Source organism: Parasteatoda tepidariorum, chromosome 4, assembly GCF_982258835.1.
Source record: "Parasteatoda tepidariorum strain Cologne lab strain chromosome 4, Ptep-v5.0, whole genome shotgun sequence".
Lineage (NCBI taxonomy): Eukaryota > Metazoa > Arthropoda > Arachnida > Araneae > Theridiidae > Parasteatoda > Parasteatoda tepidariorum.
The window spans coordinates 93,246,599-93,521,004 of record NC_141758.1 but is presented as its reverse complement, the minus strand read 5'-3'; the positions used below and the strand labels follow the sequence as shown (position 1 = coordinate 93,521,004).

Sequence of the window (274,406 nt, the reverse complement as noted above, 5' to 3'; positions counted from 1 at the left end):
CTTGTCAATTTTCTTTCCTTCGGGGTGGATCTTCGCTTTTCTTTCTTCTCTTCCGAACGAAAAAATGTTCCATGACAATCTTTCTTAATTGGAGAAAAATATCCCTTTTGAACCTTGAAATAGAAAATAAAACAAGCTTGGCATTAAAAATGATCTAAGATGAAATAACTGATTAGGAAAACAAGACATATAAAAAATATTAATATACCTTCAAAAGAGTATGTTCTCCAACATCAGAAAGCTTGTCAATTTTCTTTCCTTCGGGGATGATCTTCTCTTTTCTTTCTTCTCTTCCGAACGAAAAAATGTTCCATGACAATCTTTCTTAATTGGAGAAAAATATCCCTTTTGAACCTTGAGATAGAAAATGAAACAAACTTGGTGTTAAAAATGATCAAAGAAGAAATAACTGATTTGGAAAAAGAGATATATAAAAAATAATAATATGCCTTCAAAAGAGTATGTTCTCCAACTTGTCAATTTTCTTTCCTTTGGGGTGGATCTTCTCTTTTCTTTCTTCTCTTCCGAACGAAAAAATGTTCCATGACAATCTTTCTTAATTGGAGAAAAATATCCCTTTTGAACCTTGAAATAGAAAATAAAGCAAGCTTGGCGTTAAAAATGATCTAAGATGAAATAACTGATTTGGAAAACAAGATATATAAAAAATATTAATATACCTTCAAAAGAGTATGTTCTCCAACATCAGAAAGCTTGTCAATTTTCTTTCCTTCGGTTTGGATCTTATATTTTCTTTCTTCTCTTCCGAACGAAAAAATGTTCCATGACAATCTTTCTTAATTGGAGAAAAATATCCCTTTTGAACCTTGAAATAGAAAATAAAACAAGCTTGGCGTTAAAAATGATCTAAGATGAAATAACTGATTTGGAAAAAAAGATATATAAAAAATATTAATATACCTTCAAAAGAGTGTGTTCTCCAACATCAGAAAGCTTGTCAATTTTCTTTCCTTCGGGGTGGATCTTCGCTTTTCTTTCTTCTCTTCCGAACGAAAAAATGTTCCATGACAATCTTTCTTAATTGGAGAAAAATATCCCTTTTGAACCTTGAAATAGAAAATAAAACATGCTTGGCATTAAAAATGATCTAAGATGAAATAACTGATTAGGAAAACAAGATATATAAAAAATATTAATAAACCCTCAAAAGAGTATGTTCTCCAACATCAGAAAGCTTGTCAATTTTCTTTCCTTCGATGTGGATCTTCTCTTCCGAACGAAAAAATGTTCCAAGACAATCTTTCATTCCGGTAGGGTCTGAGATTTTGAGTTCCCCTGTTACGGCAGTTTTCAGAAGGAAGGTTTTTCACTTGAACTCGACCACGGTTCCCACCCAGTGAGATAAGTAAAAGGGGTGTAAATGATTCTCCTTTCTCTTCATTGAAACTCAGTCAAGTGGGGAAAAAATGCAGGCAGCAACAAATTGTTGGATAAGTTTAAAACACCCCATTTACCAAAACGTTAGTTCAGCACTTTTTTGGCGACGAATAACTAGAATTGTAAAAGTTTCCTTCCTTCTTTTTTTGTTTTCTTTTTACATCTTTTCTATTGTTTTTTTTACTCGATTTTTTTCACAAAATCATGAAATGTAAAAAGTTTAGATAAAAATTGCTCTTCCATAAATTTTTTATTACATTGCTTTATTTCAAATAATTCCTGAATAATTAATTTAGCTTTAAATAATATGTATACCATACCTCACAAATTTCTCTGTTTTACCACTTCCGATATCGAATCTCGAGACTTCTTTTCTCAAATTTTATTTAACTTAAAATTAATTTGAATAATCTATTATTTTTTATTAAATGGAGATTTTTATTAAATAGTTTTTTAATAGTATATTGCATTAAATTTTTCAGAATCTTAAAGATCAAATCATAAAATTTTGCTCAATCTTAAAGATTAAAGTTTAAAGATTAATATTTTGCAGAATCTGAACGATTTAGCTATCTTAGTTTTATAAATGAGAATACCCATGGCTCGAAATGATCAGTTGAACAGTCCCTGAAAAATACTAGAATTTATTTTTTAACCGTTTGACGAAGATGAGACACCGGTGTTCCTTTTATATATACTTTTTCTTGCACTCAAATTACCATCTATAACTTATTTCAGCATTTTTTAATTGTAAAAAACAGTATGACAGTTTCTAAAAAACTCTGTTAGATTATCAGAATTATATTTATACTAAAATATGAAATATGAATATAATAATTTGAACAAAATTTTTGTTTTCATACATGTAAAAAAGTTATCCGAAATTGATTTTCAAAATTAAAGAAATTGTAAAAATTGAAAATTAAAGAAAATTGTTTCTTTTAGATCAAAATAACTGTGTGTGAAAATAAAGGCAAACTTTAAAAAAATATATATATATAATGTTTGGAAGTGATGTGTGTTTGGAGGATTTTAGTTAACTCAGAAAAAGATACGGGTGTTTCATGCTCTATTTCATAACCATAAATTATTAAAATGCTAAATATAATATTTTTCACTTATTTTCAACCAAATTGTCTTAGTGTAAACAAATTTTATACTATTTGAGTAATACTTTTTGATCCCCATAATTAGATTCAGAGAGAGTAATAGAAAGGCATAATAGTTAAAGGTATAAGTTTCAATCTTTCTCTTTACTGATCTATGAAGGCCATATATTCCAAATTATCTTTTCCTTTCTGACAACAATATTTTGAAAAATATTTATTTTCATTCTGAGGAATCACCTGTGTATTGAATTTTTCATAGAAATCAATAGTTATATGAAATAATATGCATATTCTAAGTGGACCTCTTAAGACAAAAGTATTATTTCTTTTCATTAAATAGAATCATCACTCAAAATTATTAAATTTTGAGTGATAATATTTAGAGCAGCATTTTATTGCAGAGCACATCTTATATTGTTCAATAAATTAGTAATAAAACTGAATGATATCAAGACCTGCGTTTTCATCTTTAAGAACTAAGCCTTTACATAACGTGCTCGCTATCTTGTAGGCAAGAACATTCGGATAGTGTCATCGGCTTCATTAACTTTAAATTAAATTATAACAAAAACTATTCCCGCATCTGGTGGCCACAAGTTATCACATTTTATTTGTGTGTATTATTAATATGGTTAGTTTATGATTGAAGAATCAGAAAGATGGATTAGTCTGTTTAGTATCTTTTTTTTTTCAGTGAAAAGAAATCTGTGAAAAAATAGAATACTATCATCTTAGCTAATTTGTATATAATTATCAGGCATAATTTACTTTTAACGGTATAAGTGTAATATTAAGCAATTTGTTGACATTAATATTTGATAATGGAGAATTTCAAAGTTGTTAGAATTCCTTAAATTCATTTTTTAATAAAAATAAAAGAATTTTCTTTTGTAGTTTGAAAGTATATTATTTAGTCTAAGTTTTAAAATACAAGTCTAGTTACAGATTCTTTTTTTTCTCCCAATAACCACTTTTGACGTCGAATCGGAATTTGTTTGCGTAAACGTTCAACAATAAATTAAAGAATGTGGTTAGTTCTTCATGGTTAAATGCAGCCCAACTGTTATTTTTCTAAGAAAATGTTTCTTGCTGGTTGCAATCCTTTTCAGCAAAAATGGTCAAAGTAAAATAAATTTTAGCTTTTACTATCTTATGTCAAGAAGTGTTTTGCATAGTATATTATTATATTCTCATTACGCAGCAGGTATTCGTCTTACACGCCTCAACTCAGTACCCTTTCCAACCGGCTCAATCATTCACAACACACATCGGGAATTCTTTCCCTTTTGTATGGTGATTGACACCACTATATTCTTCGATCAAGGTGTGCTGGCCTCCTTCTCCGAAAAAAAATAAATAAATAAAACGGAAACTGTATGTGAATCCTTCTTGCTCGTATATTTTTAGAAACATTTCGCCCTAGATAATTTTTAAAAAAAATAATTGCTGTCGTAATTTTACAAATGTTATTAATTTATCTATTTAATTATCTTTTTCTTATTTATTTCTTACGTTAGAATGCTTTAATAAGTCACATAGGTGCTAAGCTTTGTTTATTGTTGCAAAAACAAAAGTTTATACAAAACAGAACTAAAGTAATTCAGTTGTTTTTAAATTTTCTCTATAGAAAAAAAGTATAAACGATAAAGAAATTAATACAATTAAAGATACTATCTGATTAATTTTAATATTTTGGAAGGCTTTTTCTAAATTTTAAAAGTATTTTTTATTACACTCAGTTTTTTAAAAAATTAAATAAATGAATAAAGTAAACAGCACATTGGTGCGGGAAGCGGGAAGGTGATAATGTCCATTCCGTTATATTATCATTTTAAATAAAACCTGTTGATACTTGAGTTTTTTTAAAAGTAAAATGTTTCATTTATGTTCCTTTTTTCAATATTAACGTGAATAATTTTAATAAATAGAAATAGTAGTATGTTGCATGGTTAATAGCATTAAAATAACTTAAATCTTGAAAGAAAATAATAATAATAAATAAACACACTAAATAATTTTTTTTAAAATTTAATTAATGAGGTGAAAACATTTCTAATTTCTTAAAACAAAATAAGAAGAGATACATGCAATGTCAGAAAAATCAGTGCAAGATTAAATTTGCTACAACCGCAAAGAAACATCTAGTTAAGCCATATTTTCTATTCAACTCTAGCCAAAGTATTGTGCGATTCAAAATTTGATTGACGCAAAATGAAATTCATTTATAGGTTGCAAAAAAAAATTACAATTTTTTTATAGAAATATATCACTTTTTAGTCTTAGACTTACTTTGAATAATTATTGCTAAATTATTTGAAACGTGTACCATTGTTTTTTTTCGCAATAAAATTTAATGCGTAATATTAACTTCACTGATAATTTGAATATAAATTATTATATTATACTCGATATGATTGTTTTAATGCAGACATGTTTGTATATAATAATGTTTTTTTTTATATATTTTGCTATATTAGAGACAATAGTTACAGACAGAAATCATACGTTTTGGGGCGGAAAAAAATAAGGCACAAATCGTTAGTCTAGAAAACTTCTAGAAGTTTTTATTTTATACTTTGGTTGATTCCAGGCGAAAATCGTTTAATATTTGAACGCGTAATTAGTGATTCTAATCAATGACGTAGCAAGGTTTTTGATTTTCATTCACAGATAGCGTCTTAGGTACAAATTGTGGATTTTTATTAGATAGCTCAATTCTTGTAAGTATTGCGGCAAAACTTTTCGTGAACATTGTATACAAATTCAAGAAAATTCAGTTGGGAGCAAAAAATAATACACTAAACTCAGCAACCACCAAAAAATAAAATGATTGGTAGAACAAACTGGAAGATATTTGGGGAAATGATAAAACGTCTATTGGTGATGAAGGGAAATGCCCAAATATCATTTTATTTACTCACAAAAGGTAGATAAGGACAGAATAAGATAGATAGAGGAAGCTACGAATAAGAAAGGGATGAAAAGGTTTCTTTCCTAGTTTTTCAGGAATACGAACTTATAGAAAGCATGGTGTCATAAAATTATCCCCGCTCGTTCTTCCAGGCTAACAGTAAATACTTTTATACGTCGTCCAGAACAATCAAACTTTCAAAATATTTTTGAAATGGAAACGATTTTTTAGAAATTTTATCCATTCCTCATATAGGAAGAAAAATTATTGCACTTTCTCCTAAATTAGAACACATAGAAAAACGGCAGACCACATTCATTCATAACGAAAATTACTAGACTTAATCCCCCTCGTTTCCTCCCTCGTGAGACAGTTGATTTTTATTTATTTTTTAATTTAAGCATACATAGACAAAGAGGTTATTCAAAAGAAAATAAAAGGAAAATTATGACTGATTAGAACTAAAGTCTTTTTCAAATTGTATTCAAATGATTAATTTATTGACAAAATTTGAAATTTATTAAAATTGCTAAAATCGAAACAGAACAAAAAACTTAGGTAACTTTTTCCAATTGCGTTATTAGAAAAAAAAAAGAAAATTTAAAAAGGAGAAAAAAAAGCTAAAAAGACAGCAAAACAACTATTGTTTCTTTTTAAGAATTTTCTTTAAGAAAAAAAAAAGATTTGATTACATAAAATATGATAGAGTTTTCTTATGTCTACCAATATTAATCATCAGATTTTGAATAAATTGTTTTGAATTAATTTCAATTGAATGGTACCATTGAAATAAATTTATTTTATGAATATGCTTACATTTATTAAATGGTTGATTTTGTGAAGTGATTTAAAATTTAAATATAACTATACAATGTAATTTCTTATATCATTGAAATCTTTAAAGTTTTAAATTATAATTTCTGCGCAATTAGATTTTTTTGAACAAGTATTTTAAATTCCTCAAAAGTTCTGTTTTCAAAATCTTTATTAAATATTCTAAATATTGTTAAATCTGTTTTAAGATTGGCTGCCAGCAAAAAAAAAAAAAATGCCCACAATATTTAAAATCTTTTAATTTTTAAGTATTAGTTTTTAGACATTAAATTTCATTATTTCTAACAAAAATCACATTTCTTATTTTGAAAAAAAAAATTTAAGAAGAGAGAAAAATAACTAAGTAGAGGAAGTTTATTTCTTATAATTTTCTGTTTCTACTTTGCATTAGTAACAATATATGTCTCTGCTTAATTATTTACTTACTTAATTATATTTTTGTTTTTGTGTGGATAAATTTTTTTTCTATTTTTTTTCTTAAATCTATGGGAAACACCATAAACTAGGGTACGTAGTCGATCAGAGAAGGTATATATGAAATTGAAAATGCATGAAAAATTTGCACTTAATAAATTGAAGTATATATTATTTTCCCCTAATTAAAACAATTAAAATTTAATTAACTCATGTTGTTGTTTAAAGAGAGAGAGATAACAGTTGAATTATTAGACATTATTTACTAAAAGAAACTAATTAAATACAATAGAAAAAGTGTAATAGAAAAAAGGCTAGATATCTTTAATTTTATCACCATAGAAAAACCAACAGTACTTAGTTAATATTATATTTATAAATCTGATGAAAATTGCACGACCTTTTGGTGTGACAATGTTTGAATTTCTCTAACTTTTTTTTCTCCAATATCAGTTTTATCTATATCTTTTTCTTAAGGTGTTCCGTGTTTTTTCCTTATTTTTTACGATGATCGCTAATTTCTCTCTCCCAGAAAAAAAAAATATAGTATAATTTTTTCTTGAATTTAAAAAATAAAACAACAGAAAATGAAGTGGTTGAATTTTGTGTATTTTTCTTTGGTGACGTTTACTGTGTGCAATACCTTACAATGCCTTTCCGCAGCTATTGTAATTCCACAAGTAACAATGAAGAAGGAATAGACAAGTATTGAAAGAATTTCTGCCTCTGGTAACTGTGGGTTAGTAGGATGGTTTAGATGCCCTGTGGTGAAGAGGAGTCAAAAAGCTTTGTGAAATTTTTCTATGTAAAGCAAATAGTGGACAACCGTATTGTGCAAATCATTACTCAGAATACTTACAAACATTAGTCTTTCCCTTGCCGCGAAAAAAAAAAAGAAAGAAATATTCCTAAGGGAGTACTACCACAGTAATATAAATTTGAAATAGAACGCTGAATGATTTTTATGAAAAAAAAATGATTACGCATAATTAAGAAAAAGAAAAAAAAAGGAAAATATTTATTATTTAAAGTTAGTAAAATATTAACACTAATCATTAGTATTTTGAATAACATTAAAACGGTTTGATATCAATGAGGTTGAAAATCAATGAGAAATTAAAGTAGTATTTTGATCGATAAAAACTTGATTTTTGTATGACAAATGAAAGGCTTTCAAACATTTTCGAAAATTTGTTAGGTCGTCTATTTCTAAACATTTTCTGAACAAAAATAAACGAAAAAGATATTGAAAAAAGTAGAAATTCTGAAAATTCCTTAGAATAAATTCGTATCTTTTCTTACATTGAAATAAATTTGTAGACATTAATGTATTGTATTTTCAATATTTTTATGCACCATAAAATATTAAAAGATAATGTCTAAGTTTCTTTATTCGCGATCAATATCGAGTAACATAACGACGCATATCATAGTGAAAAATATAAGTTTTAATGTTGTTATACATTTTTAAATTTAAAAAGTAACTAAAACAAGAAATCAGTCCTTTTTCAATTTCAATCTTTTTTTTTTCCTTTATCGATTTATGCGGCGTATTATTATTTAACAATAAAGCATTGATCTTTATCATTCGAAAGTTTTATGTAAGTGTTCCTGAGGTCTCCTTGTGTACCTGCTCAAAAGCACATTAATTCGTATATGTACGTATAAAACACTACATTTCCTCTGTGTACATTCCACTTTTTAATAAGAAAAATTCAGTATAAGGTAATTACTCAAGCATCATAACCTCCAAAGACTTGAGAATAAGAATTGTATTAGGTAATTAAGTTGAAATATCAAACAAATTTCTGTATGCGCTAATAACAAACGCTTTTTTTTTCTATTACAAAAGTGTTTTTTTTTCCTTCTTTCTTTTATTTATTCATTTTTTTTAACCACGGATGTATTTTAACAAGTGTAAAAGAAATGTTAATCAATGTTTGACAGAATTAATTAAACAACTTTCTTATTCCTATGAATAGCGAATATTTAATGTGGTTAGAGTGAAGTACAGTTTCGTCAGTTTAGGCTATTTTGTCAGTAAACTCGACATGAAAATCCAATATGGCAACAGTTTATTTTACGTTTCAGTTAAAAGAAAAAATTTTAAATTCATATATACTTATATTTAGCACGATTTTAACAAGTCAAATTGACACAAATGAACATAGCCGTTGATTAAATGGTTCTTTTTTTTTTTTTTTTGCTTCAAAAATAAAATTTCATAATGTGATATGAAAAAAATTATAATTTCGTTTTGAAGTTTATAGTGTTAATGCAAAGAAAAATTATTAAACCGAAGAAATTAATATATGTTCCATAATTATTCGAAGTTTGCTTAACGGTTGCAATATGAAAAACTCTTGTGGCTAAGAGAAAAGAATTATTAAAGTATAGCAGCTCTTAGGAATTCCAGCGAAGAATAAAAAAACGCTATGTTTTAGTTTTAATTGTAATTTGACACAATTATAAATTCTTATTGATTAAATAATTGTAAGTACTTTAACATCAATTCTGAAAAACATTTATTTATTTATTTATTTTTTATAAAAAAGGGCTGTGAAGCATTTCGTTATAGCACAGGATACGTCCATTTGTTGATTTAAAACAGTGTCTTTTTTGTGAAGTTTGCATTAGAAGATAAAATTTGGTGTTTGGCGCTTTCTCTAAGAGCCATGCCTGCAATTTTTAAAGTTAAGAATAGCAACCTTAGGAGAAAACTTTTCAACAATGCATAGGGAGGGAACTAATTGATGTTAACTGACAATCCTATTTTCTCCCCTCCCCCAATGAACCCCAACAACCGCGAAGCTACCTTCCCCACCTTATTCACCTGGAGAGTCACGAAACAACACCTATCCGGAGTTTGCATGTAGATGTTTTTTCGTGACGCTTCGGAAATAAGGGGTTAATTGGAAAAAAATATCCCTTTTGAGCCTTGAAATAGAAAATAAAACAAGCTTGGCGTTAAAAATGATCTAAGATGAAATAACTGATTTGGAAAAAAAGATATATAAAAAATATTAATATACCTTCAAAAAAGTATGTTCTCCAACATCAGAAAGCTTGTCAATTTTCTTTCCTTCGGTTTTGATCTTATCTTTTCTTTCTTCTCTTCCGAACGAAAAAATGTTCCATGACAATCTTTCTTAATTGGAGTAAAATATCCCTTTTGAACCTTGAAATAGAAAATAAAGCAAGCTTGGCGTTAAAAATGATCTAAGATGAAATAACTGATTTGGAAAACAAGATATGTAAAAAATATTAATATACCTTCAAAAGAGTATGTTCTCCAACATCAGAAAGCTTGTCAATTTTCTTTCCTTCGGGGTGGATCTTCTCTTTTCTTTCTTCTCTTCCGAACGAAAAAAGGTTCCATGACAATCTTTCTTAATTGGAGAATAATATCCCTTTTGAACCTTGAAATAGAGAATAAAGCAAGCTTGGCGTTAAAAATGATCTAAGATGAAATAACTGATTTGGAAAACAAGATATATAAAAAATATTAATATACCTTCAAAAGAGTATGTTCTCCAACATCAGAAAGCTTGTCAATTTTCTTTCCTTCGGGGTGGATCTTCGCTTTTCTTTCTTCTCTTCCGAACGAAAAAATGTTCCATGACAATCTTTCTTAATTGGAGAAAAATATCCCTTTTGAACCTTGAAATAGAAAATAAAACATGCTTGGCATTAAAAATGATCTAAGATGAAATAACTGATTAGGAAAACAAGATATATAAAAAATATTAATATACTTTCAAAAGAGTATGTTCTCCAACATCAGAAAGCTTGTCAATTTTCTTTCCTTCGGGGTGGATCTTCGCTTTTCTTTCTTCTCTTCCGAACGAAAAAATGTTCCATGACAATCTTTCTTAATTGGAGAAAAATATCCCTTTTGAACCTTGAAATAGAAAATAAAACAAGCTTGGCGTTAAAAATGATCTAAGATGAAATAACTGATTTGGAAAAAAAGATATATAAAAAATATTAATATACCTTCAAAAGAGTATGTTCTCCAACATCAGAAAGCTTGTCAATTTTCTTTCCTTCGGGGTGGATCTTCGCTTTTCTTTCTTCTCTTCCGAACGAAAAAATGTTCCATGACAATCTTTCTTAATTGGAGAAAAATATCCCTTTTGAACCTTGAAATAGAAAATAAAACAAGCTTGGCGTTAAAAATGATCTAAGATGAAATAACTGATTTGGAAAAAAAGATATATAAAAAATATTAATATACCTTCAAAAGAGTATGTTCTCCAACATCAGAAAGCTTGTCAATTTTCTTTCCTTCGGGGTGGATCTTCGCTTTTCTTTCTTCTCTTCCGAACGAAAAAATGTTCCATGACAATCTTTCTTAATTGGAGAAAAATATCCCTTTTGAACCTTGAAATAGAAAATAAAACAAGCTTGGCATTAAAAATGATCTAAGATGAAATAACTGATTAGGAAAACAAGACATATAAAAAATATTAATATACCTTCAAAAGAGTATGTTCTCCAACATCAGAAAGCTTGTCAATTTTCTTTCCTTCGGGGATGATCTTCTCTTTTCTTTCTTCTCTTCCGAACGAAAAAATGTTCCATGACAATCTTTCTTAATTGGAGAAAAATATCCCTTTTGAACCTTGAGATAGAAAATGAAACAAACTTGGTGTTAAAAATGATCAAAGAAGAAATAACTGATTTGGAAAAAGAGATATATAAAAAATAATAATATGCCTTCAAAAGAGTATGTTCTCCAACTTGTCAATTTTCTTTCCTTTGGGGTGGATCTTCTCTTTTCTTTCTTCTCTTCCGAACGAAAAAATGTTCCATGACAATCTTTCTTAATTGGAGAAAAATATCCCTTTTGAACCTTGAAATAGAAAATAAAGCAAGCTTGGCGTTAAAAATGATCTAAGATGAAATAACTGATTTGGAAAACAAGATATATAAAAAATATTAATATACCTTCAAAAGAGTATGTTCTCCAACATCAGAAAGCTTGTCAATTTTCTTTCCTTCGGTTTGGATCTTATATTTTCTTTCTTCTCTTCCGAACGAAAAAATGTTCCATGACAATCTTTCTTAATTGGAGAAAAATATCCCTTTTGAACCTTGAAATAGAAAATAAAACAAGCTTGGCGTTAAAAATGATCTAAGATGAAATAACTGATTTGGAAAAAAAGATATATAAAAAATATTAATATACCTTCAAAAGAGTGTGTTCTCCAACATCAGAAAGCTTGTCAATTTTCTTTCCTTCGGGGTGGATCTTCGCTTTTCTTTCTTCTCTTCCGAACGAAAAAATGTTCCATGACAATCTTTCTTAATTGGAGAAAAATATCCCTTTTGAACCTTGAAATAGAAAATAAAACATGCTTGGCATTAAAAATGATCTAAGATGAAATAACTGATTAGGAAAACAAGATATATAAAAAATATTAATAAACCCTCAAAAGAGTATGTTCTCCAACATCAGAAAGCTTGTCAATTTTCTTTCCTTCGATGTGGATCTTCTCTTCCGAACGAAAAAATGTTCCAAGACAATCTTTCTTAATTGGAAAAAAATATCCCTTTTGAGCCTTGAAATAGAAAATAAAACAAGCTTGGCGTTAAAAATGATCTAAGATGAAATAACTGATTTGGAAAAAAAGATATATAAAAAATATTAATATACCTTCAAAAAAGTATGTTCTCCAACATCAGAAAGCTTGTCAATTTTCTTTCCTTCGGTTTTGATCTTATCTTTTCTTTCTTCTCTTCCGAACGAAAAAATGTTCCATGACAATCTTTCTTAATTGGAGTAAAATATCCCTTTTGAACCTTGAAATAGAAAATAAAGCAAGCTTGGCGTTAAAAATGATCTAAGATGAAATAACTGATTTGGAAAACAAGATATGTAAAAAATATTAATATACCTTCAAAAGAGTATGTTCTCCAACATCAGAAAGCTTGTCAATTTTCTTTCCTTCGGGGTGGATCTTCTCTTTTCTTTCTTCTCTTCCGAACGAAAAAAGGTTCCATGACAATCTTTCTTAATTGGAGAATAATATCCCTTTTGAACCTTGAAATAGAGAATAAAGCAAGCTTGGCGTTAAAAATGATCTAAGATGAAATAACTGATTTGGAAAACAAGATATATAAAAAATATTAATATACCTTCAAAAGAGTATGTTCTCCAACATCAGAAAGCTTGTCAATTTTCTTTCCTTCGGGGTGGATCTTCGCTTTTCTTTCTTCTCTTCCGAACGAAAAAATGTTCCATGACAATCTTTCTTAATTGGAGAAAAATATCCCTTTTGAACCTTGAAATAGAAAATAAAGCAAGCTTGGCGTTAAAAATGATCTAAGATGAAATAACTGATTTGGAAAACAAGATATATAAAAAATATTAATATACCTTCAAAAGAGTATGTTCTCCAACATCAGAAAGCTTGTCAATTTTCTTTCCTTCGGTTTGGATCTTATATTTTCTTTCTTCTCTTCCGAACGAAAAAATGTTCCATGACAATCTTTCTTAATTGGAGAAAAATATCCCTTTTGAACCTTGAAATAGAAAATAAAACAAGCTTGGCGTTAAAAATGATCTAAGATGAAATAACTGATTTGGAAAAAAAGATATATAAAAAATATTAATATACCTTCAAAAGAGTGTGTTCTCCAACATCAGAAAGCTTGTCAATTTTCTTTCCTTCGGGGTGGATCTTCGCTTTTCTTTCTTCTCTTCCGAACGAAAAAATGTTCCATGACAATCTTTCTTAATTGGAGAAAAATATCCCTTTTGAACCTTGAAATAGAAAATAAAACATGCTTGGCATTAAAAATGATCTAAGATGAAATAACTGATTAGGAAAACAAGATATATAAAAAATATTAATAAACCCTCAAAAGAGTATGTTCTCCAACATCAGAAAGCTTGTCAATTTTCTTTCCTTCGGGGTGGATCTTCTCTTCCGAACGAAAAAATGTTCCAAGACAATCTTTCTTAATTGGAAAAAAATATCCCTTTTGAGCCTTGAAATAGAAAATAAAACAAGCTTGGCGTTAAAAATGATCTAAGATGAAATAACTGATTTGGAAAAAAAGATATATAAAAAATATTAATATACCTTCAAAAAAGTATGTTCTCCAACATCAGAAAGCTTGTCAATTTTCTTTCCTTCGGTTTTGATCTTATCTTTTCTTTCTTCTCTTCCGAACGAAAAAATGTTCCATGACAATCTTTCTTAATTGGAGTAAAATATCCCTTTTGAACCTTGAAATAGAAAATAAAGCAAGCTTGGCGTTAAAAATGATCTAAGATGAAATAACTGATTTGGAAAACAAGATATGTAAAAAATATTAATATACCTTCAAAAGAGTATGTTCTCCAACATCAGAAAGCTTGTCAATTTTCTTTCCTTCGGGGTGGATCTTCTCTTTTCTTTCTTCTCTTCCGAACGAAAAAATGTTCCATGACAATCTTTCTTAATTGGAGAATAATATCCCTTTTGAACCTTGAAATAGAGAATAAAGCAAGCTTGGCGTTAAAAATGATCTAAGATGAAATAACTGATTTGGAAAACAAGATATATAAAAAATATTAATATACCTTCAAAAGAGTATGTTCTCCAACATCAGAAAGCTTGTCAATTTTCTTTCCTTCGGGGTGGATCTTCGCTTTTCTTTCTTCTCTTCCGAACGAAAAAATGTTCCATGACAATCTTTCTTAATTGGAGAAAAATATCCCTTTTGAACCTTGAAATAGAAAATAAAACAAGCTTGGCATTAAAAATGATCTAAGATGAAATAACTGATTAGGAAAACAAGATATATAAAAAATATTAATAAACCCTCAAAAGAGTATGTTCTCCAACATCAGAAAGCTTGTCAATTTTCTTTCCTACGGGGTGGATCTTCTCTTCCGAACGAAAAAATGTTCCAAGACAATCTTTCTTAATTGGAGAAAAATATCCCTTTTGAGCCTTGATATAGAAAATAAAACAAGCTTGGCGTTAAAAATGATCTAAGATGAAATAACTGATTTGGAAAAAAAGATATATAAAAAATATTAATATACCTTCAAAAAAGTATGTTCTCCAACATCAGAAAGCTTGTCAATTTTCTTTCCTTTGGTTTGGATCTTATCTTTTCTTTCTTCTCTTAAGAACGAAAAAATGTTCCATGACAATCTTTCTTAATTGGAGTAAAATATCCCTTTTGAACCTTGAAATAGAAAATAAAGCAAGCTTGGCGTTAAAAATGATCTAAGATGAAATAACTGATTTGGAAAACAAGATATATAAAAAATATTAATATACCTTCAAAAGAGTATGTTCTCCAACATCAGAAAGCTTGTCAATTTTCTTTCCTTCGATTTGGATCTTATATTTTCTTTCTTCTCTTCCGAACGAAAAAATGTTCCATGACAATCTTTCTTAATTGGAGAAAAATATCCCTTTTGAACCTTGAAATAGAAAATAAAACAAGCTTGGCGTTAAAAATGATCTAAGATGAAATAACTGATTTGGAAAAAAAGATATATAAAAAATATTAATATACCTTCAAAAGAGTGTGTTCTCCAACATCAGAAAGCTTGTCAATTTTCTTTCCTTCGGGGTGGATCTTCGCTTTTCTTTCTTCTCTTCCGAACGAAAAAATGTTCCATGACAATCTTTCTTAATTGGAGAAAAATATCCCTTTTGAACCTTGAAATAGAAAATAAAACATGCTTGGCATTAAAAATGATCTAAGATGAAATAACTGATTAGGAAAACAAGATATATAAAAAATATTAATAAACCCTCAAAAGAGTATATTCTCCAACATCAGAAAGCTTGTCAATTTTCTTTCCTTCGGGGTGGATCTTCTCTTCCGAACGAAAAAATGTTCCAAGACAATCTTTCTTAATTGGAGAAAAATATCCCTTTTGAGCCTTGAAATACAAAATAAAACAAGCTTGGCGTTAAAAATGATCTAAGATGAAATAACTGATTTGGAAAAAAAGATATATAAAAAATATTAATATACCTTCAAAAAAGTATGTTCTCCAACATCAGAAAGCTTGTCAATTTTCTTTCCTTCGGGGTGGATCTTCTCTTTTCTTTCTTCTCTTCCGAACGAAAAAATGTTCCATGACAATCTTTCTTAATTGGAGAATAATATCCCTTTTGAACCTTGAAATAGAGAATAAAGCAAGCTTGGCGTTAAAAATGATCTAAGATGAAATAACTGATTTGGAAAACAAGATATATAAAAAATATTAATATACCTTCAAAAGAGTATGTTCTCCAACATCAGAAAGCTTGTCAATTTTCTTTCCTTCGGGGTGGATCTTCGCTTTTCTTTCTTCTCTTCCGAACGAAAAAATGTTCCATGACAATCTTTCTTAATTGGAGAAAAATATCCCTTTTGAACCTTGAAATAGAAAATAAAACAAGCTTGGCATTAAAAATGATCTAAGATGAAATAACTGATTAGGAAAACAAGATATATAAAAAATATTAATAAACCCTCAAAAGAGTATGTTCTCCAACATCAGAAAGCTTGTCAATTTTCTTTCCTACGGGGTGGATCTTCTCTTCCGAACGAAAAAATGTTCCAAGACAATCTTTCTTAATTGGAGAAAAATATCCCTTTTGAGCCTTGAAATAGAAAATAAAACAAGCTTGGCGTTAAAAATGATCTAAGATGAAATAACTGATTTGGAAAAAAAGATATATAAAAAATATTAATATACCTTCAAAAAAGTATGTTCTCCAACATCAGAAAGCTTGTCAATTTTCTTTCCTTTGGTTTGGATCTTATCTTTTCTTTCTTCTCTTCCGAACGAAAAAATGTTCCATGACAATCTTTCTTAATCTGAGTAAAATATCCCTTTTGAACCTTGAAATAGAAAATAAAGCAAGCTTGGCGTTAAAAATGATCTAAGATGAAATAACTGATTTGGAAAACAAGATATATAAAAAATATTAATATACCTTCAAAAGAGTATGTTCTCCAACATCAGAAAGCTTGTCAATTTTCTTTCCTTCGGTTTGGATCTTATATTTTCTTTCTTCTCTTCCGAACGAAAAAATGTTCCATGACAATCTTTCTTAATTGGAGAAAAATATCCCTTTTGAACCTTGAAATAGAAAATAAAACAAGCTTGGCGTTAAAAATGATCTAAGATGAAATAACTGATTTGGAAAAAAAGATATATAAAAAATATTAATATACCTTCAAAAGAGTGTGTTCTCCAACATCAGAAAGCTTGTCAATTTTCTTTCCTTCGGGGTGGATCTTCGCTTTTCTTTCTTCTCTTCCGAAAGAAAAAATGTTCCATGACAATCTTTCTTAATTGGAGAAAAATATCCCTTTTGAACCTTGAAATAGAAAATAAAACATGCTTGGCATTAAAAATGATCTAAGATGAAATAACTGATTAGGAAAACAAGATATATAAAAAATATTAATAAACCCTCAAAAGAGTATATTCTCCAACATCAGAAAGCTTGTCAATTTTCTTTCCTTCGGGGTGGATCTTCTCTTCCGAACGAAAAAATGTTCCAAGACAATCTTTCTTAATTGGAGAAAAATATCCCTTTTGAGCCTTGAAATAGAAAATAAAACAAGCTTGGCGTTAAAAATGATCTAAGATGAAATAACTGATTTGGAAAAAAAGATATATAAAAAATATTAATATACCTTCAAAAAAGTATGTTCTCCAACATCAGAAAGCTTGTCAATTTTCTTTCCTTCGGGGTGGATCTTCGCTTTTCTTTCTTCTCTTCCGAACGAAAAAATGTTCCATGACAATCTTTCTTAATTGGAGAAAAATATCCCTTTTGAACCTTGAAATAGAAAATAAAACAAGCTTGGCATTAAAAATGATCTAAGATGAAATAACTGATTAGGAAAACAAGATATATAAAAAATATTAATAAACCCTCAAAAGAGTATGTTCTCCAACATCAGAAAGCTTGTCAATTTTCTTTCCTACGTGGTGGATCTTCTCTTCCGAACGAAAAAATGTTCCAAGACAATCTTTCTTAATTGGAGAAAAATATCCCTTTTGAGCCTTGAAATAGAAAATAAAACAAGCTTGGCGTTAAAAATGATCTAAGATGAAATAACTGATTTGGAAAAAAATATATATAAAAAATATTAATATACCTTCAAAAAAGTATGTTCTCCAACATCAGAAAGCTTGTCAATTTTCTTTCCTTTGGTTTGGATCTTATCTTTTCTTTCTTCTCTTCCGAACGAAAAAATGTTCCATGATAATCTTTCTTAATTGGAGTAAAATATCCCTTTTGAACCTTGAAATAGAAAATAAAGCAAGCTTGGCGTTAAAAATGATCTAAGATGAAATAACTGATTTGGAAAACAAGATATATAAAAAATATTAATATACCTTCAAAAGAGTATGTTCTCCAACATCAGAAAGCTTGTCAATTTTCTTTCCTTCGGGGTGGATCTTCTCTTTTCTTTCTTCTCTTCCGAACGAAAAAATGTTCCATGACAATCTTTCTTAATTGGAGAATAATATCCCTTTTGAACCTTGAAATAGAGAATAAAGCAAGCTTGGCGTTAAAAATGATCTAAGATGAAATAACTGATTTGGAAAACAAGATATATAAAAAATATTAATATACCTTCAAAAGAGTATGTTCTCCAACATCAGAAAGCTTGTCAATTTTCTTTCCTTCGGTTTGGATCTTATCTTTTCTTTCTTCTCTTCCGAAGGAAAAAATATTCCATGACAATCTTTCTTAACTGGAGAAAAATATCCCTTTTGAACCTTAAAATAGAAAATAAAACAAGCTTGGCGTTAAAAATGATCTAAGAAGAAATAACTGATTTGGAAAACAAGATATATAAGAAATATTAATATACCTTCAAAAGAGTATGTTCTCCAACATCAGAAAGCTTGTCAATTTTCTTTCCTTCGGGGTGGATCTTCTCTTTTCTTTCTTCTCTTCCGAACGAAAAAATGTTCCATGACGATCTTTCTTAATTGAAGAATAATATCCCTTTTGAACCTTGAAATAGAGAATAAAGCAAGCTTGGTGTTAAAAATGATCTAAGAAGAAATAACTGATTTGGAAAACAAGATATATAAGAAATATTAATATACCTTCAAAAGAGTATGTTCTCCAACATCAGAAAACTTGTCAATTTTCTTTCCTTCGGGGTGGATCTTCGCTTTTCTTTCTTCTCTTCCGAACTAAAAAATGTTCCATGACAATCTTTCTTAATTGGAGAAAAATATCCCTTTTGAACCTTAAAATAGAAAATAAAACAAGCTTGGCGTTAAAAATGATCTAAGATAAAATAACTGATTTGGAAAACAAGATATATAAAAAATATTAATATACCTTCAAAAGAGTATGTTCTCCAACATCAGAAAACTTGTCAATTTTCTTTCCTTCGGTTTGGATCTTATCTTTTCTTTCTTCTCTTCCGAACGAAAAAATGTTCCATGACAATCTTTCTTAATTGGAGAAAAATATCCCTTTTGAACCTTGAAAGAGAAAATAAAGCAAGCTTGGCGTTAAAAATGATCTAAGATGAAATAACTGATTTGGAAAACAAGATATATAAAAAATATTAATATACCTTCAAAAGAGTATGTTCTCCAACATCAGAAAGCTTGTTAATTTTCTTTCCTTCGGTTTGGATCTTATATTTTCTTTCTTCTCTTCCGAACGAAAAAATGTTCCATGACAATCTTTCTTAATTAGAGAAAAATATCCCTTTTGAACCTTGAAATAGAAAATAAAACAAGCTTGGCGTTAAAAATGATCTAAGATGAAATAACTGATTTGGACAAAAAGATATATAAAAAATATTAATAAACCTTCAAAAGAGTATGTTCTCCAACATCAGAAAGCTTGTCAATTTTCTTTCCTTCGGTTTGGATCTTATCTTTTCTTTCTTCTCTTCCGAACGAAAAAATGTTCCATGACAATCTTTCTTAATTGGAGAAAAATATCCCTTTTGAACCTTGAAATAGAAAATAAAACAAGCTTGGCATTAAAAATGATCTAAGATGAGATAACTGATTAGGAAAACAAGATATATAAAAAATATTAATAAACCCTCAAAAGAGTATGTTCTCCAACATCAGAAAGCTTGTCAATTTTCTTTCCTACGGGGTGGATCTTCTCTTTTCTTTCTTCTCTTCCGAACGAAAAAATGTTCCATGACAATCTTTCTTAATTGGAGAAAAATATCCCTTTTGAACCTTGAGATAGAAAATGAAACAAACTTGGTGTTAAAAATGATCAAAGAAGAAATAACTGATTTGGAAAAAGAGATATATAAAAAATAATAATATGCCTTCAAAAGAGTATGTTCTCCAACATCAGAAAGCTTGTTAATTTTCTTTCCTTCGGTTTGGATCTTATATTTTCTTTCTTCTCTTCCGAACGAAAAAATGTTCCATGACAATCTTTCTTAATTAGAGAAAAATATCCCTTTTGAACCTTGAAATAGAAAATAAAACAAGCTTGGCGTTAAAAATGATCTAAGATGAAATAACTGATTTGGACAAAAAGATATATAAAAAATATTAATAAACCTTCAAAAGAGTATGTTCTCCAACATCAGAAAGCTTGTCAATTTTCTTTCCTTCGGTTTGGATCTTATCTTTTCTTTCTTCTCTTCCGAACGAAAAAATGTTCCATGACAATCTTTCTTAATTGGAGAAAAATATCCCTTTTGAACCTTGAAATAGAAAATAAAGCAAGCTTGGCGTTAAAAATGATCTAAGATGAAATAACTGATTTGGAAAACAAGATATATAAAAAATATTAATATACCTTCAAAAGAGTATGTTCTCCAACATCAGAAAGCTTGTTAATTTTCTTTCCTTCGGTTTGGATCTTATATTTTCTTTCTTCTCTTCCGAACGAAAAAATGTTCCATGACAATCTTTCTTAATTAGAGAAAAATATCCCTTTTGAACCTTGAAATAGAAAATAAAACAAGCTTGGCGTTAAAAATGATCTAAGATGAAATAACTGATTTGGAAAACAAGATATATAAAAAATATTAATAAACCTTCAAAAGAGTATGTTCTCCAACATCAGAAAGCTTGTCAATTTTCTTTCCTTCGGGGATGATCTTCTCTTTTCTTTCTTCTCTTCCGAACGAAAAAATGTTCCATGACAATCTTTCTTAATTGGAGAAAAATATCCCTTTTGAACCTTGAGATAGAAAATGAAACAAACTTGGTGTTAAAAATGATCAAAGAAGAAATAACTGATTTGGAAAAAGAGATATATAAAAAATAATAATATGCCTTCAAAAGAGTATGTTCTCCAACTTGTCAATTTTCTTTCCTTTGGGGTGGATCTTCTCTTTTCTTTCTTCTCTTCCGAACGAAAAAATGTTCCATGACAATCTTTCTTAATTGGAGAAAAATATCCCTTTTGAACCTTGAAATAGAAAATAAAGCAAGCTTGGCGTTAAAAATGATCTAAGATGAAATAACTGATTTGGAAAACAAGATATATAAAAAATATTAATATACCTTCAAAAGAGTATGTTCTCCAACATCAGAAAGCTTGTCAATTTTCTTTCCTTCGGTTTGGATCTTATATTTTCTTTCTTCTCTTCCGAACGAAAAAATGTTCCATGACAATCTCTCTTAATTGGAGAAAAATATCCCTTTTGAACCTTGAAATAGAAAATAAAACAAGCTTGGCGTTAAAAATGATCTAAGATGAAATAACTGATTTGGAAAAAAAGATATATAAAAAATATTAATATATCTTCAAAAGAGTGTGTTCTCCAACATCAGAAAGCTTGTCAATTTTCTTTCCTTCGGGGTGGATCTTCGCTTTTCTTTCTTCTCTTCCGAACGAAAAAATGTTCCATGACAATCTTTCTTAATTGGAGAAAAATATCCCTTTTGAACCTTGAAATAGAAAATAAAACATGCTTGGCATTAAAAATGATCTAAGATGAAATAACTGATTAGGAAAACAAGATATATAAAAAATATTAATAAACCCTCAAAAGAGTAAGTTCTCCAACATCAGAAAGCTTGTCAATTTTCTTTCCTTCGGGGTGGATCTTCTCTTCCGAACGAAAAAATGTTCCAAGACAATCTTTCATAATTGGAGAAAAATATCCCTTTTGAGCCTTGAAATAGAAAATAAAACAAGCTTGGCGTTAAAAATGATCTAAGATGAAATAACTGATTTGGAAAAAAAGATATATAAAAAATATTAATATACCTTCAAAAAAGTATGTTCTCCAACATCAGAAAGCTTGTCAATTTTCTTTCCTTCGGTTTTGATCTTATCTTTTCTTTCTTCTCTTCCGAACGAAAAAATGTTCCATGACAATCTTTCTTAATTGGAGAATAATATCCCTTTTGAACCTTGAAATAGAGAATAAAGCAAGCTTGGCGTTAAAAATGATCTAAGATGAAATAACTGATTTGGAAAACAAGATATATAAAAAATATTAATATACCTTCAAAAGAGTATGTTCTCCAACATCAGAAAGCTTGTCAATTTTCTTTCCTTCGGGGTGGATCTTCGCTTTTCTTTCTTCTCTTCCGAACGAAAAAATGTTCCATGACAATCTTTCTTAATTGGAGAAAAATATCCCTTTTGAACCTTGAAATAGAAAATAAAACAAGCTTGGCATTAAAAATGATCTAAGATGAGATAACTGATTAGGAAAACAAGATATATAAAAAATATTAATAAACCCTCAAAAGAGTATGTTCTCCAACATCAGAAAGCTTGTCAATTTTCTTTCCTACGGGGTGGATCTTCTCTTCCGAACGAAAAAATGTTCCAAGACAATCTTTCTTAATTGGAGAAAAATATCCCTTTTGAGCCTTGAAATAGAAAATAAAACAAGCTTGGCGTTAAAAATGATCTAAGATGAAATAACTGATTTGGAAAAAAAGATATATAAAAAATATTAATATACCTTCAAAAAAGTATGTTCTCCAACATCAGAAAGCTTGTCAATTTTCTTTCCTTTGGTTTGGATCTTATCTTTTCTTTCTTCTCTTCCGAACGAAAAAATGTTCCATGACAATCTTTCTTAATTGGAGTAAAATATCCCTTTTGAACCTTGAAATAGAAAATAAAGCAAGCTTGGCGTTAAAAATGATCTAAGATGAAATAACTGATTTGGAAAACAAGATATATAAAAAATATTAATATACCTTCAAAAGAGTATGTTCTCCAACATCAGAAAGCTTGTCAATTTTCTTTCCTTCGGGGTGGATCTTCTCTTTTCTTTCTTCTCTTCCGAACGAAAAAATGTTCCATGACAATCTTTCTTAATTGGAGAATAATATCCCTTTTGAACCTTGAAATAGAGAATAAAGCAAGCTTGGCGTTAAAAATGATCTAAGATGAAATAACTGATTTGGAAAACAAGATATATAAAAAATATTAATATACCTTCAAAAGAGTATGTTCTCCAACATCAGAAAGCTTGTCAATTTTCTTTCCTTCGGTTTGGATCTTATCTTTTCTTTCTTCTCTTCCGAAGGAAAAAATATTCCATGACAATCTTTCTTAACTGGAGAAAAATATCCCTTTTGAACCTTAAAATAGAAAATAAAACAAGCTTGGCGTTAAAAATGATCTAAGAAGAAATAACTGATTTGGAAAACAAGATATATAAGAAATATTAATATACCTTCAAAAGAGTATGTTCTCCAACATCAGAAAACTTGTCAATTTTCTTTCCTTCGGGGTGGATCTTCGCTTTTCTTTCTTCTCTTCCGAACGAAGAAATGTTCCATGACAATCTTTCTTAATTGGAGAATAATATCCCTTTTGAACCTTGAAATAGAGAATAAAGCAAGCTTGGCGTTAAAAATGATCTAAGATGAAATAACTGATTTGGAAAACAAGATATATAAAAAATATTAATATACCTTCAAAAGAGTATGTTCTCCAACATCAGAAAGCTTGTCAATTTTCTTTCCTTCGGTTTGGATCTTATCTTTTCTTTCTTCTCTTCCGAAGGAAAAAATATTCCATGACAATCTTTCTTAACTGGAGAAAAATATCCCTTTTGAACCTTAAAATAGAAAATAAAACAAGCTTGGCGTTAAAAATGATCTAAGAAGAAATAACTGATTTGGAAAACAAGATATATAAGAAATATTAATATACCTTCAAAAGAGTATGTTCTCCAACATCAGAAAACTTGTCAATTTTCTTTCCTTCGGGGTGGATCTTCGCTTTTCTTTCTTCTCTTCCGAACTAAAAAATGTTCCATGACAATCTTTCTTAATTGGAGAAAAATATCCCTTTTGAACCTTAAAATAGAGAATAAAGCAAGCTTGGCGTTAAAAATGATCTAAGATGAAATAACTGATTTGGAAAACAAGATATATAAAAAATATTAATATACCTTCAAAAGAGTATGTTCTCCAACATCAGAAAGCTTGTCAATTTTCTTTCCTTTGGTTTGGATCTTATCTTTTCTTTCTTCTCTTCCGAAGGAAAAAATATTCCATGACAATCTTTCTTAACTGGAGAAAAATATCCCTTTTGAACCTTAAAATAGAAAATAAAACAAGCTTGGCGTTAAAAATTATCTAAGAAGAAATAACTGATTTGGAAAACAAGATATATAAGAAATATTAATATACCTTCAAAAGAGTATGTTCTCCAACATCAGAAAACTTGTCAATTTTCTTTCCTTCGGGGTGGATCTTCGCTTTTCTTTCTTCTCTTCCGAACTAAAAAATGTTCCATGACAATCTTTCTTAATTTGAGAAAAATATCCCTTTTGAACCTTAAAATAGAAAATAAAACAAGCTTGGCGTTAAAAATGATCTAAGATAAAATAACTGATTTGGAAAACAAGATATATAAAAAATATTAATATACCTTCAAAAGAGTATGTTCTCCAACATCAGAAAACTTGTCAATTTTCTTTCCTTCGGTTTGGATCTTATCTTTTCTTTCTTCTCTTCCGAACGAAAAAATGTTCCATGACAATCTTTCTTAATTGGAGAAAAATATCCCTTTTGAACCTTGAAAGAGAAAATAAAGCAAGCTTGGCGTTAAAAATGATCTAAGATGAAATAACTGATTTGGAAAACAAGATATATAAAAAATATTAATATACCTTCAAAAGAGTATGTTCTCCAACATCAGAAAGCTTGTTAATTTTCTTTCCTTCGGTTTGGATCTTATATTTTCTTTCTTCTCTTCCGAACGAAAAAATGTTCCATGACAATCTTTCTTAATTAGAGAAAAATATCCCTTTTGAACCTTGAAATAGAAAATAAAACAAGCTTGGCGTTAAAAATGATCTAAGATGAAATAACTGATTTGGACAAAAAGATATATAAAAAATATTAATAAACCTTCAAAAGAGTATGTTCTCCAACATCAGAAAGCTTGTCAATTTTCTTTCCTTCGGTTTGGATCTTATCTTTTCTTTCTTCTCTTCCGAACGAAAAAATGTTCCATGACAATCTTTCTTAATTGGAGAAAAATATCCCTTTTGAACCTTGAAATAGAAAATAAAGCAAGCTTGGCGTTAAAAATGATCTAAGATGAAATAACTGATTTGGAAAACAAGATATATAAAAAATATTAATATACCTTCAAAAGAGTATGTTCTCCAACATCAGAAAGCTTGTTAATTTTCTTTCCTTCGGTTTGGATCTTATATTTTCTTTCTTCTCTTCCGAACGAAAAAATGTTCCATGACAATCTTTCTTAATTAGAGAAAAATATCCCTTTTGAACCTTGAAATAGAAAATAAAACAAGCTTGGCGTTAAAAATGATCTAAGATGAAATAACTGATTTGGAAAACAAGATATATAAAAAATATTAATAAACCTTCAAAAGAGTATGTTCTCCAACATCAGAAAGCTTGTCAATTTTCTTTCCTTCGGGGATGATCTTCTCTTTTCTTTCTTCTCTTCCGAACGAAAAAATGTTCCATGACAATCTTTCTTAATTGGAGAAAAATATCCCTTTTGAACCTTGAGATAGAAAATGAAACAAACTTGGTGTTAAAAATGATCAAAGAAGAAATAACTGATTTGGAAAAAGAGATATATAAAAAATAATAATATGCCTTCAAAAGAGTATGTTCTCCAACTTGTCAATTTTCTTTCCTTTGGGGTGGATCTTCTCTTTTCTTTCTTCTCTTCCGAACGAAAAAATGTTCCATGACAATCTTTCTTAATTGGAGAAAAATATCCCTTTTGAACCTTGAAATAGAAAATAAAGCAAGCTTGGCGTTAAAAATGATCTAAGATGAAATAACTGATTTGGAAAACAAGATATATAAAAAATATTAATATACCTTCAAAAGAGTATGTTCTCCAACATCAGAAAGCTTGTCAATTTTCTTTCCTTCGGTTTGGATCTTATATTTTCTTTCTTCTCTTCCGAACGAAAAAATGTTCCATGACAATCTTTCTTAATTGGAGAAAAATATCCCTTTTGAACCTTGAAATAGAAAATAAAACAAGCTTGGCGTTAAAAATGATCTAAGATGAAATAACTGATTTGGAAAAAAAGATATATAAAAAATATTAATATATCTTCAAAAGAGTGTGTTCTCCAACATCAGAAAGCTTGTCAATTTTCTTTCCTTCGGGGTGGATCTTCGCTTTTCTTTCTTCTCTTCCGAACGAAAAAATGTTCCATGACAATCTTTCTTAATTGGAGAAAAATATCCCTTTTGAACCTTGAAATAGAAAATAAAACATGCTTGGCATTAAAAATGATCTAAGATGAAATAACTGATTAGGAAAACAAGATATATAAAAAATATTAATAAACCCTCAAAAGAGTAAGTTCTCCAACATCAGAAAGCTTGTCAATTTTCTTTCCTTCGGGGTGGATCTTCTCTTCCGAACGAAAAAATGTTCCAAGACAATCTTTCATAATTGGAGAAAAATATCCCTTTTGAGCCTTGAAATAGAAAATAAAACAAGCTTGGCGTTAAAAATGATCTAAGATGAAATAACTGATTTGGAAAAAAAGATATATAAAAAATATTAATATACCTTCAAAAAAGTATGTTCTCCAACATCAGAAAGCTTGTCAATTTTCTTTCCTTCGGTTTTGATCTTATCTTTTCTTTCTTCTCTTCCGAACGAAAAAATGTTCCATGACAATCTTTCTTAATTGGAGTAAAATATCCCTTTTGAACCTTGAAATAGAAAATAAAGCAAGCTTGGCGTTAAAAATGATCTAAGATGAAATAACTGATTTGGAAAACAAGATATGTAAAAAATATTAATATACCTTCAAAAGAGTATGTTCTCCAACATCAGAAAGCTTGTCAATTTTCTTTCCTTCGGGGTGGATCTTCTCTTTTCTTTCTTCTCTTCCGAACGAAAAAATGTTCCATGACAATCTTTCTTAATTGGAGAATAATATCCCTTTTGAACCTTGAAATAGAGAATAAAGCAAGCTTGGCGTTAAAAATGATCTAAGATGAAATAACTGATTTGGAAAACAAGATATATAAAAAATATTAATATACCTTCAAAAGAGTATGTTCTCCAACATCAGAAAGCTTGTCAATTTTCTTTCCTTCGGGGTGGATCTTCGCTTTTCTTTCTTCTCTTCCGAACGAAAAAATGTTCCATGACAATCTTTCTTAATTGGAGAAAAATATCCCTTTTGAACCTTGAAATAGAAAATAAAACAAGCTTGGCATTAAAAATGATCTAAGATGAAATAACTGATTAGGAAAACAAGATATATAAAAAATATTAATAAACCCTCAAAAGAGTATGTTCTCCAACATCAGAAAGCTTGTCAATTTTCTTTCCTACGGGGTGGATCTTCTCTTCCGAACGAAAAAATGTTCCAAGACAATCTTTCTTAATTGGAGAAAAATATCCCTTTTGAGCCTTGAAATAGAAAATAAAACAAGCTTGGCGTTAAAAATGATCTAAGATGAAATAACTGATTTGGAAAAAAAGATATATAAAAAATATTAATATACCTTCAAAAAAGTATGTTCTCCAACATCAGAAAGCTTGTCAATTTTCTTTCCTTTGGTTTGGATCTTATCTTTTCTTTCTTCTCTTCCGAACGAAAAAATGTTCCATGACAATCTTTCTTAATTGGAGTAAAATATCCCTTTTGAACCTTGAAATAGAAAATAAAGCAAGCTTGGCGTTAAAAATGATCTAAGATGAAATAACTGATTTGGAAAACAAGATATATAAAAAATATTAATATACCTTCAAAAGAGTATGTTCTCCAACATCAGAAAGCTTGTCAATTTTCTTTCCTTCGGTTTGGATCTTATATTTTCTTTCTTCTCTTCCGAACGAAAAAATGTTCCATGACAATCTTTCTTAATTGGAGAAAAATATCCCTTTTGAACCTTGAAATAGAAAATAAAACAAGCTTGGCGTTAAAAATGATCTAAGATGAAATAACTGATTTGGAAAAAAAGATATATAAAAAATATTAATATACCTTCAAAAGAGTGTGTTCTCCAACATCAGAAAGCTTGTCAATTTTCTTTCCTTCGGGGTGGATCTTCGCTTTTCTTTCTTCTCTTCCGAACGAAAAAATGTTCCATGACAATCTTTCTTAATTGGAGAAAAATATCCCTTTTGAACCTTGAAATAGAAAATAAAACATGCTTGGCATTAAAAATTATCTAAGATGAAGTAACTGATTAGGAAAACAAGATATATAAAAAATATTAATAAACCCTCAAAAGAGTATATTCTCCAACATCAGAAAGCTTGTCAATTTTCTTTCCTTCGGGGTGGATCTTCTCTTCCGAACGAAAAAATGTTCCAAGACAATCTTTCTTAATTGGAGAAAAATATCCCTTTTGAGCCTTGAAATAGAAAATAAAACAAGCTTGGCGTTAAAAATGATCTAAGATGAAATAACTGATTTGGAAAAAAAGATATATAAAAAATATTAATATACCTTCAAAAAAGTATGTTCTCCAACATCAGAAAGCTTGTCAATTTTCTTTCCTTCGGTTTTGATCTTATCTTTTCTTTCTTCTCTTCCGAACGAAAAAATGTTCCAGGACAATCTTTCTTAATTGGAGTAAAATATCCCTTTTGAACCTTGAAATAGAAAATAAAGCAAGCTTGGCGTTAAAAATGATCTAAGATGAAATAACTGATTTGGAAAACAAGATATGTAAAAAATATTAATATACCTTCAAAAGAGTATGTTCTCCAACATCAGAAAGCTTGTCAATTTTCTTTCCTTCGGGGTGGATCTTCTCTTTTCTTTCTTCTCTTCCGAACGAAAAAATGTTCCATGACAATCTTTCTTAATTGGAGAATAATATCCCTTTTGAACCTTGAAATAGAGAATAAAGCAAGCTTGGCGTTAAAAATGATCTAAGATGAAATAACTGATTTGGAAAACAAGATATATAAAAAATATTAATATACCTTCAAAAGAGTATGTTCTCCAACATCAGAAAGCTTGTCAATTTTCTTTCCTTCGGTTTGGATCTTATCTTTTCTTTCTTCTCAACCGAAGGAAAAAATATTCCATGACAATCTTTCTTAACTGGAGAAAAATATCCCTTTTGAACCTTAAAATAGAAAATAAAACAAGCTTGGCGTTAAAAATGATCTAAGAAGAAATAACTGATTTGGAAAACAAGATATATAAGAAATATTAATATACCTTCAAAAGAGTATGTTCTCCAACATCAGAAAGCTTGTCAATTTTCTTTCCTTCGGTTTGGATCTTATCTTTTCTTTCTTCTCTTCCGAACGAAAAAATGTTCCATGACAATCTTTCTTAATTGGAGAAAAATATCCCCTTTGAACCTTGAAATAGAAAATAAAACAAGCTTGGCGTTAAAAATGATCTAAGATGAAATAACTGATTAGGAAAACAAGATATATAAAAAATATTAATATACCCTCAAAAGAGTATGTTCTCCAACATCAGAAAGCTTGTCAATTTCCTTTCCTTCGGGGTGGATCTTCTCTTTTCTTTCTTCTCTTCCGAACGAAAAAATGTTGCAAGACAATCTTTCTTAATTGGAGAAAAATATCCCTTTTGAACCTTGAAATAGAAAATGAAACAATCTTGGCGTTAAAAATGATCTAAGATGAAATAATTGATTTGGAAAACAAGATATATAAAAAATATTAATATACCTTCAAAAGAGTATGTTCTCCAATATCAGAAGGCTTGTCAATTTTCCTTCCTTTGGGGTGTATCTTCTCTTTTCTTTCTTCTCTTCCTAACGAAAAAATGTTCCATAACAATCTTTCTTAATTGGAGAAAGAAATCCCTTTTGAACCTAGGAATAGAAAATAAAACAAGCTTGGCGTTAAAAATGATCTAAGATGAAATAACTGATTTGGAAAACAAGATATATAAAAAATATTAATATACCTTCAAAAGAGTATGTTCTCCAACATCAGAAAGCTTGTCAATTTTCTTTCCTTCGGGGTGGATCTTCTCTTTTCTTTCTTCTCTTCCGAACGAAAAAATGTTCCAAGACAATCTTTCTTAATTGGAGAAAGATATCCCTTTTGAACCTTGAAATAGAAAATAAAACAAGCTTGGCGTTAAAAATGATCTAAGATGAAATAACTGATTTGGAAAACAAGATATATAAAAAATATTAATATACCTTGAAAAGAGTATGTTCTCCAACATCAGAAAGCTTGTCAATTTTCTTTCCTTTGGGGTGGATCTTCTCTTTTCTTTCCTCTCTTCCGAACGAAAAAATGTTCCATGTCAATCTTTCTTAATTGGAGAAAAATATCCCTTTTGAACCTTGAAATAGAAAATAAAGCAAGCTTGGCGTTAAAAATTATCTAAGATGAAATAACTGATTTGGAAAACAAGATATATAAAAAATATTAATATACCTTCAAAAGAGTATGTTCTCCAACATCAGAAAGCTTGTCAATTTTCTTTCCTTTGGGGTGGATCTTATCTTTTCTTTCTTCTCTTCCGAACGAAAAAAATGTTCCATGACAATCTTTCTTAATTGGAGAAAAATATCCCTTTTGAACCTTGAAATAGAAAATAAAGCAAGCTTGGCGTTAAAAATGATCTAAGATGAAATAACTGATTTGGAAAACAAGATATATAAAATATATTAATATACCTTCAAAAGAGTATGTTCTCCAACATCAGAAAGCTTGTCAATTTTCTTTCCTTTGGTTTGGATCTTATCTTTTCTTTCTTCTCTTCCGAACGAAAAAATGTTCCATGACAATCTTTCTTAATTGGAGTAAAATATCCCTTTTGAACCTTGAAATAGAAAATAAAGCAAGCTTGGCGTTAAAAATGATCTAAGATGAAATAACTGATTTGGAAAACAAGATATGTAAAAAATATTAATATACCTTCAAAAGAGTATGTTCTCCAACATCAGAAAGCTTGTCAATTTTCTTTCCTTCGGGGTGGATCTTCTCTTTTCTTTCTTCTCTTCCGAACGAAAAAATGTTCCATGACAATCTTTCTTAATTGGAGAATAATATCCCTTTTGAACCTTGAAATAGAGAATAAAGCAAGCTTGGCGTTAAAAATGATCTAAGATGAAATAACTGATTTGGAAAACAAGATATATAAAAAATATTAATATACCTTCAAAAGAGTATGTTCTCCAACATCAGAAAGCTTGTCAATTTTCTTTCCTTCGGTTTGGATTTTATCTTTTCTTTCTTCTCAACCGAAGGAAAAAATATTCCATGACAATCTTTCTTAACTGGAGAAAAATATCCCTTTTGAACCTTAAAATAGAAAATAAAACAAGCTTGGCGTTAAAAATGATCTAAGAAGAAATAACTGATTTGGAAAACAAGATATATAAGAAATATTAATATACCTTCAAAAGAGTATGTTCTCCAACATCAGAAAGCTTGTCAATTTTCTTTCCTTCGGTTTGGATCTTATCTTTTCTTTCTTCTCTTCCGAACGAAAAAATGTTCCATGACAATCTTTCTTAATTGGAGAAAAATATCCCCTTTGAACCTTGAAATAGAAAATAAAACAAGCTTGGCGTTAAAAATGATCTAAGATGAAATAACTGATTAGGAAAACAAGATATATAAAAAATATTAATATACCCTCAAAAGAGTATGTTCTCCAACATCAGAAAGCTTGTCAATTTCCTTTCCTTCGGGGTGGATCTTCTCTTTTCTTTCTTCTCTTCCGAACGAAAAAATGTTGCAAGACAATCTTTCTTAATTGGAGAAAAATATCCCTTTTGAACCTTGAAATAGAAAATGAAACAATCTTGGCGTTAAAAATGATCTAAGATGAAATAATTGATTTGGAAAACAAGATATATAAAAAATATTAATATACCTTCAAAAGAGTATGTTCTCCAATATCAGAAGGCTTGTCAATTTTCTTTCCTTTGGGGTGTATCTTCTCTTTTCTTTCTTCTCTTCCTAACGAAAAAATGTTCCATAACAATCTTTCTTAATTGGAGAAAGAAATCCCTTTTGAACCTAGGAATAGAAAATAAAACAAGCTTGGCGTTAAAAATGATCTAAGATGAAATAACTGATTTGGAAAACAAGAAATATAAAAAATATTAATATACTTTCAAAAGAGTATGTTCTCCAACATCAGAAAGCTTGTCAATTTTCTTTCCTTCGGGGTGGATCTTCTCTTTTCTTTCTTCTCTTCCGAAGGAAAAAATGTTCCAAGACAATCTTTCTTAATTGGAGAAAGATATCCCTTTTGAACCTTGAAATAGAAAATAAAACAAGCTTGGCGTTAAAAATGATCTAAGATGAAATAACTGATTTGGAAAACAAGATATATAAAAAATATTAATATACCTTCAAAAGAGTATGTTCTCCAACATCAGAAAGCTTGTCAATTTTCTTTCCTTTGGGGTGGATCTTATCTTTTCTTTCTTCTCTTCCGAACGAAAAAAATGTTCCATGACAATCTTTCTTAATTGGAGAAAAATATCCCTTTTGAACCTTGAAATAGAAAATAAAGCAAGCTTGGCGTTAAAAATGATCTAAGATGAAATAACTGATTTGGAAAACAAGATATATAAAATATATTAATATACCTTCAAAAGAGTATGTTCTCCAACATCAGAAAGCTTGTCAATTTTCTTTCCTTTGGTTTGGATCTTATCTTTTCTTTCTTCTCTTCCGAACGAAAAAATGTTCCATGACAATCTTTCTTAATTGGAGTAAAATATCCCTTTTGAACCTTGAAATAGAAAATAAAGCAAGCTTGGCGTTAAAAATGATCTAAGATGAAATAACTGATTTGGAAAACAAGATATATAAAAAATATTAATATACCTTCAAAAGAGTATGTTCTCCAACATCAGAAAGCTTGTCAATTTTCTTTCCTTCGGTTTGGATCTTATATTTTCTTTCTTCTCTTCCGAACGAAAAAATGTTCCATGACAATCTTTCTTAATTGGAGAAAAATATCCCTTTTGAACCTTGAAATAGAAAATAAAACAAGCTTGGCGTTAAAAATGATCTAAGATGAAATAACTGATTTGGAAAAAAAGATATATAAAAAATATTAATATACCTTCAAATGAGTGTGTTCTCCAACATCAGAAAGCTTGTCAATTTTCTTTCCTTCGGGGTGGATCTTCGCTTTTCTTTCTTCTCTTCCGAAGGAAAAAATGTTCCATGACAATCTTTCTTAATTGGAGAAAAATATCCCTTTTGAACCTTGAAATAGAAAATAAAACATGCTTGGCATTAAAAATGATCTAAGATGAAATAACTGATTAGGAAAACAAGATATATAAAAAATATTAATAAACCCTCAAAAGAGTATATTCTCCAACATCAGAAAGCTTGTCAATTTTCTTTCCTTCGGGGTGGATCTTCTCTTCCGAACGAAAAAATGTTCCAAGACAATCTTTCTTAATTGGAGAAAAATATCCCTTTTGAGCCTTGAAATAGAAAATAAAACAAGCTTGGCGTTAAAAATGATCTAAGATGAAATAACTGATTTGGAAAAAAAGATATATAAAAAATATTAATATACCTTCAAAAAAGTATGTTCTCCAACATCAGAAAGCTTGTCAATTTTCTTTCCTTCGGTTTTGATCTTATCTTTTCTTTCTTCTCTTCCGAACGAAAAAATGTTCCATGACAATCTTTCTTAATTGGAGTAAAATATCCCTTTTGAACCTTGAAATAGAAAATAAAGCAAGCTTGGCGTTAAAAATGATCTAAGATGAAATAACTGATTTGGAAAACAAGATATGTAAAAAATATTAATATACCTTCAAAAGAGTATGTTCTCCAACATCAGAAAGCTTGTCAATTTTCTTTCCTTCGGGGTGGATCTTCTCTTTTCTTTCTTCTCTTCCGAACGAAAAAATGTTCCATGACAATCTTTCTTAATTGGAGAATAATATCCCTTTTGAACCTTGAAATAGAGAATAAAGCAAGCTTGGCGTTAAAAATGATCTAAGATGAAATAACTGATTTGGAAAACAAGATATATAAAAAATATTAATATACCTTCAAAAGAGTATGTTCTCCAACATCAGAAAGCTTGTCAATTTTCTTTCCTTCGGGGTGGATCTTCGCTTTTCTTTCTTCTCTTCCGAACGAAAAAATGTTCCATGACAATCTTTCTTAATTGGAGAAAAATATCCCTTTTGAACCTTGAAATAGAAAATAAAACAAGCTTGGCATTAAAAATGATCTAAGATGAAATAACTGATTAGGAAAACAAGATATATAAAAAATATTAATAAACCCTCAAAAGAGTATGTTCTCCAACATCAGAAAGCTTGTCAATTTTCTTTCCTACGGGGTGGATCTTCTCTTCCGAACGAAAAAATGTTCCAAGACAATCTTTCTTAATTGGAGAAAAATATCCCTTTTGAGCCTTGAAATAGAATATAAAACAAGCTTGGCGTTAAAAATGATCTAAGATGAAATAACTGATTTGGAAAAAAAGATATATAAAAAATATTAATATACCTTCAAAAAAGTATGTTCTCCAACATCAGAAAGCTTGTCAATTTTCTTTCCTTTGGTTTGGATCTTATCTTTTCTTTCTTCTCTTCCGAACGAAAAAATGTTCCATGACAATCTTTCTTAATTGGAGTAAAATATCCCTTTTGAACCTTGAAATAGAAAATAAAGCAAGCTTGGCGTTAAAAATGATCTAAGATGAAATAACTGATTTGGAAAACAAGATATATAAAAAATATTAATATACCTTCAAAAGAGTATGTTCTCCAACATCAGAAAGCTTGTCAATTTTCTTTCCTTCGGGGTGGATCTTCTCTTTTCTTTCTTCTCTTCCGAACGAAAAAATGTTCCATGACAATCTTTCTTAATTGGAGAATAATATCCCTTTTGAACCTTGAAATAGAGAATAAAGCAAGCTTGGCGTTAAAAATGATCTAAGATGAAATAACTGATTTGGAAAACAAGATATATAAAAAATATTAATATACCTTCAAAAGAGTATGTTCTCCAACATCAGAAAGCTTGTCAATTTTCTTTCCTTCGGTTTGGATCTTATCTTTTCTTTCTTCTCAACCGAAGGAAAAAATATTCCATGACAATCTTTCTTAACTGGAGAAAAATATCCCTTTTGAACCTTAAAATAGAAAATAAAACAAGCTTGGCGTTAAAAATGATCTAAGAAGAAATAACTGATTTGGAAAACAAGATATATAAGAAATATTAATATACCTTCAAAAGAGTATGTTCTCCAACATCAGAAAGCTTGTCAATTTTCTTTCCTTCGGGGTGGATCTTCTCTTTTCTTTCTTCTCTTCCGAACGAAAAAATGTTCCATGACAATCTTTCTTAATTGAAGAATAATATCCCTTTTGAACCTTGAAATAGAGAATAAAGCAAGCTTGGCGTTAAAAATGATCTAAGAAGAAATAACTGATTTGGAAAACAAGATATATAAGAAATATTAATATACCTTCAAAAGAGTATGTTCTCCAACATCAGAAAACTTGCCAATTTTCTTTCCTTCGGGGTGGATCTTCGCTTTTCTTTCTTCTCTTCCGAACTAAAAAATGTTCCATGACAATCTTTCTTAATTGGAGAAAAATATCCCTTTTGAACCTTAAAATAGAAAATAAAACAAGCTTGGCGTTAAAAATGATCTAAGATAAAATAACTGATTTGGAAAACAAGATATATAAAAAATATTAATATACCTTCAAAAGAGTATGTTCTCCAACATCAGAAAACTTGTCAATTTTCTTTCCTTCGGTTTGGATCTTATCTTTTCTTTCTTCTCTTCCGAACGAAAAAATGTTCCATGACAATCTTTCTTAATTGGAGAAAAATATCCCTTTTGAACCTTGAAAGAGAAAATAAAGCAAGCTTGGCGTTAAAAATGATCTAAGATGAAATAACTGATTTGGAAAACAAGATATATAAAAAATATTAATATACCTTCAAAAGAGTATGTTCTCCAACATCAGAAAGCTTGTTAATTTTCTTTCCTTCGGTTTGGATCTTATATTTTCTTTCTTCTCTTCCGAACGAAAAAATGTTCCATGACAATCTTTCTTAATTAGAGAAAAATATCCCTTTTGAACCTTGAAATAGAAAATAAAACAAGCTTGGCGTTAAAAATGATCTAAGATGAAATAACTGATTTGGAAAAAAAGATATATAAAAAATATTAATAAACCTTCAAAAGAGTATGTTCTCCAACATCAGAAAGCTTGTCAATTTTCTTTCCTTCGGTTTGGATCTTATCTTTTCTTTCTTCTCTTCCGAACGAAAAAATGTTCCATGACAATCTTTCTTAATTGGAGAAAAATATCCCTTTTGAACCTTGAAATAGAAAATAAAGCAAGCTTGGCGTTAAAAATGATCTAAGATGAAATAACTGATTTGGAAAACAAGATATATAAAAAATATTAATATACCTTCAAAAGAGTATGTTCTCCAACATCAGAAAGCTTGTTAATTTTCTTTCCTTCGGTTTGGATCTTATATTTTCTTTCTTCTCTTCCGAACGAAAAAATGTTCCATGACAATCTTTCTTAATTAGAGAAAAATATCCCTTTTGAACCTTGAAATAGAAAATAAAACAAGCTTGGCGTTAAAAATGATCTAAGATGAAATAACTGATTTGGAAAACAAGATATATAAAAAATATTAATAAACCTTCAAAAGAGTATGTTCTCCAACATCAGAAAGCTCTTCAATTTTCTTTCCTTCGGTTTGGATCTTATCTTTTCTTTCTTCTCTTCCGAACGAAAAAATGTTCCATGACAATCTTTCTTAATTGGAGAAAAATATCCCTTTTAAACCTTGAAATAGAAAATAAAGCAAGCTTGGCGTTAAAAATGATCTAAGATGAAATAACTGATTTGGAAAACAAGATATATAAAAAATATTAATATACCTTCAAAAGAGTATGTTCTCCAACATCAGAAAGCTTGTCAATTTTCTTTCCTTCGGGGTGGATCTTCTCTTTTCTTTCTTCTCTTCCGAACGAAAAAATGTTCCATGTCAATCTTTCTTAATTGGAGAATAATATCCCTTTTGAACCTTGAAATAGAAAATAAAGCAAGCTTGGCGTTAAAAATGATCTAAGGTGAAATAACTGATTTGGAAAACAAGATATATAAAAAATATTAATATACCTTCAAAAGAGTACTTTCTCCAACATCAGAAAGCTTGTCAATTTTCTTTCCATTGGGATGGATCTTCTCTTTTCTTTCTTCTCTTCCGAACGAAAAAATGTTTCATGTCAATCTTTCTTAATTGGAGAAAAATATCCCTTTTGAACCTTGAAATAGAAAATAAAGCAAGCTTGGCGTTAAAAATGATCTAAGATGAAATAACTGATTTGGAAAACAAGATATATAAAAAATATTAATATACTTTCAAAAGAGTATGTTCTCCAACATCAGAAAGCTTATCAATTTTCTTTCCTTCGGTTTGGATCTTATCTTTTCTTTCTTCTCTTCCGAACGAAAAAATGTTCCATGACAATCTTTCTTAATTGGAGAAAAATATCCCCTTTGAACCTTGAAATAGAAAATAAAACAAGCTTGGCGTTAAAAATGATCTAAGATGAAATAACTGATTAGGAAAACAAGATATATAAAAAATATTAATATACCCTCAAAAGAGTATGTTCTCCAACATCAGAAAGCTTGTCAATTTCCTTTCCTTCGGGGTGGATCTTCTCTTTTCTTTCTTCTCTTCCGAACGAAAAAATGTTGCAAGACAATCTTTCTTAATTGGAGAAAAATATCCCTTTTGAACCTTGAAATAGAAAATGAAACAATCTTGGCGTTAAAAATGATCTAAGATGAAATAATTGATTTGGAAAACAAGATATATAAAAAATATTAATATACCTTCAAAAGAGTATGTTCTCCAATATCAGAAGGCTTGTCAATTTTCTTTCCTTTGGGGTGTATCTTCTCTTTTCTTTCTTCTCTTCCTAACGAAAAAATGTTCCATAACAATCTTTCTTAATTGGAGAAAGAAATCCCTTTTGAACCTAGGAATAGAAAATAAAACAAGCTTGGCGTTAAAAATGATCTAAGATGAAATAACTGATTTGGAAAACAAGATATATAAAAAATATTAATATACCTTCAAAAGAGTATGTTCTCCAACATCAGAAAGCTTGTCAATTTTCTTTCCTTCGGGGTGGATCTTCTCTTTTCTTTCTTCTCTTCCGAACGAAAAAATGTTCCAAGACAATCTTTCTTAATTGGAGAAAGATATCCCTTTTGAACCTTGAAATAGAAAATAAAACAAGCTTGGTGTTAAAAATGATCTAAGATGAAATAACTGATTTGGAAAACAAGATATATAAAAAATATTAATATACCTTCAAAAGAGTATGTTCTCCAACATCAGAAAGCTTGTCAATTTTCTTTCCTTTGGGGTGGATCTTATCTTTTCTTTCTTCTCTTCCGAACGAAAAAATGTTCCATGACAATCTTTCTTAATTGGAGAAAAATATCCCTTTTGAACCTTGAAATAGAAAATAAAGCAAGCTCTGCGTTAAAAATGATCTAAGATGAAATAACTGATTTGGAAAACAAGATATATAAAAAATATTAATATACCTTCAAAAGAGTATGTTCTCCAACATCAGAAAGCTTGTCAATTTTCTTTCCTTTGGGGTGGATCTTCTCTTTTCTTTCTTCTCTTCCGAACGAAAAAATGTTCCATGACAATCTTTCTTAATTGGGGAAAAATATCCCTTTTGAACCTTGAAATAGAAAATAAAGCAAGCTTGGCGTTAAAAATGATCTAAGATGAAATAACTGATTTGGAAAACAAGATATATAAAAAATATTAATATACCTTCAAAAGAGTATGTTCTCCAACATCAGAAAGCTTGTCAATTTTCTTTCCTTTGGGGTGGATCTTATCTTTTCTTTCTTCTCTTCCGAACGAAAAAAATGTTCCATGACAATCTTTCTTAATTGGATAAAAATATCCCTTTTGAACCTTGAAATAGAAAATAAAGCAAGCTTGGCGTTAAAAATGATCTAAGATGAAATAACTGATTTGGAAAACAAGATATATAAAATATATTAATATACCTTCAAAAAGTATGTTCTCCAACATCAGAAAGCTTGTTAAATTTCTTTCCTTCGGTTTGGATCTTATATTTTCTTTCTTCTCTTCCGAACGAAAAAATGTTCCATAACAATCTTTCTTAATTGGAGAAAGAAATCCCTTTTGAACCTAGGAATAGAAAATAAAACAAGCTTGGCGTTAAAAATGATCTAAGATGAAATAACTGATTTGGAAAACAAGATATATAAAAAATATTAATATACCTTCAAAAGAGTATGTTCTCCAACATCAGAAAGCTTGTCAATTTTCTTTCCTTCGGGGTGGATCTTCTCTTTTCTTTCTTCTCTTCCGAACGAAAAAATGTTCCAAGACAATCTTTCTTAATTGGAGAAAGATATCCCTTTTGAACCTTGAAATAGAAAATAAAACAAGCTTGGCGTTAAAAATGATCTAAGATGAAATAACTGATTTGGAAAACAAGATATATAAAAAATATTAATATACCTTGAAAAGAGTATGTTCTCCAACATCAGAAAGCTTGTCAATTTTCTTTCCTTTGGGGTGGATCTTCTCTTTTCTTTCCTCTCTTCCGAACGAAAAAATGTTCCATGTCAATCTTTCTTAATTGGAGAAAAATATCCCTTTTGAACCTTGAAATAGAAAATAAAGCAAGCTTGGCGTTAAAAATGATCTAAGATGAAATAACTGATTTGGAAAACAAGATATATAAAAAATATTAATATACCTTCAAAAGAGTATGTTCTCCAACATCAGAAAGCTTGTCAATTTTCTTTCCTTTGGGGTGGATCTTATCTTTTCTTTCTTCTCTTCCGAACGAAAAAATGTTCTATGACAATCTTTCTTAATTGGAGAAAAATATCCCTTTTGAACCTTGAAATAGAAAATAAAGCAAGCTTGGCGTTAAAAATGATCTAAGATGAAATAACTGATTTGGAAAACAAGATATATAAAATATATTAATATACCTTCAAAAGAGTATGTTCTCCAACATCAGAAAGCTTGTCAATTTTCTTTCCTTTGGGGTGGATCTTATCTTTTCTTTCTTCTCTTCCGAACAAAAAAATGTTCTATGACAATCTTTCTTAATTGGAGGAAAATATCCCTTTTGAACCTTAAAATAGAAAATAAAGCAAGCTTGGCGATAAAAATGATCTAAGATGAAATAACTGATTTGGAAAACAAGATATATAAAATATATTAATATACCTTCAAAAGAGTATGTTCTCCAACATCAGAAAGCTTGTCAATTTTCTTTCCTTTGGGGTGGATCTTATCTTTTCTTTCTTCTCTTCCGAACGAAAAAATGTTCTATGACAATCTTTCTTAATTGGAGAAAAATATCCCTTTTGAACCTTGAAATAGAAAATAAAACAAGCTTGGCATTAAAAATGATCTAAGATGAAATAACTGATTTGGAAAACAAGATATATAAAATATATTAATATACCTTCAAAAGAGTATGTTCTCCAACATCAGAAAGCTTGTCAATTTTCTTTCCTTTGGGGTGGATCTTATCTTTTCTTTCTTCTCTTCCGAACGAAAAAATGTTCTATGACAATCTTTCTTAATTGGAGAAAAATATCCCTTTTGAACCTTGAAATAGAAAATAAAGCAAGCTTGGCGTTAAAAATGATCTAAGATGAAATAACTGATTTGGAAAACAAGATATATAAAAAAATATTAATATACCTTCAAAAGAGTATGTTCTCCAACATCAGAAAGCTTGTTAATTTTCTTTCCTTCGGTTTGGATCTTATATTTTCTTTCTTCTCTTCCGAACGAAAAAATGTTCCATGACAATCTTTCTTAATTGGAGAAAAATATCCCTTTTGAACCTTGAAATAGAAAATAAAGCAAGCTTGGCGTTAAAAATGATCTAAGATGAAATAACTGATTTGGAAAACAAGATATATAAAAAAATATTAATATACCTTCAAAAGAGTATGTTCTCCAACATCAGAAAGCTTGTTAATTTTCTTTCCTTCGGTTTGGATCTTCTCTTTTCTTTCTTCTCTTCCGAACGAAAAAATGTTCCATGACAATCTTTCTTAACTGGAGAAAAATATCCCTTTTGAACCTTAAAATAGAAAATAAATCAAGCTTGGCGTTAAAAATGATCTAAGAAGAAATAACTGATTTGGAAAACAAGATATATAAGAAATATTAATATACCTTCAAAAGAGTATGTTCTCCAACATCAGAAAGCTTGTCAATTTTCTTTCCTTCGGGGTGGATCTTCGCTTTTCTTTCTTCTCTTCCGAACGAAAAAATGTTCCATGACAATCTTTCTTAATTGGAGAAAAATATTCCTTTTGATCCTTAAAATAGAAAATAAAACATACTTGGAAAATGAGAATAAAACAAGCCTTACGTTAATCATAATCTGCGATGAAATAACTTCAATATTTTTTGTAAGAGTTTTTTTTAATATGTTTTGTCAGTAAGTTTTGTTTCTTAAGTTTTTTTATACTTATGGCAAAAAGAGTTTTTCTCTTCTTAAGATTTTGGTGGGTAAAAATTGTAGATAATGTTGTTTTTTGAGAAAACCACTCCTATTTACACGTAATGATATTTTTTAAGGAATCTATGAAGTTTTAATGAGTGAGTAATTATTTTGCGTTTAACTACTTCCACATTAACTATTAAGACATAAATACTTTCGGTAGACCTTGGTATCAAAAGTCATAGTTCATTAAAAAAGGCTATATATCTTGGAAAAAGGCTATTTATTTAGAGTTTTTCCGTCAAAATCTAAAAATCAAAGTTATCAATCAATTATAAAAATCTAGCGCTGTCTGTGATCCACAAAGACACATATTTCTTTGAATGCATACCAATGAGTGCCAAAATAATCAACATATGGATTTTAAACAACTGGAGTGACCTTTAAAGCGCAAAAAACTGAGCTTTTGTACGGCTTTCACACTATTTACTGCCTTCTTCAAGTCTATGCAACTATAAAATTTGTTCGAAAAGAATCCTTATATTGAATAAATGAACGGTTTGAGAATGAATGGATGTATCAAATTTAACGTAGAGGGAAAATGAAGTATGTCAACGAATCAGTGACTAGGCGAATCATTAAATCGTCATATTAAAAAATTGGATAGTCATCGAGTGAGAAAATCAGCTGCAATTGAATCAGTTTATGAGAAAATAATAATGATTTTAATTCTATAGGTTTTTGGTATTACAATCGGTGTTTCTTTTTGTCTCTCATGAGTTAAAAAATTTTTGGACATTAAATTGGAAACAGTTTTAAATAAGTGTTACGAAACACAAAATAATACCTTCAGCTTTTTTTCCCCACACATATTCCGGGGAGGGAGAAAGTTACTAAAAAATGTAAATTCAAGTTGTGTGAATGTGATCTCAAAATTTGAAACTTTTTTACTTATGCAGAAATAATTATAAAAAATTTATTGTTACACTCATTAAAAAATATAAGGTAACTGATTTTTAATGTTGGTACATTTAACGAAATTATAGAATAAACAATAGAGTTGAGTTACTCATAATAAATTATAGTTTAACTCTCATAGTAACTTTTAATTTTATAACTATTAAGATTCGCACGTTTAGTTTATACTAATACTTAATAAGCTCATTATCATATTTTATTATTTTATTTTAATTATAAGTATTGTATTTTTCTTATATGGTAATTTGTTAGATAAAAGACATCAAACAAACTTCTAAATTATTTTTAAAAAAATACAGCTATAAAAGGATGTTATTTATTATTCTCATTATTAAAATTTATTATTTCACTTTATTTACAAGTTTTGTATTTTTCCCATGCGATATTTCGATAGATTAAAAATTCAACAAGCTTTAACGATAGTTAAAATCACTGCTCTAAAAGGATGTTATTTGTAACTTTGTATTTAGTGCACGTATTAGTTATTATTATATGTATTAGTTAGTTTAGCGCATGCATTAGTAATTTACTATTCGTATTTAAATATTATTCCATTTTCATCAAATATGAAATTAAATATTTCGACTTACAATTTTTAATCATCGGTCATCAACTTTTGTTTACTTCATCATTTAAGCTTTCACGGTTTTCACTCATCGTCAAAACACAACCTTCTACCACGAATTCGAAATACAAAATGATTCTTATAAAGGTTTTTCACTTATTGTTAAAATTAGTTTGCAACAATGAACATTTTTACATAAAATAGTATTTGTTACTAACGGCAGTGATTGTTTAATTACTTCTAATTGCTCTCTGGAAACAATGGTGAACACAGGTAAGCAACAATTAAAAAGTAAACTCAATACCCTTTGTTAGAGACTGCATTTATTTCATTTCTAGATTATATAAAAAAGCACAAAACGAAATTTCGCTATATTTGCAAATTTAAAATTTTATCTGAGTGTCCAAGACGATTTTCTATAAATTTATATTTTCAGAATCTGAGTAAAAATATTTCTAAATTAGGGTATTCAAAATAACATAAATACCGTTTGATTTGAATAAGGTTATCATTCGTCTAAATGTTAATTTAAGTCGTTTTTTTAATTTAACTCTAAATAAGGATTCTAAAATATATATAATTTTTTTTTACAAAATATAATGTATTCTTCTTTATAGTGAGGACATTTTAATAGCAGGTCAACAAGGCCACCTAAAGGCCTGGTTTCTTAGGACAGGACGCCGTCAGCTGGAAATCAGCGCTAACCACTGATTGGTCCATTTGTGAGTTTGATAGTATACGTCATCGAGTTCAAGATGAGCGTTCGATGACGTACACTATCAAACTCACAAATGGACCAATCAGAGGTTAGTGCTGATTTCCAGCTGACGGCGTCCTGTCCTAAGAAACCAGGCCTTAACGCCAATAGTTAAGCTGAGGAAAAAGGGGGCAAGGGTGAATATATATTATATACATATTAAAAGTTGACACTGAATATTAAGTATCATTTGGAATTCAAAAATTTTGAGCATTTTGCACCACAATTTAATTAACACGTTCAATGCCACACTAATTTTACATCGCTTGCCCGTCTGGCCAAACGGTAACTAACTACAAACTGAATTTGCGAATATTAGACAGATTTTGCTAGTTTTTTAAATGATAAAGCATGACATATCTGAAAAAGGTGGTGAATTATATAAGCCTATGAATTGATTAGAAATAGTGGTGGATAAAAATATGCTAAATTAAATTTACTAAACCAAGAATCAGAATTAATAAACTACCACTTGAAAGTATTTTTCGCTGTCCGGAGCAAGTTGGCATCTCAGTGTATATAAATAAAATTATTTTTGTGTGTTCTATATTGCATTAATTTCTCCAAACCACTTTAGTAACGATAATAATATAAAAAAATTAACAAATTTCTCGCATTATGTGTTTTCCCTTTCCCATTCATCTTTAACTTTAACTTAAAACCGCATCAGTAATGCAAAGTACCGTAACAGATGATTAAGACCAGAGATACAATTTTAATCACGAAACCATGATAAAACCATAATAACCATCATAAACCGTAACATATGATTAAAATTGTATATTATTAGCCAAATAGAAACCTAAAATTTTAAACAATTTGTACTTATTATTGATTTCTTAAATTTCGGCAAACAAATTCCGAAGTTCTTGAAAAGCTAAATTTTCTCCCACCATAGCAAAAGAAGAAAAATTCTGTTTTCAAGATGGCTTCAAAAACTGAAGAAATTCTTATTCGTTCGTAATAACGTATTTTTACATATTGTGAAATTTAAAAAAAAAAACAATTGAAGTTAGATAGTATCATGAAAAAGTGATGATGAAATGGTAATGGTGTCAGATATTTCAAAACGCTAAATTTGGAAATAAAAAACTGAAATGTATAAAGCAGAAACGAGTCTTGATGTTATTACTGAAACAGTTACGGATTTATTTAAAGCTGTCGTTTTTAATATTGTTGTCTTAATTCTATTCTAAAGGAAACGGGTGCTAGCATTGATTTATTTTGTAAGGGTAAACTAACTTCAAGCATGATAACTGGTGAATGGCCTTTGTTAAATTGCCATCTGAAACAAATCCAAATGGTTACATAGCTTCAGAAGTTGAAGTCGAATGTCAATATTTGCATGTTTTGATTAGGTGGTCGATAACAGATTAAGTAAATTAAAGTAAATGTAAGCATTAATAGAAAGTATCAGCGAAAAATATATTAGTAAAAAAGTATATGTGTGCTGTATAAAGACGATATTCTCCATGTAAGTACAAAAATGGTGAATCAGATTTTTTTTTAAAAATAGCTTTTGAATTACTGGTGAATTGTGAAAAAAAAATGAGTTTGAATAATAATAATTTGAAACCAAAGAATTGTTCAACCTAGGTTAGAAAATAGTTAAATGCCAATTGAAAAATGTTTTGTCAGGGGATCATAAAATCAGTAGCTACTGATACTATCCTTATCCTTTGATCCTTTAAATCCTTTAAGAATCCTACTGGCACTAATGCAGACTGGTACTAAATATATATATTGAAACCAAAGAACTGTTCAACCTAGTTTGGAAAATAGTGAAATGGCAATTAAAAAATAATGTTTGTTAAGGGATCATAAAATCAGTAGTTACTGCAACTGTTGGCATTAATGCAGACTGGTACTAAATTTATAAACTGAAACCTAGGAATTGTTCAACCTAGGTAAGAAAATAGTGAAATGGCAGTAAAAAAATAATGTATGTTAGGAATCATAAAATCAATAATCTACTGTAACTGCTGGCACTAATGGAGACTGGTACTAAATATATAAACTGAAACCAAAGAACTGTTCAACCTAGGTTCGAAAATATTTAAATGCCAATTGAAAAATGTTTTGTCAGGGAATCATGAAATCAGTAGCTACTGGTACTAATGAAAATAATACTTTGAGAAACATTAGTGAAACCTAAAAATTGTCAGAAATTTTATCAATTTTCTACCCATTATGCTTGTCTCAAAAAAATTAATTCCGGCCATTAACCCGTCACAATTTTCGACTTTACAATCGGGTAATCACATATTAAATTGAAACGGTGCGTCTTAAATATGCTAATTTTATAATTCAGAAAATATAATTATCTAAATATATAATTGTTCTAAACAGACGTGCGATTTTTATTTTTTGACACTTAAAATATGGATTTACTTAATATGGGTCCTTAAATTATGACTCTAAATAAAGTTAGTAAAGGCGATCAAGGTTGCAGGCATATACATTTTCTTGTATCTCATTTTATCTGGAAAACTAATTGTATGATTTGAGAAATATTTTCGTGCAACTTTAATATATTTTTCTCAAAAATAATATATTGCAAAAATAATTTTAAATTAATAACACCTATTTTTTATTATTTCATTTTGATTTGAGAAAAAACTTCAGAGCAATACTTTTGCCTCGCCTAAAATTTTACCAGTTCTTTATACTGTGTTGAAAATTTTATCTAAGTCCGAAGAAAAAAAGTTAAGTAGTTGTATTATAAGAATATAAATAAAGATACTATCACTTTATTAAACAACTATTTCATCTTAAGCAGAAATAGTTGTGACAAAAATATATAATGATCTGTAAGATTTGAAACAAGGTAATCCTTATTTTTACCTCCCAAATATTAATTAATTTTGACACTACTTTTGAGTTAAAACTCTGAAATTACACTGATATCAAATATTTAAGATTTCCGAAAGTCTTTAAAATATTTGCCTTTCAACTTATTTTAATCTAAAGTTCTTGAAATTAAGCAAAAAAAAATTTTAATGGCAAAATATTCATCCATTTGAAAAAAAAAATTTATATTTCTAAGATGGCTACAAATATTCAATACAAAATATATTAGTTCTTATTGCTCTATTTCATTATTAATTCGGCGACTCGAGACTGAAAGATTTTTGAAGAAAAAAAATGGAAGTAAAATGTGACAGTTTAATGAAAAATGTGATTATGTGATTTTTTTTTTATTGCTTGAAGAACAAAAAATGGGGTTTTCTTAAAATGCATTTGTTCAATGATTTCGGCCAACAATTGTTCTCAGATATCAATTGATAAGAGATATCATTAATTTATTTTGTGCTAGTATTGAATCACTTTGCAAGATTAATCAAAATTCAAACATGTTAACTAGAGAAGGGGCTTTTGTTAAATCTTCATCTGAAACAAATCCAGCACATAGCTTCGGAAGTTGTAGCCAAATGTAAATATTAGCACGTTTCGAATAGGTTGATTACATATTAAGTAAATTAAAGTAAATGTAGGCATCAATAGAAAGTATCACTGTAAAATAAAGTGGTTAAAAAGTATGTAATAAAGTACATATAATATAATAAGTAATATAATGAAGTATATGCATACATAAAGACGATTCTCGTCGTAAGTACAAAACTGGTGAATTAGATTTTAAAAAAATAACCTGAAATAACTGGAGAAATGAAAAAAGAAAAAGAAATAAATTTGAAAAACAGTAAATTGATACGAAAGAACTGTTCAACCTAGATCAGAAAATATTGAAATGGTAATTAAGAAATAATGTATGTAAGTGATCATAAAATCAGTAGCTACAGCAAATGTTGATACTAATGCAGATTGGTACTAAATTTATAAACTGAAAACTAACAATTGTTCAACCTAGGTAAGAAATCGTGAAATGTCAATTGAAAAATAATGTTTGTTAGGGATCATAAAATCAATAATCTACTGCAACTGCTGGCACTAATGCAGACTGGTACTAAATATATATATTGAAACCAAAGAATTGTTCAACCCAGGTTGGAAAATAGTGAAATGGCATTTGAAAAATAATGTTTGTTAAGGATCATGAAAACAATAATATACTGCAACTGCTGGCACTAATGCAGACTGGTACTAAATATATATATTGAAACCAAAGAACTGTTCAACCCAGGTTGGAAAATAGTGAAATGGCATTTGAAAAATAATGTTTGTTAAGGATCATGAAATCAATAATCTACTGCAACTGCTGGCACTAATGCACACTGGTACTAAATATATATATTGAAATCAAAAAACTGTTCAACCCAGGTTGGAAAATAGTGAAATGGCATTTGAAAAATAATGTTTGTTAAGCATCATGAAATCAATAATCTACTGCAACTGCTGGCACTAATGCAGACTGGTACTAAATATATATATTGAAACCAAAGAACTGTTCAACCCAGGTTGGAAAATAGTGAAATGGCATTTGAAAAATAATGTTTGTTAAGCATCATGAAATCAATAATCTACTGCAACTGCTGGCACTAATGCAGACTGGTACTAAATATATATATTGAAACCAAAGAACTGTTCAACCCAGGTTGGAAAATAGTGAAATGGCATTTGAAAAATAATGTTTGTTAAGCATCATGAAATCAATAATCTACTGCAACTGCTGGCACTAATGCAGACTGGTACTAAATATATATATTGAAACCAAAGAACTGTTCAACCCAGGTTGGAAAATAGTGAAATGGCATTTGAAAAATAATGTTTGTTAAGCATCATGAAATCAATAATCTACTGCAACTGCTGGCACTAATGCAGACTGGTACTAAATATATATATTGAAACCAAAGAACTGTTCAACCCAGGTTGGATAATAGTGAAATGGCAATTGAAAAATAATGTTTGTTAGGGGATCACATAAAATCAGTAGCTACTGGTACTAATGAAAATAATCCTTCGAGAAACGTTATTGAAGTTGAAATTGTCGACAATTTTATCAATCTTCTACATATTATGCTAGTCTATAAAAATTAATTCCAGTCATTAACCCGCCTCAATTTTCGACCTTGCAATTGGGAAATCACATATTAAATTGCAAATGATATATATGAAATGGTGCTTCTTAAATACGCTAATTTTCTAATTCAGGAAATATAATTATCTCTACACATATAATTGTTCTAAATGAACAGGAGATTTTATTTTTTTACACTCAAAATATGTGTTTACTGTCATCCTTAAAATATGAATTTGACCAAAATACGACTTTGATAAAACATTTTACAGCAATACTTTTGTCTCCCGTTAAATTTTTACCAGTTCTTTACTCTCTGTAGGAGAGTTTTATCAAAAAAATGAAGAATTATAATAGCAGAAATAAAATTTGGTCACCTTAAGCAGAAATAGTTGTCGATAATTTATAGTGACACTCATTAATTAAAAGTAAAGAATGCTTGCAAGTTAAACGAAAAGGAAAAAAATCATTTATTTCTTTATGCTTACTGCTTCGCTCGTTTAAGTAATTTTTATAGTTTCGCATATATTAATTATATTTATCAAACTCTATTGTATTATAGAAATCACTAAGCAAGCGCTTAAGTAGTTTAATTATAAAATTAGTTATATGCATTGTAAAGAAGGAATATCATTTATTTTTGAATGTCATTAAACCGTTGGATGACTTAATTTTGTTTTTCTTTTATATTTTATGAAATAAATGTTTAATGAAATACTGTGACTTACAATTTTAACTCATCTTTCTAACCTTTGCATTTTCCTCTTTCAGCGGCATCTTTTATTTCTTTAAAAACTTTCTCTCAACTTCAAAAAATAACCTTCACACACAAAATCCAAACGTAAAATGAACTCAATAATGCTTTTTATATATTGTTCAAATTAGCTTGCAACAATGGATACTTTTATAGCTAAGAATATTTGTTACTTTTCACTGTAATTGTTTAACTACACCTTTCAGCTTTGTTGTAACAATGGTGTACACAAAAAGAAAAATTAAAAACCAACTCAATAGCCATTGTTGGAAAAGGAATTTATTTAATTTTTCGAATACATAAGGAGTGATAATTTATATAGATTTGATATTTAAGTCGACTCAATTAGTATTTTATCAGTGTTTTTGGCAAAATCCGCCCCAAACAGATATTTTTAAAATCCCGTTAAACATTTATACAAAAATTCCAAATTAACACTGTAAAGTATGAAATAAGACAATCGTTTTATTTTATCTCCTAAATCCTAATTTGAGTTGTTCTTCTGTTTAACTTCAGGCATGATTTTTAAAATATATATTTATACTATAATATATATTTCAAAAGGTCCTCCTCTCCTCTATACTCCTCTCTAGTAAAAAAAATTTGACAAGCGGGTCAATGGATTGCCAAGGTTAAACTAAAGGAAAACAAGACCAGAGGGGACATGTACTTTTTATTTTATATTTTATAACTGTCGTTGAACAGCCGACCCAGTTTTTTGGGTTTACGACTGCTAATATTCAATTCCATAGCCTTATAATTTAGAACCCAATCCAGAAGACGAGGGAGCTCCTGGATCGAGTATTGGGAGAAATTTGCCTTCGTGGAAGACTTTTTGATGGAGCTAACCCGTGCGTTACATGGAGAGGAAGACCACGAGTGTTGATTAAGGCAAGAAATATACCCTATTTCTTCCACTCCTATATTTTATTTAACCAAATTCTTAAAAGAAATACAAAAAATGTTCTACATATTTCTAAACTTGAACTAGAGTTCTATTGTACAAGTTAAAAGTTATTGAAGACATAAGAAAACGCTTTTACCTAATTCTCCACAATACGAAAATTATCTAAATCTTATTTCATAACGTAACAATCTTCCCACCGTTTTGATTGGTGGTTTACTTAACTAATCAAAACTAATTATTTTTCTATTAATTAAATGAATGAAAATTATAAAGTTAAAAACTATTGTTCCGAAAGTCCAAGTTTCAGTTCAAAAATTTAATTGACACTTTAATAAGTCTTCCACTTCTCGTTCTTGTCGTACTTAACACTCGTATTTTTCCTCTACCTGAAAGTCATTCTATGGTTTATTCTTACATGCTTCATTATTTATTAGATTAGGTTCAGCTGGTGAGTAAATTTCGAGTGGGAAAATCTTCTGCCCAGGCCTGACCAGTTCACAGGATAGAGTTTTAAGGCGAACCACTCTTACTTGCCCATCTTTACCAGGAAAAACATCAATTATTTCAGCCATTGGCCATAAAGTTCTTTTTTTACCATCAGTTTCGATTAAAACAATATCTCCTACTTTCAAAGGTTCTGCCGGTTTACTCTTTGATGGTCGTTGTAATAATTGCCCAAGATATTCACTTCTAAATCCTTCTCTTAAGCCAATGGGCAAATTTTGCTGTTACCTTCATTTTTTATTCAAATTTGCTTGATCAAGTTGATCTAAGTCTGTCATCATCTATTTCTGTCAAGAACATAGCTGGCGTCAATGGAATGAGTTCATCCCCCCCCCCTTGTTCCGAGACATAAGTGAGAGGTCTAGAATGTATTATTGTCTCACAATCACAAAGGACGCTCATGATTTCTTCATAATTTAAAACTGATTGGCCTAAAACTCTACGAAGAAGTTTTTTAACCATTTGCACCATTCTTTCCCAAAATCATTCCCACCATGGGGAAGCAGGAGAATTAAAGTTCCATTAAATTCTATTCCCAGATGCTTCAATTTCGATCATTTTCCAATCTAACGATTTAAATAGGTTGTTAGCTCTTGTAAAATTGGCGTCATTATCGCTATAAATAACTTTTGGTCTTCCTCTTCTGGCTATAAATCGTCCTAAACCAAGCAAAAAACTTTGTGTTGATTGAGAAGTTATTAATTCCAAATGGATGGCTCTGTAGACAGAAATATAATTATCCATGCTTTGCATTTTTCTCTAAGGATCAAAGGTCCCGCCAAATCTAATCCTGTTATTTCAAACACTAATGCATCTTTGACTCTGTTTTCAGGAAACACTCCTGGATTGCATTCGATCTTCGTAGTTTGGTGTCTTTTACATCCCACGCAACGAGCTAAAACTTTGCGAATCGTCTTACGAGCTCTTATAATCCAAAATCGTTCTCTTAATTTAGACATCAATAACTGAATCCCCGCATGGCACATACTTTCGTGCATGTAAAAAATCATTAATTCCACAAGTTTACGTGTGCTTGGAAGCAGTATAGGACTGATAAAGCTTTCAAAATCTTCTCTTTCAGTTAACATGGTGCTTACTCTTAAGATACCTTCTTCGTCTTTAAAGACGCATAATGATTTTAACCTTGCTCCATCTTCGTCTGCTGAATCTGCTTCATTAATACTTTTTCAGCCTCATTCAATTCGTACAACTTCAGCTCAACAATCTCTCGTTCGGTTCTTGTTTTCTGAGCATTTTTAAGGAATCTTAGAATCCATGCCGTCATTCTTAAGATTTTTATGTAACTCGAAAAATATGCTAGTATCCATGAATTTTCAGTGTTCTCGCAGATAAGAGTTGCCACAACGGTTTTTCTCTGCTCTAAGTATATTTCCTCCTCATTTTCTATTGGGTTAGAATAAGGCCACTGTTTCTTAGACTTGGACAACCAAAGTGGTCCCTCCCACCATTTAGTTTCTAGAAGCTTTGAAACAGTGCATCCTCTAGATGGCAAGTCAGCAGGATTACTAATACCAGGAACATGTCTCCAATTCTTGGGATCACTACATTCGCGTATTTTCTTCACTCTGTTACAAACGAATGTTCCCCAGGGAAGGTCTTTCTTCTTAATCCAGAACAAGGCAGTTGTTGAATCCGTCCAATAATATGTTTCATTTATTTCCAGAGTTAAACTTTTCGTGACGAATTCAGATAACTTAGCGCCAAAATAACAAGCAAATAATTCAAGTCTTAGAATCGTAATTTTTCGCAGTGGAGAAACTCTTGACTTTGCCTGTAAAAGTTGCACTTTAATTTCATCTTGCGATTCACTTCTAATTGATTCACGCAATTTTATTAACTGCTGTAGCTTGGCGAGGAATTCTTACTGATGATAATAAAGGTAAATCCTCAAGCCAAACTAAGAATTCCTTTTTCAAACCTTCTGTTAATTCGGTATCCCAACTTAGTTTTTCTTGCCAACTTCTTTGCAGAATCAGTTTTGGTATCAATGTGACTGGACAGTTAAATCCAATTGGATCAAATATTCTTTGAGCTATAAATAACACTGTGCGCTGTGTGATTGTCATTTCTTTCATCTACATTTTTGGTGCATCACAAAATAAGGAATCTTCTCGCTTGTCCCATAGTAATCCAAGTACTTCAGTTACTTCAGCTTTATCTTTATCTTCATCATTATGTATTTTCGTATGCTCCCAGCATCTTAAGTCAAATTTTCCTTTGACCATCATTTCGGTCAATTTATTGATGAAGTTCCACAATTCCTCTTCAGTATTCACTGAAGAGACACAATTATCCATATTATAAGAATATAATAACTTCTCGGCAATTTCAGAGTCAAACTGTCTCAAATGAAATTTGATGACTGCTCCAAGCAGAAACGAACTGCAGTTTACTCCGAACGCAACACGACAATGTTGGAAAAGCTTTATTTCTGTCTGATTATCATCCTTTCACCACAAGAAACGTAGGTAGTCACGATCTTTATCATTTACTGAAATTTGAAGAAAGGCGCCTTTTATATCGGAAATTACCCCGATGTTGTTTTCTCTGAATTTTAGAATTATAACGGGTATCAGTTCCAGCAAATTTGTCCCCTTGGCTAAGCAAACATTTAATGAAAAATATCCTTTCAGTTTGGCAGAAAAACGGGTCTCACCGGAGTTGTCAAGCTGTTTTTAAAAACTGCTCTGTGAGGAAGGTAATGTGCACTATTGCTTTTAAGTTGTTCAGGGACTTCTTCTATAACACCTTCTTTACACCAATTTTCAAAAACTGCATTGTAGTCGAAAAATCTATTAGCTTCGTTAAGTTTTGCTGTAGTAGATAGTAATCTTTTTTCGACTACTTTTCTATTGTCAGGCAATATGTTCGCTTCTTTGATCCACGGCAAATAAATTTCATACCGTCCCTCAGAATTCAATTTAACTGTTCTTTCGAAGTACACTTGAACTGCGTCTTCTATTTCCTTTTGATCTTTTATTTCACGTGCATCTGTTATACCTATTGCTTCAAGTTTCCAAAGGTTTTCTATGACAGTGTTCTGAGTTAATAGAGAAATCAAAATATTCGAATGATTGGCGTCAATTACTGAGGGTTTCATTTTGCCCATAATGACCCATCCTAAATAAGTTTCTACTGCAGTTAAACCATATACGATAAATTGCATATTTTCCCAGTGTAAAGTTTTCCTGCTTCATCGGATCCAATTAATAACTCAATAGGCTGTTCGTGATTCTCAATATCACTAAGTGAGATGCTCTTCAGTACCATTTCTTGAACCCAAGGTCCATCATGAAGTCGTGGAATAAAAGTGCAAATTTTATTTTGATCCAAAACTTGCATATTACAACTATAACTATTTTTCAAATCGGTAACTTTAATAGAAAAAAGATTATGAATTTTGCTGCATGATTTTGACCCTGCAAATAAGTTATGAATCAATGTTTGAGTATCAATTTGGCGAAATTTCAGTTCCTCAACAGTGCTCTTCAGAATATATGAGCGTTGAGAACCAGTGTCAACTAATGCTCTTATATTACATTTTCCTTCTTTACTCTCAATATTTACCATTAAAGTTTGAAGGAATATCTCTCCAGAACAGCAGGAATTCGCAAGTATTACATTTTGGCACTCCCTCGAATCTCTCATCTTTTACTTCGTGCTTGTTTGGCGATAATTCTGCACACATGATCGACCAATGTCTCTTAGAACAAATTAGACATTTCACACTTGATTTACAATATTTTGCTTTATGTTCAAACTTAAGGCATATAAGGCAAGCTTTCTTATTCATAATTAGTTCTTGTTTCCGATGGTAAGCCAATTTGGCTGCCGTAAAACAATCTTTACTGTCGTGAATGCGCTTAAACTGATTCCAGAATGTAAGCCAATCCTTAATGTCACCTCCGAATTGTTTCAATTCAATCTTGGGTAACTTTAATTTTCGTCTGCTTAGCTTTTGGCGACGAACTAAGAGAAGCCAAGGAAGGTTCAACTTTCTTATTGAAATAGTCTGCAATTTCTACACGAGCGAGATCCATTTTTTCATTATACTCTTCTGTACTTGTATGTTCTATTTCAAATTCTTCATCAGTTTCAATTTTTTTTTCTAGTACTTTTGAGTCAAACTCTTTTAATATTCCATACAGTTATTCTAATGTGGCACTTTTAACTTTTAATACTTTACCATCTGGTAACTCTTTATTTAATTCTTCGAATAAAGTATTAAACATTTTGAAAAAGGAAGCTCTAGTTGCTCCGCGTTTTCTTAATATTACATCCATCCCTAACTATGTATTTACAGTAACAAACGTATTTACAGTAAGTAACCAATTACTATTGCCTTTTATCACATCCGGGGTCACCACAAATGTTGCGTACGGGTTTACGACTGCTAATGTTCAATTCCATAGCCTTGTAATTTAGAACCCAATCCAGAAGACGAGGGAGCTCCTGGATCGAGTATTGGGAGAAATTTGCCTTCGTGGAAGACTTTTTGATGGAGCTAACCCGTGCGTTACATGGAGAGGAAGACCACGAGTGTTGAGTAAGGCAAGAAATATACCCTATTTCTTCCACTCCTGTATTTTATTTAACCAAATTCTTACAAGAAATACAAAAAATGTTCTACACATTTCTAAACTTAAACTAGAGTTCTATTGTACAAGTTAACAGTTAATGAAGACATAAGAAAACGCTTTTACCTAATTCTCCATAATACAAAAATCATCTAATTCTTATTTCAAAACGTCACAACGAGAACATCCCACGGTTAGACTGACGGCAAGGGGATTCTAACCAATGCTCCGTCTACCACTGAGAATATTTCACGTCAGCCCTGTGGTCGGTGCAAGGCAGATGCGGAATTCGCATCGACTGGGATTCGAACCCGGTTCGCCGCATTGGAAGGGGAACGCTCTATCCCCTGAGCCATCGCGGCTCATGTCGAGAATATAATACATTTACTACAATAGTATGCTGCTATTGGTCTTTTGCTTTCAGTTAAATTTTCATCTAGGAATATTTCATTGAAATTTGTTGCAGACAGAAATGACTGATTTGCCAGGGCTAAAAGCGTATGTACACCAAGACAGAAAAAAAACTGGCATAAAAGACATTTCATTTTAGCTCTTTTATCGAAAGAAATAAGAATTTCTGTAACAACTAAGATATTTTCTCACAATTATAGCTGTTGCTGTAGTTCATTTACGTCGCTCTAGAGCTGCACAATGGGCTATTGGCGACGGTCTGGTAAGCATCCCTGAGGATGATCCGAAGACATGCCGTCGCAATTTTGATCCTCTGCAGAGGCACCCCCGCTTCGGTAGCCCAACGACCTGCGCGCGAAGTCGAGCACTTTACGATAGAACAATTTAACGAGGACCAATACCGCCCACCCTCGGTCCCTACGCAGACTGATCCAAGTGGTCACCCACCCGCACACTGACCGCAGCCGGTGATGCTTGACTTCGGTGATCTTCTGGGAACCGTGTCTTTACAATCAGTTCACTGCGGGACTCACAATTTTAGCATTTATATATAACTGCTTTTTTTTTCTCAAGAAAGCGTAGATATTGATGAATAATTTAAATAAGAGAATAGATTTACTTATTCCAGTAACTATTTAAATCCGAAATATATTATCACCAGCATTTCCTCTTTTCCATGTAATTTGCTTGAATGACATAGGTTGTCACTTTCAAATTTTATTTAGCAGAGAAGTCGGCTGTAATTTTTATTTTGTACGGAATGTTCATAGAAGCCTGTATCTAAAATAGTACAATATTCGTTTTAAATAGAAGAGTGTTTTCCTGTAGTTTAATGATACGATTTTTAACTACCGAGGAAGTTACAGGCTTGTTCAGTTTCTAATTAAATAAGGAAGTTTTTAATGCCATATAACTTGTGGCACTGAAATCGACGGCTACATTTTTTTTTTTTTTGCATAGCTAATAATGAATTTTAATATTTATTTTTAAAATTTATAATAAAAATAATAATTTTAAATAAATAATAATCAATTTCAGTATTTATTTTTGAAATTTACAATAAGTAATAATTTTAAATAACGTAAATAATGTTCAACAACGGTTATTAAACTTCTTTAAAAATCGCCCATTTGCCGATATTCCCCCCCCCCCCTAGATGAAAAGTATTAAAATCAATGTCTTTTTCTTAGATTTTGTCATTTTTTAAGAGCCCACATAATGCGACATTGGAGTAAGTTTTTAAATGTTACAGATTTAAACCACAAACGCTTTCCATTTTCACAACAAAACAGTGACTATTCTCCATATTGACGTTTTGCGCCATTTTCAGAATAAGCACAGAGAGTGCTGGCTAAAGGTAGGTTGATCTAACAGTCATGAATAACTGTTGCAAATTAATAACTGTTATGAAATTAGTGTATAATTCTCAAAAAAGCATAACGAACAACAGACTTAACTAAAACTTAAAAATGGCTGATTTTTAATGCTTGTACAGTCAGCAAAACTGATGGGGAAAAAATTTTTTTCATTTCATTATAATTCTTACTTCTTGCGTTTAGTTTATGTTCATAGTATTTATGAAATATATTATGGCTCTTAATTGTAATGATTGTATTCTTAGAAAGCGGTAATTCAAACATCAAACTCACAAATAGTTTAATTTCAAAGATCCTTAAATGCATTGCTATGAAAGAATGTAGAATATTTTTGAGTACCATTAAACTATTTGCTAACTGTACTTTTTTCATTCTTTTATATTTTATAAAATAAATACTTGTAATGTTTAAACTTACTATTTTCTTTCAACTTTCTCAAACAACCTTCAGACATGAATTCCAAACACAAAATGAATTCAACAATGGTTTTTACTTATCGTTTAAATTAGTTTTCAACAATGAATACTTCATCAAATATTAATTGTTACTTTTGATTCCAATTTTTTAACTATATCTATTAGCTCTGTTATAACAATGGTGGACCAAAAAAAAATGAGAATTAAAATATAACTTAACAGCAATTGTTAGAGAAAGAATTTTAGTTTTTAAAAGCGTAAAACAAAACGAAATATGATTTTCAAAGATTTGCTTGGGAAGAACTTAAGTACTTAATCTAACTAAGTACTTAACTAAGTAACTTAATAAGTAATAATAACTAAGTACTTAATCAGGTTATTCTACAAAATCTGGCCTAACCATGTATTTTTAGAAGCTCCGTAAAATCGTAAATAAATTAGGAATTCCAAATTAGCACGGATAATGATCCATAAGATCATGTTAACACGTTGAATGACATGCTAATTTTACATGACTTGTTCGTCTGGCCAAACGGTGAATAACTGCAAACTAAATTTGGAAATATTCGACAGATTTTGCTAGTTTTTTAAAAGGTTTAGCAAGACATATCTATAAAAAAAAGTGATGAATTATATAAGCCAACGAATTGTTTAGAAATAGTGGTGGATAAAAATCTACTAAATTGAATTTATTAAACGAAAAATCACGATTAATAAACTACCATTTGATAATATTTATTCGTTGTCCGAAGCAAGTTGGCATCTCTGTGTATACTCGTATAAGTAAAACTATTTTTGTGTGTTCTATATTGCATAAATTTCTTCAAACCATTTTAGTAACGATAATAATATAAAAAAATTAATAATTTACTAAAATCATGTGTTTCTAATAATTTTGGCACCTGTTACCCCCGTGGAGCTTCAAACAAACTCAGTGCCGGTCACCGGTGACCCCCATGGCATTCAACGTGCTAAGAGCTCCCCACCCCCTCAATGTTAACTCGAGTCATTATTTTCTTTTACTTTACTTTAAATAAGGGTTCTGAAATATAAATTAAAGATTCGTTTCGTAAATAGATATTTATATAAATATTTAATAAGAATATTTGACCGGTGTGGTCCACTGGTCACCCAAAGCTTAACTGAGGGTAACGAGAGCAACCGGGGACATGCACCCTATGAACTAAAATAATCAAAATAGTTTTTACCTACTAAAAACTTTTCCGAATTAAATGGAATAAATTTAAGCACTACAACTTTCCGGTTGATGTTCTGAAATCAAAAAGCGATATTAAAACATTTAAAATTTTTGAAACAATGATTTCGTGTTGCACAAATATCACATGTGTCTCGCAGCACAGAAAAAGAACAGTACAATCTTCTCCACCCACTAAAATTTGTTCTACTCTGCGCTGTTCTGTGTGGGAGCATCAGTCTTTAGTACAGCTTTACATTCACGTTCAATTCTCTCATGTGTATTGGTTGATCAGTTCAGATACCCTTCTCTTATCTGCCTTTACAAATCTGGTATCAATATCGCTACCTTTTAAAATTTGCCAACCCTTATTTAAATTTTGCAAAACCCTTTGCAAATCAGATAGTGTTGCTATTAAATATGTTCAGTGTCGTTCGTGTCGATTATGTTGCTATTCAAGAGAAAAGAGCGAATGAAAACTTTTCTCGTTTTTACACCAGATGGAGACACCACTGCTTGCTTCTAAAACTTAAGATTCCTAATTTTCGTTTTTTCCCCATACTATTAAAATATCTTGTCTTTAGATGGAACTACTGATGTGTTTCGTCTCTCATTTTATTTAGTCGTTTAGCTTTAAACTTTATTTTCCTTATACAGCTCATTCTCCATACTTTTTCAAATTGATGATGATTTTCAACTGCAGCACCAGAATTTGTACATGATTTTAAGAATGAACCACTAATTTTAACTTAAAAACAAGTGGTAAGTTTTGATTAAACGTTAGATAGCCAATATTCCACTTTTGGAACCTGTCCCTTTTTTCAACTTTTAAAGAGAGACAGGCTATCGCCGTTTTTTTTTTTTTTTTTTTTTTCCTTCCTAATATTTATTCTATCATGCTATTCATATTCATATCATGTTATTCGTATGATTGATACACATTATTGTTATGTGTATTCCCTTTTATCAGACAAGTCTTTCTGCTTAAGAATAGAGCAGAGCATTCTAGTGCATAAAAATAAACTTTTTATTAAAAATCCATTTACTTGAAAACAAGCATATTGTACACTACTCGGTGTTAGAAAGCAAAATCTAACAATAATCCAATTGGAAAAGAAGACATTTTAAGCTTGACCACTTGTCACAGCTAGTTTGTTACTATTGAAAACTTCCAGTTTACCAAGGAGAGGTAGCTTTCAGTGACGTCATGCACAATCTCTCCGCTAAGTTGTAGGTGTAGTAGTTCATTTACATCGCACTAGAGCTGCACAATGGGCTGTTGGCGAGGGTCTGGGAAACATCTCTGAGGATGATCCGAAGACATGCCATCACAATTTTGATGTTCTGCAGAGAGGATGGCACCCCCGCTTCGGTAGCCTGGTGACCTGCACGCGAAGTCGAGCACTTTACTGTAGAACAGTTTAACGAGGACTAATACTGCACACTCTCGGTCCCTACGCAGACTAATGCGAGTGGTCACCCACCCGCACACTGACCGCAGCCAGTGATGCTTGACTTCGGTGATCTGCTGGGAACCGTGTCTTAAAGATCAGTCCACTGCCGGACCTCTCCGCTGAGTAGGTAATGCTCCGTAGCTGGCTCAGATGGCCGACAATTCAAACTTACAATTATCAATCAAAATGAAGATAATTAATTAAACTTAATTGATTTTTTTTAACTTGACTTTAAAGTTTATTTAGCAAATATTCTATCTTAAATTTAGACAGATTAATTACCAGAAAAAATTACAACTAGGAGGCTCCACCAGTGCTTGCTTCGCTCACCAACCTCCGTAATTGCTTCTCATTCATTATAGCCCTCCCTCCTTTATACGTCAATATTTTACCCAAAAACATAACAATTTGTTCCTAAAATGTACAATTATTGTAGCTTTATAACAAAATAAAAACGCAACGAAATAAATGAGCGCTTATATTTGAAAAATAATCATCTGTACTTTATATGCAAATTTCACCTAAGAAATGCAGAATTTATATTTATATATATATATATATATATATATGGTCTAAAGAAATGTGTTTCGAGATATATGGTATCGGATCAAAAAGACACATTCAATATTCCTCAACAGCTTTCCAATGATGAAAAATTCGATATTTCACCTCACCCCCAGGGCATGATCAGGGGTGTGTCGAGGGGTTTTGAAATCTTAAACCCGAGCTCCTAATTTTGATTGCAGATTAAGATTTTTCAAACAGCCCTATGTGAGGTATAGGTTTATGCATTTTGTTCCACAGATGGCGATGTAAACGAGAAAATTAAAAAAGGTTCAAGCTGTTTGAAATGGTTGTAACTCGAGCATGATTCATCAGATTGAAAATAAAAATAACTAAAACTAAAAATATTTCTGTACTTTATTTCAAAAAGAAAAAATATAAACTGAAAAAATCGATACATTTTTTATGTGTCTATTTTTTATCTTCTTATAAATCTAATGGATCTCGCTACAAACTGTTTAAAATGATGAACTTAATTTGATGGGTTTCGATATTCGCTTTTTTAAACAGCTTGTACCCTATTTAATTTTTCTCAGAAACAGCACCCCCTTTGAAGCAAAATGCATAAACCTACAACTCAAATAGGGTTATTTTTTTCAAGAGAATCCAAACCTGCAATAAAAATTTGGGGGCTCATATTTAAGATTTCATTGTTGCCCCGACACACCCCTGGAGGGTGGGATGAAATATCGAGTTTGGCATCATTGGAAAGCTTTTGAAAGATATTGAATGTGTCTAATTTCACTTTTCTTCCGACGCACATTTCTCGAGACATTTGACCTCTTTTTATACTTTAATATTTAATAACTTTTTTACTCCATTACTCTCCAAACTCAAATATGTTTACATTTTTACTTCATTTTTGATTAGGTTTGTAACTTTGACTTTCCTCCGGGATATTTCCCAGACCGTCGCCAATAGCCCATTGTGCAGCTCTAGTGCGACGTAAAGTAACAACAACAACAACTTTGACTTGGTTAGGGTTAAGTTTTTTTTTTCCTTTTTTTTTCAAACGCATGAGCGGTGAACTTTACATTTGTTTTGCTATAAATGTAACAATTAATTAGCCTCATCCATGCTAATCTATCTTATCTTTCAAACTTCCCTTTTTCGGACGTCTTTTTTTATTGGCGATCGAAATGGGCTGCAGGTGGCGTCGAGCAGAACTGTTTTCCTATGGCAACACTTCACATGCTTTCCCCATTAGCGTGTGGAAAGTCATAGAGGAAGGAAGTACGTTAGTTTCTCTCCTGATTTTCACATTGATTAAAATCTTTTAACTTGAAAAACTATATGGAACTGAAAACTGCATTAAACATAGTTCTAAAGAAAAGTATCATAGAAATTTTAAAAAATATTTCTATTAAATAAAAAGGAAAAATATTAAGAAAAGGAAAATTATCGTAGTACATTCCTATACAACTGAAAAGAGGAGGAGAGGGAAGGGAGAAGGGCTAAAGGCATGAAACCGGTCTCTCCCCAGATGGCGTATTCGAGTGTTGCGATCGCGAATAGGTAATCAAATTCTTTTCATCGTAACGTTATACTTTTTTATATTATTATAATCGGAATTTAAATTCGAATTTTCAAATTATTTATATTTTTAATCATGACAAGTCCATCTGTCTCAGTTGTGCCACAACAGTTTACTTGTTGTATCGTAAAAAAGATGGCAGCACTATAACTTCCGCTTAAAAAATTCTAGAAAGTAAGGTTAAAGATATTTAAAATTTCTATATCAAACTTAAGTTTATCAAGTATTTGATTCAATCGCTTTTTGTCTAAAAAAAAAACAATGCATAGAAGCGTCAATTCTATTTTATTTAAACAATGTGCATCAATGCCCAGTATTTATCATTTTAATTTTTACTAAAATTGTTATAAATTGATATTGTTTTTCGCCAATTTCACTACTAACGAATATGTGATGTTTGTTTATAAGCAATAGAACTCTTTTAAACACGTGACTTAAAAATTCAAATTTCTCCCGGCGAAATTCGACTGAACTACAATCATTTAGTGTTGGCATGATGGTCAACTTATCGCTACTATTTCACAGGATATTATTGAACTGTTTAATTTCAGATGTTATAAATTCGATGTGACGTGTATATTCAAAGTTATTTTCTAAATCGTAGAAATCATTATTATCCTAGCCTATTTTTGCTCAGTGGAGATATATTTATTTTTTAACGCAATAACTTGAAAGCTTATTTTAATTCCAGCAGTGTGGAAAGCTTCTAAGTCTCTCTGCAACTAATAAAATGTATAATTTTGAGTCAATTCATAAAATAAACATGGGACAAAATCCTAACTCGTCCTCTAGTAGCCAGTTTTATCACAATATAATTAGAAATCGCACACCTCTTTATGGTTTTATAAATAATTCACTCAATCCATCACATTTCAATCATATCCCCAATCGTTCTCAGATTCATAATTCATTCTTTCCATTTCAACTTAATCCTACACCAGCTTGTAGTAGTATTGATAATTCACTTATTCCATCGCATCTTAATCAAATCAACCCTCCTTCATGGGAAATACAAAATGAAATTCCTATGTGTAATCCATTAACGCATAGAAGCCTTTTAAATTCAACTTCTGAAATTTTAAAGGATAATTCTACAGAAATTAATCTGCAGAGCCCTGCTCGTTTATATGCACCAGAAAATCCTGTAAGTATCACTTCTAGTAATTTATATAGATCAACAGAAAATGAATCTATATCAACAAGTGCTATGAAACAGGATTTGCATAAATTAGGTGAGAATGATTCTACATCAACAAGTGCTATGAAACTGGATTTGCGTAGATTAGTTGAGAATGATTCTACATCAACAAGTGCTCTAGAACCGAGTTTGTGTGGATCAGTAGAGAATGATTTTACGTTCGTAGGCACTGTGGGATTGGGTTTGCATAGATCAGTTGAGAATGATTCTACATCAACAAGTGTTGTAAGTATAACAATGCAGGAGAGTAACCCAGAACTGAATTATCTGAATTTTTGTTCTAGTTTAGAAACTAACGAAGTTATGCTGCCTGATTGTGTTATCAAAGTTGAAAATGATACTTTTAGTTGTTCCAAGAGTGAAAATGATATCAATAATGCAGGATATTGCGATATGCCATTAATTTCTCGAAAACAAAAGGTAACATATTCTAAGCCCTATCAATTTATTGACACTGAATCTTTTGATACAATTGACAATGTTATTGTGGAAAATGTTTTTAGCTTAAAAGACAATGAGGAAATCAGTAATGATTGTCAGTTTTACAAGAAAAATCTGTGTTCTCGCTTTTCAAAAAACACTTACAAATGCAACTTTTGTTCTAAATTGTTTAATCTCAAAGTTGTTTTAAATGCTCATATACTTAGTGATCATAAAATGAAAAGATTTCAGTGTCATAAGTGTTTAAGGAATTTTAATTCCAAAACTGAATGTAAGGCCCATTTTATAACTACTCACAAATATGCCCATAAAGAAAGATGTAATTATTGCTTTAAAAGTTTTAAGGAAAAGTTTATTCTTATTGAACATTATGGTACATTCCATAAAATCACTGTTCCATTTTGGCATGAAACACAATTAAGTAATAATGATAATTTTAAAACTATTACGAGTAAAAATGGTTTAAACAAACCAGTTTGCCCACTGTGTCGCTATGAATGTCGGTCAAAAATAAATTTGATGCGGCATTATAGTAAAGTTCACAGAATTCATTTTAGAGCTGTTTGCATTGTATGCAGTAAAAACTGTTTCTATTTTGGTGTTTTAAAGAATCATTACCAACACCATTGTCATCGTCCATTTTATTGTTGTGACTGTAAAAAACTTTTCAACACTATGTCCTCATTTAAACTCCATAACTGTAAAACTGGGATTCATAGTGGAGCTTATTCTTGTGCAAACTGTAATAGAACTTTTATAGGGATCTCCCAGCTGAATATGCATGTATGTGGAAAAGCACTTGGAAGTCTACAGTTTAATGATCCTTCTAAAGCTGTTGGTCCTCTGATTGTAATTGTCAAAGAAGTTAACTTACAGGATCAAATCGTTAAAATGGGTTCCTTTACAACCCAATCTGTAGCAGGAACAGACATGTTAAGTGGTGAATCTAAAATATACAAGTGTAGGCTTGTTCATTATAGGTGTCACATTTGTGGAAAATGTTTTAAACTCAAGCATAATCTTGTAGCTCATAGTTTTTGTCATAGTGATAAATCCTTATCCTGTCCCATTTGTGATCGAGTCTTTCAAGATTTTAATCTTTTACAAAAGCATTATTTAAGCCATATAATAAAACCTTTCAAATGCGACTCATGCGATCAGGGATATATTTTTGAACACAGTCTCGTGAAACATACTTTTGGATTAAAACAGAGTCGCCACCAGTCATTTTCCTGCAAAAACTGTAATAAACTTTTTGATGATATGTTACAGTTAGAAACTCATAAATGTGATGACCGGCTTTTTACTTGTGAAATTTGTAGAAAATGCTATGACGAGGAACGGATGCTTATACTTCACGGTTTTTTACATTTGTGTACAAAACCATATGTTTGTCCTGTTTGTAACAAAAACTATACCTGTGTGTACAGCTTATGTCATCATTATGTTACCCATAAACCAGAAGAAAAGCGTGATAGTGAAATTTGTGACCAACGTTTTGTGGAGGATCGCAGAATCCAAACTCGTTTTTCTAGAGTACACAATGAAAATTTTCTCAGGCGTTCTACCCGCAAAAAAAGTTTCAGTGATATTTTGGACCACAAAACTTTTCAAGAAAATGATATTTTTAAACACCTTGAAGACGAAAAGCAGATGCAAATAGATGTATCTACAAAGATCCAAACAGATAGTAGTTATGTCTGTGATGTTTGTGATAAGGGTTTTAATGATTATGAAGAATTCCTGTGTCATATTTACAGATCACATGAAAAAAAGATTCTTAGTTGTCGTAAATGCAGAAAAAGTTACAGTACAATTGTTTCCTTCCAAATTCATAAATGTAGTCAAAGATATGAAATCTTTAAAACCGAGTGTAAAGCGAATGTGTGTGATATTTGTAATCGTCGTTTTACTTCAGAGAAATTAAAAAAACATCTTCATCATTTTCACAGCAAAGATCGCCTGCTTAGTTGTTGGCGTTGTAGAAGGAGTTTTAAAACAATCTTAGGTTTCAAAAAGCATAAGTGCTTGGGTTGTTCAATTTGTAAAAGAGTGATAACAAGTACAGAGTTAAAAAAACATGAATCAACATGTAAAAGACTCAAATGTGCCTTTTGTGATTTGTATTTGCCCAATAAAGCAGCTTTTATTAAACACACAAAGACGCATGAAAATAAAATTGAAAGTAACCAAGTGGAAATGAAGGAAACAGATTCAAAAGAAGACCTTGATTTAAGCAAATACTACACCGTAGTCACAAATCCCAGGAGGTATGTATGTGGTACGTGTAAAAAGATCTGGTATGATAAAGAATGTTTTGAAAAGCATTGCATTAGGATCCATAAAACTGATGTAAATGACACCAAAGTTGTTTCATCTAAGCAGCTACAATTTTCTGAAGTGAATGCACCTTATCCGAATAGCTCCAGTAGTGAAGTTTTTTCAGTTACTTGTGAAATTTGTCACAAAATATTCAGTTGCCCAGATGTGTTTTTGAAACATGCTTGCATTAAGAATAAGAAAAAAATATTAAAGTGTGATGTTTGCAATCTAATTTTTAATAGAATGCAAGGCTACACAAGTCATATTCGTAGTCATTCAAGATCTGTTTTCAAATGTGGAATTTGCTGTAAGCATATAACTGCGACAGGAAAATTGAAAGTACATATATCTGAACATTTAGATATAAGGAAAAATAAGTGTACAATTTGTAATAAAGCTTTTGTAAGAGCAATTCTTCTTAAAGAGCATATGGCTATACACGGCAACCAGAGACATTGTGAATGTAAATTGTGTGACAAAAAGTATTTTACAAATCGCGAACTCCACGGACATTATCGTGTTAAACATCCTGAAAGTTCTTACAAGTCAAAAAAAATTTAAATTTTTTTGATTAAATTTTTTTTAATTTTTAGATGTGATCAATTTTCAATTTTAATCATTCAAGGAAATCTTGAACACACTTTAATTTGTAATCTTTTTTTTTTCTTTCTGTATATAAGATAACTTATGACAAATTTGGGTACTGAAGAAAGTTCCGAGCATTACTTCTACCATTAGACAAAATTCTTTCAATAATTACATGGGTGCCACTCTTCAGTCCTGGGGACTGAAATCAGTCTTGAGAAAAGTCAATGGACTAATAAATTCTAACAATTAAATAAAATTTTCTTTTTTTTTTCCTTGGAAATTAAAAATTTTTTTTTGGTCAAAATTAAAAAGTAATATTATATTTTAATGAAAACATATGATATGGTAATAATGTCAAGACTTTTATTTATTTTCTTTTTGTCAGCTTCACTAAATCTTATTCTTAAAGTCTTGAGAAATAGAATTAAGTGAACTTCATCTACTTGCGTAATTAAATTTGTACTATTGCTGAATCTAAATCTGCTCGAGTTTGATTCCTTCACCTTAACCTATTGTCATGCTGACCAAAGTTAAATCAAGATTTTTTTTAATAACAAAGAAAGAAATTATAATGCTAGAACAAAAAATAAATAACAATGAAGTGACAAATAGAGGTATGAATGGTTTCAGGTTGTTCAGTAATAATTGTAAAAAATTATACAAGGTTAGCTGCTGTTTTCTTTTTGTTTGCTAAAAAAACATAAAATAAGGATAAAAAAATTATAGGAAAAATAATCAAATGATTTAATATGTAGGCCAGGCTATTATCAAGGAAATAAAAATTGCAGTGTCAGTGAGCTATAAATTTCTAAAAGTTTGGTAAACAACGCTAGACAGTATTATTTAGTCAAAAAATGAGTTCAGTCTTGGAATTTTTTTAGAGTGGCACCCTTGATAATTAACATTTTTATTTATTAAAAAAAATTAAAAACTGTGTTAGATACATGCAAACTTTATTATAGTATTCTAAATATTTGCATTATTTCAACAGATTGTGTTAATTCTTAATTTTAAAAATAAATAAATAATTTTTTGTGTGAGGGACTGCTCAAATACACATATATAAACCAAAAACGTAAAAAAATTTTCAGTAAAAATATTTCTTTTTATAAATGTTTCAATTTAATCAAGGTAATTCAAACTATAATGAGGCTTTTTTCTGGAGTTATGAAATGGAATCATTTATTGTTTATATTGTTTGTAACTCATGTTAGAATTAAAATAAAAGCTCCAAATGACTGTTCATTTTTAGTATCTTACATTACATTAATAGTCCCATAGTGATTATTAACACTATCTAAACAATAATTCAAAATATTGTGTTTTAAAATATAATATTACTTTATACTTTGATTATATTCTGAGTTAACACTAAATATTTTAATTTCCCATCATATTCATTAAAGTAATTTATAAATTTTTATCCAAATATTTATAAGTACAAAATTGGCTTAAATTTATTAAAAAATATGAAAGTGTGATGTTTGCAATCTTAATTTAAATGGAATGCAAGGCTACTCGAGTTATATTCGTAGTCATTCAAGATCTGTTATCAAATGTGAAATTTGCAGATCTAACTAACTAGTATGAATTGGCTTAAAATAAGTTTAGTATGAATTGGTACATTGATCTAGTATGAATTGGCTTAAAATAAATTTATAAGATTAAAGATTTTTGTCCTATTATTTTTTTAATATTCATTTTTATGTTTCTGAATCTTTTTTTTAATACTTCATTTTATTAGTTATTTAAAAAAATGCTATTATAAAGACTTGATATTAAATTTGAGTTCAGCTAAAGTTCTTTGTATTAGTATACATGCATGGATAATTCCATTACTTATGAATGTCATATTCACTCATTTTAAATGCAAATAATTCTGTTAAAAGGAATCAAATAGTTCTAAAACTTTTGTTCTAAAATAACTTTATACTGCTTAGTTTTTCAATTGATTCCCCTTACACATACCCAGATTTATAAATCAGTGACTCTGCTTGACTTAAGAAACTTCAATTTCTTAAAACTCTGGACTTCTAAACTTCTGGGCTTTTTACTAGAAATGGATCTCAATTTAAAATATGAATATTTTAACTCTTTATTCATCAATTAATATAATTCATAATTATTCTATTTATTGATAAAGAAAGCAAAGAATTTTAAAATAAAAAATAATTATCTGTGGACAATCAAGGCTTCTAATTAAAAATAGGCAACTAAGTCTACTTAATGTATTAAAATATTAGTGGTCGGAATCAGCAGGAAACAAATAAAATAACAATTGTAGTCTTTTTTTTTTCATAATGTTGTGTGCTTTGTTAAAAAATAATAATAATGTGAGTAGTCAGGGGTCTGTCCAGGCCGAATTTACTACCGTTTAGCGGTACCTTCACAAATTCGCTTAAGGAAAAACGGTAGTTTCACAAAATACTTTTTCTTAAAATTTTATTTTGGTATCCCTTAAGAAACGATAAATTCATATTTTTGTGTTGATTTTTTAATATAGTTTTTTATTTTTCACAAATTATGTCTAAAATTTCACGAAATAGTTACCTCTCAGAAAAACCCAGATAGACCCCTTGTAGTGTGATACAAAGAATAGTTGTTGGTAGTTATTCTTATCAACTATTTTTAACATTAACTTGGTAACGAAACGAAGTTCAAATGCTGTTAATTTTTTGTATCTAATTAGTACAAATATTTATAGGTCTATCAATGGTTGTAATGAAAATGTTCCTGCCATCAAACAATAATAAAAATTATGTATTACTGATATTTAAACTAGCCAGTATGAATAAAAGCTTATTTATTACTTAGGCTGCACCTTCAAAAGCGACACATGAAACATTGATATCTTCCTAGCATTCCTTAAATTAATTATTCACTGTCAAGAAAATTATAAAAAATTGAAGATCAACAGAACAAATTCATAAAAAATAGTTTAGAGTAACAAACTGGACCATGTAAACAAATAAGCATTTCTTAATCAGGGGTCTGTCCAGGCCAAATTTACTGCCGTTTAGCGGTACCTTCACACCCTTTGGGCCATTTTCTTAATTTATGTGCATGCCAAAATGATTAATTTAAATGTATCTGAACTAACTTATGTATCTTGTATTATGTATGTTATGTAACTAAATGTATCTTAACTAAAATGATTTATTTTTTATTAATTTATGTATATGTACACAAAAATAATTCATTTTTGTGTACATATAAATTGATAAACTTAGGAAATTGCACGGAGGGTTTGACCTCACAGAATACCTCCGTCCACTAAGAAATCAAAAATACCAGTGTTGTGTGTTTGTTAGCATAGTTTACGTCAAGGAAAGTTAAGGAATCCACGTATTGGCTATTAATTAATTAAATTTTATTACAGCTACTAAAAAATGTATTAAAACTTCCTTTTTGCAACAAAACCAGAGGCATCGGAATGGTGGATCACTCGAACCTTCCAGAAATTTTCAGTATTCAACAAATATTGTCTGGTCATTTAAGATATGTATTAATATAATTTTTATGTTCTCATTTTTATCTTTTTTTAAGGAACAGAAATGAAATTATTTGACTTTCTTTAAAAAGCTGTAAAAAAAAATATACTTGAGTATAGTTTCAGATTTACATTTTACAATTTTGTCTTAAGAGATCTAAGCCCCTCTTTGCCATAGTCAATCACTCGCCTTGGTACTTTTATTTTCGAATACATTCAAGCCGGTTTCATCCGAAATACAAATTATTTAGAGATACAAATTTGCTTATAATAATATCTTTTTGTATCATCCATCAAGAAAATTCACGAACACGGTATGAATCTACAGTTTAAACAGTTATTAGCTTAATTAGATTGGAGAGCAAAATTCCAAAGCAGAAAATATTCAATACCTTATAGTACTAACATGAACTATTATTCCGCCTCCTGCTATTAAATTTATTTACCTTAATCTAACACATGCGTGGCTCTCGAGATTGCAAAAGGTTTAATACTCCTAGATTAAACTTTAAAAATATGCTTATTTGATGATTTTATAATTAATTTCTAAACTGCCATCATAAATTTCTTTAGTACCTCATCAGTGATTACCAGATAGTTTATATATATGGTTAAATTGATTAGGTACAGTAGCATACCTAGAACTTTTGCCGCCCAGGGCGATCTCCAGTTTGCCGCCCTTTCTATTATAAGTCAATCAAATAGTGGTTTTTATAAATTAATACGCATAAATAAATTATTAAGTTATTTAATCAATATTAATTAATACACAGAGTAAATTTTTTAGACATATTTGTATGCACTCGTAAACATATTTATATAATATGTACTCTTCTAGCTTTCATACTAGAAAAATCGTGTATAATGCTCTCAAAATTTATATTATTTGTAATTTCTTGTTCTATTGACAATATTGCAAGATTTTGTAGTCTTAATTGACTCATTGTAGAACGAAGATAACTTTTTATCAACTTCAATTTTGAGAAGCTTCTTTCGCAACTAGCGACACTGATTGAAATTGTTAAAAAAATTCTTAACAAAATTACAATGTTGGGAACAGAATTTTCCAACCTATCCTGCTTAATAAATTTTAGCAGATCAAGAGGGCCCTTTTCCCCGTTTTTCCAATGTTTTGCCTCTTCTTTTAGTGTAGGTACAGCCATAAAAACCTGGATCCTTTTTCTTTCAATATGGAACTGTTCTTTATCAATGTCAATCAAGTCATTTATTTGACATTCAAATTCTTCATTTAGTAGGTTACACTGTATTATACACGAATATTTTCTTACAAGGTCATGCAACTGATCGAAGCGTTCTTTTATTTCCTTTATAATTCTGTCCATAGATGAAAACATTTCTCTTCGTACTTCTTCTAAGGATAGCCCCACGTCTCGCGAATTTTCCCCACTCATATTTTTTCTCCTTCTAACTCGACGCTCAGTCGATATCTCCAACTCTTCACAAATTATTTTGGCTGCTATAACAGCGTTTTGTACTAGCGTATCTCTTTGTTCCATGAAGTGTGTTTGCAAAGAATTTAGTTTCATATGGCATTGGTGGATATTAACCCTTTTATTTGCAGGTATTTTTGAGCGTCATTAATTTCCGAAAGGACGGGTTCCCATAAATGAAGGTAACATAGAAAAGAAAAAGATTGCATAGAATTGAGTAATACTCCAGCATCTGATCTCGTTTTACTATTTTCTTCTTCAGATGTCAATTTTTCCAAAGCGCTTAAAATGTAAAAAAAAATGTTTTTTTACTATAGTTACCGCGGCAGCTCTAGCGCTCCAGCGAGTTTCTACACTGCGTTTAACACCTTGACCAGTGACAGAAAGTAAAACATTCCATCTACAAGGTCTGGCTATTAATTTCCAGGACTCATGGAATAACTCAGAAGAAAAAAAAAGTTAAACACATAGCCATTTAATATTACTCGAAGTAATCCCCATCAGCTGTAATGCACGTCTGTGCTTGGCTGTACAAATTTCGGAAAGAAGTTTTAAAGTCCTCTTTTGGAATGCTCTTTATTAGTGACGTTACAGTTTTCGTGAAGGCTTCGACATCCTGAAATCTTGTTCCCTTCAGTGAATTTTTCTGCTTAAGAAACAGGAAAAAGTGTGTGCTAGGTCTGGCGGGTATGGTGGATGCTGCGACTCAACGACACCATGCTGAGCTGAGAATCGCCTCACAGCAAACGCAATGTGTGAACGCGAACTTTTTCAATTGCTTCCGGCTTGCGTAGGAACTGTGTGCGGATCATCCTCCACGCTTTCGCGTTCGATAGCGTTTAAACCATTCAAAAGTTCTTGAGCGAGATAATGCTTCCTTGCCGTAAACTTGTTTTAACAATTTGTAGGTTTCTGCAGCTGTCTTGCACAATTTGAAGCAAAATTTAATGTTAATTCTTTGTTCCATTTCACTTCGACAACAGGAATTTAAGAACTCCGTTTTAATGCTCCTTTCCACGAGAACCACTCACTTCAGAATGGCGCCGATTGCACTGCACATGTGCAAGAAAACACTCTTCAATATGCAATCATTAGCGCCATCTTCAGGCTTTTCTTTCTCTTACAGTTACGTCAGTCCTGGAAATTAATAGCCGGACCTTGTATGAGTGGAAGAAGAAAACAACTGTTCGATAGTTCCAAAAAATGTGATGGAATTGATAGCTGTCGAAGCTGCGTGTAAGCATGCCAGGTTTAAAGAATGATTTGTACATTGCTACAAATTCTGCATTTGGATTTATTTCTTTAATACGAGTTTGAACACCGCTGTTCTTTCCTGCCATGACGGCAGCATTATCGTAAGCCTGTCCTCTGCAATTTTTTATATCTAAACCGTCATTTTCTAATTTCGTTAAAATCATATCTGTGATTTCACCAGCAGTTTTTCCTTTAGTTTCTACAAAGTCAATAAACGATTCTACAACTTTAACTTCGCTACCATCAATAACTACATATCTAATAATTTGACTGGTTTGATCTTTGTGTGAAATGTCAGGAGTGCTGTCAAATATAATACAAAAGTATTTAGCCTGCTTTATTTGATCCATAATTGTTTTTCTGACTGCGCCTCCCAATAGCTCTATGAATTCGTTCTGGATCTTCGGCGACAAATAAGACATACTATATTTATTACCCATCTTAATTTTTACTACGTGTTCTCGTAATACTGGGTCGTACTTAGCCAATAAGTCAACAAGCTCAAGAAAATTTCCTCTATTTTCCATTGAATCGATGTTTTCCTGATGAACACTTTCACGATGCCCTCGAAACGCCAAATTTTGTTTTGCTAAGAATCTAATTACATCAAGTATTCTTGTTAGAATTTCCTTCCATTTTTTTATTTCTTTATCAATATTCTGTTGTTGTAGTTTGTCAATAGTTGCGCCACGCCCAAGTCTTATTTCTAATTCCTTCCATGATCGAATGTGCAGTGGACTCATGTTGACTAATTTTGGGATTAAGTTTCCACCATTTGTTAAAACCATTTTCCGTATTAAAACCTGCTTGACAAAGATTATCAAACAGTTTGCAGCAGAAACAATAAATACTTTTTTTCGATGGTGAATATACCATCCACGATCTTTAGAGCTTTTCGCCATTAGGCAAAATTTGAAAAAACCAGTCCTGACTCAGTTTTCTTGTTTCACCTTTGGCTTTGATTGTATTATTAGGACGCTTTACTCCTTCACTGAAGTCGGCGTAACATCTATATCTATAATACGTAATATAATATACTTACCTATAATAAACTATGCACTGGCACCCTAATAATTTGTTTCACTCTTCACTGTTAAAAGATTGAATCGCGAATGAACAAAATGGTTTATAAGCAATTTATCATTCCAAATACAATTCTTCAAAACGGACTGAGTATATTTATCTATTTTCTATTCCTGAAATTGTAACTTCGTCAGTATTTTTGTTTTGTCTCGTTTAGATTTTGTTGTTTGAAAAAGATAGTTCTTATGCCGGCGCCCTAATGCTTTGCAGACCGGCGGTCTGCTAGGTCTTCCCGCCTAGACCGCCTTCCGCCGGCCCTGCTTTTCAAAAGAAAAATCGATGATTTAAAAAAATATTGATATATCACTTCAAAGTAATCATATAAACTTTTCAAAAGAAATGACATTTTTAAACTGATATCAAAAAACTTAAGTTAGGAAGAATTGCCGAACAAAATCGTAAAGATCCTTTTACGAATTCAACGAATTTTAATGAATACAATAAAATAAAATTATTATCTTGTTCTTGAATTAGAATTCAAAATTTACACTAAAATGCATTTATATACACCGAGGAATAATATTCGAAATCATATAGTTAATCATAATTTATCTAAACCAAATATTAAACTTATAATAATCATTTATTATTCAAGAAAGAAAATAAATATGAAATGAATAAGTTGCTTTTTACAACTATAAGTAAATATAAAAAATGCCGCCCCAAGGTAAGTGCCGCCCGGTGCGGACCGCACCCCCCCCCCCCTAGGTACGCCACTGATTAGGTATAATGTTGAGTAAGAACCTTTTAACTCAACTTTATTTAACACTGCATAAAATATCAAAATATAAATTTTGCTAATAAAATCCGGAGAAAATAGACAACTATATTTATAACCAATAGCTTAATCGCCAAAAAAATTTTAAGAGTCAATTTTAATGTCCCTTTATTATAATATGTTAAAATAATTGCAGGCGCTAATTTATGATTCTGCCAAAATAAGAATTCCATTCGGCAAAATGAAAAATTTTCCCCTAACAAAATTAAAAGTTCGAGTCTCCCCTGGACAAAACCTATTATTTTATTCCTCGTTGCGGCAACGAAACGAACTTTAAAAACTAAGCTAACTATACCGAAAAATCTACACAATGCTATCCATTCTTTTTCGAACGGAAACGAAAATAGGTAAATGGAAAAATCTACACTATGCTTCCAATTCTCTTTCGGAAGGAAAGGAAACTAACTAAAATGAAAAATCTTCGCAATGTTTCCCATTCTCTCTCCCCCCCCCCATTTTCTCTCAAGCAAAATCAAAACTAACTTTGAGAGCGAAGCGAGCTAAACTGAAAAATCTACCCAATGCTCTTCATTCTCTTTCGAGCGAAATCGAAACTCACTTTAAAAGGGAAACTTGTTAAATTGAAAAATCTACAAAATACTCCCTATTCTCTTGAACTCTCTCCCTTACTTTATTTATTTTAATGGGTTTACGACTACTAATGTTCAACTCCGTACCCTTGCAATTTTGAACCAATCCAGAAGACAAGGAAACTCCTGGATCAGTACCCCCAGAGGTATTGATTTGTTATGGGAACATGGAGGACTTTGAGACTCGACAGATTTAACGTGTATCAGTCACCATTTTCTACACGGGGAGTCTTCGGCCGGCGAGGATCGAACCCACGACCTCTTGGACTTGGGCCCAGCGCCCTACCGACCAGGCTATCCCGGCCCGCTCCACTATATTAAACTATATGGGATTTAGAAACTTGAAATTACTAAGGTGTTTAGAAAAGTGTACAGAAATAATGATGGAATAAAAAAAATTGACTGCCGATAATTTGTTTTAGAATTAATAATTGGGTTAAACGTAAAAATAGCATACTGGTCTCTCTACAGGCCATAAAATTGCAACTACAGAGTTAAAACTTAGCATCCTGCACTGGCCACATTTGTTGATGATCTTAAAGTGGAGTGTTTTGTATAAATTCCATTTTGTTCGAAAGTTATAGCCATTTTAAGTTCTTTTTCATACATTTTTTCTCACATTTTTTTGCTCACTTTGTTGTGCTACTCAAAATCTATTGGACTTAAGCTTGGAATTACTAGGGTGCGTAAAAGTGATGTTCACGGAGTAAGTTGGAAAAAAAATTGTGTTTCGATTCGCGATCGCAACACTCGAATACGCCATCTGGGGAGAGCCTTTTCATGCCGGTTTCATGCCTTTAGCCCTTCTCCCTTCCCTATCCTCCTCTTTTCAGTTATATGAATGTACTACGATATTTTCCCTTTTCTTAATATTTTTCCTTTTTACTTAATAAAAATATTTTTTAAAATTTCCGTGATACTTTTCTTTAGAACTATGTTTAATGTAGTTTTCAGTTCCATGTAGTTTTTCAAGTTAAAAGATTTTAATCTATATGAAAATCAAGAGAGAAACTAACGTACTTCCTTCCTCTATGACTTTCCACACGCTAAAGGGGAAAGCATGTAAAGTGTTGCCATAGGAAAAGAGTTCTGCTCTACGCCACCTGCAGCCCATTTCGATCGCCAATTGTTAGTTCGAGAATTTTTTAATTATTAAACTTTAGAAAAAAAAAAAGCGATCGTGCATGTTAGTCGATCTATTGTCCTCTGCAATGCAACGACAGTGTTGAAATTTGATGTGCTGATAGATCATTTTGTATTATAATTTAAACGAGTGATTTTTTTTCTTCGAAATTCCCTTTTGGTCAAAAATTATTGCAAAATTAAGATCTTTTTCGTGATTTTTTTTCAGTTTTTTTGCTTTAAATATTGAGTATCTATTAATTGTCGAAAATTAATTTTCCCTCACGAAATCTTTTTTTCGATAGTTTCTGAACTCGCCCTCATTCAAAATTAGCAACAAAAAAAAAACTACTCAAGAGCGATAAGAACAGTAAAATTATGAGTAAATTTACTTCTCATTTATTTCTTCTTATTTAATCACACATTCTGTATCACTCATTCTATTGAATCACACATTCTTTTCCATTTAAAGTACAGATGATTATCTTTCAAATATAGGCAATAGTATATTTTGCTACCATTAAGAAAATGTTCTAACAAAAAACTGAATTATTTGTATATTTTGAAGCCAATATGGTTTTTTTTCTTGTGGATATTAACCATTATTGGAATCTATAAAGAAGAAAATAAACAATGATGAATGAGAAACAATGATAGGGGTTGGCGAGCAGGTTGCAGAGCCTTCTAGTAAATTAAATTTAATTTTAAGAACTTGTGATATTTCAATTTATAAATAAGTGTTTTATATTAATTCATTACAGTTTTTTCCTGTTATGTAAAACAGTTTTTCAAACCTGTTATATAAAACAGGTTTTCAATGAATTTAAAATTTCATTAATTATAATTAGATGGCGAAACACATGAGGATATTCTAATATACTCAATAGACCGATTGCAACTTTTCCTTGAGTATTTAATGTTAAGGTATTCTTTCTTATTTAATGTATCTGAAACCTGTCCACTTTCAGTAAAAACGAATGTATACACATGTACATGTCCTTTTAATTTTTTATGTAAATTTAACTTAATATTTTTTATGCAAGGTAGAAAAGGATCATCTTCTATATGAAGCGGTTATATACTATATGTCACGAAATTCGTAGTGAATTTGACAATTTATTAACTAGCTACCGGTCAATATGTTTATGGAAATTTCTTTAGCACACTTAACAAGAAACACGGTTATTATTAATAAGAATCAGAATAACCGCAGGATATATTAAGAGTCAACTCTATGGGTATAACTCTTCCCTGGTTGATTGATTGATTGTTAATTTACGTCGCACTAGAGCTGCACAATGGGCTATTGGCGACGGTCTGGGAAACATTCCAGAGGATGATCCGAAGACATGCCATCACAATTTTGATCCTCTGCGGAGGGGATGGCACCCCCGCTTCGGTAGCCCGACGACCTGCGAGCGAAGACGAGCACTTTACGGTAGCACAGTTTAACGAGGACCAATACCGCACACCCTCGGTCCCTACGCAGACTGATCCAAGTGGTCACCCACCCGCACACTGACCATAGCCAGTGATGCTTGACTTCGGTGATCTGCTGGGAACCGTGTCTTAACGATCAGTCCACTGCGGGACAACTCTTCCCTGGCATTTTCAACTCTATTTTTTTTTAAAACTTAAGAACCACAGAGGCCGATCCGGCACTTTAATTCTTCTTGAAACTAATAAAGCTGAGCATTTTGTACTTGAAAATAAAACTTGCAAAAAAAGAAAAGATCACTTTAGGAGGATCGTCGTTGTTGTTATATAATAGTTCATTTACTTCGCACTATAGCTGCACAATGGGCTATTGGCGAAGGTCTGGGATCCCTGAGGATGATCCGAAGACATGCCATCACAATTTTTATCCTCTGCAGAGGGGACACTTTGGGAGGAAGCTTGAAATTGAAAGCTTAGTGAATTCCAAATTCTGGCCCTTTATGATGCGAGAGTTTCTTCTATCAATCAAAGGAAGTTGTTGTTGTTAATTTACGTCGCACTAGAGCTGCACAATGGGCTATTGGTGACGGTCTGGGAATTATCCCGGAGGATGATCCGAAGACATGCCATCACAATTTTGATCCTCTGCGGAGGGGATGGCACCCCCGCTTCGGTAGCCCGACGACCTGCGCGTGAAGTCGAGCACTTTACGGTAGCACAGTTTAACGAGGACCAATACCGCACACCCTCGGTCCCTACGCAGACTGATCCAAGTATTCACCCACCCGCACACTGACCGTAGCCAGTGATGCTTGACTTCGGTGATCTGCTGGGAACCGTGTCTTAACGATCAGTCCACTGCGGGACCAATCAAAGGAAGAGAGAAATCCCCTTGAAATTAAATTCGATCCATAAAAAGCTTACAAGCTGTGTTTAAGAGGTTACTACTCGGGCAGAAACGAGGCGCTGGAAACGCATGCAAGTTCCTTGCGTCAATGTTTTGGGTTCTTTTATTTAAAATTTATACAAACATTCAACATGTAATAAAGGCAAGTTATAATTTTTTTAGCAGTAAAATGAATTGTATAAAATTTTAGACTACTGTATAATGAATTGGATTTCAAAATTTATTAGCACATAGCGAAAAAGTACAGAAATATTCTGACTAAATTAAAATTAAATGGCAGTAACGTAATTAATAGCCATTCAAATGCTATAAATAATTTTATCAAGCTTTTGTTTGTGTTTTATTGTATTTCTTACACTCTCTAAAGATTGAAGTAATAAATTAGTTAAGGGTGGGTAGTAAACTTTTTGTTTCTGAGGCTCTTTTATTTATTTTTGCTGCTAATTGATGGGTATTCTTTTTCAATGTATGTAAAGATATCGATTAGAGTGTAGTATAGAAAAATTGGATTAGAGTGTAGTATAGGGTGCTCTTTTGATTGGGAGTTTTACTTACATCTCTTAGTGTACATGAAATGTTCCATTTTTCCATTGTTTTATCACAATTTCTTATTATTAGAAAATCTCACTTTTAGTCATTTTTCTTGTTTCCTGTTGGAACATAAGAAATATTCAAATAAGAGAAGCGGCTTATTGTAAATTTTTACCTTAAAATGTATTAAATTTTTTAGACCTTTACTTTATTTGAAGGCCTTGAAAAAAGATATTGAAATTACCTAGACAAATGCAGTTACCCAGTTGCTTTACTTAGGATAAATTTAAAAATGTATATTTAGTGATTTGTCTGGGGAGCAGTATTACGAGTTATTGAATTTACTACACTTTTCGGGAATCAGAGTTAATTAACACTTAATGTTGAAGACAACTTTACTCCATTAAAAAAAATTTATAATGTAACTTTTTATTTCCACTTTCTGCTTTTTTGAAACATCTATACCTTGTTTTATTTAAATAAAGTACTGATTTTATTTTTACCTTATTTCCTTCTGAAAATTAAAAAAGAATAACCATAAGAATAGAGGATATAATACAGGAATATTTCAGTATTGGTACCTGCATCAAAATAACAGCCAAGTGTTGGTAACTTCTGGGTAGTTTGCCCGTGAAAAACGTAGAGATCCTTAGACAAACTGGTACACATATTTTTGTAAAAAATTTTCAAACTTAAAACTGTTTGATGCATTGGTGATTGTAGTTGGCGCAAACAGATACGGAAATATGCTTTTTTTTTTCAATTGGAAATAGGTTAATCTGTAATTAAAACAAATGTTTTTTTTTTTTTTTTTTTTTTTTTTTTTTTTTTTAAACAAGCTTGGTTTTTTGAGAAAAAAAAATCTTTTTAATAACTTAAATTTTTTTCATTTATAAGAATATTTTTAGTTTAAATATAACCAAATGAAAAATAGTAAATTTTCTGATAAAAATTTTTAATCTTGAGTTTAATTGCAATTGTGAGTTTTACTTTAAACGAATATAGATGTGATATGTAATTTTTAAAAGTTTGTGTTACTGCTTTGCTACTAAAATATAATTCTAAAGTGATTAATGTCAATAAATTTAAAACTAGGTCATGATGTCTAAAAATTTTTTAAAACCAACCATTATTTCCATGTTCAGATAGTTTTTAAAAATTTAAAAAAATTGCAATTATAAGGTCAAAATTTTCTCTGTTTTTGTGCTTATTTATTTTTTACAATTAAAAGTATAACTGGCTATGAGGTGTTTAATGGATTTAACTTTTCATTTTACTTTTAGAACTGTTTTCTGTTACAAGCGGTCACAAATTATTATTGTATGTATGCAGTTTATTCAATTGATTCTAATATTTTTAATACATATAATGTTTATATAAAAGAGCATAAATCAAAAATATTTAAAATTTTAGCGTTGTATATTATTTTATTTAATGTTGCTTTGTAAACATATTGATATACTTAAATCTTCATTGTGCTAAGAAAAGGGACAAAAAAGTTTTCTATTTCTTAGTGATCATTAGTAGTAAAAGAACACACAGAGTTGCTGGAAATTATCAGACCACAGTCTTTTTTCTTTCAGTTTAAAACTCGCCACACCCAAAACTAGAGCTCTTTTTTTTTTTTAATTACAGTGACTTTTTTAAAATTATTTTTAGAAATGTTTCTATATTGTTTACATTATTTTTGATAATAATTGTTTTCTTTACAAAGAAGAAAAAATTTATTTGATTTTTTACAAATCTTGCTTGAACTTGCATAGGTGTTGAAAAGATTATAAATCAATCATTTGCAATATTTTATTTTTCACACTATTTAGTCCCTTCTCATTTTTTATTCCTTGTAGGCTTTTTTTTTTGTAGGGATAATTTTCCATCCATATTTTCTATTATAGTTAAAAATTTGCAAAGCAACAATTTTTTTTTTTATTATAAATAATTTTGAAATTTTTTTTTAATTTGACAAAAAATTTCCCAGTGTTGCCTGAATTTACTCTGAACACCATTTGTGCGATTGGATTTATTCTGCGTCCTTGGTAAAGCATACCTTTACTATTTTACATAAAATACTGCCAGTTTAATGTTTTTTGTCCTTTTCCTCATTTTATTATTTTCAAATTTTTTTTAATTGAAACGTACAATACCTTAAATTTTTCATATTCTCCTTAAAATTTGTATCTATTTGATTGTAGGAAAAAGTATGATCATTATATTTATCAAATTGATACAAATATTATGAACTGAAGGCAGTTTAATGATATTAAATAATGCTAAAGTATGATATTTGTCATATATATATATATTACTGACAAACAATGGAGAACTCATTCTTTTGTACATAATTAAGATAACATTTGACTAAGATAACATTTAAATGTTAAATTATTTGCATGTAAGTATGTATATCAAATGTAAAATAATGTATAAGCATATTCAAAATCTTCAGTTTTTCTTTTTTATTATGTTTGCATGTTTATGGAAGAAATGTGGTTAGTTTTTAATTGTTCATTGATAATATTAATTAATACGTTGAAAATTTTTTCATGATTGTACTTTATAACAGCTGCTAAAATATTTTTTATTTAGAGTGCAAATTATTATTTAACCTTATATTTTAAATAACCCCCACCCAAAAAAACCTGGTTTATTGGTCATAAAAAAAATAAAAAAAAAACTTTTGCTTTTTTCCAACCTTGATCAGAAGTGCAGGTACAGGCATAAGAAGTAATGGTAATATTCAATGATCTGTCATAATTCAGAGCTGGGGTTTGATCCTGTTGACTAACAAAACAACTGGCATGTATATGCACAGCATTGTTGTCTCGACTGAAAATCCTCTCGTTTGTGGTGTGGATGTTTTGAGAGAAGGATATCAGTTCAGGCGCTGTCCATGTCGTTTGACCAGGATCAATTCTTTCCTTCGTTCTTTCCGTGGCCATAAAAAATCGAGCCTTAAAAATGGAGTAGGTGCTTGAATATGGTTGGGTGATGGTGACTGTTATAATTGTTCAGCAAAAAAATGCAGAAATCCATTTTGTGAAAAAACAATTCATGTTAGAAATCTAACTGTTTGTAAGATTTTGATGACTTATGAGAATAGTCGTATTCATTCTTCTTTTCTGTAAAATTTACTATAGAATTTAAAATATTTTAAACTTTTAGGAATTACCTCTGTATTGGTGTAATCGCCGATAAGAAATTGGGATAATGACTGAAAGACATTCTTGAGATGGATTATGTAGCTCTTTTAATTAACTATATTGGTTATTTTTTAAAACTTATTTTAAACTATGTGTCTCGTTTTCCCTTACTTATATAAGTATTCATACAGCCCTATAATATGTCAAATTCTTGATATTATGTCTTTTTGTCATTTGCATCGATATAAATTTATTGAAATATTTTAATTTATATTTCAGGAAAATTTTGAAATGGCTGAAGTAAAAAAGATCTGCTGGATCTTCATCATAGCCAACAGTAACCTGAAGTTTTCAGGCACCTGTAGTTTTCGGTTGTAGTTTTCAGGAAACCTTAGAAAAAACTTTAATAGTTTTCACCCAGGAATTTTTTTTTAAGTACGAGTTTTATTTTAAGAATAATGAATGTGGTTGCTGAAAGAAATTGTTCTATCTGAAAATATTGTTGAAGAATGTATTTTCTAAACGAGAAAAATATTTCTGAACTGATCAGTGCGATTAGCATAATAACACTTATTATTTGTGAATATGTCATTGGTAAAAAACTCGAATCTTATTGTTCATTTAACATTAGAAAGTGTATTTAAAAACGAGTAATTACTAATCCAAGTGTGAATCATCTATAATTAAAAGTCGATGTATGGGAAATATAAGTAGAGAATAAGGAAGGAAAGGCAAGTAGATAAAACACCACAGAAAACTTCACTTTAAATTTTCACAAATTAAAAATATTGTAGAGTCTAGTGAAAAATTTCAAGCCTGTTCTTCGAGTTTTTATGGTATAGAAATATCATCTGATGTGCCAGGCTCTTATGATTCGAGTCAAAGAATATTTAAAGGGAATTTAGGTACCTCTTTTTCTCATATATTTGGTGGTCACATTAGTGTGTCTAGTCCAGAAATTAATGTAAAATATTACGATTTTCCTCTAAAAACCTATTTTTGAATAAAGTAAAAAAAAAAAACGTAATTTCTGATTAGAATTTGATGAACAATAAACAGAGTTCTGGCAATGATTTGAAATCTATAAATAGTGCACATCTGTCTAGGATTTTTTTCCAAAAGAGGACGATGGAATCATTTCAATTTCTTATAAAGTGCTGAAAATCAAAGCAGTGGTGCAGTTAACTTAAAAAATATAATTTGTCCAAACCTGATATATCTGTGAAAAACATTCAATTACCTACTCTTTCCAGTGAAGTACCAAATCAAGCCTTTCATAATTATCACAACTATATTAATCGAAAAAATATAACCGAGACTATAATGATTGATATAATTGTCGAGAAAATTTTTCTGAACCAAATATTTCATTTCAGAATAGGGCTGAATCTTATAGTTGGGAAAAACATTTGATATATTTGAATACTTCATCTAACAAAGAACTGAATCCTCTCAACCCTTTTACAACTATGGTTAGGTGAGTTATCTTAAGCATCGTACTTCTTAAAGCTGTGATCAGACAAGCTATCTTAACCTTGTTCTGAAACTGATAAACCTATACATATTGCGGTAATTGAAAACGTATTTTTTAGTGATATTGGAAGTAAGTATAGTCTATGTCAGTCTTATGATAACTCAATGAAACAAATATCTAGTAAGCAAAGGCTTTCCCTATCTAAAATGAACGAAAATAGTCATAAATGTTAGTTTTGTTCTAGAGAGTTTCGCCGAAAAGCGTATCTTACCTCTCATTTGCAGAGATGCTCTGAAAAAAGTTTGATTAAATGTCATAAATGCTCAAAGCAATTTTTTTCAAGGAAAAGATTCATCATGCATTTTATAGCAATGCACAAATATACAAAAAAAATTAAATGTGGTATTTGTTTGCAAGATTTTAACAAAAAATCCTATTTATACAGGCACAATATTTTATTTCATAAAAATGGGGAACTTCATTTGTGTGAAATTTGCCAATGTAATTTTTTTGATGTAAAATTATATTTGAATCATCCATGCAAAAAATGGTGTAATGCGAAATGTATGCAAAATAGGTCTTCAATTGATGCTCATTTTAAAAGTAATAATAACACAAGTAATAAAAAAACTGGTGCTGAAGCTTGTAAGGAAATACTTCAAATTTCAAGAAGAACAGTTAAAGACTCAAACCCATTGCCCTCTTCTGAATCTTGTAACAAAATAGTTAAATTTTCAGGAAGAACAGATTACTTTAATCGAAGAACAGATAAAGACTCAAATCCATTGATCTCTACTGAAGCTTCTAAGGAAGTAACTCAAATTTCAGAAAGTAATTATGTTAATGAAAGAACAGATAAAGACTCAAACCCATTGCTCTCTTCTGAAACTTTTAAAGAAATAGTTCCCATTTCAGGAAGGAATTACATTAATCAAAGAACAGATAAAGGATCGAATCCATTGATCTCTACTGAAGCTTCTAAAGAAATAGTTCAAATTTCAGGAAGTAATTACTTCCATCATAGAACAGACAAAGTTTCAGATCTATTGACCTGTTCAAATGAGAAGTGTATAATTTGTCAAAAAAGCTTTTCTTGCAAACTAGAGCTTGTATGCCACAGTTTCCGCCACAAGCAAACCAATCTTGTTTGTCCAATTTGTATGCAGAAATTTGAAACTATAACAGGCATCAAAACCCATTATTTGAATCATTTTGAAGGAGAGAAACATTTGTGCAGAATTTGTGATAAAATTTTGGACAGTAAAGAGGAGTTGGTTTATCATGGTTTTTGTCATAAACAATCTTTTTGTTCAGTCAAATCCCTTTATGTCTGTCCAGTTTGCATGAAAACTTTTAAAGCTATATCTGACGTCAAAAACCATTATGTGACACATTTTGAAGTTAAAAAATATAAACATGTGTGTAGTATTTGCAAAAAACGATTTTTTCTGAAAACTGACCTTGTTCACCACAGTTTGATTCACACTGAAAACAATCTTAACTGTGGTGTTGTTAAACAAAACTTCAATACGATATTAGACTTGAAAGCATGCCCTTTAAACTGTACTAACGAATTTACTTATCCTGAATCTCATTCTGAACTTAATGATTGTATACATAACGTGGTAATTGAAAACATTGTTTCTTTGAATGGTATCAAAAACAATGTAAGGCAAAGTAAATCTTATTGTATGAGAAAAAATCTGATTAAATGTCATAGATGTTTAAAGCATTTCTCTTCAAGGAAAAAATGCATGTTGCATTTTATTGCAAAACATAAATATGCAAAACCCTTCCAATGTAGGGTGTGTTTACAGAGTTTTAATAAAAAACTCTATTTAAACCGGCATAATTATTTATTCCACAAAAATAGCATTCTTTATTTTTGTGAAACTTGCCAGTGTAATTTTTTCGACGAAAAACTATATTTAAATCATCCTTGTACAGAATGGTGTAGCATGAAATGTACGCAAGACAGTTTTTCTATTTATACTTTTTTTAAAAGCAATAAAAATTTTGATGACCACCCTTGTAGAAACATAGCTAAACTTCCAGAAAATGTAAACAGCTTATCTATTACAAATGCTTCAATTGTGCCTACTCAGTGTTTGAAAAGTGTTGCTAATTTATCTAATATTACTACACAACTTGTTGAGGATATAGAAAATGTGCATAAGTCTCCTACAAATATCCCATCTGTTCCACTTCTACATAAAAACTCAAATGATCAAACTGTTGTGATTCAAGATGCTGTATTCAATTTGCCTATCACAGATTCTCTACCCGTTCCTGTAAAAGAAAACTGTAATAATCAAAGTGTAGACATCAAAAAAATGGTCTGCAAAGTGCCTGTTTTAAATACTTCAGCTGATTGTGTAGATGAGAACTCAAGTAATCAAATTTCTGGTATTCAAACGATTCTATACAATTTGCCTATCACCGATACCCTATCCATTCCTATTTTTGTAAAAGAAAATTCAAGTATGAGAACTGAAGAAAGTGATTACTGCTCGCCTATTACAAATACATTATCTGTCCCAATAGATGAAAGCTCAAATAATCAAAGTGTGGAGATTCAAGAAATTGAGAATAATGTGGATTCAGCATCCTGCTTACAAGAAGAAGCTCATTATTTTTGCTTTGGCTGTAAGAGAAAGTTCACAACAATATCAAACTTCAGAAAGCATATTTGTGAAAAGATTACTACTTATAATATTTATGCTTGTCTTAAATGCAATAAACGATTTCCAATGCTAGGTGACCTCGCAGAACACATATGTATAAAAATAATTGATGAAAAAATACTTGATACATACATCAATGATAAGAATACCAACATGATTGTTGAAGAAGAAGCAGAACAAGATATTAGTAGTCGCATGATTGTTGAAGGAGAAGAACAAGATAAAACTATTAACTTTCTGTGCGAAATTTGTCGAAGAAGTTATGAACTTGAAGAAGATCTGATACTCCATAGCTTCTGTCATATACAAGAAAGACCGTTTCCTTGTCCAGTTTGTAACAGGAAATTTAAAGAAGTAAGAGATTTAAGATATCATTACTTACGAGAAATGAAATCAAATCTTATCAAAGATAAGAATGCCAACATGGTTGTTGAAGAAGACACAGAACAAGATAATAGTTGTCACATGATTGTTGCAGGAGAAGAACAAGATAAAATTATTAACTTTCTGTGCGAAATTTGTCAAAGAAGTTATGAACTTGAAGACGATCTAATACTTCATAGCTTCTGTCATTTACAAGAAAGACCGTTTCCGTGTCCAGTTTGTAACAAGAAATTTAAAGAAGCAAGAGATTTAAAATATCATTATTTACGAGAAAGACATGGGCATGAAGACGATGTGCTATGCAATGTATGCTTTAAAGTGTTTTCGCTCAAAAAATATATGTTGTATCACTACCACATTCATAAGGAAATGCCTTTTGATTGTATTGGTTGTAAGAAAAAGTTTAGGACCACGAAAGATTTGAATGACCATATCTGTTTGAAAAGAATACCTTTTGACTGTAATGGTTGCGAGAAAAAGTTTTGGACAACGAAAGATTTGAATAACCATATCTGTCAGAAAAGAATATCCTTTGACTGTAATGGCTGCGAGAAAGTTTAGGATCACGAAAGATTTGAATGACCATATCTGTCAGAAAAGAATATCTTTTGACTGTAATGATTGCAAGAAAAAGTTTAGGACTAAGAGAGATTTGAGTGACCATGTCTGTAAAAAAAGAATACCTTTTGACTGTAATAGTTGCGAGAAAAAGTTTAGGACCACGAAAGATTTGAATGACCATATCTGTCAGAAAAGAATATCTTTTGACTGTAATGATTGCAAGAAAAAGTTTAGGACTAAGAGAGATTTGAGTGACCACATCTGTCAAAAAAGAATACCTTTTGACTGTAATGATTGCGAGAAAAAGTTTAGGACCACGAAAGATTTGAATGACCATATCTGTCAGGAAAGAATATCTTTTGACTGTAATGGTTGCAAGAAAAAGTTTAGGACTAAGAGAGCATTGAGTGATCATATCTGTCAGAAAAGAATGCCTTTTAACTAATGGTTGCGAGAAAAAGTTTAGGGCTAAGACAGATTTGAGTGACCATATATCTGTCAGAAAAGAATGCCTTTTGACTGTAATGGTTGCGAGAAAAAGTTTAGGACTAAGAGAGATTTGAGTAACCATCCCTGTCAAGAAGAAATTAGTAAAACAGTATATTCCTGTTCACAATGTAAAGGAAATTTTGAAGATGACTTAAATCTAAAAAAGCATAAGTGTAGTGCAGAGGAAATAGACTTTGGTACTTGCTCAAAAAATGTTGCTGTTCAAGGTGTAATATTAGGAAGAAATGCTAATTATTGCATTTATTGTGAATGTTATTGTTTAGAGTTAGAACACCATGTTTGCCCAAAGAAGAATATAGCAAAAACTCTAAATGCACGTTCGGAAATTAACAACTTTCATCCTAAAGTTAACAAAGCATTGTGTTTTTTCAATGAAAAGTGTAAGAATTGTGATAAGATCTTTAATAATGAACCGAAACTTGTTTATCATAGTTTTAGTCACGAAAAATTAAATTTTGTTTGTCCTATTTGTGAGCAGAAATTCAGAACTTCGTCAGCCATCAAAATCCACTATTTGAAACATTTTGGTGGAAAAAAACATTTGTGCAGTATTTGTGAAAGATGTTTGATAGTAAATAGGAGCTTGTATATCATAGTTTTTGTCATAAGCAATCCTTTTGTAGAGTCCTATCTCTTTTTGTTTGCCCAGTTTGAAACCAAGCATTTAAAACCATATTGCAAATCAGAAAACATTATATGACACATCTTAATGTTAAGAAATACATCTGCAGCATTTGCAATAAAAGATTTTATCTAAAAAGCAATCTTATTCGTCACAGTTTAAACCGTAACGAAAAAGTTTTAAATTGCGATGCTTGCAAAAAGTTTTTTAAGACAATGTTTGACTTGGAAACACATACATGCAAAAAAGTCACTTCTTCACATTGTCTTAGAAGTATGTCCATTATCGGTAAACCAACTCAGACTGCCGAGATAATCAAACTACAAATGTGCAAGTAAGCAAAAGAACTTTCAAAGAAGGTCATGTACAAAATCAAGTCAATAACAGAAAACTGCACAAATGTGATCCTTGTGAGTTGACTGTTATTGGTAAAGAACCCCTAATTAAACACAAAAAAATTACATGATAATAAAATTTTAAATAATCATGTAAGAAAAAGCGAAACAGTTTGTAAAAAAGATGATCCAAGAAAGCATGCTGGATATCAAAACTGCTTTGAAGGTAAAAGATGATTCAAATGTGAAGTTTGTGATTTATTCGTTATGGGTATAGCAGCCCTTGGTGAACACAGAATGATGCACCAAAATGAAAATGAAAGCAACCAATTGAAAATGAGTGAAACAATTTGTAATAAAGAAGATGATATAAAAAAAAAGCAAAATAAATGTAAAATACAACTCAAAAAGAAGAAATATTTGCGGAATTATGAATGTAAAAAGATTCTAACTGAAAATATAGTTATGTTTGTGATAAGGGTTTTAATGATTATGAAGAATTCCTGTGTCATATTTACATATCACATGAAAAAAAGATTCTTAGTTGTCGTAAATGCAGAAAAAGTTTCAGTACAATTGTTTGCTTCAAAATTCATAAATTTAATCAAAGATATGAAATCTTTAAAAAGTATACACGAGTCAGGCAACCAGAGACTTTGTGAATTGTGTAACAAAAAGTTTTTTACAAACCGCGATCTCCATACATATTATCATAGGATACACCCCGAAAGCTCGTATGTGTGTAAAAAGGTTTGAAATATTACGAGTAAAAATGTTTACTTTTATGCTATGTATCAAGACCACTTTTTCTAATTTGTAATTTTTTTTATATATTTTTTTTCGTGAACTTTAATTTTGTTTTGACAGGTGGAATTCTATACTATTGTGTTGAAAAATATTTATTCAAGAAAATAGTCTTCCAGACAGTTGTTTAAATTATTAAATGTCCCCTAATTATCATCACATTATGATAATTAGGGAAGATGATTAAGTAACATTAATCAATTCTCAAAAAATATTAAATTTTATTACTATGAAATTGTGCAATATTTTGCGCTAATTGATTGTATTTTTACTGTTATTTTTAAAAATTGACTTTATTTTATTATTAAATGTACTTTATGATGTAAAAATAAGTTAATAAGTGTGCTTGTCTTTGTTACAGGCGTGAGGATATTCAGCGAATCTGAGATTTTTTCTGCTTTTCATAATTTTACTTTTTTTTATTTGGTCATTTCTATTTTTTTCTTCTTTTTTTTTGGTTTTATTTATGAAAGTGTTAAAAAATAACTACATGCCGAAATTTTTTTTTGATGCACGTTTTCTTGCCACTTTACTACCTATGTTTTTCGTATTTATATTAATAGTTTTCTTTTTTTATTTATTTAACAATTTAATTGAAATTTTGTTACCATACTTCCTTTATTCTAAGGTATATTTAAAAAATTTTAAAATTTATATTTTTTTGAACAGGCGATCTATTAGTGATATGGTCGAAATTTTGGTTTAAAGTTTAAAAGATTTACTGTGAATTAGCATAGTTATATAATACTAAATTTGATAATTTTTCTTCCCATGAAGTAGCATTTAAAGCAAAAACATTCTTGCTTAATAAATATGCTTTCTTCAAAATAGTCATTTAATTTAATTTTTCGAACATTCTTTTCCTATTTTTCTTCTCTTTTGCTGTCTCATGCCTAATTTTGTTGTGTATGTGTAAAAACGCAAAATGTAAGAAAAAAAAAAGACAGATTAATTTAAAAATTAATTGAAAAAAAAAAGATATTGAACATGTTGCACTTTGTTTAGATGACCAGATAATTGTCACTCAATTTCAAAATTACTTACAAAGTTTTCCAACAGATGGCTGAGGGGATTGAGAAAACTGTGTAACAAGCACTGTATGTGAGACCATTTTAACTAAAAATATTTGCACAAGCTAAATTTATCTTTATCATATGCCTTGCAGTTGTTGCAAATAGTAGTTATTTAAGAAGCATTTTCTTTTCCCAACCTGCAGCGCCATCTGTTGATAAACTTTGTCTATTGCTTGTATATAAATTTTGAAACTTTGTGAAAATAGACATGTGATTTTCTCATCAAAATACTACAAACTGTACATATATAACTGTATATTATCTCTTAAATTGACTTCTCAAACCATTGGTAATTTTTGTCTTAACTGGTTTATGTTAATATATTCAGTGCCAAATATTAATTGCATAAATACACAGAAGTGCAGCTACATGTGATAAAAAAGCAATGCCTCTATATGCTTGATGTATAATTTTTTTTAGGTTAATCTTTAACCCTTCACATGCTATGGGCCTGTTTCAGAATGCAGAGCTTTTGGAGCCTGCTCCATATTTTTCTACTTTTGTGAAGTTTATCATTTACAATTAACGACTGTTAATCTATCAACGGTTGAATTTTCAATTGATTCAATTCGTAATTTCCACATGACCTCATTATTATTTATTTCATAATAATTTTACTTTTAATATTTAAAAAAAAATGTTTCAGAGAATTAAACTACAATAAAAAATGTTAAAATCTTATTGAATGATGAAATACAATTCATGATATTTACAAACTTATATAGCATTCCTATTGAATGTTGTGCTTTTAAAAACATATATCAAACTCTTAATTTCTAGATTTTATGTAAATCATTATTTTTATGAAAAAATGACAAAAAATATTGCTGGTGCAGATTTTGGAAAATATTTCATATTGAAATGAAAAGATTGTTTTCAAAACATTCGACTTTTACTCAAAATCGATTATTTATCGCAAAAAGATGAGCAAAGAACATCTCCTCTCTTCTCTTAAGATAATAACCAAGAAAACTTTTTAATTAGTTTTCGGGCGATACTATCAAAACAATTCCGAGCGGGCTTCAGCTTAGTGTTGAGGAACTGACCCAATGTATTGTATATTTAAATGTATGTAGTTAATAGGATAACTTTTATACTGGATGTATATTTTTAATACTTATAAATAAATCTAGTTTCTTACAACTGTTGTTTTTATAGTAGGAAAAGTAATGTCTGCAAACCGTTGGTCAAATGGAAGCCTTGAATGGTCAATGTGTGTTCTCCTACCTTGCAACCAAAAATTAATAAGAAATAACTACATAAGTATCTAAAGAAATTGTATTCATTAATAATTTTTGAACTAATTTCAATTAACTTTAAAATATCGCAGAAATTAAAATTAGTGATGTATTGTGTACTCTGACGTATTTTCATTGCTTGGTTATTACCCTGACCTACCTAATAAATTTCAGAACCGATTATCAATTCTATATAACACGATATCAATTCTGTATGATAATTTATTTCTGGTAACTTTATTATAAATTTATGAATTTTATAACTTTAATCACTATTTGTTAATAAACTTTCTATAAACATATATCCATATAATTCATTGTTATTTCTTACAGGAAATAACAATGGTAACAAAGGCAAATTTATCACACCAAACTATGAATGTGACTATTGCAGACATTGTCACGACTGTACAGCATATAATAATATAAGGCCCCATAATTTTCTTTCTGAGTTTTTTAACTGACCTTGAATTATTAAATTAAACATTTCAAACTCTAAAAATGTAAAGGAAAAAAAATTATCAATACAGTTTATATGTATTTTTTAGCCTTTTAATATTTATTTTAGTTACTGACATAATTCAAATATTTAACTCTTTGTTATTCCATATTGAGATTGTGCTCTTTTTTTTTAATCTTAAAAAATAAATAAAGGGTAACTGTGGAACTAAATTTTATAACTATGCCAACCGGACTGGGTAGGGATCAGGGAACTGGCCTTGCATCACAAAGATTCTGGGTTCGAATCCCCGGCAAGGCATGGATGTTCTTTCATTCTCTGTACTATCTTTCCTTACTGAGGGAGCAATGTTGGCCCACCCAATAAGTTGCCCCTGAAATAGTGGCCGACAAATTTGCCCTGTGAATGCTGGAATTAACAAAACGTTAACACAGGTGGGCATTGAAAATGATAATTAAAAAAAAATTATAACTATTATTAAAACTAAAACAAATGAATTGGAAGATATCTTACTTTGGAAAGTGGTTTAAGTAAGTAAACCGATACTCCATTCTGGACTATTCAAAAGAAAGGATTACTTTTCACTTGGACATCAATTTCAGGTCTTCTCTGTCACTTATGGACTGTAACTCAATAGTGCCTTATAAATGCAAAACAACTATGGGATCTTACTACTAAACCGGTAAGAAATTTGATAACTTAATTTTATTTCAAGTTTTTCTATAAGGATTTTGTTCCAAAGCTGTAATCATTCATCAATTTTATACACTATTGAAAGTATGACCCAATCAATTATATACATGAATATTTTGTTATCTGTAACGGTTATTGATTTCAATTATAACTTTTAAACTACTTAAGTAGAGGAAGTTTAATAAGTTAATTTAAACAATTTGAAGTCATAATTTTGAGTCATAAATCGTGTTAATGCTATTTTTATTTTTAGATGTACTCAATACCTACTTTTTTGAAAGCAAAATAATTTGCATTCTGTAATTCGTAGTCACCTGGACAAAGCCACTCTATAGAGTGTTTTATAAAGATCACTATTAATAAGTGTCTTTAGAATTCTTTTTAAGAATGAAAACAAAAAAGTATACTATATATATTAAGAAGGGGGCGCAAATCAATATTTAAGCTAGGAAAAAAACATATACGCTCTCAAAATCTGACAAATTACAGTACAGGAGGATGAGTGTGATAAACAACAAGACAGGTTTCATTGTGGGAGGAGACAGAAGAATGGAAATACTATATTACTGTAAACACCTTTAAGTTTTAACCTGTTTATTACATTCGCTTCCTCTACTATAATAAGTCAAATTTCGATATCCTTTTTGTATTTTGCTTGTTTAAATATTAATCTGCTTCCTCCAATGTGTGTACTTTTTTCTTTAAATTTTTATGAGGATACTAAGAGTGGTTTTTACAGAACACCCTGTATCTCCATATTCATTTCTTCTTATAGATGGAACAATTTAAATAATTGCAAGTTTAAAAGCTGGACAACTTCACATTTGCTGTTGGGCAGAACTGGCGTGAATTTAAAAAAAAATCACTTATTTTCTCATGTTAGTAAAGGAAAAACTAATTCAGATCTGAAATCTTTTTTTTCTCTTCTTTTCATCATGTAGTGCAGTGTTTCCCAAAGTGTGGTACGTGTACCCCCTCGGGTACGGGAACAGTTTAGCGGGGGTACGCGTTCTTAAGCGAAACGTCTTGCAACAAACGAAAATTTCAAAAATTTTTATTTAAAAACAAAGCTAGCCATGAAAATTTACGATTACGTATTTTTCTATTGTCTATTTTTTGCAGAGATAACAGTTAATAATTAGTGGTGTCAACAGCCAGTTGTGATTTTTAACTTTAGTGCAATTTTTTTATAGTAAAAAATACATTCATTATTTTTATCAGTGGTACACAGCATTACGAAAAATTTAGAAAGGGTACACAAAAGTTATAAGTTTGGGAAACACTGATGTAGTGTAACAAGTTGCAACTAACAATTTTCCAAAGTGAGAAAAACAGCAACAAGAATTATTTATTAAGACAAACAATGGACAACAAAAATTTAATAACTGTTCACATAAAAACTATTATAACATTTGCAATTTTTGTACTTAACATTTGTCTGGTTTAATGAATTATAATAGTTTATAATATAATTTAAAACAAACACAAAATAATAATATCACTCACAGCACAGTCATTTTTTTAAATTTAATTTATCTCGACGAATTGAACTTTCAAAACTTGCCTACCTTTTTAATCACTTTGTTAGGAAGTTCAAAAAATTAACGTTTAAGAAAATAAGGATAAAAACTTCAATATACATCAAGTATGCAAAGCTTAACTATCAAAGAAACAACGTCATGAGTTTGTTATGTTTTAACAAGTCAAAATCAATAGGATTTAACAATTATTGAATAAATTTCCAATATTTATTAACCACAATTTGCAGAGTTTCACACGAAAAGTTTGTTTGATAATAACCATACTTCAATTTAGGTTAATGCATTTGAATTAAGAATATAAAATACATGAAATATTTATCTGCTAATTGTAAAATAGCAATATAAAATTTGGCTGTTTTTTCTTCAATTAAAAAAAAGTGAGGCTATATTATGTACACTTAGATATGAGTTTAGCATTTTGATGATATTCTAAATTATAATATTTAGTTTTTTCTCCCACACTAATGGGAATATGGGCGTTGCAGGCATCTAATTTTTGAGAAAGACGAAATTAAAATACCTTAATTTCACACGTTAAGAAAAAATTCTTATGTCTGCTAAATATTTGCAGAAAGATTATTTTTCTCATTCTCGTTATTAACTTTAATGAAGTAAAATCCGAAATTTTATTTATTTTTCTAAATATTGATAGTGTTTTTTTTTTTTTTTATCTTTCTTTTTAGTAAATTCTATATACCCACTGTTCACCCACCAACAACGCCCATAAATAACATAGCTGCCAACTCTACTGAATTTCCCAGTAGACTACTGGATTTTGCCAGTTTCTCCTGGTCTACTGGTTTAATTAAAATTTTCCTGGTTTTTGTACATTTTAGAAAATTCCCCCAAAAAATCCCTTTTGAAATAGAATTTTTTTAAAGGATTATTGCTTTCTTGAATATTTAATTAAGTTAAAAATCAGTTCAAAACGTTTTTTGTTATGAAATGTTTAGTTTATTTTTATTCAGAAATCTCTTTTTAAATTAATTAAAAAAAAAATCTTTTAACTATCTTTGATGAATTAAATTCCTGTTAATATTCGAAATTATGAGAAAACATAACACATCAAGTATGTTTAATGTCAATCATAACTGGAAAATATTGCAGTTTTTCTATTTTGATTATTATAAAAATCCCTATGTGTAATTATTTAGTACATTATGCAACAATTATCTTAAAATTGATATTATTTCGTTAAATCTACAGGATTTTTTCCTATCCATGTTGGCAGCTATGTTTTAGATATCCAAAACTGGCAGTGTCCTTTACATTTGCTTAGTACCTTCCTATTTTATAGTAAAGTTTCAAATTGTTTTCGTAAACTGTAATTATCACAAAAACAAAATACTCGAATCATAATAAATTTTGAAGCATGTTTGGCGCCAAACAAACTTCTCTTTGACTTAAAGACCTTTCAAGTAGTACATTTGTGACTATAAGCCACGTGACTTTCGATGCCAAATAAGCATTATTTGGGTTGATCAGAGATCTAACTGTGACGTAAGATTTATTCCGTAACGCATTCTTCCTCCAGAAATTTCGGATGAATCTTAGAGATAGGACTCGGAGAACTCGAAGTCTGATCTAGATCCTCTGGAGCTGCGAGCCATGGATGTACCCGTGATGAATCCAGAGTCCGAGGTCGGATCAATCATTATGTTGTCCTTGGGGGCCAACATGACGCCATCCGTGTACTGTCCCGGAATCGTGATTCGAACCCTGTCCCCGCATCCGACAGTTGAGGCTACCTGGAGGTTTCTCAAAGCATTCCTCTCCTGCAGAGCCTGTGTCACCAGTCTCATTTGTTCTTCTCGCTGCAAAAATAATTCTCACAGTCAGTTCATTTCATAGTGGTCTACATTCTAAATGGAAAAAAAAAATAACGAATATTACAAAATGCTTCATCAGTGGTAGAGGAAAAAGTATCCAGCACTTTTAAACAGATTAATTTATTCTACTTTTTCCTTTGTTTTTCTATTTAACCAGGGTCCCGTAGTGGACTGATCGTAAAGACATGTTTCCCAGTAAAACACCGAAGTCAGACATCACTGGCTGCGGGTGGGTGACCACTTTGATCAGCCTGCATAGGGACCTAGGCTGCGCGGTATCGGTCCTGGTCAAACTGTTCTGTCGTAAAGTGCCCGACTTTGCACGCCGGTTGTCTGCCTACCAAAGCAGGGGAGCCATCGCCTCTGCAGAGGATCAAAATTGCGATGGCATGTCTTCGGATCATCCTCTGGGATGTTTCCTAGACCGTCTGCAATAACCCATAGTGTAGCTCTAGTGCGACTACCATTTAACCATGACCAAGAGCTTAAAATCTCTTCTGCCGCTACTGTCGATTTTTAGAATTTTTGACGATTGATCGACGTTGCTTAGTTCAAATAGTTTATAGTTTCATATGGTGATATTTTCGATATACTATCTGATCTTCAATATTCGAGAAATTGATCCTTTTAAAGGAGAACGTTTGATGGTCTGGGTTGGTTCTTGTTGAATGGTCGACCATCCCTCCATGCCTTTGAAAGAGACACTTTGACTGCTTTGAGGTGAATTAAATCTTGCAGCCCTGTTTCTCAGGGAAGCAGTGGGTCTTGATTTTATTTCTAATAGATCTTAACGCTCTGCCGCACATTTAGTTAATGATTCTCTGGAAAGTGAAAATAGTTATTAGATGGATTGGCCAAATAGATCCCTCAACCGCTCAGGGATAGGCAATAGTAACTTACAACCCCTTTTTAAAAACCACATATATTGCCGAGCTTTTCACAGGAATTTCTTACTGATTTCAAGTATGAAATCGCGCTGTAAAGACTTAAATAACTGTAAGAGAGGGAAATCAACCTATTTTAGTTCGATTCTGTGAGCACCGCGTCATACCTTGCGACTTTGATGAATGTTATGCACGATCATGTGAATGTGTATAAAAACTGTTATTTGTTATTAGATTTGTATTATATCAATCTCATTGAGGGGCGAGAGCTCTATTCACTGAGCTACCGCCCTGTATATATATTTTTTATAACCGTGGTTGAACAGCCGACCCAAATTTTGTGTTTACGACTTTCGATGTTCAACTCCATAGCCTTGTAATTTTGAACTCAATCCAGAAGGCAACTCCTGGATCAATTATTTGGAGAAATTTGCCTTCGTAGAAGACTTTTCATTTTAACAAACCGGCATTTGCGTTACGGGGAGAGGAGACCCACTAAAACCTCTTACGGTTACCCTGACAGCAAGGGGACTCTAACCCACGATCCGTCCACCACTGAGGATATTTTTACGTCAGCACTATGGTCGGTACGAGCCGTGTGCGGAATTCAAATTCTAGTCATTGTTGGGATTTGAACCCGAATCACCTCATTGGGAGGCAAGTGCTCTATCCCCTGAAACACCACGGCTCAAACCTATATATTGTATATTCTGAACATGCGGTTTGTTCGAAGTGCTAAAGCAAGTGATTGTGAAAAGGGGAATGATGAGGGGGCCCTTGATGATCGCCAACTTACATGCAATATTAGCCCGATATAATTGTGTGGCCTAGGTTACCTCCGATATTTGGCGACGCAATTCCTCGTTTTCGCGCTGAAGTCTTAATTGTCTGTCTTCTTCTTCTCTACTCGTGATGGTGTCTGTAAGAGTTCTGGCATCGATCCTTTCTCTCGGTCGGCGAATTAATTCTGTTACCTAAAGAAAAAGAAACAGTTTTCAATAAAAAATATTTCTTTATTATACATTTATTTTGTGTCACATTATTTTATTTTGTAACCTACGTTGGACAACCGATTCAGATTGAATTTTCGGTAATACCAATGTTTAACTCCATTGCTTTGTAGTTTTGAACTCAAACCAGAAGATAAGAGAACATTTGAAGTAAGCATTGGAACGTACTTCCCTTTGTGGAGGATGTTTGTTTGTTGCTTTAGCTTGTATGTTTTATGTTTTGTTTGCAGGGTGTTTTTGCTGTTTTGCTTAAGGTTTGCTGTTTTTGTATTTTTTTTTCTTCTTCTTCCAATGCCTACCTGGAGAATGACCTAGGTCATACAGATATCTGAAGGGCAGATTTGTTGGCCAATCTTTTAGGGGCACCATATTAGGTGGGCCAACGTTGCTCCCACAGTAAGGACAGATAGTACAGAGAAGGAAAGAACATCCATGCCTTGCCCGGGATCCGAACCCAGAACCTTTTTGATGCAAGGGTAGTTCCCTAACCCCTCTACAGGCGATCGGCCTGCTTTTGTGTGCTGTTTTGTAAAAACGTTTTAATTTTTTAGCGTCTTTCTTTTCAATGAAAAATTTGCCACTATAATAGTGTCTAGGAGGGATTAAAATTGTCTCGAAAAAATTCAACAGAAACTGGCATCTGGATCAAGATGCGGGTGGTGGCAGATATTTGGATTTTTACACCAATGAACCTAGATAGCCTCAGATGTCTTTTGTAGGCTGTAAATTTAAATATTCTCAATATCGGTTGATTTGTGCCGATAAAATATCGGATGTGCCAGACAATGTTATTTAACCGAAAAACTGGTTGACATTCTATTGCACAAATTTGGCGAAGATTCATGTATATTGATTCTATGACAGCCTAAGTTATATTGCCACTGGCTGAAGTACATAAAAACCCTACAAATAAATATTTATCAAAAAATAACGATAATTAAAATTCGCACGAGGTGCTTTTTCGACGGAAAAAAATAAGAATTAAAAAATAGTGATTAGCATACTATTTTTTAATTCTCATTTGCTATATTTAGTCACCCTATTGCTGGTGGTGACCGTTAATTTTGCCCTATAATACAGGGTTGCCACTCCACAGGGAGAATAGGGAAAATACAGAGAATTTAAAAATCATCTAAAATAACAGGAAAATGAATTTTTCTTTACAAACTGGGAGGAAAAAAAACGGAAATTTATTTCTTATTTTTGTCTTCTGAAAAAATGCAGATCTCTCTAAGCACAATCTATGGAAAATGTAAAGATGATAGTGACCTATATTATATCTTTCATTTATTACGGCATTATTTGTTTTATGTTGATCTGTTCCTTACTTCCCTAAGTTTTCCCTAGCAACTAAAACTAGCATCGTTATCCTAATATACCTCACAAGAGCGCAGTAAATGTGCTTCCTCTAAATATATTGCGTATAATATGTTCAGGAAAAACACACGGAATTTTTTCCCCCATATATGAATGGCAACCCTATAATAGCCCCATGATCAAACACTATCTAGTTTTACATTTGTGGGGAGAGTAGCTTTCGACCATGCCAAATTTCATCTATGAAAAGGTACCCCAACATAGATTCGAGTTTGAACTTGAACAGGTGGTTTGACGAAGTACCTGCCCGCGAAGCAGGCATCTCACTTCTTCATCTAAATGGGCCCTAAGGCGACGGTGACTATTGGCTTTAGAAATAGTAGTAATTCCACAGATGATGATCTGTGGTCGTCTTCTTTGGCAGTGTCTCCTCGTCTAAGTCTTGGTTGGTGGGAGGAGGGACTGGATCAGGGAAACTAATTCCGTATCTTTCATGAGTTCCTGAAGTTCTCTCACGATGTGAGTAAATCTGGCTACTGGGTTGGCAGGAGTTCGATGTTGTTGTCTCTTCCTGGGTGCGAGCTTTCTCTTTGGCCTGGCTGGACAACCTGTGAAACAGGCTGGTTGGTCTTTCTTGCAGTTCACGCATGATGGTGGCTCGTTCAGGGGTTTCGTGCATTTGTAGGTGTAATGCGCACCAGCGCATTTCATACACGCCGGCTCATCGGTGCATTTGCTCTGCGTATGGCCGAAGCCTTGACACCTATAGAATTGAATTTCGTGGCGGCCGCCACGAAATCTTTCCACTCTGACTGGTGTGTTCAGCAATCGGTTGATTCTGTAGATTTCCCGGTGTTTAGGATCATCGGGCAGGATAAGCAGGTAGAGTGGGAGGAGCTTGTAGTCTTGGCCACGCCTCTTCCTCATCTGTTCGGTTTTGATTGGCCGTAGCTCTAAGTCTGTGAGTTCTTTTTCGAGATCGGGGATTTCGATGTCTGTGCTAAGACCTCGGACGAGGGCTTTCAAATTTCTACGGGTGGGTTGTAGAACTTCCATCGGCTCGCTTTTTTCTACTGGAGTCTCGATGTCAATCGGGGCAGCAGTACTGATAGGATCTGAAGAATCTTTCACTGTGGGTGTGGAGGCGATCTTTTTCTCCGGGCGGGGGGGTTCGCTATCTGATTCTGGTTCCGTGCATTTTTGTGCCGCCGTGTTGACACTGCACTTCTTTCTTTTCTTCTTCTCTTTACTAGGTTTAGAAGTAGAAGTGGGAGATTCGAGTTAACATGTCTTATATACTAGTGAAGTGTAGTTGTAATTTAGTAGTGGTAGATAAGCTACAGTACTCCCCCCCCCCCAGAATTATATCTGTGACAGAATTCGATGAATGGATACCACTAGTTGAATCATTGCTGTTTTTGTGCGAAGTCGGGGGTGCTGTATTAAGATCACCGTACTATTTGAGTGCTGAATGTGAGAGGTGTATTAACTTTACGGTCGTAGTCGCTCCTGTGTTGCCTTTAGCAGTCGAGTGTATGCAAGCCAGCGTTGTGGGTGATCGAGACGAGACTGAGTAGCAACAGTGCGAGGAGGTGGATAAAGTCGCAGTCACAAGTAGCAAGTCAACTGTTCAACGTGGACCATCCATCGAAGTGGGCGTTACTGTCACGATAGACATGTTCATATCGAGGTGGGCGTTACTGTCCAGGTAGGCGTGTTCACAACGCGTCCGGAGGTCACCAATGTAGGGATAGTAGTTACAGACAGTGTCAACCGTCATCTATGAAAAGGTACCACAACCAGTGCCGTTCCTGGCGGGTATACAGCGAATGCCCCGCACGCAGGCGCCCAATTTAAGGGGCGCCAAATTCAACTATTCGAAAAAAAATCAAATTATAGCAAAGCTGTAAACTTTGATTACAGGAAGAAACAGTAAACTAATATAAGAAGTAACTTCTACACTTTGCTTCTACACTGGAATTTATGACCTACATTGTACGTTAATAGTCTATTTTATTTGATGTCGAAAATAAATTTTTTGTCATATTTTTTCGTTGTTTTATTTTATTACGCCCATTTTCATAATCAAACACTAACACTAAAGTGACTTTAGTCTATAAGGAAACTATTGAGTTTAACCCCTTGGGGACGGGTGATTCAGAAAAGCATTCGTACAAAATCAGAATCAAGTTGCAATTAAATAAAAAACGGTAACTTAAATGTAGTCGTTACTAATTTGACAGACTTACTTTGCTTTTATTTTAATTATTGTTAGTTTAATCATATATATAATCAATGTTAGTTCAAAGTATAACTAAATAGTTTTATTTTGAACAAAGTAATGGTGAGTTAAATAAATCAAAAAATTATAACTCCGCCTACAAATAAACTGCTAAAGAAATACTTTGATTACCAGTTTTATCTTTTTACCCTGATTGATACGGTTTTTTGCTGTCACGTATTTGTGACAGTCGGCGCGAAAGGGTTAAACCTCAAACTAAAAATGATTATGAAAATTGGCCTTATCAAAATTTAAGCATAGTATTTTGGGGCGCACAAAATTATTCTTGCACGCAGGCGTTTGCCACCCCAGGAACGGCACTGACCACAACATAGATTCGAGTTAATATGTCTTATATGCTAGTGAATTGTAGTTGTAATTTAGTAGTGGTAGATACGCTACACATTCTCCTATTACTAGCGATGTATAGAAATGAATGTTTTACGTACCTTAGGGATGAAGATAAGTGCCATAGATAAGAAAGAGCAAACAATTATAGCAAGAGCCACAAATGCAAATGTTGCGTCTGCCTGACTGTTAATCACGAGTGTCACTGGAGCTGTGATAAGACAGAGGACCTGAAACGAACAAGACAAGCCTGTGTGTGTATTCACACATACAACAGAAACAATCAGTATTGCACTGTTAAGGGATTCTAATTACCACAACGTTGTAAATGCTCATTCCAACTAGCCTGGAATCATTTAGGTGTTTGATTTTGACGCTGCGAGTCTCGTATGCCAAGAAAATTCCAAAAATGAGAAGGAGTCCCTTATATCCAAAAATGATCCCTGAAAGAGATTTTTTTTTTTTAATTTTTAGACAATAGTTTTCTAATGTTTATTGAAGTGCCTGTGTTTAATAGAGATTTTTTACGTCAGTCTGCAATTGGCTGTGAGCCAAAATTTGCTGAAAAGAAATGAAACTAATATTTCTTCGTAGTCTTAACCGGTCATTAATCAAAATTATAGATATGTATTATTTTTTCTAGTTTTTAAAATTAATCTTAACAAATCAAAAAGTATCTATCCTACGTAAACATAATTTTTGAAAACCTTAGATTTTGTGAAATAATTAGCTTTTAAAAACTAAGACAGTCGGTACTTTTATCAAGTTGTTTATGCTATTATATGCTAAATATAGGTAATTTTTTCAATAAAGCGCTAGTTTGTTTGCCAAGAAGTTATGTCTTACAGACAGTTTTATGAACGAAATTTATAAAATTTATTTTAAAATTTCAAGCACTGAAACTATAATTTACTCAAAATGGTGTGTTCTTAGGGTAATAAAAAATGAAACATTAGTTAGATATTAAACGAAGGCTCTTTCGTTTAAAGAAATAAAATGCTTTTTTGCAATGATGTTTTTTTCTTGATATTTGCTGTATGTTTGCAATAATTATTAATGACTGTCCGGTCAAATTTAGCCTATCTTTAAACAGTGCCCTCTATGGTAATTGTGAAAATGTCATTATAAAGAAAAGCGACAGTTATTGGTAAATGAAAAGGTGTTGTGATATAATTTTTAAATATTTAAAAAAAAATTACTCCGTTACATTATCTGGGTTTTTAAAAATTTGCCGAAATTGAGAATTATTCATTGATTTTTATCTCGGTGGAAAAGTCTTACTAAATTAGAGATTTTTAAAAACGTTTAATAACTTTTAAAATGTTTAAGTTATTTGTCCGTTCTAATGCTTAGAAAATTCTTTACGACGAAATTGCATAAATAGTTTAAATTTATAGCTTAGCCTTAAGTGTAAGGTATTAAAATGTGGAATTTTCCTGCTTTTTGGCGAAAGAGTTAATATGATTTTGTCCCTAAGTGGGGAAAAAAGAAAAAATTTAGAGGAACTATCTTTGTTATCTTGGCGCGACTTGTCGTGACTCTCTAATTATGTTAGATACAGCGATTCTAGTATAAATAGCTTTGTAATTAAGTTAAAATTTTTTCTGAAATATCGTCTTTTCACTGTTGTTCATTACCTAAACCCAAGGCAACCTTTCTAAAATTTGGCGGACATGGTTTTGAAGCAACAGGGATGTGAGCAATTTTTAATAATCGATGCTTTTCACTAGATCAAAGCATTTCAGGAAAAATTGTTATTTGAAACGTAATTGGGTACTTGCCACTTGAAAAGAGGCTTAGCGCAGTTTTTCAAAACTCTGCCGCCAAGGAAAATAAAAAAGCCATGGTTTGCCTTACACTTAAAGCAATGCTGTGATTTTAAACTATATATATAGTCTTGTAGTAAAGAATTATCTGGGCTTTAGAACAGGCAAATAACTTAAATATTTTAAAAATATTAAACTTTTTTAAAAATCGTCTATTTGGCGACATTTTTCCACCTAGAGAAGAAAATTATCAAAATCACTGCGATATTCTCCAGTTTTTCCTAATTTTTATAACCCCAGGTAATGCAGCATCGGAGTAAGTTTTTAAACATTAAAAAATTAGACCACAAACGCTTTTCATTTTCACAAAATTGTGGCTTTTCTCCATGTTGACGTTTTGCGCCATTTTCAAAATAAACGTAGACAGCGCTGGCTTTAGATAGGCTAAACTTGACCTAACAGTCATGAGTTTTAAAAATAGTATATTATTCGCAACAAAACCTTCATTTCATATTGGCGATCGAAATGGGGTACAGGTGGCGTAGAGCGAGCTGAACTCTCTACCTATGGCAACACTTCGCATGCTTTCACTATCAGCGTGTGGAGAGTCATAGAAGAAGGAAAACATTAGTTCGTGTCTTGATTTTCAAATAGATTAAAATCTCTTAAGTTAGGAAACTATATGGAACTGAAAACTGAAACGTAGTTCTGAAAGAAAGTACGGCAATTTAAAAGAATATTTTTAACAATTGAATACGAAAAATATTAGAGAAAGGGAAAAATATCATTCTATATTTCTATACAATGATATTTTCATTTCAATTTGATATTCTTCCAGATGGTGTATTCGAACATTGCGATCACCTATTACGATAGAGCCTTTGAAAAACAGCCTTCACCATGTGAATTGAACCAATTTATTTGCATACTTCGAAGCGACGTCACGCGTGTGTGACGAACCTGATTGGCTTCTGAATCGATAAATGCCACGATTTACCTACGATGACGTCACTTGCAGGTATCCAATTGGAAAGTGAATATACTGCTTACTTACCAAGCCATATAGCGTTGTTGACTGATTCACAATGTTCAAGTTGTGGTTCAATTTTTATGTCCTCAATGCTTTCAGGGTCCTCCAAGGGGAAAATATCAATCTTTCTCTGCAATGGATCTATCAGTTGCCAGGCTGTAAGTATCAGTACGTCAATGATGACAAGCACACCAATCATAATGTACAATTTCCAACTGTACACGAACTGTAAGAGAACATCGATTAAAATTAACCTTCATAACTGTATCACTTATGTATAATTGGATAGTAAAGGAAGATAATTTTAAGTAATTTATAGTAATAGCATTTCAAATTTAAAAAAAAAAAAATAGACTAATGAAACCTTCACCTTCTAGACTTAACCGACTAAACAAAATGTTCAAAAATAATCAATTTAAACAAAAAAAATATTAGTGGTAGAGCGTTAGAGTTACAAATTAAGTCTGAACTAGTATTTCGTATGGTTGCGATAATAAAATGGGTGCATTGGCGTAACGTAGCATTCTTTCATCAAACTGTAGGTTAGTCTTATATCCAGATAAGTACTTTAGAAGTGTTAAGGGAACATGTTGTTGTATACATGGAAATTATAGTGTTATTCGACAAAAAAGGCACATCTGTAGAATTTGAAATTTTGACTTTATTATGTTAAGGCAAATCATTAATTTCTCCGCTGGTGTAAAATTATTAGAGTAAATTTAAAAAAAAATATTTTCATAAATTAAAACTTCAGTATACTCACTTATTTATTAAATAAAATAGAAGTTTTAAAAACTACCTTTTTTAAGCAGTCTAAAAAGGAGAAAATAATATTTTGTTACACGAGATATATGGGATCCTAAAGATATTTGAGAAATTTAGGTAGTCATAGTAGATAATTATCAAAATGATTCACCCTACCTTTTTCGTTTTAAATCTGAACACAGCCTCCCCCCATTTTTTTTTCCTTTTTAGTTTACCCGAAAAACGTAGTATTTGAATCTTTTATTATATATATATATATATATATTCGTTTTTAATTCATTAGATTGTTAACTTCAAAAAGTGGGGAAAAAAATTTGTGATAAAATTAGAAGAAAAAATTTGCTCACGTCATTCAAAAAATACTTATAAATTTAACTTGTGTTGGCATTAAACACAGACCTTCAATTGAAATTTATAAACATGAAGAAATTGTTTGAACTTTAATTAACAGGCAGTAAATTCTATTTGAATATAAAATAACGATAGATTTTACTTGTTGCGTCGAGACATGATTGAAATTAATATTGTTCTTGGTTTTGGAGGTAAAGTAGAAATTTAAGTGGTCTAGCTAGTCAGAAAAGTGGTAAAAGTTTGATTTCTACACTCCATCTTCACAAAGGTGAAATTGAGTTCATAAAAACGGATTGATAAAAAATACTTTTCATAAAATCTTTCAAACTATGCAATTATTTTCTTTTAATTCTTTCAAAAGTAATTTTTTTTAAAAAAAGAGTGGATCTGTCTGCTTTTTATGTCAGCTCAATTAATAGTTCATATCAAAGTTAATTATTAATATGTATGCAAAATTTACCTTGTGGTCCGATTTTATTTTTGTTGTAAGACGATGCACTCTCCATATCTTTGAAAACATTGCCCCATACGATAGTGTAAAACCAATCGTTAAAAGCCAAGCTCGAATCTAAAATGTAACGAATTATAGTAAATTATATAGCACACATTACAATATGAAGTACAAGATTCATAAAAAAAAACATTACTTATAAAGCATGTTAAGTTTTACAATTTTGTTAAAAAAAATTTTTTTTATAAATCCTGAATCGGAATTCGTAGTCTAGTTGCGAATTAGCTCATTCTTAACACCAGAATAAAATATTTTGGAATTTTTAAGGAATAAGTGTGGAAATGTTTAGTTATATTTGAAAAGTTAAAAGTAGGTTTCTTACATTTTGAAATTAAAACACTTGTTAAAGTTAAATATTCCTTACGACTTTACGAAAAAGCTATCAGTTTTTAATAGCATTTTAAATGCTGGTGATATAGTTGTTTTTTAAAATGACGAAAATTTTCAAATATCAAAAGCTGATTTCGTTATGTAATAATTCTGGCTACATTTAAACTAAAAGAGAAAATAATTTATTTGTTTTTTCTTTTTTTTTACGTGCTTGTAGAAACTGGTTTGATTTTGTTTTGTTGTTAAAATTGTTCTTCTGACAATGACTTCAGTAATCATAAAATATTCCAAAGATCGTACATTCAACGAAATAAATTGCTTACAATAATAATAATAAAATTCAAAATTTAAATTTTGTAATATCACAAAGTTTTAAAAATTCCAAAAACTGCAGGAACAGTTTGAGTTTCACTAATTTATTTTTCCTTAAAAATACACATTTTCAAATAATTATTTAGCAAATATTTAATAGGTTATTAGAATTGACCAGTTTAAAATATTACATAAAATAACTATTATAAGAGTTCGTTGTCTCTACAAAATCACTTAAAGATAAAAAAAGAATCAGGGTTTTTTACTGATTTGTGTAGAATTTTTTCTTCTTTACATACTTTTTTTTGTAGAAATAGCTAATAATTACTAATTATTTTCCGTATAATTATATATTATGAATTATTGTACTAATAAAATTACATTTAAATATTACGATAGTTTACTCATAATTCAGCTAAAAGTTGGCATAAACTTATAGACTTGGCTTTAATTTACATAAAAGCATCAATGGTGACTTAACTATTACTAAGAACAGATACAATTACAAATTAAAGTCATTAAATGAAATCGAATGATGAAACAAGATGATTATTACATTTAAATATTACGATAGTTTACTCATATTTCAGCTAAAAGTTGGCATAAACTTATAGACTTGGCTTTAATTAACATAAAAGCATCAATGGTGACTTAACTATTACTAAGAACAGATACAATTACAAATTAAAGTCATTAAATGAAATCAAATGATGAAACAAGATGATTATTTTTTTCAATGCAGTTTTGAACTATTTTAAAATTTTTACCTGACACAAATTACTGAAGCCTTCTTCGCCAACGAATTGCCCGTCTAATCCCAACAGACAAGCGCAGAGAAGACACAGTATTATTCCTATTAACATAATGTTATTGCACATAGGATGGGAAAGAGCTATGTACCTAAAAGAAATTAATTACACTAAATCCCTTGTTTATTTTGCTGAACTGGGCATTATGAACATGGACGTAATAGCTTAAAGGTGAATTCAGAGGTGGATTAATAATCAATATGCTCAAAATTCTTGCAAATCGTAGGGAGGTCCACTTTCAGTGGATCCCCTCTCACGTCAACGTCCCTGGTAACGAAGTTGCGGATATCCTGGCTAAAAGAGGCTGCTCTGAGATGGCAACTACCGACTATGACCTCACTTATCAAGAGATTTTCTCAGTGACGAAAAATAGAGACCGGCAGGTCTGGCTCTCCCCTCCTGCCCATCCCTGGTTCTGTAGGAAAAAACCAGGATGCGCATTGGATCTTGAGGCTGACAGACAGGCTCAAACGGCCGCCTCAAGACTTATCAGTGGGCACCTAAAATGCATGACCTTTGAATGCGGCTGCAAAGTCTTCCCAACGTGCACCAAGTGCCATCTGATGCCGGCTTCTCCCGACCATATCCTCGACTGCTTGGGGCTCGCTCTTGCGGATATCCGTGATAGCCCACTTCTGGTGCTTGATATTGCTAGAGTTCACGGTCTCTTGGATTTGATCTAGTTGTCGCTAGATCCTGAAGGATTGGACACAACAACAGAGGTGGATTAATACATTCTGCAACTCCTGTTTGCAAAGACAGCGGAAGTATCATAAAAAGAAGGGGAGCTCTCCTCTAGTCCATATATCTATATATATATATATATATATATATATATATATATATATATATATTGGATCCGGCTTGTACCGGGTTAGAGCCCCCTTGCCGCCAGGCTAACCGTGGGAGGTTTTCGTGGTTACCCACTCAATGTAAGCCAAATTCTGATTAGTTCCTTTGAAAACTCCTCCCCGAAGGCAAATTTCTCCCAATACTTGATCCAGGAGTTCCCTTGTCTTTTGGATTGGGTTCAAAATTACACGGCTACGGCGTTGAACGTTAGTAGTTATAAACCCAAAAATTTGGTCGGTTGTTCAACGATGGTTATAATTTAAAATAAAATGTTTTGTTAACTTTTCACTAAGCAAAATCAACAAATAAAAATGAACCTCGTGTGATTTAAAATACTTTTTTAATTTACATAAAACTAATTTTAAGCTCAACTATCTTAAAATAATTATGGATCTCAGTTTTATCTAAACCATACGAAAAACATCTACTTTTATTCTAGCGTCTAGACACCAGCGGTTCCCAAATAGTGTTCCTCGGATCCCTTGGGCTTTCGAGCCTTAGGACTTGTTTGTGATATGCAAAACACAGATATTCCAAAACCTATAATGAAAACCCTTCAGGAACATCACTCCTGTTAAGTAACAGGAATTGTCGAGTTGGTAAACCACACACGATTCCAAAAAGATTTATTAAATGATGTATGACAGGAATAGTTGGGTGCGAACTCAAAGAAACTGGAAAGAAAGGTGTTTCTATATTGTTAAACTAGCCGCCTAAGGCGGCCAGCTGTCCGCCACGCTGAAGGTTTTCACAAATAAAGTTTTTTTAAAACATAGCAGGAAATCTGAAGATTAGTGGACAATTAAAGTGTTCCTGTCCAGCAATTTTGTCTTCATATCCAGTTCTGCTGCAGATGTGTTATAGCTCTTGAGGATGTTTGAAATTATATAGCTACAACGCTTAAGAAAAAAAAAACTAAAATGCTAAATACATGAAAAGAACACGAAAACGAATAAATTTTTTATGGTATCAATTTCTATTTCTATATAATTTTTTATGGTATCAAATTCTATTTTTATATCTGTTACGTCAAGCACTCAGGTATTATAATTTGATCTAGTTGTGCTTGTATAATTTTGATCTAGTTGCGCTTTCTACGTCATTTTGTTAACATCATTTGGTTTGTTATTTCTAAGTTAACTTTCAAAAAATTGGCTGGCATCAGCATTTTTATTCTTTAAGTTGTTTATTTTTTCTTTTGGAATTTGTTCCTTTTTAGCGAAATGTTTTTCAACCTAATCGAATTCTTTGCCGACTGTTCTCTGTATATATAAAGAAAATAAAGTAAATATTTTTAAAGTGTTGTGAAAAGAATTTTTAGTTGTACAAAGTACTACAATATCGCTATAAAAATTATCGTCTTCGCTTAAGAAAAAAAAATAGAGCGTGAAAAGAAGAAGAAAAACTTATTGTAACAATTATGAACAGCGACAAATATATCAAAGCGAAGCGTTCTATTTACGTATCGAATATGTTGCCACATTTTTAATACAAAAGTTAAACTTTCTTCACTTTAATAAATGTAAACTAATGCGAACTTTACAATTAAATTATTAATTCCTTCGTATATTATTGGTTTAAGTTGTCGAAAATTAATATTTAAATTGTGAGGTTCGCATTAGCATACATTTATAAGAGTGGGGAAAAGTATATGCATTTTTTAATAGTTTTTTGAATATGGCTCTTTGAAGACGAAAAAGCAGACGAAAAGCATGGACTTACAAAATGACTGATAACTAAATAACTAATCAAAATTTTTGAAAAAGAAAAAAAATACTTCTTCATAATGTCAAAACACAATTATGGGCCGAGTTTCGTGCCCGGGCGAGACTTCTGGGGCGATATATTGTGATTACAGACACACACACACACAGCCGCGTTTATTATTATGTATAGATAACTGATTTATAGATCCGTGATTCATATTAAACTATATTACTCGAAGATGGCTCGTGGAATTGGTTTTTTTGACCAATAGTTTCGATAATCTCAAGCTGGAGCTCTGCCAAAAGGAGGAAGATCATTTAGGGCTCCGATATTTGTTTGTATAGTATTGTTCGATACTAATTGAATTGATTTCTATACTGGTCGGTTTGATAACAAATGAATAAAAAACTATCGGACTGTATTTCAATTTTATTTTCATCAGTGATACGAGGGGGCCTCCCTGCCCGAGCGGTATCGCCCAACAAACGCTGTGCAAAGCATGGAGGTAGCGGGTTCGAATCCCTCCGTAACCCTGAATGTATTCTTCGTTATGTCCTTCTCTGAATTGTTCGATCTGTCTTTCTCCTTGACAAAGGTTTACAAGCCTAAATTGAGCACACAAACCTGCGAATGTACGTCATATCAATTTAAGTGCTACGAGCACGCTCAAGCTATTTGATCAACAACAAATTTTCAATTGATTTTCAAAAAACGATGGCAAGGATGCTAAGACAAAGGATGCCAAATTGGCTTGATATTTCTAACATATGGAGATAGTTTTTAAACCAAGGGTTTTGTGATTGCTTACCTGGAGTGCCGGAAGAGGGTGTTGAAAATTAGAAGAACGATTGCCCATAGAATCCCTATACTGGAAATAGTGGTCATGCTGATGAAAAGACTGAAATTAATGGTTCGCAAAACTTTTTTGATGATGGTGCGATCGGGCGGTGGTTTCCCATCTAAACACAAATAAATCGATAGTTCTTTAATTGAACATTTTAATAAGAAAATATTGTATTTTTCGTTCAAATTACTTAAAAGATCATTTTAATACTCTTTATAGCAAATAGGTTTTTAAAAAGAATAGAGATATTTTGAATATTACCTGCCCATTTTTCTTTATTAAACCAAGTTAAATTGTCCGTTTGAGTATCGTAATAGCCTAGTAAAGAGTAATTGCCATCTAAAAATACACAGAGAAAACGTATTTTGTTAGAAATAGAAATGAATAAACAATAAGATTTTATAATTATAAGAAATAGAACAGTCGGCAAAAAAAAATTGCATTAAAATACATTACATTAACAAACATGGTGTAATTTTGTCAGCGAGTGTATAGTACAGGGGTTTCCAACTTACATGAGGCCGGGGGCCACAATTAAAAACACAAATCAAATTGCGGGCCGCAATTTTATCAAAATTTTATGTAGGACTCTTTCAAGTTTGAAAGAACATTAAATATTACTGTCAGATTTTCACTAAGTTGTACAAAACAAAAGTATTGAATTACAAATTAAAGTAAGAAGTAAATTTAAAAAAATATTTATTGCATATTAAAAAATTCGGGCTACAATAACTTTAATGTATTAAACAATAATGTGCAAAAGATATCTAATTGTTAAGATATAAGATTTTAAAAAGGTTGGTATTAAAACTTACATAGTAGCACACAAAATGTTCAATGACAAAATTGAGGTTTGTCTGCGACAACCATCAGAGAATAGATATTTACATTTAAAACTTACAAATGTAAGTGTTAATATTTTCGTCTAAAATGAGTGGTTTCAAAAAATTAAATCGGAGAATTTCTTCGAGAACATTTCTGATACACACATGCTAAATTATATTCACAAAATATTAAAAAAAAAAATGAAATGAAAGAGAGCAACATACACGATTATTTTTGTATTTGAATGAATATATTCTTGGATGCAAAAACTGAGAAATAATATTTTTGCAAAGTTGGTATGTTAAATTTCACAGAAACGAAGAAATTAGGTTTTTATTAGCGAGAAAAGTATTTTAAAACCATATAGATTTTTTACGAAAATTGTTCGAAAAAATATTTTAGTTCGCGGGCCACAAAAAAAGGCATCGCGGGCCGGATGCGGCCCCCGGGCCGCCAGTTGGAATTCACTGGTATAGTAGGATTACTATAGGGGAAAATTATGTACTAAAAACTGTTATAATGATCATGACTGAGTTTCCGTAGGTATCGTATGCTTTTTTCATAGAGACGGGATCCTCAATGTAAAAAACTGAAAAAGGAATTGGAATGATATTTTTTTTAAAAAAATGAATAGCGGTAACGATAGACGGAGATGAAGAGAGCAAGAAGTAGCATATTGTTTTCTTTTTTACCTAGTTTCTGTTAGAGCGAGGAAAAAATTTATAAAATACGTTTTTTTTTTCATCTCTGCCTAGCACCGTAGTTCTTCGATCTAAAAGTATCGATCATGTCCCGTTTTTAAGTTTGTTTTTTTTTTTTTTGTTTTTTTTTTTTTTTTTACTGTTAAGGGTCACGTTTGGTTATTGTATCTGTAACCGCAACTATGAGAGCCGTGTAATTGTTTCAATAAATATTTTCGATTTTTATCTTATAAGACATTTATGGGAAGTTTATTCTGTTCTCTCGAATAGTATGCTTGCTAGGTAGGACATTTGTTTGCAAAGTAATATTCTAATCATACATCTATTTTATTACCATCACACATATTATATTATAATCACACATAATTTTATTATCTACACATTGACATGCAGCTTAGATGCACATTTAGGTTCAATGAAATAAAAACTGGAATGCTGCAAGTTTTTTTTTTTTTTCAGTTTGTAAAATTTAACTTCACCTACATAAAAAAGTAATTAAATCGAAATTAAAAAAGAAAATATTAAAATGTTCATTTTTAAAAGAAGGAGAAAGCAAAGCTTTTAGAAATCAATTTAGTAATTTTTTACTTTGGCAAGGTATGTTTATGGCTAACTTCACATCCAAACTTAAAATCAATCAATTTGATTCGAATTTCAAAATTTCCCATGTAATAAATGTTGCCAACAAAAAATCGCTTTCTTTTGAACCAAGGTGCCAGATTCTTAAAAATAGAAAAGACATTTTTTTGTCAGAAGGAAAATAAATTTGGCTGGTTGCCTTTCACATGTTTGCTGTATAAACATAAGCGCCTACGATTGTAAGAAGGAAATTAGGGGAAATGATGTACGATTTTATTTTTTTCCGTATAAATACCAGAAATAAATTAAAATGCCTACCATTGGATCCTTTTTTGTTTATTACTTACTTAATCAATCGTAACAGCAGACTTCTCGTCTCGTTACAGGGAGTTTGACGAAATTGTTTTAAAATTTCGATTTCTACTGTTGAATTTACGTAGTTTACTGTGATATAAAAATTTTTATTTTATTTCTCCTTGTAATTCAATTTTATTTTGGTTATTTTAGATTAGATTGGTTTTTTTTTTTAAAAATTAAAATTAGTTTTGATTTTTTTTATAATTGCGAATCGGATCGTGGTCGGTAAATGATTCAATTCACAATTATATTATAATGAGAAAACTTTAGATCCTCTTTCTTTTGCGTTGATAGTTTTCGGATTGATAACTAATACCACTTCGCCTATAACAGTAATAAGAATTTTCATGTCAGGAATTACCTATCATCTGCTCCACTTGAGTCCAGGCGATTCGGTCTCCTTTCGAAGAAAAGGCAACTTGTCCCTGAAATCGAACATTTTTTTTTTAAAAAAGTAATTCAATTATCATTATTTATTCTGTTATAATTGAGAAACTTAGAGGCAGAAAATTCTATGGAATATTTTTAAAAAAAATCGAGATCTTTCAGGGGGAATTTTATTTTAATCTTTTTAACTTATTTAACCCGCTGCCGGTTCTGCACGTAAAAGTCATATTTTAACCTGTAGTCTTCTCCATAGCTAAACCATTTTTAGATAGGGAAAAAGTGAATTGGGGAGAAACATTCTCCCAATTTTGCCCATTTTCTAAACCGCTAGTGAATTAACTATACAACAGCAAAAAGTCTTTAAAAAACTTAGGTCTTATTAGCTGACGGTACTAAATGATAACACTGGGAAACAAATTTTTTATACAATATTTATACAAACACTTAATTTTGCTTAATTTGGGTGTAGGGACTTCAAATCTGAAATTAGTTTTGCTCCTAAAGCGTTAGAGTTCTATAAAATTTTAGTTTATGTTTTGTTGAAATGTACAAGTTAAAAAACGTTTCATATAATAGGGGGTAAGTGTTTTGATAATACTTCTAGGGTCGCATTATCAATATTAAAATAGCATAAGAATTCATGCCGTCGTACGCTGCTTGGGGCGCTTTCTTATTGTGGCCAGATTCAGAAGCACACGAAGAAATAGTTCATAATAGGAAGGGGCTCCTTCCAGATTATGATGACAATTGTAGGCATAGGTTCCAATGCAATTTTACCTAACTCCCTTAGAAGTTTGTTGCAACATTTACTTGACCCCCTGTTATATACAACGTTTTAACAACTCTTAATAAGAATTCAATTTTTTTTTTTTTTTTTTTTTTTTTTGGAATACACTTGTTACGATATAAAATTCATTTGCAATTCAATATCTAAAATTTAAAAGAAATAAATAAAAACTAAGAAAGTTTCATAATTAGGCTATAGCTTGAAAAAATATACAGTGGTGGCCAAAAGTGTGGACATTGTTTGAAAGTTTCATGTTTTTGAACTTTGCGTGCTTGTAAGATATATTAACTTTCAGTTAAATACAAACGTTTAAATATCAAATTGAAGGTAATTTAATGTAGAATTTAATAACAAAAACAGAATTAAAATATCTGTATTACAAAAAAAAAGTTTTGCTCATTTTAGTAGAACAAACAAACGCAAATCGTTTTGAATAAGGACGTGTTTTGTAATAAAAGCGTCCTAGCCAATCACAAACACTGTTCTTAGGACCAATCAAATGTCTGTAAATATAGTTTAGGTTATTTGGATGGTAAAAGAGTTACTGTTGTGGAAATAGTTTGCGGAATGATGCATAATAGTACAATTAAATAGAGTATTGCTGTTTTTGAATATTTAAAGTCCTTTTTTTAATTAAACTAATTTTAAACAATGTCATCAACAAGAAGAACTAATGGGACATTTACAAAAAGAAGCCGAATTGTCATATTGAGAGAAAATGGCCTCTCTTATGCTGAAATTGCAAGACAAGTTGGTGCTTCAGTGACTTGTTCTGGTGTACGAAAGTTCTGTTTACGTTATGAAAAAAACGAAATCAGTGGGAAATAAAGCCAAATCAGGCTGAAAAAAATTAACAACTGCTACTGCCGATAGAAAAATGAAACGGCTATGCCTTCAAGATAGAAAAATTTCATCAGATGCCATTAGATGTGAAATGAATACAGCAGGTATTGCAGTAAGTTCAAGAACAATAAGAAGAAGGTTTTCAGGATTTGGACTACAAGCTAGAATTCAAAAGAGAAACCATATTTAAATCAAAAGCAACGCGAAAAACGAGTTAAGTGGGTAAAAGAACACATTAAATGGTCAGAAAATCAATGGAAGCAAGTAATCTGGAGCGATGAGAGTAAAATATCGCTCTTTGGTAGTGATGGTAGAAAATACGTGAGACGTAGAGTAGGTGAAGCACTTCATCCTGATTGCGTTGAAGCAACTACAAAAAACAAAACAAATGTCATGATTTGGGCATGTATGTCAGCAGATGGTGTGGGCCAAATTCAAGTGATTGATGGCATCCTGAATGCCAGAAATTACATCGAAACTGTCCTGAAACCAAAATTGATACCTTCCATCAGGGATCTCTTCCCCAACAGCTCACCATTTATTTTTCAGCAGGATTCAGCTCCATGCCACACAGCAAAAGTATGCAAAGCATGGTTTCAAAATAAAGGCATAGATATATTACTTTGGCCAGGAAACAGCTCTGATCTCAATCCAATTGAAAATTCGTGGCGACACTTGAAAATTCTTGTACGAAAAAAATGTCCATCCAATAAAAGGCAACTTATTGAAGCTATAATTGATTTTTGGCACCATGTGATTACGAAAGATGAACTCCAAACACTCGTTCACTCGATGAAAAGACGCTGTGAAGCTGTCTTAAAAAATAAGGTTATCCTACTAAGTATTGATTGTGTAAGTATCACTTTAAGAAAATGCAAATCTAAGATAGATCTTACTATTAGTTGCATAACTGGTTTTGTAATACAGATATTGTAATACTGTATTTATTATTAAATTCTACATTAAATTACCTTCAATTTGATATATAAACGTTTGTATTTAAGGGAAAATTAATACATTCTACAAGCACATAAAGTTGAAAAATATGAAACTTTCAAAAAATGTCCACACTTTTGGCCACCACTGTATACATAATTCAACTATTTTATGACGTACCGATATTTGTTTTAAAAACTTACCGATACACCAAGGAACTGCGTACTGTTCATAGCAGAATAGATTTGATGAGCTATGTATTGGTTGTCGTATGTGAAATCTTCGATAGATCTATTGGTGCCTTCCAACTCTCTGATAGTTTTGTCCAGTGCCAAGGCAATCGCCCACACAGCATCATATGCAAGGGGTGCCTCTTGATAGCCCACTGGACGCCTCTCAATGTATCCGAATTTCTTTAGTTCTTCTTCGTATCGTTCCAGAAACTCAGCCGATGTCTGAAATATAAAAATAAGGCACTTATAAAAATGAAAATATAAATTTGAAAACGCCACAAAAAAAAAATATGAAGAAAAAAAAAACAATTTACAAACATAAAATCGAAATACAGAAAAAGACACTCGCGAAATTAAAAACTAAATTTTAAAAATTAAGCACCTCTTATATTTTACTTTGAAGTATTGCAGTGTTTCTACCACTACAAAAATACAATTCCAATTCACTAGTATCTAACACGTTACCTCGATTCTATGTCGGGGTACCTTTAGATAGATGAAGGTTGGCATTGTCGGTGAGACTCTCCCCACATTGGTGACCCGGACGTGATATGAACACGCCTACCTTGACAGAAACTCCCACCTCAATTTGAACACGCCTACTTCGATGGATGGTTCCCAATAAACAGCTGACTTGCAACTTGTGACAATGTTCACCTCGCGCTGTTGCTTAACAGTCTCAATCACATACAACACACTACGTATACACTCGAATGCTAATCGCAACACAGGAGCGACCACGACCGTGAACTTAATACAGCTCTCGCGATCAACACTCAAAAGTACGGTGATCTTAATACAGCTCCCCCGGCTTCTCATAAGACAGCAATGAATAAACTAGCGGTATCCATTCATCGAATTCTATCACAGTTGTAATTCAGGTAGGGGAATATTGTAGTGTGTCTACCACTACAAAAATACAATTTCAACTCACTAGTATATAAGACATGTTAACTCGTTGCTATGTCGGGGTTTAGATCGATGAAACATGATATTGTTTATGTGAATCTCCATGTATTTTTCGAGGAAGTCGATTTATCCAAGGCGAGGTCTATCTCTCCGTCTAGTTCCTGTAGTCTCAGCTGAAAATAGTTGTCGGCAGTTTCTGTATTGTAACCATATATTCGGTCATTTTATCCCTAGTATTTCAAGACATAAGGGTCTTAAAAGATTTTAAGCTTGTTCTCAAAAATTGCAAAGCCTCATTTCTAGAGGTAAATGCTTATATAGATATAGTTAGTTGCAAAAAATTCTTGAATTTTATTTTCTATTTTTTGCTTAATATGTTTTATTTTGTACATTTTTTACTTAATATGTTCTATTTTCTTTGTTTAAAATTTTTGGGTGCTCCTCTCACTATATTTTCGAAAGCAATCCTTTTTGTAGATATAATCGTGTGAGTCGATGACAAGATCGTTTCATAATTTTGTTTTCCGTCTTTTAAATAAAACTTTTTTAAAAGTATTTTTTTGTAATAATTTTTTTCCTCCCCTTTTCATTAATCTTTATTATAAATTTTCACGTGTTTTCTCTATATTTTTAACTTATTTTATGAGTTCTATATACTTGTTTTTATCTTTTTTCGCTTTATTGCATATATAAACTTAATTAAACTGTTACGAGTTCTAAAAATATATGACAAGAGTTGCACTTAAATAATATTTTGTACGAAAGAGTTGTGATATTTCAATAAAGTAATGTTTGTTTACCATGCCTGATCTGGTTGGTTCTGAGCCCTGATTGAGCATGAGTGCTTCAGTTGTTAGATGTCCTTCAACTGCCTCCTTCATCTGTTGTACAGTACAATTGTGAGCTTTATCAGTGACAGCGTACCAATCATCTTCATACCAACCAATGAGGAACCATACATATTGTTTACCGTACACGTTCTGCTTGTAAGCCTGTAAAGATACGAAGAAGTCAAAAACAATATTTCAAGGAAAAAACTTTAATCAAAGTTATTAGCTGCGAACCACAATTTTGGCGGTTTTACTTTCACATTACTATTTAATTTGCAGACTGATTATAAAATAATTTTACTAACATATGACCTCTCACTCAGCGAGAGAACGGAATAAAGAAAATAAGTTACTGTCAGACCTCTATTTAACGAAGTCGCTAAATCCCGATAATAATATATGGAAAATTCGTTAAATTGAAAATCACCTTTCGAAATACTTAAACAACACAAAACAGGTTTAAAATTCGTAAACACTAGAGATAATTAAAATAGCAATTGCTACTCCTTTATCTTGTAAACTAGTATCTACTATTCATTTTAAAAATCTTAATCATAAAAAAAATCTGCATGGGAAGCAAGAATAGAGCAAAACATTATTCAGTACATGCTATATACATTTTCAACTAAAAAAAGCTAAATTTATGTTTAAAATTATAGCTGCTTTTATTATAAAAGTAATTTTAAACATACATTATCACATGCGTTCTTAAGTTTAATTACCACTGACAAAATCTGTTAATTTTGTCTGAGTTTATCGTTTGAAATGCAATTAAAGAGGGAAAGGGATTTTACTGCCTTCTCTAAAAGTTAAGTGGCCATGAAAAAAACATTTCCTCCATAAAATGAGTTAACAAGCTTAAAATTTTTTTGAATTATTTTGGGGAACAGGAAAAGTGGATCTCAAAGAAAAGTTCGTAAAGCAGAAAATTCATTTCGAAATTTGGAAGTTATTTTACGATGAAATTTCCAAAAAGCTCTTGGTTCCTCGAAAAAAATCGCAAAATAGAGAAATTCGCAAACTGGAAGTTAGTTAAATAGATGTCCGACTGTAAGTGTAAGGGTCTACTTATGAACAGTGTTAAAAGAGATAATCCAGCTTTTATAGTTCAGGTTACAGAGAAAGAATTTTGAAATTTTCAAATGGAAACACTTTTTCTCGTTGAAGCGTCATACTCACAGTAAAAAAAATATATATATATAAAGTAGATCGGAACGATATCTTTAGAACAATTTAAACGCTAGACTTGGATGACGAGAGCTGGATACATTCCCGATGTGGTCAGAACGTGTTCAGTGGAAAATTTATAAAATACACTTTTCGTCATCTTTGCCTAGAGTCGTCGTTTTTTAATTTAAAACTAGCATTCCAAAGCCATTTTTAAGTTGGTTTTTTTTAATGTGAAGATCTACGTTTCGATGAGAACACAGTAGGTGTTGCTTTTTGAAAAATTCAAAATTTTGTCACTGTAACAGTAACCGTGAAAGCTGGATAAGCATTTTACCTCTATTATAAAACATACCTTTATGCAAAATTTTATTCTGTTCTTTAAAACGGTATTCAAAGTAATTTTATAATCACTCAGTGTACATTTCATGGTCTATTTGAAAAATCCTGCTCTTTGTTATGCCCCAAACTAATTAGGAAAGTCCGCAATATTTTATAATCAGCTTAACAATTTGTTTGCTTTTTACAATCAGCCTATATGCCTTTACTCTAAAGAAATATGTGAAAAATCGTTCAATCAGACTGAATTTGCTCAGACTTATCGGTATATACCTTTAATGAGGTTATTTATAATAATAAGCCTTCATTACTCTAAGTTCATAACAAACTGTCTAAAATAAATAAAGCTAATTAAAAAATAAATGATAGATCTTCTAATTAACGTAAAGGGTCTGTGGGATAAGCCTTTAAAAAACTATTCTTTTAAAGTAATATCCTTTTGAGGTTATACACTTTAAGATCTGACTCACTAAAGCCAATGAGCCTTAAAACAAAGTTAAAGAGCCTAAGAAAATACTGGAAAATTTTCCAATCTGCTCAGTGAATCGCAAAATAACAGCGGCTGTTTGCAAAGAACTGGATTATCGAATTAGCCTACAACATATATATCGATATACGTTGTATACTTTTGGTACACTTTTCGAACACTTTCAATAAACTCTAAACAACAAACTAAAGACAACACTCTAAAATTTTATATACTGTTTATTCTTCCTTTTTTAGGGGAAAAAATTTCTAAGTGGGGTCAGTTTTTTCCCTTAAAAATATTTCCTTAGATCTCTAACAGGGAAATATGTCTGTGATATTACGAGAGCCATATTTACCTCACATATAACTTTTCTCGCAGCGGCTCCATAAAACATTCCAACTATGATTCTGGCATCTTGTCTCTACATAGATAAACAATTTAAAACAGTAAGCCATATAGTTATGACGAGCAACAAATACTAAAATAGAAGACAAATTTTTGTCTTGTCTTACCACTAAATTCCTGACAGCATCGGTAGGATCTGTAATGAAACTTTGTCGTGTGGCTACTTCAATTCCAGCTTCTTTACATCGAATCTCTAAATCTTCTCCTGTCTGCAAGAACATTGTTATTATTCATGTTATAATTACGTTAAGAATTAACCCTTTGACTACGGTGTCCCTTTTATATATTTTTTTTTCTGAAGCTCTAATTACAAGCACAAATATATTTTGAAACTCGTCAAGAAAAAAAAATAATTATTAGAATTATTTACCGATATAAAAACTTCTTCGGCTTCTTGGACAATGGCGATTCTTGACCACTTGAACTTCTGGAAGAGTTTGATTCTCGTTGGATTGTGGATAGTAGCCGATGGATGTGTTCGAAAAAATGTTGGGAACCTTTTCCTGTTGGACAATGCAGGTGAACTCGATCCATAGGATACCTAGAAATAGGGCACAAATCAGTAAATACGAATAAGGTACAAGTCAGACAATAGGACTACAAATACAAATAGGGCACAAGTCAGACAATAGGACTACAAATAGGGCACATGTCAGACAATAGAACTACAACTACAAATAAGGCACAAGTCAGAAAATAAGACTACAAATAGGGCACAAGTCAGACAATAGGACTACAAATAGGGCACAAGTCAATAAAATTAAATTCAGTTTTTTTTTCTTTTATGAGATCTTTAATATTTCGAAATGTATTTATTTGAAAAAATTGTTAAAATAAAATGAATGAATGAATAAATCCATAGAAATGCAAGAATATAATTCTGGTTTGAATTTTTATTCTGTCTTCATAAATTATGCAAATCATTAATAAGCATAAATTATTGTGTGAGCGATAAAGTTTGCAATCTATATTTGTAGGTTTGGCGAGATTCGGTGGGTTACTTGCTTTTCTTTTATTACCCATTGGCAAAAAGGGTCTTGGTTTGGATTTGATGGCGTTCACACACTTTTCAACTGTGTTCAAGAGTAATAGTAAACAGTGCGCATGCGTCGGCATTGTATGCGTTGCTAAGGAGACCGCTTCTGTTTTTCTCTTTATTTTCACTAGCAGGCATTTTTAATGTATTTTATTTCATAATAATAATTTAAAGTATTTTTACATTCTTTTTATTATTAACGTATAATTACTGGCTTGACGGTGATTTCAATATAAATATGAATGCTGAAGAAGGAAAATTATTTTGTGACGTCTTGAAACACGTACATAGGCGTACATTTGAAAGCCAATTAGACGACAAACATCAGTTGAGACAGTTTTTGCAAACCATGATTTGAAATGTTGTGGCGTTCAACGGAGTCAATCCAGAAAGAAAAAGCATTTGACCAATGAGTAACCAGTGATTGTAACAAGGCGATCACAACTTTCTTCTTTTAATATAATTCTTTTTCATGATATGTTTGTGTGTTTGTCATCTTCAGGTTACGATTATCTATGTTTTTGCTTGCGACAATCGTAAAACATTTCGACATTTACAACAGTTCGGCGACAAGCATTAACGCCAGAGTCGGCGTCATTTTTAAATCGTAACAATCGTAAAGCATTTCGACATTTACAACAGTTCGGCGACAAGCATTAACGCCAGAGTCGGCGTCATTTTTAAATCGTAACAATCGTAAAGCATTTCGACATTTACAACAGTTCGGCGACAAGCATTAACGCCAGAGTCGGCGTCATTTTTAAATCGTAACAATCGTAAAGCATTTCGACATTTACAACAGTTCGGCGACAAGCATTAACGCCAGAGTCGGCGTCATTTTTAAATCGTAACAATCGTAAAGCATTTCGACATTTACAACAGTTCGGCGACAAGCATTAACGCCAGAGTCGGCGTCATTTTTCAAAATCGCACCAAGCGTGTAACGTATACTAAGATTTCGTCTAATCCTCGTGATTTTTTAAATTTACGAGTAGCAGATATTAGTTTGCCTAAAATAAGAACTCCTACAGACATTCATCTGGACCTGTGGCGGTGACTATGGTAACGAGATATGACTATTTCAAGCGGGGGTGCAGGGTCACTATTTTGTAGTGGTTTCGGCTTGAGTCGGCGACAGAAATGGAAGATCTTTCTCCGGTCTATTGTGTTAGTCCTAGAGTGAAGCTACCCTCCCTAAAATGCGCCATTCTTGTTCCATAGCACCAGACGACCTTAGGATTTGTGGCGGGAAGAGTTCTTGGCTTAGACAAACTATAGATTATTTCTATGAACAAATAAACGCATTTCGATTGTAAACATATTGCGAACAACTAAAGATACTCACAACAACTAGATTCCACATTTTTGCAGCTTCTGCAATAGTCGAAGACACAATAGAACATCCACCAAGCAGAATAAGTTTTTGGGGAGGATTATACAAAAGGTCATACATAACGGTGGCACCCAAACCAGGATTACACTGCAAAGAGAAAAAAAAAATTAGTACTAATTCCCAATTCTAATTGATGGACAGAAAGTAAGTTTTCTGTGCTTTCCCTTGTGCTTTATGCACATTGCTTGTTTGCATTAATCTGCACAGCACAAAGTATTCCCTATCCTTTTTTTTGTTGAAATTCTGGAGAAAATTAAATTGTTTGTTTAAGCTTCTGTTGAACTATCCACGCATTTTGATTATTAAAATATGCGGTACATAGCTTATATTTGATATCGAATTGATAGCAAAAAGGAAACATGTTTTAACATACTAATTTTATAAAGCAACATACAAATTTAGAGTGTTAATTGATATGGTACTCTATAAAGAAGTGATTAGGAAATTTTTTTTTGTAAATCACGCATTTTGTTTTCGATATAGCTCTTTAGTGTGTCGATAATTTATTGAATGAAAATATCTTTCATATAAAGCAATTTCGAAAACTTGACCGTGTTGCCCTCTTAAAGGGAGGACTTCATATTTGAAAACTGTTTATACATATAATATCAATAAATATTTATATTAGGGATGAAGGGTTATTAATTTTTTACCATTTAAAAAAAATCAAGTTACTATAATCAGACAATCAACAAGTTAGTTGATAGAATCAATCATCAATCACTTCAAAAAATAAAAACAAAGAATCAAACGTTTTAAAATATTATTACAATTAAGTTGATGTCATACAATTAACCTAATGTCATTGGTTTATTTTTCGGTATCTAAAGATTTAAGTCAGAAAATCAACAAATCAGTTGATGGAATAAAAGAAACAAACTGTTGATGTGCACATTTCGAAAAACTCTTGATTCCATACTTTAATGGATCACCATAGTAAATTTGAAGATTAGATAGGTAATGTGCACATAAACAACTTTTGAGCTTTAGTGGTAACATATGTAATAGAATAACTTTAAATGCATTTATACATACCGCACTTTAATGGATGACGGTAGTTAATTTGCAGATTATCTAGGTTATGTGTGAATTAACAACTTTCCAGCTTTAGCGGTAACATATGTAATAGAATAAATTTAAATGCGTTATACATACTGCACTTGAATGAATCACAGTTGCTAATTTGCAGATTATCTAGGATATGTGAAGATTAACAACTTTCGAGCTTTAGAGGTAACATATATAATAGATTAAATTTAAATGCGTTTATACACATCGCACTTTAATGGATCTCCGTAGTAAATTTACTATTTAGCTAGGTTCTGTGCATATTAACAACTTTCGAGCTTTAGCTGTAACATATGTAATTAAATAAATTTAAGTATCGCACTTTAATGGATCGCAGTAGTTAATTTGCAGATTATCTAGGTTATATGCGGATTAACAACTTTCGTGCTTTAGCGCTAACATACGTAGTAGAATAAATTTAAATGCGTTTATAAATACTGCACTTGAATGAATCACAGTTGCTAATTTGCAGATTATCTAGGATATGTGAGGATTAACAACTTTCGAGCTTTAGAAGTAACATATATAATAGAATAAATTTAAATGCGTTTATACACATCGCACTTTAATGGATCTCTGTAGTAAATTTACTATTTAGTTAGGTTCTGCGCATATTAACAACTTTAGAGCTTTAGCTGTAACATATGTAATTAAATAAATTTAAGTATCGCACTTTAATGGATCGCAGTAGTTAATTTGCAGATTATCTAGGTTATATGCGGATTAACAACTTTCGTGCTTTAGCGCTAACATACGTAGTAGAATAAATTTAAATGCGTTTATAAATACTGCACTTGAATGAATCACAGTTGCTAATTTGCAGATTATCTAGGATATGTGAGGATTAACAACTTTCGAGCTTTAGAAGTAACATATATAATAGAATAAATTTAAATGCGTTTATACACATCGCACTTTAATGGATCTCTGTAGTAAATTTACTATTTAGTTAGGTTCTGCGCATATTAACAACTTTAGAGCTTTAGCTGTAACATATGTAATTAAATAAATTTAAGTATCGCACTTTAATGGATCGCAGTAGTTAATTTGCAGATTATCTAGGTTATATGCGGATTAACAACTTTCGTGCTTTAGCGCTAACATACGTAGTAGAATAAATTTAAATGCGTTTATAAATACTGCACTTGAATGAATCACAGTTGCTAATTTGCAGATTATCTAGGATATGTGAGGATTAACAACTTTCGAGCTTTAGAAGTAACATATATAATAGAATAAATTTAAATGCGTTTATACACATCGCACTTTAATGGATCTCTGTAGTAAATTTACTATTTAGTTAGGTTCTGCGCATATTAACAACTTTCGAGCTTTAGCTGTAACATATGTAATTAAATAAATTTAAGTATCGCACTTTAATGGATCGCAGTAGTTAATTTGCAGATTATCTAGGTTATATGCGGATTAACAACTTTCGTGCTTTAGCGCTAACATACGTAGTAGAATAAATTTAAATGCGTTTATAAATACTGCACTTGAATGAATCACAGTTGCTAATTTGCAGATTATCTAGGATATGTGAGGATTAACAACTTTCGAGCTTTAGAAGTAACATATATAATAGAATAAATTTAAATGCGTTTATACACATCGCACTTTAATGGATCTCTGTAGTAAATTTACTATTTAGTTAGGTTCTGCGCATATTAACAACTTTAGAGCTTTAGCTGTAACATATGTAATTAAATAAATTTAAATACCGCACTTTAATGGATCGCAGTAGTTAATTTGCAGATTATCTAGGATATGTGAGGATTAACAACTTTCGAGTTTTAGCGCTAACATACGTAATAGAATAAATTTAAATGCGTTTATACATACTGCACTTGAATGAATCACAGTTGCTAATTTGCAGATTATCTAGGATATGTGAGGATTAACAACTTTCGAGCTTTAGAATTAACATATATAATAGAATAAATTTAAATGCGTTTATACGCATCGCACTTTAATGGATCTCTGTAGTAAATTTACTATTTAGTTAGGTTCTGCGCATATTAACAACTTTAGAGCTTTAGCTGTAACATATGTAATTAAATAAATTTAAAAACCGCACTTTAATGGATCGCAGTAGTTAATTTGCAGATTATCTAGGATATGTGAGGATTAACAACTTTCGAGCTTTAGAGTTAACATATATAATAGAATAAATTTAAATGCGTTTATACACATCGCACTTTAATGAATTTCCGTAGTTAATTTACTATTTAGCTAGGTTCTATGCATATTAACAACTTTCGAGCTTTAGCTGTAACATATGTAATAGAATAAAGTTAAACGTGTTTATACATAGTAGAATAAATTTGAAACAAAAGTATGAACCTTGCAATCTTATTTTGTTAATTTATTTCTCTGCGTAAATTTACAATTTATGATCGTCTCTTTCCTTAACAAAAACAGCATAGTTTCAGATCATAAAAATAGTTTCAATCTTTTCTCTAAATAATTGGGCTTTTTTCTGAAAAGTCTGGTAAATGATTCATTGAAAAATGAACCTCTCATTTGATGAACAAAAGAAATAACAATTGTCGAACCCAGTCGAGAAGATGGCTAATTAAGCGCTTATTAAATGCTCTGAAACATGACTGTAATTTCTTTTTCTTTTGTTCAGTTTATTGAAGCTCTCGTTTATTCGACATCCTTTAGTTCTGAAGTACAAAAAAACATTTGTAGCTGAAGTCCTTATTATTTCATTTATAAGGAACAATGTAATAATGTACATGGAAATAAAATTTAAACTATAATCTCTTTTTAATGAAAAATCGTTGGAGTTTCATTAAATGTTTGATGTTAAATTTTGTATCGATTTGCAAAAACTATGAAACTTAAAATTATGATAGTGAGTAGAAAAATGTTAAATTTTGTTTTGATTTGCAAAAACTGTGAAACTTAAATTGAAAATATAAAATTATGATAGTGTGTAGAAAAATGTACGGGGAATACGATATAAAAAAAATTAACATTCGATAATTCGATTCGATTATTTCAGTAATTATTAACTGATTAATTTTGTAGTAAAAATATTATACAACAATAAATAAAATAGTTAAAACAAAACAAAAAAGTTAAAAATTAACAAGCCGAAAGGGCCTTTTTCGTTTATGAACTGTTTTTTAAAAATTCTAGTTAGTTCAAAAATTATTAAAATAATTAACGAATGAAATTCCTATTTTGACCAAATTATAAATTAGCTCCTACAATTATTCTTACATATTAAAGGGACATAAAGAGACTCTAAAAAAATTTCCTAATGATAAAACTATAAGTTATAAATAACATAGTTGTCAAATTTTCCTATTCCCTCAAGGAAGATTTTATTTTACTATATTTTAAGTATTAGCAAAATTTTATGCTTTGATATTTTATTCAATGTTTAATAAATTTGATTTAAAATGCCCTTGCTCACTATTATACCTAATCAATTTAACCATATATATAAACTATCTGGCAATCCATAAAGTGGTGCTAAAAAAATTTATGGTGATAGTTTAGAAATTAAGTATAATTGGTGTAATTTAAAATTCACAAATAAGCATATTGATCAAGAGGTCCTCAACCTTTTGCAAGCCGAGGGCCGCACAGTGGGCCAGCATCCAAGGTTTCGTGGCCAAAATTAGTATTTCGATAAAAATTTGTTTCAAAATTTGGGGTGTTTTTATGTGCTGGTAAATTGAATTAATATTTAAAATTTCGAAATACACTAAAAATACCCCAAAAAGCAAAATGGCGGCTGAAATATGGCGAGCAAAGAAGAAAAAAAATTAAATAAATAAATAAAATAATATAGTGCGTTTAAATAATTAAATATAGCAATGGAAATATAATAATTTTCGTAATTTTACATTAAAAATGAAAAGCAAATTATATTTCCGAAGTAATATTACAAAATAACGCGAAAACATGAAAAAAAACAACAACATAATTTTTGTTTTCCGGTATATTTAGTCCACCTTTGCAATACGGGCAAAATGGGGCAGGTTTTTTCGAACGAAGAAACATCGAAGAAGACAACAAAAAAAAGTTTAGCTAATTACTTCGTGGAACTTTTTGGAACTAAGTTTCGAAAGTCATTCAAACATTGTAAAACGTAAAATGATAAGATATAAACTATAAGTTTGTCAAGAGTATTAACTAATTCAACAAATTGAAAAATTGTACTATAATTTTAGACTAATTACTCTGATGAAAATGTAACAGTAAGGTGAAATTCCCATATATATTTCTGAAATAAAAATTTAAAAGTTACATTCAAAAAACATTTTCTTAACATATTTTTCATTACATTGTACTCTCGTCGGCTCAAAAATTTAATTATAATGTTTGGAATGATTATGAATACTTAATTTGGGCTATATTAAAACTGCCTACACAAATTTTAGTTGAAAATGTAATTTCTGACTTTTGGCCAAAGATCATGGTCTTCTGGCCCACAGTGTGCCGCAACAATAATTTAGGGCGGCCACGTATGTGTCAGAGAAACGTAAAGAAATTGTGTGTTATATAAACATATGTGTATTATATATTATATAAGCGTATGTGTTAGATAAACAGGTGCTGAATATTTTCTGTGCTGGAATTTTGCTCTCGGCACGATTTAAACTAAAAACTGTTTCAACTTGTTCACAGTTTGAACAATTCTGTGTTCGCAAATTTCCTTAATGGATTATACAAAAACCTATTATTGTAAGCTAATTGTATCTCGCTATTTCTGACGAAACTGGCTTGAATGTATTCGGAAATAAGAGCACCAAGACGAGTGATTGACAAATGCAAAGAATGGGATTAGATTTCTTTCAGGCAAATTGTGAAATGGCTTCCTTGCTATGCATTTTTTCCCCACAGCTATTTAAGAAAGTCGAATAAACGTGTAATAATTTCATTTGTGTTTCTAAATAAATAAAAGCGAGAATATGAAAGTTTGAAGGTATGCTGAATGGCATTATTTTAAAATTCATAATCAACATTTTTCCCCTTCAATTTCCTTTGTTATTAGAGAATTGAGAATTATTATTTATGGTTTGAGGCTTCGTATCTCGGAAATTATCAATTTTTGAACTGAGAACTTTCGATCTTTTCAATGAGAATTTTTGATTAAAATGTTCTGCACTACATGACATAGTTTGTTCTACATGTCATTTGACATAGAATTAATTTCCATAAGACTTGTATGGGGTCCATTATTATTTTTATTTAAATTTATAGTTAAAAATAGTGTTGGTGTACCCAGAGAAAACTTGTAAGAATGCACTTTATTACGTATTTTGTGTACAAGTTCTAGTTATAATAAAGATTTCATTTCCGAAATTACAACTAAGTAACATACAGAATTTTTGACAAAAACATTACGAAATAATTTTTATAACAAAGAGCAAGAATTGAAGTTCGTATCATTTTATTTATAAGGACCAATATAACTAGAAATAAAGCTACTGTATTTTATTTTGTATTTAATAATCGTCGTTGAACAGCCGTCCCATTTCTATGGGTTTACGACTACTAATTTTCAACTCCGTAGCCTTGTAATTTTGAACCCAATCCAGAAGACAAAGGAACTTCTGGGTCAAATACTGGGAGAAATGTGCCTTCATGGAGAACTTTTTGATGGAGTTAACCCGTATTTTCGTTACATGAAGAGGAAGACCACGAGAACCTCCCACGGTTAGCCTGACTGCAAGGTGTGAGGTCGGTGCAAGCCGGATGAGGAATTCGTATCGACTGGGATTCGAACCCGGTTCGCCTCATTGGAAGGCGAAAGCTCTATCCCCTGAGCCATTGCGGTTCAAGCTACTATATGTATTCACTTTTTCTCTTTACTTTCCTACTTTACTAAATGTAAAAGATTTTGTTATTTTATGTAATTAAATTATTACTGGCAGTGAGCAGTGGATTTGCTTGCACAATAATAAAATAATCTCATATCATCATATTATTTTACAAGCAAATTAATAAACAAAACAAACAAATTAATTAACAAAAGACTATTAATTATTTTAAAAATATTTAATGGTTGTAATTTTATAAGTAATTTTGAAAATATTTAGTTAAAAAATGAAATTTTTCATCCTATCTTTTTTATCAATATTAGTCTTAAAATTGGGTTTCATGTCAGACAGTTGAATTCGCAGATTTGGAGCTGCATCCGTAATCTAGCAATTATTTTATTTTATTGCATGCATAAATAAAAAAAAGGATGGATGATATGTTTTCCATTGAAATAAAAACGAAAACGGAGGAAAATAAACGTTAAGAATGATTATCAATGAAACATACTTCTATATTGTTGAATTTGGCTGCTTTTATTCGATGCGAAATAATAACGGAATTTTTTCGCAAATGCTCGTAGTCTTTTCATAATTATATACATTCATTATATCGTTATTAAAAAAAATTATTTTGAAATTTCTTTCTTCTCAAGCCTTTCTATTAAATAATTTCATAAAAATCAGAAATATTAAATAAATAATGGATTAATACTTAGATTACAGGTTTCGAAAACCATACAAGGTTAAAAAAAATTCCTAACAGTCGGGGCTCTGTGGCCCTTTTAGGGAACCCTAGTGTTCCGCGGAAAACCATTTGGAAACCACTGTCTGGAAACCACATTTTTCTTAATATCAACAAATACATAACCAATGAGTTATATATAGCCATATTAATATGACTTTTTATTCCAATTTATATCGTTACCTGAGTATCATTTGAAAGCATTTTCAGTCTGAAACCTTCCAATAAATTCGGATCAGCATTTCTTAATATCAACAAATACATAACCAATGAGTAATATATAGCCATACTAATATGAATTATTAATACTTAGTACAATATTTTAATCATGTTTTATTCTAACTGATATCGTTACCTGAGTATCATTCGAAAGCATTTTCAGCCTGAAACCTTCCAATAAATACGGATCAGCATTTCTTAATATGACAACATAACTTATTCCAATGAGTAATATATAGCCATATTAATATGAATTATTAATGCTTACTACAATATTCTAATCACTTTTTATTCTAATTCATATCGTTACCTGAGTATCATTCGAAAGCATTTTCAGCCTGAAACCTTCCAATAAATTCGGATCAGCATTCACATCTCCCAAAGCCATGAGGGCCGACGGAAGGCAGCCCCTTCCACCTTGCCAGCCGCCTGTGCCATTGATTGGGAACAGACCACCTATATACAAATCTTTTTCTTTACCTTTTGGTTCGTTATTCGATTTGGAATGCTCGAAATATAACTGGGGAGGCACGAGTCTTGCCACGGAGATTCGAATGAAGGCGAAATACAGCAATCCAGTAAAAACTATCATGTTTTCTTTTGATTCACGGCATTATTCGTTTCATGTCTGTTTCATCCATCATTTGCGACACACGATTGGCGAGTTTTGATGAGCATCCGTCTGAGGAAGCCAGCATTCAATTACACTTGATTTATCCGGATGGAAGGGCTGGGGTTGCAGCCGACGTTTCTGAATATCACTAAAATGCTCGCCAAACCATTTTAAAATGAATTAGAAAAAATGCCAAAAGTTCACTTGAAGACTGGGAATTGAAAATACTGTAAGTATAAAATTGTCAGTTTCAAGGAAAATCCATGAAAGTGTCTTAAACTGATTGGAAAACCCTTCTCTTTGGAATACAGAAAAAAGAAGTCTTTATTTTCTAACTTGTCATATGCATGTTAGGCGTATTAAAATTAGCCTATATCAGAGTGCGTAGCCAAATTTTTCAACAAGAAATAAGCACCCTTTAAGCAGGCAAAAATATTTTTAAGCCCTTTAAAAAAATCACAATTAGACAGGGTTGGCAAGTTTCCTACAATTAACGGTTTTACCCGTCATATCTAAAAGAAAACTTTTGTCATAGTTTTTTGGCAATTGTCAAAAATCATGAATTTTTGAATCATGTAAAACGAATGGAGTTTTCATATGCTACGGACAGACGGTACGCCGAAATAGATTGGAGTTGAATTAATTGTGAAAACGTTGAATAGAACAATGTGAAAAGTGTCTTTTTGCATAATTCATGGCGAAAATCACCATGGCAAAGGAAAAATCCCCAATTGGAAAAGCAAAAATTAAGCACTTTTTGAAAACACCCAATGAAAAAAGCACCTTCAAGGGCTTTTAAAAAACGAAAATCGAAAATAAGCACCTTTAAGCACTTTTTAAAAACGTTACGCACCCTGTATATGCATTTAGGCTAAGTAGGAAATGTGTTATATTCAATTAAATTAAATTTGAAGCTTAATGCTATATAACGAGGCTATTTAGAATAAAACTTCATTTATCTCGGCTAATTTCAAACTGCTTGAAATAAACTAGGCTTCTGAACAATGAATGATATATTTTATAATTAGCTTTAAAATATGTGGGCTCCTTGAAATAAGCCCAAAAAGTGTCAAGCTGATTGGAAAAAAATTAGAGACTTTTATAATTAGCCGGGCTCATTGAAAGATTAGTAAAGGTTAGTAAAAAGTCTGACACTTCAATTAGTCTAAAACTGATATAACACTTGCGATTAACAGAAAGGTATCTAGGGTAAACTAACCAGTGAAGGAACACTTGAGCTTCGCTTGCCTTTTAAAAAATCATATTAATTTCAAAATTCGTAATTTTAGTTCAATGACAGTGTCAACATATTTGTTACTAATTGCAAATTATGTAAAAAAAATTGTAGAGAGCTTACATAATATTGTTTTAAAGTTTTGGAGGTTCAAATAACAAGTAGTAAGAAGACCAAGTGAAGGAACAGCTCTTACCAGTGAATGAACATCCAGTAAAGGACCGCTTAATTTTGGTTATCTTTTAATGCTCTTTATGAATTTATAAGCCATATAAATATTTAAAAACAAGCCTATTCTTGAAATTATAACATATAAATACTTGGAAAATGTTAACTTTTTTTTGTAATTATGAATTGAAAATTAAAGTGTCAACATATTAGCACATACTGTTCATTCACTGGGAAATCTTTGCCCAGTAAAGGAACATGCCTGTTCCCTCACTGGATAGAAGTTGTTTTTCGTATTTTTAACATACTTTTGATGCGGAACATCACTAAAGGTACAAGAAAATTAAAGTCTATCCTTTATTTTCATTAATTTAGAAAAAGAACCTGTTAAGGAACATTTGTTCTTTCACTGGTTTTTCATCGTTTGGTGATCCAGTGAATAAACACCCCCTCATGTCAGTACTTTATTATGCTATGATACTTAAAAAAAATAAAACGTAACTTCAATAACTATATTTTGAATTCTCTTTTTCACAGTGAAAAAAATAAAACTATTACATGCAATTAATTTCACTTCAAACATATAAATACAAACACTCCCCTTATAATTTTTTCAAAAAAACAAGGTGTTGCAGAGATAATAACAAATTCAAAATTTTTTCCAGCGAAGTCTATTTGACCAGGTGATCCAAAATATTGTTAGATGACTTCCTATTGTTTGGCAGTAAGCTATTGTTACCAATCAATCTAAAGAAAAACTTTCAAATTCTCATTTTTAATCAATATATGTGAAATGTTCCTTCACTGGGTAGTGTTCCTTCACTGGTTAGTTTACCCAACAACAAGCTTAGTAAGCAGGAAGAAATCTGTTGCATCAAAAGGTTAGTCAACTCTAGGACTATTCAATGATTTTTTTCTTTTAGTTTAAAAAGTGCATCAATGTTTTTGTCTCATTTACTCAAAGTTTTGCGAGTCATAAAAATATTTAAGCTGTCGAATTTTAATTTTTTAAATTCTTTTTTTTTCTCCTAAAAATTGATAAATCAAACAAATTACTACTTCTGAAGCTATTTGCGTGCACGAGAAATTTTTTAAAATCTTAACTCGATAGGCAGGTATTTTGTTTGCTTCGTACCAAAGCAGCACAATGGGCTATTGACGACGGTCTGGGAAACATCCCTGAGGATAATCCGAAGACATGCCATCGCAATTTTGATCCTCTGCAGAGGGAATGGCTACCCTTCCTTGGTAGCCCGACGACCCGCGCACGAAGTCGAGCACTTTACGGTAGGACAGTTTAACAAGGACCGATACCGCACACCCTCGGTCCCCACACAGACTGATCCAAGTGGTCACCCACCCGCACACTGACCGCAGCCAGTGATGCTTGACTTCGGTGATCTGCTGGGAACCGTCTCTTAACGATCATTCCACTGCGGGAAGAAAATTATGTAAAATTAAAAATAATAATAATACAGAGAGCATCCGAAAAACTCTCGTCAAAAAAGCAGGATATCATCTATACTATATATTTATTTTTTAACTGTTAATGAATAATTTCTACGGGAAAGGAAGCTCGTGGTATTAACATTTGTGTTTAAAGAATCACAGAAACCTAGCGGTGATTTGATGGCTGGAAGTAAATTGGACTTTAACCCATGATCCGCTTACTATACTAGAGACTCAAGAGCTTTCTAACTTTGCACAACTTACAATTGGAATAATTTGCAAAAAAAAAAAAAAAAAAAATTTAAACATATATCTGTTTATTTTTTGAAATCACGGCATAAACTAAATATTCCTTATTTGGGTAATAGAGGACTCCACTGTGTGAAAAAAAAAACTAAAAAATTGCGTTTTTATGACATCATATTGAAACGTCCCATATTGAAACGTCCCTAAGTATATTTCGTTTATAGATAATTTAAGCAATAATTTGCCAAATAATTCTGCATTTAATAAATATTCTATAAAAAATGTAATGATTTATTTATTTAAAAGACTTATTTAAAAGAAAATCACATAATTGTAGATCTTCATGGTTTTATTTATTAATTATTTTTTTATTTATTATGATTTTTGATTTTAAAAAAATTGATAACCAAGAATAACATTTTATCAGACAATACAACAATTATATTTTTAGTAATCATTTATCAATAATTTTCCTTTTTACTTTTATTTGAATTTACTTTAAAAGTTTCCTTTTATAGTGATTTTTTTTTTCTTTCAAGTACAATCTATTTGTAGAGATTTTTCTGTTAATTTTATACTACTCAAAATTAATTCACAAAATATTATTAGGATAAGCAATAATGGACTAATTTTTTTTAAAAAAATACGAGCTTTTATTTTTACTTTTCGAAATTAAAGAAAAAAATTATTTGAGAAAAATAAAAATTTTTAAACTTAAAAGAGATTTTTGTCTAATTGAGATGAAAATTCAAACTCTCTTTTTTTAAATATAGATTAAATTCAAAAACAACTGAAGAAAGATTTTATTAAAAATAATTTCAAATAAAGTAAATAATAGCTGAATGAAATAAAATATTTTTTTATTATCCATTAAATATAAAAACTATCGTTTGCTTTTAAAGCAAGAGATAATTCATAAAATATCGTTTTCTTTAAAATATTAATGATACTGATTTTTAAAAAAAGTTTATTTACTCAATTTTTAAAATTGTAATATAAATATTTTAAATTAAACGTTTAATATAAATAATTAAAATGGTAATTTTTAATATACGTGCATTTCCATGCAATGTGTCTATTACATTCATAATGATTTTTATATCTATCGTCTGCTTTTAAAACAAACGATAATTCATAAAATATCGTCTGCTTTAAAATATCAAAAATACAGATTTTTTTTTTAAAAAAAAGTGTATTTACTCAATATTGAAATAAATAAATATTTAAAATCACAATTTTTAATAAGCGTGCATTTTCATGTGATGTGCCTATTACATGCAAAGTGCTTTTTCAATACCTGGCTGTCATTAAAAGGCATTTTCATCCTATAACCAATCAATAAATTCGGATCAGCATTCACATCTTCTAAAGCCATCAAGGCGGCAGGCATACAACCCCTTCCCCCTTGCCAACCGCCCGTGCCATTAATTGGAAATATAGCACCAATATATAAATCTGTTTCTTTGGGTTTTCTGGTTAATGTGGAATGAGCGTAATGCAGTCGAGGAAGTACAGGTATAGCGTTTTCCACTGCAGTTAAAACTAAAGCGAAATATATTCCACTGATAAATATCATATTTCCTTTTATATATATTCTCCCATAACTTATTAAAATGATTAAATTCCTCTCATCATATCTACAAAACCAGCAAACATTCACGGAGAGATGCCGGCATCAAATTAGACGTTATTTATCATTCCAATAAAAGAGTAGGGGTTGCCTGGAAAATTTGGGACCATCGCCAAATATTCCGCCAAAACACGTTAAGAGTGGACGAGAGAACATTTTACGTAAATATTATTTTAAAAAAGAATAAAATTATAATAATATTGAAGAAGGGAAGCAAGTTTTATATCGCAATGTCTATAAGGGCGTGAATCGATTCTTAAGGCAAACGACTTCAGCTCCTTCCCTTTTCCTAACACCAACTCCGACTCCTGAAACGACTCCGGAATATGAATTCTTGCTACATTTTGTTTTTTGGAAAATTTAAGTATGGCGTAAGTAAAACTACAAAATTGAAATGTTGAAGGGTGGACGCAATGTTTATGTTTTTTATTTTATTACAAAACTAAAAATCGATCCTAAGCACGTGTTTTAAGCTGCGCACTTTTAGATACAATCAACTCCGACTCCTGATAAGATTTCATGATTATAAATTGTAATGCTGAAAACATATTGTACACGATAATGTAAAACTGTAAAAACAACAAAGATGTTGGTCACAGAAAGGAAGCAATGTTTATAATCCTTCGTCACCTTTATTAACATTCGACTCAGACTCCTGATTAGATTTTGAACTATACTTTGTTGGCAGAATATAATGCGGAAAATATGTTTACAATAATGTGGAACTTTAAACATAACAAAGATATAATAATATCAAAGAAAGGAAGCAAAGTTTATATTCCTTATCTTAAAACTAAGAATCGATCCAAAAGTCAACGATTCTAGGTTGTTACTTTTATTAACATTCAACTCCGACTCCTGATTGGATTTTGGATTATAAATTCTTGGAGCATTGTAATGTCGAAAATATGTGTACAATTAATGTGAAACAGTAAACATAAGAAAGACAGAATAATGTTAAAGAAAGGAATCAAAGTTTACATTCCTTATTTTATTTAAAACTAAGAATTGATCCAAAAAGAATATTCCACGCATCGCACTTTTAGATACCTTCAACTCCGACTCGCAATGCATTATGGAGTATGAGTTTTTTATATATTGTAATGCGGAAAGGTGTATGCAATGAATGTGAAATATAAAATTAATAAAAACTATGAAAAATAAGAGGACTTTCAAAAATGTTTCCATCTGAAAAACTGTATGAAAGTTATTTTTAATTAAAATTATTTTTAAATTCGATAACTTCAACTCCGATTTTTAACACAACTACGATAAATTAATTCTTGTCGCATTGAGAAGTAGTAGATGTATAAAGATTTTATGTTAAAACTGCCAAAATATAATATTTAAAAAAAAAAAAGAAAAAAAAAAAAGGAAGCAAACTTTATAATTAAAGTTTTGACTGCTCATATTACAAAACAAAGAAATTATCTTCTAAAATATGCGGCTCCAGCTTTTTTTTTCTTTTATAGTATCAATTCCGACTCCTACCATGACTCCGGGCATTAATTTGTATCAAAACAAAAAGTAATAAATGTGCTTTTAGTTTGAAGACATCATAAAAACAACAAAAACATAACAATAAAAGAAAACGTAATTTTATATTACACTTATTACAAAGTTAAGAATCAAGCTTAAATCCATACAACTGCAGCTCGTAATTTTTTGATATTTTCTATCACGGTTATGGAATAGTTTTAACGGTTCATGAATCGAAATTAATAAAATTTATACGACTCCGGATAATTAAGTGATAATTCTATAAAGTAAGAGATTTTTGAATTCATCATCATAGTTGGGCAGACATTCCCATGTAGGCCAATGCCTTCCTCTGATTTCTCCATAACGACCTCCGACTTTTTGCACAAATTCTTTAAACAAAAAATGTGTATATTCTATTTTTTAATCAATCAGAATTTTTTTAATAATTTTATTAAAAGTAATCTGTAACAAACATTAAGCAATATAAAATTATCCTGAAATAAATGACTGCTACTACGAAGTTTCGTCAAATTTTACACTGAGGGCAGTTTTTTTATAACATTTTAAATTTTTAATTAATTACTTTAATTTTTAAATATATTGAATGTAATCTATAATGAGTCTATAATCAAGGAGAAATAACGCACATCTCCATAAAATAAATAACTGCTATTATTGTCGCAAAACTTTACAGCTCGGAAAGTGTTTCTTATTTTTAACACTTCTATTTTTTAACATTTCTATTTTTTAAATTTCTATTTATAAAATTTTTTATTAATTTTTATATTTAAATGAAATTAATAAAATGTTTAATCATTGTATTAAAATTAATCAGTTTTAAAGATCAATCAATGTGAAGTAACGTTTAGCTCTATGAAATAAATAATTGCTGCTATTTTCATCAAACTTTACAGCACGGGCAGTTTTATTTGCAATAGCATTTCTATCTTTAACTATTTAATTAAATTTTTGATTATTGTATTAAAAATAATCTATGATGCAGAACAAGCAATGCAAAATTACAGTTAACTACTTAAAATTAAAAAAAAAATCTTTTTATTTTTTCTTCAAATATTACAATATGGAAATAGATTTTATCTCCGTGTGTATTTTACAAGTAACTTAAAACTAAATTTATAAAGTAAAAAAAAAAAAAAAAAAGAAGAAAAAAATTAAACTTTAGTTAGAAGTTTAATTATAATTTTGAAATTAATTTGCTAAACAGTAATAGAAAATCATGTTTACCTGGATAAAATAAAGTTCTTCAACCTTTTTCCTTAAATTTAACTTTACGGGAATATTTTTTTCTCCGCAAGTATACTTCAAGCAAGGCAGAGCTACATTTACAGGGGAAAACATGAAATGAATGAAATCTACTGAAACTGCCTTTTTCAAATTTCGTTATGGATTTGTGCACATGAAGTTCATTTTATCTTAAATTAAATTATAGAAACATCTACACTATTTCGAAAAAAAAATTCAGTTTTAAGAAGTTATCTAGAAAAATTAATTTCTTAAAAGCTGAATAACTCAGTTGCTAATTGAACAAAAAACGATGATATTATCAAGAAGCCATGTTCATTTTAATGAGCTTTAGAAAACAAAATAATTATATGTTTTTTATTTCAAAAATATACATTTTTAATAAACAAAGAACTTTCCTTTTTTTACGTATACAATGATTTTACGTTTCTTGATCAATTACATTAGCATACGTTAGTAGTTCTATAAAAAGGTTAGGTAATCAACCTAAGGACCAGTTTTTTAATTTTTTTGCAGCACTATTTCAGTTATCTTAGCTTTCGCGGCAATATAATAGAAATATAATTAATTTCACATCGCAAGAAAGCAAGCGATATTACTTGCTTTATTAATTACTTCAGTTATCTTTTAAATTAAAAATTTCAAAACAGCATTCATACTTTCTAAAAAAGAATGTTCAAACACACTTTCAAATTTTACGTAACTCACCTATCATCATATCTTCACATCACTGTGGAAGATTGTGTGCAATAAATCAGTCTAGCGCCCGATTTATTGATCTTTTGCCGAACTTCTGGATTGCCATTTCTCATGACAACACCATAATTAATTTTATTGTGCAATGCACAATTCCAGTGAAGTTACTATCGTTTGCAATAGCAAGTGATATATTATTTGCTTCTTTAATTACTTCAAACGATTACGATTGTTTCCTTTAATGTATATAGGTATATTTATTACAAAAATATTCTCAACTAAACTTTTAAATTCTGTATAACCCACATAGCTTGTTGTGGAATTATTTATGACAAAAAGATGTGTCCATACGGATTATTCAATTTCTATAGTACACAAAAGATATTTACTTAGAACAAAAGTTTAAAATTAATACTTTTCTCATAAATCCGTTATATTTAAAATAGTTTGCTCTAAAAATAGAGATCCTTTTCGTATTTACTTTTATTTTTGAAATGATAATAATAAAGTATGAGGAAAAAAAATTCTATTCAAATTATTCTGTAACAAAACTTTACAAGTTGTGAAGAATTCGACTACTTTGATTATATTCTTGCAAAAGTGCACCTCACCGATAGTTAAACATTTATTGTCAACAGTCGAATTAATTGATTAAGTAATAAAAATATCGCTTGCTTTCTTGCTATTGCAATCGATAGTAGTTTTATTATAATTTTACATTGCACTATGAAATTAGTCATATTTTGAATTAGTTATTCAACATAACTGTGAGAGCTTTGATTTAAAAAATTTTTTAAGAAGAAATTAATTTTCTTAATATAATTACACATAAATGCAACATGCGCAAACAAGTAAGTCTTAATTAATCCAGTAATATTTTTAAATTACATTTTAAAAATGGACTACCTCTTAAAGAAAATAAAAGGACCTACCTGGATCAGCATGAATCTAAACAATAATTGAAAAAAAATTTGCATGATTATTTTAAAAACACATTTTTGGATCTTAATACACGTTATAGTCAGCTTTGAAATATAACACTAATTTATTAGTTTCAGGATTTTAGATATTATTAGAGAAAAAAAAATGTTTATAGCTTCTTGACTCCGTAGATTCTGAACCTGATGCCAAAATTAACAAAAATCTTAATTAACATGTTTTTGCACATAGCTGTAAATGATGGTTAAAGGTGGGCCTTACCTGACTGTCGTTATGTGGCATTTGCATTCTGTAACCTTTCAACAAATTTGGGTCATCATTAACATCGTCTAAAGCCATCAAAGCCGCGGGCAGACACCCCTGACCCCCTAACCAACCACCTGTTCCATTAATCGGAAATATTGCTCCAATATATAAATCCTTAACTTTCTCTTGCTGATTTCCTTTAAACTTAAAAGACTCCTTTTGCTGCCGAGGTGGAACAGCATTTTCCACCACGGATAAAATTGTCGCAAGACAAATTCCACTCCAAAAGAACATTTTTGTTCTCCTTCTGTATTTCCTCACCCCCAACTTGTTGATAATAGTAGTCCGTCACTTCATCTTTTAACATCGAACCACTTTCGGTAGTGAACCGCGAATTCTGGGACCGCACACGTCCCTGGTAGCCGGCATTATATAAAGCCCGAATTTAGCTGGAAGGGGGATTATGGTTGCTTCCGAAAAGGAGTAACTATCGCCAGAACTCTCGCCAAAAATGCTTAATATAAATTTTAATGAGACCTATTTCTTAGTCATTTGTCACTGGAAACAAGGTGAAACTACTTTATGATTTGATGGGTTGCTTATAAGAGTTGCGGGATCGCGAATGAGGAGGAGAAATATATATTACTAGGTGTTGTTAATTCTTTTTCATATTTTACTACTCTTTCGTTTTTTGCAGATGGGAAAGTGTCATAAAAGTATGCTTTAATTCGTCGGAATGATAACTTTTATTTCCCCCGATAAAGCAGCAAATGTTACTGAAGTATCATTAATTAACGATTGCTAATTCTAGGTGATATCAGACAATTAATATGGCGATATATCAACATAAAATACAAATATTTAATGATATATGGCGATATTTTTCAATTATATTAATTTACACTATTTTTGCATTAGGCAATATTTTTTTAAAAATTCAACTATAATGCAGAAAATAGTGTTAAACATAATTTTGGTAGTCTGGTTGGTAGGGCACTGGGTCCATGCCCAAGTTAAATCTGTCGAATCACAAAGTCCTCCTTGTTCCCATAACAAATTAAATCCCTGGGGGTACTGATCTGGGAGTTTTCTTGTCTTCTGGATTGGTTTAAAATTACAAGGCTGCGGAGTTGAACATTAGTAGTCGTAAACCCAAAAAACTGGGTTGGCTGTTCAACAAATTTGGCAAAGGTTGGCAAATTTGTTTTTTAGTTTTGAAAAAATAATTCTTTTTTTCAAAGATCACCAGATTGACAATCGTGATTCAGTATCAGTAGGGCAGATTTGCTGGCCAATTTTTCAGGGACACTATATTAGGTGGGCCAATGTTGCCCCCACAGTAAGGACGGATAGTACTTAGAATGAAAGAACATCCATGCCTTGTCTGGGATTCGAACCCAAAACTTTCAGATGTGAGGTCAGCTTCCTGACCACGACACAGTCCGGTCGGCAGTTTTCAAAAAATATAGTGATGTATTTCTACATCATCATATACAATCACTCTTTAGTTCGACAAATCTACTGTGCACAATGTTGCGATATTACAAACACATATTTTTATATAAGCAATAATTTTCATACATACTTACTTTTTATTTAAATAATCGTATTTTGTAACATCCATGGAAATGAAATTGTACTCAGATAGTGCGCCAAAAATAATAATTGTCACAGATAAGGATATAAACTGTTATATATTCTAGCTGCGTTCGGAAACGATATAGTAGCTTTTTATAAAATTAAAAAAATACACTATGCGAAGGTGGCAACATAAAGACAAGTGAAGTTTTAAACATACGATACTAATCTACATCGCTATGTATTTAAGGGTGAAATAAATTGTTAACATATCCTCTTTGACGGTCGACAAATTCTGTAATCGAATATGTGCTCGTCTTTCTCAACCGCTTTATAAAGAAACTTGCTTCCTTACATAGAATATCATTGAATCATTCGCCTCATTGAAATAAAAAGTTTAAAAATATACAAATAATAATAATTAAAAAATAAAATTCTTTAAGTTAAAAAATTTTTGCCTTTAAACTGATACAATCGTACTTAAATAATAGATTTTTTACATTAAATTGGCCAAATGATATAACAATATGAATGAATTTAATGAAATAACAATATATTACGAACCATTTCCTGGTAGCATCGATCATACACAGTGCTGCGAATGAAGATTGCTGAATCTAGAAGCAAAGATAAAACGGATTGTTTTTATTTTAAGCATACAATTTGCAGACGTATTATTATATAGCTTGAACTATAATATAATTTATATAATGATACCTCTGCAAATTCATTTTGGTGGGAAAATAGTTGATTTCTACACTTTCTCTATCAACTTTGCTCCCAACATAGAAATTTTAAAATTCCAGTTTTTGCTATAGTCGTAATAAAAAAAATTTTTCGCGTGCGAAAAAAAAATTATGCAAAAACTGATGATTTAAGATTAAATCATGTTTTAGAAAGAAAAAAAAAAGAATTTTTTAAAATTCTGCAATTTAATGTTGTAGATTTGTACAGTTCTTGCTAGTCTGTTTCATTAGAATGGCGGTTTGGAAGAGTTAAGAAATTCTTTAGATGCATTATACAATATAAGTATTAAAAAACAGATTTTTGGGATTATTTATATTAGTTAATCATTGCCTAATATCAGACTTTCATTTCCTGATGAAACGATAAAAGCTTTCTATGAAATCAAGAACCCCTTCTGAATAGTTATTTCAATTATGTTGATTGGGTGATTGAAGATTGTAGTACAAAGGATGGATAATTATCACTACCATCTACTCCCTTATTTAAGTGTGGTGGTGTATTGACTTTAGTTTAGATCATTATTAAAGATGAATTTCAAACCGTCGCTAATATCCTACCTGTGAAAAATTAAGGATAAAAAGTGCCGGCAGTAAGTAATTTTTACCGTAAAATTTTACGTAATAAAAGATAGGATATACCGTAATTCGTATGTAGTAATATTTATTATAAAATCGCTGTAATTAAATTAATACAGTAAAATTCACGATATGAAATTTTAGGGTAAAAATGGATTTTAAGGAATGTTACACTCACGTTGTCAGTATTTTTTACTGTAATTTGATTCGGAATTCTTTACAGTGCATTAGTATAGACGATTTTAACAAAACCTTTAGTTCATAAATAGTTTGGGGGCAGACATACGTAAATTCCATCTGAAATATAAATAAATAGTTAAATGATTGCAAGATATTTTTCGAAAAAAAAAAAGTAGTTCTAAATTTTAAGTTTTCATATTAAAAAAAATGATTGATAACAAATTAACGACACAAGTAATATCCATTGAATAAATTAAATAAAAAACGGCATGGAATTACAACTTTCTGGATTTAAATAGCGAAATATTTTTCCATTTAAGATTCGAAAATTTAAAAAAGAAAAAAAAACCTTAAAAATGGAATTATTTTTTTATTTTGCATTTCAAAAAGTATCCGATTCACTAAAACTAGACTTGACAAATTTATTTCACTTTATAAAAAATATTTATTAAAGAAGGCAAAAAATTAATAAAAAAATTTTGCAAAAGATTCTATGAATAACACGATGTTCATATTTTACTGTTTATTGATAAATTTATACTTGTTAGGAATGTGCAATATTTAACACCAAAAATTGGTAAAAATTTAATAAATTTTTCATAAATAATGAAAATGTATTCAATTCTAAATAAAAAGACATAAACGTCCTTACTCATTTACTAAATTATTCTTTTTATTGGATTTTAATTTATGTTGTCTCATCAAAGCTTCTTTTGTGTAAAATTCCAAAGAATATTTTGTGAGTAACTTCGTAAATCGCCAAACACAGAAAGTTAGCCAAATTTGGCATAAAAACGGGAAAACAAGGAGTTCTTCCAAAGAACCTTGATTTCCCGGCATGCCTTGTGCGGTATCCTTACGTCATGTAGCCATGGCTACTAAAATCGATCATATGAATGACCAGGGAATTCCTAAAATAAATTTACTTTCCAACATTAAGAATCATTTTAGAGATCTCAAGTATTGGGATGCCATATCTTCAGAGATTTAAGAACTTTTTCTCCTTAAATTGAGAAAGCAATTCTCTGTAATAGAGAGATGCATATTCAGCACGTATTAAAATATTCAGTTTAGAGAATCTACAGAATCGATTTTCAAAAAGTTTTCTCGACTCGCCTAGAGCATTTTTAAAAAATTAATTGAATTTTGAAAGTAAAAAGTTAAGAAAATTTAGGCTATGAACTGATTTCATAAGAAAAGAAATAAATAATAGATTTAAATAAAATTTTGTATTAAAATGTGTAAACGAGAGAAAAAAATTGTGAAAGAGATGCATTTCATGGAAAAAACGCATTAAAGTTTTGCATAGACTAAGAGATTTGCATAAATTACCTTAGAGACCGACAACCAATCAGAATTTAATAAACTTGATCCTAATTAACGCAGATTTTTTGAAAAAAAACCGGCCAAAAAAAGCAATTTTTTTTATGTAAAAAAATTGATTCCGCTCCTGGTTCAACTTTGCTATTGGTGGACAATTTTGATGTACTGCGCTTTAGTTCCATGGAAAAAGGCTATATTTTATTCTTGAATAAATAAGTGTTATAGCTTACAGCCCTATGTAAATGATAAATATCAATAAAACGATTTTTTTTTCTTAGCTTTCACATTGTTATTTTCGAATTCCTGATTACATTCGAGTATTAAAATTTATAGCAGTATAAAATACAAAGCCGCTCGAATTATCTCGAGTGTGCACAGTTTGGCCAGTTTAGTGGGCTCGAATTAATTCGAGCGCTAAAGTTAAGGGGTGAATAATTTTATTTATTTCAGATCTAACGAGAAAACTTTAGGCGCATAAGATTTTTTAAAGATTTAAAAGAATTTTCGGCGGTGATCGAAATTTATTACGACAGCGACGCGTACTACATTTTTCGTTTCAGATTTATGAAAATAAAACAAAATTATTTTCTCTTAATTCGGCATGAAAATTTTAAATTTTTATTTTATTATATATTTTATCAGTTTGTTTACATCGGAAAATAATCAAAATTCTGGTTGGTCATAATTACGCTTACACCAATTAATATACAATTTTAACTTGAATTGAGATCAGGCACACATTTTCAAAGGAGATTTTAGAACTCTAGTAGGCCAGAAAGTGGTCGGAATTTCGATTGACGATATATTCAACTTGTAGCGATCAGAAAACGATTAACACTTGCATTTTCTTCAGGTACAGAATCTGAAAGAAACTTGAGCGCTCTAGTTGGTTGAAATTTTGATTACAAAGATTCACTCTTAAAAGACATGAAATCAAGTTAATAAAAACTTGCAGAAAAGAAAAATTAAAAATTTTGAAGCAAATAATGTTTTAGGAGTATGAAATCTGAAAACCATCAACACAATGAAGTAATTGTGAAGAAATATTGAGTTTAATGACACGATTGAAATTGACTGCACTGCGCCAAGAATAAATGCAAATATTATGCATTCAATGCAAATAAATGGTGATATATAAACTAAATCTGGTACAACAACAGAACGACCCATAGGAACGGTAATATTTTAAAAATATTTTTTTAATGAAGCAGTTGTTTCCTCTCTCAATAACGAAAAAATATTTTTAAACTGGCTTTGAAAATTTATAATTTAAATAAGAACAATCTACAAAACAAGTTTTTGTGCTAGAATTATTAAAAAAATTTTTGCGCGATTTTTTCCATGAAGGGGAGAAAAAAAAGTATACGGTTCACTTATAGAATTTAGAATAAATTAGGCTAAAACTTTTTTTTTTTTTTAACAATTGAGCAGAAACTTCGATGTTTTGTTTTAATTAAATAAAATAAAAAAACACAAGACAGAATTCGGTTATTTTTAAAGCATTCACACTCAACCACCAATTTCTCAACGATTTTCTTTCATTACCTTATTCCACTTAACTAATCACTTACGTGTTTATCTGGTTGCTTTTTCACTGTCATTTGGTGCTCAGACACTGAGAAAAGTCTTATAGAAACGAAACAATATATCCTATTTTGTAATTCTATTTGTTCTTTAATCACGTTGTTTTGTTTATAATTTAGCCATTCTTAGAATTTTTGAGCTGTTACTAGTCTTTTTCCTGTGTTAAAACGCCACCAGGCGGCAAAATTTCGAACTATATTTGCCACCGAAATCCTCGGGTACTTAAACTAAAAAACATATTTTTGAGATTTCATTCAGATCTGAACCGGAACTAGGAACCTCTGTGTAGCGTTAATTTAGTTTTAAACACTCTATTCAAATACCACAAAAATAGATTAATAGACGAACTTTTCAGCAAATTTATATGAACAGTGGGGATTAAAATTAAGATTTTAATTAACTGTATCCCCTTTTATGGCACAATGGTTAAGGCACTAAACTATTTTAGTGCCTTAAACTATTTATGGGCTAGGGTTCTATTTCCAGTAATTGCTTGAAGATATAAGAAGGTTCCGTCAACTGGCGTTATATGACAAATTAAACTCTAATTTCTTATATGTTCATGTATAGGTCTCAATATTCACTGGGAAGCTGTGGTGGTTCAGGGAGTAGAGCGCTCGCCTACAAACGATGTACCCGGGTTCGAATCCCAGCGCTGAAAGGTTGATATGAATTCCGCACCCAGCTTGCACCGATCACTGTTCTGATAAAAAATATTTTCAGAGATAGACTGATCATGGGTTAGAGTCTCCTTGCTGCCAGACTTACCGTGATAGATTTTCGTAGTTTTCTTATGTATGTAACGCAATTGCGGGCAATCCATCAAAAAGTCCTCTACGAAGGCAAATTTCTCCAAATACTTGATCCAGGAGTTCTTTGTCTTCTGAATTGGGTTCAAAAGAACATTGATAGTCGTTAACTCAAAATTCGGCCCAGTGTTCAACAACGGTTATAAATCAAAATATTCAAAAGCCTAAACCATAAAATTGATAATTTTATCAACTCAACAGAAAACTCAAGATTAAGGGATATATAGAAATAATGATCAGTATTATTGTAACAGAATATTTATTTTATAACTATATGACAAATATACTTACAATCGAACGAACTTTTTGAAGTAGAGTTCCATTACATAAATATAGCATAAAAATACACTTCATTAAAAAGCACTATTACAAGAATAAATAAAACATACTTCCTTGACATTAACACTATAACACATTTTTAGGTCTAAAATAATCTTCAATTATTAATTCCACATGCAAAATAACAAAATCTGTTTCTGAATAAATTTGAATTATATCGTCACATACACAATTTTCAACAGCACTGTACAATGAAAAATGAACTTTTATATAAAAGCAATGTGTTTTTAAAGCTGAATTATATCTATCACATAGATCACTGAGCATTGGTTGTACTGAATTTGGGCAACTATTATTTTCTTTAATACTCCAGAGAATTGTAAGCTGTAAATAACAATTAAGTAAGCTGTAAATATAGTGTCCTTAAAAATAAAACATTTAAATTAAAAATCTACGAAAATTTGGAAAACATAAATTAGCACTATTGAATAAAATTGGTAAATTTTCCCCATTCTGTTTTAAACTTTGCAAACTATTATTTTCTTTAATGCTTCAGAGCAGAGTATTGCAAGTTGTAAATATAGTGTTCTTGAAAATAGAACATCAAAATTCAGTATCTACATAAATTTGGAAAAATAAATTGGCACTATTGAATAAAATTGGTTTAGTTTTATTAGGTTTCACCATTCTGCTTTAACTTTGCACCTAGTACTTTTTCAGGTAAAAGATTTAAACATAATTAAATGAAAAGAAAACAATAAAATTAAATCTCTATAGTAAACAAATAAAAAACACTTTTAATATTGTAATTCCTTTTTTATTTACAATTTGTGTTGATCACTTATTAATAGCAAATACTGCCAATATAGTTTTGAAATGCATGCGACTTAATATGAATATACACCGGTTTTAATCAGTTTTGAGACCTAACTGAAAAATTTACAATACTTTGTTTCATTAACACCTGCAGAAAAGTAGATTCAAATAAAGGGTAAAAAAACAATGAAAATTTAAGATATAGAAACTTCTATTAAACTTCAATATTGTTCTAGATGAAATTAAATTAGTAAAATGCTCTTATATAAACAAGGTTTGAAAATGAAGGTGATTTGTTGGTTTGAGACCAATAAAATTTGAATTGTACCTCCACAAAATTAACTGTAGACCGAACCAGTCATGTTTGTATTTGTAATTATATGCTGTTTTTTTTTTAAATTTAGTGTTTCAGTCAAAAATAGCATATTTCATCATAACTGTGAACATTACATATACTATTCATTTTAATTTTTCATTCAAATTCACCTTCATTTTTCTTTGTTGTTGTTTTGTTCAAGTAGTGCAGAGGAATCATGTAGCACTGAAGGCAACAAAAACAGTCCTGGCAATGTCAAAGATCTTTGACGTTGAGAGTCTGTGGGGTTTGGGTCTATGTTGTAAAGTTTAGCCAGTGTCAATGGACAATTGAAAATTTGACCTGGAGAAAAATGGATTTCAAGACTGAAGCCAAATGGCCTTGGTAAATCTCATTTCCATCGATACTGCAATATTGGAATAATTTTTCTTTAAAAATATCCAATGGAGACACGTAACCAGGCCAGTAAAATATTTAGTTATTAATTGGATTAGTAATATTTTTTAGCTACTGGTCCTTTAAACCAGTGACTAATTTTTTAAAAAATTTCTACATTTGATGTATGTTACAAATAAAGAAAAATAGACCCAAGTTTTAAAAGGTAACGTTAACCAGTTGGTTAAATTCCAAAGAATCTCCAATATTTCCACAATAAAAGTTGGAGTACGTACAAATAACAAGAGTCATTTTAACGAAAATTATTAAAGTGCTCGGCTTTTTTTAATTAAAATTATATGTATTTAATGTCAGCGTTGCACCCGAAATTACGAAATTGTCCACAGAAAACTTAGGGACATCATGAATATTCCAGTTTAATAAAATTCTTAAAAGTACTAAAATATGAAGAACTCAAACTATATGAAAAATACATGTTAAGAATTTTATGAGTGCTATAAGCATGCTGATTTAATATCATAAATTTTCAAATGACAAGTATTTTAGCAAAAGCATTTTTTCTAGAAGTTTTAATTTATTAAAAATAAAGAATATTTAATGATATGTTACATTTAAGCAAATTTTTGGATGAGGATGAAAATAAATAAATAAATAAAATTGCTTTTAATCTCACAGATAGTTAAATATAAGGATATAGAAAGTATTAAAATATCGTATAGTTCTAAATATTTTTCATTCAATTACACAAGATAGAAGAATATGATTGAATTATATAAGATTTAAGAATAGTATAACAATAATTTATTTATAAATAAATAGTTTAACACTAATTTATAAACTATTTTCGGAATATAATCTGTTTGTTGAATTAAGAATTCTAATACCTTAATTTTTAATTTTTTTGTGTTTTACTTATTTGTAAGATAAAACTTTTAATACCTTAGTATAGATATTGGAAAAATTGTTGGAGCATTCTATACTAAAAATGATCACACATTAATATTTAAGAAATACAGCAAATTGCAAAATACTGAATCAAATGTAGGCATTAAGACTAAAACATATTTCTATTTTCAAGGTATCTCATTATATTAACTTCAATATAATACTCTGCAGTAATAATCTCTCAACCACATGTAACATATTTTAAAGACTCAGTGAAAAAAATATCAAAATTTAAAAGAAAATTTTACGAGTATGATATTTTTGATAAATGAAACACATCATTATGTGACATGGTGCAAAACAAGCAGCTTAGTACCTTTTATTAGAGAGAATTTTAAATAATAGTTCAATCAAAGCAAAATTCCAGTTAAAAATCTAAAAAAAAATCTATAACACAAATAAAAGTGGTTTAAATAAAACCAAAAATTTTACTTAAAAATGCTATAATTATTATTTATATATATTAGACTAAATTAGAAAAAAAAAGCATAATTAATGTTAAAACCACGAATTAAAAATATATTCCATAATTAAGTATGTACATATATACAAATTAAAACATCAATGAAAATTATAAATTAGTTTTAAAACCCAAAAGCTGCATTTTAATGTTTAATTCAACATATTATACACAGAAAACAATTACAAATTGTTAATAGTTTATCTTTTCTACTCATTGGGAAAATAACGTAATTCTTAAGAGTTAGATACAGTAGACTACATTTTAACCGTCCTAAATGGTTAAATGAAAATACACCACTGTAATTTACTGAAGGTAAGTTGCACTTATATAATATAACTAAGGCAAAGAAAAAATAACACTAACCGAAAAAAATATTAAAATTAGACAGCTATGTTTACAAGTGTTATGTTACTTGAGCTGAAAATGAAAACGAGCAGATAAAATTTGCTACACACATGTAACTGGGAAAAAGAACTGAAAAGTTAATTTACAGAAAATAATGCAGGTGAAAATCTTGAGGACAAAAAGTGTTAAGCAAGATAAAATTAAGGAAGGGGGGGGGGGATGAATTCCAGAGACTTGTGAGCCGGTTTTTTCATTTTTATTATTATGTGCCTTCGCTTAGTCCCGGACTACACAGATAACTTTACTCACTTTGGGAACAATTATTATTATTTTTTTTTGTTTACTTAGTCTGGGAACAGGCAAGAGAAAAATTGCAGTAATAGGAGCTAAATAATTTAATAATCTACAAAAGCAAATTTGAACATAAAGCTTTGTACATAGCTGTATGTTCATATAGAGATATGTACAAAAGTTCATAGAACCTTCGCCTTAATCACCTGAGAGCCAGGGTTATCGGTACGACTTTTCATTGCACTGGTACCTACTTTCTCCTGCCTACATAAACAATATAGCTTCTTCTCTTGGGACCATTCATTGAGAACAATAGATAAGGGAAAACGAGGAATACAGGTCAACATAAGATATCAAATAATGACTTGAAAAATAATTAAGAAGCACTAGACTTAACTTCTTCAGATTCTGAAATTATTTCTTAAACCAACACAAGTTTCATCACATTTTTATCAAATCGTGCAGAAACATCAAAAGTGTTGTTTAAGGGGTTTTCTCCAAACTGTAAAATAGCCTTAGTTTCTTTTCTATAGCAGTATCAGGGATTATTGTTTTTCTTTTCATAACAAAATAGCTTCAATATTATTTTTTCTCAAAAAATAGTTGGTATCATTTCTAAATGGTAGATGCAAGAATATTACTTTCAAAAAGGGCATTATTAAGATTATAAGAAAAGCATTTGTGAGGGGACCATTAAAAAAAAAAGACGAAAATTACAGAAAAACAGATGCAGGAATGATAAATCGAGGTTAGACTGTATTGTAAAAAAAAAAAAAAAAAAAAAAAAAAAAAAAAAAAAAAAAAAAAGAAAAAAAAGAATGACACAGCTCCACACGGCAGACATGCTTCACATGTGACAAAAAATTGCTTCTGGAAAAAGGGGTGCCAGTTCGTGACTTTATAGAATGTTAACTAGTCTGGCAATAAAAAAAAAAAACTCTGCCAAAGGAAAGGTGTGTTATTAGTCAAAGGTGCGTTAAAGTTAAAATATAACAAGCATTTAAAGGAGTAAAAGTAAAGCTCCTAAAAAACTAAATTAATTTTATTATGTGAAAAAAAAACTATTAAGAATTTGACAGAATCAGTATAATTAGTAAAAAATTACATAAATTGCTGATAAGAGGTAATGAGAGCCCAAAATTACAAAAAAAAAAAATGCTTACATAATAAGTGACAAGGATCTACATTTATGCTGAAGTCCACAAAGAATGAAAATGTAAGCATACGTTCACTTAAAGCTGCTTCAAATGAAGTAAAAATACGTATAATTATGCATATTTTTCTTAAAAGGGAAAGGAACATTATTTAAATCATAAAAAGTAAACAATATTTGTAAAAAGAAAGACTAAGAATGATATTTTGGATATGCTACTAAAGCACTTTTCAATCAAAAAGTCAACTTTTTACAATTAATTTTCACTACCATCAGCGAATAATGGTATGACCACTAGATGCTACTGCAAATATTAATATTAAAAAAATCAATGTTCTGCATTTTAAAAATATTTATTTTTCATAGAAGTTCACAGAATTCTTAAGCGTAAGTTTAAAAAAAATATGCTAACGTTTAGTTTGCAAGAATTAAACTGAAGTTTTACGCAATTGGTAGGCAGTAATAAATATGAAAATAAATTTCAAATATTTTTTACAATATCGGCAAAGCCTCAAAAACCTTATTTGAATCTTAAACATTTTTTTTTATATTCAATTTATAAAAACAACAACATAGTATTTAATTAAAAACGGTTCTTCAACTGCTCAGATAAAAACACCAATCTTATTGAACACATTTAAAATAAAATCATGCTTAAAAATATCTAAAAACTTTTTATGTGAATTGGACTAGTAATTGAAAGGCCTGAGGAAATATAATGATAAGCCACACTTTCAATTGTTTAGGAGAGCATTAGTAATAAAAAACCACGATTTCAGAGTAGGCAATAGGATGTTCTGGTGTATAGTGCTATTAACTGGTGGAAATTCCAGAATCTTTACTAAGAGCTTATCTGGAAACAATATAAAATAACAGTTTGATGTAAAAAGTTGACACTGGCTATTATTTTACTGCCTCTAGCCCTTCAATTGAAACCAAAAATTTCTGATTACTTCAATACAACAGCACAGTACTTCTATATTTTGTATATATCACAGAAAAATAACAAACAAAATTACATTTCTGTGATTTTTAGAAAAAACAAGGTATCTAATATTCGATTTGGTAACAAATTATAGTTACATTTAGAATTCTCTCTCAAAAAGATTTTTATCTCACAAAATAACAGAGATGCTTGCTGATGCATTTAGAAGTTATAAGCAACACAAAAACCAAAATTTACTCGTAATAATTATATTATAATTTATAAACTTAAAAATGTTACCTTACTTTTTTTTCTAAATATCACAGATTTCTCCATAAAGATAATGAAACAGAAGTTTAGACAACACAAATTAGAAAAATTAAATTTACAAATGCTTTTTTTAAAAAAAAATTATATATATAATATAATAGAATAAAATATAGATTAAACTTGATTCTTGTTAAAATGTATCCTGAAGGAAATTAATATTTATAATATGCAATGCATAATTAAATATTTCTCCATAATGGAAGAAAAAAAACAAAAATAGTTATAATAATTTTTACAAAACTTATAAATAAAAGAGAGTTTTAGAAATCAGGAAAAAAATATTACATATGAAAAACAACAAATTGTATTAGAATGAACAGATAATGCTTCAAGATCTAATTGAAAATGTTTCAAAACATTAACAAATATGCATAAAGAGTTCAGGCAAAGAATAATTTCAGTCACATTTTTGTACATATTTCAATTTTTCTAAAGACATTGTTCAAATATGCAAAAGAACAGACAAGCAGTAATATCAGTCTCATTTTTGAAACAAATTCAAATTAAGTTTCAAAAAAGCTATTGTTTAAATATGCTTTTGAAGAATAGAAGCAAAGCACAACCTCACTTATATATATATATGAAAGCTTTTTCTTCTTCTCATTATTATTAAATTTTCTACCTATTAAACGAAGGGTTTTGTTGCTTAAATTTTCCAAATAAAAATTCTTAAGGTGTTTATTTCATAGATGGCAGGACTGAAATGCAAATTGCTTATTTTTTTTACAAATTATATTTTTAACAATTATTTTATACGATTTAAGCAATATAATTATATATGAATATATCACATTATATCATAAAATGAAAATTGCCCCTCAATTTTACATGTTTTAATACAACTACATTTATTTTTACGAAAGAAATGTTTGATTGAAATCAGGGCTCTAATCATTAATATTTTCAAATTTTACAATATTTAAATTATTTTTGTTGAGAAATTTTTTTCTGGAACCTTTTTATCTTCTGCCTCTTTATCTAAGTGCTCTCGAATTTTTTAACATAGAAAATAAATTTAATACCTTAGGGATTAAATACTTCTCAACAAAAACAATTTATTTTTGCTGAGATTAATTAATCTACAGTGTTAGTAAAAAATAATAATAATAAAATAACAACCAACGTGTTATTTAAAGTAGAAGAAATTTATGTAGGAAATGAGACACAAAAATTGCTCAGTGAAACAATAATAAAAAAAAAATTGAATATTAAATTATATATCAAGAATTATATGTTTCACCTTTTTTTAAAAACATTATAAATAGTCTTTAATTAAGTTTATTGATTGTGTTTAAAACTTTTATAGAATATAATTGCTTTTACTTCATTAAACAAAATATTTTAAAAATGTACAGAAATAAAAGTTTTTTAATTCTCTCATTTATAATCACCGTCTATAAATATTATAAATAAATAAGCTTTCCACAAGCTATACTGATTAAATATATATGTATACTACTTTACACTACTCACAAAATAGGAGATACTCTAGAGCTGGGAGAGAATTATGATTCTGATCAGTACTGATAAGATTAAAAATATTTAAAGCAAATTTCAGAAAAAAAAAATTCTAATATTATGTGACATGGTCATTTTTTTTTTTACAGCATTGAAAAAATTTTTTAAATATTTTCCAGTAAAAAAAAATTTAAAAAAAAAAAAAAAAGACTCTGAATTAGAAAAAAAATCACATATCCTTTCAAAAAATTTCATTGGAGTTCATGCAATATAAGTATATCCCTGCTTAATACTTTGTTTTTATGTAAGACGTTTTAAAGCAAAGCAATATAAGTGAAACAGACAGAAAATCAATTAGATACTTGTAAAGACCTCAAATAACCTTCATCAAGTAATAAAAGAAGGTATATTAGCTTTAAAAATAACAACAACAATAAATTGAAGGATTTTCTGCAAAAAAGAAATAGCGCCAACTTCATATTTTTTTATATTTACACTGTTAAAGCATTTAGCATAGAGCAACAGTTTTGGCATTTATCCAATAATGAGTTTTAGTAGGTATCTATGCAATAGCTATTAAAATAGGAATATTTCTCTCTGAAAAACTGATCCTTAAATTCTTTAAGTATATTAGTTCTCAAATAATTAGAATTCATTGTGCTGAAAAAAAAGTAGTAGTCTATCAAGGAGTTGGTTGTGTTTTATGACTAATGCGAGTAAATAGTTTATAAAATAGTAAATAAAATAAAATAAAACGATACACGAGATGCGATTTCCTTTTTTCAGAAAACCTTTCAATTTTAATGTGCATTTTTCCTATTATAGTATATATTAAAATAAAAATCTTTAAACAATGGTATAACATAAGTAAAAAAATTGGTTAAATTTTTTTAAAAAACATCCATAAAATAAGTAAACATTTTCTTTCCATATTTTCCGCTATCTTTAGATAAGAATTCAACATGTGACCAAACAAGACAAAACACAACGACATAACTCACGCCATCACTAACAAATCATTACATCGGAACCATTTCCCACCAGATGGCAGTACTGTGTCGTTTCCATGTAAACTGTGAGTAAATGTAACTTCTCTGCATGCACTCTCTTTTAAGAATAATCCATATTTTTAATGAATTCGACACCGGATGCAAACTGGGTCCACCAATAGGCCTCTTCTCCTTCCAGCTGCTTCTCGTAGAAAGTATTTACGTACTGTACTGTTGAGAGGAGGTGAGGAGGATTAGCTTTGATGAGGACATAAACAAGTACTGGCATGAGATCATCAGCAGCAGGAACAGACTTATTACTGGCCATACTTAAGAGATTCATAATCGTGTTACAGCAACGCAATACACACTGGATTTTATCTCTAGGTGTCTGGAAAAAAAAACAAATTTAAAATATAGAGCACTAATGTAATAAAGTACAAATCCGGACATTCCTTTAATGGAGACATCTATTTTCCAGGTACCCTTTTACAATTAAAATATTCTCTTTTCCTTTTTCAATTTTTTAAAGATTGGGATATGTTAAAAAATATTAACAATAACTTTTTTCTTTCTTATCAGCTAAATATTGTTTCTGCCGACTAAGAGGATTGTTATAAACATAAAAGCAGTTAAAGGAGAACAAACTTGGGTAACAAGATTAAACTATGATTATTAACAAAGATGAATACAAATATGGGGTTATTCAAAATGAATATAGTGATTACAAATAGCTATAACTATTTCATGAAAAAGAATTTATCAATAAAATTTACACATTATGTAGAAGGAACATTAAAATTTTGTATACATGCGACACAGATTTTCTATGCGACTTCCCTTGGTCACACATATAACACCTAGGCGGTAGTCCATTTTACGCGATACATTATGAAGTATTTGTGCAGTCACTAAGACAAACGCAATAACAAATTCGTTCTTTGTGATCTCCAATTGTTTTGATTGTAACACTGACGAAATCTTCTCTGCATTGTGATAACAGAACGGCAATTGTTATATTCCAATAAGCAGAATGCTTTCTGCATGGGACTCGCCACTTCACTACTGAACTCGCGCATGCGTAGAATTCCGCTTTACCGAGCCTGACATAAAGAAATTTTGATGCTCCATCTACATACAATATTAGTTTTATCGATAAATTATTTTTCATTCAATAGTTATAGCTGTTTGTAATTGCTATATTCATTCTTAATTACCTTGCAGTAATCGAAAAGAACATCAGCAGACAAGCTTTGTTTCTCTTTAGATTGTTTTTATTAACAAAATTTACTCTATTTTGTTCCTTGTTTTACATTAGTTTTTGAAATATGAGTTTTTTTTTTAAATTTTTATTTTATCTGCCTAGCTAAATCTTCACAACAAATAGAAAAACAAGAAGAGAAAAATGTGTCTTTATTCATACAAAAGGTCAAATTAACGCCACAAGAAAATATTGCTGTATGAAATTGACATTAATTAGTCATTTATTTGGTATTATTCATTGAGTAATGATGTCTGTTTATCCCAAACACTATGCTTTATCCTAAACTATTATAACTGGAAAAATTCATTTTCTGGACGATTCAGGATATGGGACTTTCTATTATATTTACTCATCCATTAAATGTAATATTGCATACAAAAATTTACACATGCTATCCAAAATTGCAGTATTTTTATGTTGTCTCCACTGTGAATTGTTTATCTGAATCTGTTAAAAAATTTTTATTCAAAATTTTAATAAGTTATTTTTATTTTTGTTTCACAAAGTCCAGGTTTTACTACTATAAATTACTATAGGGGTGATAACTGTTTATTAGTAATGAGTTTGTCCTTGAATAAGTATCGGCTTAAGTAGTAATTTTTACTTCCTTTTTCATCTTCAAATTAATTTCTTTCAAAATATTATTACAGAAGATCATTAAAACGCAAAAATTGAAATCTGAGGCTTTGCCTCGTTGAGAATTTTGTGTTATAGTTCCATATATTTCGTTACCTGTTCATTAATAAGATTGACATCTTTTGCTGTTTTTATAAACTGGCTTGAAAGGATCGTGATAATAATCTCATGCAATATTACATCCTCCAATTTTAAACCAAAACCAAAAATATTATTGCAATTTTCAGCTTAAATTTTTTTTTTTTTTAAATAAAACAATATTAAGTTAATTATTTCATTAAAGTTACATCTTAGTTTACACTCAAAATGCAATGTTTCTATAACAGATCAAACTTAATTCATGTAATATTAACCTTTATAAATAATTAAAATAAATATTATTGTATTCAAATAACTTACTTTGTAAGCATTTATATTGACAAGTTCAGCTTGTGCAGAAGGCCAAGGACATTCAGAATGATATATCTGCAAACGAAGAGATTTTAATTGAAAACTAAAAAAAGTTTGACTAATTATGTTTTTAATTAAAAAAAAAATTAGAAAAAGGTGAACACTAAAAAAGCAAATACAGTACAGGACCCGTTATCCGGAAATCAGAAAACCGGAACGAAATTCGATAAATTTTCCCGCCATTTAAAAAAACATTTTTTTTTTCCCTCTTAAGGTTTTAGGATTTTTTTTCTTTTTTGAAAGATGTCTACCTTACCATAATTTTGGAAATAATCATTAGTGTATTACTTCATCGTTTTTTCTTCTTTTTAAGATTATTTTCAAATATTTTTTTTTGTTTGGTTTAACAATGAAAAAAACTGCTTTTTGTAGCAATTCAGAAAACCGTAAAAATCAGTTATACGGAATAGCGATGGACCCGATCGTTCCGGACAATCGGTTCCCTACTGTACAAATATTGAAAGGCTTATTTAAAATTCAATATGATGAAGGTAGGATATTTATTGAATGTACTGCTCAACCGCTAAATGCGGTTGTATAGTGCCAAAACTCTGTTGCATGAGATTTTTTAATGGATTTTGGATATTTTCATATTGCTGATCTCAAAACTGCAATCGGTTTTCTTCTCCAAGCTACATTTTTTTAAAAGTGACATTATCATAGCTGCCAACATGGACGGGGAAAAAATCCAGTAATTTCCAAAATAATATAAATTTCATGATAATTGTTGCACAATGTACTAAATGTTTTACACATAGGGATTTTTACAGTCATCAAAATAGAAAAACTGCAATACTTTCCAGTTATAATTGACATTAAACATACTTGAAATATTATGTATTATGAATGTTCGTAATTTCGAATATTAGTAGGAATTTAATTCATCAAAGATAGTTGAATTTTTTTTAATTAATTTAAAAAGGGAGTTCAGAATAAAAATAAACTAAAAATTTTATAGCAAAAAAAGCTGATTTCTATAAATGAGGTTCACTTCTTTATGTAACACTTATTTAAATACTTAAGCAAGCAATAATCAGTAAAAAAATTCTATTTCAATAGAGATTTTTTTAGAAAACTTAACTCAATTTCAGGGAATTTTCTAAAATGTACAAAAACTAGGATAATTTTAATTAAACCAGTAGACCAGGAGAAACTGGTAAAATCCAGAAGAATTGGCAGCTATGCATTATCAATCAATTTTTCAATACAAATTAAAAAACATTACACACAACAAGGAGTCGCACAAATGTTGTGTCAAACCTCTGGGAGAATTTGGGCACATTATCAGGATTAGCATGAGTACCCATGCCCCGAAAAGCTGTCACAAACTGCTTGGGGTGCCTTCCTATTTAAACAGGTCAAGTACTTGTACACACGAGGACATTTCTAGGCATGGGTACCTATGGAATTTTAATCCTTATGATGTGCCTGAATTCCCCCAGAAGCTTGTCTCCAACATTTAAGAAACCAGTTATAAATAACGTTCTCAAACTTGTATATTTTCAGCAAAAAATAGACTAAAAAATATCATTAGAAAAAATCTGTAGCTTTAGGAATAAAGCTACTTTAAGATTTAAAATCTTCCAACCTGAATTAATCAAGATCAAGTATTTGTACAAATGCAATAAAAATTTGTTTCTAAGTTTCATTGAAAGTTACGGTGAAGGTAGGATATTTGATTGAACGTATTTCGCAACATACGATCGAACATATTTCTCTTCCTCAGCTGTTTAATGGCATTATGTATGCTTAAGGGCATGTTAAAAGTTATTATTCCCAATTACACTAAAGAAAATAAGGTTTCACAACCATACAACAATTTATCAAATAATAACAGTATAAAGATTTTAATACCTTAGGTATTCGCAAATCCTTATGATCTGGTGTAATAACTTGAGACAATTTCTGCATATGTTCATGAAGAACTCTGAAAAGCATATAAATAAAATTTTAAAATTTGTTTATAAAACATTTATTTGTTGGTAATATGCAAAATAAATAATTGCAGCCATTGAGTGCTGTAAAAGGCTTGTAACACTTTACAACAGTCAGTAGAAGCGAACTGTGTCATAAACTAAGTCTGACACAAAGAAACAGAAAAACCAGAGATTTCTATAGTTATCTAGGAATGAGTCATTAAAAAAAGTTTTTTTTAATGACTGATATAAAAAGATGATTTAAAGGGATTAAAAGATCACTAACTTATCTCGAAGGACATCCCCATCTCCGTTAGGATGCAGAGCAAAAGTGTAAATTCTACTCATAACAGAATGTTCTATGACAGCTTTGGCATGTTCAATTTGAATCTCACTGGCAGCTTCAAAAAAAAAAAATTTGCTTTATATATAAACCAGTAAACAATAACAATCATAATATAAACATTTTAAACAATATAGAGTAATTGTCCCTTCAAACAGAATGATCTTAAAAAACTAAACCATATTATCTGAGATTTTCAGAGAAAAATCGGAAAAAATTTGAGAATTTTAGTGATTTAAGTTGATAGGATTTTAACTACAATATAAAATTTACATACATATTTATAAGCATTAAGAATTTATATTCATGGAAATGCAGAGAAAAATGTAATATTGTATATCTATAATTGCTCATTATTTCTGTCCAAAAATTTTTATTCAAATTTTTTTTTTTAAAAATTACATGAAAAATTTACAATATTAATTTATTAAATGTTTTAAATAGATTGGAATTGATTTTTTGACCCAAAATTTAAAGGGAAAAAAAATTATTAGTTAGAATTTGTAAAACACATTAATAATAATACTAAATAATAACTTAATTACTTACATTTCACAGCCAATTAAAAATTGAATCCCTTATAAAAGTAACACTTTAAAAAAAATTATAAATAAATAAAAAGGAAAAATAAAGTGCTACTGGATAATTTTTGAAAGCTATAATTCAAAAGTCTTATTTTGCACTTGTATGTAATATATAAGTAACCAATAATAGACCGAAAGACTTGCAATAAAATTGTATGTTAATATAGTAATGCCATATTCCTAGGAAAGGATATGACAAACACAAATGGTAAATGCCGACATTCCAAAAACTTTAGGAGTTGATGAATTCCATGTTTTCCCTGTTTTTGGAGCTAAGAGTTAAATTGCTAAAAACAAAAATTCATAATAGCAGGTGGAATTATCATTATAATGAGTTATAGCAATATGTTATAGCACATCCAATGTTAAAATAATATCTTTAATACAGTGGGAATAACAAAAAGAAAAAAAGTGTAAAAGGAGGTAACAACTTATCCTGCCACCTATAACACTAGATATTTTTTTTAAAAAAACTTTTAACAAGGAAAATAAAAGGACATCACAGATTTGTTCAATAAAAGGCTGTTCATAATAATTCCTAAACATAGTAAAATTTTTCTTTTGTAAGGAGGATAATAATTTGGATAAAGGTTGTTCACACGTTGCTTTATAAGGAGTTAAGAAGGAAATAAGGTAAAATTTAGTTGTTTTTCATTTTACTGTATTGATACTAGAGATAAATGTCAATCATGAGTTTGAGTTGATTAAGAGAAATGCTAAGCATTTTTGTTTCATTTTAAAAATAATTCACAAAGCATATATTTGATAAATACTTAAGCACTATTGGCATAATAATAATATTGATACCCATTAAAAAATTGTTTGTCATTATTACAATATTAATATTTTAAAATGGAACCAAGTTTTACTTCTTATACTTAGGAAGAAAAAAACTCTGGCCATAAATACAAAAATAAGGGAAAAAGACATTTTTGATATAATAAAACTTAGTAATATGATTTCTAATTCATAATAATAATGATTTCCAGATTAAATGAATGTAACTTTTGAAGCCCACTGAAAGAAGCAATTTAGCAGTAAATATAAATTTTATCAGTTTTTATTTAATGAAAAATATTTCTCTGACAATATTTTTAGGAATGTATTGATGGGCTTTTTTCAATTTTTCAGGTAATGAAGCAACCCTGATAATATTAAGAAAACTTTATTTATAAAATAAGACCTCCATACATTATAATAGCTAAAAATTCTAATGCAATCCTAATTCATTCCAATTACTAAAAATCCTACTTCAATCTCATAGATAGGTGACTTACTTTGCCACATAGCATCACTTTGCATACCATTGAAGAGGTGAGTTAAAAATTCTTCCACTTTAATTGCCTGTAAGCAAACATACATAAAAATTACATTACTTAACATTTAAATTCAACTTAATGGCATTAAAATTACTATAATTACTTATAAAAATATACAATGAAACAGTGTGAGGAAAACAAAAAATTTTTCATATAATATATAATAACATAGTCAAGCATCTAAACCAGTAAACAGAACTATAAAAAGAATTTTTAACTGGTACCTCAACTTCATAATATTTATTTTACACAGTTACAGTTGTACCTTGTACTGAACTGTACTGTACTAAACAGTTGAAAAGAGATCACAGGTTTATATTTTTTACTGAATAAGGAAATAAAGATGTTTTACCTTTTCGTCTGCTACTACAAGTTCCTGAAATGTCCTCACAAAATACTGTAAATGTCGATCATGTTTCTCTAGAAATATTCTAACACTAGTCATAACTAAATATTGGGTAGACACCTGTTTGTCTCTGAAATAAATAAAAAAAATAGTGTAGTAAATAAGTAACTATTAATTAACAGTTTCCATACACAGTTAACAGTTTCCACAACTGTAGTTAAATTACTTTCAGTCCAATTAAAGACCTAACCGTAGTATAGAGATTTATATTTTCTTTCCCCAAAAAATATTGTTTTACCACATAAAATTTATTTACATGTGAGGAAAAAAGATGTTAGCAGATCATAATTTTTTATGAGTTGATAACATAACTTTTAAGCTTTGTTTGATACTATGCTTCACTTTTCTTTTTTTTAACTTTTTTTTTTATTTGTTCATGTTTGTGTTAGAATAAAGAATCTAGTTTTCTTTTTTTCTTTCTTTTTTTAAAAAAAAAGTATCTTTTTTATTTGTACATGTTCATGTTAAAATAAAGAATCTAAAACTATTGTATCGTCAAAAACTATAGTTTAAAATTGTCCTGTTTTATAAATTTGGGTAAATAAGGTACTATTTTTAAGTTTGTGGGAAAAAAAAGGGAAAAAATGACTTGAAATGACGTTATCGGGAGGAAAGTGCGACTGAGCAAGAAAGAGAAAGAAATTCTCAAATCTGTCTATGCTAGACTGATCGCTGGGTAGAGTGGAGAAATTTTGGCTTTTTTTTTAATCTTTATTATTTTTATATATGTCTTTTCTTTTTATTTCCTAAAACGAAGTCAGCATTTTATAAACAAAATCAGATGAGATGAATAATTTCATTCTTTGCTCTGACTTGTGAGGGGGAAATATAAGCAAACAGAAGGTGGTAGGGAAATTATAAGCAAAATACATCTCTATGCTTTAGGATATAAATATAATAAAATAAAAAGAGTAAAGTGAAAAGAAATTTTCTTAATTAAAATACTAAATATTTTTTTTATTCAATATTAAATTAGAAGTATAATTAAGTTGCATTGAATCATTTTTTAGCAATCCAAAAAACCGGGATATTCAGACATCCCAGATAACTATGATCCTCAGCATTCCGGATAATTGGTTTTTTACTGTAGTTGTAAAATATTTTGCGAGGAGTTTGTTTTCAGACTAAAAGCAACTAAATAAAATCAAGCATGTACAAAAACCATCTAGGAAGTTCAAAAATATGTAACAACATGATCTGAATTTTTGGTGTGGTTTTAACAATGAAACAATTTTATTTATCTCACCTTTCTACCCGTTCTGTTAAAGTTTCCAGATGAGACAAAGTGGATAGTAGACCTTGCCGGCACCTCACAAGATAAGCAATATAAGGAGCTCGCTTTCTGTAATCGTCTCTTAGAGATTTAAATAATTTTTGGCACCTATAACAAAAAATATAAGTTTATACTATATTTCATAGACAATGTGAATTAAAAATAATGAAAACAACGTAAGCCTCTGACACTTAAAGCTCCGATTCTTTCCTATATATACAAGAGGATAATTATTTGATAACATGAGGGAATAAATATTTGATAACACGAGGGAATAAATATTTGATAAGATAAGGGAATCGATATTTGATAACTCGAGGAAATAAATATTTGATAATATAAGGAAATCGATATTCGATAAGATAAGGGAATCGATATTTGATAACTCGAGGGAATAAATATTTGATAAGATAAGGAAATCGATATTTGATAACACCAGGAAATATTTGATAAAACATGGAAATAAATGTTTGATAGCACTAAGGAATAAATATTTGATAAGGGAAACTGGTTTGCTATGTTGGGTGAAATGCAATTTTTATGTTTAAAATTAAAATGTTAAGGCTAGGTAAAGTTATTGAAAATAATAGCATGCAAATCAATTTTTATTAATTAGAAGTTAGGCCTAAATTTTGATGAAATTTGCCTTTATTTAAGGGGATACTTACTCTCGTTTAATGTTTTTTTTTTTCCTAAAGGATTTTGAGATTGATAATATTTGAATACAACAATATATAAACTAAGGAAATAAATATTATTTTTTATTGAAATTCTTGTATTATTACAAAGGATTGTTCATTTTCCTTCTCAGGCTTTTGACTATTTTCAAGAGCATATTTTGCTATTTTTGAATGATTTAGGCTAGTGAAATCGATACCAGGGGTGCTACTCGCAAAATATCAAATTGTCTCACCAGAAATTGCATTTCATCTCAGTTAAAATCTCTTTTTGGCTCAGTTTGTCTCAGCTAAAATTATTTTTTGACTCAGTTTATCTCAGCTAAAATGACTATTAATCAGTTTGATAACAATATAAAGATAATTTTTAGGATCCATAAAACCATTAATAGCATACTAGGAGTACTACAATTATACATACATTCACTATTGCTAGGATTTTAAAAAACCTGCATAAGATTGATTATAAGAGTCCACAAAATTGTTTTGTGAACTCTGTTGTTTTCATATATATTGCATTTATCATTTATGCCAATGAATAGTATCTGTTCCAGAATTTTACAAAGTAAATTTCAACTTTCTTATTTTTTAAAATATAATGGTGTAACCTTTCTAAAAAGAAATATCTATTTAGTTTTGGTAACTCAAAAGGGAAAATACCCATTTTATTTTGAGCTCAAATTTCATCTCAAAATATATAACTATTCAGTTACAATGGAAGGTCTACAGATTTCAATAATTAGAAGAGAAATTCAGTAATTAAATAACGAGAGTTTAAGAAAATGTAAATGACACAAAAAAACCACTCTTTGATAGAATTCAGGAGGTGCAGTGAAATTTTGAAATATTTTAGGTAGGAATTTTTCAAGAAAATTTTAGGGAGCACTTAATAGCCAAAAATTAGCATATATACATTTTTATATCAAAAGAAATATATAAAAACTATTATAAACAATTTAAAAAGACACATATAAATATACTTTTCTTTCTAAAATGACTTGAATTCTTTATTAAGTATAAAAGTAAACTTTTTAGTTAATTGGCATTGACTAGTAGATTGTACTTTCTTGCATTCACAAGATCAGTTAGTTGACTATGTTCTTTTAATTTATATAGCTAAATATACAATCATAAAATGTAATTTTGAATGCACTTAGTAATTGTTTAAATGCAACAACTGTAGAAAAATATATCACATCTTTACAGTAACTAATTCAAGAAAAAACTTAATTCTACTTCTTTCTAGAATCGTGATACTGAATTTTAAAATCGCGTTAATATGAATTGCGATATTGGGTTTTAAAATCGCGTGAATATGAATCACGATTTTGGATTTTAAAATCGCCTGAATATGAATCGCGATGTTGGATTTTGAAATAGCGTGAATATGAATCGCGATATTGGACTTCAAAATCGGGTGAATATGAATCACGATATTGGATTTTAAAATTGCGTGAAAATGAATCGCGATTTTAGATTTTAAAATCAAGGGAATATGAATCACGATATCGGATTTTAACACCACGTGAATATGAATCGTGCGGTTGGATTTTAAAAATGCAAAAATACAAATAGCGATATTGAATTTTTAAATCGCGTAAATAAGAATCACGATGCATAATTTTTAGATTACGTGAATACGAATCGCAATGAGTAATTTTTAAATAGCGTACAAATACGAAAAACGAGATCTGATACTACAACTGCGTGATAACGAATCGCAATATTGGATTTAAAAATGCGTGAATACGAATAGCGACGTTGGATTTTAAACTTGCGAGAATACAGATCGCGATATTGAATTTTTAAATTGAGTGAATAGGAATTGCTAGTACGATTTTTAAATAGCGTAAAAAAATCGCAACACGTAAGTTTTAAATCAGTTAAATACAAAAATCGATGATTGAAATTAAAATCGTCTGATTAAAAATCACGATTTTAGCATATTCCAGCGCAGTTCCTAATATTTAAAATTCTGAAAATCAGCCAAATAAATAAATAAATATCGGCGGTCGAAACAAAACGCTTAGACCCCTTTCCACTCTATAGTGGAAGTCGCGGTAATCCGACTATCGTTCCGGCGGCTTGGGTTTCTCTAATTGGACTCCCTAAAAATTTTAGTTTTTGGAACATGGTCGGAAATTTTAAAATTTGGAAGAAAAAAGCGGATTTCCGCGGAAGTCTTTCATCCCTGAATAATTATGTGCACTGTACAGTTTCCTAAGAAAAAAAAGTCAGATAATAACCAACAGTATAAGGGAAGAATACCCTCTTTTTTTACAAGATCACGGGCATACGATACTGATTGCTACTCACTGCTGTACATAATCTAATTGTAGACACGAAACACATATTCTATATGCATTCCAACAGCTGATTTGCCAAACGGAATTTCTGACATTTAAATGACGTATTTAGGAGGGGTGAACGGCAAAATGCTCTCCAATGACTCACGGCGATGCGGATTAATATTTGAAACTGAATTCAGGTTTGTAAAATTTTGGACGTTTTGTCTCAGAATGGCGCAGCTTTGGCAGAAACTGAGCTGAATGTCGCAAAATGGTGCAGTTATACCGTTTTGTCTCAGTTTGTCGCAAATGGCGCAGGCGTAGCACCCCTGTGATACTGTAGCAGTGAATTTCAAATAAAATACTGAAAAGTCTTGCGTTTATTTAAAAACATGAAACTTAAAAACACTTTTATTAAAAATATATATATTGTTAAAAAAAATTTTTTTCTTACCCAATATCATCAAAGAGACGAACACATCTAAGAGCTTCATGCAAATGAGCCATCAAAGGTCTTTGTTGCAAATTTATGGCTTCTGCAAGCAGAACTTTCAGGAATGCAACCAGCTCATTCTCCTGCAATCTTTGTAATCCACCAGAAATTGATCGACCACGGGAATGGCTCAGCCAAGGAAGAGTTTGTAAATCTGCAGAACCCAGAACAAGCCTTAGTTTGCACTTGGCATCAGAAAATATGATTGAATTCTCCATATTTACAGAATCAAAATTGTGCAGATTGTTGTCCATTAAGACATTATCAGAGGCATTACTCATAGTTTCTGATATTTCTGAGTTTGAAGATTTTAATGAAGAAGAAGCTGCAGAAGAAGGTGCTTTTTTGCGGTATTTGGCAAGAATTTCATCACTAGCCTCTATAAAATTAAATTAAAAGATTAATTCAAAATTTTTTACTTTCAAATAAAAAATATATGTATATTATATGTTATGTGCATACTGCTATCAACAATAAGTTCAACAAGTAGAATTTTTTTTTTTTAGTCTTTCATACAAACTATTTAATGAAACAATAAGGATGCTGAAAGTAAAAGGACATCATTCTACATAAGTAAAGTTTCATACTAAGTTTTTTATTTTGAAATATGTAATATAATATGTACACCTCATTCAGATACAAATTTGTTTATTACTAAACTATAAAAATGTGGGTAATCATTTATTACCCTTTAAGTTTTCATTTCAAAAATAAGGTAAAAAAATGTAAATGTATGTTTTTACAAGTTATTTTGAAAAATTCCTATAGTTTGTATAAATTTTTATTAAACTGGTATTATAAAACATAGCAATGAGTTAGTGAATTCCAGTCATTTTTTCAAAGGATAAATAGTGAGAGCATTTCATTTTCTCTGTCAGTTCTCTGGTTATTTGACATGAATTTTAGTGCAAAAGTTGGTTTAATTGCCTTTCAATGAACTCAACTTGACGGCCAGAATGAGGTTCAACATCAAGGACAATATTTCCCTTTCTCAAATTGGAATACCAATTATGAGCAGTTCTTTTAGCTATGACATTCATTCGATACACAGCACAAATATCACAAGCAGCTTTTGTGGCTAGAGAATCTTGATGACAAGCAAAAAGATGGTGTGAAAAATGGTAATTTTTCTTTATTTGACATGCCATTTTAAAAATTAACTAACATTAACTCTGCCTAAGATATAGATTTTGATAGAACAAAACATCCTCTTTCAAACGATCTAAAACATTATGGCGAAAACATTTAATAACATGTTGAATGGAGAAAAAAAATTTCTTCAAAAATTGGCGAGTATTATTATTAATATTTTTTTTAATTAAAACAAAAGTTTATGCGAAAAATATATTATGCGATAATATTGATTCTGATTGATGCAATTTAGGTAGACCATTTATACCAGTGCAGAATGGCCCTTAAGTTTTGGAAAATTATGAATCTCATGTTATCTTATAAGTTTTTTAACATGAAAATTTTTCATATTTTTACCAAATAAAGAATTATTATATCATGAGGAATTTATAAATTGGATATTTTCAAATGTCTACAGTTGAATGAATGTTTAAAGCTTGAAAGTTGCAGAACATTAAAGGAAGCTCCATTGTCATGTTAAAGAACTCACCAATTAATAACCGCTCTTGCTTCAGAAATTGTTTAGAAGAAAAAAATGACTAGAAAAAATGGCACCCCCCCCCCCCATTTGAACAAAGAAAAATATGCCTGCTTTATCCATGATTACTTTGCAACAAACATGAATTAATATTAGAAAATGGATTGGTTATCAATCTCAACTAGAATAAGCAACAATAAGACCAAATGTAAAAATATAAAAAATCTACAATAATTTGTACCTAGTTGGAAAGCTCTTATTTCAGCAAGGGAACTCTGAGGTTGGCCTCTAGATCTTGCCTCAAGGTCATTCATATTATCTGAAAATCATGAAATATATAAAACAATTCTGTGGCAACAGCTTTTATCATAAATATGTGTCTATTAAAAGTACCTTTCTCAGTATCGCCTCTGTAAGATGGGTGGGATTTTCGATTCTTTCCTTTAAAGGTAAAGCGGAATCCAGATAGTTTAAAGAGGCTTTTACGGTGCTTGTCGCCACCAAATTTATCATCCATTTCTAAATCCTAATAACAATATATCAAAGAAAATGTTTAAAAATAGCAATTTAATACAGAATACAAAAATATTATACAGGAATGTTATCGATCAAATATGACATAAAAATTGCCACGCACCAGAAAATATCAAATTCTCTGAAATTGCCAGATTAAAATTTGATAAGTTTCACATACTTTCATGTATAAAAATAGCATATTTTTTTAAATAAAAAATACTGCAAAAAATGTTTTAAAATTAAAAATTTCAAATTTTTAACCTAATTTAATAAATTGCTTATAATTTCATATCTGAAAGTTATTAAAAAAATTTCAATCATATTAAAAAGAACTCTATTTCCTAAATTTATTATAATTTTAATAAATAACTTCTCATCAAAAAATTTTTATAATAAAAGGTGTAACTAAAAAAACTAATTAAAAATTACTTATCAAAATAACAAAGAAAAATAAATAGATTGGTCATATAAAATATTTTAATCCCTAATAATAAAATTAAACACACTCGTGTTAAAACTTGTGTTATTACACTTTACTAATATTCTAAGAGCTTTTTGAGTTGATTTTGAATTTCACTAAAAAGTCTAGGTTTTCATGTTTTAAGTTAAGCCAATTATTACTTTAAACTTAATATCAATTTAAACCTGACAATTCCAAATTTCTCCCGATTCTGGAGACAATTCTGAAAATAATTTTCAAGACTTCTGCAAATATTGGATTCTTCACAAACAATAAAATAAGTAAGTAAAATTTCTATTTACTAAAGCTTTTATAAGTGTCGGCACTGTTCCGCATAAATGCGAGAATTTTTGGAAAATTTTTAAAGCTAAAATTGGGGTCTGCTTATAAGCTGATCCACTGACTTTGAAAAATTCCTGGTAGATATCGCCAAGAGAAATACGGCTCCTTTCGTAGAGCATTAGCAATAATCAGTAAATATCGAGCCATGATGGCTCAGGGGATATTGCATTTACCTTCCATGTCGATACAAATTCTGCATCTGGTATGCATTGGCCACAGTGCCGATGTAAAATATCCTCTGTGGTAGACGGATCAGGGGTTAGAGTCCCCCAGACGCCAGGCTAACTGTTGGAGGCTTTCCTCTCCATATAACACAAATGCGGGTTAGTTCCATCAAAAAGTCTTCTATTTATAGAAGCCAAATTTCTCCCAATATTTGACTTAGGAGTTCCCTTGTCTTCTGAATTGGGTTCAAAATTACAAGGCTACGGAGTTGAATATCAGTAGTCGTAAACTCTAAAAATTCAATTGGCTGTTCAACGGCAGTAAAATAATAGTTGAAACGGAATGCCTAAATATAAAAATTAAAAGAGAAACACATAAAAATTACGATTTAAAAGGAATACTATTATTTTTTTAATCTTCTAATTATGAATTCGGAAGGTCCAGGCGTGTCTTTTACCCACTGTGCAACCATTACTAAATCTACTGTTATTAAAAGAGAGAGGGTACATTTTTATTTCCAAGCATAGAATGTATTATTATTATTTTTTTATGTCGGCTTATAGAGGAGTTTTAAATTTCAGGTTAGTAACCATAAAAAACATAAAATAATAAACATATTCTAGAGCTTATATTAGGAAATATATGGTCAGTAAAATTTTTATTAAGTTATCCAAAAACATTGAATATATTTACCATATCTTCAGTATGTTTATGAAAACTTATAGATTTAGAAATAGCACCAGTAGATATAGGAACTGAAATTGCTTTCATGTGACGAGAGTTAAACGCTTCAGAGTGATCGGCACTGGTGGCACTAGCGTTCTGATGGTAACTTCCTTCACTATTCACATTGTTTGACAATGAGACAGCACGGAACTGTGGGCACACCTCTTCTGGCCCAAAATCTTGCAATTTTCTCTTTGCACCTCTTTCTCCAACCGAATTCCTGGGAATAGTGCCCGGTTTAATGGGTTCTATGGGGGTGGAACACTCTACCTGGGTTTTGCTGGTTGGTGTATCTTTATCGAACTGCATGGGTGAGCTGCTGTTTGAAAAGAATTCGGCTGGAGGACAAGCTGCTGCAGGAAGGTTCAAAGTTCTTGTGAGATCTAATGAGAGGATGTCGACTATGCTCGATCGGTGCGTTTGTTGTGAATTCTGTGAAGATACGGTTTCTTGTAAAGAGTCCAAGAGCATGACGCCGGAGTCTTGATCACTAGCATCGGGCAGTTCTCGAACGGCCAAACTAACACGACCTGATAAAAAGAAAATATGTAAGAGTAGCAAAAAAGTAATTAAAGAATGTGTGTGAAAAATAATTAAGACTTCTTTGTGTGGCCACTTGGTCAAATGACAACATATTTGTTTAGTTAAAAGCAAATTTTAACATTACATTTTCTAGTTAAGTAATTAAAACAAAAATATAATAATCAGGGTGGAAATTCTTCAGACAAAACTTAATTGGTTGTGATTTCCAGAGTAGAATTTGAAAACTTGACATAGATTTGTGATTTAAATTAGCTCAAATTTAACTATGATTTAAATATGTTTATATATTTATGCATATATTACTTATATACATCACATTTAGCAGAATTTTATAAATTGAAATCGTTCTTTTTTCATACATAAAAGTCAATTTTACAATTATAAATAATGAATATTTTCTATTTGACATATTCTTTATTTTTACTGAAAGTGCAAAATAAATATTAACCAATTTTAAACTACAATTTACAAATTGAAAATATTTTCTAATTGAATAATTTGATAAATAAAACCATTTCTCTTTCATTTACAAAAATTAATTTTACAATTATAAATTATTCTTTATTTTTACTGAATGTGCAAAATAAATATTAACCGATTTTAAACTACAATTTATAAATTGAAACCATTTTATAATTGAAGAATTTCATAAATAATGAATATTTTCTATTTGACATATTCTTTATTCTTACGGAATGTGCAAAATAAATATTAACCAATTTTCAAAAATAAAATTTTAAGAATCCTTTGAGAAGTTAATTAATAAAAGATGTGCTCATTAAATGGGAAGTCAAAATAAGAAAATCATTATTAAGAATTATTACATAGCACAATTATTTATTAAGATAGAAAATATGACAAGAAAATAAATGATTGTAACACAAGTTTTTATGAGATACTAGGGACAGCTTTATTTCCTCTTCATAGTTGATTAAAAACACATAAGTAGTGAGTTTTATTGAGGTCATAGTTACATTACTGCCCGTTGATTATATTCTTAAAATTTCTGAAGTTAATTGTGAATTTTCCTGAGAATTCCAGGATTTCCAAGCTTCCAGAGAGAGTGGTTGCTAACTTTTAAAATTACTGCCATATGGGAAAAATCTACCAATTGACAGAATTAAAAAGCTTTTTTAAATTTTTTTTTATTCTTTCTGAACCAAACCTTTCTGCAATATGACCAAACCTTATAGGCACTGTAATTTATAATTGTTTTTTTTAATATACTTGCTCTTTAACAAAAAGCATTTAAAAGCAAAACTCAAACTAATTACTTCTTTAAATTTTCATAAATACAGTCGAACTCGTTTATAACGAGCTCGGATTTACCGAGGGAAACGAGAATATTTGGTTGGATCAATGTTAAGTCTATGGAACAGAAGTCGCTTTTAACGAGCAAGACTCGGTTTTAGCGAGCAATATTTTTCTGTCTTGCAATCTTTTTTTCAAAATGACAAGAAAAAAAAAAGAAGAAAAAAACGCAAACTGAAACTTCAAAGTAAGCTAACAAACTACTATTTTAAATATGTAGATTAATGAAAAAAATGAACGTTTTGGTAAGAATCTTTTCCTTTATTTTTTTCTTCCGTTTATTGCTTCTTTCCTTTAAGACTGTAGCACAACTAGAAATTTTTTGCTGGTTGGGGGGAGATAGTTGTCATTAAATTAAGAAAAGTATTTAATTAAATTAATTAAAGTAAGTATTAATTAAATTTTATGTAAACTTAATAATTTGACCTCCCAACCCAATTCTCTCTTCTGGTTGCACGCCTGCGTTAAGGACCCGTTTATTACGAGCACTCGGATTTAACGAGTACATGTTACGGTCCCTTTGTGCTCGTTATAAACGAGTTCGACTGTATTAAAAAAAATATTATTTCTCAATTCTTCTGAACAAAGAAGTCGTAATTAAATTGGAAATGCTTAGTATTTAGCAAAAATAAATTTGTGAATCGGTAATTCACTTTTAACTAGGAAAAATTCACATTGCAGGCATCTGGTCTCAATCTTAATGAATAAATAGACGGTTATAATTCACTACTTTTTAGTAATTTTTTAAAAAAAATACAGAACATTTCCTTCAGAGTAATTATTTTATTGGAAACCTTGAAATATAAAAAAAACCAAAACTATGAAAATAGAAGATTTTACCTAAACTCTGCATGCTACTCAAGCTTTCGTCTAGGGCAGACTGACCATCAACTAAAGTAGATCTGGAATATAAAAAAAAAATAGCAAACATCTGAAATTGATGATAGAAATAAAAACTATCGTTACATACATTGACTAGAAAAACAAAAGAAAAATAGGTAATCTGATTCTCTGCATAACTTTTGAGTCCTTTGATCTAAGATACAATCTTAATAGTGCAAAATGCACACTTTAAATATCCCAATTAATTACTACTAAGCAATAAGGTACAAAATCAAACAAAATGTACTTTCTTTGTCGGAGAAAATAATACCTCTTTAATGGATTCTAAATTTGAAAAATCGTTCCTATAATGTGACGTGGAGGTTAAGGCTACAAACTTCCTGGAACAACGGCGTGATAGTGACAATGTGGTCAGCATTGTGCACCGCACCGTCCGCCTTTACTTTCCAGACAAACTGGTAACCATTGATCAAAAGCAGGGTATGCTTCTAGCCACCATTGGAGAGGGAGCCACAGTTCTTTTCAAGGGCGGTTCAATGCTTAAACCATTGTATTCTAATTGCAATTCTTAAAATATGGGTTGGTAACTACAAATTAAAACATGTGCTCATTCACAAAAGTTAAGTTAGTCCTCTTAATATACGTAATTTGAATTTATTGCATTTTTAGCCAAATCTCTGAAAACTATTTGAGGCAAGTCAATCTTGTACACATTTTTGAAACTCCAGGGGTAATTGTGAGCCCAAGCCAAAATTCCGGAAAATTTTGTGAGTTCAAAAAAAAAAAATTTAATTGAAAAAAATTTAAACAAGGTTTTATTTCCTTTTTCTCAATATTTCTTAGTTTACTTAAAATATATTTAAAATTTTACACATACTTATACCATTTACACTGACCTATGATGACCTGGAGAAGTAATTAATATTTACAAATATGTCTTTCTTGAGTTTATGATTATAACAACTATTTACTGATAAAAAATAAATATTAATGATGAATATAAGCTTATAAAGTATCTCTCTGGCTCTCCCTTACAAACATATAAAATAAACTGTATTTTTAAGTTCCACCTTTGAAAATTTGATTTCCGACAACTTGTGTGAGCAATGATTTTTTTAAACGTCTGAACCTTCAATCTCCGGAAACTTTCGGATCACTGTTAGCGAAAAATCCGGATTTTTTCCGTAGCACAATCAGCCCTGAAACTCGTTCACCCAAAGATCATTTATTTCAAAATAAATAAATAAAAAAAAAATAAGCATCATATTATATTTGATTTAATAATAATGAAAGAAATTGAATTGTAAAGAATACAAGTTTTTACATCCTTTAAACAAAATTTTTAAAAACTTAAAAACATTATTATAATTATTAATTGGCTTTAAGTTAAAAAATTATCAACAATTGCAGTGAATATGGATCTGGTGAATAAACATATTTTTTAAATGTATATACAATAATAAAGCAACTTACACATTGCTGTCACTTTCCAAATCCATATGCAAAAGTTCGGGTGATTTAAAAGAATCTAAACTAGATTCATGAAGTGTTGTTTTATGTCTCAGCCTTACACCTTCTGAAAATAAGTTATGTATTAATATGATAGATAGGAAAAAATACCTGAAACATTCATGCAGAATAAAGCATAATAAATTTATAATTTAGAACATAATAAAAATATAATTATTTTCTTACTTTCTTTCTATATAAAAATATTCTTTCTTGTAATCGCTAAAATTGCTTTTTTAGTCTTACGAAATAAATACATGACATCATTGCTTTAATAAAATGGGAAATCTTTTTTTCTACGATTGTTTTAATAGTCACTGTATTATAATTTTTGAAATTAAATAAAAAATGAAATTTAAAACTTCACATTAAAAAAAAAATGTTTATATGATTAGACATTATTCACAAAAATTAGACATTAAAAAAAATGGAAATAGGTAAATTTTCTGGTGCATAAGCGAATTGAAGTCAACAATAAAAATAGAAATAAAATTTTTGAGCTTTGGAAAAAAGGACAATTTTACAGGGGGTCAGAGTAAGAAAAACAATCTTAATTCTGGCATTTCACAATTAAAATTTAACTAAAAAGTATGGGATCTTTCGAAAATGATTTAAAGAAATATTCATAAATTATAAGAAAAAAAATCTATAAATTATTGTGCTCATATGAATTTTTTTGGGGTAAATATATTATTTACATAGTTTCTTTAGATGCATTGTTGCTAGAAAAATATTAAATAATTTCAGAATTTTGTGAAAAACACAACATTTTGTTTTGCAATGCTTAATTTTGCAATTTTTCTCAATATAAGTTTTATTACTAGCTTAAAAAATGTGTAAATCGGAAAACACAGTCGACTAGCTTCAAGAGCTAAATAACAGATGATCATTTTTAAGACTTGCCAGACAAGAATGAGAAGAAACAAAATTGATTTGTAAAACAAAACGTTCGAACGAAAATAATTTTCATTAAGTCTTATATTAGTCAAACAAAACATTACAAAAATAGAAGATAAAAAGGATCAGAAATAAATGTAGATAACTTATAAATGAAAGATGACGTTATTTCATATTATAACAAACTTCAGTTTGGAGAAGTGAATTAATGACCTAGTTTTTGACAAAGCATTAACTTTTTTACTGTTACAATAGTCAAGCAATGATCGAAATAATTACATTGATTATTATATTTTATTCTGATAAAAAAGAAAAAAGTACAGCTGAATGCTATAAATTATTCTACTTTAAAAAAAATATTGGAAATTGTATATCAAAATTTTGCACTGGTTAATCTTATCAGAAAATGAATCCTAAAATCAGTGTTTGAATAAAAATAGCTTACTTTCAGATAGCACAGATGATTCTTCATTCATTGATGTAAAATGTGAATAATTGGTCTGAAAACTTGCTATATCACCAGAAAAATTGGTTGTATGCGGTGGAATAAAATTCTGATTGCCTCCGACAATACCATAGGCATCGGGCAGAAATGGATCTGAAAATAATAATAATAAATGTATTAGATTTAGCAAAACTTAGTTTTAACATTAATAATCAATATTCTTGTAAAAAGAAAAAACTAATAAATTTAATTATTAGTGTTTGGGTATATTTTGGTTTAAATTGGTATATGGTTAAATATTCATGGTTTTAGAAAAAGAAAAGTGTTAAGCACATTCTCTGGTAATTTTTGCTTAATTTTCTTAATAGTTTTACTTTAAAAAAAAAAAAAAAAACAGATAAGTAAATGTTTTCTAACACCCACATTTTATCAACAGTGACGTGATTAAGCATTATAAGTGATTTTTGGAGCACCTATTTTAATGGTTTTGAAGCAATATACAGGGTGTTTATAAAGTCCTGGACCCATTTTGATGTTTAATAACTCATAAAATAATAAAGATAGATTAAAATTAATAACATAAATGGTTAGATAGACTCAAAAATTTTCATTTTAATCTATCTTTATTATTTTATGAGTTATTAAACATCAAAATGAGTCTGGGACTTTATCAACACCCTGTATATACATATATTTTAATTTATCTGGAATTGCAATTAGAAATTAAAATTTTTTAAAGTAGTAAATCAACCACTTTCTTCAATTCAGAAACAAAAATTTGGCGCGAATCTAGAGCAATTAAAAAAAAAAAATCACATAGTTATTTCGGAAGAAGTTGGGTGAAGTTTTTTGAAACTTGTAGGAAATTTTGAATTATGGACATTTTGTTCCTTACAATATCTTTCACAGCTAAGAAAATACTTAAATACATGCAAAATTATTTTAAATATGGATCAAAACACTAAATATAATTTGTAGCCATTTGTTAAAGATAATATGAAGCAAAGGTCCTATTTAAACTAATTTTTGTTTGTAAACATCTCGATTTGTTTAAAAAAAATTTTTTTTGATGATGTTACATTGGACCAGTTAACTTCATAAATGCTTCAAATTAGCCTTATTGGTTTAAAAATTTTTTTTTGAGGAATTTAAAGAAAAATATTACAATAATTTATGTTAATTCTTGTCATTAGAAAGAATAATAAATTTATTCAAAAACACCCTAATAACTTTTTCATTGAATTTTAGGATATCAAATCAACTACAGTTTTATGGGAAAAACTGTTGGCATTGGTTATTTGATTTGGATTACTTACTATTTTATGTCTAAGAAAATGAAGTTTTTATTGAAAAAGTATTTCCTAAAAACATTAGAAAATACTTTGAAATAGTTGAAAAATCATTTTAAGTATGGATAAATAAGTTTAAAGTGCTTACTTAATTTATTTTTGGCTAAAATAACAGAGCTGTTCCAATTGTTACCTTTGGACATGCATAATAACAATTGATTTTTTTAAAAAATCTTTCACACATTTAAATATAACTTTGTAGTGCTGTTATCTGTTACGCAGATTGTCCATTAATTTTCCAACTTAAACTTAATTTTTGCAATTTTCTTTGGAAACTGGTGGAAACTAATTTATTTAAGAAGATTTTTTTTTTCCGGTTGAGTCAACAATGTGAATGTCCAAAATGGCCCATTCCATTGGAAAAAGGATTTTTTAAAGGTATTATAAAATATGTCTTGCTAAAACTCGTGTTAACTCCTGTCACTAAACCAATATATCTATTTACTCTTAAAAAGTTTACAATGAATTTAACTATTGTCAGAGCTTTAAGTTTATATCTGTGTTATGCTCCTAACTTTTAAAAACTGCTTTAACAACATAGCTATTAGATTTTTATGTAGGGTTACTGTATCATCAATTTTTAAAAAAGTCAAACCTCTCATGCCATCAGAGTCTAAAATATCTTTTCTGTCCAATCGAGCATCATCGACACCAGCTCCCATCTCACCATCCACTTCTGAACGTGCTGTATCATCTGATCGAGCTACACTCGCAGTATCATCTGTATCTAAATCCTGTAATCTTTCTGTATCAGATGCAAGTACATCAACACTCCATGCATCACTTTGACTAGCAGTTTCTGATGCATCTAACAAGCCTCTGTCTAGACAGCTCTGTTAAAATTATAAATGTTACACATATTAAAATAAAATTATAAATATTATGTACATAAAAATAAAATTATAAAAGTTACATACAGGGTATCTGCTACAGTTCAGATTTTCAAATTCATGATTTTCCATGACTAATTCCAAAATTTTTCATGACTTAAAGAAGTCACTATTTTCTCCGGCAAAAACGCAACAATAAATTTAAAAAAGCATTATAATAACATTAATTTTAATGATAGGTATAACCAAAACTGTTGTAACCTGCATCTTCATATTTATGGATTTTAAATTTAAAAAACAGAGTAAAGAAAGAGTAGAAGCAATAAAATAGGTGGAAAAAAATACAGTACAGAACCCGTTATCCGGAAATCAGAAAACCGGAAAACCAAAACGAAATTCGATAAATTTTCCCGCCATTTTTGAAAAAAAAAAATTTTTTTTTTCCCTCATAAGATTTTAGGATTTTTCTTTCTTTTTGGAAAGACGTTTACCTTACTATCATTTTGGAAATAATCATTAGTGTATTACTTCGTTTCTTCTTCTTTTTAAGATTATTTCCAAACATTATTTTTTTATTTGGGTTTAAGAATAAAAAAAACGGCTTTTTGAAGCGATTCAGAAAACCGGAAAAATCAGTTATCCGGAATAGCGATGGTCCCGATCGCTCTGGATAATCGGTTCCCTACTGTACAAAAGCAAATATTATTTTTCTTTTTTCCTGCAGAATTATATTCTAAAGATACTTTTCTTGTTCATTGGAAAGGAAGAAATACTCATGATTTTTCTGTTCTCATTTCAAAATAAAAAAATTTCGCCAATGACTGGCTTGCTTCAGCTAGAATTTTAAATTGATAAAATAAAATTTAAAAAAAAAAAAAAAATAATAATAACAAAAATTCTGAAATCACAGAAGTTTGAAACATAATTCGCTCTAGAAATGATGTTTCTTCTTTCAATTTTTGAAAGAACACCATAATTTTTAAAGAACACGATAAAAACATTTTATATTTTAATAAAATATGACTGTGAGTGAAAATTTTGTCACAAATTCAGAGCACCATGAAGTTGGGGTAAATTCGATTGCAAAAATGAGATTTTTCGACGATATAAATCCATGACTTTTTTTTAAAAAAAAAATAGTTAAAATTATGGCACTTCATGACAAATTTTGTTCAATACCGAAATTCATGACTTTCCAGGTGCACAGATACCCTATACATACATAAAAATAAATTATAAATGTTATATACATAAAAATAAATTATATGTTATATACATAAAAATAAAATTATAAATGTTACATACATAAAAACAATCTTGAAGTGAAAAAAGCAACATATGATAATCTTCAGAGCAAATCCACAAAAAAGTTGATAAAATGTTTCCTTAACAATAAATTTATTTCAAATAGATCTTGAACTAGTTTATATTTCTCCTATGTTATTTATTTTAAGATGAATACTTAAGGAATTCAAAGAATTTTAAATCAAAATCAAAGCATTGAAAAAAATATTATTTTAATGTTGGGGAAGGGACAATATAGATAAGTTACTACAGTTTTGCTATAGCAAGATTTAAAATTATCACACAGCGTAGGGTGTATATGTAATTTTATGTTTTCAAACAAAGAGAAAAGCTGACCTAATACCTTAAAGGTGTAGTTGGCTTAAAATATTTATTCCAATATACCTAAGCATTTGATTTACAATCTAATTTGTGTGAAAAGATTATATAAGGAAAATGATTTTTTTTTTTAAGGGAACATTAAGAATCACAAAAAAAATTTTTTTCTTCACAAAATTTACAATTTTTGAGTTAAAAATTCATTACATTTGTAAAAAATATTTTTTTATTTGCTCAAATGCTACGATTTTAATCTTTTAAAAAGAATTTAAGAATAAAGTTTATATGGAAACCAACTGGATAAGTAGAAATATGCTTTCCAGTGTAGTCTACTAAAAAAAGAATTGTAATAACAAGCTTCTTTATGAGTCTGTCACTGATTCATACAAAAAAAGGTATAATATTCAGTGCTGCACAAAAATAGTTAGCTGAAGAATTAAAATATAATGAGAGTTTTCATAATTGCATGAAATAATACTAACCTGTGAATCTAAAGTAACCTGTGATGACATGTCTGATTGTTCTACTGTTTCAGAATCACTCGCTAAGACATCAGTACTCCAAGTGTCACTAACCATAGACTTTGTTTCATCTCCTATAATAGTTATAAGCAAATAAATAAAAATATTTTTTTCACTAAAATTTAATAAAAAATTTTTTTTTTTGAGTATTCATTTCTTTCAAATTCTTTAAATGGAAATAAGCTTTCAGTATTTGGTTGATAATTTAGAACGTTTTATTTTACTGCAATTTATATATTCAATGTTTTCATTCAATAACATAACTTGAATTTATTTATTAAAGCTGGAATTTATTTAATACTTGAATTTTTCAACATTTAGATTCATGATTGCTTGGATTTAGTAATTTACTATTACTCAAATTTACTTATTAGCACTTGAATTAAAAAAATGCTTGAATTTATTAAAACTTGAAGCAGTTGAATTTATTTATCACTCTAATTTATTCACAAATATTAACACTTGAATTTATTATTAATATTGAATTTATTTATGCATTTGAATTTATTTATAAAACTTGTATTTATTAATTAATACTAAAATTTATAAGCATTTCATTATTTAGAATAATTTTTTAACACTTATATTTAATCATATTTAAATTTATTAACAGTTGAATTTTATTTGTCAACAGTTGAATTTATTTATCAACAGTTGAATTTATTTATTAATAGTTGAATTTATTTATTAACAGTCAAATTTATTTATTAATAGTAGAATTTATTTATTAATACTTTAATAACATTAAAGCACTTTTTTACTCAAGACAACTGATGAGCCAATATTTTATAAGACTAATCTGAAACAAAGGTTGAAAACTGCAAATTTTTAAGATTTGTAATGAAATAAAGAAATCTACAAGACTCAGTGGGCTGTAGTTATATGCGCAATTCTACAAATAAACGCCAGTTAGGCGGCCAAAAAATAATAAAAAATTTTTTGGGAGGCACACTATTTCTACATGAATTTTCTTCTTCCTTACACCCTAAAAAGGTGAGAAAAAATCGTGAACATGAAATTTTTTCTTTGTGACATACTTTAAATGTGACATACTCTTTCTGACATACTCAGATAAATCTGAGCCGTTTATTCAGATAAAACGATTTTTACATAAATATAATATTATTATAATGTCTCTCTAATATGTATTTATAGAGATTTCATACTATAAGATTATATTTTAGTATAAAAAACAAAACTAAAAAAATTTAATCAAAGTTCGTAAATTGAAAAAATCGGGAAAAATTCAAAATTGGTATTTTGTCATTTAAAGTATGTCACAAAGAAAAAATTTCATGTTTAATATTTTTTCTTGCTTTTTCAGGGTGTAAAAAAGAAGAAAATTCATGCAGAAATAGCGTGCCCCCCCCCCCCAAATTATTTTTTGTTGTTTGCCTAATTTGCGTTGATTTCTAGAATTGCTCATATTGTCGCTTTTATCGCCATAAAACTAAAAAAAATCGAAAAATGAGATATTTGGGTCATTTTGTGTAAAAAAAATCACCCTTTTAGAGAAAAAAAGTATTATCTTCATAGTTCAATAAAATTAATTTAGAGAGCAGATAAATCGTTATCGCATTGGCGTGATTAGCATTAGATAGAAATTGCTCTCCTGAAAAATTTGCTTTTTTGAGTTACCACGGTTTAGTTTCAAAGCGACGATATGAGAAATTCTACAAATAAACGCCAATTTTTATACTAAAATATAATCTTATACTATGAAATCTCTATAAATACATTTTAGAAAAGCATTATAATAATATTATATTTATGTAAAAATCGTTTTATCTGAATAAACGGCTCAGATTTATCTGAGTATGTCACATTTAAAGTATGTCACAAAGAAAAAATTTCATGTTCACGATTTTTTCTCGCCTTTTTAGGGTGTAAGGAAGAAGAAAATTCATGTAGAAATAGTGTGCCCTCCAAATTTTTTTAAATTTTTTTTTGGCCGCCTAACTGGCGTTTATTTGTAGAATTGCTCATATATAATTTTATTAATTCACTGTTATCTTAAAGATTTAGGACATTCACAGCTTTAGGATCATTTTAGAGATATATAGGAAAGAGACTCCAAACTATCTGAAAATCTTTTTTTTTATAAACCTAAATTAAAATGATAAAATAAATATATGTAGTAAATTTGAAATAAATTTGCTTGAGCTACCTTCATTCATTGGCTGAATTTCAAATTTGCCAAATTTATCCTCAATGTCTTCTTGGTTTTGTTTTCTTGATGAGGCCATCAAATCTAGTGGTCTCTGTTCCCTTTCTTCCCCTTCCAATTGAGAGGATGGCGTGTCACGACCACTCACGTTTGGAGTACCTCTTCCACTAGAATATAAATTTTTAAGGAATTAAAAATATTTAGTCAATGGTTTTGCTGGTACTTATGAGTTTATTTTTAAATGTAAGAGTAATTATTAATGAGGACAAAAGTTTTAGGTAAAACAGTGCTATAAAATTAAGAATGAATTTAAAAAATATAAACTTTAATGTGACAAAAAAAAGCTACATTGATTCAAACACAAACAACAGTGTAATTAAAGTAACCAATTCAAAAAGTCAGAATCCACGCTAAGCATTCGGTGTGTTGCCAAATGCGATAAAATAGCAAATTCAGCAAAACAAATTACATTTTAACGAAAATATTGGTGGATGATTTTTTTACCAACAAGAAAAATATAGATTACTTTAGATTCTGAAAATTACATCAATATGATTTTTTTTCTGAACAAATCTTGCATTGCAGTAATTTCTGTTAGAACTGTCGCATAACTAATTAAAAATATTAAGTCCAGATAATGTGAGCAACAAGAGATATTATGCAAGTATAAAAAATACAGATTCGCTACTGTTCGTTACCAGATCACCCAATATCGTTTGACGAAACTCTTTCCTACAGTTTGTGTGAATTAAGTGGCAGCTAGATGCATATTATCATCCTATTTCAGTAGAAAATATGTTTTCTCATGACAATAGCATTGTTCATTAAAATAAACTTATTATAAAATTTAAAAACTAAAATAGTGTTTAAAGAAAGAAAATTTAACTTTATCTTTACAGCTTACCACTTTTCAATGATATATTATAACCAGCACTCGGCTGGCAATGAAAGTGTTAAACCACTGCCTAACTTTCGATAAAACCAATCTCTATGAGTAATACAAAAACCCATTATATAGCGATTCCTTTTTTCTGAATGATTACATCCCAACAATATAAGATAAACAAAACAGTAAAAATTCTTTTATTAAAAAATAAGACTTGAATGAAATGTTTATTTAAAATTAATATATACAATGAAAGAATTTATTTAAAATTTACATACATATCAAAAGAAATGTGTATTTGCAAAGAAAAGAAAAATGCTCATTAGAACAAATTTTGATTGACATTTAAAAATAAACTATTTTCTGATCTTTATAAATGTTTGAAATTATCTTAAGCTAATATTAAGTAAGACACAAAGAGGAAATACTTAAATTTTTGAAATCATTCTCATAAACCATTCTTTGTATAAGAGCAGAAAAGTTTACATTAAATAATGTAACACGGAATGATAAACAGAAACCCTGATTAACAAAGATTTTCAGAAATGTAAAATAGTAAGGTCAAAATTAGGCCTAGTCTAGGAGAATACAGACCAGTTGTAACATTCTTAATAATGGACACCTTTAAAAAAAAATTGAAAATTTTAAACAAATTAAAAAATTTTTGATATTAGTTTAAAGCATTTTTTAATATCATTTCTCAAAATATGGTAAACAAATATGGTAAACATTTATTTCTAAAATGAAGAAAAATTTTAGTCTACAAGCATGAAATAAATACCTGACATTTGCAGAGACCATATCTGAGAGATTATCATTTTCGTTTTCATTTTCTAAATCTAAAGAAGATGCAACAGAATGATTTGACGCTGCCTCAGAAATAGCTTCTAGATTATCACTAGTTCCTAAAAATAATTATATAAAACTGTAGCAAATAGTTTGAATAACTGTCAAAAACTACTGTATCTCAGCCCTCACCATGGCTGAGATAAAGAATTATACACAAAATAATTTAATGATATTCAGATAACATACTAAAAGTGTATCACAATGGCATAACAATTTCATTATGCTAAAATAAAAAATTGGTTATTAAAATTATTACTATAGATACACTTTCCAACAAAACTACAGAATTTTAGTACAAAAATAAAAAGAAAGCTCTTATATAATGATGTAACCTAAAGCTCTTATATAATGTTGTAACTAATTGCAGTAAAAATGTCATCAACAAAAATCTTAGTAGAAAATAAGTAGTTTAATAACTGACACTTTATATACAGGGTGCGTAGCCAAATTTTTCAACAAAAAATAAGCACCTTTTAAGCATTTTCCAAGCACTCAAAAAATATTTTTAAGCACTATGAAAAATATCATAATTAGACAGGGTTGGCAAGTTTTTGACAATTGATGGTCTTATTTACAGTGATGAAGATGATGGCACGTAACAAACGATGAAATTAACAAGAAAAATGAAATTTTCTATGGCTAATAGAGAAAAAAATTGACAATGCTTAGTTGGGCCCCGTAATCAGCAAAAATTCGAGAGATTTTTTGATTCTATTACAGAGGGCGGAAAATGTCTGAAATTGAGAATCTCTTGCAAAATACAATAGGGTTGCACATGAGAGTCAAAAATCCTTACCACTGAATCCAGCTCAGTATACGAAAGTGTGGACCCCCAAGTGTTTCATCAAACATGTAAAACAAATGGTGTTTTTAGACACTACAGACCGTCGGTACACCGAAATAGAATGGGGTTGAATTAATTGTCAAAACGTTGAATAGGAAAACGTCTTTTTGCATAATTTGTGGTGAAAATCAACATGGTAAAGAAAAATATCACATTTCGGAAAAGGGAAAATTAAGTACTTTTTAAAAACAGCCATGGAAAAAAACACCTTTAAGGGCTTTCAAAAAACGAAAATAAGCACCTATAAGCACTTTTTAAAAACGGTTTGCATCCTGATATATAGATAATGTAATTGGGATTCCATAGCTAAAAAAATTGGCCAAACTAGATACTCAACTTTAGTTTAAAATTATTGTTAAGATTGTTAAACATCTACTAGCGTCAAAAAAAAAATTTACAAGTTTACTTCTGATTTAATTTCAAGAAGTTTTGATTTAACATAGAATGATTACAATTTGAAAAAAAAAACATTTTTTTTTGTCTTCCAAATTTAACCCTTTAATTAAGAGTTGAGCCCATAGATAAAATAACACAGAAATTTTCCTCTACATACTATTTTCCAATTCAACCAAACTGGAACTAGCGCTCACATGGCCAAAGAGGTATCACCCAGGGCTTGAATACTATACTGCCTGATTTATACTTCTGATTTATACTTAAAATTATTGATGCCGGAATAATATTGTCCTTCATTTGAATAAATTAACATTCCTGGCAACAGAATAGCAGTGGTTGCTGTAGATAACCAATGCATTTCCAGATTAATTTTACACTTTTCAAAAGATTTTATTTCAATACTATCATCTGCAAGTTTATCCTACTAAAAAATTTTCTTTTCTAATTTTTTCAGGTTGCTTAATGTGAACATTTGTTATTCCTTTTGGGCTCACCCATTAATTTTTAAACAATACCCTTTGTTTAAAACACCTCAACTTCTTTCTAATAAAAATTATTAACTGTCAAAACACTGCATTGGACAAAAAGTAAAATAAATAAATAAATGTTATTTAGTGGTTTTTATGGTAAAGGGATTTATTCCATTCTTTGAATATCATACTATAAAATTTTCATTACATTTGAACAAAATAAAGTTTTTGCGCATAATTTTTAAATACCTTGCAGATTTTGCTATATCTATATCACAGAGCTTAGCCAAATCTTTCAACAAAAAATAAGCTCCTTTTAAGTACTTTTAAGTATTTTTAAGCACTAAATTAATATTATTAAGCACTATATACATTAACAAAATGCAAAATAGTTTTCAAAAATTTTTCATGATCATGATAAAATAATTAGTTTCTGATAAAGAACTCTTTTCTTGATTACATTAGCCACCATAAAAAGATCAAGTGGTTTTTTGGTTCCATTTCAGACGGTGGAAAATGAAGCCTGAAATTGAGAATATCTTGCAAAATGTAAGATGATTGATTGAATCCAAATCATCAAACACGTAAGATGATAGACGCTTCCTTACCTTACGTACCGGCGGTACGCCAAAATGCATAGTATTTGAATGAATTGTGAAAACGCTGAATAGAACAATGTGAAAACCACCCTTTTGCATAATATGTGGCAAAAATAGACATGATAAAAAAAAATCCCATTGTTGAAAAGGGAAAATTAAGCACTTTTCAAAACTACCCAATAAAAAAAAAGCACCTTTAAGGGCTTTTAAAAAATGAATATCGAAAACAAGCACTTTTCAAAAACGCTATGCACCATGTACACCCTTGTGCAAATTAATTGAAACAAACTTTTTTTCATGTTTTTTAAAGAAGATGTTTTGGGGTTGTTTCGGTTATGGACCTTTGCAGCCTATTGACGGTATGATGCGTTCTGAGCAGTACATTACTATTCTGGGTAAAAAAGTTGTTTCAGAGTTGAAGAAACGATACCCAGATGGAACAGGGATTTTTCAACAGGATTTAGCTCCTTGCCATACGTCCAAAATTGTCAAGAAATTCATGTCTGAGAATCAAATTGAGGCATTGGAATGGCCAGGGAACTCTCCGGATATCAACCCAATTGAGAATCTCTGGGCCATATGCAAGAATCGCCTATTAAATATGGACTGTACAACTATGGAGAAGCTAATCACAGCATTAATTCATGTGTGGTACAAGGACACAAATATTATAAATGACAGTAAAAAATTAGTGGAATCCATGCCGAATCGTGTCCAAATGTTAATAAAGTGTCGTGGAGATCATATTAAGTACTAAAAATTTTTGAGTTTGTATAAATTTAAGTAAAATAGCATTTTCTCTTAGTTTTCTGAATTTATTGAGTTTGTTTCAATTAATTTGCACAAGGGTGCTGCAGATTCTGCTACCAGGGGTACAGTCATATGTTTCCATTAATGTGCATGTAAAAGTTTGATTTAGGTACATAATTTGTGAACTAAAATGTCCAGAAGACATAACTTTTTTTAGATGTTTCATGCTTTGACATCAGCACTGTTCTTACCTACAGATTCCTGATCCTGAGAAAGAGAGAATCGTGTCCGCTTCTCAATGGGTTCTGGACCAACGCTTAATGCGTCACTCTCCTCTAATAAACAACCATTCTCCAGTGACTGTTTCTTTTTTTGGGATTCTATAGCCAATACCTACAACAAAAAATAGTCATTTTCTATAATAAAATTTCATTAAGATCTATATAAATTGCCACAAAAGATAAATACTCTATCATAGTAATGATATATTATTCTTAGAAAGGATGGCAGCATCTTCAGATAATAAATAGAGACACTGCATAAGCTGTTAAAATATATTTCAAACCAGGGTGACCGATTCTGTGGAGTTTGGAGCTGTTGTTACAGTATTATAGTGTAATCAGGGTTGCAAAAAACCCGGGTTTTTGTAGAAAAACCCAACCCGGGTGGGTTTTATTGGGCTTTTCATGTTTTTATGGGAGGGTTTTCAAAAGAGAGGGCAGGGATAAGTACCTTATTTTTAAAAAAGCTTATTTTAATATTAATAATTAAGTTCAATTTTATAAATTGACTTCATATAAATAATTAATACAAATAAATTGATGTGAGAGTCTGAAAAAAGTTTCTTCATATATCATGATACAAAATGTTATATGTACTCACATACGTCACACATTTGAAACTTATTTTAACACAGGATTACTTTTTATTTATATTTTAATCTTAAAAAATGTTAGGGGAAATTTTTTTATTTGCATAGAAAGCGAATCAATGGCCATACAGTCAAATCTAGCCAGCAAGGTGACTCTCCAGTCTCCAACACAATTAGTTTCTTCACTGTAGGTTAATTTTTTTAGGCTAGATTACATATATATTTCAATAGAATAGCTCTTTAATATAACAGGGGATGAAAAAAGAAATCAATCTTAGAAAAACCCACTTTAGGGTGGGTTTTACCGGGTTTTTCAGAGTGGGTTATACCCAGTAAAACCCGGGCGGGTTTTATTGGGCAGGTGGGTTTTTTGCAACCCTGAGTGTAATAGCTTCGAACATTACGTCATTCACCATCTTGTAATATTAAAAGAAGTTGCATCATCCTCTTGACATTGAGAGGCGCCAGCCAGACCAGAAGGGGAAGTCCCAAATTTATAATTAACTCTTAACTTTATACCATAGAACAATCTAATTCTTAGTCACATGCATTCTGGAGAGCACTGCGAGAAGGCAGCTCTCACGAGACATGTCAATAATGCTAACTGCTATATCCTTCTACGTATCTTTTCTAATTTTTTCCTTTAAAAAGTACACATCTTGTAACAATTTTAAGGAACCATTTTTAGAGTATTTAATCACTATGACGCAATGCAATTGAAAAAGAAAAACAATGTTAGTACTTTACAATAAATTTCAAAAATAGTGTCTTTACAACTACTTTCTTTATCTTGCTAACGCTATCAATGCTAAGATAGAATAGAATGTCAGAAAACTGTTAGTAAAAAAAGAAATTTAAAAATTAAGATTTTTTCTTTTTTACAATATACAGCTTATACAGAAATGTCAAATGCGTAAAAATCTCAAGTTTGAATTTTTTGTCCCTCACTTTAATTTTTTTATTGCATGATGTTTTTACTTACCCTACAATACAAAGAACACTATCAATTTCCAATATAAGCACTCAAAACGCTTCTCCTCTTAACATTTGTGGAAAAACCAAAAACCACTACTAGATGGTATCATTAATTGTCAATTGTAACTGTCATAAAGATTCTTGTAAATAAGACATCTACATTTAGTGTAGTAGTATATCATCCATTGTCATGTAATCATCATGTTGATATAATATATTCTTTTTTGTTACTTACCCCTTTGACTAGTTATTTTTAATTTGAGTAGTTTTCCTGTATTTCAAGAAAACGAGATAAATACACTAATAGTTTAACCAATCTTCAGTGTAATTATATACTCGATAGAAATAATTTGAAGTCGAAAGACAAAACATTAAAAGGTTACATAAATTAAATGAATAGAGTTCATTAAATGAATGAAATAATAGGTTTTCTGTGAATCAAGATGGTCATAAACACTAAAAAAAATTTTTTGATTTTCCAAAATTATTTTATTGAATTTCCCTGATTTTAGTAATTGAAAGAATACATTTCATTATTAATTCATAAGTCATGACTTATACTTAAACAAAATACACTACACTTACATAAATGTATTAATATATATACAGTACAAAAGTTCATAATCAAATTAAACACATATATTTGATATACGAGTGTAAAATAAACCGTTTAAAAAAATTATTATAAGAACAATTTAAAACAAACATATTTGACTTTTAAATACCTTAAATTGAAATTAAATTCCCCTGACTTTTGTGATATTTTAGTTAAACCCCCCGATTTGTTCCCTACTTTTCCCTCTTGACTGATAAAATTTCCTTAATTTTTCCCTGTTCAATGGAAACTGTGTACTTATTAACATTCATTTGGTAAATAATTCCTTTGGTTGAAAGGCAAAAGAAGTATAAATGTAAAACACATTTGCGGAAGCTAAAAGTAAAATTACCTTTTCTTCATTCAGCATTCCAGGACAATCAAAATCAAGGCCTAGAATAGGAACAACTAGTACATCTTCCAGATGATTCTTTGAGTTTAAGCCAGAATCCACTTCTGAGAGGCCATTTGCTTCATCCACATGGTTTTCTTGACTAATAGTGTTGGCAAGTTTAGTGCTTTTACGACCAACTAAAAACAAAAGAACGCAATAAAACTTTAGTATTTTGCAAGTTCAAAATCTATTGAAGTAACTGGCAAATCTAACTCTTCATTTGAAAACAAAAAACCCTTTTTTGTAAAAATAAAATAAATAAATGAAATTCTAGAATTCAGACCCTTAACTAACAATTTATTTACAAAAGGAACTTTACAGAATCCTTTTTAAAAAAAATAGATAAAAATAACTAAACTAAAAGGCAAATATCAATGTCCTAATTGTCAGATTGAGAGAAAAAAAATCACTTCATTAAAGTAATCATAGAAAAATATAAGAATTTGACAAATTTTATTAAATGAAGAATTTAGACTACTGAAAAATATGGAAAGAAAATGAACATAATCACCTTTTCCTAGAAAACTACGCTTAGTTGAAGGGGTTAAGGGATGTGTATCAGATGTACTTGTACCAGGAGTAAGATGGCCCCCATTTCCATTTAGCAAAGAGGTAGCAGTCAGAGAAGTAGTGGGCAAATGATTAATCATCGCATACAGAGTTTTTTTTACAGTGGTATCTGATGATTCTGCTTCAACAGATCTCAGAAAAGAAACCTGAAAAAATTTATTATTAATATCATTTATATATATAAATATATATTTTTTATATATCTAAAGGAATTTCTTGATCTTATCTTTATATAAAGGAATATATATATATATATATATATATATATATATATATATATATATATATATATATATATATATATATATATATATATATATTTATTTTTAAAGGAATACTTAAGTTTGATTTCACAAAATAATTAATAAATAAAAAGATAAATACAGAAAAATGCCTTATATAATTAAGCTTACTACAAGACATACAAAACAGAGTTGGAAGTGACTTTTTGTAAATCAAACGCAAGTGAAAAAAAAAAAAAAAAGAATAAAATAGACTATAAAGCCATAAGTAATTAATTGGGCATGTGTTTTTACTTTAAAAGAAATAAAAACAAATAATACTCATAAATAAATAAAGATCTTTAAGTCTTTAGGTTTTGTGTTTTTCCATATACCAAGACAATTTAGCTGCCATTTTGGTGATATCAAAGTTGCATCATAAAATAAATTTAGGGATTTTTTTGTTAAAAAATATTAGGCAAAAAATAAAAAGATGAGCATAATAAATTGAATAAAAAAAACTAACTAAAACCTTAAAATTATTAGTTACATTTTAAGATTACATAGTTATACTCCATTTCATAATTCAGGTTACATCATAAATTACTATTGACAAGTATTTTTATAACTTATAAGAAGTGAATAAACTTTGTCAAACATGCACACAATATATACATAGAGGTGTGTGTGTATATATATATAAAACACAATGACTAGACAAAAAAGAATAAAAAACTATTGTATCGATATATTTTGCTTCGCTATACTAATACAATATTAGAAAGCACTCTTTTTTCTGGATATAATTGTGTGAGCTGATGATGAGATTATAACTTTTCCTTATTTTGATTGTTTTCCGTTTTTTTAAATGTAAGAAATGTATTTATATATTTTCAGTCTTCTTACACAATTTGGCATGTTCTAAAATCACTGTTGTCCTTCAGATTTTAAACAGTAAATAATGTTATAAAACTCTAACTTACTAGTGAAAGAAGTTCAGATTCAGTTATTAAAACAGCTGATCTGTTTAAATCTTGAAACTGATTAACAAGGTCAGCCGGCGAGTCAGTTGCACTTCCTTCCAATATTAAATCCAACAATGATGACATGCAATCCTGTTAAAAACATAATTTATTCAATATTTTAGTCAATTTATTTTGAACATTTAATTTATCAAATAAAACAATAAGCTTATTTGTAGAATAACTTAAAAACTACTATTAAAGAACATATAAACTGCTTAATAAAATAAAATAAAAACAAATAAAAATAATTATTAAGACAACAGTTATAAAAAATTACTTAAAAGTGTACAAATAATTGGAAAGCTGCAATGGCTCTGTGGCTAAGGTAGTGAGTTGTCATTGTTAAGGACTTGGGCTGAATCTCCAGTGACCTGAAGCCAGCTTGTCTGGGAAATAAAGTGGATGAGCAATGTTGACCACATTATCATAATCATACCATTGTGCAAGAAATTATAGAGCATTTACGTCCATGAAAGTTAGGTCCCTAATAGGTTGTAGAGGAATGCTTTACTTTTTCTTTCGGCGGTTATTATAACAGACTTATAAACAGACAGACCCCGATTTTTTTTAAATGCAATATCATTAAAACATACAAAATTAAAAATAATGGAGGAATATACAATTTTTTTTTAATACAAAAATTTTGTACTCTTTGAAACCAGTTAATAGAGAACAAAAATTTATTGCGTTAAGAAATTCTTTAGGTTATATTTTGCTGAAAAGTGTCGTATTTGAGGATGATAATAGCACCCATTTCTACACTCTTACCTATTTTCAAACATGAAAGCGGGTTTGACTATAAATTAATTAGCGAACCTTGAGTATATTTATTTTAGCCACGTTTCTGGAAGTAATTACCCAAATAAAAGCAATTTCATTCATAATTATAAAACTTTTTTGCCAATCTTTAAAAAATGATTTAATTATTATTTTTTATAACTCAATAAAAAAAATCAACAAAAATTTTTAAATTAAAAAAATATAAAATTTTACATCTAACTAAATTATGTTATTTTGAATAAAAACATTTTTAAAAAACGCTAAAATATACTTTATAATATAAATTAAACCAAATAATTGTCTATTTTGCACTTAATTTTATTAGTTTCTTATAATCAGTACAACCACAAATAAGAGCGGGAACTACCGCATTATTTTACGAGATTTGTCAGAGTGAAAAATTTCTCTGTCGATTCCAGGTTTAAGGACAAGATAATATTTTGCCAAGACTTTTTTGTCCAATATAGTTTTTCATGACTTTTTCCAATATTCCTAATGTGTAAGAAACTCTGCTTCATAACTATTTTTAAAATTTTAACAGATTTCAAAATTCTAAGTGTGGTTGAATGTAGAGTTTAAAAGCAAAAGAGTAAAAGAAGTATCAGTGTTGGCTATGTCTTTACACAAACGGTATTATATACTCAATGCAACAATATCAAATGATGTGATAAACTTATTTAGGTGTAAAAATAAAACATAAAATAAAAAATCACTTTAGGGCTTTTGATCAAAAATACCCTTAAATCTCTGCACAAAGATTTTGATAACTGAATAGGAATATAACTTTTCTTAACATTTTGCAGTTCTAAGCTATAGATAAAATAATATAATTACCAAATAAAACATAAATAAAGAAATAAAAGATAACTTTACCTTCTCAAATTTTCCATATAAATCCATGAGTTTAGGATCAATTTCTTCCCATTTCGACATGGCCAACACTTGCAAAATTTGAGCCACCTGCATGAGATTAAACCGGGCAATATAACTTATTGGAATATCTGTAATCCCATAAGACTCAGGATCTACAATGGCTGGACAGATAAAAAAGGCAAACACAAGATCTGCGCACATGGCCCCGACTTCTCTCACTTCCACTCTCTTAGCCTTCATTACTATATTATACATCTGCCGCGCCAACCAAGACAAGCTCTGAGGAAAGCAATAAAGATTATTACGTATCTCTTCAATAAAGCGATTGGCTATGCTAACTAGTTTACTGATTGTCCAGTTGCGATAGCGTTGCAGAGAAGCAGCATACTCAGGGGTGCCCTCTTTGCCAAAATGGCGAAGGCGCTCTTGAGGATGGAATCTCACAGCGGCTTTGCTAGGGTCTATATCCAGAAATAGATCGTCAGCCATCAGTAAGTGCATTATAGGTTCATGTAAAGCAGCAGTTAGAAATATTTTTGCACTGAATAAGCATTCACTGAAAATCTTGTAAACTCTGCTGAAGGCACAAGATCCATGCCTTAATAATCTCCTTGGATTGTCACTGATCGCAAGCTGCAACGACATAAGCTCTTTCAGCAATGTAAGTGCATGAACTTCATCTTCAGGTAGTATACAATTGCCATAGATTGCGGTCATTACTATGTTGACAACGTTGTGCATTGTGTTGATATCAATCTTCTCCCCGTAATACAAACAAGCTGCAATGATTTTGGGATTCTCTCGAAGCTGCTGCAAGAATTCTGAATAATTGCAATCATTTATTCCCAGATGCTTATAGGAGTCAATAAAGTTTGAGCCCTCTACACCATTCGATCTCTGGTAGCAGGCAGAAAGATTCATATCAGTGTGTGACAAAAGGAGACTGTCGAGAATTTGTCTTTGTTGACGAGCAATCCATGACAAATGATACAAGTTTTCTGCGGCTTTCATTACCTGAAATAAAGCAAAGATATAAAACTTTTGGCATTGTTTTTGACAATTGTCAAAAATCATTAAATTTTGAATCCTGTAACACGAATGGCGCTTTCATACACTACCAGGGGTCTGTCTAGGTTTTTGTGAAAGGTACCTATTTTGTGAAAATTTAGACATAATTTGTGAAAAATTAAAAATTATATTAAAAAATCAATACAAAAACATGGTTAAAATATAGATTTATCGTTTCTTAAGGGATACAAAAATAAAATTTTAAGAAAAAGTATTTTGTGAAACTACCGTTTTACCTAAAATTGAATTTGTGAAGGTACCGCTAAACGGTAGTAAATTCAGCCTGGACAGACCCCTGACTACAGACTGACTATACGCCGAAATAGCTTGGGGTTGAATTAATTATGAAAACGTTGAATGAAACAATGTGAACTGTGTCTTTTTGCATAATTCGAAGCAAAAATCAACATGGTAAAGGAAAAATCTCATTTTGAAAAAGGAAAAATTAAGCACTTTTTAAAAACACCCAATGAAAAAAGCACCTTTGAGGGCTTTTAAAAAACGATAATCGAAAATAAGCAACTTTAAGCACTTTTTAAAAATGTTATGCACCCTGTTATAAAATTTAATTAGTACCTATACATTTTGGAATTTTAATGTCATAATTTAAATATTTTTTAAAAAAAGTTTACAGAAAGAAAGTTTTGCAGGTTGGCTATATTGTTTTTTCCAATTTCTAGCTGGAAGGAAAAGGGCCTTCATAGAACATTTCAGCAAAGATTGTGCATCTCTAGGGCAAAAACTTTCTTTAAATAAAACATTTCACATTTTAATTTAAAGTAAATGAATAAAACATAATAAAAATTAATAAACTACACAACAAAAAAGTATAATTCATGAGAAATAGAAATTTTTTTCACTAAAATAAAAGCTCTTTGACAAAATACTTACTTTTTCATTTAAATTCTGCAAATTTTGTTTTTCTGAATTGACAAATAAAGACTCCTGCCTCAAATGACGAGCAAGATCCATTAAATCCATTCTAGAAGACATTGTGAATTTTCTGAAAATTCAAATATAAACAAATGAAATTTTATAAAATAATAACTTCTCCCTTTTTAAGTTACAAAACGTAACTGTAATATTGCATAATCCAGCCATATATTTTAACTTAAAATGTAACAAAAGTTAAGATCAAAGAACTATAGACCTTTTCAGAATATTAAATACTAGTTGAAATCTCAGACTTCATAGTGAAATAAATGAAAGTAAATCAATAAATATGTATTAATCAACACTATGTTCATTATGTTCAAAACGAAAACACTAAAATCAGTGTTAATAAGTTTTTGACAATTGGTGGTTTTAACTCTCACAATAAAAATCCCCTTTTGACTTAGTTTTTGACAATTATCAAAACCCGAAATTTTGAAATAGAAAATAATTAGCCATGATAAATATAAAGTAATTAGAAACTAAAGTATACATGAAATTAAAAGTAATCAATCAACTGTATTCTTAAATTATTTTGATATAAAACTCGTTTTTGTTAAGAATTACTGTCGAAAATCATTATCTTTATAAATTTCCTTGCATAATTAAATTAAAACTATTAAATTTAACAAATTATAACTAACATGCACTAGGAAATTTTTCCTAACAACAAATTACTAATAACAAATTAACAACAATTTCTAATAATAAATTTTGATAACAAACTTAAATTAATTCATTGAAAAAATTAATTTATTAATCATGGAATGTATCATAATCATGATCCACCGATAATGTTCATGTAATCATAAACACAAACTAAAATTATTGAGAATCAAAAAGATTTTCACAAATTAAGATCAGTTAAAATTATTGGTGAACTAAGCTAAAAAATCTGTTGAAACATTGGCATAAAGAGAATTAAAATTTCAGACTGATATCAATTTATAACTCATTATTTTTGTTACATAAACTGAATGTTTTCTGATAATGCAGTTAATAGTTTTAATAAATATTGCATTATTTTATCCACATGATGAATAACATGATTCAATTATAACTATAGTAATAATTAAAATGAAAGTATTGTGCATGACTTAAACAATTATGTAACTTGACTTCTAATAAAATGTTCCTGATGACAAAAAAAGTTTTAAATAATTTTTGTCAGATATTGACAGTTATTTGATATGTCATGTCAAAAGCTAGTTTTTGACGTCAAATCCAAAATTGAATGGAGATTAAATATATCTACAAGATTGAAAATGATGCTATTGCTTGTGGCTAATTTTACCTAGTCAAAATTTACCATAATGAAGCAATTTTCTTAATTAATCTTGCACTTAAATTTAAAATCTCTGAAAGCTAACACACATAAATGACATTATAGTTTAAATATTTGAAAAATTAGAATAGTCTTAAGTTTAATTTGTAACAATACCAAACCTATTAGAAAAATTGATTCTTCAAAAGTTTTGAACGAATAAAATTATTAAAATTTTTAAAGAACAGGAGCTATATTTGTCTCTTCCGAATTTCAGGATGACAATTTTGAAGTCATAGGAGAGATGCACAGTCAAACAGAAACTCTATGAATTATTATAGATACATATAAGTGGTAGAATTGGTATGATAATATTCTACTAGTAATAAATTATTTGTAACTACTAAACTATAAAAATAAACCTGAATGGTAAAACGCTAAGTCTATAGCTAAAGGAAAGGAACTAAAATTTAAAATTTTAGAAGCCAGAATAAATTTTTTTGTATTCCTTACTAATTTTAAATTTTTTGGTGACCTGGCTTTGTTTATCTTTACTTATTACTATACTTTGAGATGGTACTTTTTTGTTAGCCTTTTTTGAAATTCATTTTTAACACAAACAAAATAAGTGTCCTGCAAAAATAGTCTAATTTACTTATGCCTAGTTCATAGAAATGCATCTTAGAGATTTTAGAAGGATATTTTTGTATTAATTGGTATTTATTTAATTGGATATTTTGGTGCTTTGTAAATAATAATCTCAACATAAGAGCAATAAAATATAAATTATTTATGAAAATATAAATTATTCATGAAAATATAAACTATTAATGAAAATATAAACTATTTATGAAAATATAAATTATTTATGAAAATATACTGAATATTTATGAAAAAACAAAGGTCGCTTGGAAGTATTTGTATCTTAATAGTTAGTGTGAACATAAAACATAAAATAAGTGTCAACTCACTCATTTCACAAAAGTATTGCCTGCACAGTTGTAAACTCACGTTTTTTCTCAAAATTTCAGAGGATCTTAAGTTTTGACCTCCAAAACTTTGAGGGAAAAAAAAGGATGTCTAACAGTTTTATATAAAGAACATAATTAAAATTTCAAGAAAATTTAAAAAAGCTGAATTTTAACAAGAAAAATTAAAACCAAAATTTCTTCATTAATTGTCCCTAAATGATCAAAATTATTTGATTTTATTCCGCAATTTTAAGTAAGCAGAATTTACTTCTTAAATATTTTTTTTTTTATTTATGCAAGTCTGGCAAGCGGTTGAATTTAGAAAAACACCTGGTTTAATGTCAAGTGCATTTCTTTAGTTGATAAATTGAGCCAGATTAGAAAAATAACTAATTTTATTTTACCAAACAGTTTAAGATGATGATTTTTAATAGAAGCAAATGCACTACAAAATGGTCAGTATAAAGTAGCAAAGAAAAGTCTTGAGCGACATTCAATCTAAAAGTTTTGAGGTAACGCTTCTCTAAATAACCTAGACAAAAATAATGATTTTGAATCTATGTGGTCAGATGCACACATACAAGGATAAGTGATAAAATTATTTGATGCATTTTCGATACTTTGTTACTTACTGAGAAATGCATAAAATGGTGACTTTTGATCAATTAAAGAGTATATATAGTTTTATAAAGCTTAAGAGTAACCTTTTGAGCTAAGAATAAGTAGGAAATTTTAAATATAATTTAGATCATTTTTAATTAAGTTGATGGTGAAAAGATTTAAACTAAACATGATTGATTTAATTTTACAATTCTACTTCAAGTGAATCAATTATTGATTGCATATTCATGAGTTTTTATTTAAATAAGCATATATTATGCATCCCAGAATAATGTAATAAAAATTGAGTAACCAATATAAAATCATCACTTAATATAAATTTAAAAAACTCAACTCACAAAGGCAACACATATAAAATATTCATAGTACAAAAAAAATTAGAACACCATGTTTATCATGAAAAACAAAACCTAGTTATTGGATAATCCTTATTCTAGAGTTTGTGTCAACATTAACTTAGCATTTTAAGCTTAGTTAATAGTACTTTAAACTTAGATAAATGTTCTACTATTGTAACATTCCGAGTTAGATAACAGTAGCGTTTTGGGTTAATATTGACTCTTAAAGTGCAGTATATATGTTATATTAAAATAAAATGAGGTTTAGTTCGAACTTTAATAAGCAATTAAAAAATTTTATCGCAATACACAGAGTAAGGAAGTAATTAGCTGTGTATTTGTTTTACAAAAGTATTATAACTGTATTACTGTTTATTGTAGCGAATAAATCTACATATTACTCTGCATAAATATACACAATAACTAGTCAAATCTAGATGCGAAATTTTAAATAGCGATTTTGAACTAGCATCACTTATACATTAAGAATAAGATAGATCAAACTCTAGTTGAAAAAGGCGCGACACTAAATTTTACTTAGCAAACATTATAAATAATTTTAAAAAAACAATTTAAGACATTCAGTAGAGAAACTTTATTGAAACTGTCACACTATAAGTTCTGAACAGTTCGCGGATTATTTTGTAAGTGACAAGTATCAATACGAATTACGTACTTATTAAGCCTGTTGCGAATACAAATATTTAAGACATTTTCATTTCAGGAAAAATTTCTAAACTGGAAATAATAAACTGGAAATCACAAATGAATTTCAACTCTAAATATATCAGTCAGTTCAGCTGGAATCAAAACAGTATAAAAACTACAATATTTTTAAGACGATTTCCCAGCCCACCCACTGAAACGAAATTGACTGCTTGTTGACGTTCAGCTTGATTGCCAATCCGTAAATATTAGGAAATGTTATGAAAATTAAGTTTAAAAAAGGAAAATAATCTGAAAATGAGTCAGAATAGTAATCTAAAATGTGTGAAGAGCAAAAATTTACTTTCTTTCTTTATTTATGAAAGAAATTTCAATTTCTATCAAAAATACAAACGATAATTTGAAAAAATATTTTGAAATTTAAGACTCGTCGCACTAACTCAGGTTTATTAAATTAATATTGCAGAATTAGAAATTTTAAAGTTGGCAATCATGTTTTGACTTTTATTTATTTTATTTGTGATGAATGACTAATAATTTATTGTTTATAATCCTAATTTATCAAAATATTAATCACATCTATCATAAAAAAAAAACATGGTTGAATTTTTCACGCATGAGGTGGCTCGTAGTTAGTTGATCAGTCTTCCAAATTAAATTTAGGATTAATAAATCTAATTTTCAACTGGATATGGGGAATTCCTAATAAGTATAATTTTTCTTTGTTTTTTGACATGAAAAACGAAGTCATGGGAACAAGAATCAAGTGAGAAAGAAACTACATTTTTAATTATATTATTATTTTAGTTATATTTTATTGTATTTAAAGTACATTGCACGTTAAAGCACTTACATTCTGAAAAACAGTTGCTTACAATTATTAATTCCTCATTTGCATTATTATTGACCAAGTATTATAATGAATGATTACAGAAAAAAATTATCATACAGGATGAAAGCTTGTAATTTTTATGAAGCAATAAACATGACAAGATTTAGTTTCGCTGTAATGAACTCGTCTGTACAATGTGGAACTGGGTACACTTTGGAACCTGTACAACTTGGGACTTTTTTAGTTATATTTTATTATATATTAAGTACATAACATGTTATAAACTTACAATTCTAGTAGAATATAAAGACTTATAATTTTTAGGAAGCAGTAAACATGACGAAGTTTAATTTTACTATAGAACTTGTCTGAACAGTTTGAGACTATGTTGCAAAATGTTTTTGTGATTTTTTTTATTTGTTTATAATTTTTTTGTGTGTCAGTACTTATTATAGGCCCTGTCTCCATTCTGTTAAAAGGATTGCATGACCTCTAGACATACTAAATTTTAATCGTTTTACATTTTTTGTTTCTTTTAATTTATTGAAACCATTTGTGTTTGGCACAGTGTAACCACTTCCATTTCTTATGCTCTTTTACACTCTTTATCTAGCCCCAACGATATAATCTTAGACAGTTGGATTATATAATTATTGGATCAAATAATTAATGGCAACCACTTTAATTTTATTTAAAAAAATCTCCCTAAATTGTGATGTAGAAGAATTGAAATTAATATTTAGATTGATAACAATTTACAACTCCTAGTTACTACCTCTAATATAAACTGAATAGTTATTATTAGAGCCCAGATTTTGATGACCTAAAAAATCTCAACTAATGCCCTTAAAAAATGAAAAAAATGCCCTTAAAAAGTGCAAAAAATGCCCTTAATAATGCGAAAATTGCGCTAAAAATGCCTTATGACATGACTTAAATAAAGTAAAAATATCGATCTAAAACAATGTTTTACTCTTTAAAATTATGAGTCATTTCAAAAACTATAAAGCAATGCAATACTTGTTCTACGTTCATTAAAGTTTGAAAAATATGTTTTATATCCTAAAATAACAAAAAAAAGAAAAATATATTGATATCAAAACATTTTCATTTTGTATAGAAACTTTAATGAATATAACAACTTACATCTAATAATATTACTAAATATCAGAACAGGGTTTCCGCTACGGTAGCTTTTTTCGCAAAATGCGAAAAGACCCCTCAAAAATGCTAAAATTCAACAAAGCATTTTCGCATTTTTGCTAAAGGATTTTACTAAATTCCATTAAACAAAAATCAAGGAAATTCATAAAGTTATCAACAACTCGGTGGTTGTCTTTGGGGAATTCAGTTACAGCTCTAGATTGCAACTGGCAAGCTCTTGTTAGTGTTTTAATGGAAGACAAACGTCCTGTTGCTCAAGGGTTGTTAAAAAATATAACTACTTTTTTGTTTTTAGCAACCACTGCCATCATGGATAATATCATGTTCAACATTAATAAATTAAGCCTTATATTTCAAAAATCTAATTTAAATTTTGAATATGTTCAATCAAGTGTGAAGGCTTGTATTTCAAGTTTAGAAGAAATAAAAAATGGCACCGGCACTCATTATATGAGTTTTTTAGATGATGTGCCTAAGAAGGAAAGTGAAAAATTTGAGTTTCAGGGCCATATAATTTTAGATGAACTGAAACAGAGGGAAAGATTCCGTAATTTGATGCACAATTTTTTAAACTGTATCATTGAAAATATTACTGATAGATTGGGAGATTTGGATAAAATCGAAATGTTCAATATATTTATACCTAGCAGGATGCCCCATAGTTCGGAAGAATTACAGCATTATGGTGTAAAGGAAATCCGTTGCATTTTCAATTTGTTTTCGGAATCTCCCAGAAAAGATTTTCAGTTTACAGAAACTGAATTACTTTTTGAATGGGGATTATTTAAACACATCTTAATGCAACGATGTAAAAACATGTCATTTAATGAATTACTTTTATTTTTATATACCAATGATGTGTCTGAACCGTACCCATTAATAACTTCTGTTATAGAGTATTGTGCAACAATACCAATGCACACTGTTGACTGTGAAAGGGGCTTTAGCTGCCTTAATTTGATTAAAACTAATATTCGAAACAGGTTGTTAATCAACCATGTAAACAATTTGTTAATGATTAATATTGAGGGCCCTGAAAGTGCATTTAACTTTCAAGAAGCATTTGTAAAATGGGCAAACATGAAAGAAAGGAAGATTGTTAATTATAAACCAAAATGTTTTGATAAATAATAAATGTGTTTTTTTTTTTGTTATAGGTATTCTTTTTGATATTTTTGTACATTAAGCTATTCTTTGTCAGATAACTTACAGTACTTGTTTGATATAAAGTAATTTTATAAGCCTAATGGCATTTTAGCATTTTGCTAAAACTTTTTTTCAGATTTTAGCTTTTTTGCTAATGAATTTTTAGACTCAGCTTAAACCGTGTATCAGAATTACATTGGATTATTAAATGTTTTTCGATAATTTGAAATGTAAACAAGCATCTCTTGTCTGAAAGTAAATTTTTATAACTGGAGAAGCTTCTTTCAATGTCTACTGATGTTAATAGTGCGTATTTGAAAAAAGACGGTCTCAGTTACTGACAATTCTTCTTCAATTAGAAAAGTTGTTGTGTTCCAGTGTTCTTCTCCAAAACTTTGTTCAATTTAGCTGCTATACTTTGTCCTATTTTTCCCCTTGCTTTTTGCAACACTCGACTCAGTACATCAATATAATTTATTGCATTGCTAAGTCCGAGTTCTTGTTTCTCCAAGCTTGTAATTGTCGAGGACACAATAGCAAAGTTAGACTTGATAAATGCTAAATTTCCTTTGATTTTATCAGAAGCGAACACGTTTAGAGCTATCTTAATTGATGCAGCATCTTCTGAATCAAAACTACTGGCGATAGACTTCACTATCTTAAAATTTTCACTGTAGTATACGCATGCATCCAACCAGGTACCCCATCGTGTGATTACTGGTTTAGGGAGCAAAGCTGACTAGGAGCAAATGTTTTGAAACATTCTTTGAGAGTTACAATATGAAATGTAAAATTATGAGACAAATCTTGCATTTCATGTAATAAAAATACTCCAAAAAATAATAGAAATTGGAAAAAATTAACAAAAACCTTAAAAAATGTTTTAAAATGCAAAATACGCCCCAAAATTTTTTTAAAAAATGCCCTATGAATCTAAAAAAATGCTCTAAAGGACCAAAAATGCAAATGTCATCAAAATCCAGGCCTTAGTTATTATATAGCAAATAATATGGATCTTAAAGTTAAAGTATTAAGAGTACCATGTTCTTAGAAAAACCAATTAATAGTTTCAATAATTTTGGTTATATTTTCTATACATCATATATAATATGAATCAATCATAATTATAGTAGTATATAATGCAAGTACTGTGCATGATTTAATATCTAAAAAAATTTCCCCAATGACAAAAAAGATGTCAATTTATAATATCAAGCAAAGAATATTTTTGCAATGTTAAGCAAAAGATCTGCCATTTTAGATTTAAGCAAGAAAACGAGAGTGTGAAATCATTCGTTTGCTCTGTTCATTATGGTTGTACAAAAATTTGGACTCCCTCAAGCAATTGCTTAGGCATAAAATGAGATAGATTAAAAGTAGAACATTTCCGAGTATTGCTAAAAATATCAATATGTCTTTGTGCCTCTGCATCTCCACAAAAGGTGCCCACTTTGAAACCAATTAAATTCAGTTACTAGTAAAAGTCTTCTCTTATTATAATTTGTTATATTTTGTTAATTTATTTTTATTAAGTTTCAACTAAAAATTGATTGTTTTTTTTAAAAAAGGAAATGAGATAGTCAATAACGATTGAAATAAAAGAAAAAAGGTGTGTTGGGGGAATAATGTAAGAACCCAAGATATTGTAGGATGTCGAAATTTTTAAAAATAAAATTAATTTTTAAATATTTGAGGAAAACTGGCAAAATAGAATAGTTATTATGATTGGAATTTTTCAAAATATGGAATGATTTCCAGAAATCCTGGTCAATTGATGAGGTAAAATATTTAATGATATTATCAAAGGAAAACATAATACCTTTACCAGTAATGGAAGAGTGTTGATTCTTTCTTGCAGATTATCTTAATTTTAAACTTATTTTTTATATTCTTAAAATCATCGCTCAGTCAAATTTTAAGTTATGTTTTAATCATAAATATAACTTCTCGTGCCTGGAAATATTAGCTTTTTTTGTAGAATGTACCTTATTTATTTGCTTAATGGTTGAATAAAATCTGGAATATTTTAGGAGTAAATGAATTTTATTTATTTGATTTTTTTTTCATTATAGGAAAAACCCTCATCTTATTTTTGAAGTTTTCTGTGAAATCGGAATTCCTCCTGAATCGAATAGAGGTATTTTTCATTTATGGTACTGTTAAATGAAGAATTTAAATGTTGTTGTAAATTTATTAAAGTATGCATTAGTTGTAGCAGTAACAATTTTGTAAATGTAATTCGGTGATTTTTTTCTCTCTTCTTTAGAACCATGGATAACATGGAAGTATCCTTACAACTATAAGCACAATGTAAGTTTTCTTCCTCTTAATATTGTTTAACAGAAACTCTTGATTGTATGTTAGTGTTCTCAGTATTCCAAAATTCATGTGTCCATTTTTGCAAACATGAATAATCACTGTTATTATAAAAGCGTGCAAAACATTTAAAAAAATTGCTGCCAAAATTAAAAAGCAAGGAGTACAAAAAGAATTAAAAATTCACATAAAAATATAGGGTTGCAAGCACTATTCAGAGATGTTAGAAGGAGTTGCAAATTGTATGTGATAAACAAAATTTTACTGTATCATTTTATTTCTTCTATATTTCCACGCATGCTATATAATTTATGACCTATATAGATACAAGGGATGCTCAAAGATTTTCCAAACTGTGGGGGCAGTAGGACCCATTTGAGAAACATCTGGTAAATGGTAAGTTTGAGGAGTGCCATGTAAGGGAATATGGTCTAAATAAAATGAAGAAAGATTTTTGTTTAGTGTTTTTAAGTATTATGCACCCTTTCTAGTTTCTCTTCATACCACATCTGCCACGCATCTATCTTGTTTCTCTATCTTTTAGTAGCCATAGTAGTACTATCGTGTAAGTTTGACCCCAGTCAGATGACATGGACAGGACCTGAGCTGGCACCTCTACCTCCAAACATTCATTTCACAATCAATGAGTGAACTTATATTCATGAGATATTTAGCATACACTTTGCTTCATATACATGCCAGTTATTTAGTTAACAAGATAAACTCACTATCTTCAGCTTTGCAACCAGGGTTGGCAAGGTTTAGGACAGAATGGATTAATCCACGGTTTAAACCCTGGTTTAAACCGTCCTGTCCAAAACCCCTTTGTCCAAAACTGTCTTAAACTGTCCAAAACCCTTTTACTCAAATTATGTCACAATTTTATCTGAACAATATTTAAGAGGTAAAATAAATATAGAACTAATAACATATTGATAATTAAAATATACTAGAGAATATTTGTTTTTAAAAGTAATAATGTTTTATTAATATTGTTTGAATCTTCAATTTAAACAAAGGAAGATTAATCAGTAATCAAGTTCAATTGGTCCTCTCATTCAATAGTACATAACTGAAGTTTGGCCTTGCCATACAGGTTAAAATATTAGGGACTAAGTGCTTGGTTCGTCATAAACAGGTTTATTTATCTATAGTACTATTCAAGAATACTTTTATTTCATTCATGTTCAATTCTTTTAGCATAGTGGTGATACATCACCAGTGTCAGCCCTTCAAAACTGTTAATACATTTTTCAGTTATTTTGTATTTTCAATTTAAACTAATATACTTATATTTAAAAAAAAAAATTTTTTAAATAGATGTCTTTTTTATCATCCTGTAATGCAGAAATTATAACACTTTTTTTTTAAAAAAAATATTGTGAAAAATAAAAGGTTAATTTTTGAACAAATTTAGTATTTTTTTTTAAGAAAAATTATTTTTTAATATTGCCATATTTATCCTTATGCAAAAATATTATTTATCAGTATTAAAAGCATATTTATATTTAAAGGATTAGGTATCACTTTTGTTGTTGAATGAATTGTGGAACTTCAAAAATTATAAGCCTTTTTCTATTATATTATATTATTTTCTTTTAATAAGTTATAGTAAATTGTATAAAAAATATCAAATATTTATTGATACATGTAATTATTATGTGTACAATGGTTACACCTATAGAATTTTTACCTTTTACCAAAGTTCAAGATTTTGAACACTTTAAGACAGTTTAGGACAGTTTTACCCAGTTTAAGACAGTAAAATCCACGTGTCCTGTTCAAAACCAGTTTAGGACGTCCAAAACCCCAACCCTGTTTGCAACCCTATGTTCCTTTAGGAATTTTTATTCTTTTTATACGTCTGCTTTTGTCTTTTTATTTTGGCTAAGCATTTGTCGAAATCTTATTTAATAAAATTTATGCATAAAAAAAAATCTCATTTACAAATACAAATATTTTCTATTACAACATAAATAGTGTGAAATTGAATTAAATAACATTGAAAGATATTACTGATATATTTAAAAAAATTTATAATGTGTCAGATAAATTAAAACAATAAAAATTGTTTTTATGTCTTCAACAAAACAATGTTAGTGTTATTAATCTTTTGTTGTCATATGGCAACTTAAATTCTATTGAGTATAAACAAAACACGCCCACAAAGAGTTAATATCAAACTTTTTAATGAATTTTATTGTTCAGTTAACTGGTTATCTCTTATCACTTTTTTTTTATGTTTAATATCTAATATAGTTTTATTGCAACTTAATTAACAAACAAAATTTTCAAATTAATATAATTTGATTTACTGTTTCACACCAAAAGAAACATTTATTGTAATCCATAGTTATTTTTAGAAATATGAAGGCCTTGGTTCTACTATGTCATTGAAAAGCTATATTAATGTTTCACTCTTCATTTTCTCCTAAAGGAAAAGTATCCTTAATTAGTTGTAATTATTCTAATCGAGAATTTTTCCTTTCTAGGAAATTCTGAAGTCTCTTCCTGGTTTTGCTTATCCTTGTGAATTCAACAAGTAAAAATAAATATTTATGCTTTTTGAACTCTCTTGTCTATTAAATTCATTTTATTGTTAAATTTAGTGCTTCTTTTTAACTGTACACTAGCTTATAGTAAATAATTTCTGTTAAACTGTAAATTAAAAAAATATATTTATGTAGGATTAGATAACTCTCGAGTCCTATAAAAAAAAACTTATTAAAGAGTAGATTCTGCTATTTTTGGTAAGCTCTAGTCTCTCTGATAGTCAAAAATGCTGTGATGCTATATCAATATGTATGTGGAGCAGTAGTGGCACAATTCTTTAAAAAAGATAATCAGTTTATTTATTTAATAACTTTAACAAATTTTGTTTTTGTTATCTAAAGAGTTGTTTTAGTAATAACAGAATTTGAATTGTTTTTTTAAAAATATATAATTTTGTCAATTCTATGAAGTTATTTATCAGCTGTCATTTAGAAAGAAATTATTATTAATTATTAAGTTTTCTGAAGTTTGAACTACCCCACTTCCCCCTGCACAAAGTTAATTTGCACATTAGCTAGGTTAACTTTAAGTAATAAGAAGAAAAAAACAAACAAAAATATTTTACTTATTATGCCAAAATGTATGGTTAAAGTTTCTTAATACAGATAGGACACCAGTGTCTCTTTTATATATTTTTCCTGGTGTTCAAATTACAAGCAAAAATATATTTTAATATTTTTTGATTATAAAAATAACAGTATAATAGTTACTAAAAAAACTATTAGGTCATCGGAATTATATTTTTACTAAACTATAAAATTTTTAAAAAAAAGTTTGAAAAAAAAAAAATTCATTTTCAAAAAGTTATCAATAATTGATTTCGTAAATTAAAGAAATTGCAATTATCAATAACTGTTTCTTTTTTATCTAAATAATTGCAAATTTAAAAAAATCATTGTTTGGAAGTGAGCCGAAGATTTTACGTTTAACGCAAAAAAAGATATCTGTGCTTTTTTTTTTGTCTTGTATTTCATAATAATAATTTATTAAAATGCTAAAAATAACATTTTTCACTTATTTTGAAATAAATTAATTCAAAATAATGAGAAAAAAAGTAAGAAAATATTTTAAATAAAAGTTCTGCATCAAAGGGTTCAAGATTATTGAACTTATTTAAGTGATTGATTTAATTCAAATTTGTTAAAGAATTCATATTACGTATTTCTCACTTATCTAGATCAGAAACTATTTCTCACTTATTTTATATTTGAGATTAGATAAAATAAAAATTGTATTTTCTTTAATAATCCTTTGGAATATTTTTATCAAAATGTCAAAATTAATTGAATGTTATGTAAAGAAATGAAATTGTAGAAAAATCAAAATAATCTTATATAGTTTCTCTTTTTTTATTTCAATAAATGCAGTAAAAAATGAAGAATAAATTTTTTTATTAGTTTCGTAATGCCTCTTTTAGTATTGCTGTGCAACATTTTTCCTTTGTTCTAACCAACATTGACAGCCAGTGGACATTTGGGTTTTGTCGACATGCTTCTAATTCTTCCACTTGCTATGTCATGCTCAGGTAAATAAATTTTTTAATGTAATCTTAATATGTTGCTTACTTATTCTGTTTTTTCCCCTCCTGAAGGTTTTGTTTTCTTTTTTTCAGTTATTTACCTTGGCATGAAGTTTTTTATAAAATTTTAAATCATGTAGCTGAATTAACAAGTAAACAAGAGGTTTGAAATTTATTTACTTATTTGAACTTATAATTTTATGATTTTTTTATCTGCTTCCCTTAACTTTCTGTTTTCTTTACTCTCCTATATTTATTTTTGGTGCATTTCTTTTAAGTAAAAAAAAAAGAAGATTTGTTTTTTAAAGTAAAAAGTGTTTAGTTTAAATTTAATCGAATTAAAACTATTCTTATAGTGCAAATATGACTAGCCATTTGAAAATTTATAAATTTCTTTTATTATTTTAGTTATGCTCTTGCATTTTAAATTTCATTTCAAAATTATTTCTATTGATTAATATTTTAAAAAATTTAATAATTAAATTTTTTACTGATTTGAAATTATTTCTTTAAAAACCCCCACCTATTTCTAACATTTTTATAAACAGTTCTTTCCTATGTCATTTGAAAATAGCAGTTAATAACTTTTATTGTGCTTGTCAATTATTTGAGGAATGCAGATTAAATGTTTATTAAAATGATTTTTTTTATGCTTTTTTCTGAATAGAATCTCTTTCAAATTACATTATTGTAATTATGATTTCTATTTTTTCTTCTTTATTTTTTCAGTTTATGTCATATCTTGATTTTCTAGCTGATTCTGGAGAAAATTTCTATACGTTATGTATTATTTTAAAAAAACATTTTGATGAATGAAGTTTTCAATTTTCCTGTTACAGGCATCGAAATCTAAAGAGCTGCATCTATTCTTAGAAAACTTATACAATTCCCAAATACCTGAATCTGGCTTAGAGCTCAGGGTGATATCAGCTAAAAATGAGGTATATTTTTTACTGTTCTCTTATTATTTTTTTTGTTTTTACTGTTTCATATTTATATACTACTTATGATTTCAGTAAAATTCTGATTATCTAGCTTAAGGGCTTATAAACTTTGAAACATTGTGACACATTTTTTAGGACTAATTCCATAGTGATTGCCACTATTTAGAAGCTGAATCCATAGTGATAACCACTTTTTAGAAATGGATTCCATAGTGAATCCTACTATTCAGAAACTATGAAACTATCTTAGTGACTATGACTTTTTAGAAACTAAATCCACGGTGACATTTACTCTTTAGAGACTAAATCTATTATGACTCCCTACTTTTTAAAAACTGAATTTTTCATAAATTTCTTCATTCTTATCACACTTAACTTTTTCTGAGTTTTTATTTTTCTAAAGAGGTTATTATTTTTTTTTCAGAACACATTTTCTTTTTAAAAGAGATTATTATAAGTTATTGAAACAATATAGGGTTTAAATTTTTATGACTTAAGAGATTGAACATAATAAAAACTTAAATAATAAACTTGAAAAGAAATTTGTATGAATACAGCTCCTTGCAAAACAAAAAGATGGGAAGAATGGTTTTCTGAAGTGAGGAACGATGGTTAAGAAAATGTGTGTGTTGATAACTTGGAGTATTTTTTATTTTTGATGATGTTTTGAGTTATCAAGTTTCACTATACTTGCACTTTAAGTTTACATTTTATAGTTATAAAAGAGCTAGCCGACCTTGTGCATATCCTTATTGTTTGAATCTTCTATCACCAAAAATTCATTTTAAAGAATGAAATGTCTTTTATTTAAATCTGTACATGTTAATAAGTTAGTGATTATTAGTATTGATAATAGTTTGTTTTTTATTAAAATTGTAAAATAAAATATTTGATTTTCATTTTTAGGATTTTATTACTGTCAGCCCTGATAAAGAGAAATTACCCAGCATTCCTGAAAATGTAAGAAAAGATTTGTGTTATTTTTACATACATTAGAATCTTTTTTTTAATGAATTGCTCTTATTTTCTTTTAAAATTGTTTTACAACTAATATTCATTTAAACTTATTGCAGCAAATTATTTCAATATTCATGAATTAATTCCATTTTCTGAAATGAAAGTTTGTAAATTTTATTAGTTGCTTAATTAATAAATTTTATTATGACGTTTTGCTCCAATTGTTCCAAAATAAATGCTTCGAACATTTTGCTAAATTAGATTTCCTTTTAGAAAATAGATACTTTCTTTAAATAGCAGTAGACTTTCCCTATTAATGTAAGCATAACTAAAATGAACTAATATGTCATGTTTACATTATTAGGAATGAATATTATTAAAAACTGTTTACACTGCATTGAAAGATTACCTACTTTTGAATTAGTAAATCTATTGCTTCAATAGCTCTAAAGTATTATTTAAGTAAAGTAAAGTAAACCTGAAATATTAATATCTCAGTACCCAATCATATCATTTCTCTAATGATAACATGGGACATAAATATGAAGCAACAATTTGAGATTCATTATTTATATTTCTTTTTCTTTTTAGAGAAATATGACAGAGTATTTTAATGCAGTTGATGCCCAGAATATGATGGTAATCTTTGCTAGGTAAATATGTAATTCATAAGTCTTGTTCATTAATTAGCTTTTTTTATTATTCAATGTTAATGTATGAAAATTTAGTAACCCAGCATTTAAAGAACTAAAAAAAAGTACAGTAAAAATTAAAGTACTTTGTATTGGTTTTATGCAAGCATTTCTCCATGGATCTAATATAAATCTGTACAATTATGTATTTTTATGTCTAGCACTTTTTTGTATAGGGTAGAGAGTTTTTAATTTTGATTCCTATTTTCTGCTAAGTGTTAGTTAAATTTTTGGAGAGGGCACTTTTTACGTATATATGCTATTCTGATATGCCTGCCAAGCAAAAGGCTCATATTATAAAGAGAAAACAGATACATACTTTTTAAGAAATTTAAAAAGAAATAAAAGGTTAAATCGTTATAAGAAAAAAAGAATATTAATTTTGTGTTATGAAAGAAAGACTTGAGTTGCTTATGCTTTACGATAAATTAATATGTGTTTGCTGTTTTAATTGTTAAGAAATATTTATTAGTTTATTTTCTTTTAAGCATGTTACATGAGAGGAGAATATTAATTTCATCCAAAAAACTTAGTCGATTGAGTGCCTGTGTCCAAGCAGCAAATGCTCTCATCTATCCTATGCATTGGTTAGTTTTTATTCCTTCTTTATTTTGTAAAGAATATATTGTAAGTTATAATTTGTTTTTATTCAGTTTAGCATAACATTGTTTTGTTTTATCCTAAACATATTATGAACATTATTTCTTTTTAAGTAGATAATGCAGTTTTTTAGACCAATCAGAGGAATTAATGTAAAGATAATAATAACAGGGTGATCACTCATTATGGAAACAGGGAGAAGCTAGAATTATCGGGGAATTTGGAAATATTATTAAGAAACTTCTCAGAAAAATATACCCTCAACTCTAGAATATCAACAATTAACAGTTTTGTTGGCCATATTCATTTCAATGAATATTATTTTATTGCTATGCACAGAGTGTTTTTCAGTTTATTATTGCGCGCTTTTATGTAACCAATTATATTTTTTAAGACATATCCAGTTGTCCTTTTATTTATTTATTTTTTTCGTCATCAATGCTAGTTGAATAAATAATTCATTTTTAAACAGTTCAACCTTATAATTTCGGTTTTTTTTATTATTTAAGATGTGAGGTTTTAAAAAAACAGCTCTTATCAGTCTGAAACTTGTAATAAAATTTATAATAAATGATTTTAAGCAAAGTCTTAAATGTTAAATATCAGGAGAATTTTGGCTTAGAACACCGAACATTTTTAGTTCGAAAAATAAATAATTTCGATTTAATTTTTTTCTTCTTCTGTACTTAGAAACAAAGTCTTAATACATGTTAATGTATCTGCAAGCATTTGAATTGCTTAAAAATTTATGTTAATTTAATATATCCGAAAACTTTGCTAATTTTCTCTGGAAATCTCATGGAATTTGGTTTTGTTTAGAGAGTGGTCACCCTGTAATGATTATAAAATACCCTATTTACATCTTTCATTTTCAACTTTTTTTAAAATTATGGTATCTAAGCTTTAGTTTTTATTATTATTATTATTTTGTTTATTTAATGCATTTTGACTAGTTACCACCTGGTTCAAAAAAAAATAATTGATTACAAAAAAGTAATTAATAATAAGCAAAAAACTTTTTTTTTAATGCAGAATTCACTGTATCACTTTAAATGTACTGCCAAATATTTATAAGAGCAGATTAAAATCTAAAAATATTCACCACACAAACCGTTATGCTTTTTTTTTCCTGGTAAAAAAAGTTCATTATTTTTATTTACATAATTTAAATTATTTTAATCATAAATAACATTAATTTTTTCAATGAAAAATGAAATGAATCAGTTTGAGTATACTATCAAATTCAGAATTATTATAATAAATTTCATAAGTTACATATAATCATTAATTTGAATGTTGTATTAATTCAGTTTTATTTATGAATATATTTTCGCAACACAGATTGAAATCTAGAAATATGCTTTGAACAAACTTTAATTAATAATTTATTTTATTTAAGAATATGATTCTAAAGCATGTGATCTAAAATCCTAACAGTTTATTTGAAGATTTTTAATTTGATTGGTAGATTTAATTATAAATAAAAAATATTTGCACATTGACGTTTTTTTATTACTATACAAGAGTATGAGGTAATAATGTGGAAACAATGTAATAAGCAAAAATATACAATTTTGAAGGCAAGTAGCCATTAAGCAAGTAATTCACTGTTCACTGTTAGCTAGCAAAGTACTGTAAGCAAAAACATCTCATGAGTGCTAAAATTAATAATATCCATTTAATGATTCAATACCTAGAAAATAAATTTTAAAAAAATGTTTATGCATTCTTAAATGAATTCCAAAAAAAGAAAAAATGTCTTATATAGATCTAATTGTACTTTTCTGTAAGTTTGTTGAACTAATATAACACAGATTGAAATCTAGAAATATGCTTTGAACAAACTTTAATTAATAATTTATTTTATTAAAGAATATGATTCTAAAGCATGTGATCTAAAATCCCAACAGTTTATTTGAAGATTTTTAATTTGATTGGTAGATTTAATTATAAATAAAAAATATTTGCACATTGACGTTTTTTTATTACTATACAAGAGTATGAGGTAATAATGTGGAAACAATGTAATAAGCAAAAATATACAATTTTGAAGGCAAGTAGCCATTAAGCAAGTAATTCACTGTTAGCTAGCAAAGTACTGTAAGCAAAAACATCTCATGAGTGCTAAAATTAATAACATCCATTTAATGATTCAATACCTAGAAAATAAATTTTAAAAAAATGTTTATGCATTCTTAAATGAATTAAAAAAAAAAATGTCTTATATAGCTCTAATTGTACTTTTCTGTAAGTTTGTTGAACTAATATAACACAGATTGAAATCTAGAAATATGCTTTGAACAAACTTTAATTAATAATTTATTTTATTAAAGAATATGATTCTAAAGCATGTGATCTAAAATCCCAACAGTTTATTTGAAGATTTTTAATTTGATTGGTAGATTTAATTACAAATAAAAAATATTTGCACATTGACGTTTTTTTATTACTATACAAGAATATGAAGTAATAATGTGGAAACAATGTAATAAGCAAAAATATACAATTTTGAAGGCAAGTAGCCATTAAGCAAGTAATTCACTGTTAGCTAGCCAAGTACTGTAAGCAAAAACATCTGATGAGTGCTAAAATTAATAACATCCATTTAATGATTCAATGCCTAGAAAATAAATTTAAAAAAAATGTTTATGCATTCTTAAATGAATTTAAAAAAAATGTCTTAGATATATCTAATTGTACTTTTCTGTAAGTTTGTTGAACTAATATAGTTATGCATTTCAAATATTATTTTCAGGCAACATATATTTATTCCTGTTTTGCCAAAGCATCTTTCAGATTATTTGAGGTTAGTGATCTTTTTATGAATATGTCTTACAGTTTGATGTGTTACAAAATAATATTTTATTGCAATATTTATTGAATTAATTATTTTACTGCAATTACGGAAAACATTTTGAGTTGTTCTTTACAGATTAGCAATACTATCTTTTATCGCACTCTTTAAAAATAAGAAATAGGTGTGACAGGGATTTGACAAGAACCGCTGAGAGAAAAAGATTAAATTGGAATAGATTTCCATATATTGGAATGGGGTGGAATCATTAACTAAATTATTAGAATTTTTCAATGTATTGAGTGATTTCCAGAAATCAAGTTTAGTACATGAAGAGCATGATTTTAGCACAAGAAAACTCAAATCTATGATTAGAATTCCAACTATGTTGTTTAATTGTTTAGTATCGCAATTTTTACGTATCTTTCAGATTCTATAAGTTGAAGATAAAGATTGCATGTAGTTTGTCCAAAATCTTATCAGAGACTTATGTAAATTATTTAATAAAATTTAACTTAATTTGCAAAATTATCATTGAATGATATGAATACATTGGTTTAATGATATATTTAAAAAAATTAAAGTGCATGTTATAAATATATTATACAAACGATAATGTTAGACACTTTAAAAAAGGGCAGGCACATTAATTTAAAGAGGAGTGTTTTTGTCTTGTGATCTGGGTGAAGAAATGAGAAAATTTGGTGACCTATTAGTTTTACCATTAAATAAAAATTATATAAGCATATTATTTTGACAATATAGAAATTGTTTTAAGCCTAATTTTTCAATTCATTTTTTTTTTTCTTCTCTCACAGTGCACCGATGCCTTTTTTAATTGGGATACCTGCTACAACCTTGTCTGTAAGTTATATTTTTTTTCTGTGTTAATATCAGACAATAGATTTACTTATTTGAACTGAAATGCTTATTAAAAACAGTGGCATGTTGCATTATTTTAAAATCTTTAGGCTTTGGAAAATGTAAAAAGTGGTGGCAGAATTTCCATATTTTTAATCACTTGGTGAGGGGTGCAAATGGAGTTTTTGATTACCATGAAGCATTTTAATTTGAAATTATGTGTAATTTAAATTTGAAATTCTTTAATATATCAATTTTTTTAAATTGAAGTTACATCCTGATGTAACTTCGATTACATACAAGACAAATTTGCTTCTCCCCATTAATTTGTTATTTGAAAACAGATTTTTCATTGTTTTACAAGAAAACTTTCAAATATTTGTTTCAAGTATTGTAGCCTCGGTTTTTCTAGAATTTACCCAAACTCCTGTAGAATATACATATTTTTCCTACTTTTTCCAAAAGATTGAAATTTGCCTAATAAAAAGCAGGATTTTAAAATTCAAAAAAAATATTTGAATGAGAAAAACATATTATATAAAAATAACTTAATAATAAAATATACTTTAATGTAATTTCCTTATTTGTCTGTTTTATTTGGAAATTTATCTAGTTGTTTTTTGTTGTATAATTCTGAAGCATTAAAATATCTTAAATTTTAATTTTGATATGCAGTCCAATGCATTACTTTACTTTAATTTATGTAGATAATTTTAAACTAGATGTTATCCACTGCCATAAATCATCCTATTCATAAATTGATTAGTGCTATTAGGTATTTTTGTGCATTGTCATACTTTCACAATAAAGTTATGAAATATTATTTTAATTGATGTAAATATTTTAGAGAATGAAAATGACAGACATGGGCGATATAGTTTATCTGGATGCTGATGAAAATAAGATAGAAACACCTTTTGCTGACCTTGATGCCTTACCATCTGAAGTTGTAAGATAATTTTCTAACCTTCTTGTTTTATATTTTATTAATAATTTTAAGTTTCTTTTATTTTTATCCAGTATTTGACTTGATTTTTTTTCTGTTACGTTTGATTCTTTTTATTTAATAATTTTTTTTTCTTCCTGTGCTTAAAATCTTGAGTCCTGTCTGCAAATGAAATCACATAGTTAAATTTTAGGATCCTGCAATATTTAGATCATAAACTTTTTACTGTGTTGTAAAAATTACCTGCAAAAGTTGAAATATTTTTTCTCTTAACTAGGTTCTGTGAATAAAGAGTTGCTACTTCATTCTCAAACATATCATATCAGTAATAAAAACATATTACACCTTTTAGGGTATATGTAATTCACTAGTGCATGTAAAGGTATATGTGCAAGCATATTATATAGGGTAAACTAACCATTGAAGGAACATTTAAGCTTCGCTTGCCTTTTAAAAAATCTTATTAATTTCAAAATTCGTAATTTTAGTTAAATGACAGTGTCAACATATTTGTTACTAATTGCAAATTATGTAAAAAAATTATAGAGAACTTACATAATATTGTTTGAAAGTTTTGGAGGTTCAAATAACAAGTAGTAAGAAGACCAAGTGAAGGAACAGCTCTTATCAGTGAATGAACACACAGTAAAGGAACACTTAATTTTGGTTATTTTTTTAATGCTCATTATGAATTTATAAGCCATCACATATTTAAAAACAAGTCTATTCTTGAAATTATAACATATAAATACTTGGAAAATGTTAAATTTTTTTTTTTTTTTTTTTTGTAATCATGAATTGAAAATTAAAGTGTCAACATACTAACACATACTGTTCATTCACTGGGAAATCTATGCCCAGTAAAGGAACATGCCTGTTCCCTCACTGGCTAGAAGTTGTTTTTCGTATTTTTAAGATACTTTTGATTCGGAACATCACTAAAGGTACAAGAAAATTAAAATTTATCTTGTATTTTCATTAACTTAGAAAAAAAACTAGTAAATGAACACTTGTTCTTTCACTGGTTTTTCATCATTTGGTGATCCAGTGAATAAACACCCCCTTATCTCAGTACTTTATTTTGCCATGATGCTTAAAAAAAAAATAAAACGTACTTTCATTAACTATATTTTGAATTCTCCTTTTCACAGTGAGAAAAATAAAACTTTTACAGACAATTAATTTCACTTCAAACATATAAATGCAAACACGCACCTTATCATTTTTTCAAAGAAACAAGGTGTTGCAGAGATAATAACAAATTCAAAAATTTTTCCAGAGAAGTCTCTTTGACCAGGTAATCCAAAACATTGCTAGATGACTTCCTATTGTTTGGCAGTAAGCTATTGTTACCAATCAATCTAAAGAAAAACTTTCAAATTCTTATTTTTAGCCAATATATATGAAATGTTCCTTAACTGGTTGGTTTATAAATTTTATTAGTTATTAAGAATATGAAATTTCATTTAAAAAAAAAAGCATTTTAAAATCACAAATTCATTAAAACCTATATGCAAACCTATGTAACACCTATATGACACAAATTCATCAAAACCTATGTGTAAAAATTCATTAAAAACCTATATGCATTTTGATATCACAATGGTACACCTTCATGAGTAGAATAAAAAACAATGCTAAACACAGGGATGATAAAAGTTCAACAGAGATTATATTATACTAAAAGAGATAAATATACAGTTAAAAAAGCCAAAAAATTAATTTAAAAATTAATGATTTTCAAATGTTAGACTGATATGGTACAGCAGTAAGCTCATTCATAATAGAGTTTTTAATGATTATAGTAATTCTCCCAAAAATCTAGATCAACTGCGGAAATGAATTTATCAATAAATGCTTTTGATGAAATTTAATTTTGTCACAAAGAATTACTTCTGTAATTTTATCAAGACTATGGTATGTGGTTTAAAAGTTTGATTTATAATTTAATAAAATAAATTACTAACCCTAATGTTCTTAACATTATTTATTCTTTAATATTATTTAATTTTATGCTTAGAAAATGTCAAAAAAAATTTTTTTTTTACCCTGAGTGTGTTATATCATCAGAGTTTGTAGCAGTTTGGTTCTTGTGCCATTAAACTCTGCATTCAATCCCACAGGTTATGTAAAGATCATAAACGTCTGAATGTCTTTCTTTGTCATTTAACTTAATATCTGTTGCAGTTGCAGTCTCTTCGACATGATTTGAAGCATCCTCACGAAATGCTGGGGGATGCTGTCGCTAGAGCCTTTCTCAAAGCTCTGGTGAAGCTTATTGGTGGTTACTGGAATGCTTTGAAGTTGAGACCAACTGAAAAAATCACTTTTAGTCCGGAATTGTTTGTTCAAAGCAGACCATCTGCGATGCAACCTTTCTTACAAAAAATGCTTGAGTTACAAATCTTTCAACAAGTAAGTTCATTTTACTATAAAACATTAAAGTTTTTATAGAATTTTTTTTAAATGCTTTGTTTTTATAAATTTTACAGATAAATGTAAAGCATTTTATTAAACAAAATACGAGCTTAAAATTTAGCAACAAAATTATCGATTGAGATTTTATGTTCGCAATTTATTTACATAATTTTATGTACTCGATTTGCACATACATGATTCCAAATGGAGAAAGTTTTTTAAATGCAATTTTATTTCAAATTAATGATTTCAAAAACATTTTTAAACTTAAATTTTTTGACCTTCATTAATATTATTATTATTTATTTAATATTATTATTTATTTATTTATTTTGAAATTTTGTTTCCCTTATTTTTTATATTATTTTGTTTAACCATATGACTGTTTTTAACAAATATTTAACTGTTTTTTTTTCCTTCGCTTTTATTATATTTGTTGTTTGTGGCCCTAAACTGAATTAAGAATAAGTCTTGGTTGTTTTCTTACATTAGAGTTTTAATTTGTTGTAAAATATGCAAAGAGAAGCTGTAAATATTTTGGTAATTTGACAGTTAAAATGATTTAGTACCATTGAATTTCTTTTCGTTTTATCAAATTTTTACAAATAGATCTTTTGCAGTTTATTGATAGCAGGCTAAAGAAATTAAACTCAGGACAAGGTGTAAATGATGAATTTGAGTTTGAATTGACAGCACACGAAGACAAAGCAAGCTTCCGTCTACGAAATCAATATCGTGATTGGGTTTCCACTATGAAAGTAAGTCAACTGTCTATGTAATTTGTTTCCTTAACTGTGATTTGTAGAAATTTATAATAGTTTATTATAAAAAAAATTATAAATAAAATTGTGTTTTAAATTTTATTTTAGAAAGAAGGGGGTGCCTTTTTCAAGATCATGAAAACAAAGGTAATCAAGTATAAATAAATGTGAAGATCTAATGATGAACTAATTTTAAAATACTTTAGTGTTAAATTTTTATACATTTAATTGAAAATATATTGTAAATAATATTTAGCTCTGAGTATTAATATTATTTAAACTCTATAAATTAACTCTATTTCTCTTAACTTTCTTAACTCTTATAAATTAACTCTATTTCTGTTGCCTGTATTGTCCTTTATAAGATCCTGAAGAGTAAACTTCTTTCCAATTGCATAAATTAATTTCAATTGGAAGTTATTTTCCCACCAGACTATCCATTGATAATTTTGGAAAAAACGAAAAAAATTTCCAAGGAAGTGTTTTGTTTTCATAAATGTAGGTAGCAATAAATGTTAGGATGAGATCCAGAATTTTCTTTTGAGTGTTATGAGTTCGTTCATCTTTAATCGCCTCTCATTCAGTGACAACTGAGTAAACAACGGATTTGTAAATTCAGTTGTTTATAAGCACAAGAGTTCATTTTTATGGCCAATATCATCAAAAAAAATTTTTTTCTTCAAATCTCTTTAATTTAGGGTAATAAACTAAATGTATTTCTTTTTATAAATCAACCTATATCCCAAAAGTATTTTAACATACCATTGCTAGAAAAAAACTGGTTCTGTAAAGGGTTAAGGTAATTATTTTCAATGATCTTGAGCAAGTTATTAAGAACAAAGTGTATGTAAGTGTTAGAAGTTAAGTGTATTTACAAATCAAAATATTAAAAAAAAGTTATTATAAAGATAAAAATTTTAAAAAGAAGTTTTTTTTTTGTTTAAAATTATTTGAAAAAGCAATAAATTACATTTGAAAGTGTTTAAAGTTAGAATATTGCTTAATTTAAGTTATTTATTGTTTAAATTTTTTAAACATAGTTTATTGATATGGTATCTATCTGTTGGTGTTTATTAACAAAATTGTTAATTTAAAATTAAATAAATATCTTTAAATTTTAGGTAAAAGATACATCGAAAAAAGCTTATAAGGATATTAGATCTCGAATTCATGATATTCATAATCATACTGTAAGTATAATTTTAGTATTTCATGCGTCTTTTTAAATAATAAAGAGATGCAACAGTTTGTTAAATTTTGTTCCCTTTTCCAGATGATACCTGATGAAGCTCCAGAAGTTCCTCAACGCCGGGGCAGTGTTCCAACATCTTTTAATGGTGTTCATTCACATCACAAAAAGCATTCAGTGAAAGTAAGCGAGATTTTATAATTTTTAAATAACTATTATTCTCATAGTAACAAAGTGAAATTATAACTCTAAAAGTACAGTTTAAATAAACAAATGATTTTAATTATTCAAAATTTAAAGCATTATTGAATAATATTTTGATTTTAATAACTTAGTATTTAATAATGGATATGTTATTTTTTTTTTTTTACACATTGTGAAGGAATAGTAAAGAACAGCGGTTCCCAAATTCTGTTTCCCGGAACCCTAGGGTTCCAGAAGTTAAGATTTTTTTAAACTTTTTTGAAGCCTGTAATTATGTTTAAATATTAAAAATCCATTATTTACTTTAAATTCTGGTTGCCTTTACAATATTAAAGTAAAATGCCAATAAGAAAAGAAATAGTTTATTCTTTTCTATTAGCATTTAATTTTTCATTAATATTTGCGTATTATTTCGGGTGAAAAAAACAACATAAATTTTCATAAAACAATGTATTGAATGAACTACAAAAAGGACGTGAATTTATAAATATTGCATTTGTACTTCTCATTGTACTTTTCAAAAAAAAAAAAACCTGAATTGTTAATAAAGAAATATGTTTCCCTATTAGCAATTTTCAATGTTTATAGCAGTTCTCTTTCATTTTAATTTCAGTGAAAACCATAATTCTGCTTATTTCATTCATCATAAACTTGTGTTCATGCACCAAAAGCAAATTCATAACAAGACTAGATTGATCTCCAGGATTCAACTGTCAGATATAAAACCAAATTTAAGATTTTTAATGATAAAACAATGAAAAAATGCTGTTCTTTTTAAATATTTTTTTAATAAATCAGTCTTTTATCGATTAATATGCTCACAGTTGTGTTTATGTACCGCTGGTATCTGTATTCAGAAACCGTGAAATGTATTCAGAAATAAATTGAGGTCGAAATATAAAATCAAGAAAATGTGCGTTTTTCAATTTGAACTGAGCATCATTAGGTTTAAAGACAGTAGGTGGATGTGTGCTTCCAAACTATCTTTTATCCAACTTAAAAATTTCAAATAAGAAAGAAGATTAAGTAGTTTATGTTGAATTATGTTAAGTCATAGTTATTCAAAGTATAAAAACTATTATTCAAAGTATTAATAGTTATCTCAAAGCATACTATTAGTAGTTATGTAGAAGTTTTATGTTTATGGGCTCACAGATATCTTTAGAAAAACTATTAATTTAGATTAATTTAATGCATATCAGTTCAATTAAAAATCTCATTGTGCTAATTGGCTAGAAATCAATGCTTTAAGATATAATGAATTAGTTTATATGCTAAGACCCTACAATGTCTGTGATTAAAACTCAATTTGTAGGTTTTATTAAAACTATACGTGCAAATGTCATTACCAATTGTCTAAAAATCTATACTTGTACATTTAAATGCATAGTTTTTTATAAAATCTGTAAATTTGGAATATATTGTATTAGATTACCTTATCATTAATTTTAAGTCACTTAATATCTTAAAAAGCATTGATTTCTGGACATTTTTAATTTGATAGCTTATGAAAGATAAATTAAATTATTACATAATGTAAATAGAAATTATTAACTATTAAAATTTACTTACATCCAATTTGAGCCAGGTAAAGAAAATTTTTAATGTTCTGTTATTTGCTTCCTTAACATTCTGTAATCTTTCCTAGAATACTTACCGGAAAGAATCTCTGACCCACACAAATTCATCAGATAAACAAAGCAATCTGTAAGTATTTATTTTCTATTAATTTTTTTTTTACAATTTTTTGTATTTAAATTATTATTTATGGTGTTTAATCACATTTTTTATTAATAAATTTTAAAGGTGACCTTCAATAGATCTTTTGTCATATGAAATAATGTTTTTTTGGCTAGTGATATATTTTTATTACTAATATAAATTTGTAAATCATAACAGGGTTCCAACGGTACTTGAAAAACCTTGAAAGTCCTTGAATTTTGTTGAAAAAAGTCAGGGCCCTGAAAAGTCCTTGAATTCTGCCATAGGGTACTTGAAAAGTACTTGATTTTTTGGAATTGAAATAATACTAATCTTTCTTACAAAACAACAGTAAAAAAATAATAAATAAATTCAAACGAAAATTATAGAAATTCTGGTAGATGCAATTTTTAATTGCTTGAAGTGAAAAAGGGTTAAAGAAGATACAAAATTTTTCACTTTTGATTATTGTTCATCTCTGATGTTTAGAAAGCTGAAATTTCTAGCAAATTTTAGTTTTTATAGTCATAGTTTCTAAATGATAACTAGTGTTTCATCGATTTATAAATATGTTCAATGTGTTAATTTCATTATTATGACAGGTTAATATTGTTATCCTATTTATTTTTTTAATTTTTATAAGAAGGATCATTAATTTGTTGTCATATAAAATCAGATTTTTACATTTAGTTTTTACTGCTAATACATAAAATTTAGTTCTATATTTCATGAATTATAAATAAACCTCGTGATTCACATTAAACTGATTCTTGATTTATGGATCGAAATTCATATGAAATGTTATATGACTTAGGATTCAAATGAAAGTGATTAATGAATATTATATCGAATGCTGCTTTAAAGTGATTTGCAAAATTCTCATCAGGATTCGTATTAAGGTATTTTATAAATCTGATTCTCATTAAAAAATGATTTATCAAACACACATCATGATTTCAATTAAAGTTATTTCTGAATCATGTAATGTGATGGGTATTTAATTTCGTGCATCGCAATTTTCATTCAAGTAAATTACATGGTATTAGAAGGATTTAAGAATCATATAAAAGAGATTTAAGAATTAACGCTTGAAATTCTAATATAAAAGATTTATGAATCACACGGAGTTGTTCTATAATAAGCAACTTTCAAATCACAAATTGCAATTTCCCTCATAATGATCACAATTCACATGAAAATTATCAGCTAATCACGCAACAGAATTCACAATAAAGTGATTTATCTCACATCGTGTTTTAAGTCTTGTTAGTTCCTGCGTTTTGTAACGTAATCAGAGGTCTTAATTTTTTTGTATAGCTACTAATGAAGAAAATTATATATATATTTCAAGTTTAATTATAAGTTTGCCAACATAATTTTTTTTTTTTTTTTTTTACATGTTCTTGTGATCCTTAATAATTCATTTGTTTGGTCTCCTCCTCTCTTTGATTTTTTTTCTGTATTTGACATGTTATAGCATGCAAATGTTGTTATTACTGCAGATGGACAAAATTCCTTCAATAATCTGCAAGCCCCTCCTCCAAAGAAAAAAAAAAGGTTTTTGTACAGTTTTTATTTTTACAAAGATTTTACAGTTTCTTTGAAAGTTGCTTATTTAATGATGAGAATTCTGATCATTATTATTTGAATTATAATTGAACTATTTGAATTATAATTGAATGTTCCACATTAAAATTTCTTTAAAAACAAGATAATGAAAACTATATCTGATGATTTGAGAAAAAAAGTACTATTATAATTTGACAAAAACTAAGATTTCTCTCTCTCTGTATGTATATATATATATATACATACATACATACATACATATATATATACATACATATATATATATATATATATATATACACATATATGCATTGCGGATATTTTTGTCTATTTATTATTATTTTTTTTACAATTTCAGAAATTCTGTGTCCACTAATGATACATTAACTCCTATGTCACCACTACGGCGAAGCGTTCTCGATAGTCCGCAGCTAACATTCCAGCCAATAGATGTAGATCTAATGGGTGATTTACATGAAGTTATATTCCGAAGTTGCACTTTATGTAGCAATCATAGAACTAGCATATCTGACCCACAGCTTATTGATCTATCGGTAATATTTCAATTCCTAATTCATATACTGATTGATTGTGAATACTAAAGAATACTAAATACCTATGAACTTATGAATTTTCTCTAATAAAATGCCTTGCTTGCTATATTTCTGTTTTTATGATTGGTTTTATAGGCACCATTTTCCATACTTCAAAATTGGTTTATAACCAGAAATGTAAACAGTGTAAAACATCCTATTGCAAATATTTAAATGAATGTATCAAGATCGTGATCAATGATCTAATATATTCACTTAGAAAAAAATTTAAATATAATAACAAATGAAATATTTGATCAAATAGATGTAAATAAACTTTTTCGAATAAGTAAAGTGCAGTAAATGTTTTATTTAATTACGTGAGCCACTTAAAGTTCTGTCATAAAAATAATATTTTCACAAACCCCATTCATATTACTTGGAAACTCCTTGGAGTTTTGCGAACCACAGTTTGGAAGATGAAATGAAAGGTGTTTTCAGAGGTGCAAACAATCACAATTTATCTGTTATTTTGATTTCATGGTCAAAATTAGTGTCTTATGGTTAAGTAATAAAAATTTCGGATTTTTTAAAATTTCTATAATTATCTCCTAAAAATAAGTTTTTCCCCTTAACTAACAATAGTTGTGAAATTTCATTGTTTGCAACTAATATACAATAATCTTTTTTTACTCCTTGAGCAATTCTTAAGGCAATAAATGAATTTCGTTGTTCGTAACTAATCTACGATATTTTTTTTATACTCTTAGAGCAATCCTTAAAACAATGAATGAATAACAATTTGACTGAAACAAGAAATTAATTTCTTAATTAATAGCGAAGCAATTTCATCCTTACATCTTCCAACAAGCTATTCTAAAATTTAATTTTTCGTTCTTCTTGAAAAGTAACTCAATTTCATAAATTTTTCTTTTCTTTTTTTAGCTTGAGGACAATTCACCGTGTGGACCTGATTGTGTAGCATCCCCTTTAAGAAAATCAGATTTATCCAATTCTTCTGATCCACCTCCCCCACCACTGTTACCAAGACCCCCAAGCTATAAGAACAAATCTTTTGACACCCCTTCTAGAGGGAATCATGAACTTCTTATTGAATTAGAAACAGATATCTGCAATTCAAACGACATTAATATATTTTCAAGCAATTCACATTCAGATTCCACTTTAAACGCCACAAACTTTTCAGCGCTATCCCCGCTAACTTCTAGCCAGCCCCTGTTTATACCGAAAAGTCCTGTAAATACCAATCCTTTTGTCCAGTACGTGCCTGATGTTTGCTATCCGAGCAATCAACCTACACTCAGCAAAAGTGCGTCTGGGTCCAATGTAAAAAATATGGTTAGTATGTTTCAGTCTGTGACGCCACCAAACGAAGGAAATTCTTATCTGTCGTCCAACTCGGAGAGACTTAAAACTAATAACTCCACCCAATCTGTGTTTAAAACTCCGGTGTCGCGGACATTTTCAACTCCGCAATCTTCAAATTCCGGTGTAGCTAATCAACCAGTTTCTATGATCCGTTTAAAATCTGCTTCGAAAGTGTCAACCAATCCGTTTGTGGTCGCTGATAACAAACATAATTTTATAAAAGATAACAAACACGTGGGTGGCAATTCTATGTCTTCTGCATGGGAAAATTTTCAGTAGGGAAAAAATTTAGAAGTATAATTTTGTGTTTTACTGCAAGGTTTATAAATAATCTCCATTAATATTATTTATTGCATTATACTCTTTTTCTTTCTGTGAAAAAAATGAATTAAATTAATTCTGTCATTCTTTATTGGCAGTTTTAATTTTATTTTTCTAATGGTTGTTGTATTAACTGGAACAGAATGGAATTTTATATTATCCTTATTAAAAACAAGCATTTATTCATTCTTTATGTATTTTTAGACATTTTTTTCTGAAATCTTTAAATATGTATTTGTAGTAACTTCATTAACTACTTACTCCCTATCTCAGTTAATTAATAGTTATAACCTTTTGACACAGAATTTTATTCGCATACTTTTTATTATTTTGTATTAATTTAGGTCCGAATAAGTGAAAAATATTATAATTGGCATTTTAATAATTTATAGTTTTAAAATAATGCATAAAATACTTTTTTTTTTTTTTTTTTTTTTTGCATTAAAGGTAAAATTTCTCAAATATGAATTATTTCCAAACAATCATTTTTCAAATTTGCAGTTATTTAGATATAAGAGAAACAGTTATTCATCATTGAATATTCTTTAAGTTACAAAATCATTTATTAATACATTTTTGAGTGGGAATGAAAAAAATATTTTTTTATCAATAATCTAACTGATTTTTTAATAAATATTAAGACTGTTTGTTATAATTAAAAAATACCAAATTATGTTTTTCTTGTATTTAGAGCATCAGAAAAAATATGTAAACGGGACACCAGTGTCCTACTTGAGACTAAGGGTTATCTATTTTCAAAATTAATTAATCCTATCCTTTTATAATTCAAATTTTATTGTATATTTTATAAATTTCATTGATATGTGAAGTAAATCTTAACATTATTTATAGTGGTAACATTATTTCATTTGGGCCTGTATTTTTAATCTGTCACCATTGGCTGTATTTTTTATATCACTATCTGCTTTTTTTAATATTTTTAATCTGTTGCTGTTTTTCAATATGTGATGATTTTATTTTTCTGTACTTTGAGATTATTGTGTTTATGAGAACATTATGAAACTTTATTGCTTGTTCTTTTTTGTAACTCAAATTATACGTAAGCATTCATTCCTTAATCTATTTTTTTTTTTTTAAACAATACAGTCAAACCCCGGTATAGTGAACACGGTTTATAGTGAACTCCCGGATATAGTGAACAAAATGTTAGGTCCCGTGCCTTGCTATACACGTATAATGTTATTTTTTGTGGATATAGTGAACCAAAAAAGTGAGGAAGTTGGATATAATGAACTTTTTTCTGTCTTCAACTGATTTTTTTCTTAATTTTTTTTGTAATAATTTTGAAATTTTTACTTTAAAATAAATACATATACCGATTTTTAAAACCATCTATAGAGGGGAATTTAGCGATAAGCTTCTTTTATCTCACTTTCCTATCCCTTAACAAACCAAGCAGATATTTCCAAACCTGGCTGATAGTGCACCTGTAAGGTGTCAGTGGGATCAATATGAATTTTCTGTCAGGATTGCTCATCAGCTAAAGATTACTAAATATTTTTTTTTTTTTTTTTTTTTTTTGTAAGCAAGACGAAGAGTAATGAAAAATAACACATTTTTCGCTACTAAATAATATTTTTTAGTCATTTATTTAAATAATGTGTAATAAAAGGGAGGAGTTTGGGAACCATTAGTTAAATTGTCTGTGGAATGGATATAGTGAACTCCCGGTTATAGTGAACCAAAATTTCGGTCCCTTGAAGGTTCACTATAGCGGGGTTTGACTGTACTCTCCAAAAATTGTGAAGAAAATTTTTTAATAATTTGATAATCATTATTTCCCTGTTCCTAGAGCATTTTAATTAGCTGAAGTAATAAGTAAGTTGAAATCACTCAGTGTATGGATTGATAATTTAATCTATTGACTAAATTCACTAATTTTAACACTTATCCTGTTCAGATTTCATTTTAAATTTTGTAAACTTTTCTTAAATGGTAAGTTAGTTTTAACATTTCTTTATGGGTGGGGAACCATGTAAAACATAGCAAAAGTGGAGCTAGCAGTTGAAATACATAATACCAACATCCCGGTTACTATCCCAATTATCTATCCCAATTACCCGTCTATCCCTTAACAAACCAATTATCTATCCCAATTACTATCCCAATTACCCATCCAATAATATAGGATGGCATGTATTTTTTAAAAATACATGCCATCCTATATTATTACACTGTTTACAATATGAGTTTTGCTATTTACCATTTAATTGGTATTTAACTTTAGCTGAAGACATTAAAAACTGAAGGCAACATTCAAAACATGGCCACACTTACATTTTATGTTGTGATATTAATTTCTTTTAGTCGATTAATAGCTTACAATCTTTTAGAATTTATAAAAAACAGGAAAATCTTATGAATCATGAAATTATGTGCAAATTTAAATATAAATCTCAAAACTGAAGCATCCTAAAATATTAAAGCTACTCACACATTGTCTCATAACATAAGCGATACGCTGTACATAAGCGATACGCATAACATAAGCGAGTGATACGCTGGTCCGTTTCGGTTTCAAAATCTTGTTACTGTTTGCATTCAGTTCCCATCATTAAAAAAAAAATTATTTTTTAATGTTTCAGAGCCTTCATTATTTCTGTTTTTTTATATCATTCTACATTTGTTTCCAATTTTTGTTTTTTACTTGTTTGTGATTTCAATTTTATTTTTTACTGTATTAAATAATTATTATTACGTTACTTAGAATAATGAAGCATTTTAATATCTACTCTCATTTAAAAATTGTAATTTATTCTTTTCTTACATTTCTTTTACAATCCTTGTTTGAAATAGTTAACGATTTGTAATAGTTTCATAATTATCTTTATTTCAATTAGTTTAATAATTAGTTCCCATTTAATAATTTTAACTCTTATTCATTAGTCAAGGAAATTTTATGAAATGTTAAATATTGCTAAAATATTACTTAATGGTGTTTATTAATGTATTTTAATTTAAATGTTTTAACAAGTTCCATTGTAAGTTCTTGTCTGTTACTTTTTATTTTACAATTCTGTTGTCATTAGTTTACTTTGAAGTGATTATTATGTTAATTATTCAAGATCATAATGTCTACTCATGTTAAAATCTAACATTTGTAAGCAATACTTATTAACAAATTATTAGGAAGCACTTTTGCATTTTCAAAATCACATTCTTCATTTTTTATTATGTTAGTTATTTTAATTATATCACATTTAATGAATTTAACATTATTTTCTTCCTAGCATTTATTTTTTTCATATTTCTTGAACCTTATTTATACTTCCAATTTGAAGTCTGAAAATATAAGATTTATATAAAAATTTAAGCCTTAAAGTGCAATAAAAAATTACACATATTTTTCTATTACTGTGCATAGTTAATATATTTTAATATTAGATATCCATTAAAAATTTGTAAAAGATTTCACAATTCTTTTGTTTTAAAATTTTTTAGTGGAAGATAAGAAATTTTGTACAAAGATTTTAAAAATGAGAAGAATGTATTACTTTTATAATAAGTGATGTACGTAATTTTTTAAAATCTAATTGTCGTATTTGTTTATACGATCCAGTGAAAAATAACTGTTAAAAGCTCATATTATTAGATTTATAAAGAAAAAAAAACACTTTTTATAATATGAGTAAACAATTTTGTATTTGAGTTAATTCTCTACTTCAAATAAGTCCTAAACTGTTAATTTACTATTTAATTTATATGGTGGTGCTATATTTATTCATTTAAAGTTTGTATATATTCATTGTACAAAACAATTATTCAGAAAACATTTATGGCTTAATATTGGTGATAGATCATATAATCAATTCCAAAAAGGTTTTAATTTTTATCAGTTATAAACACACAGTTATTGATATTCATATACAACCATTTAATTATAATTAACTTTCAATTATTCATTATTTTATTATTTGAATTTGTCTAGGTAACTTAAATATATGATTTCTTTTCAAAGGATTTTAATTCTTTGATTAAGTAAGAGTCCCTCAATGCTGAGGTAACCCACTGATCTTTCCTATTTTTCAGTTTTTTATGTCAAACTTACTGTACAGCACCATTTCACCCTTAAAAAAAATGAGAAATGTTTTTAAAAAAATTATTAAGCTGTTTGAAAAATTGCTAATTTGGTAAGATTTTCTGTCTTAAATTTAGATAAAAATCATGAATGCTCTATTTCTATATATTTTTATGAGTGTGAACAACATAGTGATTCAATTTTTAAATTTTAAAATATTAGTTCATAAGTGCTTTTTATTTATAAAAAAAACTATGGCCTTTCTGCATATTAACGTAGTGACCATTTTCATAATCAGCAGAAAGGGTTCCGTTTGAAAATGGATAAAACTTAACAGTTCTTATACGAATTCACAATACTTTTGAAAATAGTCAATTATTTGCTGAAAAATATTTTTTTATATGTTGCGAAAAGTTTCTGAAAACAGCCTACTTGTAATAACTAAATAAATATTGCATAACTATTTTTATATTCATGTTTGTTCTTTGTTGAAAATTTCTGAAAAATACAGTTTTATATAGCCTTTTGGATGTTAATAACAAAGCAAAAGTTGATAAAGATTGATAATATATTTTTTTCTCTCTAAGTTTTTACATCTTTTTAGAGAAATGTGATTAAAAAGGTTAAATGTATAAAGGAGGCATCTAACCCAAAGAAAATGTTGTGATAATTTATTTTCTGATGGAGTCCTTTATATTTTTTTTATACCCTGTTTATGACAGAAGCATTTTCGTTAATTAAGTTAAAGCTATTGTAATGATATCAGATGTAAAGTTTAAATGGATGAAAGAGGTATAGTTAAATGTTGTCTTTAACGTACATCTTGCAAGTTAAATTGTTGAGTTTAAAATGTGTAGTAAAATTGTTCTCTGAGTGTTTTAAATCTAATGCATTCCATGCCATTTTTTTTTTTTTTTAATCCAAAACATTCCTTCACATTCAGTATTTTATTTTGTAAAGATACATGAAGGAAAAAAAACTGATGTACTTCAGTGTCATTTTTTTTTTCTTTTTTATGATTGAAAATAAATTTCTTGAAATTTCAATGTTTCAAAATTTTTTTTTAACTCAATTAGATTTATATAACTGATTTTAATGATTAAAAAAAACATTTTGGCTTTAATTCGAACTTTTATTTTTTTCTATTGCATTTATACCATATTTTTTCTAGATAGATAACTGTAAATAATTAAAACTATGAAAAAAAAACAAATTTAAATTTTAAAAAATATTGGTAAATTTTTTAGCTGAAACTGAAAATTGAAAATAGTTAGTTTTAAATACTAATTTTTATTAAGGGTTTTTTTTTTTTTTAGTTTGGAATTTAGAATTTTGCTGGAAAAAACAAACATGTTTTAACCTTAATTTGTGCTGAAATTTCGAACTCAGTGAAGTTGAAATCAGTAGAAATGTTTTTTATACTAGATTATTAACCCGAACACATTGTTATAAATTATGACATTAAGTGCATAAATTTTCAAAATTTACTAAGATATAAGTCAAATTATAAAATAAAAAAAATTGCCTTCAAAACTTAGTCTTCCCTACTAAATTTTACTCTAAGTTTTACAGTTAACTTAGAGTCATACTTTTTAAACCAATAATCAAAGGTAATTTTTTTTTTCAAAACTTAGTCTTTCTAACTAACATTTTTAACTTGCTTCTTAACTACCTCACTAAATGTCAATTTTTCTGTCCAATAAGTTCCCATATTTTTAAAAAAAAAATTTTTTTACTGAGGATAATAAAATTTGTTATGTACGTTTGAAAATATCTGGTGATATTCATTGTATTTTTATTGTTATGTTTTAATTGTTACAATAATCTGGTTAAATCATTACAGCCAACCAATTAACTTATGCACTTTTTGGGAAAGATATTCTCTAGTTGACGTGAGCTTTATGCTTTTATGTTTGTATTTAAAATAACTTTTTTAAAACAAATTATTTAAACTCGTGTATAGGGAATTTAATTACCTAGAGCTGGGGAAATAAAGCTCAATAACTATATTTCTACCGCTAAAATTAGCCACTTAAAGTGTAAAGATTGCTGCCAGCTGTGAGATTCTTTATGGAATTGTAACGCAAAATCAATTCCTTAAAAACTTTTATTATTGTTATATGTTTTTTTTATTTTTTTTCTGATCAGTATTAAATATTGTGTTGTGTCCACAATAAATTTTCACGTTATTTATATTTAAATTTGTACCATTGTCCCTTTAAAAACTTTCATGTTTGCATCTTTTTTTTGGGGGGGGGGGAATTATTTTGGAATGTCTATGTAAGTTATGTTTTATACTGCTGATGTAAAAAAATTTGTTTTTTAACTTTAAAATTTCTTTTATATTTTTACAATTTTTTCAAACATTAAATAGCATTTTATGGTGAATAGTTTTGTAATTTATGTATATAAAACACATAACTGGAAGGTAAATATTTCGATTCATGCTTTTTTAACACTTACTATTAAATGAATAAGAAAAAAGTGCCTTAACATTATATATATATATAAAAAAAAAACTAACTAAATGCAAACATTTCCTTATACTATTTGTATTATTTTGTTAGAACAGATGTTTATTAACTCTTCTTTTAAAAATTCAACCAAGATTTATTTATCAATTTCAATAGAGACTTAATATATTTCATTGAAATCAGTTTTTAAGATGATTATAAAAAAATTCCTTAGTATTTTGTAAATATGCCATAAAAATTAGTATTGCATTTAGCACAAAAAAAAATTATTTTGTTAAACAATCATGGTTACTTTTTAATCATGTATTTTTTAGTGTATGTAAAACTTAGTGTGCATATGATTGTTCACGCTTTTTTTACTGTTGTTATTGTGTTGCATATTTTGAAAATTTTATTAATGTAAAGCAAATTAAATGAATAAAAAATATTTTAGTGAGTTAATTTGTATTTATTGTGACTTTTATAGTAGCGTCTCGTATGGCCATATAAAAATTCATATTTCTGTTTTTATTTGAAATATATTTGTATCTTAACAAAAGGGAAAAAAATTCAATTAATCTCCCTACTGCATGTTACAATCAACCCAATGTTAATCCTATGCGTTACATCCGTCTCGGTATTAATCCTACGTGTTATCGGAATATCCAGATTTTTCATTAATGGATCTAGATTAAGTCGGAATAGTCTAGATAAGCTGCCGAATCGTCAAGTGACAACTTGTTCTAACATTGCTTTCTCTCAATAAATCAGATGGAATGTATTACTTTACTAGAAAGCAGCATCAGCAGCTGCTGGGTTTGTCTTAATGGCTCTAGATAAACTCGGAATAGGCTGTCGAATCGTCAAGTGACAACTTATTCAAACTTAGCATTTTCTGAACGAATCAGGTTTAATGTATTACTTTATAAAAAAGCAGCATCAGCAGCTGCTGGTTTTGGAACTTAAATCAATAAAAAATGCTATTATTAATTTTTAAAAACAGTTAAAAGTAATTTCTCCATGGTAATCTCAATTAGTCATAAAGATTTTTCAGTGCTAAGATGGATGTTCTCGTATTTTAACCAAAACTTTTGCATATTCAACTAGGTGGCTCCGCCCCTTCATATTGCTTCACCCTTTCATTGATACGTTACTTTCGTCCAGCTTTGTACACTTTTTTGAAGAAAACTAATGTTTAGAATAAATAGTTCATAAAACTTTTGGATCAGTCTGCGTAGAGACCGAGGGTGTGCAGTACTGGTCCTCGTTAAACTGTTCTACCGAAGCGGGGGTGCCATCCCCCCTGCAGAGGATCAAAATTGCGATGGCATGTCTTCGGATCATCCTATTTCGTTTTAAAACGATTCTCGCAGCTGTTTAATGCCACTGGCGCAAGCAAAAAAATAGCTAAATCAGATTTGAAGAAGGACTTTATTTCTGCTTTGTTTTATGTTTATGCCAACACGTTAAAAGAAATTTCATAGAACTTTATTTTGCTTTATTCTTATGTCAACGCGTGGAAACATATTTCATCGATTTTATTTCTTTTATGCTTGATTTCATAACCACATATGTGTTTTATATGTATAATATAGATTATTGTTTAAAGCTAACCTAAGCACAAAATGAACGCTTCACTCAGATGAATATTTATTTATTCCGCTTAAAAACATTCACGTGGAATACCTTTTATTATTATTTTTAATACATTTTAAAATTCTTTTTAATAACAATATTGTCTTCAAATTTATTGATATAAAGCGGAAAAATTTCCATTCAAAAAATGCCGAATCAGAACAGTGGCTCGAAAACTAGCTTTTGGAATTCAGGTTTAGAGAAGATAACAGATCTGACACATGGAAAGAATGTGAAAGTGGATCCGAGGGCTAATAAGATTATTTCTGAAACTTTACATAGCATATTTACTAACGTCATTGAGACCTTAAAGGAAAAAAAGACTGCGAAAAGCATGTCCGTGGAAGATATTCAAGAGGCTGTCAAAAAACTGTTGCCTCCTTCTATGGCTGATCATGCCATGGCTGAAGGCTTTAAGGAGGTATTTTCATGGAGTGTAATGCCGTTTGATTTCGCATTACAAAAAAAATTCGATGAAAGATACGTTAAACTACTGGAAAAGATGAAAAAGCGAGATGAAGTGGAACTAAAACGTTCTTATTTGGCATCAGTCAACGAAGTTGTGAAAAGCTTTGACACAGATGCAAGGCTGGACAAAAGTTCGAAGCTATATATATGTTATATTCTAGACAGTATGTCGAATGAAATCATTAAGAAACTTAACGTGAAAAACGTAGAGAAATTGACTCTTGATGAAGCTAGGAATGTTACGAAAGACTTACTTCCAAAAGAACTTTTGCAGCATGCCTCTGCAGAAGGGAATAAAATGTTGTTTAAATTTGAAAGGAGGGGTTTGAGGTTTATTCCTGGTGCATCTGCTCATCAAAGAGTTCAAGAAATAGTATCTCCAACGAAAGAGGCTCGTCAAAAAGTTCAAGAAACAGTCTCGCCAAGAGAAGAGGCAAAGAAAATTAGAGCCAAGAAAACTCAATTCAAATCTGGAGTAGAATCTATTCTAAGGTACACACACAGTGATCTCACTTTCGGTCCTTCGGGGCGAAGAATTATCTGTCAAAACTTGGATACAATATGTGATAAGATTTTACAAAAGTCTGGCGAGAAAGGAGCTAAGAAAACGCAGAGAGACATAGAAAACGCCGTTCAGAGTGTGTTGCCTCCCGTAATGGCTGAACATGCCGTTGCTGAGGCTAAAAAAATGATCAGACTTCAGGAAAATGGCGATTCCGCGGATTTGACTCTTCACTCGAAAAAGCAGAAAGTGGCTTTTCAGAAATGCAAACGAACAGGTTTGAAGTTTAAAGATGGTATTGTTGCCATTACTAAGGTAGCATATCCTAAAGGATCTTTGGATCAAAGTGCGATTAATCATATCTCAACTGATGTAAGTGAGTTGCTTAGTGTTCTCATCAAGAAAGTAAAGGAGTTCGGAGCTAAAAATGTAACACCTGAAGACATCAAGAAAGCTGTAAATGCTGTTATAGTGTCAGCCATTTTAAATGCACATGCAAATGTGGAAGGTAATAAAATGGTGTTTCTACACGAAATGGGGCAACTTATGTTTCAGCCAAAAAAACGAAAAATATTAGTTTCATAGTTAATTTGTAGTGTTATTTGTCATAAATATTCACATTTCCATTTCGATAGTCATCCATTATATAGTTTCGCATTAAGTTTCTGAATTGGATATATTTCATCTATGCAATATTTAAATGTTCGTCACGTAGTTATTAATAAAAGTATTAGAAGTAACACTTGACAACAACTTTTATTTTGTGCAAGGCGTTTATTTCTTGGTATGTATTTATTATTATTTTTTTCCCTCATACACTGCTTTGAAAACTTACTGATAAAATGTCAAAAATATCTAAATAGAAGTCTTAGCCTAATTGAAAATATGTAATAAATACTCGACTGTATCAGACAAATCGAATCGATTTTAATCGTATATAACAATTTATTATTAAAAAAGATTCTTTTATTTCATAATTTTATTTTATAACCGTCGTTGAACAGCCGATCCAAGTTTTGGGTTTACGACAACTTATACTCAACTCCGTAGCCTTGTGATTTTGAACCCAATCCAGAAGACAAGGGAACCCCTGGATCAATCATTGGGCGAATTTTGCCTTCGTGGAGGACTTTTTGATGGATCCAACCCGCATTTGCGTTACATGGAGAGGAGGACCACGATAACCTCCCACGGTTAGCCTGAAGACAAAGGGACTCTAACCCATGACCTGTTTACCACTGAAGATATTTCACGTCAGCAATGTGGTCGGTGTAAGCCGGATGCGGAACTCGTATCGACCAGCCACCACTGGGATTTGAACCCTGTTCACCGCATTGGAAGTCAAACGCTCTATCCCCTGATTTTTTATTTCATATTAACATAAATTACTATAATGTAATTTACATATTTTTTATTTATTTTTTTAAATCTGAAACACAGGGTTGTCTCTAGATTTTGCGAGGCACAAGGCAAAATATTTCGTAAGTTTTATCTTGACTTAGAGTTCTAAGAACAGACAACTGAAACCTTTTTTTTTTTTCCATTATCGTTGTTGTTAATTTTAGTTTTATTTTCAAGTTTCTAATCTTTTTGTAAAATTTTTATCAATGTTATATCAGGTGCTGGGCTTTTATGAGTTAGAACTTTTAAGAACCCAGATTAAAGAGTCGTGTAAAAATATTTTAACATATCTTATTTTCTAATTTTAATGAAGGAAATATAGAGGGTGCTTTCAGGAGCAAGGTTTAGGTTATATTGCGCCTATCTATATGATTGAAATATAAAACAAAGTTTAAATTTTTACAACTAAAAAAAATTTTTTAAAAAGATCGAAATTAGTAAAATTGTTAACAGAGATATTTTTTTATATCATTGGTATAGGGCATCTTTTAGAGTTACAGAAATGATGGTTCCTCCCTTTCTCTACTTTGTATCAGTGCTCTTAGGAGATGAAAATTGATAATCGTTATTTTAAAAACCGACATTAGTATAGGACGACATGTCGACATTCAGCATGAATAAAATGTTTTTGGGAAATACCATTATTTCTCACATATACTTTCAAATATCGATATTCAGTATGAATAAAAAAAATTTTTTTGTTGAAAATTACGGTTATTTTTGTTACATAAACGAATGTCCACTTTCAGCATGAATTAAATGCTTCTGTGATAAACCATTATTTCTCTCATACATTCCCGAATGTCGACATTTAGCATGAGTAAAATAATTTTGTGAAGTACCATTATTTCTCACTGACACTCCTGAATGTCGACATTCAGCACAAATAAAATATTTTTTGTAAAATACCCTTATTTATTGCATTTGCCTACAAATGTCGACATTCAGCATGAATTAAATATTATTGGGAAATACCATTATTTCTCATATATACTTCCAACTGTCGATATTCAGTATGAATAAGAAAAATTTGCAAAATACGGTTATTTATTACATAAACGAATGTCCACTTTCAGCATGAATTAAATACTTTCGTGGTAAACCATTATTTCTCTCTTACAGTCCCGAATGTCGGCATTTAGCATGAGTAAAATAATTTTGTTGAACGCCATTATTGCTCACATATACTTCTGGATGTCGACATTCAGCTTGAATAAAATATTTTTTGTAAAATACCCTTATTTATTACATTTACCTACAAATATCGACATTCAGCATGAATTAAATATTATTGGGAAATACCATTATTTCTCATATATACTTCCAAATGTCGATATTCAGTATGAATAAGAAAAACTTGCAAAATACGGTTATTTATTACATAAACGAATGTCCACTTTCAGCATGAATTAAATACTTTCGTAGTAAACCATTATTTCTCTCTTACAGTCCCGAATGTCGGCATTTAGCATAAGTAAAATAATTTTGTGGAATGCCATTATTTCTCACATACACTTCTGGATGTCGACATTCAGCAGGAATAAAAATAATTTTTTCTAAAATACCGTTTATTACATACACCGACAAATGTCGATATTCGGCATGAATTAAAGATTTTCGTGAAATACCATTATCTCTCACGGATACTGCCAAATGTCGACATTGAGCAATAATAAAAAAATAAAATATTTTGTGAGGTGTTATTTCTCCTACACCTGGCAAATGTCGACATTCAAAGTTAATAAAATATATTTTCGAAAAATATTATTTCTTCCTTACAAACATTCATCGTGCTGATGTTCAGTATGATACCAGCAGGGTTGTTTCTAAGCAGTAATGATAAAAAAAAATTTATCCGTTAAAAATATTTCGGATAATCATTATATTAACTCTAGAAAGACTGAAACTTAGTACATACCTAATTGCCCAAACGCAGTCAAAATTACTGAATTGTAAAAAAGTAAATAATGTGTAAAGAAAATTTTTAAGAATTAATTTTTAATATTTTTTATATTATTTACAGTTATATAACAAATTTTTAGTAAATATTAACCATAAAAAATTTATATGTTGTACAAAATTCTAAGAAATTGTGTCATTATATACATCATTGTTTTTCTAATTGAAATCAAAAGCAGTCAAAATGACTTTCTTAGGCAATCTAGTGTTAATGTCAACATCAAGCAAGTTTTGAATGATCACGGTTATTTGGAAAATATTCTCGAAATCAACTAAAAAAACAATTCTTCTGGTCGAGAAATGGAACAAATTATCACTGTAGTCAAAGGAGACGGAGAAAAATGGCAACTCGACGTTTATCATAAGACACGTTCATCACCAATAATCTTTATATAAGGATCGTTTGCTCAGATTAGTTTAGACTTACTGTTCATTTGCACGCGTTTCGTGCTTAAGACATTTGTTGCCGGAATTCGGTCCACCCCGCAATCACGCGCCTACATTTAACCCCTCGTCAACCACCCAACACGGTTCAATGAGTACCCACAATAGAAATTTATATCGGACAAGGTCAACGCCCGAGCTGGACGCAGGTCATCAGACCTTGAAAACGGAGACAACAGAACGTGCCATCTTCGTCTTTGAGAGATTAGAAAACAATCCCTCATTGCTGACAAGGTGGGGATATCCTCGTAAATCGAACAACGCTCACCCTAGAAAAGAATAGAATTAAGAATATTTATTGAATGCTTGTTAAGTGAGCCTAAAATGTCGAACAAATGCGGGTCGCCAGATTTTGTTTCGAATACGGTATTACGGAGAGAATATGCTATAAGTATATCCAGGACCTGAGTATAGCCTAGGCCCAATAGGCATGGGCCTAAGGCCCACAATTTCTGAAGGGCCTCAAAAATTAGTAAAAAGTCTAATGAAAGTTGGGCTAGCTATGTGTTGGTTTAAGTAATAAGTAAAAAATAATTCAGCTAATCAGTGACTTTTAGCAAAAATCTCTGGTTTCAATTGTTTGTGGTCAACAAACTATTTTTATTTTATTTGACATAACATTGTTTTGTTGTTTTATATTTTGCTTTAATTTATAGATACGTAAACTTTATCTTAGAAAAATAATCTTCAATTGTCTACTTTCAAAATTTCAGAATGTTTCTCTTGAATCATGCAGTTTAATCAATTCCTTTTTTATTATTAGGACTACTCTTCAATAATTTAATTTCAAAACATCTTGGAAGGGGCTCAGAAAATTTGGTGGGCCTTGGGCCTGATTTAGTCTTGATCGGTCTCTGAGTATATCCAGGTGCTTCATTGAATCAGGAGTAATAATAATCGTAAACTATTATTACTCCTGGTACAATTACTATTTTTTCATCTTGATTTCTCCACTGCAGTTATTTCGCAGTTGATCAACTTCGAAATAACTGCATTTATTCTGCAGTAGCTCAACCTCGAAATAACTACAGTTATTTCGCAGTAGATCAACTTCGAAATAACTACAGTTATTTTGCAGATCAACTTCGAAATAACTGCAGTTTAATAATACTACTGCGGTTTAAAAACTGTAGTAATTTTGTAGTTCTTCGACTTCAAAAATTCTGTAGTGCTATGGGCCAAATCACCGCAGTATTCAAACTGCAGTTTTTTTAAAGAATTTTTGCAATTTGTTTTTAATTCATTCATCGTTAACATTAAGAAACATATTTTTTGCAAATTTAAAACTAGTAAGTTTACTAATTTATTTTCTTTAAAAAAAAAAAAACCTAAAAGATTTCAAAATATTAGTTATCTTAATAAATGCTAAAATAAAAAGCAAAACATGTTTTTTAAAAATAAAATTGAAATTTTATCCCTATCTTCCTGAAACTTCGGAATTTTTCCGTAGAAAATCACAATAATAAATTTAAAATAAACAAAAAAAAAATTTCCAATTTGTATCAATGAACAACTATTTTTTATACACTAAAATATGGCTTTTTGTCAAAAGAATTATAAGAAATTGTAAGCCAACGTTTCTGGAATCTTCGGGTTCCGCAAAATATTGTAAGCAGTTATATAAGAAAAAAATCACTATTTTATAATATGGCAAAACTCTTCAAATGTTAATGCCTAAATATATTACTTTTTACCTTTAAAAGAACAAATTTTTTGCTTTAAAGTTTGTTTTGAAATTTTGATAATAGGTGTGTCAAACAGTAGAATTATCCCTAAATCGTTATTATGTACTTGGAATTTAACAGAAGCATAAAAATATTAATAAATTGCTTAAATATTAATTTAAATTAGGGTTCTGAAATTATTGAGAGTGACGACCCAAGTATTGCAAGTTTCATTTAGGTTAATTAAAGTGTTATAAGGACTTACTGAAAACTAGCGTTTCTGCAATCTTCGGGTCCCACGAAATATTGCAAAAAGCTCTATAAGAAAAATTTTTATCAAAATTACTATTTTATAAAATGACAAAACACTTGAAATGTTAATGCATAGGTATGCAGCTTCTTACATTTAAAAGGACTAATTGTTTTCTTTAATGTTTGTTCTGAAATTTTGGCCAATGGTGTGTGAAACAGTGAAATTATCCCCAAATCGCTATTATTTCCAATTTTATGGTAGCATAATATTCTATTGTAGCATAATATTCTATTCTATGGTAGCATAATATTCTATTCTATGAAAGGCCTAGTAAATGAAGGTTCCCAACAATATGTTTGAAAAATGTATTTAATGCATATTTAACATTTAAAATTTTAGCTTCATATGCTCAAAAAAAGTAAAACTCAATTTGTTCAATAACGAAAATATTCTTAACCCCTTAACGATCGGTTAATTCTCAAGAAAACGTACATAAAAGTGCCTATTTTTTCGGCTTTTGTATTTGTATTACGTATTTGATTAGTGCCGCAACTAGTTGAAAATAAACTAACTATCTACAATTACCTTAAAAATATCCTGGTACTACCATCAGGTGTGTAAAATGAAAAATAAAATGTTTTCCGGGCAAAAGAAATGAATTAGTTTTATTCTTATTGGCGCGTTACTACTGAACACTCCAGCCCGTCAATATCACGGGAGCGAGAAATAGCGGGCGAAATTTCACCCCGTCATTTTCACGGGAGCGAGAAGGAAAGGGTTAAACAATTTAGGAAATAAAAATTTTAATCTTCATGAAATTTGCCATTTTGAACAATATTGTTTCAATAATTTTATATGTTCAAACAAAGTAGAAAGAAAAAAGCACACGAGTTGCCTTTTGTTTTTAGAAAATTTTACTACGACTTCGTTCGAAAATAGATAGCAGTGAATTTGAAAGAAAAGTATTTTTAAAATACTTATTCATAATGGAACTGCAAAAAAATTTTTTTATCGCATATTTCCAATGTGTAGCAATTGTATTTATTTAAAAATATAACATTAGCTCATTTTTCATTTAAAATTTTAGTTTTATATGCTTTAAAAATGAGTAAAAATTGATTGCTATATAACAAAAATGCAAAATATTAACCATGGCAATAAAAATCTACTTGAAATTCGTCATTTAGAATAATACAACTTCGATAATTTTAAATGTATAAACGAAGTAAGAGAAAACATATCAGTTGTGCTTTTTGTTTACAGAAAATCTTTCTAAAAATTGATTGCTCTATAGCAAAAATGTAAAATCTTAATCCTGCCATATCAATGGCAATAAAAATCTATTTGAAATTCACCATTTAGAATAATATTAGCTCCATAATTTTAAAAGTTTAAACGAAGTAAGAGAAAGCACATCAGTTGTGCTTTTGTTTACAGAAAATTGATCGGTCTATAACAAAAATGTATAATATTAACCATGCTATATCAATGGCAATAAAAATCTACTTGAAATTCGCCATTTAGAATAATACTACTTCGATAATTTTAAATGTATAAACGAAGTAAGAGAAAACATATCAGTTGTGCTTTTTGTTTACAGAAAATTTTTCTAAAAATTGATTACTCTATAGCAAAAATGTAAAATCATAATCATGAATTGTAATAAAAATCTACTTGAAATTCCCCATTTAGAATAATATTAGTTCAATAATTTTAAAAGTTTAAACGAAGTAAGAGAAAGCATATCAGTTGTGCTTTTGTTTACAGAAAATTGATCGGTCTATAACAAAAATGTATAATATTAACCATGCTATATCAATGGCAATAAAAATCTATTTGAAATTCGTCATTTAGAATAATACTACTTCAATAATTTTAAATGTTTAAGCAAAGCAAGAGAAAGCATATGAGTTGTGTTTTTGCTTAAAGAAAATGTTTCTACTGAAACAGCATTAAATTTTTTTTTTTTTAAAGTATTTTTAGAACAATAACTTACAATCGAACTGTAAACATAATTTAACCACATCCAAAAATATAACAATGTATTTTCATTTTCCTATAGTTTTGAAAGAAAATTGAAAAAGGGCAAGAGTTTTATTCTGAATGGTTAGTTTTTCCCGAAGAAGAGGGTATTATCCAACGGATAAGAATTGTGGAGAAATATTATCGGAAAATAGAGATTCTCCACTCTTCAAAAGAACAATTGCTTCTGTGCACTTCAAAGGCTCTTCAACTCCCCTCAAAAGAGGAAGATTCTGCTTGGCTTGGAAAGCTTTCAAGAAAAGTTTCGATTTTTCCTTCTTAAAGGAAAATTCTAGAGATATTTTATAAATAATGTATTTTTAGTATACTATAAATGTGAGTTCGTTATACTTAGTTGGTTATTTGTATTACTTAAATTTATTTTTTAAAACTGATAACATTTAGATGTATAATAAATGATAAGTTAATTGTTATTCTCGTATGGAGTACTTTTGTTTTTAAAATTTAAATTTAAAAATTCTGTATTTTAAGTAATTTTGGGTGCAATAGTTTTAAAAAGTAATTTTAAGTAAGTTGGCTATTTGTGTTATTTCAATTTACTTTTTAAAACTGATAACATTTAGATGTATAATAAATGATAAGTTAATTGTTATTCTCGTATGGAGTACTTTTGTTTTTAAAATTTAAATTTAAAAATTCTGTATTTTAAGTAATTTTGGGTGCAATAGTTTTAAAAAGTAATTTTAAGTAAGTTGGCTATTTGTGTTATTTCAATTTACTTTTTAAAACTGATAACATTTAGATGTATAATAAATGATAAGTTAATTGTTATTCTCGTATGGAGTACTTTTGTTTTTAAAATTTAAATTTAAAAATTCTGTATTTTAAGTAATTTTGGGTGCAATAGTTTTAAAAAGTAATTTTAAGTAAGTTGGCTATTTGTGTTATTTCAATTTACTTTTTAAAACTGATAACATTTAGATGTATAATAAATGATAAGTTAATTGTTATTCTCGTATGGAGTACTTTTGTTTTTAAAATTTAAATTTAAAAATTCTGTATTTTAAGTAATTTTGGGTGCAATAGTTTTAAAAAGTAATTTTAAGTAAGTTGGCTATTTGTGTTATTTCAATTTACTTTTTAAAACTGATAACATTTAGATGTATAATAAATGATAAGTTAATTGTTATTCTCGTATGGAGTACTTTTGTTTTTAAAATTTAAATTTAAAAATTCTGTATTTTAAGTAATTTTGGGTGCAATAGTTTTAAAAAGTAATTTTAAGTAAGTTGGCTATTTGTGTTATTTCAATTTACTTTTTAAAACTGATAACATTTAGATGTATAATAAATGATAAGTTAATTGTTATTCTCGTATGGAGTACTTTTGTTTTTAAAATTTAAATTTAAAAATTCTGTATTTTAAGTAATTTTGGGTGCAATAGTTTTAAAAAGTAATTTTAAGTAAGTTGGCTATTTGTGTTATTTCAATTTACTTTTTAAAACTGATAACATTTAGATGTATAATAAATGATAAGTTAATTGTTATTCTCGTATGGAGTACTTTTGTTTTTAAAATTTAAATTTAAAAATTCTGTATTTTAAGTAATTTTGGGTGCAATAGTTTTAAAAAGTAATTTTAAGTAAGTTGGCTATTTGTGTTATTTCAATTTACTTTTTAAAACTGATAACATTTAGATGTATAATAAATGATAAGTTAATTGTTATTCTAGTATGGAGTATTTTTGTTTTTAAAATTTTAAATTTAAAAATTCTGTATTTTAAGTAATTTTGGGTGCAATAGTTTTAAAAAGTAATTTTAAGTAAGTTGGTTATTTGTATTGCTTCAATTTACCTTTTAAAACTGATAACATTTAGATGTATAATAAATGATAAGTTAATTGTTATTCTCGTATGGAGTATTTTTGTTTTTAAAATTTAAATTTAAAAATTCTGTATTTTAAGTAATTTTGGGTGCAATGGTTTTAAAAAGTAATTTTAAGTAAGTTGGCTATTTGTGTTATTTCAATTTACTTTTTAAAACTGATAACATTTAGATGTATAATAAATGATAAGTTAATTGTTATTCTCGCATGGAGTATTTTTGCTTTTAAAATTTAAATTTAAAAATTATGTATTTTAAGTAATTTTGAGCACAATAGTTTTAAAAAGTAACTTTAATTTACTTTTTAAAACTAATAACATTTAGATGTATAATAAATGATAAGTTAACTGTTATTCTAGTATGGAGTATTTTTGTTTTTAAAATTTTAAATTTAAAAATTCTGTATTTTAAGTAATTTTGGGTGCAATAGTTTTAAAAAGTAATTTTAAGTAAGTTGGCTATTTGTGTTATTTCAACTTACTTTTTAAAACTGATAACATTTAGATGTATAATAAATGATAAGTTAATTGTTATTCTCGCATGGAGTATTTTTGCTTTTAAAATTTAAATTTAAAAATTATGTATTTTAAGCAATTTTGAGCACAATAGTTTTAAAAAGTAACTTTAATTTACTTTTTAAAACTGATAACATTTAGATGTATAATAAATGATAAGTTAACTGTTATTCTAGTATGGAGTATTTTTGTTTTTAAAATTTTAAATTTAAAAATTCTGTATTTTAAGTAATTTTGGGTGCAATAGTTTTAAAAAGTAATTTTAAGTAAGTTGGTTATTTGTATTGCTTCAATTTACCTTTTAAAACTGATAACATTTAGATGTATAATAAATGTTAAGTTAACTGTTATTCTCGTATGGAGTATTTTTGTTTTTAAAATTTTGAATTTAAAAATTCTGCATTTTAAGTAATTTCGGGCGCAATAGTTTTAAAAAGTAATTTTAAGTAAGTTGGCTACTTGTGTTATTTCAATTTACTTTTTAAAACTGATAACATTTAGATGTATAATAAATGATAAGTTAATTGTTATTCTCGTATGGAGTATTTTTGTTTTTAAAATTTAAATATAAAAATTCTGTTTTTTAAGTAATTTTGGGTGCAATAGTTTTAAAAAGTAATTTAAAGTAAGTTGGCTATTTGTGTTATTTCAATTTACTTTTTAAAACTGATAACATTTAGATGTATAATAAATGATAAGTTAATTGTTATTCTCGCATGGAGTATTTTTGCTTTTAAAATTTAAATTTAAAAATTATGTATTTTAAGTAATTTTGAGCACAATAGTTTTAAAAAGTAACTTTAATTTACTTTTTAAAACTGATAACATTTAGATGTATAATAAATGATAAGTTAACTGTTATTCTAGTATGGAGTATTTTTGTTTTTAAAATTTTAAATTTAAAAAATCGTGTGTTTTAAGTAATTTCGGGCGCAATAGTTTTAAAAAGTAATTTTAAGTAAGTTGGTTATTTGTAATATTTCTATTTACTTTTTAAAAATGATAATATTTAGATGTATAATAAATGTCCAGTATGGAGTATTTTTGTTTTTAAAATTTTAAATTTAAAAATTCTGTATTTTAAGTAATTTTGGGAGCAATAGTTTTAAAAAGTAATTTTTAGTAAGATTGTTATTTGTATTATTTCAATTTACTTTTTAAAACTGATAACATTTAGATGTATAACAAATGTTAGCTGTTATTCTCGTATGGAGTATTTTTGTTTCTAAATTTTTAAATTTAAAAATTTTTTATTTTGAGAAATTTTCAGCGTTTTGATAAAATTCTGGGGATATGTGATTTTTTCGTGGCTTTAGGAGAGGGTAATAATATTAGTTAAAATATGAATTTTTATAAAACTTCTACGTTTTTGAAACTTAATTAGATAAATTGGAAATGGTTGGAAATTAAATTGTATTGAACTTATAAGTTAAATTGAAATTAAATTGTTATTTTTTTTTAAAATATTTTCTTTTCTAGGGAAATGTAAAAATGAAAGTTAGTTATTTTAAGGAATTTTCAAATTTTTGGTAAAATTCATAAGTAAGTTCAAGTGTAAATATGAAAATACACATTCTTTTCAGCAGCAAACAACTCATAATTCAACTTGAAGGTTATCTTCGTTTAAGCGAACTGAAGCATTTCTTATGCATTTTCCTTAGCAATGAAAACTTTAAACCCACTTATCTCAAAACTTGATTTTTTTGAGTTGTACCGCTATTGTAGCCCTTGAGCGATACGAAACCATGATTCAAACAATTTGTAAGGAAAATAAACTTCCTATCGTACTATTTTAATTTCATTTCTTTTTAAATCAATGCATCAATTTTCTTTAAGTATATTATTGATTTCGTTTCTTTAGAGGACGCTATACAGCGCTAGAAACTCTTCATTATGAATTCTGGTTCACCTACATAAGCATTTTGAACAGTGAAGTATAGAAAAAGGTAAGTTCAGGTAAACTTAGAGTAAAACTTGAAGTTTCAAATGTTGAAAATCATTTTTCAAAATATCGAAATGCAAATAAATTATTGCAGGATAACTTCCCCGTTGCGTAATGCCGAGTAAATCAGCTATGGGCCGGTATAGCTTGGTTGGTAAGACGTTGGACTAGTGTTCGTGAGTTCGAATCCCGATGATGGAAGAATCCCCGTTTATTAAATGGTAACAGATGCATGTTAAATTTTTCGGGATTACGAAGACCTCTATGTTCCCATAACAAATCAATACCTTTGGGGGTAATTAATTGGAGATTGATCGTTCGGTAATTCACGTCAAAATTACATTCTGCGGATGAATGAACGGAGTATGACTAGGTCCTCCCTGTAAAACTGGCTGTGACGTGTTAGTGGCTGAAGTCGTATTCTTGGTCATAGAAAGCTCCACTGAAATAACAAGAAAAGCACCCTCTGCCTTAAAAATTCGTTTGATTTCAATAGTAGGTAAGAAGCTGGTGTAGGAAAGAAGCAAAAGTATAGCCGTGGTGGCTCAGGTGAAAGAGATTTGGCCTTCCAATGAGGCGAACCCGGTTCGAATCCTAGTCGATACGAATTCCACACCCGGCTTGCACCGACCACAGTGCTGACGTGAAATGTCCTCAGAGGTAGACGGATCATGGGTTAGAGTCCCTTTGCCGTCAGGCTAACCATGGGAGGTTCTCGTGGTCTTCCTCTCCATGTAACGCAAATGCGGGTGAGCGCCATCTAAAAGTCCTCCACGAAGGCAAATTTCTCCCAATACTCGATCCAGGAGTTCCCTTGTCTTCTGGATTGGGTTCGAAATTACAAGGCTATGGAGTTGAACATCAGTAGTCGTAAACTCATGAAATTGGGTCGACTGTTCAACGACGGATATAAAATAAAATAATTTATAAGTTTTTAAAGAAAGGTACTAATGCAGGTTTTTAGGTAATTTATTTAATTTAACCTATTTATTGACGAAACCGGTATTTTTTGTGCAAGAAAGAAAGAATGAATAAAAATCCAGTTTTATATTTTCAGGAAAAAGTGTGCATCCTAGAGGGAAAGAAACTTGTCCACCGAATATGTGTCACTAAGAATTTCCTTCCGCTTTTTCCGCTTCTCCGACTAGAACATTCTGGAAAAAGACCACTCCATTCAGGGGCGTTGATCATGAAATGAGTGAAACGGCGCCCCATCACACCGGAAAGGCATTGTGCCTAGATCCCTTCCGGGGCGGAAGGGTACATTTCCCTCAATGGATTTCGAAAGAGACATTTGGTTGGTCACTCTGGACTTGAATTGGCCAATGGCAACAAGTGACTAAAGCTAACTACTTTATTACTATGTTTCAAAACAACTAAAATCATACTTTTATTGGAGTTAGTAATTTTTTTTAAATAAATCTTTTTGTTACGTTTTATTTATTTATTTATTTTGTAAGATGGGAGGTAAAAAAATTTTCGCTGTTGAGGAATAGCATCAAGAGTGACTAAATTTTGGATAAAAATATTTACATCATAAGGGTCAGCCAAAGCTGCAGTGGAAATTTCGTTTTACATATTATGTTGTTATATGTTATTAGATGTTATATCTTTGCATGGAAAGTAATATATGGTTAAACCAAAAAATTTCAATATTTAAAAAAAAAAAAAAAAAATATGTGCATATTTTAAAATTTGGCTGTTTTTAGTTGCATTGGAAACAAGTCTCCTTATCTGTAAAGTTAAACTTGTACAAATGTGACAAAAATAAACGTAAAGAAAGCTTCATTTATATACTACGTATTCCGGAAAGACAATCCAAATATTCCCAGAATCTTTATCAAAGTGAAAATAGAAAAGCATGCACATTGGGGGTTGCAAATCAATACTTAACACATTGCTGACCGGTCACGAGTTAACTCGTGTTTTCGTGGCCAAACGTTGGTGACCGGTCACGAATTAACTCGTGTTTTCGTGGCCAAACGTTGGTGATCGGTCACGAATTAACTCGTGTTTTCGTGGCCAAACGTTGGTGATCGGTCACGAATTAACTCGTGTTTTCGTGGCCAAACGTTGGTGACTGGTCACGAGTTAACTCGTATTTTCGGTAGCAGTGATCTCGTGGCAACTATTTTAAAAAGTGGGCGTAATTTTCCTTACTTTCAAGTTTTACTATTTAATTCTATACCAATTTATTATAACTTTACGAAACTCGATACATTTGTAAAACTTGTGGTGTACCATTACACATTGGTGATTGTTAACTTTTTATCATACGGCATTAAAAATTAAAATCTTTTAAGGCTTATTATATTGTTTCACTTCCACATCGGCTTTCAAAACAATAGCCGGGCACATGCGGTAATTTTCAGAAAAGTTGCCGGTCAGCAATGTGTTAAGCGAGAAAATAGGAAAGCGCTATGGAAATATAACGAATTACAGTAGGGGAAGACGATTGTAATAAGCGTTAAAACAGATTTAATTAGAGGTTGAAACTGAAATGCATTTTGAATAATCGTCTTTCAACTCTTCTCCGTTTCCTCTCTCAATCAAACTTGTCTTGCTGTTTATTACTTACGCCTTCTTTTATTGCTACTTATCAAATTATGATAGTTTTTTTTTTCTCTTTTAGTTTAAATTTCGATTTGTAGCCTTCAAAGTGTGTGCTTTTTTGTTTTCATTTTCGACAAGGATTACAAAAATGCATATTAAGAGTGGTCTTTGCGGAGCACCATGTATATTTAAGATTTGTTTAGAATAAGTATGTTTTTAATTTTCTTTAAAACTGTAACCCAAAATTAAATTCCGAAGTAGTGTTGAAACCCAAGTACCTAGTTGGAAATGATATCCTCTTTGATCAATCGCGTATTAATATTTAGATGTCTGGCGAATCTCCAATAAGGGAAGGAAAGTTAAAAACATCAATGGCAGTTTCATCGCTGGGTAGAATTTTTTAGCAACTGCAACAAAAGAAATTGAGCATGGCTTCCTCGTTGATGATTGTACAAGTTTTGAAAACTTCTTTCTTTTTCTGGACTTAAATACTAATTCGTGACTCCTAATAGTTGTTTCTTTTGTGATTTCCTTTCTAACAAAGATACTAAAAATGTTATATTAAAGGCAGTGATTAAAAAACACCTCTTGGAATTGACTTAGGTTTGTTTTCAATTCTTTAGCATTGATTCAATTATCAGGATTCTAATTACTCTGTAATGTAATATGGATTCTTGATATTTAGTTCAATTTTTGTCAACAATTAAAGACGAGAAAAAGAGATTTTTGTTCCTTTACGAAAAATTTCACTTAAAATTATAGTTATTTCCGTTTGTTGGAATGAAATAGAATTCAAAAATAGTTATTGTATTTTTTTCTGTAAAAATTATTTTTTTATTTTTTTAATTCTAGAAGACTTATAATACAATGCTTTCTCCTGAAAAATCTAAATTCGACAAAGAATTCCCCGTTGTTGCTAGAACGTATGAGTTTTAGATATTAAAATACCATTTTTTGTTATAATAAAAGTAAGTGATTAGGCATATAAAGACTAAACAACTTTTACGGTTAAAAAATTGACTCTTTTGAAACAGAAATTACTATTTTTGTATAGAATTGAATAATGACTTTGTTTTAATTTAATGATATTAATAATATTCATTTATATATTGAAAAAATCATTTCTATACATCAAATACAGCAAAACAAACACAGTTGAAAAAAAAAGTAAACGAGACACTTTTGGAACTCTTAGTTCTTGCTAAAAAGTAAGTTTGTAATACTTGAATATTGAGTGTTTCCGGTAATTTGGTATTTAACAATTCTGTTGTGTAACAAAATATGCGTTGATTCATCTTCAGTTGAATTTATTCCAGTAATTTGCTTAAATAAATAAACGTTTAATACTTCGAACAGTTTTATTTATTTAGATTTGCAAAATTGGAGAAATTTTACGATATTAAGAGATGTAGTATTTAGAATTCAGAACATTACATTTTTCTCAAAGAATTCTATTTGAACTTATAATTATCTCCTTTTAATAAGATGAAATAGAGCATGTCAATGGATGGTTTATAACATTTAAAAAAATAATTCTAGAAGCTTTTTAATACAAAGCTTCTATAAGACAGAATCTAAATGAAGCAAAGAATTCTTGTTTGTTGCCAGAACAAGTTCTATTCTTGAATTAAAATATCTTCTGCTTATGTTATAATGAAAGTAAGTGGTTTAAAAAATTCTCACATTAAAATGTTTGGCAACAATACCTTCGTTGACTCTAAAGACAACTAATGAAAATGATAAGTATGCCTAGTTGAGATTTTTGGACTTATCAGATAAGCAGAGTAAAACGCTGACAATGTGATAGAATTACTAAAACAAGGTTCAGAAAATCATCTTGGAATGTTCCTAATTGCATCTAAGACATGTGTCTTCATTTAAAAAAAGAGAGAGGGAATGAGAGGTAATGCTTGAAAATATAGTCGTTCTTTTTTCTTTATCAGGAAGTTCAGAATTGTTATAAATGTTTTCTTAAGCGTATTTTTTAATTTTATCTTTAGAAAAAATTCCAAAGGAAATAAAAAACAGTTGTACTGCGTATAATTTTTTTTCGATTGGAAGAACAAGTATTTATTAAAATTTGTTTTAACAAACATATAGCTCACGTATAGCTGAAACATATTCTCACTTAATTTACCTTCTATTTAGAATACATCTTTAAAAATTATTGATTTTCGAAGGAACTTAAAGAAAGTTTAATATATATATATATATATATATATATATATATATATATATATATATATTATATATATATATATATATATATATATATATATATATATATATCACCGGGAATCACTTATTTTGGGTAAAACTGCTATAATGATCTAAGAAATGTAATCATAGTAAGTCATTAAATCATGGGATCACATGCTAAATAAAAATTTTTGTAGGGTGTTCTGTAATAACCATCCTTAATATGCATCTTAGACTATTTGCAAATGAACTATGCACATTTGGATGCATAAATTCATAAACTAGTATATTTGAGAATGAAGTTAAAATCTTATTTCTGACGATGGGTGAAAGTACAATACGAAAAAAAAGGGAAACACTCCTACTAACTTTTGATCGAATGATTAAATTTTTAGGTACTGTTATTAATAGGGTTTGCGGGAATGATTTCAAATATGTCAATTAATTGCAATATATATACAATTACGATAATAAATAATATTGAAATCACTTGTTCTTTTATTCATTAAAAGAGACAAAAACCGAAAAAAGTATTAAGGTAGTGGTGAAACTCAATATTGGAATTATTACGTTTCACCACTAAGGTAGTGGTGAAAGGTAGAGGTAAAAGTGGTGAAACGCAAGGTAGTGGTTTAAGGTAGTGGTGAAACGCATTATTGAAATTATAAATTCAAATTACAACATTGAACATCAATATTAAAGTTACAGCAGTGAATTTCAATGTTGCTGTTGTTATAACAATAATGACTATGCAAAAATGAATGTTACGATATTGAACTTCACATTTTGAGGACAATAAATAAAATTAAAATTACTTGCTTTTTTTTATTCCTTTAAAAAGACAAAAACCGAAAAAAGCATTAAAAAAAACTTAAATTGGCTGGAGACCTTTGCATCTCATTGTTTGAATCAGTGGTGAAGTTGCAATATTGAACTTCACTGTTAAGGTTGCAACATTGAACTTCAATGTTGTTGTTATAACATTTATGACTAAAAAACAAAATTGAACTTCACATTTTGAAGGAGGCAAGTATTTAATATCTAACTACGCTTAGTTTTCCAGTCTACGTTTAGTTTTCTTTTATGTTCCTCCTTTCATTCGAATGTCTCTTAAAGAGGCAGACATATATTCTATTTTACCCACAATCCATCAACATGGAGTAGAAGGGACTCGTCAACAAAGAATCCTTTCTTCATACCACCCATCGCACCCTGACAGCTAACCGTGTGGGCTACATTTTAACTCGTTAATGTAACGTAGCTATCTTCCCCTTCTTTGGAACCGTGGGCGACATTAACGACAGCAAACGATTTGAGGATGGCTGGAACAATTTCAGCTTTGTCTTCCAGAGAAATTCTTCTTTGATTGTTTTCAACTGAATATTAGCGTGGATGAGAGGGTAGTTTTGTTGTACGGGTGGTGCCTTTTACTGTGAAAGAAGCTTCGATGTGAGTAGGATTAAGAACAAAAAGAGTTTAGTCACATGCTTAGCTATTTTCAGTATCGAAAAGAGATTTCAACTTAATAATATGAACTAAAGTTATTATTTTATTTTAAACAGATGTACTCTAGACTCTGTTAATAATAAGAACATTCAATTTGGTGATGAAAACCTCAGTGATAAAAACCGTAACCAAACCCTTTCCTCAAATGGTTAATTCTTCACATTCATCGTTGTCTAAACTATGATAGTGAAATGTACTTGCAGTTCAAAGTAAGAAGAAAATAAACATAAGGAAAAAAATATGCTGAGATCTGTAAATAAGAATTTTAGAACATGAAAAAAGTATTATTTTTCACGTTACATCTTAAAAGATCAAGTTTAAAAGATTAAAGACGATACTATGACAAAAAAAGGGGGGCTATACGACATAAAACTTCACATGTCGTTCTGCAACTTCTTCCTCTTCCGTTTTTTCCCTCACCCCCTTCTTTTTGGAGGAGAAAAATTCCTAGAAGTGTACTTCCTGGTCAGGTGAATTTGATGCCCCCCACCCCCATCTAATCCTTCTCTTTGTGATTCTGTTCCGGTACGTTCGAAATAAGAAACGTAGGCGCTTGTTAAAAAACGATCGATACAACAGTGGAGGTAGTATGATGGCCGGGGTGACACCGCACAAAAAGGGGGCGTATGCAAAAAATAAGTTGTTTCTAAGGGAATGTTAGATCACTTTTAACTTTGAAACTGATGCTTTCCATATGCCACATTGCTACAGTTTAGGTAACTCTCCATCCCTACCTTTTTTTAATTTATGTTGAGTGCAGAAAATAAAAACGTTAACTTCTTAAATAATGTTTGATTTAATGACTGGATTTTCGCGTATTAGGACTCAATCTTAAAGGTTTAAAGGATTTATTAAAGGTTCACTAAATAGTTTAAAAGATTGACGTCAAATATGGTAATCTTATTTTATATCTTATAATCGTCGTTGAACGGTTGACCCAATTTAGGGTTTACGACAACTAATGTTCAATTCCGTAGGCGTGTAGTTTTGAACCCAATCCAGAAGACTAGGGAACTCCTGGATGAAGTATTGGGAGAAATTTGCCATTGTGGAGGACTTTTTGAAGGAACTAACTCGCATTTGCGTTACATGAAGACCCCCCACTGTTAGCCTGGCGACAAGGGGTCTCTATTACCCATGATCCGTCTACCACTGAGGGTATTTTTACGTCAACACTGTGATCGGTGAGAGCCGGATGCGGAATTCGTATCGACCAGCCATCGCTGGGATTCGAACCCTCTTCACCTCGTTGGAAGGCGAGTGCTCTATCCTCTGATCCACCAGAGCTCATGCTAATTAATTATTGCAGACGATATTTTTCTGACGAATTTAGATTTTTTACTTGCCGTAATCTGAGAAATATGGTCCCATAGTTTGGACAGGAGAGCAGTTTTTGCCCCTTAATGTTAACTTTACTTTTAGCACCATACTCGAGAACTTTTTAAGCGAATCGAAATTTTTTTCAACCAATTATAAAATTTGATCCAAAAATAACTCCATGCAAAAAGGTAATTTTAATCTGTAATTTTTTTAATCATTTTATTTAATTATAGCCGAAAAATTTTGAATTGAAAGCATACAAATTTTGACGTTTGCTTAAAGAATGTAATTTTATAAGGCGAAATACAAAATTTGGAATAAATCGGTCGATTACTTCCTGAGAAATCGAATGTTAAGTATATGATGTTTCTTTCTTTTTTTATTTCTTTTAGCACTGCAGTGTTCCGTAATGATCATTCTTAATATATATAATTCTCGAGTCTTTGACAAAAAAAGCAGTAAAAAGTGTAAACACATTAAGGACCACAAAATAATTAATACTGCAATTAATTAAAATAACAACAAAAAAATCGAAATCGAACAATATACTACTGAGAACATTAGAGGTCTACAAAGATCAAAAGCTGTTTGATTTATGACAAAACAAGGAGGAATTGTTTTTCATCCGTCTTTCTCACTACTGATTTCACATATTTAGATGGCATTGTTGGCTATTTCTCTCTTAAATAAATACACTTTGTTGTTTTTTCTTTCCTCCCTATACACTTCAGAAGATTTAGAACTCGATCTTGTTAAACTATAATATATCCTTTCAATTGGGTACATGAAACGCGATAAGAAGTGAAGTGATTATGCCTAACCATGCGATTTAAATCAGATTTAATTGGATACCTGTAAGCGACGTCAGGCGGGTATGTCGAACCTGATTGCTGATTGGCTTTTGAGTCGATCAAACTCACGATTTGCCTGCGATGACGTCACTTGACGGTATCAGTTCGCTAGAGTTTTAGTAAAATGGCAGGCTGAACCATAACTATCGGGTTTTTTAAACCCGATCATCATTTAACTTAAAGTTCGTCTTGAATTTAAAATACGGTTCAAATCAACATCTTAGTATGATAGCAGTAAATTCGCACTGTATTATGGTCAAAGGTTAAACAGTAAACCGATTTTTTGCTCAGCAAAACAAAATGTAATGTTACGTTGAACACCCAAAATGGCAGCGGTCCTAACGATTTTTTAGTATAGAAAGAACTTATATTTATTTAAAGATGTTGGGAAAACGAAGATTTTTTTATACAATTTTATTTATTTCAAGTTAGACAATCAAATATGCCGTGCAACATACAACATGCATTAATTTCTATAAAATCGAATCTCTAAATATAAGAAGTACAATGCGCAGAGAAAAAACAGTCAATCTGCGAAGAAAAAACAGACTACCCTTGAATAACTTTTGATCTAATGACCGGATCTTCATGTTCTAGGACTCAATCTCAATAGTTCAAAGGGGAGTTAATGTAATTTTACATAGCAAAGATAAGAATGTTAATTTAAAATTTTTTAAGAAGTATAATTATACATAACGAAATACAAAAATTGTGCGAAATCGGTCGAACAGTTCCTGAGAAATCGAATTTTAAAAAAGTCGTATTTTATGATAGGACTAATATTTTATAAGTTTGTAAAAAAAGCATAAAAGTAAAAAGTTTTTTGTTAAAAAACGGTACTATATTAGTCTTGTAGATATTAATTAAATTATAGTTGATATCTAGACAAGTGAGGCATTGCTTCTTTGCAATTTTTCTACCCTGAATCGAATGATACAAAACACGAGTCATAATAGTATAAATTCATAGGTCGAAACATTTTTTTTATTGTTTAAAAACACTAATTTTGATTAAATTTTTGACACTGCTACCAAATATCCTTAATATACACGACCGTGAAAAGTTTATCATTATCTCGGATTTTATATATTCTTATTATTTATAAAAAGCATAAAAACTGTTGAATTTGTATTTGGTTTTTAGGTATCAGAAATTGAATGGACAGTTGTTATTTCTTATAAAAAATTTTCTTAAATTTTTGCGCGAAATGTTTTACGAGTGACTTAGATTTTAGATATATATAGTATAAGATAAAGCAATGTAATTCAATTACTAGTTTTATATCGTCAAAAATCTACTAAATTGAAAAAAATATATGCTGGCATGTATAATAATCAGTATAGAATGTTAAAAAAATTAAAAACTTGCAAAAATTTGTTATTTTTATTTACGAAAGTCAATAAATTGCTCACAGAAAGTTTCTTAATTGAGATTTTGTGTTCACAAAAAGTTTTTCATTTTATCGATGTCTAACTAGACAAGTGAGGTATTGTTATTTTGTGGCTCTTCTTTTGCTCAGTCTCACCATATCTTTATGCTGATGAAGGTGCAATAAGAAATTATTCATGACATTCAATATTATACAAAAGAGCATTTGAACATTAATATTTTATTTTATTTTATAACCGTCGTTGAACAGCCGACCCAATTTTGGGTTTACGACTACTAATGTTAAACTCCGTAGCTTTGCAATTTTGAACCCAATCCAGAAGACAAAGGAACTCCTGGAACAAGTATTGGGAGAAATTTGCCTTCATGGAGGACTTTTTGATGGAACTGACCCGCATTTGCGTCACATGGAGAGGAAAACCTCGAAAACCTTCCATGGTTAACCAGACGGCAAAGGGACTGTCGTTGAACAGTCGAGCCAATTTTGGGCTTACAACGACTAATATTCAACTCCGGAGCGTTGTAATTTTGAAACCAATCCAGAAGACAAGGGGACTCCTGGATCAAGTATTGGGAAAAAGTTGCCCTCCTGTAAGACTTTTTGATGGAACTAACCCTTATTTGCGTTAAATAGAGAAGAAGACCACGATTAGCCTGAAGACAAGGGGACTCCAACCCATGATCCGTCAACACTGAGGATATTTTACGTCACCACTGTGCTCGGTGCAATCCGGATGCAGAATTCGTATCGACCAGCCATTGCTGGGATACGAACCCCGTTCTCCTCACTGGAAGGCGGACGCTCTATCCCCTGAGCCATCACGGCTCCAAACATTAATATTTAAATAAATGGATTAAAATTATCGAAAATTCAAAATTGCTCGACTTTTATACAGAAAGTTCAAGTGTTTTACTAGTATTCTAATTGTTCTTCCTGAAACAAAAAATCCTAACCGGCTTCTTTCTTAAAAACTTTTAATTTTACACTTAAACCCGACATCTTTCTTTAAAAGAACGAAACACATTCTTTTAGAACTACTACGGCTGAAGAGTTGAAAATAAAAATATCAACACCAAAATAAGTCACGTGACATAACGGTACACAAAATGTTCGAATATGATCCCTTCGCCCCTTTATCCCAATCCCCTCTAGCCACCTGATCATTACCCGTGTTCGGGACCAATTTAATAACCACTAGAATAAGATCAGGGGGACTGGTTCCGGATTTATAATCTCCCGGGGGATGACTCCGGTTCCTTTCAGGCTAGAAATAGCAAGCGTCGCCTCTTTTAATGAGGGCTAAGCGTTCGCTCCAGTTTTGATTTAAGAAGTCGAGCATTCGGTCATTTTTCCGGCGCCCCTGACATCTTTATTATTTTATTCTTTTTTTCTTTAATTTTGTTTCATTGTTCTTTTTGTTACCTTAAAAATACCGGGTGTGGTTTTTTTTTTCTTCGCTGCATATCACATTTATGGACGAAAGGTTTTTTTTTCTTCCATACTGTTGAAAATTTCTAGGAAAAATGGTTAAATGATAATTTGTTTAATTACAATTTTATTATATTCAACCAAAAGAGTCAAATAACTATAAAAGACGTAATTCGAGCTGTTAATTGTGAGAAAAATCGCTTATTGACTGCTTTAATCTAAAACGAATAAACAATCAGACTTGTCTCCGCGTCACAGCCAATGAGAATCGAGAGCAAGTTCTTTGAAAGCCGGAAGTTAAACCACGTGATAAGGATTACGAATTTATATTTTTATCTTCCATCATCTGATGCTTAACACAACAGTTGATGCCTAATAATCGCATAGAGTAAGTGTGTGGGGAACACTTTATGAAGTTCCATCCACTTAGTTGCATGCAGCTAGGTACATACTTTAATAGAGAAGGCTAATCAGTCTATCTCGTGACCGACTGAACGGGGATTCGAATCTGAGCCTTGATACTACAATATTTATATTTCTTCCATTCCTCCTACGTATGAGGATTTTCTAGGGCCTGCACTCCTCAGTTGGTGACCCAGTAGTATTGGAAGATTCAAGCTTAGCATAGATAGCAGCAACCCTTTCATTCAAGCATAGGAAGCAACAGTGCAGAGCTACTAAACACAAAAAAGTCTAGCATTTCCTTTCTCTCTTACAATGGATGGCATCACTAAATAAACCAATGAAGCCATATTCCACGGTTCACTTAGCGAAACACAACTCAACCACAACATAACTCCAATTTCCAGTTAGATTTCTATTCCACGGTTTTGAAACAACGCTGATTGTAAATGGTTACAAAAGCGTATAGTTTTGCATTCATGTTGTTTCTTTTATTACACCAGTTGTAAACAGTTTCAAAATCGTAAAGTTAAAAATAAAATGTTCATAACCTTAAGTTAAGTTCATAACCTAAGTTAATTGGTTATTTTACCGTAATTTTAAAGGGAAAATTCTGACAGTGAATAATGAAGAAAATTCTCCTTTTGTAAAAATGAAAAGCGATTCCGATCTAAGCCTTTAATGTCAGAAAAATTATTCCAATGCTTCATCGTCTGGGCTCGTAAAAATATGTAAAAATTGGGAATTATTAATTAATTTTAATGATTTTCTCCTATAAGTCGAAAAATCTCCCCCATATTTGTAATTTTCTAATAAGTTTAATATTTTTTCAAATATTTAAATTTATCTGTTCTAAAGCCCGGCTAATTCTTTTCAGCCGGATGATCCTACATAGTTTAAAATTGTAACTTTGTTTAGAATTAACGTCGTTCTAAACGTGGCTTATTTTTTATTCTTTTTTGGCGAAAAATAACTTAAAAAATACCCTTAAATGACATTTTTCGTTTTAACCTGCAATCATTTTTGTTCTAACTGAAACTTTAATTTACGATAGTTTTTTATTTCATTTTCGGCAGGTAATAATAGTTTTTGACAAGCAATAAGATTTAAGCAATAAGACAAGCAATAGATGATTACGAATGCTGTGTATATTATCGGTTTTCTACAAATATAAAAAAGGAAGAGGTTTTGTCCCAGGTCATAAACTTTTATGTTTGTTATGAGTCAAATATCATGGGGGATGTGATCGCCTTTACTTCCAAGACAAGCTGATTTCCATCGATTTGAAGTTGAGTGGGGTTCAAGCCGCCCCTGTAAGTCGAACCCCCTTTCTTTACAATGGCAGTTAAGTGCCTTAACCATTGAGCCATATTATCGTTAGTAGAAATATCTATATCTAATGCTATTTTCTAACTCATGTATGTATTTATCATGCCTATTTTTTCTATATTTATAGAAAAGAATACCATTATTCTTAACGTTTGACATATTGAAATAATTTTGATTTCCAGCTAAGTAAACCTTCCCTCTCGTTTTTGAAACCCTCCCCGCTTTCTTTTTGAACTAACACAAAAGTAAAAACTAATGCACACATCTCAAACTAGTTGCAGTTAGAAAATGAACTTTTAAAATTTTTGCTGGATATTTTATAGGCTAAGTTTTGTTCCTGCTTTTCAGAAAAGAAGGGTTTCAGAGAAACCCCTTTTTTCATCTACAAGAAATTTCTATCACGGATAAATGCGTTTTTCTTGTTTTGAGTTCGGATACCCATTCCTTTTTTCTAAGAGAGAGAGAGAGAGAGAAACTTTATGGAAGGAAAAAAAAAACTAAAAAAACTGAAAAGAGAACGAAATAATAAAATAAAGAAGCACGAAATAAAATATACAAAGCGAAATATTCGAGAAATATTTCAGTTCGAAACTTCCTTCCGCTCGTGGCGATAGCAAAACTAAAGAATAAAAAAATAAATAAAAACATAAAATTTTAAAGTCTTCAGAAAAAAGAATATAAAAATAATAAAACAAATTTCTTTTTTTTATTTTTATTATTTGTTTCTTTTTGTACCTAGACTAGTAAAAACTAAAAATAGAGGGGTTCGGGAGGGGTTGTCTTTTGACAGTGAAAAGGAGCAGAGGGGGTGAAGGGGGATATAAAGGGGGTGCTTTCACTATCGTGGCGGCCATTAGCAGTAATTGGGTCTGAGTTTCTATTGTAGAATAGAAGTCGGTTCCGTCTAATGATGATCCCGCAGTTCGAACAAAGTGGCCGGAACGAGGTTTTCTCTGGATTCTCTTTCTTTCTTCACTCCCTGTACACCACCCCCCTCAAGAAGCTTCCTCTGCAGATACGTTCGACTATACCGACATGATATCGTCAGCTGTGTCTTTCAGATTTCCTTGTGCTTTTGTTTGGGGGCGGGAGGGGGCGAAGTAATATTTTCTGGAATATGCTGATTTTTCTTTCAGACTGAAGCGCTCTTAAAAAAATTATTGTAAGCATATTTTTTTAAAAAATATTAATAATGCATTCTTATAAAGAAATTTTAAGAAAATTCTTGTCTTTCGTTTTGGAGTGAAAAAGAGGGGGGGGGGGAGAATCCGTTAAGATTTTCTTGTCTTTCTTTGGGGGGCTGAAAATAATGTTTCCTAGAATATGCTGTGAGATTTAGAAGAGTGGAAACGGTTTTAAAAAATTTTTAAGTGCAATTTTTTAAAGGTTGTTATTCCAATTAATTTGAAAAAAAAAAAAAAAAAAAAGAGGGCAGGGAATTACTGTTGTTTCTGATCTCCGAAAAAGTCGATCTAGTGATGGATTCGATCAAATCTACGAGTATAGAAACCTCCAAAAAGTCTCAGAAGAGAAGCTGTTCTAATATTGTAATCTAATGTAGCTTTTGAACCAATTAAAAAACAGAAGAACTTCTGCATTAAGTACTGGAGCGAAATAGCCATCGTAGTTTTATTTGATGATACTAATCCATATTTGAGTTATATGGAGAGAAAAAAAAACTTTTAACCTCCCACGGTTAGCCCGACGCAAAGAGGATTCTCTTTTTATCCGTCTAACTGGGGATATCTTACATCAGCTATCGGAGCGAACTTGGAGCCGAAATTTAGTCATTATTCATATTTGAACCTGTGTCACCTCATTAGGAGACGAGCGCTTTATCCCCTCTTTTGACCATTACGACTAAATGTAGCACATATTTTATTTTACAGTCGTTGATCAGCCGACTCAATTTTGAGTTTACGTCTACCAATGTCCAACTCCGTTGCCTTGACATTTTGAACTCAATCCAGAAGACGAGAAAATTCTTGGATCAAGTAGTGGGAGAAATTTGCCTTCGTGGAGGACTTTTTGAAGGAACTAACTCGCATTTGCGTTACATGGATAGGAAAACCACGAAAACTTTCCACTGTAAGCCTGACGGCAAGGGAACCGTGATCAGTCATCCATTGAGGATATTTTTCGTCAGCATTGTGGTCGGTGCCAGTTGGGTGAGGAATTTGTATCAACCAGAATCGCTGGGATTCGAACCCGGGACATCTCTTAATCTAACACATGCGAAATAAATAAATATGCATGTGACACAAAATGTGTATGAAATATATAATGCTTCTTTTTGTATCAAAAATGTATTCGAAATATTTATCTTTTCGAGTATGTATATATATAATGTATAATATATAACATTAATGTATAATATATAATCATCATGTAACTTTGAATTATGATAAATGTATAATATTTTAGAGTGAATAATTTAAAGCGTTTGTAATTCAATCTTTTTCATGTTAGCACACATAAAATTTCCACATTGAAAGAATTATAAAATCTGTACATGAAAATATTTCATTTGTTTCTTGAATGAAATTTTGCATGTAAATGAATTTGATATTCTTCATCTTTTTTGTTTTATTTTATTCTTTTAAGCAATAGAATGCATTTACACCGGATACCTAAATCCGCAATTAATAACAATCGAACCATCTCAAACTTCTTCAATTTTATCTTTCTTCTTCGATTGTTTGAATAAATTCCTTTACATATTTCTTTAATTTTTATTATTTAAAGGTCATACCAACGTCATTTGACAACAATTTCACGTGCACAACCTTCAATTTTTTTATTTGCTGAACCTTTTTGACTTTCATCAATTATTTCATCAATCGTATATTTTTCTTTTTGAAAAAGTTAACATGGATCTGTTATTTATTATGCTAAAACCGGAGACTTAAGTTAAAATGATAAGTGAAAACAAATCATTTTTTTTTTTTATGTTTATAGAACCGTTTTCTTTAGATTCCTTGGTGAAAAGCAGAGGGGTAATTAAACTATAAAAAATCAGTTAGAAAAAAAGATAATCCATTGATAACGAAAAGAAAGCCCCTCAAAAAGTCCCCCAGTTTTGCAGAAAATAGCCCCATGCACTTGAGAAATTTACGACACTGTTTTCAATGTTAGGCTTTTTTTTTTCGGAGGGAGAAAGTATTCTTGCTTTAATAAGATTAAAATAACACTACGCAGGGAAGAAAAAAAAAGGTTTTTCAAATTAATAATGTAGAATATGTAATAGAATGAAAATGTGTTAAGATAGCTCTAAAACAAATAAAGTCAAATTGGAAAAGCCCATGTATTCATTATTGAGTATAATGAGATACTCAAATTTGAAAATCCCATGTATTCATTATTAAGTATAGTGCGATACTCAAATTTGAAAACCCCATGTATTCATTATGTTGTTGCACGCCCCCATTGGCCAGCAGTGCTAGACCAGGTCCATGATCCAACACCGTCCATGGATCATCTTGGTGAGACCCAGGCACGCGAGGATGAGGTGAGGCAAAGCCTGCTCTGAATAACAGTTGGATGGGGAAAAGTTGCAGCCTCTGTAAGTCCCAAGGACCAGAGCATTTAAAGAATAGGTAGAGGACCGACTTAGCTCTTGGTGGTATCCCATTTAGTCTGGCTCCTACCCTACGAATACCTGTCCGGCTTGGGAGACCCTACCGGATGTATTCATTATTGAGTATAGTAAGATAATCAAATTTGAAAACCCCATGTATTCATTATTGAGTATAGTAAGATGCTCAAATTGGAAAAACCCATGTATTCATTATCGAGTATAGTAAGATGCTCAAATTGGAAAAACCCATGTATTCATTATCGAGTATAGTAAGATGCTCAAATTTAAAAGCCCCATGTATTCATTATTGAGTATAGTAAGATGCTCAAATTGGAAAAACCCATGTATTCATTATCGAGTATAGTAAGATGCTCAAATTGGAAAAACCCATGTATTCATTATCGAGTATAGTAAGATGCTCAAATTTAAAAGCCCCATGTATTCATTATTGAGTATAGTAAGATGCTCAAATTGGAAAAACCCATGTATTCATTATCGAGTATAGTAAGATGCTCAAATTGGAAAAACCCATGTATTCATTATCGAGTATAGTAAGATGCTCAAATTTAAAAGCCCCATGTATTCATTATTGAGTATAGTAAGATGCTCAAATTGGAAAAACCCATGTATTCATTATCGAGTATAGTAAGATGCTCAAGTTTGAAACATCATATACTCATTTTTTGAGCATAATTTCAAGAATGCTGGGGACGGATGAATGTGTGAAACAGATGACCGTTAAGCTACCGCCAGGATTTGAGACAAGGACCCCCGGATTCATAGTAGGATGCTCTAATCATCTTAGTTGTATAGAACCCAAGAAGAAAAAAAATGTATCCCCCTGAATAACTTTCGTTCTAATGATCGGATTTTCACGTATGTCAATTTTAATGGTTTCTGGGGGTAACTTCAAATATGCTAATCAATTAGTTCTAATTATTGAATAAGTTTCGAAATCAGACACAAAAACGCACTTTCTCTGAATAAACATATATATTTTTTTAGATATTTTGATTCCTAATCCTCAAAATAAGGGGGGGGGGACAAATTTGATCAAAAATTGGGGTGCTGGAAAGTTATATATATTTATCGTCGTCCCAAGAAGAAGTCTAAGAAGGAGGCGAAATTTAATGTAACCATACTCAAATAATAAAAAAGAATGAAATAAAAACTGAAGTCATTTATCGTTTTTGTGTTAACTAGGCATTTTTTTAAATAGTTGATAAAAAATCTTGAAGTTTCTAGTCAGCAAATTTGTTTTTGCTTAATTTCTGCTCAAAAAGTAAAGATTGCTCTCGTTTTCATCTCCGTTAAAAATAAAATTTAAATCGATTCATAAATTATTGATAATTATCCAAGATTTTAAGTATTTGAACACATGAACTTTTTATGCAGCATTATTTATATTTTAATTTGTTTTTAATTCCTTTAAATATGAATATTTTATTCAAAAACCAAATTTGCTTTATTTTAATTGCTTACAGAGTTGTAGGGCAAATCATGAAAAAGATCTTGAAAAAAATGTTAAATATCTGTAAAATATATTACTTTTTTTAATATGTAATTGAAGAAATTAGTGAATATTACGTGACATTTTAAAAAGATAGAAATGTGTATGTTTAAGAATATTGTATGATTCATTTTTAAAGAAATCGTTTCATTCTACCAAATGTGTGACTTACGTGGCTTTCTTTAGATAAAGATAATTTGCAAATAGCATTCTGATTTTCTTATACATTCTGGATTTTCGTAAATTCACCATAAAATGTCGCTCATCATGTTCAACATTTAGGGTCCCCAAATATTGCTACCATAATTTCTTTGCTTTACTCCTTTTATTGCTAACTTATATTAGGATTCTTACCATCATTACATACATTTATCTGATACGATAGTCTTCTTTTAAACAGAATTCGTCAGGTCCTTAAGAAACTGCAGTAGTGGCAGCAAAATAAGAAGATAGATGTACTTTACTACGCGTTTATATTCACCGCAGCATTAACTGATCAATTTCAATGTATATAACTTCAAGCATCTAATTACAGAATCTTAAGTTTTGAGATTTTAATTTTAAAGATCTTCTTTATTTTAATATAGAAGGTGCCACGGTTTTTAAAGATTTTAAAGACCGCATGAACCCTGCTGAAATAATAATTTACAGATGTTTGATTCTTTCAGCATAAGAATCTGATCAAAATAATGATCAAGAAGGATCCAAAGTAACACACCTCATGGTACAGATAAAAATTAAATAAATAAAAACAAAACTAGAAAAACCGCAAAAGACGGGAAAGGCAAATCAGGGCAAAATGCATTTCCACGAGCCATTTCCACATCCCTAATGTCGTTAACAAAGGAATTGGCATTCATATGAATAAAACAAGATTCCCTGATATCAAGGTGAGCTGATGCGGCAGGGTGGTTAGAATTTTGGCATTTTCGGGATTAAATTTATTCCAACTATGCAAAGAATGTGTAGCAAAGGATTATCACATTCTTGAAAAAGGACTTATCTACAGTGTTCCTTTAGTCTAAATATTGAAGCCAGTCTGGTTTATACAACGATGGCTCAGGGGATAGAGCGTTCGCTTTCCAATGAGGTGAACCGGAGTTCGATCCCTGTGATGGCTGGTCGATACGAATTCCACATCCGGCTTGCACCGACCGCAGTGCTGACATGAAATATCCTCAGTGGTAGACGGTTAGAATCCCCTTGCCGTGAGGCTAACCGTGGGAGGTTCTCGTGGTCTTCCTCTCCATGTAACGTAGATGCTGGTTAGTTCCATCAAAAAGCCCCACACGAAGGCAAATTTCTCCCAATACTTGATCCAGGAGATCCCTTGATCCTAGATCGGTGCCTATTCTTGAGCTTGCCGAACATTTGCTTCAAACGTTGCCATTCTCAGGGACTCGTGACTCGTGTGACGTGAATGACTCGTGACGTGATTTTTTGAGCGCTCAAAACATGTTGACTTTTATTTTTGTATTTTTGAAGATAGTGAAATTTTTTATCTTTCCGCTACAGTTTCTGGGGATTATTCATTCTGTGACGCGGAATATTGAATTAAAATTTTTAACGCGATATCAAAAATAGTTTTAGATAAGATAATGATTATGGCTATTAGATTGAAAAAAAAATCATAATATGAAATTTGTCAAAACTTTCTAAAAAGCTCAAAGCAGAACATCTTTATTTATTCATTCATATATTCATTTATCATTGAATTTTATTTTGTTTCATTTATTTATTTATTTGACTGCTGCTCTGAAAAACATTTTTTTAGAATGTTAAACAATTCCGTCTACAATCGAAATTTCAAAAGTCGAATGAAATGGAATGACCTCTCTCCCCTGAAATCAAAGTTAAGTGGTTACTAACAAGGGAAACTAGGGAAGTGTGACTCGCCAATTTTGAAATAAACTAGTGGGATGTCTGCCTTATGAGGAATAATTTTAGGGGGCAACATTCGTTTCGGCCCATAGAAGGTCATGTGAGAGATAAAAAATAATTCAATATATAGAAAAATCGGTATTTTATTACTTCAATGCAGACTATTAGTTATTGTAATTATCTCATACTCCAATTAATTTTGTGGTACTTTCACGTACTATATAATGCATATTTACTGTCAAAATGGATTTCGAAAATTTTATATATCTGTAGTTTTTCAGAAAAACCTGTTAGGTTAATTTAAAAAAAAAAAAAAAAAAAAAAAAAAAAAAAATTGACATCAAATTTTTTAAATTTTTTTTTCCAAAAAACTTTTCAAATTAATTGGAGTATGTAATTACAAATCAATTAATTAATAATCAATTAATTAATGATAAAATAATTAATTTGTTGATAAGCAAATCAATTAATTAACCAATTAATTAATAATTAATTGGAGTATGAGACAATTACAATAACTATTAGTCTGCATTGAAGTGATAAAATATCGATTTTTCTATATGTTGAATTACTTTTTATCTCTCACAGGACCTTCTATGGGCCGAAACGAATGTTGCCCCCTAAAATTATTCCTCATAAGGCATACATCCCACTAGTTTATTTCAAAATTGGCGAGTCACACTTCCCTAGTTTCCCTTGTAAGTCAATTATTTCGAACAAGTTAATTCGAAATTTTTCGTAATTTCGAAATTCCTATTCGAAATTTTTTGAACATATATTTTTTATTCATCTATCCAAAATCTATTTATAATTTCAAAAAAACAGTGTACCAAAACTGTTTGCTGAACATAATATTCACAGCTTTAAAATAATTTGTAATCCAAAAATCTCTTAATATATCTTAGGTTAGTATTAAGGAAATAAGTTAGAAAAAGAACAATGTTTTGAGATGATGATTCTAAAAAACAACAACATGGTTTTAGAATCTTTTTAAATTTTTCTATTTTTAGTATTAGCCGTTTAACAAAATAAAGCATATAGAACATTTTCCAGACATAACAATATTACTGTGCTAAAGTTGATAAATAATATTAGTAATTTTTTCGAGCAATTTTTTCCAACATTAATCTTTTTAAAAGGGCAGCTTTCTTAAAGTTAGCGGGAAATATTAAGTTTGAGCATCAAAATAAAACTGTCTGTCTATAATTTTCCGTCCATTCAGTCCGTGGTTTATTGCAGGCTCCATTTAAGTCTGTAGTCATTGTACGCCAAATGATTTGCCTAATTCATCTATATCCAGCAGATTTACAGGTCAGATTCATTCATGTTTTCAGTGATCATGTTTGATTGCAGGCTCTGTTTATAAATCTTTACGTGGTTTGTACTCCAAATGTTTGCCTAACTCATCTTTATCCCTCAGATCCACAACTCAGACCCGTTCATGTGTTTTGAATGATAGTATTAGTAACCAAAATCAATGAAATCATTCATCTTCCTATGCTAGGGAGTGATGACTCATTTTAGTTAGTAAAATTTAAAAATAGCACTTAACTTAAAAATGAGTGTCACAATCATTTCATAAACATTACCTCTTTATTGTAATACTTTACATTGTTTTTATCTCTTCTTTCGATTTCTTATCAGAGGTGTCACACTTTTATCGCCTACACTCATATCATAAAATATAACATCTATTGATTCATTTTAATCTTTCATTTCGATCCGTTTCTTGGAACTGAACGGCGGTTATCATCTTTTGTAAATAAAGCAAATGGATACGCAAAAAATTCTCTTATTTACCTTGGCGTTGTTTTGTTTTGATCTGTCCGATAGTGCGCCAGTTTTCAATGGTAAGCTTACATTTTTTTTTATAACCGATATGCTATGTAATGCTATATGCTGGTTCGATATGCTTTATGTTGTGCTAGCTATATTGTTTTTGCTAAGTGCAAACGTTATAAAACAAAAATGTTACTTTTTAAGGAAATTATATTTTATAAAAATGTTATTTTATAAAATCAGCTTCTTCCATTTTAAGTTCTTCCGTTTTGCACAGAAGATATTTTTTATAGTTTGGAAACGACTGCTAACTTTTTGAATTTGATTATTTTCTATGTTATTTTAAGAATAAAAGTTGTTTTGCAATGCATTGAAGTTACCAGAATTCCAATAGAAACCTATTTCTAAGTTACATTAATAATATAAGCTGTTTAACAGCTAACTGAAATTTCAATTATTTCGGTAGAAATTAATTTCTACCTTATTTTAATAATATAAATTGCTTAACAACACAGTGAATTTACCATTATTTCGGACGAAATTAACTTCTACGTTATTTTTATAATGTAAGTTGCTTAACAGCGCAATTGATTTACCATAATACCGATAGAAATATACTTCCAAGTTATTTTAATAACATAATTTATTTAACAACGCATTGAGTTTACCAGGATTCCAATAGAAACTTATTTCTAGGTTACATTAATATTATAAGTTGTTTAACAGATCACTGAAATTACCATTACTTAGGTAGAAATTAATATCTACCTTATTTTAATAATATAAACCTCATTTTAATATATAATTGTTTTAATAATATATATGAAAAATATATATATTAATAATATATAATAATATAATTATTTCAGTAATATAACCTAATAATAACCTAATTTTAATAATTATTTTAATGAAAATTTAGTAATTAACAGCGCAGTGAATTAACCACTATGTCGGTAAAAACTATTTTCTACGTTATTTTTATAACATAAATTTTTTTAAACAGCTTTTTGAATTAGACAGAATTCAAATAGAAACTTATTTCTAAATTATATTTATAATATAAATTGTTTAACAGGGCATTGAAATTTCGAGAATTCTGATAAAATTTATTTTAAGTTACATTAATTATATAAGTTGTTTAACACTGCACTAAAATTATCTTTATTTCGGTAGAAATTCATTTATACGTTATTTTAATAATGTGAGTTGTTTAACGGCTCTGTAAATTTATCATTATTTAGGTAGAAATTAATTTCTGCAAAAATTTTAATAATATAAGTTGCTTAAAAGTGCAGTGCATTCTAGTAGGAACACACGATTTATATACTATTTCAATACAGTTTGTGGCATGGTTTTTCACTAAATTGAACATTACAATTAACTTTTAACTATCTAGCATCTACAGGACCAGGAATCAATCAAAAAAATCATATAATAAATATTTAACAGGAGCAGTTAGAAATACTGTTCTGGTTCAAAAATTTTGGAAAAAAATTACTGAAAAATTAAGTACATTAGGTATTTATTTAGTACATTAGCCTTTATTATTATTAAGTATGTCATAAGACAAAATAATTTTTAAAAAATATAAAAGCAACTTTTCTTGGGCTCTTCATGAAAAAGTAGCAAATAAAATATTGAATATAACGTAAGAATCCAGCTGATACAGTCTCAGTTAATTTTTCAGATATTAGGTTCACTTTATATAAAATTTATCTTGCAGTGTATTGCAAGAATTTCTTATAATTTTTTTTTCAAAAAGCATACTTTTTCGTCTTAGTTTTTTTTTTATTTATTTTTTTAAAGTGTTTTTTATAGTCTTAGTTAATTTTTCAGATATTAGATTCACTTTATATAAAATTTATCTTACAGTGAATTGCAAAAATTTCTATTAATTGATTTTTAAAAAAGCATACTTTTTCGTCTTAGGTTTTTTTTCCTTCTTTTTTTTAAAGCGTTCTTTATATTTTCCAAATATTTTTT

At 29.4% G+C, this 274,406-nt stretch overlaps 6 protein-coding genes across 14 annotated transcripts in view; 3 read left to right on the top strand and 3 right to left on the bottom strand.

The window, feature by feature from the left end:
• Positions 1–52,137: 52,137 nt before the first annotated feature.
• Positions 52,138–53,086, bottom strand: LOC147812027 (uncharacterized). Its single transcript, XM_087162298.1, has 2 exons — positions 52,886–53,086; positions 52,138–52,791 (listed from the first exon to the last, which is right to left on the bottom strand). The coding sequence occupies exons 1-2, from the start codon at positions 53,084–53,086 to the stop codon at positions 52,138–52,140; spliced, it is 855 nt and encodes a 284-aa protein (XP_087018424.1).
• A 26,153-nt stretch (positions 53,087–79,239) lies between these two features.
• On the top strand, positions 79,240–89,866 carry LOC107453948 (uncharacterized). 3 transcript variants are annotated; one of them, XR_011637065.1, is made up of 2 exons: positions 79,240–79,350; positions 83,159–83,297. XR_011637065.1 is itself a non-coding variant. In XM_043051079.3 (2 exons), the coding sequence occupies exon 2, from the start codon at positions 84,710–84,712 to the stop codon at positions 87,980–87,982; it is 3,273 nt and encodes a 1,090-aa protein (XP_042907013.2). In that variant the 5' UTR covers positions 79,270–79,599; positions 83,159–84,709; the 3' UTR covers positions 87,983–89,866. The 3 variants fall into 3 exon arrangements, 2 of the variants coding, with proteins under 2 accessions (XP_042907013.2, XP_071038862.2); XM_043051079.3 differs by having other exon boundaries at positions 79,270–79,599; positions 83,159–89,866; XM_071182761.2 differs by lacking the exon at positions 79,240–79,350 and adding an exon at positions 81,021–81,059 and having other exon boundaries at positions 83,159–89,866.
• Positions 89,867–95,040: 5,174 nt separating this feature from the next.
• GABA-B-R1 (gamma-aminobutyric acid type B receptor subunit 1) lies at positions 95,041–142,647 on the bottom strand. 4 transcript variants are annotated; one of them, XM_043051077.3, is made up of 17 exons: positions 142,194–142,647; positions 124,353–124,487; positions 122,342–122,512; positions 122,079–122,180; positions 121,922–121,987; positions 119,562–119,753; positions 117,823–118,074; positions 115,028–115,091; positions 112,466–112,543; positions 112,169–112,319; positions 108,760–108,892; positions 107,300–107,407; positions 105,748–105,949; positions 103,243–103,370; positions 103,029–103,157; positions 98,808–98,945; positions 95,041–97,072 (listed from the first exon to the last, which is right to left on the bottom strand). In XM_043051077.3, exons 1-17 carry the CDS (start codon positions 142,470–142,472, stop codon positions 96,809–96,811), a joined length of 2,592 nt encoding a protein of 863 aa, XP_042907011.2. In that variant the 5' UTR covers positions 142,473–142,647; the 3' UTR covers positions 95,041–96,808. The 4 variants fall into 4 exon arrangements, with proteins under 4 accessions (XP_042907011.2, XP_042907012.1, XP_042907010.2 ...); XM_043051078.3 differs by lacking the exon at positions 142,194–142,647 and adding an exon at positions 137,220–137,621; XM_043051076.3 differs by lacking the exon at positions 142,194–142,647 and adding an exon at positions 132,523–132,891.
• A 14,976-nt stretch (positions 142,648–157,623) lies between these two features.
• Gapvd1 (GTPase activating protein and VPS9 domains 1) lies at positions 157,624–202,385 on the bottom strand. Of its 2 annotated transcripts, none has more exons than XM_087161713.1 (25): positions 202,155–202,385; positions 198,243–198,354; positions 196,284–197,297; positions 194,589–194,720; positions 193,326–193,530; positions 192,773–192,951; positions 190,231–190,372; positions 186,853–186,976; positions 185,186–185,352; positions 182,980–183,092; positions 180,640–180,877; positions 178,696–178,848; positions 177,318–177,420; positions 175,842–175,903; positions 173,115–173,677; positions 171,332–171,464; positions 171,180–171,257; positions 169,291–169,708; positions 165,845–165,979; positions 164,545–164,668; positions 164,151–164,217; positions 162,233–162,347; positions 161,885–161,957; positions 159,980–160,045; positions 157,624–158,071 (listed from the first exon to the last, which is right to left on the bottom strand). In XM_087161713.1, exons 2-25 carry the CDS (start codon positions 198,342–198,344, stop codon positions 157,802–157,804), a joined length of 4,776 nt encoding a protein of 1,591 aa, XP_087017839.1. In that variant the 5' UTR covers positions 198,345–198,354; positions 202,155–202,385; the 3' UTR covers positions 157,624–157,801. The 2 variants fall into 2 exon arrangements, with proteins under 2 accessions (XP_087017839.1, XP_087017840.1); XM_087161714.1 differs by having other exon boundaries at positions 173,418–173,677.
• A 215-nt stretch (positions 202,386–202,600) lies between these two features.
• Positions 202,601–230,647, top strand: LOC107453937 (DENN domain-containing protein 1B). 2 transcript variants are annotated; one of them, XM_043051074.3, is made up of 21 exons: positions 202,601–202,910; positions 207,359–207,423; positions 207,553–207,596; positions 210,095–210,144; positions 211,573–211,680; positions 211,768–211,837; positions 212,514–212,615; positions 213,525–213,578; positions 214,167–214,228; positions 214,756–214,854; positions 217,623–217,673; positions 218,480–218,525; positions 219,370–219,471; positions 221,656–221,883; positions 222,507–222,644; positions 222,756–222,794; positions 223,769–223,837; positions 223,921–224,019; positions 225,689–225,747; positions 227,669–227,864; positions 228,789–230,647. In XM_043051074.3, the coding sequence occupies exons 1-21, from the start codon at positions 202,879–202,881 to the stop codon at positions 229,509–229,511; spliced, it is 2,436 nt and encodes an 811-aa protein (XP_042907008.2). In that variant the 5' UTR covers positions 202,601–202,878; the 3' UTR covers positions 229,512–230,647. The 2 variants fall into 2 exon arrangements, with proteins under 2 accessions (XP_042907008.2, XP_087017838.1); XM_087161712.1 differs by lacking the exon at positions 214,756–214,854 and having other exon boundaries at positions 202,630–202,910; positions 228,789–230,149.
• A 41,688-nt stretch (positions 230,648–272,335) lies between these two features.
• LOC107453940 (uncharacterized) overlaps positions 272,336–274,406 on the top strand; it is an 8,789-nt gene continuing 6,718 nt past the window's right edge. The window contains exon 1 of one of the 2 annotated variants that reach the window (XM_087161711.1): positions 272,336–272,491. In XM_087161711.1, coding sequence (XP_087017837.1) covers positions 272,413–272,491 — 79 coding nt within the window. In that variant the 5' untranslated portion in view covers positions 272,336–272,412. The remainder of the gene's footprint in view (positions 272,492–274,406) is intronic. The other variant, XM_087161710.1, reaches the window with a different exon arrangement.

What these genes read in the sequence shown, in the direction of transcription:
- LOC147812027 (XM_087162298.1), bottom strand. Translation starts at nt 53,086, where the DNA reads ATGACAATCACACAGCGCACAGTGTTATTTATAGCTCAAAGAATATTT. An exon ending in ATTTACCTTTATTATCATCA is followed by an intron (nt 52,792 to 52,885) that starts GTAAGAATTCCT and finishes CAACTTTTACAG; the next exon opens with GCAAAGTCAAGAGTTTCTCC.
- LOC107453948 (XM_043051079.3), top strand. Translation starts at nt 84,710, where the DNA reads ATGCATTTTATAGCAATGCACAAATATACAAAAAAAATTAAATGTGGT.
- GABA-B-R1 (XM_043051076.3), bottom strand. Translation starts at nt 132,804, where the DNA reads ATGATAGTTTTTACTGGATTGCTGTATTTCGCCTTCATTCGAATCTCC. An exon ending in AACCAACCAGATCAGGCATG is followed by an intron (nt 118,075 to 119,561) that starts GTAAACAAACAT and finishes TTTATATTTCAG; the next exon opens with ACATCGGCTGAGTTTCTGGA. An exon ending in ACCCTCTTCCGGCACTCCAG is followed by an intron (nt 108,893 to 112,168) that starts GTAAGCAATCAC and finishes AATTTCTTTTAG; the next exon opens with GTACATAGCTCTTTCCCATC.
- Gapvd1 (XM_087161713.1), bottom strand. Translation starts at nt 198,344, where the DNA reads ATGTCTTCTAGAATGGATTTAATGGATCTTGCTCGTCATTTGAGGCAG. An exon ending in GCGTAGTTTTCTAGGAAAAG is followed by an intron (nt 192,952 to 193,325) that starts GTGATTATGTTC and finishes TTTTGTTTTTAG; the next exon opens with TTGGTCGTAAAAGCACTAAA. An exon ending in GAATGCTGAATGAAGAAAAG is followed by an intron (nt 190,373 to 192,772) that starts GTAATTTTACTT and finishes TTTTTGTTGTAG; the next exon opens with GTATTGGCTATAGAATCCCA.
- LOC107453937 (XM_043051074.3), top strand. Translation starts at nt 202,879, where the DNA reads ATGAAAAACGAAGTCATGGGAACAAGAATCAA. An exon ending in CTTACAACTATAAGCACAAT is followed by an intron (nt 207,597 to 210,094) that starts GTAAGTTTTCTT and finishes TTTCCTTTCTAG; the next exon opens with GAAATTCTGAAGTCTCTTCC. An exon ending in AATTAACAAGTAAACAAGAG is followed by an intron (nt 211,838 to 212,513) that starts GTTTGAAATTTA and finishes TTCCTGTTACAG; the next exon opens with GCATCGAAATCTAAAGAGCT.